Source organism: Dromaius novaehollandiae, chromosome 14 (genome assembly GCF_036370855.1).
Source record: "Dromaius novaehollandiae isolate bDroNov1 chromosome 14, bDroNov1.hap1, whole genome shotgun sequence".
Lineage (NCBI taxonomy): Eukaryota > Metazoa > Chordata > Aves > Casuariiformes > Dromaiidae > Dromaius > Dromaius novaehollandiae.
Window position 1 is genome coordinate 12,083,442 of NC_088111.1, and position 288,358 is coordinate 12,371,799.

General features: G+C 37.9%; 1 protein-coding gene across 1 annotated transcript; it reads left to right on the top strand.

The window, feature by feature from the left end:
* The first annotated feature begins 21,303 nt into the window (after window positions 1–21,303).
* Window positions 21,304–216,938, top strand: SHISA9 (shisa family member 9). The gene is made up of 4 exons (XM_026096441.2): window positions 21,304–21,970; window positions 29,150–29,277; window positions 190,622–190,777; window positions 214,268–216,938. The coding sequence occupies exons 1-4, from the start codon at window positions 21,372–21,374 to the stop codon at window positions 214,636–214,638; spliced, it is 1,254 nt and encodes a 417-aa protein (XP_025952226.1). The 5' UTR covers window positions 21,304–21,371; the 3' UTR covers window positions 214,639–216,938.
* The last annotated feature ends 71,420 nt before the right edge of the window (window positions 216,939–288,358 follow it).

Genomic DNA, 288,358 nt, shown 5'->3' on the forward strand with positions numbered 1-288,358 from the left:
AATGAAGGTTGGAGGTGTAAACATCACACATAGGATTATCAACATCTGTTTTCAATGCATCCTAATATATATGCATCCTTGAGGGATGAGTTAGAGAAAATGAGGGGAATTAATAAAACCTGATGAAATAAAAAGGATCACATCATTGTGTTTGTTTAGAGACAATATGGACTTATGCAGGCTGAATAAATAAAGAGTATGATGTTTCAAGTCTGTTTTCTATTAATCTCTTCTTCCAGCTCCCATTGATCCTATAATAGCAGAATGAATTACAGTCCTACCAGATGTAACATTTTGGAAGATTTGGCATATAATATCCCTCCTACTCTTCTCCCCCCAAAGCAGCTAATGGATGAAAATCAGTAAGTTTTGAAAACTTGCAGTGCTGTCTCATACTAGCTGATTCTGTCCCCACCTCCCATTCCATTGCTGAGAGTAAAAGACTCCTGGATGACTATGGCAATATACATAAATTGACCAATCTGAGCCTAAAAACTTACAGAGTATGATAAAGCATAAGGTCTGCCCTTTTTTACATTCTGTATGAACACGAATGAGTAACTCCACTAAAGAATGCATATCAATGTTAAAAATGATCCTATTAATTTTGGAGTTTGATACCAAAGAGCTTTCCATTCTCAAAGGGTCCACAAAACACAATAAGTGTGATTGATAAGATACAAAAAAAAAAAAAATGTTTTGCACAAATCAACTTAAAAAGATCTGTTGACCAGGACCAATATTTTGTTGCTAGGGAGGGAACAAAGATGACATTGATTATTTCCACAGTTAAGAACTCACAATGTAATTGATTTTTATCTGACTCATTTAGTGTGGGCAGGCTCCATTTGTTCAAGAAACCTATAATATATTCCTTGAATCACTGTAACTATGAGAGAGATAAAAGTTGATGTAATGAGTTAAACACACTATTTAACTCAATTTGTTTTGCACACTGAATTCCCATTTCTGACACAGATACAGGTTCTATCTAGATGTTGGCCATTTTTGTAAGACTATAATAGATATCTCATTCATTTTATGTGCAGCCAAATATTCCAGGGGTCGACTCTATTCATGGTGTCTCCTATTTCCTATCCTGAGATTTCATTTTGAGAGACAGCGAGTACTTGCAGCTTTCATTGAATATTTGGGGCTTTGTGCTACCAGAAGATTCAAAAGCCACAACCAGTCACCACTCTAGAAAATACAAGAGCTACGCTAGAGGCAGTTTTTTGAACTGGTGCATAGTATTTTTGACACATTAAGTTGCTACTCCTGAATAGCTGATTGACTGCCGATTCATCCCAAACTATCTAAGAACTTCCTAGCTTAAATGTCCTCTATACATGTAGAGTTCTGTGCATATCCAGAATTATTCCATTCAAAACAGGATTGCACTTGTTTACTACCCAAATTCATGGTGCTCGTTGAGACCTCTCCAGTCACAAACTGGAATTAGACATATAGGTACATTTGAAAATTCCATTCTGTATGTATCTGCATGTATGTTTACCACAGGCTCTGGGTAAACACTATTGGAATTCGTCTGAGAACAAAATCTAGATTTAAGACTCTTTTACTTCACCTCTAGATCTAAAGGTTGGACTTATTGGACTTGTCTTATTTTTAAACAAACAGATTTTCCATAAACGTGCAAGCAAAAGCAGCAATCTGGCAAAAGAGGCAGTATTTAGTTTGTGCATCTGTATGCATGACTCTCAGATTCTTTCTCCTTCTTTGCTGATAAATGATATCTTATTAGAAAAAAATAAAAACCCAGATGATCATTAACTGCAGTTGCTATTTCTGCCAAAAAAGAAAAGAAGCAGCAAGCCTTCAAGTATCAAAATTCAATAAACAATCAGAGGACTTAGATTTTTTTTTCAACTGGCACACAACAAGGACGTTCTTGTTTTACTGGTTGACTCAAAATGCATTGCAGAAATGCTAGGAAAATCCCTTTGTTTCCTTGTTCAAAGCAGATAATTATTTTTCAAACTGGATAAACTCATTTTTATATTACAGATGACATGCAAATAATTTGGGTTTTTTTGAAAAAAAAAAGATATTCCCTCTTTCAAGGGCATTTCAAGGAAATTTAAGGAAATTCCTTTATACAAGGAATTTCTTTTATAGAGAAAATTCATTCCCTTTCATAACAAGGGATTTTTTTTGTTTGGAGACATTAGGAAACAGTGCACAAGGAATAAATATTTCCTACATTTTGGCAGGCAAGCTCTTTGCAGATCATTTGTCTAACCAGATATTTTTTGAGAAGCACACATGTATCACCACTCAGACTGGATATAAGAAACTGGATATAAAGAAACAGCTGTATCAGATCATGCTGCAAGAAAAGAATACTGTCTTGGTGACTACAAAAAATCTGTGAAAGACAGAGGAACCACTGTCATTCTGTTTTCCGAAGGTGAGAGCCTGTGTAGGTGCTGAGTGAAGTTTGATGCCATAGAAGTGTCCTCCTCTGTGTAAGTGGAAACTGTAGTTATATATCAGTCAGACATACAAAGCCTTTTGCTGGTTGGCCTTTACAGATTCCAGGCTCCCACTACTCCCCCCTCAAAATATAGCTTTACCAATATATTCCATCAGCAGTGAGAGGGGATCTTTGCTGCCTTGGAAAAAGATTTTTCGTCTCATAAAGCTGTCTTAGATCCCTTCTGTACTTGCCTATTCACTCATTTTGTGTGTCAGGTTTTGCATGTGAAATAATCTTAAATTTGACTTTACTGCCTGTGATTTCACTAATATAGCAGTTACTGAACTTCCTGAAATAGGATGGCTTCTGAAAGGTGCATCTATTTTGCCATGAACTTCTATCAAGCAAAATTTTAACTTTTTTTTTTTGAGTAATTAAAGCTGGAGATGAACAAAGAAGCTACTCTGGGAAAACCACAGATTAATTTAAGCGTAAATGACCTATTTAAGTTTTTTATCACTCAAGTAATGACTGAAGAAAATGAGTTAAGAGACTGATGAAGGAAGATGAATAGATAGTTATTGCTATTGCAAACATCTTAGTTTCATTTGTAGAAAATATTATTTCAAAATTAAATACTACTTAATTTTTTTTATGTTTCAGTGTGGACTCTCTTTCAGTTTTGCCTAGCTCTAAGCTTCTCAGATTTTCAAGGACCTTTTCTTTCCTATTAAGAATAGTAGCAGACAACTTGAAGGGTCCATTTTTCAATAGTATTATCTCAGTAATAAATTACAATTTATACTTCTCTCAGGTTCCTGGTCTAAAGATCTGCAAGTGTTTTACAGCTCTTGGGTAAAAAGAGATAGAGATCAAATCTGAACACAGGTAGAGCCACACACAGGCTGACTTATGGGAGAAAACTAACATACACCACAAAACTTTTACTTACAAAATTAATAATAGATGAGGCCAAAACTGTATCTCCTGCCAAGCAAAAATAATCTACCTGTTTTGCATTAGCCCTGAACTTCAGCTACTTTCCTCCTTCACTGTCTTTTTGTGAGGGAAGAAGATTTAGAGCTGAAACATGCACTCATCTGTCCTGGACTTTTTCAGATCCCATACCTGCTGGAATCTGCCTCTGCACTGTTGTTCTCAGTTATCAGTGAAAATAGTCAATATTCGGTTTTCTACCCCTGTTGTAGTAAGAGGCAAAGTGGGTGGGCATTAAGTATCCAAAGGAGAGAGTAATCCTCTTTTCTTTAGAAGCTGGGACCCCAAGGACTGATTTTGTTCCTGCTGGTTTGGCCAAACTACCATTCACCCACTGAAAGAAGAAGGATATATCCACATGGGCATGTGCAAAGGATGAGCATGTATTTGCATAACTGACTGAAGCAGACAAGCCCTAGAAGCACAAACACAAATCAAGATTATGTGTAGGCAGACAGGCACACAGATGTAATCTTAATTTATATGTGATCATAGTAGATCTAGAATCTGACCATCTCAGCACTAAGTAGATATGCTACACTGAAAGAAACCCATAAATTGGGACAGGAAGTTTACAGACAACACGGAAAAAGGTTGTCACATTCACTTTCAGTTTGGCCATATGTTCAAATGACAAGAAGAATATTCTTGTTCACGATTGGTTTTCTGTTTGAAGTTCAAATGTATTGAAATGAATCCCTGCATGACAACTGTAAACCAGGCAGTTGGGCATGCAAATACTTTTATTTGCAATACTTTTAAGGGTGAAAATACACTGAGAAACAGTTCTTTTAAAAACATCTCAGCCTTATGGAAAAGTAATAGGTTAATACATGCACAGTTTGTGCAGTGTGTTAAGAAAGATGCTCTAATACACCATGCATCAGTCAAAAACATGTGGGTATGGTTCCCTAATTTTAGAAAGAGGTCCATTCTTTTTCTTAGCGTTCAGAACATAAGCATAATAGTTCAAGTATATTTGCATATTTCTATGATATTATTTTACAAGACGAGTGAGAATTAGTCTGGTCATTTTTCAAATGGTGAAACTGAGACACAATAAATTAAAAGAACTTAACATGTAACTGTATCAGAAAATGAACATATAAAATCCAATTTGATAATGAAAAAATAAGATCGATTCTGAAGGCTGTGATGCCATGATTGTAGGAATTGTGTAAAATGTTTGCTCATGTTTTATGCATTACAGAGCTGTTCTGCAATGCTCACTTCAAGTCAATAGAAAGGCTTCCACTGACATGACTTTGGATTCACCTTCCTATGAAAGCAACAGGAGCTTTTGGGACAAAACTGTTAGGCACATATAAGACACGGTATGAGTTCTAGGAATGGTGACAATCTTGCAGAGTTATGCTTTGAGAATCTTTGTGTCAGAAGTGTATTTTGAGGATGGATTTAAAAGAAAAGATTATACTCGGCACACATGATAGAGAGGATTTCAAGCGTAGAGAAGAGTCTAGAAAAAGAATAGGATGGTTAAGAGCAAATTCGAAAAAAGCAAACAGAAAGAGAGGAGGATAGCAGATTAAATACACTGGCCTTCACTCTAATCTATATTGGTAAGAATAAAATGTTAATGAATTTAACACCATTGCAGCAGGAGGTCAGAATAAAGTCAGTTGGCCATTGTTTTGGTGGAAAAGATCATAAATACTGAACTCCTAAGGTGGTACAACTTTTTTTCTCACAAAGCCAATTTCAGACTTGCACACTCACTTCCACTTGCATTTCTTAGCTTATAACTGCAAATCTCAGAATTGCTATTCTGTAAGATTTAGATACTGACCTTTATTTTCTATCAGTATAAAAATATATTGACATGAGCTAATCCTCAGTCAGCAGAGGTGATTATTTTCCTTAAGAAAACAGTAATCTTCTTTGAAACAATCAAAGAAATCAATATCAATATAGTAATGTAATACCTTTCATTATTAAATAAATGCTAAATTTAACAAGTGCCTTTTCCATGTAGTCATTCAAAGTAGTGGAATGATTTATTTTTCTAAAGAATCTATTTAATGCTCTTTTGGACTACATTTAGATTTAAAAATCAGTTCAGAGAAAGGGACTCCAATGATGGAAACATGCTATATCTTTTAAGAGACTTTTTTAGGTAACATCAGTGAATTCATTTGTCAGTCTATCAGTCCTAGTAGTAAATTGCTTGCTTCAGGAATAAAATATAGGCATAGCCTGTGAAACTCCCTTAATACAAACTTCTTAACCATACACTTTGATTTCTTTCTCAGTTTTTGTTCTGAGAGAATATATTTCTCTAGATAGTAAAGTGAGTTACTAGACAGTTTCTTGCTGCATTCTTTGCAGGTAAGTTCTCTCCTCATCATTATTCTTTAATACAGTGATGGTATGTTCTGGAACCAGATGTAGAAAGGACCAACTAGTCATTCATTCCAAAGTATTCCCTGTAATAAATTTAATATCAATTGTAGTAAACTAAATAAAAACCAGAACACAGGAAAAATAACGGTCATCTCGGATAAAGTATATTTGTTAGGTGAGTGGGCTGCATATTTCTAAGATGTGATCTATACTGCATATGCAACAGAAACCGGCAAAATCCTGCCTGTCATCCTGTTCCTCATCACTTCCCCAAAATTCAACAACCTATCAGTCTGACCCTGAAAAAAATGTCCTTTTGCTCCCAAATCTAGTAGTGTGGAATACTTCTTACAAGTTTCTCATATAAGAAAAGAACATCTCTGGCATTACAATTATAATCCTATCTCTATTTGCATGATGCCTGAGGAATATACTAAGGTTCAGATGGGTGGTCAGGCAATGCTGAGAGCTAGACAAGATATGATCACATGAAGGAAGTGAAAAGTTCCCCTGGCTTGCTCTGCACAGCTTTTCTTTTTTCTTCCAGATTTCTTCTAGTTGCACGTATTCATAGCAGCTAAGTTAATGATAATAAAACATAGTGTGTATTCCCATAGTGGCGTTCTTTAAATTTTTAAACTCTCCAGCATTTTTCAAATCTCCGTAAACAAATGTAACATGTCCAAGTGTAAAATGAAAATCTTTTGAAAAATGCAGATTTTAATTCCTGATAGGAAATGGGCTTTCTCCCTCTTTGTATTTCTTCTGTTTTGAAAAAAATGAGGAACTAAAATTTTATTCTTGGAAATCATGCTTGGTCTTATCGATACCTTCCTACATTTCCTGGAGAATGATCACAGTGAAGATACTTCCCCTATACAGCAGGCAAAATCAACAAATTTACTTAAGTGCCTCTTCTCCAGATGGACACAGTACCATTAAAGATCATTTTCACATTTGCCATTTTTTTCCAAGCATATGTGGTGGAGAATGTATACAAGCTGTATGTTCTGTGCAATGGTAGGCTAAGAATTAGGAGTGCTACATTCAATGCTAAGCTAACTTACTCCATGGCAAATTTACTCTGTGACCTTGCAAAAAAATTTTTTTTCTCCACCCATTTGTACTTCAGATACTCTACCTTTAAAATCAGATAAAACTAAGACCTGAAGTCATCTAAATTTTGGGGTGCAGGTCAGTGTATTATCTCGTAGACATCATGGCAATTCTATTAATAGATAGCAAATTACAGATCTTGGGGGTATCTGAAGGAGTAAAGCTCTTTCATTAAGGCAGTATCTTTCCATTAGGAGCAACTCCCATTAAACTCTTATAGCCTGACTGAAATTAATCAGAAATGATCAAGAGATGGATTTCAAGTTGTCTGTCACTTACTAATATCTAGGTATTGTGATTACTGTGGGCATATACAGAGTTAATTCAATATACTGGGATTGTCCAGAAAGGCAACCAAGAAGGTGAAGACTAATCTTGATGTACATACTGATCAAACAGACACTTAAGGAGAGAGGTATTCGCTTAGAACTGTCACCCGTTATACTCATTTAAGAAGACTGGTCTCTGTGTGCCTTTGGATACAATCTCCTGAACTACAGCTACTAAGCCTAGTCAAACTTGTTCAGCCAGCACGGTAGTCATGGAACGCTGTTGTTCAGGAGTGAGGCTGAGGATGGGAAAATTATATAGAGCCAATCCAAACAAGTAAAGACCCAAGGCTGTTTGTCAACAGGAATGCACTCAACAAGCAGAGATGTAACTAACTTTTAACCGTGGTGTATTTATGACACTCATTTGACAATAGACAGAAGGGCTATGAACCTATGGTCTTGAACCTACACAGTGGTCTCCACAGAATTTATAGAATAAACTGCTGGCATGAAAGATAAAACAGGAATATCCTAAAAATAGTGAAGGACAATTAACATTTTTGTTGAACACACTGGGATGGATTCATCAGCCACAACAGTTTTTTTGAATAATTAGCTGCTGAATTTTTCATAAAAAAGCACAGCATTCATGTGGTGTAATTATTACAGCGTGAAACATGTTTGAATTAGAACAAGGTAACTTTGTCATTGGGTAGGTAAATTCATAGTGTCAGGAAATGTTCTCCTCCCCAGGTTCTAGGAATTATGTGCCTAACATTCTCTTTCAGCCCAAGTACAAGATACTATTAATAATATATCTGTAGCTGAACATAAGGTATGGAGGGAATATTTAAAATGTTTAATTATTCAAATGAAGGAATTAATTGACTGTGCTCCTCTTGCGGTTCTACAATATTTCTAAACATAAGAAGAACTCAGCATGGTAGAAAGAATACAATAAGTGCCTGGCAGGAAATAAAAAATAAAATAAATGGATGCTGAAAACTTTCCTAATGACTGAGGCTATGGCATTCACACTCTTTATGGTGTCATTTGGAATTACATGCATAGATCAAAAGCATGGTACGTTCCTATGCTAAATGGAAAGAATGATCAGATGAGAAAAATATGAGTTTATCATTCCTAGGAGAGTGTAGGTTGGTACTGCTTGGGTATAAACATCCTAGCCAAGGCTCTCACACAGACGACAAGATTGCCAGTTCATATTGGGATCGGTATTTACCAATTAACTTTAATATCAAGAAAATACAAATATACCTTTTGTCTTCTAATTAAATCTGTAGCAAAGGCTAAGTCAAAGTAAGTCAGGTGACTATGTATGAGTCTCCTCCCTATAAATCTTTTTTTTACATTAATGTCTTAGCATGGATGGAAGAAATGTCATCAATCACATTCAACTGCTTATAAATCCAGTACAAGACTTTGATCTTTGGGGTTGATGCTTAAACTCTGAAGAGGTGTTTCCTTACTCCCATTTCATGATCAGTTCCATAACTCAAGATGTTTGCAAAGAATGCAGTGACCTTTTGAGTTGCAGCTGCCACAGGAATTATGTTATACTCCAGTGAGAGCCTTGAAGAAGGGCCTTGAATATGAACAAGTAATCACAGACTGGAGACCCAGTGCAGTATATCTAATGTTGGTGGATTACTCGTCCTACCACCTTAGTTTTGAAAAGTAGTGCTTTTCTCCTTCCTCATCTTAATCTGAAGAAGCTTTCTCATCTCTTATTAATGATTTGTATTAAGAAAGCAAAACAAAAACAACAGAAAGAAAACAGGGACCATTTCTTCCCATGCTGAGAAAATAAAAGTGGGATTCTTTCCAAGTGCCCAGCTTCTGGAATTGAATAGCTAGAGACACCTGCTTGATATCTTCAGCCAGCTATTTAACCTCCGGAGAAGGACACTAGGACCTCCGTGATCAGCATTTCCTTATTGGTTGCCATGTTTTCCAGTCAGCATGCAGATTTTTAGGATCATCCTTCTGAGTCATCTAACTCTATATAAGTCCTACAGAGAAAGCTTGTGTATCTGAGACTGCATTTGAGATTCCTCTCTGAGTGACAGTCTTTATGGAAAAAAAAGTTAAAATTTACGCATTATGGAATGGAGTAACTGGCTTTGGGGAAAAAAGTATGTAAGTTTATGTACAATATGAGTATACAAAATGCTTATATAATACATAAAAATATATAAATGATAGATGAATCTGATTCAGTGGATGAAGGTCTTGATATGCTATGCTTATGTAACATACAGAATGTGATGTAATGCTATATCAACAAGCTGCACCTCACTACAATATTTACTTTCATATATGACAAATTTTATTCCTGATTCCAAAATGTCAGTACTTTTTTGCTTTTATCAGCTTTCAAGCACTTCTAAGCCTAGTCTAAGGTGCCACCATATTGTTCGATTATTTCTGTGCAAAGTATTAAAGAATTCTGAGGTGGTGAGAATTTGTCAGTGCTGAACTTTTGGTAGAATAACATTCACGATTATATCTCAAAGCTTACCTAGGTGGATATTATCACATTCTTTGCTGGAACAGGATGATGGGAAAGCAACTATTGTTCGCCTTCCCAGAAATCTTCGAGGCTAATTTGCTCAAGAGAAGGTCAAATTAAACTGGAAGACAGGTTGTTTTACATATTTATTTTCAGGCAAGCTGTAGTCAAACGAAGTTTAAATATTATTACATATAAAACGTATAGCTATATAAACAAGGTATTTACACAACACAGCACATTTTCATTCATCTGGAAAGAAGGAGAAGGAATTTGTGCAGAGAATCAGGATAAAGTCTGTGCACTGCTTCTATCTCACTTAAACCTGCTTTTAAGAAGGTATTTGGGACTAAACTGACTGTTTGCATAAGTCTAAATTTCTTTCTCAATGCAGGTTTGATAAGCCAGTATATCTGGACATGTACTAGGGATTCTCCCACTGTGCATTTTAAGGCTTCTAGAGATCTGTGTATGGTCTGTTCATGCACTTGGTATGGTATGATACTCGAAGTCAATTTATTGTAAATAGTGATGGGAAGCCTGTCTTAGAGCCAACTGAGAAGCCTGATCTAAAAAAGTATCTGTTACCTCGCTATCAGCCAAAAATAGTGATATCATAAACAGAGTGGTACTTGAACTTCCAACCTCTGGTCTTAGCTTCCAAGTCCAGAAAAAATCAGTGTAGTTCTGATATTGCTGAAATGCAGCCCTGGTCTTGGAAGCTGAGCTCTGTTTTTCCTCTTCAGCTCCCCGTAGAGCAGACAGACACCCTTTGTCTTAATAAAAAGAGTGATCAGGTTTTTTTACCAGCAGAGAGTATTTGCTCTTAAGTCTTCTGCCAGGTTTGCTTAATTGGACTCTTTGGATGAAAAAAGCTAGCATAAGGCTATGCTAGTAGTCTCAAAGCTCTGATTTTCACGCTTTAGCACTAATTTGCTTTCTGGCTAAACTTTGGTTAATCAGAATCCTGCACCTCAAGCGGATAAAGGGACAAATTCACCCTGGGTGAAAGGAACACCAGTACTGTTTAGGTCCATTAAAATTCTGTCTACAAATACTGTCTCAATATTAACTACTTCCTCTAGCTTCTCAAGTATGAATGTTTTGGAAGCATCCAGGTTTGTACACAGATAGCTAAAAGTCGGTATTAATTTCTTAACAAAAATATGTTTTACTCTAAACTGCTAGTATATTGAATAAAGGATTAATAAACCTTAGAAAATGATATCTGCTTTCCTTGCAACAGCAGTTCAAACTTATTTCACTTTCTCCTGATAGTACCTTGTTCTACTTCCAGAGGCGGAGATTAGCACCTTGTCCATACCCGCTCAGTGTCCGACATATAATAATACTGCCAGCAAAGACACAGAGTAGTGCAGGATGCAACAGGAATTTTACATAAAGCAGCTATTAAGAATTTGTGAAAATTTGAGATAGCAGTGCTTTCTATTTGAAACTTAGAGTTGAGTAAATATCCTGACAAAGGTTTTGTAAACTAATGAGATTGCTGTTATTTTTCACACTTTTTCTTTCTTGAAGAAAAAACATTTGTAATATTACTGGGTTCTTACATAGCCTAATCTAGAAGGTATTTGTCTTATCTTTTAGATAAGAAGAACTGTCATCCTTGTATAAATCCTATGTAAATAGAAAAAGTGCAAGGTAGGAGTTAACTTAGAGGACTTTCTCTGAGCTTCTGAACAATAAATCACACCTGGACAAACGTAATAATACCATTCTGGGTAAATTTTGCCTAAGATGACACAGAAGACAGATAGGTATATGGAATATTTTTTCACCAAGAGGGAGAATTGACATTTATTTATTAATCAGCTTGGGTTTTAGAGGAGCTTTTTCATCCATTAAACAGTATGAGAATGAGATACCATATGGGTGTCATTTCTGCAGACACTGTGCACCCCTCATACAGTCTACACTAAATCAAAAAAACGTGAAGAGAACATTTCACAGTTTCTGCAAGAAAACTGATAAAGACCAACAGGACCAAATCATAAATTTGTTGTGGTGAGCACCATGATATGTGGGGGAGGAAGGAGAAGTGCCAGCTGGACCCACCATCCACCTTGATAGTTGTACTGTGTTCATCGCCATGGTATCAGAGCACCTCTACAAGCTCTAAGTGTAATCACGCTAAAGGATCTCTAGCTCTCTGTTCATGTCCTAGCAGGGATGGTTCTATTATTCCCATTATTATTAGAGGAACAGGTAGGTGAAAACAATGGATTTTACATTTCATTCTGAAGGAGCTGAGATTTGTAATTGTTCAGCATCATTGGGGCATGAACTCCACAGCTGTAGGCCAGCTGCCAAGAAAATTTTATCTGTCCATGGCATAGGGATGACTCTTCTCATGTCCCAGTGGAATGTAACTGTAGGGAAAGGTCACGAGCTCACAGAGAGAAGTAGCCTTCATCCTCCTACACTGTCAGGGCACAGAAAAGTTGCTTAGGATGGATGTAGGGAGGAAGGTAGAGAAAGAATTGTTGAAAAGGACTGCTGGTTTTTACTGGCTTCCCTAGTAGTGCAGGCAGCTCCTCTCAGCATATGTGCTAGAGGGCTGTGCTTATCACTTTGCCAGCAGATCATGCCTCCCTTGGGCTTCAGTGTGCCTCAGACACAGACGGATAGAGACGCAGAAACCAGAGCGCTGTTTTAATACACTTTGAGCAATGCATAGGTACCTGCACTGGTACTTGAGATGAGCTGGATGTGAAAATACTATTTCCTTAAATATTTCCATATTCTCTCATATAGTATGCATCAGATTGTGGCAGTTATCTCTGTTATTTTTGTCCTTTCCTTTAACTTTTCCTGGTTTTCTATATACTTTAATGCTAAATTTCATTTTTCATGTTCATTATGAATAATACCAAACTTATAAAGTGACCCTATGGAAACCACTGGAACTTTATGTCCTATTAAGAATATCTCAGTGAGAATAAATTCATTAAATCTTGATCCTTAGAGTGAAATCTCCACTCCATTGAAGTCAATGGTAATGTTTCTATTAGCACTAATTAGTCAGGATTTTGTCCTCAGTGTACAGCTGTTTATAAGTAATTAATGACAACCAATAGACCTAATACTGCAAAAATCCTTTGTGATGAGATGAAAAGACTGAAAATTGGACCCAGGTTCAGTCTTTGCGTGTAGGATCTCCTCCTGATCTTGGCATGCAAGCACTTTTTTTCACCTTGAGCTGAACATTATGAAAAATGCGAGATAATCAGGTATTATGAGATATCTGTTCTCTTTCACTTATGATCATTTTATATGTTGAAATACTTGCATTGTTTATGTAGGAAGGTGATCGTATTATTCCATCATTTAAATTATCTGCTTCTTCTTCATTTTATTTTTTATCAAGGATTACTTCATTTGAACTGTTGTTCTATTTTATGTAGAAATTACATGTGATTTCCTTCTTAATTTTGTTATTTTTTCTTTCTAAAGAAGAAATACAATCACTATGTTCACAGGGAGAATTTGTTAAACTGGAAAATTATATTTAAGACTTCAAGGTGTATATAAATTACAAAATTGACTTTAAAGAGGCCAGCTTTCTGTCAGGTGTGTGGGAGTGAATGACAGACTAATTCCCACACACACCCAAGAAAACTGCGAGTTGTCCTTTAAAAAAGTATTCCGTTACAACCGACCCTATATATATATATAATTTCCATATTACACAAAAGGATTTCTATTGCAGCTCCTTTACATTTTATGCCAATGTCACTTGACTATACAAATGGTGGTCAGGTAATCCATTCTGAAAACTCTACTCTCAGGTACCAGCATCATGTATTAAAAATGGTTTAATCTTATTGTAGTCTGCAGTAATCTCCTATATATTTGTTAGGCAGCAGATATTCTATGTATGTTATTGAAATTAGATTATATTTATCAGGTGAGAGATAATCTGATGATTTAAATGAACATGACAACAAAAACACACCTCTAGGATCTGCTCTCAGCATCTTCTTGCACCACTTCTCAAGACTCCCTGATGCGTTTCACATTACAGTTAAGATCCTTTTATTTTTCCCATTATTTATCCGCTCTGGGATCACTGCACTTTCATGATAATAACAATAATAAAGACTTTAGGCAAATACACCTTATGAAACCACAAGAAAAAAATTAAAAGAACAATTAACAAATGCTTTGCTATAAAGCACTTTGTTTCTTTAAGCGTTTACTTTTCAGTGTATCAATGATGCAAAGAACAAGGAGATTGGACTGATGTCATTTTGTTCCATATAGATATAACACCTAGATAGATGTTCTAGATAGATATTCAAGATAGGTATAACACAGCTGCACTGTGCTGAGAAATATCAATGATAAATCCCATTAACATTATCACAATGCTTTTTAGGAAGAAAGTATAGGAAACTGCATTTACTTTCCCACTTTGAGACCTCTGTGTTTTTTTGACTCATCTGTCAGCATACCTGGCTGATAATTTCTTTTCACTGGCTATGACCCTGGGAGGCAGATAAGCAAATCCCTTTGGAGCCAACTCTGATACTACTCTTTACGCTGTCAAGTAGAGTTAAGAAGGGACAATTGTTACCATCTGCCTCAAAGCCTGGTCTGGGACCTGTATGTGGATTTGTGAGTGTCAACAACTTTCCAACGTATGTGCTTAAATTTAGTCTTTGAATTCGTTGTTAGGCTTTTAAATATGTGACCTGATTTTCAGAAGTACTGACCACTCAGACATCTGGCGATTTCTGTGTAAGCTGTGATTATTCAGCATCATCTGAACAAAATCACCCAGTGCAGTTTCCATTTTAAATCAATGGAAAGACAGTTGTTGAATTTGGTAGATACTGAATTGGACTGCAGATATTAACCTTTGAAAAATCAAATTTGAGACTTGTGGCCAGATGTGATACGTAAGTGAACCCGATCGCCCCATGAAATTTGCAATGTCATATAACCAAAAAAGCATCACAGAACTCTGACCATTTTTACTTTCTCTGTACCCATTATTTCATCTCTTTTATGACTTACTTATCGTTTTAAACTGCTGAGCATCTTTTAACAGCTAACCTTTTTTAAAAAATGGAGCTGTCAGAGCAACCTTCTTCACAAATGTGAAAGTTCCTGAATCTATGTATTATTACTACATATAAGAGACAAAATACTTTAAGCCTTGGATGGATATATTGTGATAATGATATGGAGAGAGATCATTAAAGCTTATGATCAGGGAGATGCACTAAAAAGGTCTAATGTTTAATAAAAATTTTGATTTTGGTTGCCTGATGATACATTTTGGAAGGCATACAAAATATCTGGTAGCTAAAATCTATTGTTAATTATGTAATACAGCAAACTTATGCTTCTGTGAAGAGGAGTTTCTTTACTTCTGAGACTTATGACTCACTTGTAGCCCTTGAGAGTCAACAGTGCTGAGACTGACAGACTAAAGCTGACTGATCAGTTTGGCTCTTCCTGTTCCAGCTTCTGTCCATGGATGTTCCAGGCATGGAGAAAGGGCATGCTAGAGTTCAACTTGTCTGAACTAGCAGTATAGCAGAGGTTATATAAAGTCATTCAGGAATTTTTTAGATGAGGTATTGGTTAGATTTGCTCCTTAGCTGCTCTAACATATGCCAGGGTCAGACAGCAAAGGATTATAAAACTTTCTCTGCTGCATCCTCTTCAATGGGTAAGCAGAGCTTCTCTATGGTCAGGCATAGTATACAGCCTATTCTACTGCCTATAACCTTGACAAATGTTAATTCTATTTTAGGTCTGCTTAAAAAGGCTTCCTCTCTGCCTTGAAAAGTTGAACTCATGGGAACAAAGGTAGTTGGGTTTTCAGGTGGAAGGATACAAAAGCAGTTCCAATTGTTCTTTTGATCCTCTGTAGCCTTTTTTTTTTTTTTTTTTTTATCAAGACATAAAGATTTTGTTGGCAGGAGTTTTGGAATGATCTGCAGAGCCTTCTTTGTCTGTTGCAGCAATCTTTAGACACCTGGCCAATCATCCCAGATCTAAATTCCATGGCAGCCTAATTTTAAGGAGCAGAAACATATGTTGTTCTCAGGTACTTGCAACAATATTACAATTCAAAAGCAAGATCAATCTTGCCAAAGAGAAAAACTGACTGGCAGTTTTCCTTGTTCAGAATCAGGGCAATAGCTGTGCAACAGGCAAACCTGAGGGCACAACTCATTTTTCAGCTATACTGCTTCAAGCTGTTCTAGACCTTTCGGCATTTTTTTTTCTCCGTATTCTGAAGACCTATGCAGTATACATGGGTTTCATCTAGTATATTTGCAAGTTATCCATTACTCTCTAAATTTATCTGAAATTTCCAAATTAAACCATTTCCTTTGAATTAAACTAAAGCTACAAAAGAACTGTCAGAATTTCATTAACTTCACTCCAAGAGTGAATGCTGTTGCTTCCTCCCCACCCCCAATCTATGCAATTACTACAATTTTGGTTTTACAATAAGACTGAAGAGCAAAATATTAGGTGTTATAGGTAGTTTCAGCACTGTAGAATTGCAATGAACTATTTTGTCTATATTAACGAGCCATGAAAACAAATCTCTTGTGCTTTTTCGTTCCTGTTGGCTCCATAAGATTTCTCATGATTGTGATCCCTGTGCTATGCATAAGCTGTATTTTTTTCAGACTTGAAAACAGTAAACAAGAAATAGTGTGATGTGTAATGTATGTAAGCTGTTCCATTTAAAGTTGCTATGAACTCATGAAATTATAACAACAAGCTCATGCTGTCCCAATCTTTTAACAAAAAGAGCAAGGTGAGTTTAAATAATGTGTGTTCAGGAACTATAAAAGGAAATGTATATTTATTATCAACATACTGCAGGCCAGGTTTTCACACAGTGCTGCACTGATACGACACTAATGGTTGCAGTTTTTCAAAATAAAGTAATAAGCCAAAGGCTTATGAAGAATTAGCTCTATAACTAAAAGAAAGGTCTAGCACCAGCTGTGTTTTAACCATCTAGCTAGCCTAACACCAATTGCAAAGCATACTCCTCTCCTGATGGAAGGAAGGACTAAACTTCAGCAGAAGCAGATGGGGTTGTGTGATGTACGTTGATTCAAGAATGTAGAGGTGTTCAGAACAAACTTGTATACTGTGTGGTTCAGGTCTCTTCACAACATTTGTAAATCCTGAGACTGTTTTCAATAGCTGTATATCCCTGGTCTCTGGTAGCTTCCTTGTTAAACACATTTTATTTCTTCAGCTCTTGCATGCTAAGGTAATTTCTTTCATGTCTCAAGCTACCTTGTTACTCCACAGTGGACACATTCTAACATTTAAAAGTACTTTTTCAAGATTAGTGATTGTAAACATGCTGCTGCCATTTGGCCTGATATAGTAGAATCATCATCTTTTTTTGTTTTCCAGCTGCAATATATTTTGTATCTATACATGCAAACATCCCATTGCAGTATGAAATAACTATCAAGAAAAGAGACATTGACTGCTTCATTGCAGTTTCCACACGACATTCCTTATCACAAAATGCCTTTCACATCAATACTACCTGAGATCAGGCTGTCTAGCTGTTTTTTTTTTTTTTTTTTTTTTTTTGACAGATTTTCATGGCTCTGGAATGTCTGTTAATAATAATGATTGAGCTAGATGGCATTTCTTTGGAATTAATGATTCCAAAGGCTCCAGGGGCTTAGTGCTCAGCAAAGGACTATTCTCTCTAGCAAGAGATACTCAGAGGTTGTATCAACATTGTTATTATTATTTAAAAAAAAGGGGGATTTTGGAACATGGTGATTGCAATTGTTCTATATGAAGTATCGCTATAAAAGTATTATTTTGTACATTGCTTCTTCAGATTTATGTCCACCTCAACATTGAGGTTAATTTGTTATCTTTCTCTCCTAATTTTACTTTTTCAAATTCTTTTATTATCTTCATTAAAAACCTGTAATGATCAGTTCTAACAGTTTATACAGTTAAGCACACAACTGAACCTATATAATACACACATATATAGAGAGAGACTACTATGAACTAAAAATTTCTTTCGAATGTTTTGTGAGGGGTGCTGCCCTTCAAAAGTTTACCAACCAACATGCTTTGCAAAGGCATAACAATTGTTTTCAGAAGCACCACACTGACACAGAAGGATGAACTTTAACATTGAGAACGTTTTCTGGGCCCTGTTAAGCCTTGGTTTGACTGCTGGGGCTGATGAAAGTGCCCATCACTAACAATTTATACATGTGGATAAACAGGCATACAGTGTATCTACCCACATCTGGTGATATGTAGGGACCATGAGTTGTTGATATGTGTGCACAGAGAACAGAACTGTACGTTGGCTTTTTAATTAAGACTGACAGTTTTGACAGATTTTATGTGTTTGCTTGTAGGGTGCTTAGCATACTAAGTCCTTCACATCAGTTAAGGTCTCTAGGTGCTAATATAGTGCTACTACTATTGCCAATGATAGCTGAACTGTTTTTATAGCTTCCACTGAGACGTGGTTATACATTGGTACAGGATTTCTCAGAAAAAGCCTATTTTGCAGTTTATATTTGAGCTACAAGTATTTCACTTAACTAAATGGATGTATGCTTGAGTGAAGACAACTCTATAGGCACTACTTGAAGCATTCATCTTCTCAATTGTTTGAAAAGCAAATTACATTAGTTATAGGATAAAACTGTAGAAAAATAGGCAATTACTGCTTACCTTAAAGCAATGCTAATAAGAAAAGTCCTAAAAGTGGAAGGCCATAGTGCTAAATTGTGAAATCTTAAGTGTTTCTGGACAGTTGATAAAGACAACTGAAATCAATAAAATGTTTATTGACTGACTTCAGTGAGATAGATAGGCTTTATAAAATCACATAATGACCCAACTTGTACCTCAGTACTGGGTGAAAGTTTTCTTTTTTCCACTACTATACTAACTGCTTTTATATTTTGATAATGTAGGTAGGTGTTCTTACAGCTACATGCTATGAAGCCATTGACACACACTGGAGCAGGCCTAGAACAAGGGGTTTGTTACTCTGGTCAAGAACTGTAATTCATGATAAATATTTAAGACATGATACAGAACAAATAACTTTACTGCTAATAGGACTAACAGGCACAGAAAGCATAACTAGAGTAGCTTATAATTCACTAGGCTAACTTAAAATTTATGGCTTCTGGGTTCTGTGAGTCTGATTAAAAGTCTTCTGGTGTCACAAGAGCTCAAGTTCAAGGAGCTTTAAATCAAGCTCCTGCATTTCCTAGTTCTGGGTTCTATTTCCAAGTATACGCCACTTAGGGTCAGATTTTATTCTCATGGAATAGAAGCCAGCAGATAGTAGAATCTAGCCTAAATCCTTTAGGCTTTGCAACTATAGGAGAATTCTTAAGGAAAATCCCATGATCTCAGCAAAACAAGAAACTTGTACTATAGCTAGTCAGGATTAAGAGCCCATAAAATAAATCATTTTATGATGTTATTATTTCTGCATATGTATAGCACTAATCATGCAAAATATTTAAGCAGCTTTTTAGCAGTGAAATAAACAGGGAAACTTGCATAATCTTATGTGCCTGACAGGACTGGACCTTAAATGTCTCCAAATGCAGTAAGAAGTATGGAACAGATTCATTTTGTGCAGTATTTTCAGCACAAACTGCATCACAAAGTGTTAAATAATAAATAATAGCAGAGAGAAGTATACGCAAGGGAGGGATGATATGATTTCAGAGGAGACTTGAAAGGGGATGTTGATGAGGTGGAGGTTTTAAGAATTAAATATTAAAAACAAAGAAGGCTGTTTTTGGCTGGGACTGATTGTTTTTCTCTGCTGAGAAATCAAGGGCCTTTCTTACCTACAAGGATGCCAGGCTTACCGTGAACTGTTCAGTAGAATCATCACTGTACTTAGAATCTATTTTTAAGAGAAGGCAAAGGATCACAATTAGCTAACTACAGCCCTCTCCGATTCCAGACGTCTGCTTTGTCCTCTGCCTCACCTTTCTGTTGATTTACTGCTTAACATCTCCGCACGAAGTTGGTCGAAGTTACCCAAGCGCAGCAGCAGCGTAGCCCCCTGCAAGAGAAGATGGGAGAAGACCAGTCAGTCCGTGGCGTGCCGCTGCGGACGGCGAGCCCCGGTGCCCCGGCACACAAGGCCTCAGCGAGGCTATCGCAGACGTGTCCCCGAGGAGAAGGAAGCCGCTTTAAGCGCCAGCCCACGCTGTTAAATCACGCCATAATGGGCTTATTTCCTACATTTGGTGGCAGCATAGTATTCAGGATAATATTATCACTACTTGCGCAGGTTACTGCCAAGCCAAAAGATGGAGATGAGAGAGTTAAACAGCAGGGATGGGGAGCGGATCACTCAAAAGTCTTTCCCGGAGTCAGACCTCCGTTTGGGGGAAGTTGCTGCAGTTCTGTGTCTGGGGAACGGCCCGCAGCCCCGCCGTGCGCTCGGGGCCGGCCCGGCTGACACCGCCACGAGACCTTCAAGCGAGCGCTGCGCGGGGGCAGCCCCGCTCGGCAGGCACGGCGGGGGCGCCGCCCCCAGGCGACCCGCGCCGGGGGCAGCGCGGAGCCCACCCGCGCCCGCGGATGCGGCGCCGCCGGCAGGACCTGCCGCCGCTCACCGGTACGTGCAGCCTCCGCGCCCGCGGAGGGCCGGCGCCCGCGAGAAGCACCGCCGCGCTCCGCCGGGAGAGCGGCGCCCTGCTCCGCTCCCGCCGGCGCCCGCGGCTCCCTCCGCGCTGAGCGCAGGGGGCAGAAGCCGCTCGGCGCCCCCCCGCTCCCCTCCCCCCGCGGTGCCGGGGCGGGGTGGCGCGCGCCGACCGTTACCCCCCAGGGCGCCGCGCGCAGGGCGCAGCCCGCCCGCCTGAGGGGCCGCGCGCGGGGCGGGGGGGAGGGGCGGGGGAGCCGCTCCCGCGCTTTTGGAGACGCACCTGCGGGGAGCGGCCGCCCGGGCGGGAAGGCGCTTATGTAAGGGGCTGGCGGGGAGGGGGCAGCCGGCCCGGGGGGGGGAGGGGGCGGCGGCGGCGCGCAGCCCGGGGCGGGCGCCTCAGCGGACGGGCCGGGCTCGCCTCGCCCTCGCCGGGGCGGATTAACCCCCCCGCCACACACACACACACACACACACACACACACACACCCGCCGGATGCCGCGGCGAGTCCCGCGGGCGCGGCCCGGGGCGGAGCGGAGCGGGGCGGGCGCCGGGCCGGCGCTGGCGGAGGGAGTTGTGCGAGGGAGCGCGGCGGCTCCGCGGGGGAGCGCGGGAAGGCGGGTGGCCCCGGCGCCGCTCGCCGGCACGAGGCAGCGCGAGGAGCCTCCTGTCTCCCCCCTGCCCTCCCCTCCCCTCCCCGCTCCTCCCGCCCCTGCGGCGCCCTCCCGCCTCGCGGCCCCTTTCGCGGCCCGCCGCGGTGCCCCTCGCGCCGCCGCACCCCCTCCCCTCGCACCCCGCCTCCTCGCGCTGCCTCGCGCCGCGCGCGCCGCTCCACAAGTGCCGCTCGCGGCTGCCGCGCGGAGCGGGCGCGGGCCCCCCCGCCCCCCCCCTGCCCGGCCCGCGCGGGGCTGTCCGCGGTGCTGAAGGCGAGCGCGGGCTGAGCGGGCGCCGGCCCCTGACGGAGCCCCTTTATGTGCAGCCCCCGGCGCAGCGCAGCCTCCAGCAGCTCGAGCGGCGGCGGCGGCGAGCCGGGGCCGGGCGGCAGGATGGCAGGCTTCATCCGGCTGCTCTTCGGCTACTTGGTGGCGGACCTGCTCACGCTGGTGTGCCGGGCCCAGGAGAAAGCCGGCCAGCAGCTGGGGAGCTTCGTGGTGCTCTCGGGGGGGAACCGCTCCAGCCTCGGGGAGCAGCTCGACCCCTCCGAGCCGCCCCCCACCCCGGACTTCTGCAGGGGCTACTTCGACGTGATGGGGCAGTGGGACCCCCCCTTCAACTGCAGCTCGGGGGAGTTCATCTTCTGCTGCGGCACTTGTGGCTTCAGGTTTTGCTGCAAGTTCAAGAAGACGAGGCTGGATCAAAGCACCTGCACGAACTACGAGACGCCGCTGTGGATGAACACCGGGAAGCCTCCTTCCCGCATAGACGACCCCCTGCACGACCCCACCAGGGACAAAACCAACCTCATCGTCTACATCATCTGCGGGGTTGTGGCCGTCATGGTGCTGGTGGGGATCTTCACCAAACTGGGGCTGGAGAAGGCGCACAGACCCCAGCGGGAGCACATGTCCAGGTAAGGCTGGGCGCCAGCAGCGGGTCCCCTCCCCCGGCGGCCGCCGGGGCGCGAGGAGCCCGGTGTCCCCGCCAGGCCGTGCCAGCCGGGCGGGCTGCCTTCCCCTGCAAGGGACAGAGGAAGACCAACTTTGGAGAGCAGGGTCCCCTGCTTCCCCAAGCCCGGGTTATCAGGCTGCATGCGTGCTGAGGAGGACTAGAAATAATTGCGAAGCCTGCACAGAGAGTAGCCCATTTTTATCTGCAGTGTCTGACCCTCTCCCCAACAAGATCCAGCAAGTGTTCCCGGATATAATGTGCATGAATAGCCAAAAAAAAAAAAAATCCTGAAACCAGCAACACTGAATTATAGAAAGGCTGATGGGTTCCCTCTTCCAACAGTTTCAAGGCTCAGAAAATGTTTTTACTTCTCAGCTGAAGGATGTAAACAAATGTCATCTCACCCTCCCTCTCCAGCTGCAAAATGGTTTTGGCAGGACCTTCCCTACTCCCCCAGCCCTTGCAAGTGTGTGAGCTATTTGTAAAATATCTGAGCTGTGAAAATGAGCCGGGGTGGAAGGGGGAGAGGGAGACACAAAAAGCAAAAGCTATTATAGGATTTTTTGACATTTTCAGTTACTATTGAGAGCAAAAATATGGAATATGAAAGTCTTTGTCATCTATATATCTGTGTAACACTCTGTGTATCCACAGTGTAATGGCTGAGTTATGTCAAAGAGAGCCTCTCCCCCCGCTAGAGTTAGGCGTGCTGCGTGCCATCTACTCCAGATACTGGCTGCCTAGTGGTGGATAGGAAGGTGGGCAGCTCAGGACAGAGCCCAGTAGCTTTAACAACATATTTCAAACCCGGATTGTCACAGCAGTTCAAAATCAAGGCATAATACATTTGTCAAGTTTGCAGTCTGTCTGATTTGTTATGCTAATCGCAGGCACATGAAAGTAAAGCAGATTTTTTTGGGTGGGGGGGAGGAGGCAAAAGGCATTTGAAAAGGCAAATAGCTCCATTAAAGTCTCTGAATCAGTTCCATTATCTTGGGCAACTTTAGTGGTGAAATGCAATTAAAAGGATGCCTTCTACTGGACATGCAGTGTGGCAGAAAGCTTCCTCTTGTCCTGGCTGGTAATAGTGTAATTCACGGTCTCTAAAGCTTAGATGAAGAATCAACCTTGGAAAGATAGCCAAGAGATCAACCCAACACTAGGAGCCTTTTTTTCTTATTGAAGTTTCTGTATGGCTTTTTGATTAACAGCTTATCCTGAAATGAACAGAGAAATCCACCAAAAATAGTCCTGCAAATGCATCATCAGTTCACTAGCAATTATTTGCTATTTATAAGCTGGCTGATATGGATACGAGTTTACTACTGAGAAACAAAGCACACCGCAGGAATTTTAGTCAACTCAACATTGTGTGCCAGTGGTAATTCTGCAAAGAGTCTTTGTTAAGCAAGGTATAATAATCCTGTAGTCATGTTGAATATCTTGAACTAGTAACTTGAGAAAAAGAATACATGGGTCCTTTTCTTTTTTTAATTTTATAGTCTTTAAACTGTGGAGTTGAAGCTCCTTTAGGAAAAAGCTCTCCTTTGCTTCAGTCTATTTTTGTAGTGCCTTCATGCAGGCAAAAAGACAGGGCTTATAACAGGTACAGAAAACAGGACAGAGTGAAGGTGTTGCCATCCCTGCTTATATCTGGCTTGAATTGGTCCTATTTCTACAATTAGAAGTACTAGTTAAAGAAGCTCTGTGTATTTGCTGTCTAAAGTACAGGTGTGAAGGATTCTGAAAGAGTATTCTGTCTTCGTTTATGGAAATAGCATTACAGGGGATTGGAATATCATTCTGAAATCCTTCAGTCATGTATGCATAAAGATTAGGTTTCTGAAGCGGTTCTTAGAAAGGTCATCTGTTACCCTGATTACTTAACATTGTTTGAAATCTTGTACTTTCCCCTCCATGAAAATGTTCGAGTCAGGATTATAGAAACTTGGAAAGTCATGATCACATGGAAAAACAGTCACCCACTCAGTACACATAATAGCTAGTCATGTTCTGAAAAGGCAGTGCTATAGCTCTTTTTAAAAAGTTCCCACATTCCGATTACAGTTATGTAGGATGGGTTTACCATTAATTGTAAAAGAAATTAGATTTGTAAATCCCTTAGTCAATCTAAAAATCTGTTCATTGAGTGAAGAATTGAGGTAACCTCTTTGTCCTTGCATGTGTGTTTAACTAAAATATTCTATCCTAGCTCATTTTACACTGCTAATGTTTTGGGGAAAAAAAGGCTGCAGTGTTTAAGAAATAAATAATTTATCTGTTTAAACAGTTAATAGTACCAGCAATTAAAATACTATCTAGCCTATATTCATATTCACCTTCTTTTATAATATCCATTACTACACTATTGGGGGAAAAAATGTTTTTTCCTATACTGAGCTTTATTAAAAAGCAAGAGTATAATGCACTGGGAGTGCTAGGTAGGCCAAACCAAGAGTACTATGTGTTACTCCATTTTGGCTGGCAGCAAGAAGCACACAGAGGCTGATTTTTCTTTTATTTCCTTAGCTAAGATTGTCTGCTTTCCCTTACCTAGCCAATGGATGCATGAAACACATGAATCGTCTTCATTCCTATGAACAAATTCACCAGAGGAAGGGATGGTACAGCTTATCAAAAAAATACAGTGCACAATGTAGACTGTTTTTTTAATAAAAGATTTTTTTTCAAGTCAACAGAATACCACTGGTGTAGATTATGTAATTTCATTTTTGATTTACTAAAAATATTTTAAAATATGAACAGAGATGTTCCCTGACACATGGAAATAAGAACACTGACTTATAAATGGGAAGCAAGACTGTAGCACCCTTATTAATTCCTTATATTATTTCTTCTTGCCATCAGTGGATCTGCTGTTGAAGTAAGACATCTGTGTGCGTGTGTGTATAAGAGTGGTACAATATATTAATAAAGGAAACTTCATGGACTTGGCAAGTGTAGTTGCTATTGCCATTCATTGCATCTTGTTTACTGCTATATCAAAACAGACCAAGAACACTCCATTCGTTTCACTGAATTTTCCTAGATGTTTGACAATCAAAAAGCATCGGGGAAATGTATTTAGTTAGTGACAACAGTCCACAGGGGAGAAAAGCTCTCTTGGACAAGTCTATTTATGTAGGGGGGAAAAAAAGAGTGTTTTTGTTTTTTTTTTTTAAGGGAAGCTTGTTACTTCCTGTTGTTTTGAGGAAAAAGGCCAAGTGTGGCACTGTTGACATTTTCTTTTTGTTCTTCTGATTAGTGCTTTCCAGTAAAACACTTACTGTTGGTATGGGGCTGTAAATATGGAAGAGGAAAATGGAGAGGGAAGTACAGTATGAAATCTGCATGGCATATTTCCCTCTGGACATCACATGTTAATGTTCATATCAATTTCTTTCTTTATAACTTTTTTTCTTGACATTAAAAGGAGTTAGATGTTTCCTTCGGCTCTTGAGTGTGCAAGGACTAAGCAGTGATAGTAGTATCCAAACATTGTGACTCTTCCTCTGCCCTTCTGCCTTCCAAGAGAGGGAATAAGATGGTGTATGTTATCACGTATGGCAAGAGGAATGAGTGTCTGTGGCAGTATCATGCCTAAAAGGAAATAGGGGAGTGATCTGCCTCCTGAAGTGTATTTACAGGCTCTGTTGGGCATTTAAGTGCAGCATGTGCTTGCTGCTTAAGACGACATCAGTGGGACTTCCAGGCTCCACTGGTTAAAGTGGAGAATCCTCTCTCTTGAAAATGAGTAGGAAAGGAACTCCATGGTTTTCTTGCTGTAGAAAAAGCTTTACTTTTCTTCCATGGAAGAGATTTTCCGTAAATAAAACTGTAGCTTTGTCTTCTTCCCTAATCCTTGTGGAGAATGTGTAAACACATCAAGAATACTTATGCCCTATAGCTCCTGTTTTTTTGAAGCAGAGCTTCTGACAGTATGTTAGCAGCCTTCTGAATATCATCAGCCCTCTGAGCTCTTCTTTCTCCCTTCACAATGTGCTGAGCTCACAAGTCAAGTCTTTTGTTGATCATTCAAAAGGCATGTACCTGGGACCAAAAATAGTCTGGCTTGCCAAAATGCTGATTCCTGTGTGTGAAAGTATTTCCCTTATGGATTTTGACTTAGATTTGGAGGAAAAGTATGACAACTGACCTTTCATGAAATATCCTGTGTTTGAGTTTCAAGCTTGTAACCATAAACAAAATGCCTGACTACACGTGCTTTGTAACATCTGAAAATAGTATTACATATCCAAAGAGCAAAATCTTATAATAAGAGAAATCCTGAAGGTTATTGATACTTCCTGGATAGTTCTGGGCTGTGAACTCATATGTAGCTAACATTTCTGTACTTCTGTAGTATTGCAATCAATACCAATATCAAGACATATTGATATCACTACCTGATTAGAAGATTATCTTGTATTTCGCATTTTTTGAACAATCATTAAATATCGCACAGGTATGAATAGAGGCCCCTTACATATATCGTTTTCCAGTTGGACCCGCTCTAACAATTCCTTCAGATAATGAACAAAATCTGTACGATGATATTCAAATGAGACAAATGCATGGAGTCTGTTGACCTATGTGGAATTTTTCAAAGTAAACATCTGTTCAAGGACTTTGTCATGTGCGTATCAGGGGCACAAGTCTCTCTTTATCAATTTAATTACATGGGCAAAACCCTAAAAGAACAAAATGTAGGTACAGCATTTCCTTTGTGCTTCGATGATATGAGCTGCTACACATTCTTAACTCATTCTGACATCAGTGGAAGATAAGGACAAGCTTTTTTATATGAAATATTCTGCCCCTGAACAGATTGTACAACTTTGGCCAACACAGGATAAACATAGGTGCAGTGTCATTAAAAGTAGAACTTGATGGTGAGAAGTTCTTTTTTCCTTTATATAATGGGAGTTGGACAGCTAATTCCTTAAAATCCTTTTGAAAAATCCATCCTAAAATGGTAGAGGACTTAGCTGGCATTTTCACAGAGAGGCACTAGTTAATCTGGCATCATACGGGGTGTTATTTAAAGTCTACAGTGAACAATATTTACCATCAGATTAAGGGCAGTGAAGAAAGTATCTCTGAAAACCTGCTCTCACAAAGTTGAAAAATATTAATTTGTGTATTATGAGATCATCCAGCTTTAACTCACAGACTGAAGTTAGAAACTTTCATTTGCATTTCTTCCCTTTGCAGAAGTGTGCCCAGTTGCCTCTGGAATTAATATTGTTATCAGTAATTTCTTTCATATAAAACTTGTTTTAAACTATGTTTTTTTAATACAATCCTTTCCTTTTGCAGCATTTTCTATACACCTTTGTGAATCTTTTCTATTGAATTTTTATTTTTCTGCTATGTAGGCCAGCTCTGCTATTTCTGCTGTATAAGCATTGCTTCAAATGCGAACATTGCACTGATACCATTAATCATTTGGTTGCTATCTATCTCCTGACCTTTTACAGTATCAACAGAGTATTTCTGTAACATGTTGATCACAACTGTAACTAATATTTTAATATCATAATGCTAGCTGTAAATACAAGGAAACATATCCAAAGCAATTTTCCTGCATTTTGAGAGCAAGATCCAGCTCAGAATTCCTCTCTGTCTGTCCATCCACATGTAACTTAAATGAAAGCACTATGTAATTATTCAAAGTATGTTGCTTCTTGATCAAGAAATCATCATGTCACAGAAGTACAGTGGAGGTGCTAGATGGCACTTGTCTTGGCTTTCACTAGTGAATGTGTTTATTTTTGTTTATTTATTAATTTATAAGCTAGTCTTTCTTGATGCAGTATCTGGGACACTGTATATAATTTTGCAGAAAATTAAACCAACTGGGCACAGTGCCCAGAAAATTCATCCATTCCCTTAAAAAATAGCTCATGTGGTCTAAAAATTAAAACTAGGAGAAAAAAGGAGGCAAATAATGGTCAGTGGTGCATTGACCTGAATAGAAAAAACTTGTGTTAAACCCTGAAGACATTAGTAACAGATGCTGTATCTTTCCATTGCCTAAGGCCACCTTCTGCAGGTGGGCTTATTATTTTGTATGGCACAGTAGTTCAGCAGCTAGTTATATCGCATATACCTAAGGGCTAATCCGGCTCCTACTGAAGTCAAAGGTAAATGTCTGTAGCCCAGAATCATGGAGAGATGTAGATGTTGCCATGCTGAGAGTTTCAGAGCTTAAAACTCAGCCACTAGCTCTGGATTCAGAAGGCTGATATAGGTGCCTATACTTACGCATGTGCATGAGAACGGGATTTATAATAGGCGGGACACTGAGCAGTGAAACTAGTCCATAGAACATATCCCAGAATGGGATGAACCTGTCTCTCCGCAGGAAGAAGCCACGATCAGCGTCAGGTTGGCCTGCCCTACTGTTAGGATTCCTTTTGCTTGCTCCCTCTCTGCTACCATAAAGCTTTTGTCCTGTTTCTGAACTGGCTTCCAAGAGATAAAGAATGTTCCCATCCAAGCTTTGCTCCATCTTAAGAATTAGGACACTCTCAGATAGGTTAGAGAAAACATTTTTGCACTGCCCCTCTGGATGGGAAAACCTTAAATCCCTGATCATGATGAGTGCTTTGCTTACTAGACTACTATGTGAAAAGCAGCTGACCTTCCATCTTTGGTGACTTTTCTGAATGAAAATGGCCAGGACCACTGGGTTGTGTGGTGCTCTGTCCAATTGCACGTGTGAGAGTCTACTTTGTTGGGGCTGCGGTAATCTAGGTGTGAGGGTAGCTAGTTTGTGAAGGCCATAGACAGAGGTTAGGTGTTGTGCTCGGCTTAACCAAGACAGCCATGCCACTGAGCATATGCAGTGGAAGAACTCTACAAGTCTAAGCAAGCTTAGATTAAGGTCCCCCAGAGTGAAGACCCCTAAGGAAGTTCATGCATTTCTGCGTATTATTGCTGGCATTCTGTCTAAGACTGCTCAAAATGAACGTTAACTCTGGAGTTCCTGACTTCACTGTGAATGGAACTGGCTTCTCCAGTGCACATTACAATGGGCTGTGTCTCAAATTAAAAAAACAAAAAACAAAACTGGAATATATAGCAAATGCCTTACAGATTTTGCAACAGGTTTATTCTGATTTTGTTTGTTCCTCAGAGCTCTTGCTGATGTTATGCGACCTCAAGGTCCTTGTACAACAGATCATATGGAAAGAGATCTAAACATTGTAGTACATGTGCAACATTATGAAAACATGGAGACAAGACCTCCTCCAAATAATTTACGTAAGTTGCATTATAACTATATCAATCTTTTGGAATGCTGGGACTCAAATGAGTATTACGAAACAAATATTGCTGAACATCAAGTAAGTTTAGGCAGTATATGGGTTCTTGTAAAGTAGAAATATTCATTATCTAAGAATGAGAAATAGCTAGGATTTCCTAGTGCAAATAGTGCAACACTGACAAAAAGCCATTTTGAACAGAAAAATAATCACTTATTGAATTTTTAATTTGTTATGGATGACAAACATATGTTTTATATCTTTGTCTCTAAATGGTGTTTACATTCAGCTCATCAAGCTATTATTTATTCTGTGTTTTTTTGTACCAAAATAAAATAGCTAAGCTTACAGTAAGACAAGATGTTTTGTAAGGCTGTAAAGTCTCATGAGAAAGAGGTCTCATTAGGCTGTTATATCATCTTCACTTGTATAATAGCTAAATACTTTTCTGGAGACCATAAAGTGGTATGTGGTTTTCACGTTCTCTTTTTTTTTCCAAGAGGAATATTATTATATTAATTTTTAAATAATATTTTTATTCTGTATCTTCTCTGTTACATGTTTAAGTTACTGAAGGCAAGGAAAAAGCGCATCTTGAACTTTCAAAGGAAATACGGTGACATTTGTAGTGGTTCTGAAATGCTTGGCAGCCTAGTTCTCAGTCCTGAATTAGACCATAGTACGGATCTTTCTTATGTACAGATACATATTCTTCTTGTGATGAACAGTTTCATTGTAATTTTAATTTGCATATATAGTTTACATATTTTATATTCATCTATAAATATTTATATATATGCATATACACACAAATTATAGATGGTATATCTACAAATTCAAGTTCAATATATTTATGAAAGAACAGATCATCATTCAGAAAGGTGTGGATTATTTCTTAGGCAATGGATGGTTTTATTCTGTGCTGAAGATCTTCAATGAGCATTTTACTGCAAATATACTTTTAGTGCAATGGTATTTGGATTTTGAAACATTTTAAGTATACTCCCTGGTCTTTTCTTTCTGTAGGTATAGAAGGCAGAAAATTTGTTTATATTTGGATAAATTTTACTTGCACAGCATTATGCAATTATTGTGAAATTATACTGCTCCCTTCTTTTGGGGGGAACAGCATAAAAGCAGTGAGGGAAACAGAAGATTCTTATTCTGCATGCACTTTTGATGTTTGTTTTGTGGTAGAGGCGGAGCATGATTTCTTAGGCTTGTGGTTACAAAATAACAGGAGAGAATAGAAGCTGTGCCCTCTAATAAAGATACCACATATAGTGAAGTGTGACATCTAATCTGTCTGCACTGCTCTCCAGCAAAGTACTTCCACCTGGGCCTGTGCAGCTTTTCCACACTGCAGAGAGGGAAGTACATAGTTTTACTGCAGCATTATATCTCTAATTGTATAAAAGCACACCACTTCTTGAGGGAAACTTACGCTTCTCTCTCAATGAAAGGTGGTCTAGCCCCTCGGAGTCATGAACTTCTGAAGGTTTAAAGGAGGATGGGAATATGTAATATATCTCTGCCTTTGCTCTGTGTATTAGCTCTTTGCTGATTGCTCTCCTCTGATCTTCCTGTGACCGTGCTTTCAAGAAGGAAGATACCAAATGGTAATGAAGTTAGGGCACAATCCTTAGCTTCTTCCATATTTTAAACATACTCAGAATCCCAGTTAATGAAAAGAGCCAGAAAGTAAACAGATTCTTACTGCATTGATAGTAGCTTGATATTTTTATAATCTTCATGCTGAGATATTTAGATTAAAATACTTTATATATTGTAATATAAGGCATACCACAGCAGGTCTGTAAACTCATTGAGTTTCTTGGATTTGAATTCACTGGAGCTGCACAGTTTCAGAATCAAGAAAGAAAGAAAGATACAGTTAATAGTACCTTAGGATGCTGACTTCTAGGTGGCCCCAGATATCTGTACCACCACTGTGTCTCAGGAGCTGGCCCTCTGGCACAGGTGGAAGAATTATGTGTGAATTACCTCTTGCACCACTGCAGTTTACAACATGCAAGCACTAGTGCTACTTTGGAGTTATCTTAATATGTTGGGCAATAAATAGGGGCAGTCCAAAGACTGCTTCCCATTCAGTTCAGGCATTCCTGCTATAGGTGGAAACCTCAGAAGCAAGCAGCTAGGATGCTAACTGTTTCAGTCTTTAATCAACTTCTGGGATTAAGTCAATCATTTTAGGTTGTTTGATGCAGACCTTCAGATGGTGAAATTACCCGAGGCATTCTATAGCCATAGCATTATTTTTGTATTTCTCATCATTATATTCTCTCATAAACTCATATAAAAATGACTAAATGACTTTATAAAATTAACCAGTACAGCACAAATGATTACAGTCTGTTGAATGTATGTGCATTTATAGTGCAGAAAAAATCTTTATAAATAAAAAATACATTAGAAAAGTTTTCCAAGTCCAATATCTCAGCAATTTGAAATTTTATGGCAGAGTTCTGAAACACTGCAGCATTACCTACTTCTAGCACTGGAAAAGTGACAGGCTTTTTTGGTGTTTTTTAACAAGCAAATAAACCAGACTCTGAATTACAGCTTTCATAGAAAATCCATTCCAAATCTTTACTTATACAGAGAAAATGAAATGGTGCAAGATTATATCATCAGACACTCTAATATATATTTCTAAAGTTCTCTTTTCTAAGTTGTTACTTTCTATCTACTAGCTTTCTCAAACTGAGACTAAAAAACTTTAGACTGACATTGTATTTTTCACATCGGTCCATGGATGTAATGAGGCAGGGGTAATTTCTTAGGCTTTCTGTATCTTTTTGTATTGTGTCTTTCAAAATACCAAAGGCGAACTATTAAAGGCCAAATGTTGTTGAAAATGTTCTAATTTGAATGTTCATTTGGTCCTTCTGCCCCCATGGAGTGCCATTTTGCTGCTGCTGCCAACTGATAGTGGAAGTGTTTCATAAAGGGAAGCTCTGTCAAAACGGAATGCTCTGACACGGAAAATGACTGCATTTTGTCTCCGGACTGTTTGTCCGAAGAACAAAGATCTTCTAAGTAGCCTGCAGTTAGCACAGCTACTTGCCAAAACCAGCAGTCCAACAGGAGGCCAAAAGTGGAGATTTCTTTTTAGTGTCTTGCGGTCAACGGAAGTGTAGTTTACTCAGTTTCTCATCCCTTCTTTTCTAATATTCAGAAAAGAATATCCATTTTGGTGGATCAGGAAGAAGCGAGACTTTCTTCTGTGCTCACGTGAATCCTGACAACCTAGATGCTTATTAGTAAAAGCTACTTTGTGGTTGTTACTTGCCATAATTTTCCTCCAGTAATGTATTTTTCTTAGGATTACTTTACAAAAAGACTTTTCCATTATTTTCCTTCCTTCATATGCATTAGTAGGGAATGATGCATGGTAAACAAGCAGCTATCTATCAATAATCATAGCATTCGAGTTTCCTAACATGGAAAGTTGAATAAAATAAAATAAAAAACCAGACATTTAGAAGCTATATTAAAAACATGACATCAAAAGCAAACCTTCTAGCAAAACTTGGGTTTTGTTTTGTTCATTTCTATTTAACTTTCATGAATCTTAAGAAAGTAGCAGCAGCATTCAAGATTAATTTTTTTTTTTGCTACATATTATGTTGGAAGTCAGAAATTTATTTAACTTGTCAGGATTATAACATTGCTGCAGTGGGAGTTAGGAGGTTTGTAGTTACAGCCTCATTTCTGGAACGTGATTATTACTATTATTTCTAAATCATAATCTGTTATGAAAATGTGTGTGACAGCACAGTGAAACAAATACTTAATGTTCGTGCTAACCACTGTCACTTCTCTTAATGATCAGTAAAAGCTCAGTTACCATCTCCTTAGTAATAACTGGCCTTACATTCATATTTAAAGTATTTATGGCTAACTATGGACTCCCAAGATAAAGGTGACTTTAAAGGAAAGCAAATTCTATATTATGAGGGTTTTAAAATGAAAAATGCTAGCTTTTAATTTTTTAATTTAGCATACAAAAGAGAAGCAAAGTGCAAACACACCAGTGCAGGCCACTTTCTGTTGCACTGTAATAAACCGCCAGTTTTAATACTGGCCAAGCTTTTGCAACACCTGTAATTAAAATGACTTTTTCTCTTCTTAAAAGTGTGCAAGGGAATAATGTGTTTGTTGCTGCATTTGATTGTTAGTTGTCCTGGATACTTCCTGGCTACAACTGCACTGAAAACAAAGCTAAGACATTTCTGTAAAAGGTGCCTTATGATAAGTTAACTTTTATTGTTTCTGTGCTGAGAAAACAGGCATTTAAATAGCAGGGTATGTTTTGGAGTTCTTGCATATTAGAATACACATCTTGTATTATGTATTCCTGCTCTTTTCCCCATTGCTGTAAATAAGAGCTTAGCCTGTTTTCCAGTGAGAGAAACTGTCACTAGTCTGACACTGTGAAAATACAGTTAGAATTTGCAAGAATTTTTTTGCAGTCTTTTTCATTCCTAGTAAATATGCTTTTTGTTGTTGTTGTTGAATATATTGCTCTTTGCCAAACTAATTATTTTTATGTTTAACATACGTAAATGTCTTTATATCAGATGATTCATTGTATCTCATTCCCTAAGCATAATTCCTACTGTTGCTCTTTGGAAACAAACAGGCAGGTTTCATTAAGAAACTTAATTTAAGAGAGGAGTACTTCTCTTCGAAATGCAAGGCTCTTGAAGTGTATAAAACATATAACTAATTTATTCACATAATTTATTACTAACTTATTACTAATTTATTTACATAGTAATGATTGGCCAGTTAATTGCATAATAATGAAGATGTAGTCATAGAGAATGTGCAAATATTACTGTAATATTTTACTTTCATTGATCTGGACAAGATCGTTCATCAGATAAAGGGACAAAAAATCCAAAGAACTGAGCACATCACTGTGTGTGTGGTCTCATTAGTATCCAGGTTGCTTGATTACAGTAAAATGTCTTTTTGGGCCTGGCTATGTGCAGAGGTCTAGCCCGGAGGAATTACACTGCATTCTTTATAAACTTTAATTGGCTGCTCAGATTCTTTGCTTAGAAGTAAGTACAGTCAGAAAAGCTGACCTTTATAGACAAGGCTCCAGCCATGTTTGATGTGTGAAAAGATGGAGAACATTAATAAGTTTTCAGCCAAGAAAAAGATAGTTTTAACACCATGACGGAAGGAGAAGAAGTACTGCTGATGGAGTGCTTTGAGACAGTGAAGAATGAGGGAGAATAAAATGGCTAGCTTAATTGGAGGATGTACTTATCTCACAAGAAACTACAGTGCTGTGACAGAGAGAAGGGACTGTTGTCAGTAAGTAGGGGGAATTTGTTTCCATTTAAAGCTTGAGTTTTCACTGCCGTTATGCAAACCTCACTTTATTGGTGTTTCCCTGATCTATCCAGGAAGCAGCTTAACACTATTCCAAAAGTTTGGATACTTTAGATAATTCCTGAGCTAGAAGCTAGTAGCATTAAATTAACTGGGAAAGCGGTGCTTATTACATTTTAATTGTAATGTACAATAAAGAGGACAAAATCCACTTTTAAATTTTACACTTTACTAAACTAATCATCCATGAAAAAGCCCACACCACCATCACCATCTTTCTTGTCAAAGAAATACTGTATTTTTTAATATAATTTCTGATTGAAGTTAAAAGCTGCAAGCTGCACTGTCACAACTATTTTGAGACCACTTTTTAAACCACTGTAAATTAATTTATAGATACTGACTTCAACTTAAATTATGCCATCCAGTAAATCTTCAAAGCATTAGCAAATTGGTGATGGAATTTTTGTTAATATAATTACAACTATAGCAATGAATACTACAGCTCCAAACCTTCCATGCTGGAAACACAATTTCCTATATAAACTTACAGTCTGAAGATCTGTTTCACTTGCAGCTCAGTCAGTCACTGTGAGACAGTGATGTTTAATTAGTTCTGAATGTGTGTTTAGCCTCACAATCATTAATATAAAATGTTACTAATTTACATTCAGATTTTAATTCAGATACATGATGCTGATTTATGAGAAGATGTTATGAACCTTCTTGAAAAACCAATGAGTATTTTCAAGGAAGTTAATTACGACCTGAGAATGAGAGCTTCTGATTTCATTTAGGAAAGATAAAACATTAAAAAAAAATTCGTTGTTTTGCCTGCAGTACATTTCATTAATTCAGTTCAAAAAAACACCATATATTTTGGATGAATTTGAAAATGTTAATATTTAATACACACAATAGCTTTTCATTAATAACTACACCAATCTCACCTAGTGTAATATGTCAGAACTCCAGCAAATCTCTTACCATCTGATTAATCCTGTGCCTTTAGAATCATCCTGTTGACTTAACCTGGCAAATGAAAAAATAAGCTAAGACAAATAGCAAAGTCAAAATTTTGCACGAACGAGGGCTGTGGGATTGCATCCTGACTCTGTTATCAAATAAGGCCATGAACTTAAAGTTGTTCCTATGTTTAATGGGTCTTTTCTTGATTCTAAAATATTTCTCGTTAGATATGATGTTATTGGAAACTCGATGAGAATGTTGTGTGTCCTTTTTGTAACTTTAGTCAATGGGATTTGCTCTGATCCACAATGGGTAGGTCTTCATGAGCTCTTCTCTCTACAACCATTTCCATTAGGACTGAGCAATGTGAACTTTTTGCTCTATCTTACCTCATTTACTGTGCAATAAGAATATTTATTTCAGATTATTGTCTGGCAGCCTGTCATTTACTTCTTTTTTTTTTTTAATTCAGATAATTTGACATATATTAACAACAATATTCAGCAATGTAAAATGTATTTGGGAAAAATACAGTTAATCACTAACATTATCCCTTAGTGGCAATAATTAACATTATGTCAATAAAACTTATTTAGAATATGTTTTTACACTTAAAATATCTTTTCACACTTTATAATGTAGTTTAAAAAGGCTGAATGATTACTTAGTAAAACAAAAGTTGTCATAAGTGATGAGAGCATTGCAGTAATAGAATATGATATAGGAAGCTTTGAGTCACAGAACAGTAAACTTGTGAAGCACGTCATAAAGGGTGAGACTCATTTTGCTGCCATTGGGGTACAGATTATAGTGCTTTGAAATGTTGCCCAGTAAGACAGGGATGTACTTATTACCTACAAGATAAAAAGTTCAATATTTAATTGTGGTTCAACTTTGGAAAATAGTTATCTGTTCCCCATGTTATTCCACTTCTACTTCCATACCATCAGCCTAATTATTTAATATGGGTTTAGTCCTGCAGGTGCTTGTTATCAAGTATTGGATGTGTTCTGTCATCAGATAGTCACCTGAAAACAAATGTTTAGAGGAAGCCTCCTCTACTGTTTCAGCACTTTACAAACTAAGCTTTACTTGTTAAATTTTCCTAATGAGGCACTATTCCCATTACATACTACTACTATTTAATATCTAATATTGTATTTTTTGGTTGAGTGGGTACATTGATTAATAGTATTCTTGATGTTGAGTATTTTCCAGTGCAAAATAGTCCCACTATTTACCACAGCTGTCAGAAAGATCCATCATCAATCGCTTCATGGCTATTATGATCTTTCATGCCTTCGGGATACTTGACATCAAAAATTGACTTCACAAATGTATAGAAAACAATATGACAAAGCAATAGGAACCATGTCTGGAAAAAAACCCAGCCTTTTCTGCAATTGTATTCTGCCAGATTTGGGCTCCTTAAAATGAAAAGGATAGAGATTGAGATACCATTTTTTTTTAATGTGGCATGAGTCACCTCATGGAAAGGCAAACAAAAAGTACCTTTTGCTTTCACTGTTGGTTTGCCAACACCATCACACAGACAAACTGCACTTGCCTTTTCCATGCCAAAATAATATCATTTTTAACTGTTGACTTACAGCTTAATCATCTTTCTAAATCCATTAACTCCCGCCTTCATATTTTGTCTCAAAAATCATAGATTTATAACACAAATGCTAAAAACATAAATTCATTAATACATCAGTTTCTGTCTATGCAAGAAACCTATGCAGGCTACGCAAGCCCAAGCATAAACTATTGCAAACTGATTTATCCACAGCTAAAGCTGCATATTTTTTGATCGATTGATCTGGCTGTGTGAAACTTTAATACTATTTAAACTATTTTAAGTCTTAAAATATTGTTATCAGAAATATAACATTCCATAAAATTACTTCCCTCTTCATTTTTTAATCCAGTCATACCAGCCTTTCCAACCAGAATCAGTACAGTGGGTACAAAATGAAGTAGAAGATGTGGGCTGCATACATTAAAAAGCTTGTGAATACACATGCTCATATTGCTAGGCTATTGTGATATGCTATTCAGTGAGAGAGAATATTGTCACAGATTTAAATCTACAATTTCAATCATAAATGTTTTTTAGTAGTTTTGTTCTATGTTCTCTGCTTTATATCATAACTTCCCTTGAAATCCACACACCAGCTCTGACTCCAGTTTTATTATCATAAAATAAAACCAGGAAGGGAACTGAATGTGTTTAATATTTAGGAAATGGCTTTGTTGTTTATTTGGATAATAGAAACAATAGTTGGAAAAATCTCTAAAACTGTGGTACAAAGCTACATTAACAGTCATTCACAGATGATTACAATATGGATTTTAATCTGTTCTTAGGTATGCTATTGAATTTCATCCATAATTTTTAGTTACCACATTTAAATAGCTTTTTAAAATCTTTCAGTAAAATAGTTTTGTTTTTAACTCATACATTTAAGAAACCTATTTCCATGCACCTCTGTTACAGGGTCTGAAAGGAAAAAAAGTTTAAGGCTATAACTATGTTTATGACTTTCAAAAAATTTGTAAAATAATCCAAAATAATCTGACTGCATTTTATCATCAACTCGTTATCAATTAAAGGGAGTGCAGTCTTCACCTATGGTTATTTATACACATACACACACAAACACACACACACACAAGCATAAACAGAAGAGAGAGAGCAGGCATAGTAAAATTTGGACACTTTATTGTGATTAGCAATACTTTGTTTAGCTGGAAGTGTCTACAATAAACCAAGTGTCTTAAACACAGAAGATGTGTTTTTCACCCTGAACAGTTTGCTCTTACTGTGTCCACATTTTACACTCTACAGTATTAGCCAGGAAAAACAGCTTTTCCTGTGTAGAAAAAAAACAGCTTTTTCCATGCAGCCAGTTGCTCTTCCAGGGCTAATCTGATCTGTCCTTACCCCTTTTGAACTGCTTTATTATTTTCTCCTAACATATTCTCCACACACGTGCGGACAAGCATTGTGCTTCCTCTTACTGTCTTTTCTGCTGCCTGTAACAAGTTTATCCTTCTCAGTGACAACGAATTGTATTTGATAATGCCAGTTTTTGTTCTTTTAGGAAGTCTGTTGTGGGTCATTCTGGACAACATATGAAACAACATCACAAATATTGCAAATGTCTAGTATCTTTTCATACTATTGACAGGGCACTGAAGATTAGCTATTTTCAGCCATAAATCACAAAATGGTTGTGGGTACAGTTCAGAGATGGTGTTTGGCACAGTTTGTGAGACTTGCAACAACAGAAGGATTTTGACGGTGCTTACAATAATGGCAGCTTAAGCCAACTAAGCGAAATCTGGATCAGACAAAAGTCACCATAAAGCATTCACTGTCTCTACTGGATCAAGGATTTCACCCAGGGGCACTACAACTCACTTAGGACCTCATATATATCTTACTGAGGGGAAACCATGTTTTGTTATTAATCTTGAATAAGGAAGAAGATAAAGAGCTATGCAGGACTTATCTTATGGCTTCAAAAATCTTTATACATCTGGAAGAACTTATTGTTGGAGAAGGAAAGATGCATGTTCATCGCCAAGGGTAATAAAAGCTAGTCAGTGAAAACTACCAAATAATTTACCAGATTAACCCCCCAGAGAAGTGTTTTGAGAAGCCAGGAGGCTAAAAGTGGTTTCCAGCTAGGGTTTCTTTCCATTCGTGTTTTGACTGCAGAAAAGTTTAGGGGTCTGCAGACGAGGACAACATCCATGCCCTTGGCACACATGAGAAAGGGAACCCTTCATGCTGTTCCTCCATGCTCCTCCCCTTTGGCAGCACAGCGGCTGGCGTCGAACAACTGCTGCCGCCCCCAGTATGCAAAACGGGCCTCTCGGAGGGTTTCCTAGATACTGAATTCTCAACCACCGAACCCTGGCGCAAGTTGGAATTGCAGGTGGCAGCTTTCACTTACATCGATGGTCTAATATTTCTCTGGAACGCGATGTGAGTGGAGAATTGAGCATGGGGGGGATTCGTTCCACTGAGGCTGTTCCAGGTATGGAGGGATCCGAGGCACATGTTTGGGAGGGGGTGGCTGGCAAAGAACAGACTAGTTTGCTGCTCTGGCCAGGTAGATTTGGCCTGTGTAAAACAATATGCCTCCATCATTCTGAAACACATTACTAAATGAATTCCTGTGCATCCCCGTGTTAAAAAGAATGGGGCCTACCAACAGTAATTTTATAAACAGTAGAAGAAGCAGTACTTTCAGCCTTAGTCTCATCCAGGAGGTAAATTGAGGAAGCCACTCATAGTTTATAAATACTCTTATACATTTGAGGTCTGGAAGGAGTAAAAGGCCTCTCTTTCTGCTGTGCAATGTGCAGAGCAATTCCTGCTCAGGGCAGGGCTGAGAATCAGCAATGTGATTATTTCCTAAAAGCTTTGCTGTGCTTCAGCAAGTGACTAATTCTAGTCTAAGGAATAATTTTTGCATTTATAATAATGGATTAAAATATTTCTCTTTCTTTCCAAAGCTGCAGGGTTAGAGAACTACATTTCTCCTGGAGTGATCCAGATTTCTTTTAAAGTTTCAAGTTAATTTCTGAAGAGCAAGCGGTACTCTGAGGAAACATTCCTTATCTCTTGTCAAAAAAAACATGACCACCATTTCAATCAGAATAGTTCTAAGTTTCTAGTTAAATTACCATTAAACAATTTATTTAGTTAATTCAAATCCTAGAAGGGTGTTTTTTTTCCTTGCAAAATCATTTACTTTTATAATTGATTACTTCTTTCCCATTATTTTAACACTTTATTTTTCCTAGGCCCTTGCTTTTTCTCCTTGCTGTTCCAAAACACTTGAGAACAGAGGTCTGTGAATAGGAATATATTCCTTGGAAATAAATTAATTCACCCCAGCAAAGATTTTCAAGCAGCCATAGAAAATCAGGAAAAAAAATCAGTATATACTTTGTGGAATAAAACATTCATAGAAGGTTTTTGCATAGAAGTTTAACTTAAAATAAAGATCTCTTTGAGAATTGTAATGAGCAAATTTCACTTAGAATAGATATCTCCTTACTCTATAGTTTATCTTGTGTCTGCTAGCTCTTGCATCAAAACCAGAAAACTAAAATTTTACCTTTGGAGCCCAGCATACTATTCCTTAGTTGTCTGAAGGCATGATTGTGATGATAGAGAGTCCAAGAACTAAGCTTTAGTAAAAATGTTTGCAGTGAAAGCAGTGACAATTACCAGAAACTTCTGAATCTTGAGGAATATTAAAAGTAAAAGCATACTTCTTTAAAGATGTTTACATTAAAAAAATATACTATAGGGGATATGTATATAAAATAAAATTGGCATTATTAGAGTAGCTCTTTCTCTGACTTGTTCATTACATCAGTAATTTCAGGCACTCATCTAAGAATTAAGTAACTCAGGTGTGGCTCTCCTGTGGCTTGTATGTTATTTGCTTCCTTTTCTTGCTGTAATTCTCCACCTCTTATAAAGCAATATAAATAACCAGGTACAAATAAATTAGACCTATTTCCTCTCAGAGGAAGCAAATTAAAATAGGGAAGAAAACAGCAATGCTGCAGGGTTCTTTGCAAGTACATGCAGACAACACTTTACAGTATGATGACCTTGCTTTGTGATAGTCTAGCATTTTAGAACCATTAACATTTACTTGTAGAAAACGAGTTTGAAATATTTACTAGGCAGCTACACCCTATTTCACAGATGGCGCCTTTCCACAATTTGTACAGATACTGAGAAATGGGTGAAGATTAGTACTGTAATCAAAGGCACATAGCTAGAGTTATGCTGGGAAGTGTGAATCACCTATCTGCTCTATGCATAAAAGATTTTCAGATTTTGTAAGCATCAAAATCACCCAAACATTTTTAGCAAGGAAGACAAGTAGTCCCTGAGAACCAGGTCTCTGTGACTTAGTGTTTTATTTTACTGAAATTATCTACTGGAATAATAGTTTTCGCCTTTCTTCCTCATCCTCTCTCATTTCTATTCGTCAGGAGTAAGAAGGTTTGTGCCTCTGCAATCCAACCCCTCTTCATCTCATTAACCCATAAAGGATAAGCCTCCTGCATCCTTGATTATTTGATATGATCCATTCCTCTTGCATTTCTTGGTTATTGTCTGGCCAAAGAGCAACATGCTCTGCTTTTTCGGAGTTCTCCATTCTGGCATACACATGCTGATTGATCAGCCAACAGAACAAACCAAAGAAAGAACTAGAGAGTTCGTACTTCAGCCTTTGTCTTCATTCAGCCCTTGGTTTTCCTAACAGCTGTAAAAACATCTTATCTTTGAGATCTCAATAACAACAAAACTTGTGAATGATTTAAAAGTTATTAGAGGGACTAGAGGGACAGAAAAAAAAAAAATTACATTAGCCTTGTCCCCTTAGTAAACCAGGCTTAGGAACCCCCAGTCAATCAAATTTAGTTTTGATATTGCTGTTGGTACTGTGATCAGAGAAAACTACTCTTTTAAGAGCAATAACTCTAGAGTCAGCTATTTTTATATATATATTTCTATTTACTGTTACTGATTGCAATAAAATGCTACAGGGCATTGTTAGCACAACATTTGTGTCCATAAATCAAATAAGTCTTGAGATGCTGCTCTGAACGTCTCTAATCTTCAAATAGGGAGATCTAGTCATCAAAGATTGGGAATGCCAGTGAAAAAAGAGAAGAATAAGAATCTATGACATATCCCCTTCCCTGTGGATCACGTAAGTTTTCTGTAAGGATGATGCCTGGTTTGTAGTCTCTAAATTAATTGTATAGGCAAGTCTGAAGGGAGTGGGGGTATGTCAGAAGACCAGCAAATCTATCATAAAGCAAAATATAAGCTCAAAAGTTGGCAAATGATTTATTAATTGCTAATTATTCTTATTTCTGTCTTTCATGATATTAGCAGCATGCTAGAAGTTTGCAAGTTGAAAATCCACACAACAGTTAATGCTGTTCAAAAGCAGCATTAATCCTCCTTTATGGCTTGCAACACTCTTGGGAGAGAAGATATTGCACAGCTTCAAGGAGGGAAAGCCACTGCTGTTAGGCAATCCAAGGCTAACTAGCAGACTGCAGAGGGAGAAGTCCTACGTGCATATTTCCTTGTGTAAAATCTGTGTGTTTAGAATTGGGATTTCCTTTCCCCACTTATAGCCTATATAGAGTATGAGATCAGTGCAGTCTGAAAGTTGGTGAGCATGACCTAGCAACTTTGAGATACTCTTCTCCTATAATTGCTGAAAGGTTTTTTTCAATTTTGAAGGAATTAACAGGAGAGGAATAATTTTATCTTAACTATCACCCAAGTAAATTAAAACTAGAACATATGTATGTCATATTCCAACATCAGAGACATGAGTGAATTCTGGCAGCCAGTATGTCATGTTCAATACTCTATTATCTGAACCATGCTTTTAAAATAGTCTCATAGTAACTTACAGCAACAGAGCCCACTGGATGTGACCTGTGCGAATAACTGAAAGTGGTGCACAGACTGCTTGCTCTGTCTTGTGGATTTGATGTCTGTGGCAGCTCCTAACTCTATCCTTCTCACCAGCTTCCCTCTGAATGAGGCAGGGAACGTGTTTAGGTGGTACACAGGGCTAGAATAGGCATAACCCTCCTCTTGCATTGAAACAGTCCCTGACACCCCCTACATACGAAAAATGGTGAGGGCCTAAGGCTGCTGCTAGTTCCACATGAAGCCAGCCTGAGTCTGTGTCAGTCTGACTGCATGCAAGCTGAGTGCCTGAGTTTGGGCGCTGAAATATCTTTGTGTTCCATGTTGTAGGAAGGTGTTACAAAAGCCAGTGCAGAGCTGGAACTGTTCCAGCAATACAGTTATTCTGCATTATCATATTTATGGTTACATATCTACAATTGGATAGCAAAGACGGTTGCTGCCTTAGCTGTCTGAGGCTGTATCCACTGTTATCACTACTGGTCAGAGCAAGCTAGGTTTGGGAAACTACAGTCTACAGTATCAGCAAGCCTGTCAGAATCCAATTCACAGATGAGGATCAGAATACCCCTTAACATAAAAAAAAGCTACACAACAATCTAACTCGCTCAGAGTGGCTGTATTGAACCTATGGGATGAGAAAAGCTGTCAAAAGGAACTTACAGGCAAAACTTCAGAAACAATGGCAATGAGAGACGTACTTCACAAGGAAGTTGTCAGAAAGCACATGGAGAATGTTAGTGTGGATTCAATTTAAAATGCTCCAGAGATTCTTTTTTGAGAAAGGAATCACAGTTTCAGAACTGGGTAGTGTGTAATGTCTGGAGCTGCCCATGCAGCTGGCTGAACCTTCAGAATGGGGCCTGCAGAAGAGTCGCTACCCCCACGAGAAGTTTACCTGGGCTAACCATTCGGTGTTGTATCAGTTCGAGTCACCTGGAAATGTCTGGACAATAACCATCCTTTATCTTTTATTTTTCTCTTTAAGTCATGGATATATAATATCAGAAAGAGAGCAGACAAAAATAAGCCTGAAAAGCAAATTCAATTTACAACAATGTTAATAATAATTCAGTGATTTACCTACCTGTGGCTCAAAAGCAGGCCAGGCAAAGCTTCTCTCTCCCCACCCTTAGGAGAATCTTTTGGATGATACCATTGTCTCAGCCCAGTCTCTGTCTCTGTCTCTCTCTCTCGATCTCTTCCTCTCCCATCAAATCTCTTCTTTCCTTCATGTTTGTGATTCTGCTTTTCTGTGCCTGACAGCTGTAATGAAGATATGCCATAGTCAGTGACAAGGCAAGCATTCTGGAAAAAAATCTGCCAGAAGAGATGAAATGAAATACCCAATACCAGACATTAATTTCTGGAAGTGATCACTAATATGTACATTTATCTCAGGCTCTGTAACTAATCGAAGAAGTCAAATTTGCTTAAAACTCACCATTAATTAAAAGAAAAGTCAATGAAAACACTTAGAAATGCATGGAAAAAATAATTCACTGCTAAGAAGTCACTGCAGCATGAGGATCCATAAAGGTGATACAGGAATAGACAGTATACATTTGTCTCAGTTTCAACACCATCTATAGCTGAATAAGTTTTATGGATTTTTTAAAAGCTTGAAGTTGTGCTGCTTGGCTGAGAATAACAAACATTTTATAAGCACATAATTGTGTTTTCTTACATTCTTTAGTATCCTTATCACCTCAAGATACTGAGTCTCTATATTCATTCTATGATTGAATATGATGTTCTTCTTGTCTCCCTGAATTTAGGCCCCTCATGTACTAAGTATGCATAGACTGCCACAATATATGCAGCATATAACTTATGTAGACAAATATTAATGTATACATACCATATATATATATACACCCCATATAATATGTATGCCATGTAACATGTATAGTATATATTATCGGTATAATAATTTACAATGAATCAAAAGGGTAACCAGAGAGTAACAAAAATCATTTTTTCCTCAGCTGTTTAAGCAGTCCTCATTTTCCTATCCCCTTTAAGCATTAGTGAGGAAAGAACCTGTTCATTTATTAATAGACCGTTATATGAATATACCAACAAAAAACGCCTTTGGAGAGGTGCATTTCCTAATATTATGCATGGCTATTGTCACACGATTCCTTGAACTAACTCATCATTGCATTTTCCAAAACAAACAAATGTGCTGCAGCAGCAGCACAGTGATCTTCTCACCCACTATTTACAACGTCTTATAATTATGATAGCAATTAACTCTACAGGCACAGAAAGATCAAGAAATTTGTATCTTCCGATCTTAGGAGTTAGACAAAATAATGTGAAAGTTACAATAGCGTATTGATCCTGATACAAAACCAGTAAAGGTCAGGTATTGTCTTTCATTGTCTTTGCCAGTCTTTGAATTGCATCCGCTGTTTTAAATAAATATGCTTGAGAAGAGACAGTATATTTTGCATCAGCATAATACTATAATAATTTCAGAAATACAATACTATAGACTATTGTTTACAGAATCAAGATATCACACAATCCAAGGATGCTTGTAACAATCTCTTATGTCACTTTGATTAACATTATTACATATCTTGGATACTCTGAGATATAATTTAAAAACAGAAACAACAGAGTACTGGGAACAAGCAAATGCTGATCAAAACCTTAAGGATTTATAGAGGTCACAAACATCTTGGCAGTCTGCCAGGAGTGTAGGTTCTGGGTAGAGAACACTTTTCAGTTTCCTTGCAACTCCAGATTAACAGTTATTAAAATAAACAGCATGAAAAGGTTAAGAATTGGTACTAATTAGGAGCTCATTTCTGGAGGGCAAATGGGAGAACTAGAGATTTTTTAATAGCTATAATGGTTTGAATAAGAATATTGAAATATTTAAAAATGTAAAATGACTATCCAAGCTAATTAATTAAATTGTATGCAATTCACTGAAGAAATTAGCTTAGTTAGCAATGATGGCTCAAAATTCAAATATACAATTGCAGTGTAAGAAAAAGTTCCTTCTATTGAAATGGAGATAGATATTGAAAAAAACATACTGTAATGAAAAAACTAAAGCCTTAAGGGACTATATGGCAATTAAATAGAATATGGAGCTTTTCATATCTGTTTCCCTGGTTTAAATAGGGCCATAGTGAGTATAACAGTGACTGGTTTGTAAATTTGCAGCCTAAACTGTCTGTTGCTAGATTACAGTCCTTTGAGTGTTAAATATTCTTGAAAGAAACTAGTTTGCCAGTGTTATTAATGGCGTCAGCAACCTGATCGCTTAAACAGACAGACCTGCTAAAAACAGAGGTGAGACTGTTTATCTGCAAATGTTTAATTTATGAACACAATCGGTCTTAAGGAACAAAAATAAAGGTTGTTTAAACAGAAGCATGTTAGCTTTATTGAGTGACTGAATTTTAGGTGGAAACATTACTTGGGGGAACTAATCCTGTGACAGGCTGACAGAGTAACCTGGCTATTTGCTAAGGTGCTGTGCCCCCGTTCTCTGTTCTCGCTCACTGTTGTTATAACACGCTTAGGGCTAAAGCAATCTCTGTGGCATACATGTTCCCTCACAGTGGGAGAGGAAAGGGAAAAAGCGAATGGCCATAACTCTGAGCCACCAGCAATATGTTCACATTGGCCAGCCTTCATCTCCAAGCACCTCTGAGCTGCGGCTTGCAGAGTGGACTGCGTGGATTCACAGCTTTTCAAGAGGAGATGAAGTTCTGCAGATCTATGATCTGTACAGATCTCCTGTAAAACACAAGTCCTATAATTTCACCCAGCAGTTCCTATAATCAGGATGTGAGCTGTGAAGCCAAATTGCTGATATCCTTCTGTATTTAAGGCTGTATTTTGGTGACAAATTTTGGAGATAAATGCTTGTTTCATTTTTTCTTTGCTTGCTGTAGTATTATATATTAATACAAACCAACAGTGAAAACTATGCTTATAATCCTGAGTGTTCTGTTAAACCCTAAGTGACAGCAGGAGAAAGGAGAAAAAGAATACTAATGGAAACAGCATACATTGAAGATGTTACTTTTTTGGGAATGCAGCTAGAGCTTTTCCCTTAAGCTAACAGGATAAGTAACTATAAGAGGGAACCAAAAGAAATTGCAAATGTGCAGGAGGGAGAGAGCAGTGCTTGCTTGGTGTTTAGTGGTCCATGTGTGATAAGCTGGCAGCTCCATCTAGTTCCTACTAGACAAATGTCTTCATTGGAAATTCCTGTTTCTCCCCTCCCCTAGTTGCACATTTAAGTTTCAGCAGTGAAGCCGAAGGCTGAATAAGGAGAGAGAGGACTTTCCACGCACCAAAGATTACGAGCGCTATATACGGTCTCCTTCCCATGAGACAATGGCTGCCGACTCTCCAACACCTTCTGCCGCAGCTAGAGATTCAGTTTTCTACCCAGTATCTAAATCTCTTTACACCTATCCTATCTTGCTTCTTTCCTTCAGTATTCTCTCCAGTGTCTACATATGATCCTTTTGTGCAGTTGATATTACTGGTCTAATCCATAATTTTTAGATTTTTCCCCTCAATACTTTCAGATTTGAAAGAACATTTACCATAACTGGAATTGAGGACATTAGTATCATCCATCCTCTTATCGCTATAAATGGTCCCTACTGTATGAAAAGTGTTATAATATGTGGGCAATATCTTGCTAACCTAGCCAGCTCCCACTTTCCTGTATAATTCCATAATGCATAACCTCGCTCTGTGCATTCTCTGTAATTGTTTATATGCACAGCAACTTGTCATTTGCATCCCAGGAAGCTTTTATAACAGTGGCAACTTGAATGAAACTATGTCACTTGGTTTCATCATACTTCCCCCAAAATATCTTTGCTACCAACATTTCTCAGAGCAGCAATTCTCCTGAGCTTTCCCGAATTTATAGGTCACAGGTAAAACAGCATATTCTCTGCAAATGTTAATGAGTTTACAAACTGCTGAGTATTATAATGATAAATTTGATCATATTTCTCTACTGACCTTACACAGTCTTGGCACTGCAATATTGTTAGTTTATATCTGATCTCAAAGGGCCCGATCTAAGGTTCATCTGAAGTCAAGAAAAAGAGATGTATTGAGATTAGCAGCTTTTGGTCAAGCCTGAGACAGTCAATGCTGCAAAAGCATCATCTATGCACATCCCTTACATGCAGCTGACATCCCCTTGCACCAGTGAGAGTTACTGAATCTCATTTTCTTTTGCATCTTTCTGCCTGATCAGGGAATCTATTAAAGTCCAAGCAGTCAAGGCATCAAGGCAGCTGTCCTGAGTCAGATAATTTCCAGCTTCTTAACTAAAGGGAACTAATATAATATCTACTTTATGCCCACATCACTGTCATAACTCACATGGTATTGTGCAGGGTTTTAAGAGAAGAAGAGGCCAGCATGGAAGCAGCAGTGATTTCTAAGGGTCTGTCCCTGGTCAGTCCTCTCCTTCTGCAGTAGACTCCCTCCTCTGCTTTTACCAACCTTCCTGTGCACAGTTCACTTCAAAAAGTAATTGCTGTAACTCTTAACTGTATCCTTTTCTCTGCGGGGTTGTAGTGCAAACTGCGAATGGAGAGAAGGTGGCATTGCTGTTCAGTGTCTCTACTGACATCAGTACCTACGGACACCCATAGTCTGACATCTTTCTTCTGTACTTTAATACATTTATAGACAGAAAGATGACCTTTGTTTAGAAAGTCTTTATATTTCAGGGACATGCAGTTGTTATGGTAAATGATGACATTTGAAGGGCTAGGAACGAGTGCTAGCAGTATTTTAAGGGAGAAACAGAACTCTTAACACCTGCATTGTTGAACAATCATCTATAATAAGTTAACGTAAACAAATACAGAAGACAAAACTTGTATCTTGGCATTTTTTAGATGGGCAGCTTCATGAAATACAGGCTGAAATATTGAAAATACCTAGTGGCAACATATGTATTATTCTTATCACTGAAAAATGTGTCTTAAACACCAGATGTGTCCTTAGGTTAGTCATCTATCAGAAGGCCAATTTAAAAATCATTAAACACGTAAAGGCAACAGGTCACTGCTGCTTGAAGCTATTAGTATACACGTGCGAAAAAGGTTTTACTCAATAGTTCAGTCAGATAGTCTTAATTATTGTCAGGGCTTTAAATCCATGTAATCATTTCTGGTATAGGAAATGACTAAAAATCTATATTGTCTCTAACATTTGAACATGGGGGACCATACCATTCATCCATCTATCAAGATAAATAGAAATTAATGGAAGAGAGTAAAATGGACTTGTACAGAAATAAATTAAATTGTTAGAAAGGAATGAATAAATAGAACTGCTTCTGTTTTTTGTTTTGTTTTGGTTTTTTTGCAAGTCATTAAGTTTACTTTTATACTGCTTAGGGACTAATAACTCGATGCAAATTACTATAACCACCTGTCGCCTTGGCCAAATAAAATATTATCTGTTAATGAAGAAAGATTTGCAAGGATTTTTATATCTTAGTGTCAACTGTCACTTGCCGAAAAGTTTATTATCTAATACAACTAAATGCTACTAAGTATACTGAGTCTTGTGCAAGTATCAGAGACTTTCTTCCCCAGTGGACAGATTTTTGTTGTTTAACTTAGACACTTGGTTGATTGCTTTGGAGATCCAGTCTGTACATTTAAATAATTGATTTTTTTTTTAATGTTGAAGTTTTGAAGTACTTTAGCTTGTTCATGGACTCTGGCATGATCAGGTGTTTTGGAAATTCAGCTATATGACTATTTTACAATTTCCTGAGGGCCTGATCTCATAGTAAGAAAAGGACATGAAAGATGATTCTTTCCACTGTTTGTTTTGTATTTCTTGCTAAAACTCCAGGAAGATGAGCAGCATGAAGAGTAGTCCTTTCTATGCAAAGATAATCAAAGAGCTTCCTGAAAGGATAATTTTAATCCTTCCTTCTTCCATTCCACACAGCTATGATCAAGAGCTAAAAAACAAGATGATCCAGGTTCTCAATATTAGGCAAAAATAAAAATACACTTTTGTCTGATCTCAGACTCCTATATTTTTCATTCTTCAAAAATTTATACTCTCAGTGTAATATAACATGCAAAACATGGTGTATACCCCACAGACGTCCTATCTTGTGAAATGGCTTTTTGACTCTTTCAGGGTATAGGATGAACATGCAGTGAATTTACAGAAAGAAACTGTGTATGGAATTTCTGAGGTGATATTGATAAGTGTAATTTATTTTTTATAAACAATTTTTCTGGCCTTTAGCTTTCTTTCCTCTCCTGCTGTCTGACTTCAGTATCAAATAACTTTGCAGTCCTACAGTGCTGCTTCAAGATTAAAAAAATGGACCACAGCCAATGCCAGTTTTGGGCAACTGTCCAAAATTACACACCAGCTACACTTTCATTACCCTTATATCATGTAGCCACAATTTTCTTTTTCTTCTCCTCATTCCCTTGAGTAATGACCTCCTTGTCTGGGTTGCGCCCCTCTAGGAAATGTGTTAATTGTTATTACTCTGATTCCTAACAGGAATTGTGTTTAATCCTCTGCCTCTTAAACGCCTGAACAGTAGTCTCGTTGTGCATCATGCACTTCATGTACTGTTTGGAAATGTAAAGCCACAAGCATCATTCAAGGTAACATACGGTGCATGATCCTTTTAGCTCTCTGTTCTGAAGGTGAATTTTAGGAAAATGGTATACATTATTTTTGATTTCTATTAGAAATTTCTATCCTGGTTTTGGAGAGATATTAGAGCCTACTGGCTATAATTCTAACATCTTTAGACAGCTTCATTAGGAACTAAGCAATATAGTAATGCGCACAGCAACAGCTCTTCTGGCGCTTTCAGATAGAATTATAATGTATCTCAAATCTCAAAATCTTACCTTTTGCACTATAGCAATCCTGATTTTGTAAACATAAATAAATACAACAAATAGCATATTATTCTAAAATACACTTAAAATGTAATATATTATACTATGAATTGTTTGGATTAAAATGAGTGAATCACTTTTCAGGAATGGTCAGTGAATTTAAAAATATTTCCAAAACAATAATTTTTGAGACCAGCTTAATGTAACAAAATATTTATACAAACAGGACCATTAAATAAGCAGTTCAAGGGCATATACTATGTACTTCTGAACAAATTTATGGCTATAGTTTATCCTTCAACTACATCAGTGACATTACTATCAATTTATTGTGTCTACCTACTGTGGTCACAGCAGGATTTTCAGTATGAAATATCAGAATAATTATAAAAGTGAAGAGGCACAAATATTTCTCAAAGGAATAAGAGGCATACAAAACTGCTAAGCCATTACAGAGAACCACAGTCTGTAACAAGTCCATATTTACAAGATCAGCGGTCAGCTGAACTGCAGACATACAACTCTAAGACCAGCCAACAGAGCCTTTTACTTCAAAGTAACTGAGACTTCAGCTTGAAAGCAAAAGCTTCATTGATTAGCAACATTTCAGCAAAATGTGCTTGTACATTAGCTTTAAGAGGCAAGGTAAATGGAAATATTTCAGCATGTCTAATTCCATTTTATATATGGCAATGGTGAACATAATCCACAAGCTGTATGTCTCCTCCCCAGATTTTTACATTTCTATTCATTGCCCTTGAATGAGTAAGTGCATACTTTGGCCAGCAGAGGTTCTTATGGGAACTGCTACTGATTCATACGGAAACAAGCAAATACCCCATTCAGTAGGGCCAGGGACGCCAATACCAAAAAGCAATCCAGTATGAAGCAAGTCAAGTTAGGAGCACAGTTGTGCTGGAAGCAGAGGACAAAACTTTTGGGACTAGAAGCAGCTGTTTATGCTGGGTTCCAGAATGCTGTCCTGCTCATCCTGTGAAACACACACCGCCTCTACTCCAGCTCCTCCTGCAAAGCTATGCAGAACTTTGCTCTCTGTGTGGATTTTGTTGAGGAATCTGAGGGGGGAGTATAAGTTCCATTTATAGTACACCCACAGTTTTTGTTATTTGCTCTTATATTAAAGACATGATAGACAGAATCATTAGCTGTGCAAATTATTTTCTTACATAAGAAGAAGAGAGTGTCATGTTGTAATGGTTCAGGGGTGAACAGCAGCTCTGATATCTCCCCTATTTTTCTATGGGTCTCTAGCTGACAGGTGCTACTTCTGCTGCTGGTTCCCCTGTCTTCACTTTGGATCACCAGGCTTTGCCATCGCCCTGTTCCCGCTGTCCTCTCATGGCAAAGCTGTGGGTGGTGCCATGGATCTCTGACTAATCCCTCAAAACAGTCCTCTAGTGAATGCTGCAGTTTAATTGCTTTTCAGACTGGCAAAACTGAAGGTATTCTCACTCCATTCCAGCCGTCTCACCACTGCGCCCTAATTGGTGTATTTGCCATATGTCACACTCCCTTCTGCAACCCCATGATTACAAAAACACATAGTAACTCCTCTGAAAACATCATCCCTTTACTCAAAGTACACAGAGGCCTGACAAAAGTGTTAACATTATGCATAGTCTGTATGCCTGCCTTATTTCTCTTAAGACCTTGGTGACCCACGTGCATCAAGTATATCCCAGAGAGCCTGAAGTTTGGGCCAGCTGCATCCTTTTACTCTTTGTGGCTATGGCATCAGCAGACATTCTGGGCAATAATGCTAGCTCAGAGAGTTTCCCTTTAAATCCCCACCCATTCTCCTTTGTCTTCCTCTTTACTGAGGAGTATCAGCCTCCTCCTTCCCACCAATCACAATAGCATCGCTGCTTCACGGTTGCCTTCTGAGTCAGACTGAAGGGCTGTTCTTACTTTAAAATAACTTGCAAAAAACATTATGTATATATTTAAAGGTAAACCAGTTCACCTCACCTAGTCCGTAGTGTGACTTCACCAAATGTGGCTGGAAGAAGGCAGGAGCAGCCTGCTGCAGCTCAGGGGTAGGAACAAGCTCCTTTGCTGGCATCCCTCCACTTGTATCTGCAGGCAGCTCATATTTCTTCTTCTGTAGACATAAGGCTTGTTTTCAACAATTTAGTGTCCTTCTGAATTTGAAAGAAGAGAGAAACAAGCCTGATAATCAGATGTGAGCCAGGAAGTGGGCACCCCTAAATTAATGGCTATTTTCTTAAGGACTCTTAATTCCTTTAAGGATCTCTGATTTCCTTTCTTGCTGATTTCCCAACAGCTGAGAATTAAACAAAGCAAACCCATTCACATATTTTGATGTACCAACAGAAGCTGCATAGTGATAAAGTAATTGTACATTAATCTCGCATTCTTCACACATGTATACCGACATAATAGACTAGACAATTAATTCTTCCTAGAAGAGCTAATCAAAGGTTTTAATTTAATCAGTTCATTTTATGTTCATCTTTTCTGTTTTGTCAGCCTAATACAAGTAGTAAAAATTTAATCTCTTCATGGTTTTAGTCATGTGAACCACTATTTTATAGTGAGTATCTGAATGATGGTTGTAGTCAAAAGAAACAATATATTTTCTGGTCCTCACAGGGATTTAAAATACTCTTTTAATTCTATGCTTTGAATAAAATAGCTTATTTCCCCAACAACATGAGGGATAAACAAGAGAAATCCGGGGCTCGTGTCAGTTTTTTCCCTCAATTTCCTGATATTGGCTCAGAAATCTTTCAATATAAATAACTCCCAGTATACACATAAATTGTTTACCATACCATGGCATTCTTGACTTTCCTGAGAGTTCTGGGAGGCAGAAATGTGAAAGGTAGTGCTATAAAAAACAAAAAAGACCTTGTTTTTCTAACTGAAAACCATTAACAATCATCAAAATAGTGGTCAATAAAAATAAGATTTCAATCCAAAAGGAATAAAAGAATGGATTTGGAACAAAGTGATTTTCTTTCATGGCCAATGTTTTTTTGTTCATGGCCAACAAACAGAGTATAGATAATGGTAATGCAAGCCTTATAAATGACTATTAGGGATATATTCTCCATTGTAACAATGCTTTGCCCATCAGCTTTGAGAGAGCACACTGAAAATAAATAAATGGTCTCCTCACTGTGGAGCCCATGGACAAAAAGAATTGTTTGCCTAGCTTCCTTTCATCTTGGAAGATGCAAACTTGGCCTTTTATGTTATTTTTGGTCTTTTCTTTCACCATATATAGGCAATCGGGCAATCGCGGAAGGAACTTGGGAGTCTCAATGATCACACTGGAAAGCAAATATTCAGCTTTTCTGTAATAATACTTTCTAAATGAAAACAATAGGTTCCTCTTCCCTGTTTTTTGTCAGACAAGCATTTCCAATCACATTTTTATAAATGTTGGTAACTTCGGAAGTCATCTTTGTACCCTCACTCATAGCATTACCATTATCACTGTGCAAGGTATTGGTGAAAAAGGATCTTCTTTACATGAGCCTTTCTAATAGCAAATTCAAGAAGGATACTGATTTTAATTCATTGGGCAGATTCATAGTAGAACATTAAATACAATCATCTGATGGATTAGAGAAAGCTCAATAACCCATTCATAAGCTATGCCAGGATTCAGATTAATTCAAGACTTGGAGAACTAAAAGCCTTCTTCGTTCTGCACAACGTCAAGCTACAAGGTGCAGCACCTCGACAAAAAGAAAATTACCAACCTGCCGCATTTGCTGTCAGGAAAGCTGCCTGCAGTTAAGATCTCTTGCCACCAACAGTGATGATAAGGGTGGAAATAGGAATACATTCAATGATCTTGGAATGTAGTCATGTATGATTATCACTCCCATCTTATTTATTGATATGAAAGAATTAAGACTGCTTGTCTCAAAAAGAAGTCCTTATATATTTTATATTATTTATATATATAGTTGCTTGATATTTTTTATATTAATGATATAAATTAAATATATAACTATTGAACTATAATGATAGTGTGTACATATGTGTGTGTGTGTGTGTGTGTGTGTGTATATATATGTATGATTATATATATTATATAACCATGATCCCAGCTAGGAATGTTTACTGGGGTCAAAGATGAACTTCACAAGATTTCACAGAAGGTACCAATGCATGGTCAAAACATGCCATTTTATAAGAGAATTTTCAAACTGTACAATGGAGTGAGGGAAGAGCACTTTGAAACTATATATGTTTTTAAAAATAAGACACTTCTTGCTGCTAATAGGCTCTTTCTGTGGGTTTTTTTTTGTTTTTTTTTTGTTTTTTTTTTTTGGTGTGCTACTATATAAAATTGTCTCCTGGATTTTTTAAACCCTGACTGTAAAAATGCTTTTTTTTGCTTTGGTGGGCACAAGATTCTTTTGCTCCAGCCTCTATAGATGGAACAAAAAAGAGCAGCCTGACACAGAAAATAGCTCCTAAAGTCTTAGGCTCATTCATGAGAAAATTATCGCAATGTAGGATTCAAGAAAGTGTGCTTTATGGGGTATGCTAGAGTAGTGTTACCCCAGAAGGACACCCCTAAAAAGAAAAATGGTCTTTGTAGCCAGCAAGGCACAGGCCACACCTCTAAATTCACTTTCTGATAAACCGAAATCTGTTTAGTACCATGTACATGTCCTGTGAATCCAGCACTCTGTGTTTTGAGGCGTAGTCTAAAATTACCATTCCTAAGATTCTAGTTACTAAAAACAATCCACTTTTAGGGAGCTTTCCAATTTTTCCTTTTCCGCAGATAGTGTCCTTTGTTACAGAAAATGTCTTTACCACTGGTAGGATATGGAGTGTTGCAGTCTAGGTACATTAGCTAGCTGAGACCACTAATTGTTATTTAACCGTTTTGTACAGAAAGCACTATGTAAAATAAATAAATGAATTAATAGCTTATCAGAAAAATTAAAAGGCTTGATTTCAGTTCTTAAAATTTTTATAAGTTACTTCATGCTTTCTAGTAATGTTTAGCTTGTAATCCTATTAGTTAGCTCCTTCTGTCATGGTACACTAATTTAAAGTGTCTATTATTTTTTTTCCTGGAGTATGTGGAGTCTATGGCACAGTTTCAGGTTCTATCGCAGTGTTTTATATTGCTGTGCTCCTGCAGCTGGAGATGGTATTTATGAGAAAGCAGGTGTGTGACCAGAACATCCCCATGACTCAGTCATCCCTGGCTGCCACCACTATCCTGTAGGACTTTTGGCTGCCAGTCATAATCAACCTTAAATCCGTTATTCTTTAGTGAGGGAAAAGGACAAACAAACAAATGTCACAGGAAGGACTGAAGGTGCACCTCTATAAGCAGATCATGTTTATATATACATGGAAAGGAGGTACATATTGGTTGGAGTAGAAAGGTTACTCGGTAGCAATTTAGAGTATTTACAATGGAGTTTTAAAAACAATTGCAAGTTGGCATCTAAGAGTGGGAAGAAAGGTGGGGGCAATTTGCTACAAGTCACTTGTTTTGAGAGGGTTTTTACTTTTAAATTATGGCACACAATAACATAGAGGTTCATATTGCCAACCTTTACCATAAAGTCAGTTATATCCAGGAATACATTCATTGCTCATTTTTTGAAAGTGGGATCTCTCCTCTCTCTAGCCCATCTTCTTTAATACAATGAACCCATTTTCAGGACTGTGACATTCCTTTTCTTATCTGTTTCACATAGGATGGACATTCCCCCAGGTAGGAGGGCTTTGTTATACATATGTTCCTTACTACAGTAGTTAACAGCAGAGTTAACTACCGGAACAGAGTGGTTCTTGCACTGTACATATGTGTTGGCATCCTAAAATTACAGATCTAGATGATGAATCAGTTTGGCAGGATGGGTGATTTCTAATAAACTAGAATAATACTTCTAAATAAAGCTAAGGTTATGCTTTGTCTTTTTGTTTCCTAGAAGTGGGAAAGAAGCACACTGATAAATGTTTCAGTGAGCAATTAGAGAAGTTATAAAGTATGTTTTTGTTGGTAGCCTAGAGCAGAAGTCAATGAAACAGTTCTTTTTCATAGTCTGAAAAGTTTTCAAGCACACACAAATAACTGAAGTAAAATGACATCACAGTAGGCATCATAGATCTGTGTGTAATAATTACCCAAGTTAATATAACTGTTAAAAATGCAGTGTTCTTCAGTGTCTTCATGGTTGCAAGGTGCACCATACAATAAGTACTACATAAACATAGAATCTTAATTTAGGCTGGAAGGGACCTGCAGAGGACACCTAGTCCAACCTCTGGCCCAAAAGAGGTCTAATTAGATCAAAAAGGTCGGTCAGGCATGATTTGCCCTTTGTAAACTCACTCTGGCTGCTCCTAGTCATCTTCTTGTTTTTCATGTGTTTAGAAACAGCTTTTAAGGGAATGTGCTTCATAACCTTCCCAGGGAGTGAGCTGAGGCTGATCATTAATTTTATTACAATAAATTGAGCTGCTACTGAAGCCCTACTTGCATTCAGTGAAGAAAGTCTAAGACAGAACAAATTACTATGAAAATACTTACTATGTTTTATGTGCTTTTATACTACAAGCCAGTGGCTTCAGATACGGAAAAAAACTATAAAGCTGTTTGTAGCAAGAAACATCTCGCTGACTGAGGAGGGACAGAAGAAGCATATACCAAAAATAGGAGATAACCATAAGCTGGTTAATTTCACAAACTGTTATAATGGAGGGATTTTGCTATTATTGTGCAAAAATTGAGATACTTTATTAAAGGACAGATAAATAATATCTTTCCTGAGTATCTGTGAATAAGAAACTCAGTTAAAAACAGAAACAAAAACTAAATCAGTGTTTGTCTTTGGGACTCAACCTGTGAAGCACTGAGCAAATGCTTTCTTTGCCTTACTGAATAAAGACCTAATTAGAGTAACTGAGTTTTGATAACTGCTATGTCATTAAATATAAATTGGCTTTAAACTAATTGTATTTGCATTGTATTATGCTTTCTATTAATGAACGTATTAATGTTTATACTCTGCAAACTCTTTTGAAGTAAAATACCAAGATCTATACCACTTAATCTGAAGTGAAATGTCCCACGGACACATACATGGCATTAGGGTAAAGGTTCTGTAAAGGAACATGGGCCAGCCCTTCGCTGGTTGTGATGAAGATGAGTAGATGACTCTAAGTCATTTTTGCATTCGTAGGCAAGGGGAGCTTTGTACTGGTTTCTGCAATGTAAATCACAGTAAGCTTTATGTTTCTCTAATTTGTGCCAACCGACACCAGTCCTGCACACCCTATGCTGCAGCCTCACTAAACTGCTTGCCCTAATTGTGCTTCTTACTCCAGTAGTAAAGTGTGCAGTGTGACCCAGTACTTCTAATGCTTTGGAAAGAAATTATCTGTAAGGGAGAAAAACTGTACAGCCATTTTCCTTTTGAAAAACAGACCTCTCTCCCCCACACCTCCCCAGGCAATCCAAAATGAGAAGGTGAGAGATGTTATTGCTTCTAAAATGGTAATGAATAGCTCATAACTGAGTTATGTAATGCATTTCTTTTTGTGGCGATAAAGAGTGACTACTATCAGATTAGCACTAATGCAGACGTCTCCTGTTGGATGTCAGGAAAATCCTATTCCTTAGCCATCTGAGAGTCCATTGCCAAGCCTCGTGGGGTTTATCTAGATTTTTCTAGATTGTTTCTAGATTGATAGCTTTGTGCAGTTCTAACCTTAAGGGACACCCAAGGCCGGTGTAGAGGCTGCATATGCAGTGTTGTGTTCGGAAGGGCTGCTAATAACTAGTCATTTGCTCTGGGAATTCAACCTTATACAAAAAGCCTCCTTTTGCATAGTAGGTCTTGCCTCATTTTGTTTCGCTTGCTATCAACAGACAGTATTCAAAAAACGATCATAAGAATTATTTGCGTAGTCAGACTCAGAAACATCAGAAACAGAAGTCTGAGTTGCTGTTCTTGTCCATATGATGTATATAACTTGCCCCTGTTCTTTGACCAAATGATCACAAGTTCTAGTACAAATTTATGGTACAATGCAAAATCAAAAATGCCCCCCCCCCCCAATTACTAATCCTCTTGAAAATAATTCTTTTCATGAACATTCCTAACTTTACCCTTATTCAATGGAATATGTGCAGAAGAGAAAGACCGGGAGACATGGACGCAGACTTGTTTAAGTATTCACATGAATAGTCATATGAACAGTTGTGCAGTATTTTCCAGGTACTGCTTCCATGAGGAAAAGTTATAAAAGTTATATATGCAAGTTATAAAAATCAGACAAAGTTCAAAAAGTACACAGTAATAAAAATATTAGGAAAAAGATCCAAGAGCTTAAATTCTTCTCTTTTCTATTAAAAACTATTTGCCTAAAGCCTATTTTCAGGAATTTGCATTTACAATTTCAAGTAGACTGAAATAACTGATTAAATATTTGCCAGCTGACCATTGATTTTATTTCATAAACACAATCATCCAATTCTCTGATTCAAATATATTAAATATTCAGTGACATCAAATAATTCTGAAATGGAAGGCAAGGATATAGATTGTCACTATTTGTTTAAATAATTCTAAACAGCTGGAAATCTGAAGCTTGATTTGTGAGTTGGTCTAGTGCATATATGAGAGCTCGCAATGTGAGAGCTCGCAATATCTTACGTGCTTAACTAGCTAGTCAGGACAGATACAGCTGTTTCTGTCCTGAACATTTATTGGTGTTCAATTCTGACGCAATATTTCTTTGACCTTCCAAGATAATCCTAGCCTAAGTAACTAATTGATACCAGATTAGTATTGATATTCGGACTTCCAGAAATTTGGAGTGTCAGTTGTCTTTGTATTTGAACATATACTGCAAATGTTTTATGTACTGTAAGCCCAGACTGAGAATTATTCTCCATGGAGGTGAGCTTTAACTCTAGGATCTGCATCTGAGCTGAACATGAACTTACCTGGAAGTCAGGGGTGCTCATGGAGAGGCTGCGGTCTGGGCTCCTCGGGCATTCGCAGCCCCGCGCAACGCGGGTTGTTGTTACTCTCACAAATGATAAAGCCAAGGGTAAACAAGGGAATTTCTTGACAAGGCGCTTCCCTATGTTATGAACTTTAAAATGGAAAAAAATTAAAAAAAAGAAAAGAAAAGCAATTAGTGCCTTTTACCTATTTGCTACACACATTTTACTTGCATATTTCAATTTGTCCTCTCAATATTCACAGCCCAATTTTGGACAGTTTAATAGTGAAGTTGAACTCATGCAAGCCATTGCGTACTGTGGTGTAGAAATGAAGGGCAGCTATCGCCCTGCTCCCCGGAGCGGATGGCGCGTGGCACTTCAGGCACGTGCGCTGCTGGTTCGCAAGTCTCGGGAGAGCCCTGCGGGTGGACAGTCTGCCTGATAAGCTTCAGGAGGTGCTGCGCTCACAGTGCAACGCGCTGCTCTGCGCACGCACCTGTATTCTCTGCAGAGTGCGTTAGACTTCCCACAGACACCGCTGCTCCTGCTCGACTGCCAGATATCCAGAAACCTTGGACATAATGCTAAATGACTCTTTCTCTGCTAATACTTTTTAACATGTGCAGGGAAACTTAGAGGTACAAGAGCCCTAAATCTCCATAAGGATATTAATATATAGATGGATTTAAAGTGGTGCAACCACCAAGCCTCTTAGCATTTTAAGAACAATGATTCAGATGTGTCCAGTGATATAAACAAATCTTCATAGCTAATGAAAAGTCAGATGGTCTTCGTAAAGCTTCCTTTTCTAAAATTACGCTGTGTATTCCAAGAGAAAGCTTTGCATAGTTGCATATTATTCTTTTTTAAGTGCATGTAAAGCAATGTGACCAAATGTAATACTGCACTTTAAATGTAATGACTTATTTTTGCTTTTTCTCCTTTCAACATCTGACAAGTTTTCCTGAAGTGCTATCAGTCTAAATGGATGCCCAGAAGTTCTTTTTCAAATGAAGATTTGTATCTCATAAATCAGAAATACAAAACATCGTTTAGTTAGTTCATTGCAGTGCTTCCACTTAAGTGATACTTTATGTATTCTTCAAGTCTGAAAATAGTATAATCCTATTTTTAAAGGAATAGTCACATATTAATTCAGGCTAAAAATATGATCTAACCGCAGTCTAATAAAAACATCGAGCCTGCCTCCTTACAGTATTACTGAAATTTTCACCATAAGAATTCTGTTGACTTATATGAGTTTAAGCTGATATTAAAGCAGAGTAGGAAAAAACAGTGACAAATGTAGCTCATACTCCATAGGTGCAATAATTTATCATTTTTTCATCAGGAACAAGGAGAAAACACTACATATACCTAATGCCTGATCACAGAGACCAAGCCAGGTACTGTCATTCACAAAATGGCCACATTAGGGCAAAGGATTCTTAAAACTGACAAGTGGAAAAGTCCCAGCAAACGCAGGTGTATGGGGTGAGAAGCTGCTGTAAAGGGAACTCTGGAGAAAAGATAGTACAGGAGGTAAAGTACAGGAATGGCGTTGTGTTGGCTGTCCCATTTTACAACATAGGCAAATAAACAGGAAAATCCATTTTCTGGATGTTTAGATGCCTGTTAGATGAACAAAATTCTTCACAATAAAATAAAAACCTACTATTTGGAATTATGGTTTTTAGAAAAAAATTGGAAATGTAAATGTTCTGCACAATGTTCTATAGGAGATTAAAGGTGACAGGAAAATATTCAAATTCAACAGATTGTCTTATGGTGAAAAATAACTTTGTACAATAGTTTAAGTGCTGAATAAAATGTTTTTTGACAGAAATTTCCTTAGAAGGGAAAATTGGAGGAGACGTTTTCAGTGTAAGTGTCATGTATTTGACATACTGTACAATTAACAAACACTTAATTGTTCCATTTGTAAAATATATGCAGTGAGCTCTCTGCAGGTTTTATTCAATGTCCCATCTGATTACACTACTTTGAGCTAGACATTTCAAAAGTCACAAGCAGCCTTAGCTATATGATTATCGGTGACTTCGCTGCTAAAGCACTTTATGCCTTGTGAATATTTATCCCCAGGGCTTTGTGCTCTCTGTATTTACACCTGTGTACTTTTCTGCTCATTTGCAAAGAAAGATGAATACACAACTTGTGGGAGCCTCAGCTCTTCCCTAACAGTTGAAATTTGACATTGATTAACATCATCATTAATGGGTTTGACCTTTTCCAGTGTAGTGCTCGCAATCTCTTGTATCATCTATATTTAGGAACTACAACTATTTAACATGAAAAAAAGGTCTGTTAGAATTGCATACTAAATCTAACAGTCACAGCATTATGTTATCACCCAGCAACATGCAGTGATAAAAAAGGAAAACTGTTGCTTTTCAAACAAAGCCAGGTTGAATATCATTGAGTTCAGATCACAAGCTGGATCTATTGGTAAAAAGTTTAAATTCACCTAACCTTTGGGCTTTGCATTTAGTTTGTGCATATCTTTGGGAGAAAACAAGCACATGATAGATTATTTAAAAAAATAGTGGTTCTGCCCATCGACACACTGTTGTTTTAGTGAAGATGTGTCATGACTGATGGATTCAGATATCTTATTGTTCTGAAATTGTAATTATTTTTTCATATCTGTATTGATAAACAAATGTAAACAGGATTCTAATTTATGAGACACTTTAGAAGATTATTTGAAGCAGACTGATTACACTGTATCAGTTCTAATTACAGTGTGTATATATAAGTGAAATAATACAAAATATTAAATTAATTTGCTGCTTACAGACCAAAGAATGAAAACAAAGAATGAAAGTTTATTTTTTCCATGTGCTTAGGTCCAGAAATGAAAACAGCTTTATGTATTTTTAGGATAGCTCTTGAATTTGACAATTAAATTAAAACAACAAAAATTCCACTCCTCTAAAATTAAATGAAGAATTTTTGGAACTAAGCACTTGGCTGTTTTTTATTGAACTTTTAAATATAATCTATTTTTAGCTTGCTTCTTGCAACACTAAATAAAAAAGCATAAATAATTTAAGTTAAAAATTAAATTGAGTATCAGTTTATGACAGAATTCCAATGCATCTTAGAAAATATTGAGCAACTGCACTTCCGTCCCTTTCAAACAGATTTCTTGCATCACCATAATAAACATTTCTAGAAATATTACTTAGTTTAATTGTCTTCTAAATCTACTGAAATGACAGATTCTCAGATTTCTTCTTCTTACTGACACTTAAAACCATAGCCTTAAAGCTAAGCCCCATGTCTTGCACCAGAGATTCTGATTCAAATGCAGAATTTCTTGATGCACAGAGGAAATATTCTCAGTGCTTTAGCTCTTAGTCTTGCAGCCTATTTCTTCTCTCAGTTGAGTATTAAAACTCTTTTCACTTGTGCTCCTGACCACTGAAAATAAGTTTCACTCCTTGGTCTCTGAGAACTGAGGTTATGCTCCAAATATGCTTTGGTGCTCTTCGTGCTCTCCTTGCTTGACACACCTAGCACCTCCCTCCCTGTGGTACCGAGTGAGCAATCTCAATATACAACAAAATTGCTCACGATGAGAGCTAAACCATTGAGGTTCAAGTTTTCAAAAGCCATTATGTGAACCAGTAACTCAAAATGAGGATTCCAGGTAGCTTTGAAGTACAATGGGCTGATGAAGTACAGAAAATGAGGTAGGCTAATACAGGGAAACTTCCAAATAGGAGAATCAGACTTTTGAGCATAGACAATATCCTTAAGCCTACAACTATACCAGTAAGTGGAATGAATTGGGGATCATTTCCTGGCTTGAGATCAACTAGTATGGCAAGACACTTGTTCACAGAGCTAATTATTCTTACAGCCCAAACAGAGCGGCCCCGTCCAAACTGCTTCCTGGCAATAATGCGTGGCTGTGGCATCACCCAAACCATGCCTGGAGGTTTGGGACCATGCTGCTGGCTCATGTCAAATCTGCACCACAGACTGCACAGTATGGACGATTGTGAGCCAGTGTTATGGCTCAGACACAGACCTTGTTTAATTTATTATTATGGTTCGAGTATGTGAAGGATTCACACCTAAGTAAATAGGATTTCAAGCAGGTTTCAAGCAGATTGCAACAAAGCATAACTACAATAGCCTAAAATTATCCAGAGTTAATTTTCATCTTTTAAGAACCTTGTGCACAAGTTTTGTGGCTTCCCAGTATACGACATCTCAAGGCATGCATGCATGCTGGGCCAAATTAATCAAACTCAGGGACAGCACATCTCCCAGTTTGGAGCAGGTGGTGCTGCTAGATGACTCCAGCAACACAAGAGTATTTTGTGCTTTCACTGCCCTCTGGGGCTGGCAACCATGAGAAATCACAGAGATGTGACCACAGTGTTGAGCACGCCTCCTCCAACCTGCTCCAATCCCTTGACTCTTCATGCTTATTTGCTGCATCATGGCTTCTCTGAAGGTCAGCCATCCAGTCTCCACATCACTCTAAGATTTTTTGACTAGGATTTGTCATTTAAATTGCTCTTATTTTATTTTCAAGACAATATTTCTGGTTTTGCTCTTTGAGTATTAGTTATTCAAAAATGTCAAAGACAATTGCTAGGCAAAAAAAATTTTTTTTCTTCTCTCTCTGTCTACACACACACAGAGAGCTATTTTTCTCTATTTTTTTTCTTATACTCAAGATAAACATACAGGTTGGGGTTATTGGTTCATTTGTTCAGCCAGTTTTGGAGAACTGTCCTTGCATTCAGGGACAAATAATTCTTCCCAATCAGCAAAAAGGAGACAAAAGAGATAATCCAACACTGCATTAGATTTGCAAGCAGTTCAAGGTCTTATCGGGCTTAAAGATTCTTTTTTTAAAGAGATGAAGAGATTTCTCAAAAAGCTATTCAGAACATTATAAACTTGAACTACTAGTCATAACAGTGGAGACAGCAGAGCAGAAGACAGTATCCTGTTTCCTTTCAGATCCTGATGACCCTGACTGTAATTACAAAAAACAAAAAAACAAAAAAACAAAAAAAAACAGTTCATGATTATTATGTCCTTAAAGAAATAATAATTGCCTCTACATTTCTTGATTGCCAAGAAAAGGCACTTTGATACTCATTTATCAACATAGCTTACTTGGCAACTCCTAGTATTAAGGTAGCAGTTCCAAATTCTGAGTCCAATTTGCTGAGAGAAAGGACACCAATAAATTTTCAATCTACCAGCCCTGGGCCAAAATATGTCTTATTGCAGTACTTTAAAAAAAGGTATAAAAAAAAGGTATAGTTGCCATTACCTATCTACCAACAGGTGCAACATTATGTTTTTGTCTGCATAATAAACAGTTCCCCTCAGCTGAGGGAGAATTGTATCACTGAGTTAATGCTTAAAGCAGGAAGGAACTGTCTAGGGAACAATGCAGGGCACAGGCCTGAGTGTGCCAACCATCCTTTCTTTCTGCTGGCTTTTAGTGCTACGCATTTCACGAGGTCTGAACAGGGCCAAATTAATCACTCTGGTTTAAACGTTTGCATTATTTCAGTCAAGTTAACAGATTTTTTTTTTTAGCACTAATCTGAAGAGAACTGCATAGTCTGTAGAAAAAGAGCAAAAAGTAGCCTTAAAAACAAACCAGATTCTGAATTTAAGTATTTTCTCTCTTTCATACCTATGAATCTTTGCAAAATTTTTGTTGAACTTCTAAACAGGGGAGATTAATTTAAAGACAACTTAAGTCAAGAAGCTATGTACTCACTGAGCTATTGTCTATGACAGCAAGTTCCCCCCCAACACTTTTCTCCCTTTTAAAATATTTTTAAAATAAAATCTTGAGCCTTTTTATATTGAACTTAAAAAACTCACCCCAGAGCAAACACTCCTACTTAAAACAAAATAAATAAAAAGTAAGTGTGAGGCGAGAGAGTCTACCTCTCCTTCTATGACTTATTGCAGTTTCCAATCCTTTTATGAATGGGTCTTGCTCTTTTTCATACACTTATTCATATAATATGAGTCAACAATACCCCTGTTCACCAAAAACCTTAACCCGCATACGAAGCAGCTAGTATTGTAGCTTGTAAAGTTAGATGCATCTGCTTCCAGGGAAAAGAGGTAAATCAGCTCAGTGGGGTTTTTAAAGGTTCACTTGCTTTGCTGCACCTCTCTTGCAGTTTATAGTTCTCAGAGACACAGATGGAGAGGTCTTTCACCTTCTTCAGGACTATGTACTTTATATACTGAAATATGTGTATATAGAATTTTCTGATTATTTGAATTGGATATTTGAATGTTTTTATCAAAGACAGTTAAATACTAGAATAGAATAATTCTTTAGGCACAGATTTTGTAAAGCAAATGTACATTTGCAGCATTTCAAGTTTTGCATAGTCCCACTGATTTCAAAAGCATGACTCAAACACTTTAAGGTTAGCTATGTGTTTAACGTACTTAGTTAAACATAGGCCTAAACTAGAAATCTTTGGTGAAAACTGGCTGACCATTCAATCTTCCACCCATGAAATGAAACAGATCTTATCTCAGCCCTTTCTCTTTCAAAAGATAAAAAATTCCTAGTTTTGCTTGTAAAGAGATTGGTGTCAGAGGAGCTTGCAAGGAATCAACGAGCTGTAATAAAACGTACTCTTTATAAGGTGAAGTTCATTGTCAAGAGGACAATACAGTTTCCTGCTCTCCTATATTAAGCTTTACAGGTAAAAACAGATCTTCCAGTACTGAAAATAAGATTAGAGTTTTAGACACTGGCTGTGCAAACAAATATGGAAGTAAGGATGGTTTCACATGTCAGTATTCAATTCCGTAAAGTTGCTAGATCTTGCAAACACTTACAGGGATATGAATAAGATTTAAAAAGCCCTCCTCATTTTAAAGAGCAATGACTAGCTTTTCATTTATTTGCTCAATATTAGAAATAATAAAGATTTTGTCTTACCTGAGAAGGTACCTTGAATTGATCTGAAAGACATGAGAATATTTTTATCATCTATGGATTCAGAAAAAAGTCCATCAAACTCAATGGAGATGTGTCTGTCATCTTCAGGCTTTGGATCAGGCCTGATTACTAGTTTGACAGCAGAGGCAGCGTTTTTATTGTAAGCACTCTTATGCTACCTTAGTCTGAACAGCTACAGTTTTAAAAAGAAAGAATTACAGCTCCCAGGCAAACAATCTACGGAAGGTTTGCAAGTACGTGTATCCAGACTGAGAGTGGAAATTCACTATAATTTTCTGAGCCCCCCCAGACAAAGCCTTTCGAAAAACATTTTCTAAGAAATCCATGTTTCCCTGAACTCACCATAATGTGAATATATAACTTACATTGGCATGAACAGGGTTTATATATGCAAAAGTGCATGACAGCAGTTTGAGATCTATCCTTTGCCTTGACTACACAGACAGCAATGCAGGCTAGATAACTCTCAACTAAGAGGCATTAAACATTGCATTTTTATAATATGGTTGCATCAGCATTGGCTGATTCTTACCAGATCATGAACTATTATTTCTACAGGGGGCAGAAACTTACCCTGCTTTAAATGCAAAGTCTTGTGGGCAAGTATTTAATGCTCATTTTCCAGTTCCTGGGCTCTGTGCATTGGTGGCATGTTCCTGCATGTCATTACGCAATACACATCTGGAAAATACTGTTCAGATAAATAAATACTCAAGGTTCATCTCCTACCCTCTTTCAGGTGCCATTTTGACTGTTAGCAGTGAGTATAGAAAAGCCTGGGCTTTCCATCAAAATGATAATTTTTGTAAATATAGAGTGATTTGCCTTGGTAAATCTATCAGGCCTTTTGTTCAATGGAAAGAAGAGGGGAAAAAAAGATAAATTTGTTCCCATTGGCATCATTGTGGGCATTAATGTGTTGCTATTCTCCCTTCATTTTGGGGAAGAACTTGCTATTTTCTTTCATGTTTTCTGGTGAAGGAACACACTGGACTGTAAGAAAAAAAATACCAGCTGTTTGACTGTCAGTTAGGAGTGTAGGATGAAAAAAACAAGGAAGATATTTCATGACTAGAACAGGCTAAACAGTATTTTCTTCATATTTTAACTACAGAGCTGCATTTTGCATATCTAGCTGTATTGCTGTTGATGAGACCACCCTCAAGACAACTTACTCTCTATGTAAAAAGGATGCAAAAATTGGCTCTGACGTAGTGAGAGTGTACCCCAGGGGATCCTGTAACCCAAATATACCTGACAGGTCTGCACCCTGCTTGCTTAGTACAGACTGTCTAGTAAAGTAGTCATTTACGCAGAAGGTAGGTAGATTTAGAGAATATTATGCTTAGGGTTGCCTTCAAAGCTGTATAAAGACATGGAACATGACAGCAAGGAGAGCTTTGCACTGGGTGTTAGGAAGCCAAGGTCTACAGACTTTCTGAGTAGCTAGCAACACTTCTGGGAAAAACAGCTGCTCCCAAGAACAAGAGTTTTCTGATGTTTGTAGAAAAGCAGTCACACGGAGCTGCTATACTGTGGGGATAATGCAATGAGAATGTTTCTTCACTGTTGTTTGGCTATTCATGATCTCTACAAAACACATCTGAGCATCCCTTCATAAATTCAAAATCATTCAGAGACCCTTCTTTAGCCTCTTCTTTCTTGATTTTAAGAAGGGTCTTCAGCCATCTTAGTGTTTGACATTTGTTCCTGAGGACCTGACCTGCAAGACCAGAAAACTTCACCACCACCACCACCACCACACAAACAAACAAAAAACCCCAAAGCAAAACAAAAAACTTCAGGTTACTGGAGGTTAGAACTCCTGTTACTCTGTTATCCTAATGCATTTTCACATACTTATTAGACAAGTCTCATGGGCTACTGGAAATCTAAGATCTGTACATGAAAAAGTCTTAAAAATAGTATTGCATTGCTAAAACCCCCATATTTTCTATCTGAAAATATCCAGAAAATATTTCATTGAATATTTAACACAATGTTCTGAAAATGATACAAAAGCCTTATTCTCAAAAAAATGTTTATTAAGAAGTTTTTGGTTTTGCAGTCTGGATGCACTAAGGTAGAGTACATAGCACAGCTCCTGATCTGAAACTGTTAATTGCCTTAACAATAGCATAGGACAAGGATAAAGAAAAAACAGGGTCTCGAGACAAGTATCTGGCATAGTAAATTCTCATGTTGCCACTTTATTTCAAGCGCTCCTGCCACAGTGACATGGCGGGGAGAAAGAGATAAATTACTGTGGTGGGAACAAAGGAGAAAAGATATGAAAACAGAGCTGTAAGCAATGATGTCTTGGCTGAAGCAGAGAACTTCTAAAATAACACAGCAAGACTGATTCTGAGCTGATTTTCCTTCACATGTGTTTCTGTCATTTGGAGTTACATGTTAGAATTTGGATAGACTAGTAGCTACCATCCCTGCAATATGAAATTCAGTTTGGATCCTAAGAAACCCAAGTGTGCATCAGAGAATACTAAATTACAGCTTATGAAAAGCAAATCTAAAGGGTAAAAAACCCCCATCCTAACCAGCTTTTGCACCCAGCTTGTGATCTTCAATGTTTCTTTAGTCCTCTTATATCCACCCAGAATCATGCTTAAGCTTTCAGGCAGCTCTTAGTTTCTTCTGCTGATCCTGAAGTTGCTATTACCCTGCAAATGCGTTGTTTGCTTTCACCAAAAACTAAGTTTAGCTGTCACATTCTACCACATTCTAGTCTTCCTAACATGGATAAGTAGTGCAAGCTCTGCTGGAGACCTGGTTCTTGTTCTTGGCTTTTTTGTCAGCTGGTTGTGACCATACGCAAGCCTAGAAAGGCCACACGCCTCAAGGGCTTCCAAAACTTTTGCCTCCCCTGGGTGAAGAGCTATAGTTTGTCTTAATGGCTCCAGATGGCAACTAGAGATCAGTATTGTTTAGCTATACTTCACTGATGATCATTCTCAGAGCAGGCAAGCAGTACTTAATTGATTCCATCTGTATCTACATTTGGGCAGAGGGTGATTTATAATGACCATTCCTGCAAAGCAGTAGAGGGCATAAGATAAACAAACCAGCCCTGATGGGATACGAAGTGATGCTGAGAGGCTGACAGAACGGACAAGTCTCTCCGTAAGAACATTAACATACAAGTTACAAGCAAACTTACTATGCGTTGAACTTTGAATACACAATATATATAATCTTGCTATGCTACACAGTATTAAGAATTACTTCATGACAGAACTTGTCTGAATACAGACACTGAATATAGTGCCTTTTCTCCACTGTTAACAAAAACACTAGGTCTTTCTGTAAGTTTGAAAAATATGTATACTTTCTATGTACGAAAATACATTTATATATTTAAATATGTGTAAAAGGACTTTAAACATAGTCTTCATTCGAAAACACTAACAGGATGATAATATTCCATTGCAAACTGCATTAACTCAAGGTAATATTTCCATTAAGGCTGGGAATTTTTTCCCCCCTTAGAGTTTCCAGGCCCAAAGAGTTTTACTTACAGGTTTTCCTGCAAGATAAGGGTTCATTAAACAGCTGATTAACAGCATCTTTAAAGCCTAGCATCGATTTGGAAAAGAATCCTCAAAAAGAACAGAAGTCTTTGCCTTATAATGTTAAATGCTTTCTGCCTTCCTTTTGAGATTTGACATACGGAACTACTATTGTGTAATTTTCAGTTAGAAGGTCACATCACCTTAGATGGGTGAACCACTTTCTATTAAAGTTTATGATTTAGAATTGAACCAAAGATTCCCTGTCAGTGACCTATTTTAGGAAACAGAAGGCAGTGAGTATACTGAAGTTGTCTTTTATTATTATTATTCTTGGAATACCTATTATTCTAATATGTTATTATAATTACATATTCATGAAAGAATATTCCTTTTTTTCCCGACTCTGCTACGAAGGTTTCCAGTATTTTCTGTAAGTAAGGATCTTCCAGAGATGAAAATTCCAAAACAGTTCAGATTTTAGTCTCGTAGCTGTTGCTATACAAGGTCAGAGTCATGACCCATATCATGCAATATTCTCATTCTGGCAGTATTGTGAATGTTAAGGTGAGGCAAGAGTGTTTACAGGATTTGCAAAAGAGTTCTCAGAATTAATATTTTACAAAGAGGCAAAGGTGGAGCTCTCTTCTTGGCAATTGGATGTCCACCAGAGAGCACTGTTCTTCCCATTCACCTGCTTCATCCAGAAGACAAGATCTGTGGACAGGTCCTTATTTCAGTAAGTCCACTTCTAAAGTATTGAATTACATGGTTATGATGCATTTCATTGTTTGTTTCCATAGATGTGATTCATTGCCTCATGAAAGAAGTGTTTGAAGGACAAACACAGAATTGTTGTTGTTAGCGAGGGCAGTTCTTCCTCAAAGAATTGAGCTGGCTGGAATTAGAACTTGTCTACAGTCATTGGTCATAGACCGATGGGCAAACTTCTCTTTCTGAAAGCTGGACTTCGCTTCATCATATTTTAAATCTGGTCTTTCTGAATACGCTGTATATTTTGAATAGAAAACTAACCAATTTGGTAAGTGGATTCAACTGTTCATAAACTGGGTAAACAGAAGTCAGGTGAAAATCTGATACTTGGAAACAAGCTGCTTATGTGAAGCCCTGTTTCTTTTATAAAGGCAAACATATTGTTTTGCTAGTATTTTGTAGTCACAGTATTTCTACTACAAGTAAATATTGTATTTCAGTGCAGGCCTATCAGTAACTAAAATAAACTTGCAAGTAATTTTTTTCTGGCTATGCTATAGTAACAGCTGTCAAATTGAGCAACACTTTGTAAATCACCTTCTATTTAACATGCAAGTGTTAGAGTTATTTATAACTGTGCCATATAAACATCACAAAAGATGTTTGGCGATTCACAGCTGATAACAAAGAACCATGTGGGACAGCCGCAGGAGAGAAAGCAGCTTGCTTTTCGGCAGAACCATTTGGAATTGTTCACATTACTTCTTAGCAGCCCTCAATGCCATGAGCATTGCCACTGGATTGGATTTTTACTCGCTTTTCCTGAAAACCCAGCTCCACCGAAGCTAGTGAAAGCTTTGCCCTTGGTTTTGTAAGAGCCAGGCTTTCCCTGATTTTTAATATTATATTAGCATAGAACAACTTAGAGAAAATGTGTGGCAATTTCACGTCGAGTGCAGCAATCCACCAGGTTCCATCTGCCTCTGAACCATGAGGCATGAGTTGTACATGTGACCTGTTAAGTGACATATATGCTAATTTGCTAAATGTGTTGTAGATGACAGCGAAAAACTGGAGCAGGGGTTCCATCAGCCTGAGGAAAAAGGTAGGTTTAAACCTGTTCTGACGAACTTGCCTAAAGCTGGGCAAAGTTGGCATATTTCTAATTTGACAGCTGTGGTGTCTTCAATATCAGGATTTTCCACAAAGGTAGCAAAAAGTTAAAGAAAAAAATTTAAGTCTTTCAAAATATCTTTGAAAATGAAGCTCGATGTTATTTAAAGCATCACGAAGCCCAACTATCAGACAGAGTTACTGCTTCTTTCAGTTCTTTGACCTGAGAAAACATCTGCTCCAAGGACCTCGATACCCCTATATACAGAGTTAACTTTGAAATTGAATTTATTGTTAAATATGAGTAAGAATTCAGGACAAATTACAGGTTTTTCCTCAGACCTTCATAACTTTTGTGTCACTGACTTCATAGTTATATGTTGCTGATTGCTGGGGGAGGGAATGCTCCAAATTTATTTAATTTTTAATGTGAACATCTTATGTAAGGGTGTTTGCCGTTGTTTTTGTGCCTGGTGACCTTAAACTTCTCCTGGCTGCTATTTGTGCTTTGTAATTTCTGGTAGATGATCATGATAAGTTGCTAGAAGGTAAGAGTTTTTAAAACACTGATAAATATGAAACAATTTGAGCTACACTGAATTGATTGCTGGAGATTTAAGTTCTGACGAACAAGGAAAAGCTTTCTTCTTCGTTACAGCTAGCTCGCTCTCTGTCCTTGCCTTTTGCTGTAACTGATTGACACCTCACCCGGGTATGACTGAATCTGTCAGAACTGCTGGAGATTAGATTTGTCCAGAAGCTTTTTCTACACATTTGGGAAAGAGCTTTGGGAAAGATTAAACAGATCTGTGGGACAAACTTCTCTGATGTAGCTCTTGGGAAAGACGGCATTTAGACTGGTCTTCCCATACTGAAATTGCAAACTAACAGAATAGCAAACTGACATAGCTTAGATGGGACCTACAGCCAACAGCTTATAGTAAATTAGTAAATCAAAACCCTTAACCAGTGAGTCTAATCTTGCTACCAAAGCTGCCATAAAAGATAATATCTAGGACCAAATAAGGATGTTTCCCAAAGCTTGCTCACGAGAACTAAACTTACAGTGGATAATCAAATCAGATAGAACAATGAATAATTATTGTACCAATGAGTAATTTTCATTTATTAGTCAATTTTATACTACTGATTATAAAAATTAGTATCTTTCATTCCATTATCAGTGCTCCTAGTCATACTTCAGTGTCGTATAGTATAGAACTTCATAATATTAAGTAGATCTACACAGAGAGATTAAGATAGTATAGTGAATGTGGAAACAACAGTAAGGAGGTTTTTTTTTTTTTTTTAAATAAATATTGGAGACCCTAAAATGCATTGTTACTAGTTCCTTATAACTATATGCAAGTATTTGCACTACTTTAAATCAGTAAGGACATAACGCTCTGTCACTTAAAAGCATTAGAAGCAATTGTTAGAATTGTTTCCTAGACACTGAGTGAATTTAATTCTCTGTTGCTGACAGCATAGCTTTGACTGCAATTACTGGAGATAGCATTGTAGATGATTTCAAGGGCAAAAGATACTTCAGCCAAAATTTACAGATGGAAAACAAACTTAGAAATAGTATCAGACAATTCATTGATGGTCACTAAATTTTTTTTTAATTATAAGGTAATGGAAAAGCTACAGCTACATCCATGTCTTCTCTTATTTCTTTTCAATTTTTCTGGGTTTGTTTTTTTCCTTTTAGGTTTCAGGCAACTCTCAGAGAAATGAGATTACAATAAATTTGTTTTTTAAAACCACCTCTGAAACATCGTACTGTGATCTGATAGTTAATGCAAATGTAATCAGCTCATCTGGCATAAATTTTCATTGCTTGTTGAAATAATAGCTTGCAGTTTCTCTTGGCTAATGTAACTAATGCCTAAGAATCACAAGCTCCAAAACCAGATACAAAGCAAAAAAATCCAAGTTTTAAAATTGCAGAAACAGTCAATTATGTCCTGGCAAAATAAACTATCTAAATATTATGTTTATTTGAATTCTTAACATTCTTTCTTTGCAATGAAGAGACGGCATCCACATACCCTTCACAGTTCATTAATCTTGCCAGAATGCAATGGCATATTAATCAAAACTAATGAAAGGAATGTTATCCACAGTAGTATAAAGAAGATGCCTCATTACTTTTCTTTGGAGAAGCATATTTATCTGGGAGAACAGCCTTAAGGATTAAGCATTAATCCTTAAGGATAGGCATCACTAGCATTTTCCTAAATGAAAATGATAAAGATGTTTTGTCAAAAATTCCTTTGCTTTACTTAAGTAACTTTGCTATTAAGAAAAACTGTTTGGAAAAAATGTTTGGAAAATTCTCTATTACATCTCCTTAAATTTCATTTGAGACTTATTGTATAACTTAAGTGAGATGTGGAAAATGAGATGAGATGGAGACATCTGCTGATTAAGTGCCTTGTAATTAAATAAAAAAATGAAAATGAGTATTGGAAAAGAGAGCTATTTGAACAGCTGACATTTGAAAACTGTATACTCTATATTAACACAAGCAATTCTGAAACTTACCCTGGAGTTGGTAGATTAACTACCACATGGAAGTCTAGGAAGAATACTGATAACAGGTTCTTCAGCTAGGCTTTCACCATGTTGACTGATGGTTAGAAACCAATACCACAGCTGCAATAGATACTAATTCCATCGACTGTGTACTCATTGCTTTTCCAATCTTCAGAAATTAGATTTTTAAAGTTACATATGATTGATCATTGGTTTGATCATTGTTTTGCTTTTTTTTGTTTATGAAACAATAGGTATTGTCCTTCGAGATTCTAAATTCTTAATGCAGTTCTATTTCATAACACCTCTCTGCAGTCCAGTGATATGTACGCTTCTCCCCTACTGTTACAGATACAAACAGAAATTGTCTATATAGCAAATCTAGAATGCTTCCATGAAGTAGCATCCAACAAATGAAGCTTTGAAAAGCTTGCTTAGAACAAATGCATTTGAAATATTAAAATGCTGATTTAAGTAACATTGTAATAACAGTAGCTTAGAGCCAGACTTTAAAGAAACCTTAAGCACACTCTTAGTTCTTGCAATAGTGTACTCCAGACTAGCTTACTGTATTTATTCAGTTTAACAGTCCTCCTTTTCTTGTCTCTCCCTGCCCCCATTTGGAATATATATTTACTTAACGTTGAAGTATGTCTCTTTTATAGGAGACCTAACTATTTCTCTAGAGAAAGTCCTGATAATGGACACTCTTCCAGCTGTGCTTTCCTGCATATTAATAGCACATTTTCAGTGTCTAAAAAATTAACCTATTACTTCTTAGACTTTTCAGAATAGCCAAGTGTAGCCGTAAAATTCAAAATCCGCTTGGATATAGGAAGTCAATAATGAGAAAGAAAACTTGGGATTAAATATTCCTTTTAACCAAAAGGAAACCTCAGGTACAAGAATACAACGTGTGCAGTAGGGGAAGAAGCTGTACCCATCACAGCAGCAATGACAGCAGAACTTCTAGGGACTCTCCTGTAAGTCAGGATTGGTGTCTACTCGCTAAGGAATAGTTGGCAAGTGCTTGTAGCTGAATGCACATACAGGGCTGGAGGAAAGGACTGTGCTTCGGTGCAGATGCCACAGTCTAACAATAGCTAATAGTAAAGCATAAACAGATATAAAATAGAAACATACCCCACCAGAGATGAAGTTTGATAGCTGTGTCTCTGACTTTTTTCCATAAACTGTTAGGGACTAAAGAAACTATTACAGCCCTCTGCTCACCTTTCCATCATGATCCATCTAATAGGTAGGTGGCACCATGTTTTTGAATTAGTCTCAGCCTCCCTCCTGGAATGGGAGGAGTATGAAAGCTGTAGGTGTTAATTAGATCAAAATAGCATTAGGCTCACTCTCATTGTATTGAGGTATGAGAGATCCTGGAAGTGAGTAGATCAAGAAAAGGAAGGTGCAAAAGGAGGAAAAAATCAGCATGAATTAAAGCATACTTATAAGAGTTATAAGAAAACAAATTGGCCATGTAGAAGTAAAGGTAGTATCCCAAGCGTTTGGGCTATTTTAAGCAGCCTTTAGAATCTTAATTTGAGGAAATTTCTTCTATCAGCACAGACTCCATACCCCATTTGGAGTAATGGAAATATCTGCAAACTAAGGACTTGTGCTTAGAACATAAATATTTGACAAAGTTAGAACATATATAGGTCTAGATTTTTAATAATTAAAGCTTTCTCAAAATTTTGAAGAATCTATAGATTAATATCTGGAGGGGTATGCTGTATTTTAAATACATGCTGTTAATTTTTTGCCCCTTAAGAACAAAAATAAAAATGGAAACATATTTAATTTTGGTTCCTGTGCTGCTGGGATTGAAGTTTAACTGTTCCAAGGACTAACTGGCAAGTGAAGAGTGTTTTATGGTAGGAATAACCAGACGCATTTCCGTGTTAATTTAACTGGAGAACAACTCTTTCAGGCAGCAGTTCTTTCCTGCAGTGTGTCTTAAATCCAGTTCCTCACAAAAGAAGAATTAGAGCAGCAGACTTAGACTGTTCGAAAAGGCAGTTCATGCATTGCATTACATCAGACTTGTTTTCAAAAAGACAGCAAATAACAGCATCTTTAACACTTTTTGCTATTATACTGCTTTGCCTCTTTAGCATAATAATAGGTGTATATATCTTATCCCTTGTAGATTTTTTAAGTAGTAAGGAGTGCTATAACACAAATGCAGTGACAAAATGTAAAGCATGAGGGCAAGGAATATAGACAAGATCAACTCATGCTTTAGTCATATGAATCATAGTTTTCTTATTATTGAATGGTGTTAATCTACAGTTTTGTAAAGAAATGTATTTGCTGTGTCTGTAGGACATAACAAGGTTTAGGTCCAGTAATCTCTCCCCTTGCCTAGAGCATAGCTCTGCTGCTTCTCCCCCTCTCATGCTTAGAATATTATTTTTCCTCCACTTTTCTGTAAGATAATGCAAATAAGAGAGTTGTCTAAGCACTAACAAAGTGCACACTGTACCCTTTCTGAGGAGATGCAAGAAAGTATGTCTGTATGAGTAAGGTCCCCTAAACTGCATTAGAAGCAACAGGGTTTCTGCATCCCCATCTCAAGACTATACACCTGAGTCCTTTATAGTGAATGGGAGTCATTCTGCTGATTATAGTGGGCTTTGAGTCCAGCCCTGGTGAGGAATTAAACTTTTAATCTTTGGTATAAAGAAAGTCTGAAAAACCTGAGAAACAGAACAATTGCTTTGAAATATTTCATGGTAAAATTCTCATAAAGGGGACTCTGGTTATTAAAAACTGTGTGGTATAAGGAAAGAACATGAATATATTTTGCAGCTCATGAATAGTTGTTCTGCTGGTGAATATATTAGCCTTTCAACTGCTGTGAAATACTCAACTGATCTCCCACTTAATTAAAAAATAATTGCTAAATAGCAAATATGTAAAAAACACATTAAATTTAAGTGCATTGAGCCAGGAAATCTGTATGTTTTTGTGTTGCCTTAGGACTCCTTTGTTCCTCTAGGTTAAGTTAAATTTCTTTATCCGTATGTTTTTTCTTTTTAAGTTCAAGGCTCTTGTAAAATGGCAATGTAAAATGGAACAGAGATTTTAGCTGTTACATATAGAGTCAAATTAATTCATTTTGAATATTAAAAAAAAATCTACATTTCAGTAAGATCAAGGTTAAAGATGGCTAGCACTGAATTCTGTCATACAATGTTAGTTTATTCATCCCCAGTCTCTATGGTTTTCTCCCTTTCCGCCCTGTAGTTTATTTGCAGTTACTGCTTTTGTCTGCTAGTAAAAATGCTCTTAGGTCCTTTGTACAACTAATGTCTTGGGGTAATAATAAAGGATAGTCTGAGTCTTAATCAGAAACCTAGACTGTTGATGTTGCTGTACTGTTGCCCACATGACATGGAAGAAAATATGAAGGTATTTTCTCTTGGTCAGTTATTTAATGGAAAAAAAAATTCAAAAGAGAGAAGTGCTACATTATACTGAAGGTTTATTTCTTGTCAAACTACAATTGTTTAATGAAAAACCTTTTAAAGTGAAATGACTGAGGAAGTCTTCCTAATATGTAAGAACCAAAGTTTGGTTTTTTCCTTTCAAAATCCCCCACAATAGTTTCACTCGTTGTTTTTTAAAGTTATTCCTTTTGGTTTCAAGCTTCATACAAAGCAAATGCAGCCACATAAAAACTACAAACATTCTGAAACAAACATTACTACAGTGGGCTAGGGATAATAAAGGCCAAACACGAATAATTAGGAATTAGGACACCAGGAACTACTTGCCAGAGGTAAAATGCTCTGCCACAGACAGGAGAGTTTTTAACAGGAGTGCAAATTACTCACAGCAGCATCCTCAGGCTCTTCTGATTCTCCTCTATGTTGTCCAAAGACGTACATAAGAGTGCAAATGAGAGCTGGCCTCAGCTCATCCTTCCACTTCCACCAGCTGCCTTTTATGGTATCCTTTCTGGCATTTTTGGCTTTTCTTCCATTTACCTAAGTAAAAAGTTTGGAAAAGTTAAATAAGAAATCTCTTGATTCGTAAATCTGAACTATAAAAATATTTTTTCCATCCCAAAGAATCTAATAGGTGCACTTCTTGCGATCTTTTGCCCAAGGTATTGTTTTTAGTTAGTACAAAGAATAACAACATTAGAATGAGCAATGGGAACAAAAAAGTTAAGAAGTAGCTGAGATTCCCCACAAACAGGCTAACAAGTTTCAGAAAGTGAAAGTTGATAAAAAAGAGTACAGGAGTTAAACATTTCAGATCTTAGTATTGATCTTCTTGGGCTTTTTTATTAACATGAAAAATGTTTTAGAAAATAAAATAACAATAAAAAATTGCATAGAAATTTATTCAGGAAACTTTTCATCAGTGATTGCTTTTAAGTGTTTCACAGAACAGCCAAAGTAGGCAGTTGCCTAAGACAGCAAACTGCTAGGGACATTATAACAGACATTGCCCAGAGCCCTGAGAAACAGGCTGGGGCTACCGCTACTGCAAATCAGAAAGGCTTTGGGATAGTTAAGCTGCCTTCACTGATCCGTTGCTGCTGATACTCTCTAATCCTAAACTGTAAGATGAACAGCAAGAGCCAAATGCCAAGGCTGTCCCAGATCTGGGTGCCTTTGCTCTCTCCTCTTTACATATTTCTTACTGTGACAGAAATACATTGCTCTTTTCCCCACTTCCTCAAGCTGCCAACATTTCCACATTTCTGAGAAGGTGTGGGCTGGCTCTGGTCAGACCTCAGTGTTTTTTATCTTCTCCATGGAAAAGTCCTTTCTACCCCAAGGACTAGTGTAATTTCTGTGAAACAGTTATCTGGCATGGTTTCTCCATCTTACATAGGAAGACATTTAAAAATGTAATGTACTAATGTCACCGAATGAGTAGAAAAATACTATTTATTCCTGTTTACCTTTAAGTGGTCTAAAATGTTTTGGCCTCTCAGAAATCCTGTATGAACCGGAATTGTAGATTTTGATTCCAAGAGTCTCCTCCCAAGTTCACTGCAAGGAAACCTTTAGATCAGACTGGAAATGCCAATAAACTTGAAGTTTTAGTAACAGATTTGCTAAAGGTGTTACAAACTGATGAAGAAAAGTGTAGTAGCCCACCTTACAGAATGTCTTTCCCTTCCAAAGGGAGAAGATTAAAGCCATTAGATGGAAGCAGATGAGTCAGCTGGAGAGGAAATCCCATGCTTTGAATACTGGAGCTTCCATGGAGAAAGCCCACCTCCCCCGCTCTTCGAGTTCAGTAGGAGCAGGGGACACTTCTGTTAGATCTGCACTGTGCCACAATGTGCTAGCAAAGGAGTATGCAGGGAGTGCAGACAAAGTGCACGGAGGGAGACCGGGGGGCTATGGGGGCCAGGGTTACACGTGTCTCTCTCCAGAGACAGCACTTCGGGATCTGATCTGGAGCTGAGGCAGGTGGAAGCGACATTTGCAGCAGCACAGTACAGTCCCCAGAAGAGGGGACTGCCGCAATGGGAGGGGAGCCTGCTAAAGGCTTTTTCATTTTTAACAGTTGGTGCTGTTAAACCAGGCCTGCAGCATAGCCTTGCTAGCTCCCTGAATGATGCTGACAGCATGGCGTAGAATCAGAAGTATTTCCTCCTGATGTTTTTTCCAGCATTAATTTCATAGGGCTGGGAAGGGTGGATGTGTCAGAAGATGGCTTCTCCTCTTACCAGCCACCCCAGTGCATGGCTTGCCAGACCATCCTTTGGGGTTTTAGGAAGAAAAAAAGGAGCATGCTGGAAATGTGCTACATTTTCCTTTGTATTTTTATTTCCTTTTCCATGTTGTGCCTCTGTGTATCTCATGGGAGCTCCAAGTGATCAGCCACAAACTCTGGTTGATGATCCCTTTAAAAGCAGTTTGTTGTGCTCCTGTAGGAAAGCAGACTGCCCTTCAGGCAAAGGCAGCACACACAAAATATGATATATTTGCTAAAAATGTGCTTTTCCCTCTTTGAAGCCGCCTGTAATTACACATCCAGGGAATAGTTTGATGTTTACATTTTCAAGTATATGGCTGGTTGCATTTAATATACTATTTTTCATCTCTTCCCTTTCTTGTTGCACTTTTTGTAGTCATAAATTAAATTATATAATTTTACAAAAAGAATGAGAGGCCAAGGACCAGGAAGACACTTTTAGGTGGTGACCATCTCCCTGTGTCTCCCGAAAGAGATGCCAGCTGGCTCCCTCTAACAACTCCCGTTCAGAAGAGAGTCTGGCTATTTCCCATGATGTCTGATGCCCAGAGGGATCTGCTGACTAGCCTGACTTCACTTCTTGGGGAGAAAGGCTGGCCAGCTGCCACCACCTCTCCCTCCTGCAGCCGGACCAAATGTCTCTTGCTCAATAAAGCTGGCTTTGAGCCCTTGGGTTAAATTCTGCTCTTGGATATACCAGCGCAAATTCTGAAAGTCATAACTTGTTTCAGAGGAGGTATTCCAGATTTACACCAGCTTCTCAGTGAACAGACTTCAAACTGAGGACTAGAGTGCATAAAATAAATCCAGGCTTATAGTCTAAATTTATAAGGCTCCTTTATAAAGCCTTAAAACAGGATTTATCTGTTAGTTAGAAGTATGTTTTCATTGCTGTCAGCCATTGAACTACATTCTAAAATTCATATTTTGCTACTACCACAACATTGTTATGTAATATATATATGAATAAGTGTGAACAGTAGCAAGGAAATAACTTTGACAATAAATTTACTGTCTTCTGTTTGTGAAATGATTGCAGTTTTGTGATTTTTCTTGAATTCATTTATAGCTTTCAAGAATATTCTTTAAAAAATTTTAATATTTTGTATTCTTTAGATTGGTAGCTAGTTTTAGTCACATGAATAGACTGTTACACAACTCTATGGTTGTGAACATGGGCTCCAAATAAGGGCCTATGGGATCTACCTCTAAGCATCTATGGATCATATAAGTTATTGCAACTCACATGAACTACACACCAAGATACGTGGGAGTTTTGTTTGTTTCTGCAGGCAAAATGTCACTCTATGTTATTAATTTTCAGACAGTATTTATTTCCATGTTCTGTTTTTCAATTTCTTTGTCATTACGATGCATATTATAGTTTACGTTTTCAGATACTTAAAATATTCACTAAGTATTTTCATGTATTTCTTGCAGAAATACCTGCTTTTTTATCAGATGTTGTTTATGGATGGTTGGTATATGAGTTATTTTGTGCTGTAATGGACATCAGTTGCACTTTCATTTGGCACGGTATTTTGGGATTCTAGGCATTTTTAAAATAATATGTTATCGATGTGTTAGTTGTGCTGTCTCTTATTAAGGTTGCCTAACGCTTTGCTTTTTAAGATGTTTTGCGTTGCTTAAAACACCGAGAAACTTCAACCATGCGAGTTGCATTTTCTGTGCTGTCTGCTTCAGGCTACTTCTTTTGTTAGAGAAAGTTTCAGACAAAACAGTTTGGCCTTTAAAAAACATCAAGTCTAGCTGGGCAAATAGGTTGGACAATGAGCTCAGGAAGATGTAGTGGGGATGGAAAGAAGTGAGGACAAAGGGAGGGAGACTGATTTGGGAAAAAGTTACTAGGAAGGGGAAGGAGTTCAGAGAAGAAGGAGGGAGCAAGGAATTATACCAGCCAGCAAGGTCCTCTGAAAAGGGAAAGATGAGTGGAGAATGAGTCTTGAAAAATGAGCTGACAGAATAGAACTGGATAAGCAAGCAGAAACTGAGGAGGAAAGCATGTGGAGGGACAGGGCAAGTCTTGGAAATCGTTTCCAGGAAGATTTGCTCCATCACCTTCCCAGAGATTGCAGTGAGGCCGACCAGCCGGTAGTTCCTTGAATCCTCCTTCTTGCACTTCTTGAAGACAGGAGTGATGTTTGTTTTCTTCCAGTCCTCAGGAACCTCTCATGAATGCCAGGACGTTTCAAAGATAATGAAGAATGGCTGTGCAATGACATTGGCCAGCTCTCTCAGCACTTGTGGTTGTATCCTGCCAGGTCCCACGGACTTGTGTGTGTCCAGTTTGTTTAAACGTTCCCTAACCTGATCCTCCTCCACTGAGGGTAAGTCTTGCTTACTCCAGACTTTCCCCCTGGTCGCAGGGACCTGGGGTTCCTAAACGAATCTTCAGGGTCTTACCAGTCTTACCAGTAAAGACTGAGGCGAAGAAGGCATTGCGTACATCAGCCTTTTCCATGTGCCCTGTCACTAGGTCCCCATTCAGGAGTGGGTCCACATTTTCCCTTGTCTTCCTCTTGCTGCTGATGTACTTGTAGAAGCCCTTCTTGTTGCCCTTCATGTTTCTCACCAAATTCAAAGCCAGATGGGCTTTGGCTTTCCTCATGCCATCCCTGCATGCTTGGACAGGGTCTCTATAGTCTTCCTGTGTCACCTGTCCCTGCTTCCACCTCTTGTACACTTCCTTTTTTTATGTTCAAGTTTAGTCAGGAGCTCCTTGTTCATCCCTGCAGCTGTCCTGCTGGCTTTGCTTGATTTTCTGCTGATTGGGATGGACCATTCTTGAGCTTGGATGAGGTGATCTTTGAAAACGAGGCAGAGGAATTGCAGGAGAAGAAAATGTGGCCTGAAAGTTAAGTGCTGCCTCAGAAAATCAGATTATAGTCCTGCATGTCAAAGGTTTCCTGTCCTCCTGTGCCTTAAGCAAGGCACTTGAACTAAATTTTTCATAGCCATTCATTTCTTATTTTCTAGGTGTCTATCTTGAGCTTAGATTCTCATTGGCAGAAATGCTGAGCACTCTTTATTGCGACTGAGATGAATAAAGATCTGTAATTTGAACATAAAAAGCTTTACTGTTCTAAAAACCATGTTCAGAGCATCTTGGTGGTGCACCTCCAAGCTAGTGGATATTTTTGACCTTCATCTCTCTATGCCTCAATTAAATGCCATCCCTTATCTCACAAGAGTTTGTGAAGTTAAATTAATTAGTCATTGTGAAGCCCTCAGAGACAGCAGTGATGAATGAGACAGAAAAGTCTATGAGGGAACTATTTCTCTTCTGAGACAGTTTGAACAGTGAGAAACAAATAAAATGAGTGCCACACACTGCACAAAAGTATAGCAGAAGGTTCTGAACAGCTTTCTTTTGATGAGACGTGTTCATCCTTGGCTCTTAAAGAAGCAAGGTCCTATGGAAAAAAACAGTATCTAAAAATTATGAGAATACGTATGCATGAAGGATACAAGTACAACTACATAGCCAACCTTAAATTTTGGCTTTTTCAAATTTTTAAATGATGATTTTGCAAACTTGGCAGTGTTTTTACACATAGTTATGACAGTGTACTTCATACTTCAACACATAAAAATAGGTAGTGACATCATAAGGCTTTGATGTGCAATTTTTCTTTACTTTGTGTTTCATATTTTTATTGCTAGGTATTCATTATTAACATTCAAAAGTTTTTTCACTAATGCAACTACAAGAGTTGCTCTTTCTGGTAGTATAAAGAATAGTTTGTCAGACACAATACTGAATTCAGCATATACTTAATGATCTATCAGTGTTTTTCTCTAAAATGAAATACATACCTTAAATGGTCCCTAATCATATGTTTCACATGCAGTTTACATTTTATGCATATCTTATTTACAGAGAAAAAGGTACTGAAAAATACCTATATTGCAAGGAAAAATTCATGATTCATTAATAGAATAGAACATATTTTATGTAGAATTATGGTACTGAATAACTGCAGTTTTGTCAGCTATTTCATTATATTCCTTTATTTTCACAGGTTTACATCTTGGCTATAAGCTTAGCTAGAAACTTAAAACATGAACATACTCCCCTGTATCTTTCAAGATAATCAGATTCTTTAGTGCAAAATTCTTAAGTTCCAGCTACATTAAGTTTTCCTCTTTCTAAAAGATGAGACATGCACTTCTGATCCAACACTTGCCATTCAGAGAGCAATGTGTGAAACTTTTCTCCTATTCACCATTTAGAATTAATGAACTTCAGAATCGAGGATAAAAGTCATTCAGCACTAATTCTGCTGTGGTTAAAACCCAGTTGAAACCATGGAGTTCACGTGGTTTCATAGCAACACAGGCCTGGAGCAAACTCACCGAGTCGCTGATGCTCCTTCACTAACTTCCTTTGCCCATGTAAAGATTTCCGTCTCTCGCATTCTGCTGAGAAGTTGTTCTACAATTTCACTTTTCTGCTAGTTAGAATTCTGCAGTTTTTATTCATTTTACAAACATCTGGGTTTGTGCCAGTATTGTCCTAAAACCTCTCTTCTTCCTCTGTGATATTCACTTTGCAGATACGTTTTCCAAGAGCACTCGTATCTCCTTCCAGCTTTCTTTTGTTAAGCTAAATGAGCCCAACTGTTAAACTGACTCTCGTAAGACTCCAGGCGCCTGTTCTTTTGGGAAGGCCTTTGCACTTACTGTGTTTTGAGTTCAACTTTTTTGATAAGGCTGCCCAGAACAGTAGTCTAGTGAAAGTCTTTCCAGTACCTTCCACAGTGATGGTGGTATTTCCCTTTGGACATCTTCATCTGGACTTTGCTTACTTGCCAACACTGTACTACCCTAAAAAGTCATCTTTTTCACAGCTGTGGCACATGAAAGTTTATAGGTATCCTAAAATCTGACTAACCTGTCCAGATCTTTTCCCTCCTCTGCCACTCCAGCACAGAACAGTAACCTGGGACAGGACCTTGAAGCAGAACTGTTAGGAACACAAAAAATATTCAGTGAACTCTGAACCAAAACCTAAATTCTTCACCTCGGAGTCAGAGCAACTCATTCTTCATTGTAAAATGAGCAGAAAGGAGCACATAAACATATAACCTACTTGAATATTCTGTAATATTTAAAATGCCTCCTAAAATTTATATGATTATGATGTAGTAATGCTAAGAGCAAAATTGTAGAGATGCACTTCTAAAAAGCCAAGCACTGTTCTGTAGTGTGCATTAGAGGGGTGGGGAGTGGTGAGGATGCAGGACGGGCTGATACACTTACTGTGCTCTGCAGGCTCCACAGCAGTACTCCAGCACCCCGCTACGTCTAGTCTCAAGGGAACATTACTGCCTGTCCCTCTGACGGCAACCCTCCGTAGAAACTTGTGTGAATTAATTCTTGTAAGAGACTGCATGAGTTACTGCATCCTTCCCATGTTACCTTGCAGTCACCATCACAGGAAGTCAACACATTTTTTTCTTTTATGTCCTTTATATACCAAAAATTATTTCTCTCAATTGTGACAACTGTCAATTTTCACATAATTAAACAAGGCTTGAGGTAGCTGAAAAAAATGAACATGTGTCTACTTGTGCTTACTTCCCTCCCCCCTGCCCCTGCTGGAAAAACAAATATTTAATTTCACCAGATTCCTTCTGATGTTACAAAGGAAGGGAAAAAAATACTACTCAGAGGCATCCAGAACCTGAAACTTCGAGTTTTAACACGACAGTATCAAAAATAATTTTTCTTTAAAGACAGTAAGCATCTGGTCGACAAGTCAGGTATTTCAAAGTCTATGAGATGCTGTTAAAAATGTAACCAGCCATGGAGGTTTCAAGAGGAATCTGTATACACAGGATGCTCTGGCTGATGATGGAAATAAATCTTTTACATACAATGTCAAAGGCAGAATTCTTCAGCCTACACAGGCACAATGAAAAGCAGGATGATCCTAGGTGAAAAGATATTTTTAAGTCTGTATCACTATTCAGACTTATGCAATCATTCATTGAATTAAGAAAACTAGAAATACAGGGATGAGAAGACCAAACGCAGTACTTTAGTACAAGTTTATTACTGCTTCATTTATTGCAGGAAAAGCCTATGCAAATAGAGAACAGTGAGTTTAGTGAACCATGAAAAATATGTGTTTCTTTTAAGCCCCAGAGGTCTCCTTTAACAGTTGTGTGAAGTAATTTTCCTTTGTGGGAGCTTTTTACCACATTTTAAGGAATATTTGCAATTTTTGCTAAAAACTACATATTTTGTGGACAGAAAGGGCACAATTCTATCTTTGGGAAAAAAATATTAATGCTTATACCTTCCTTCTATGCAAAAAAAATCACCTTTGCAAAAACATTTTGCAACTGTTAGTGGGTTTTAGTGATGTTCTTGTAAGCCAGTGATGATCTTGCAGGTTAAATGAAGAAGTGCTATTTAGTTTGGTAGGTCATTATGTTGTTATGAAGTGATGGGCAATTGTGGATGCTGTCAGGCCTGGAACGGGCACTGAGCCAGTGACACCAGGATGGTCGTTGCCTCTGTGTGGGTGTTCCCTCGGCACCGTGGGGAAGCACCTGCTTGCCTCGGTCCTCCTGAACGCAGGAGTTGGTTGACTTGTGTGGCATGGCCAGAGCAGTGGGTTTGGGTTATCGTCCTGCTGCAGTGGGTTTGGGTTATCGTCCTGCTCTAGCTGCAGCAATCAGGTGCAGGGCTGCCCAACAGATATCCTGGCGAGCCCCAGTCCAGTGATTTGTGTACCTTATTATCCCTTTTCACCACTACTGTACCTCGTACTGTACTTTCTATGCCCCAGTCTCCTCCCAAACAAACAATCCACCCCTAATTACTTTTTCCCCATTGTTCCAAGTTTTGCTACATCCAGGCCCAAAGTTGGCATTTCTGATACCGTTATCTAAGTTGTCTTGGCCTTGGGTGCTCTCAATGATGCAGCTAGCCTGGTGCTGCCAGCCTGGCAAGATTCTGCCCCTCAAAGGTCCCCAGAGCTCCTCCCCAATTATCTGTGAAGTTTGGCCTTCTGCTGTGTTTCTCGCAAAATTCCCCCAACACCACCTGTGAAATCCTGCCATCCTTCACTGTATCCTGCCTCCTACACTGTCTCTAACTTTAGTCGTCATCTCACGCTCTTATCTGCAATGTCTCATGTAATGCCCAGTAGTTTTTCACATCCTGTTCAATTAACTAACCTCAGGGCAGGGCTTAGTCAGTGGCCTAATTATCTGCCTGCATCCCTGTTCCACCCATTTTATTCTCTAAAAGAGTATTTCTGTATTTCTTTTTCCCACCCTTCAGTCAATCCAGACGGATGCTCTTCAGTTTCCTTCATCTTCAAATCCCACCACATTATTTACCTATAAGCCTCTTCCTTTTTTATCTTCTCCCTCACTTGACTGATCCACTCGTTCTCTGGATTAGGGATGTTACAGGATGAATTCTCTCTTTCTCTTCACCTCCTCCTATCAGCCTGTTAAAATCTGAAGGCAGTTGCTGTCCTGAAAGAAATTTAGATAACCTCAGATAGACTTCAGCAGAGGGAAGAGTCTTACTGTCAGGCAGAGGCAAATGGAAGCATTTATCTCAAAAACCAGGCATAGCACTAGCTCTTGTTAGCACAGATTCTTAATCAACTCCCACCTTCTATTCTTTAGTAAGGAAGGATAGTTTCTGACACATCAGAGTAACCGTATGTTTTACATGAATATTACAGCAAAGAGATAATATTGGCTGAAGATTTAAAAAAGTCAGGTCCTTATTCTGAAGCACTTTGAAAACCCTTATTTTCAGATGTTACAATTCTAAAATTCATGGCTCTCTGAAAGATTTCACATTAGGAACCCAAAAACTGAGGTATGCAAAATAACTAGAAACTTTAAAATATCTTGGGTAAGATTTTTTAATAACAGTGAAGTATTAAAGACATATTATCATGTATTCCCATCACAGTGTGGTACCAAGACAGATAGCAGAATGCTGCATTACAATTTTTGTCACTTCATATTTACTGTGAAGTGACCTTTTACATATTACTGTTCAAAGCCAGATCCAACCAGCGCTGGAAGTGTCAGCCACGCTAAGTCAAACGTTGCTCTTCAGCAGCAAGGAGAGGATCGGCTGGGTAGGGGGAGGCCACACAATGTATTTGGAAGTTGTACTGATGGGACTACTTCAGCAAGCAGGGAAACTGCAACGAGGAGGGTAATATAGTCATAAGGGTAACTCCAGTGGATTTGAGATTGTTATATACTGCGTTATGAAGAGGCTCATCATTTTCGCTCTTTTCGGTACTCCTCCTCCTCAAATTCATAGAGTATAGCAAAAATTTGAAGAATTAATTATTCTGATTTCATTAATGCCATTTGCATATAAACATAAATTTTGAGAGAAAAATGTTATAGTTTTGGGATAGGCTGTAAATGTTGTGGATTTTGGTGATTCAGAAATTTTGGCTGGTTTCATACAAATGAATTTTTAACTGTATCTACTACATGCTTCATATACAACTGTATATTTCATTTTTCCATCCTGCCTATATTTTCCTTTCTCTTTTTTTTAAACAGACAGAGCATTTTTTTCCACCAGGTTTGGATTTAACAGTGCAGCACATACGATTTTGTGTCATGTCAAAGCGAAGCAGCCATGAGATGGTTCAGCCTCTTATTCAGATGGGGCTGCATCCTACTCTGTCATTAATTATCCAGAGCTACAAGAACATCCCTCTTTTAACTGCAGTTTTTAATTTCATCATATTCAGAACAAAACTGCATTAAAAAAACCCACACCAAACACAAAGTACTGCTCTTCTCTCTTAAACGGGTATGGAATTTCAGTACCGTGAACTTTTTATAAACTGAAATGTGTTATTACTATCCCTTATTTATATTGGGCTAGGGGATAAACATGAAAGTGTAAAAAGAATAAAATAAATTGTATCCTCTTATCTTCAGATTGTGTGATAAGCTGCAGAGACAACAACCCAAATCTGCCTCTTGATCTGCCTCCCAGCCTGCACACGAGAAGAAGGGAGATGGTATATTAAGGGAAACTTCCTCAATAGGATGGGTTCAACGTGAACAAAGCCAGCAGGACCTAAGGCTTTAAAATTTCACGACAGCCCAGCGTTCAGAGACCTTTCATGGGGGTAACTGTGGTTTGGTGAGGAGGTTGCTTGTTGCTTTGCCTAAAGCAATCCTGTTTTTTCACTGAAATCAGCAAAAAGCCAGATCAGGAAACTCCAGAAAAATGGCTCACTGGTAGGCATGAAACCTGACATCAGCATTGAGTTAGGGGCCTCGGATGAAACAAACTGCCACAAGAGGTTACCCAGGACCGGAGGCTTTGATGCAGCTGGAACAGGGTTCCTTTGTTTTCTGTTTGTAAAAAAGCTCCCCCGTGGAGTTTTTGTTTGAGTTGTTAAAATCTGTTTAACTCAAAGAGCTGACAATAAGCACTTGGGAACAAAACTGTCTCTTTGAAAGTCTTTTTGCAGTTCAACTGCATTGGCCAGCCCTGCCAATTTATAGCTCTGCTACACTCTCACTGCTCCAAAGGCTGCTTAAGCAAACAATTAAGCTTTGCAGGTCACTCTGGGCACCACAGTGGCAAAATATGCAGTTCCTCTGTAGCCTCGAACATACTAAGAACAAAAACATTTTCTCACTGTTCCTTGTGTCATGGTATTAGGCAGCTTGAGGTTTCTGGTTTTGGTAATCAAGAGCAACCTACGCTTAGCAAAGACTTCCTTTCTGCTGTACCAGAGCCCAAGGCTATGTTTATGTGAGCAAAGCGAGGATTAGAGGAGGGTGTTGTTCTACACCCAGTGTTCCCTGAGGAAGGCCATTTTTGCTGTACAGCTAACACCGTCAGTCCTGAGCACTGGTCAAGGTTGTTACATGTTACTGCCACACAAACAGATTTGGTAAGTATTACTCAGTAGCTGTGAAATACAGTAACGTGGCCCCCGCCTCACGCTCGCTGTATGGGCTGCCCCTTTCTTCTGCCAGGGCCTGTATGAGGGACACAAATGACTGGCTCGCCACCAGTTGTGTCTTGTGCATTTAATCCTGAGGCAGGAGAAAGGTCTAAACGCAGCACAGCAGACCGAGAATATTTCCCTGATAAAGTGGTTCTCGCAGCCTGGGTGCCCTGTGTGCTGGGACGCACGCTAGCCATGTGAGCTGTCAGACCGGGCACCCGCCGTTACTCAGTTTACAAGCATGTGCCTGTATCATCCCATCATACCCAGGGCAGCCTCACAGAATAAGATTTGGGATGTCTTTACAGGCAGAATAAATTTTGCTGCAAGGTATATGACATAGTGTATACTATCAATACTTATTAGACTGAAATAGTTCATAAATGAGGAATCTGTTGTGCTAGGTTCAGAATAAAAAAATAGAATTAAAGGATGATCTGGAAAATTTACTGTGTTGTAAACTTAAAGTCCATTACATTCTGAAAGGACTTTTGGGAAACTGGTAAAATCTTTGCCTCTACACTACCAAAATGATTGAAAGATAAACTTTATGAAAGCAGCTGATTTTATATGGGAAAATAACTGTAAAAAAAGGAAGCCAAACTGACATTTTTTAAAATCTAAACTTAATATTTTGCAAACTCCATCTGTGCTAGATTTTAGACATTTTTTTTTTATGAAAAGGTACCATCACTCCAGGCAGGTCTTATGGCCTCCTCCAAACTCTTCCCTACTTCAATTTACTCATGTTGCTATGGTTAGAAAGTTGATGGATTTAGTGTAAAGACAGAATCCCCCAGCTTCCTTTGGTACCTGGACCACTTCTTCCCCACACCAAAAACAGTAACAGAAAGAAGTGATTGAGAGTGAACTTTCTATTCCCCAATTCTCTGTGTAAATGAGCGCAAGGGCCATTTGAATTTGTCCCTATGCTGAAGTTCCCTTGCAGATTTGTAAGCACAGCTAGCAGCTTTTACTCTCCTGACAACTGAAGAACTTCTTCCACTGCAGAAGGCACTGAGTGGAAAGTCACTATATACCAGCTGTTTGAGAAAAAAAGAAGGAATTTTGCTTAATACAATTATTTTATACTGCTTTTATCTACCAAGAATGGCAGCACTTTTTAGAACATTTGGAGAAGGCAGGAGGTGTTTTGTGGGAAGTAGTAATGAAAAATTCATGAAGGATTAAAAATAGTTGGATTTTTGGGTTTAATTCAGAATCTCTTTATATTTCCCCTTAGTTTCCTTCCCTATTTACATTGAATATAAACAAAGGGCTTGTTCTAAAAAAGAGCTAGATGAATGGGAATGAAATAGAGTGAAATAAGCAATAATAAGTCCAATAATTTCTAAATCTAGGTGGCTAAACTCTAGACCCTGGATCCATACTTAAGTATCGAAGTAGTATGATTTGTTTAGATATTCTGACCTTCTACAGTTTTATCTGCAGTTGCAAGGAATTTGCAGGTGATGACTTACCTGAGAATCTGCCCACTTCCATTTTTACCTGAGAATCTGTCCCTTAGGTTAAAATTGATGGCCTGAGACATTGTAGTTGTATTTAGGTCTGCCTTTAGCTGAGACTGCAGTCTTTCTCTTCTGCGCTGCTTGAATACAGTGTTCAGCTAAAACAGGACTGCAGAGACTATAGGGAGATTGATAGAGAAAACACAGGAACTAATATAATTGCTGTTAATCAGATGTTATTCTGAATCTTATTATCTGGAAGATCTCTTCAGCTGTAGCCCACTAGCTGCTACCAAGAGGAGCACTTGAAATGCAGCTTGCTAGTGCAGAGACCCCAGTGCACTCTTTTACAGCTCCTCCTCCCTTTTTCCACCGGCATTTCCAATCTCCCAAAAGACTTTGCTGAAATGGAGTATCAAGAGAATAGAGAAAACACTGCAACTCCCTAAAAGAATGGAAAGCCCCTACGAAAAGCCTGCCAGGCAGTTTTGAGTCAGGTTTAAATGATGCCAGAGTATAGAGTGACATCAGGATGTTTGAGGGGGAAATTCAGGACTGAATTTCTGGCTTCTGAAATTCTGGCTTTCCTTGACTATACCTGTCATTCTGTGTCATGCCCACCATGGTTAGGTCTCAGAGAAACTAAGCAAACCTGACAGCTTTTTTCTACCTTTCTTCTATTATAATCAAGTTGCATTTGGTCACAGTGATCCAAACAAAATTCAGTATTTAGTATTTTTTTCTGTAATGATGAAATCAAAAGAAGAAAACATTCTATTTCTATCTTAAATTAATAGTTTTCTTGTAAAGCACTCAAGGATCTTTACATACTGCTACAAAGAAAGAGCCCTGGCCTATGATAATCTTTCAACCTTTAAATTTCAGAAAGGTTTCAGGGTTAAAATTATTTTTGCTTGTTTTCGTTTTCTCACTATAAATAAGATGAGCAGAAAGATGTTGCCATGGTGAGATTTTATAATGTACTTAAAGGCACTTGTTATAGTTATGTACCACAAAGCCACCTTCATTTATGTGTGAATTATAAAGATATGTGAAAAAATTCCACAAAAAAGTGGATAGCTTATTAACTTTCTCCAGAAGTTTGCAATATTCATTTAATATAGAGTATAGATGACACAAATATTCTGGCAGCCGCTATATTGTCTGGAGACCTGTACATTTACAACCAGAAAAGAGCAAAATTAGTTTATCAAAATCGATACACTTTATGCTTGATGATAAGCATATTTTCTTTCTTTCTCCTCTGAGATTACCTTTGGATGTCATAATTGTCTGAAGTCCAGCTTTGTAGTAAGATGAATTAGAGATTACAAATGAAAGTAACACTGAGCCCTTGCAATCCACCTCATCCACTGCTACACTATGCACTTGAGGACATTTTGGGATAAAGCCATGCACAGTTCAGTGGTTTTACTTTGAGTGCTATTTTGACACTTCAAAAGTCAGAGTTTTTCACAAATTACTGAAGTATAGCATCACAGATCCCCTTCCCAGGAAAGCAGTAGCCTGGGGGCCAGTGCTGCACTTCAGCTGTGCTTGCACTGCTCTGAAAATAGGAGGCTCTGCGGCAGTTATGGTGTTACCATGCTCTACCTTCTGCCCATTCGACTTTACTGACATCCAGAAGCATACCTGCAGGCTCTGCCGGTGGCTTCCTGGCTCACTTGACAAGCTCATGCATTTGTGTACCCTATAGTTCTCATATAGCTCGAGTTTGAAGTAGAAGGCTCCTGTGTGCATAGCCCAGAAGTCTGGGAGAATACTGGGGCTCATCCTAAACAGACAGCATAGACCTATGCCCTGGGACTTCTCCAGGAACTTTTGAGCCCTTAAATCTCTTTGTATGGATTGTTCCATTTGTTTATGGTGACTTCACTATGTCTGTACAGAGTCGTCATACAGAAGTAAAACAATCCAGGCAAACAGTACAGGCACACCGGTAGCATGTCCATACTGCTGGTGTGCCTGGGATACAGCTGAAGTGTTTCCACTAGAGAATATATACTTTAATTAACATCCTTTTTAAACAAATGTTTCAAGTGGACACAATAAGGCTTTCTCACTAGCCCCAGCAGGAAATATAACTCATCCTGAGCTTCTCACTAGCCAAAATAAAACTTCAGGCCATTATGAGTCCAGTTCCAAAAGGGGAACCAAAAGTCAAAATACTGTTTTCAGGGCTGGATACCATTATAGTCTGGAGATGGCTGTGCAATTGCTTACTTGTTATGGGATCAGTAGTGTGCACAAGCAGTGCTACTCAAAAGAATTAATTCCCTTAATTTCCAAGTAAATAAGTAGCTGATCCCTCTTCTGAGGTTATAGACTCAGCTGCGTGTCCTGATGAGCTGGTGCAGGCGCAGAAGGTGGCACTTCCTGCGCAGGCAACTGCCGTCTGCGATAGTATTTTGTGTAGGCTGGAGAGAGAGGAGTCACTGATTTCCTTCCATTCGCCAAGATAAACAGCTGGCTCCACCTCAGCCCACTGCGCCAACCAGCTCAACAGTGCCAAAGCACTGGAGGAAACACCCCGCGGAAACCCCCAACCTTCACCATCAGATTCTTTAGCTTCAGCAGAACTATGGTGATTTATACAGAATTTATGTGGACAAAATTGTACGCATATGTGGGTGTGTATAAAAATATATGTATGTATATAAACACACACACAGAGGTGCATATAGATGTATAATATATTGCTATCTATATTATGATATATCATATCATATATATATATTTCTGGAGTTTACTCAGATTTCAAGAAGTTCTGTAGATTTTTGAAATCAGCATTTTTCAGACCGAAACTGCACTACTGCTCTGAAAAAGTGAAAAAGGTGCTAAACAGACTGTCAATGCCAAACTAAAACGATAGCACCGTTATGATTACATTTCTAATGTTGTCTGGTCTGTATGCTGTGTTTAAGAGTGCCGAAATAACTCAATTAAAAAAAATCAAATCACTGGTTACAGAAGTTTTCAATACTTATGAATCATTTAATTCAAAAGCAGGTATTCAGTTAATGACTGTGTGGGTTATATCTACTGTGAAAATAAAAAATAAACACTAATTAATGTTATTAAGTGGTGTCATATAGTAAGGTTAAATATCTTGCAAAGGATTACAAGAAGGTGCAGATATTCTTTAAAGCGTATAATCAAAGGTGGTTCCAGTCTGAAAGTGGCAGGAATTCTACTATCACTGCAGTCCTGTGACACCAGCCAAAAATGTGCTCAAAAGTTAATAGCCAAAATGAACAAAACTGTAATTTTGGTATGGATTGTTTTACTTATGTATGATGACTCTATACAGACATTGTAAAGTCACCATAAATAAAGGAAACAGTCCATGCAAAGACAGCTTTGTACTAGTCACATCCATATGGAGATGTAGCTTTGCTGGTACAGTCCACTGGTACTCCCATATGTGTAAATATTTCTTTGGTATTTGTAAAGCTTTGGTTTCTACTTAATATTTAGCATCTTTAACTTGGACAGTTAAAATATATTTCCATAATTATTCACTATGGGCTTTGATTTTTCTTCTGCTGCAATCAGTGAGAAAACTTTTGCGGACCATGTCATAAGAGGTCAAGGTATAAGATCAAGTCCTACAAGATCAATTCAGCTTCTGCTACCAACCCAATTAAGCCCCTACCCCCTACCAATTAAGCATATTGCAGTCCAAGCATTTAATAACTATCTTCACCTAACACAGCTGAAATAACCACATGTGTCTAGAAAAATGAGTGACCCTGATACTATAAGATTTTGGAATATACATATATGCCATTAGGTATTCCCAAATACATTTTGAAACATTATCAGAACATTTAGTTTGAGACACAATTTTTATCCTCTCTCTTTTTACTGACAATAATGAAGTAGTGTTCATTTTTGCACAGTATGGGAAAGACATTGTCTAGAACAGACAGACATAATAATCAGTTATTAGTTAAAACTTTTGCACATGATCCCAATAAACTGTTGTGAATATTTAATATCAAAATTTAGCATTGTGAACTTTGAGAAATAACAGAGGTTTATGTCAAACCTTGACCATTCATGTCAAGAATGTATGATAACATACAGAGAGAAAAAATATGAAAATAAAGCTTTAACTGCACATTTAACAGAAACGCATTAACTCTGTGATGAGAGGCATTTGCTATTTCACATATACTAGCACATAAGCAGGCAATCCACTTAATTGAACTCACAACAGAGAGCACATCAACAACCCTTCCCTGAAATAATTCACCCTTAAAAATACGTTCTAATTTTGATCCACCGCTAATCCTTGGCATAAAGGAAGTGCTTCTTTGGATCAGCTAGCCTGGACTCTAGCAGACCAGCAAAGAATAAAAAACGATGGGCTGTTTAGCAGCTTGCTCTACCTTTAATCGTTAGCATCAATGCATGCGAAGTGGGGACATTCCTAGTCTGCTACGCAGCCAGAGTGGCGCTGTCCGTGTTTCTAAGGAGTCAACATTTTATGGGATCAGTAGAAGCTAAAGCCCTCATCTTTAATACTCAAGCATGCAATTCAGGAGACCAGAAAAACATATTACTCAAATAGGCACCAATGAGATTGGTGCCCTGTTTCCCCGGCTATCCACTTCAGGTGTAGTTGCCATTCCACTCACTTCCCAGTCTCTGCTGACACTGGCACCCCCAATTTAAACACCTGCTCTTTATGATAGTTTTGGGGACATGAACCAAAGTAACCAAAAGTAGTTAGTAGTTCATTTTTTTAATTTATGTTTATATTTATATTTTACGTCATCATGTTATATTTTAGTTTATATTTATGTTTGTCATATCAGTAAAATTATTATGTAAATATTCGAAAAAAATAAGGAAAAATCTTTTCGGTTTTCACCATGACTTTCAATGGTGCATGGGACTTGTTGAGTAGTATTTTCAGATCCAAACAACCTTTAGTCCTTCCTGATTATTTGCAGTCTATGTTTGGTCTGAATAAATCCATTTAGTTATATAGTTTAGATACAACTATAGGAAACTAGATAATGTAATTGAATGCAACAGAAAAACATTTTAAAAATGCCATCTGAACACAGAAATGCTAACTACCAAGAATAAGCAAATTAATAAATTAGATAACAGAAAGAGGAAAAGATAGAGTAACAAAGGTCATGTAGAAGAATACTATGCTTAGCAGAGTAGAAAGTTTTCAAACATTCAGAGCTTTGTATTTCCTTATGAAATATGCATAAGCTATAACAGCTCATTCCTAGCTACTCTGAGCTGTATTTGAAGTATTAAAGCAAGGACACTTTGGAGTTATCTGAGAACAGAAAGAGTCAGAATAGATCTTCAAAAGGGTGAGTTGATATATTTTGTTTATGACCACCAGTCTCAAAAATGGCTATGCTGATTTTTTTCAAAAATTTAAAATAAGTCACTTTTGAAAAGCAACCTGCCACAGAGGTTCAACAACCAATACAGTTCAGCAACTTCAGCAGGTTAAAGAGAGGGAGCAGGATTTCGTTGCCAGCCGGGGCCACGGGCCCCCGTCCAGCCACCTCAGCAGTGCTCTGTGGAGATTGCGTCAGGCATTAGTGTAAAACATCCTTTTACTTTCATTTACAAACTACTTTCAAATTATGCCCTCTGAGTTCTGACTGCTGAAACCACAGAGGTACAGTGCAGTTGAATTACTGGTTAGGATTTAAATAGTCTATAATTTTAGTCTTACATTTCCAACTTCCTACATAATCCCTCTCGCGCAGACTTGCATTCACCTTTGTCAAACTGACTGCTGGTTCAGCGCTTCAGGAAGAGAAAGCACCAGACAATAGACAAAAGGTGAAAGGACATCTCTGTCTCTTGTGCTCGACAGGCCCTATTTATCTTCCGTGCCCTCTGTCTCTCTGGACAACAGATGAGTATCATACTTCTTATATCATTCAAGGTCCTTACTAATTTGCTGTCTGTGAAATCCTTCCCTTCTGCACTGCATGACAGACACTTTAACGTCTTTTTCCTCCATTCATTATGCACAGCACCTATACAAGAACATGAAGACACAAAATAGCCTAATGGAAATTATAACAGTAAAATAGAATATAAAGACATTCTGCATTGCAAAATGCAAATCATATTTTTATATTACTCTCCTTTTATTTTAAAACAATAACCCCTTTAAAAGACTACTGAAATAAAAAACACAGGCATTTAAACGCATATAGAAACAGACACAAAAGAGAAACACATTATCTATAAAGAAATAAACCACTCTCTCTCACGCATTAACTTCCTTCAATTGCTCATAGTAAATTGAAATCATGAGACATGATATATTGTGGACATATATTTATGGATACATTACATACTCTCAGTGTGACATACACACACGTATTTGTACTCATAATTTCTACATATATGCACCAGATATGTCCCCTATTTTTATCCTCAGTCTTACAAGGAAAGGAAAAGATCATCATGAAGTCATTTCCCTGACAAAGGAAACAGTGAAGACAAAAATATTATCTCTGCGGCCATCCATTTTGTATGTTGTTCAGCATAAATGGCAATGTTTTTCAATACTGGATTATTTTTCCTTTTTTTTTTTTTTTACAATGTGATTTAGCAATTTTAAAGTATTTTTATAAGTGGAAAAAACTGCAGTTTTCTCCCTCCTGTTCCGATGTGTTGCGGTGGGTTTCCACGGCGACGGTGTGTGTTGGTTGCCCAGGAAACAGCTGCAGGCTGCCATGGCATTGGCTGCGCTGCCCGGCGCTTGCTGGAATCCAGGGCAGAGCGCTGAGCGATAGTTACGGGCAGGTGATGCCCACAATAACCTAATACCTGAACGTGCAAGTGTGGTACCTGTAACATGCAAGAAGTTTAATTGCAAATTAAGTGGGTTCTTCTTTTGAAAAGAGTTATGTGCTAGTGGCTTAATTTCACAGGCGTACCTGCGGGCTGATTGCAGGGAGGCAGGAGGTATACGAGATGAATCGAATGGAAGAGCTGTGATAATGCAATACCGGTGCAGATTTTTGTGTTGAAAGCATTTCCCATTTCTACAATATTGATTGGAAATAAGGATTACAATTGATTGCTGCGACCAGAAGTGGGGAAGTGAGCAAAAAATACATTGAAAAGCATCACAATTTCCTACCATACTGGAGTGGCGGCTGCACTGTAGCAGCCCTTTGAAGCACCCAGGGCTGCGGAGCATTCACTCTGCCACTTTTCTTGCAGGAGCCCATCTCTGAATTAATGTGTACGGCAGCAATGCTCTCTCTGTTAATTACCTCCAAGAAGTACACCAGATCAGTTAGTAGAAGCACGTGATTTCATTTACATATTAAATATTTGGTATCTTCAAAAAACTTCACGTTATCAAGCAGCTGCCTAGAGAACCACATGATTTTTTCCTTGCCTTGAAGTCTCTTTTCTCTGTGAGAAGTTCCTTGTCTTGTATTGTGAGGGGATGGGAAACTTTAGCTGGCTGGCAAACTTGGGGAAGATATTACAGAACCAAATGCAATGAGCCTTCAAAATGGATTGGGACTCCTAATTGCTCTTACAATACTTTTTCTGTTATCAGGATAAGTAATAACAACAGATTGGAAATGCTTTTGAGCAGAACTAAGAAAAAAATCACTGCTGCAAAAGAAACAGATAATGAATGCAGTTCTAATAGCGAGTGCCTCAGCTGCCTCTTCTTATGAGAAAAATTGCTATTATACAATTGCTCCTTCTTACCCAAATAGGCTCATTCAAATAAGGATTTGCATTGGCGACAATAATCAATATTTATGTATCCAGCCTCCTTTACGGATGCCCCAGAGTAAAGTGGGTAGATAATTTAACTCTTTCTAAGAGCTACAAAAAAATGCCATGGAATCATTGCAAGTCATTATCAAATCGGCCCTTTTGCTAGCCTCCCCGCGAGCATCACTGAACCCACTCTGAGTATTGGCATAGCCGTGTGCTGTTGGAGAACCGTTAGTTTATTTAGTTTTTAATCCTTGCAAGCGCCTCCTCAGAGGAGGGTTTTTCTTGCTAATTTCTGGGATCTGGTTGGGATTTGGCTTCTTTCTGGGATCTTCTTGCTAATTTCACCATTTCCACTTGCAATGCAAAGTGTTCACTAGATGGTTCCCAAAACACACAAAAACAAACGTCCCTGTTTGAGGAGCTTGCAATGGAAGGAGAGATTTTTTAATCTATTATGAAGAAATCAACGCTGGCCAATTTACATACAATTTAAGTTTAATGTAATCCAATAACAAACAGAGTCAAAGTAATTTCCTATCATTATAAAACTCAGCATTACCATTGTCTCCATGTTTCTAAAACTGGAGCTTTGGCCTTTTTGGCTTTTTTTTGGCTTTGACAAGACAGCGTAGTTCATGGAGCAATATTGCAGATGTCCTTTATGCAGCATGACCCAGTCTCAAACTCTTGCTTTGCCTTTGGCAATCAACAGTGAAATAAATATATACATATGACTCAGTATTGTAACTGTGACTAGTATGCTAACCTCACTCATTCTTTCTGTCTGTCTGTCGTAGTTATTTCTAGGGCACCACACTATCTGAATGCTAAAAATTGTCCTTGGCAGGAGCTGAACCCACACATGCTCAGTTTCTGAAGGAGCAGTGTAATTTCCGCACCAGAATGCCAGTTCTAATTAGGGAAGCACGAATTTCTCTGAAGAAAATAATTGACCAGCATGTGAGCCCCACACTTAAAGTGGGCTTAAAACAAAATTTGGTTGCAGTCTTACAATTCTGATAGTTGATCTAAATTTTTCTTTTCTTCCTCCATGCCACACAACTCTTTTTTCCATTTAGGATCAGAGATGGGAGCTAAAATACCATGAAATACATATTTCTGGTAGGATTAAAAGCAAGAAATACAGGAAATCTGAGTAGTAATGGACTGCAACCCGTACCTCCTAAATTTCATACAATACTCCACAGAACTGGGTACTTCTTCAGTCCAAACCTGAGCTTTGAGACCCTTAGCAAGGTTAAATATTAGAATATGCTCAGAACCTTTAGTTTTGTTATCTTTGAGCATAGCAAACACAAGGAAATAAAGCAACTACCATGCTTAGCAACAAAAATAATTGATATTTTGTATAAAATACTCCCCTAACTCCAGATATCTTCCTAATTTGGAGATAATGGAAACAGGAATGGAAAACGGGCAAAGGCTTGTGCTTTTATAATTTTATTAACCTCTAAAACCAGTTATGTGTATGTCATTACTGAGCAAAATGACTTGGCTTCACAGATCTTGCCTTCACTCAAAAAAGGATTTTTTTTAACTGAGAGGTTAACATAGTCCAGTTTTTTATATTCTATAACACTACTGGGGAAGGGGCACTTGTAGCAAGGGAGTTTAACATAGTATCTCCTATTTGTTTTACAGTAGAAATGATGTGTGCTTTGGCCAGCTTCATGCAGGTTTCACTGTTTATTTATTCTGTAGAAAGGGGACACCTTTTCTAGCTTATGCAAAAGCGCTGTTCTTATTTGCACATCTAGCAATCTTTAAGGAGGAATTTTTATGTAAATAAATTGTCATTTTATATATCTAATGTGATATTTAATGTCACAGACATATATACAGTGTGATTATTTTAAAAATAAAGACACATATTCTAAGTCATATTTGGAGGAAACCTAGTAATACTGTTTTTGTTGTTTGTTTAAGAATACCAAGCAACTTTAAATGCCCAGCTTGGCTGTCGTTTGTAGGCTCTTCCTCTAGATGATGGAGAGAGATGGAGTCTGCAGGACTTCGACTTGGAGCTGGAACTTTTTCAGAACAGATGTACTAGATGTCTAAAGTGATTGTTTTGAAACCGCCCCAAAATTTTACCTGTGTTGCTTGCTTTTCTTGTTATTTTTGTAACCTGCCTCATAAAGTTTGGTTAGTATTGTTAGGATCAAATGGCAACAACACAATTACTTATGGAATCATAGTTACCATGTTGTGATGTAATTTTGGATAGCGATCAAGACAGTTTTTTAGTTAATAACATGCACAAGTATAGTCTACAGAAACAAAATCCAGTTTCTGAGGTCAGGGTTAATAAACAGGCAGATGCAAATACAAGCGGAAAAAAAGAGCTTTAGAGCTTTTTCTACATGTCAAAAATATTGCCTGAAAGCAATCTGAATTTTTATACACATTGGCTTTCCTGGATAATCAGCAATGCAATCTTTCCATGAAATCCACATACTATGGTATCACTCTTGCACTGATAAAGTACCTACAGCCTGCTTCATGCAGCTAGAGTGAACTCGGCTGAAGTCAGTCCTGCCTGCTTTACACATCTCCAGGAAAGCCTGCCCGCAGCCAGGATTCACTGCAGTTCAGAGTGCTCTTTTCCCAGTCTGGTGTGTGACAAAAGCCCCTGGAAGCTATGGGATTACTTCCACTGATTTCAGTGGGCTCTTCTGTAGGTCCCATGAGGAGGAATAGAATTAAAAGAGAACTAATTTACCTCCTTTTTTTGGAGTCTGCTTTCACTCGTATGCAGTAAAAACCTAGAATTCAACTAAATATTTTCCAATAACACTGAAAAAAGATATCTGAATTACAAAGACCAGCTAAAATAAGAAAAGTTTTCTGTCCAAAGTTGGTGAGGTAAGTCCTCAGCAAGCACCCTGTTTGCCTGTGATGAGCCACCCTCGAGGGAATGTTACCAGCTGGCAGAGTCTACGAAAAAAGAAACTTTGAGGGAAGAGCAGAAGAAACTGAAAGGGATAACAGAAAATTTTCAAAGCACTAAATTTTAATGTCACTCACACTGACATTCAAATACATGGAAAGTACTTATTTTTATAAAGGTTTGAAGGCTTAGTATCTTCTTACTGGGAAAAAAAATAAACAAATTTCACCATTATATCAAATAATACAGAGAACACATCCAAACCCACTAATCACAAGAATGGAATGAAATTCCCTCTTTTTTTTTTAAATAAAATATTACACTAAATTTTCTTTTGCTGTGACGAGTCATGGAAAATATGAGGATTAAAAAAACTACTTAGCATCTGTGGTACGTACATACACCGAGATGAACTCTATGTATGACTCAGAAGCCTGGACATGATAGTAAGAGCAGCTGAGCTACATTCGTCAGGGCTATCTTACCCATATCTTTAGAGAAAGCTACTGATCAGACGCAGTTGCTCATGAAAATATTCCATTTCTAGAGAGGCTGCATAGATAGTAAAATTAAAAACAACATGAAACAATTACAGCACTAAAAAATATACATTATTCACCAGGTCCTAGTCTGTTAACCATGGTTATAAAGCAATTTGTGAAATAATGAGTAGTAAAGTAGCCAATATTTTCTTCAGCAGGGAAGCACTTGCTCCATTCAGTTCTGAGTGCCTTTCAGCACTTTTATTCTATTTATTTAAAAATTCTTTTTTAAAAACTGTGCAGCTTCCTCTGTTCTTCTGCAATGGCGACTGCATGATGAATAAAATCATTACTGATGGAACAACCTCAGCTATTACTTTAGCTATTACTTCATAAATAGAAATTTGCCAGTATTATTTTCTACTTGCATGCCCATTACAGGAATGCAGAGAAGAAAGTCTTTTGACTTGCTCTTTCTAAAATCTTATTTTCAATTTGTCTAAATTCAGTATAAATGCTGGAGACATTTTAATCACTGATAACCTTGAAATAGAAAGAGCACAAGATGGGGAGTCAAGGAAAGACAGAAGGGTGAGATGGTCAGAGAAAGGTGGAAAGGAATATAATTTTTTGCAAATATTATTGAAAGGGAAAAAAGAAAGCAAAGAAAATAACTAAGCATGATGCTTCCAGAGTTGAAAAAGGTATAGAGAAGAGTTATTCACAATCACCTTAATTTGTTACTAAATTATTTTAGAGAAAAAAATACTTTTATGCCAACCATGTCAGGTTATAAACAATGGAATTCTTTCAGAGCACTCACAGCCTCCAGCTGATATTTATTCTAGTTGATGTTAGGCAGATTTACTTATAATGAATGATAAAATAGGTCAAAGAAAAAAAACCAAAAAGCAAGAAGAACCTCGATCCCCACGCAACCCAAACTAAATCAACCTCCCCCTGCCCAAAGCCCAGGTCTGGCAATGGAGAGTCTCCCTCCAGGCACGCGGAAATGGGGGAAGCAAGGAGAGCTGTGGTAAGCGCACGTCAGAGGCAGGACTTCCCCGTGCCGCTGAGGTTTGCCTCCCAAGGCACTGGCGTGGGAGGCTGCCATTGCTTGGGGAAAAAGCTGAGCATTCATTTGTACCATCAACTGCATGACTGTCAGTCATCTCCAACGGACACAAATCAGTTTGCAATACAGCATTTTTTTTTTTTTGTCTCTCTCTGCAGCCTTCTGGCTTGAAAGATGCGATAAGTTTTGTGGTTTCTCTCTTGGTCTACCCGAGAGGAGTGGTCTCTCTAGACAATTCTGCTACAGCCTCTTAGCAGTAGATAATCTCACTTTTCCTCAACATTTTAAGAGAAGATAGAAAATGAACATTGTTCTTCCCGTGAAATGATAACATTCATTTTCTAGCTCACATAAAAGGTTTTGAAGCAGTGGTAACAAATATATGAAAATAAGAGATTTGTTAAAAGAAGAAGTTTTTGGAGGTTCTGATGTCATCAGACATTTCATTGAACAGCTCCCCAAATTTCCCAATGCCATGAGCCTGGGTGCTCCAGCCCCAGTATTTCATGCAATGTTTTCCACATTTTGCACGCCGTCCCATGCTGCTTAGCATGTAATAGCCCAAACTGCCACCTATCAAACTGTATTCAGCCCCTGGTGTCCCTCATCACCTCAAATCCTCCCCCCTCTCCCTTTATTTCAGGCCCTTCGCTTATCTTCCCATCCATCGCCTCCTCCTCTGGCTGGAAATAAAGTTGGGGAAAGGGACAGGTCTGACAGCTATTTCTTCAACTCTGGACAGCCTCCTTTGTAATTTTTGCACTTTAAAACAGAAATCATCAGTTAGGACAGAAAAATGGAAAAAGCTATTTGTTCGTCACCTATTAACAGCCTCTGTATGTGGCTTCCACAGCCTTTCTCATTCTTCAGGGCTGAAGACAGAATAACTAACATCAACACAGTCTTACCTACATTTTTAAGAACTACATTGTTTTTTACAAGGAAAAGAATCAATCACTTCTTGGACATGGAAAAGGAAGAAAAACCTATGTATTTTTCAAGAGAAACGCTCTTTTTTCTGAAAATGTAAAAAATCTCTTCTTAGAACTAGCCACACACCTGGGGCTCACACACCAGGCTAGAAGGGAGCAGTGTAAGAAGCTGGGCAGTGTTCGTATGGGCAGTAAATAGATAGAGACCTGAAAAAAAGAAAGAGAAAGGCTGCCTGAACTGCACCTCTCGAGGGGCCAGCCCATCTGCTGGGGCTGCGAGGAGGTGGGAGGCAGAGAGGTGGTGGCGGCGGCGGCAGCCGGGGTGGCAGTCCTGCAGCCCGGGGAGCTGGGCTCCCAAAGCCGATGCTCCTCCGGCACGTGGCGGGCTCCGGGGGAGCACCCCGGCACAGGAACCGAAGCTAAACCTTAGGTCAATTAGCTTTGTATAGGCTAGTTATAGTGAGGGGCAACTTTGTGTGTGGTGAAATGGAAGCAAGAAGGGTTTCGAGTATGAAATTCCAACGGTCAAATTCCTCAGCTCCAATTTTAACTCCGTCCTCCGCAGCAGAGGATTTGCCTGCGATAAGACACAGGCCCCATCCTTCGATGAGCTCTCTAGGGGGCATTCCTATGTGCGCTGACTTTTTAAAACTTTTCTCTCAACGCAATGTCACATTTTTCCTTTCAAATGTATCTTTTACAAAAATCAGCACAAATCCAATAATTCATAATTGATTAAGATTCCATTAGGAAACAGCAGTATCTGTACATCTTGCATAACTTAAAGACAAATCAATGCTAAGTATATTAATACTTTTAACATTTCCAGATTTTGAGTTAAACACTGTACAAATTACAAAATCCTCATTTAATTATTTTAATAATCTTGTTTACAGATGACTATGTGAAAATCAGTGAAAACTAATTCACTTTGACTGTTCTGTCTGCAGTTCTGACAAAAATAGAACAAGTTTCCTCTTACTATGGTCTGGGAAGTAAAGAAAAAAGCTTTAATTTAATATAATCACAATATGCTAGCAGCACATGTTATTTTCCCACTATTATAACTTGATATTTTTAAGTCTGAGGAAGGAATTCCTTTCATGGGAAGATTTCATTTATTATGGAAAACAAATGTTCAATATAATCTCGGTAACATATTTTATTTTAGCTTAGAAGATTTCTGTTTTAAACAGTGTTATCTGTCTTACAGTATCAATATCCAAGACATTTACTGCGCTAGTTCATCTGTTGTAATCATTTGTTAATCGTTAGTAATCAAAATACAGAAAGATTTGGCCCAATATGATCAGAAAATATTGGCAGCCCTCTGGGCCATACAAACCAATTGAAAATTCTGATCTTGGCTTTCTGGTACCCGTCTAGCAGAACGGCAAGAAAGAAAGCTGCTGAAGCGCAGAAAAACACAATACACGGTCTCTGGTTGTTAACGGCACTCAGAAACCAACGAGTTCCTTAATTCACCTTTTTTTGTACTGTCCTTACTCTGAACTGTAAACATGCTACTAGCAGAACAATTCATTTAAACATTTTCAGTAAATAAGCATGCTATGTATGAGACTTGCTCTTCATGGTCTTTGCAATTGATTCTGAACCTTTGGGTGAGATTTTCGGCTCTCCTAGTGCCCGATCTAGAGCTCGCCAAGTTCTAGAGAAGGATTCTCACTGGCTTCACTGGAACAAAGACCACACTTTAAGCCACAGAGGAACAAAGCATCAATTTAATATTTATTATAAAACACAAGGACTATTTTTCACTTGTATTTGTTACTGTTTTTTCTTCTGGAATGCAGTTCAGTGAAATGTGCTGTACATGACACAACACAGAGAAAAACAGAAATTTTTTTTGCCCATATGTATGTGCATAAAATATGAGGATCAGACCAAGAAAAAATAAATTCTATCAGCATCCTTTTTATCACTGCTTCCTTCCTGACCTATGAAGTCACAACTGACCGAAGAACCCAAAGGGTGCACATCCAAAAAATGTGGGACTACACACATGGAAAGCAGGCTTGTCCAGCCAAATAAGCAAGTTCTACCTACCTATTAAAAACCAGGATAAATCCCATGGTGTCTAAGGTATGTCTAAGGATAGGAAACAGCCATCTGTTTATACTGACATTCATTAATGAAATACTTTCCAAATCAGCCTCTCTTTTGGCAGATATACTTGATTTCTCATGTCTTTCAGAAAGGAGGCTCTCCAGTGTAATAGCCTTTGTCATTTCAGAGTCATGTACACACTCTCATAGTACATAGATTAAGAAGATTGAATCTTTCAATTATTGTCCTCTGATTTTTACTATTCAATTATTTCAGTTATTGACTCATGATTTTCTCACTGACCTAATTCTACCTGAAGCAGATCTATTGCCAGCACTGTGTCTTTATCAGAAGTGCTCCTTTTGAGGGCTTAATAAGAATAGTTATGAATACAGTTGGTTTCTTTCATCATGTCTGGGGATTATTTCAGCATATAGAACAGAAGATTTTTTCATAAATGAAAACCGTATCCAATTAACAGCTGGCATATTATTGTACATAATAGGGCACAGCAGACACGCACAATATATGTTTCCTAATTACTGCACAGTACTATTAACATTGCTTTGCACGTGGAGTATTTAAAATTCAAATGCATTTTAAGCACTCTAATTTTCTTCAGGCTTGGCACAGTCCTTTTCTTTTGATTTCTGAAATCTGAACCCTGATCTGAGGAAGTGACGATTGTGGACATTTCTATTGTTCAGCAGTGAGGAACAGAATTTGCATTCAAATGAAAAAAAAAAAAAAAAAAAAAAAAAAGGAGACAGAGAGAGAGAGAGAAAGAGAGAAAGAGAGAGAAAAGTGCTCTATAATTAAGACAGTGCATGCAGAGATTTGTTGATAAAAACTCATGTAGCCTGAGTAGCTACATGCTACTGTGTGTAGCAATAGAGTTCAAGCATCCTGGACCCTTTCTAGTCAAGCACTTGAACAGATACTTAAATTTAAGCACTTGAATCACCCAACTGGAACTACTATACCTAAAGAGGCTAACTCACTTGGAGAAGATGAGGCTAAGAGCTGGATTTAGTTGATAGTGAAAAAGCTGCATTGGCCTGATACTAGTTTCCATTTAGAGCTGCCCCTAGTGCTATTTCTAAGCTGTAAAATTGGATACCACAAATCTAAACAATATCCTACTATTTAAATATCTGATAGTGGTATATATCTGTTTAGAGGAAGGGAAGTGAGAACTTTCATAAATAAAATTTCTTTCATATACCAAAAGTTCTGAAACTTGACGTAACAGATCATTCTCTTGAAAAAAACTACCTCCCTGAGAAGAAAACTCAGGACTCTAGAGGTGGGAGGCATCATTATCACAAGTCTGACCAATCAAAGCAGTCAAGAAAACAATATTTCTTGAATGTTGTATACAATAAAACATATTTTATGGGAACCAAACAGTTTATTCCACCAGATCTCTTCTCACTTACACAAGCTAAGGAGAAGAGACCCTTTACTTTGAAAATTAAATTTGTCCAGAGAAACGGTAACTCTGCTTTGCATTTGGTAGGAGACGGAGCCCCTGCTGGTCTGCTGTCACACGTACTCTGATGCATCACCTGGTCACTTGTTGCTGTGAAGCATATTGCTCCAAGCAGAGATGGTGACATTCATTCTAATGAGAACTTGAAGCAGCAACAAGAGTGCTGATATTTAACATCTCTGCATTCCTCTTTCCTAGGAAGACACTGCGCTCTGCAATAGGCAGCATGGTGTCTGTGCACGCGAGCATGTTTAGTATCAGTGTAAGGCTGTGCGAGTGCTTTCTATTGCATCGGTTAGAGGTTATTAAGTTGTCATAGTAGAAAATTAGAGCATCATGTTTTAAAAGAGCATTTTTTTTAACCATTCCTCAGGTATCTTCCTTCTCCTTGCTATCATCAGAAACACTGAATCCTGACACCTAATCACCGATTTCTTGCAGAATGGACCTGAGTAACTAAAATGTCCCGATTAATTTTAATGATAGGTTGTAACATTTTTGCAGTAATATTTTTCTTCTCTTCATGGATTATATTGGCTTGTTTGGCCTTCTTATAGAGTTGAAGAATTTTAGATATTAATAACCATTATCTCTAATTTCAATGTGTGCAATATATTCATTACACCGAGTGACTTTCTTAATGCCTGCTCAGTCTGTGCATTGGATCAGTAGCCTTTGAGGCAATTTAGTCCATGTGCAGTGGACAAGAATTTGTCTTTGTTCCACCCCTGAATAAAATTTAAACTTCCATGAGTTGCATATAATTTTAGTTGGAAGCCCATTGAGAAGAACCCAGTTCCTGCTTTCGAAGTCCTAAAGAAAAAGCAGGAGAATTTGCCAAAGTGTGGGCGGGTGTCAGGATATTGGCAATGATGATTTGCAGAGCTATGCAGTTCCAACGACAAGTGGGCAAGCCTGAGTCTCCCTAACTGAAGTGAGTAGGATTGTAGCCCACAGACTGTAGTCCCGCTTTTATCTTGCTATGAGATAAATATCTAGTAAATAAAGTACAGATATAGCTAATAAATAAATAAATACTACTTTTAGAAGGTATATAAGTACTCTGCTCTTAAATACTACTTTCTAAAAGTAGTATTTTTAAGAAAATAAGAAAAAACAATTTAAGAAAAATTTATGCAAACAATGATTAAATACATACTTTTACAATTGTGAAATTTAACTTCTCACTACTGAAGCAATCTCACTTTGAATAACGATTGCAGAAAATCCCTATGTTTCAGTTAGATCAGATTATCCTATTCACATTCTACAATTTCCCACAACAATACTGCGCATTTGTGCTTTTTTCCACTTCAAGACACTGCATAGAAATATTGTAATTTTCATAAATTATACATCTGCAGTTGGAGATAAGCATCTTTTGCACCTCTTATGTGATCCAGAGAATTCCTCCATCTAACTTAATCTGAATTATCAGTGTTTCCCGAAAAACAGTGTTACGGAGCTCTGTATGAATTGTCTCTATGCTTTTTCTATCAAATCAGTTACAAGCTGTTTTTCTAACTTTCAGTGCTGCCAATTCATTCTATGATATGGCAGTTAATTTTTCTTCTGAACCAAACTTTAACAGCAGAAGATGCTTTAAATGTAATGCAATGTTTCTTCTGATAATGCATTAGCCAAAAGAGCATTTGGTTCTTTCTTTTATAATGTGTTATCCTGGTAGGACTACAATGAATCAAATGTGGGAAGAAATCTGTTTAAAAAGTTCCCAGCTTCATTTGGTTATCCTGTTATCCTTGATTGTACTCTAAATTCTCGTATTTTTATTTTATATACAAAATGATCTACAGAAAATTTGGATTCAGGTAAACTTGGGAAAGTTGAAGGATCAGAATTCATGCTTTCTCCAGAGTACATTGGATTAGGCCCGAGTCCTGTCCTGATCTTCTCCCATTAGGGAAGAACAACGACCACAACAATGCTTTTCTTTGAGTGATGTGTTTGCAGTGTGCAGGAGACTAAAAGGAAATCTACGGTGGATGCAATAGTCCTATTGCTTAGGGTTAATATTCCCTTGTCACAATTCAAGCAACAGTTCTCGTTGCCTTATGTTGCACGTTAGATGGATTAGGTTGCTCTCTAACCTGGACACCAACTAAGAACCCTGACAACCAGACTGATACTTGTCATGCCCATCTACAGCAGTTACTTCTGTCACGTTTGTGCATGTTAAATACATTAAAATTAAACAAGCCTGTAATAATTTCCTCTTTCGAAGCAAACAAACATTTTCAGACAAATGTAATTTGCAAATTACAGTTGGAAAACTTAGGTACGGGACAGTTAAGTGAATAGTCTGTTCACATTTATTAAGTGTATAGCAAAGACAGCAGAGAAATTTGCCTGATAATTTGTTCTCAAAACCATCTGTGCTCACAGAAGAATTTATTTATTTCTCTATCTAGACAGGGTTATCATTGTTAAGAAAGAGTGGCAGTAACTTGCTCGTGGACTTTGAATGCTCCTAACTGAACTAGAAGCCACCCCCACCAAAGAGCAGCAGAAAACACTGGGACAATATGTTCCGTTAAATCCTTTCCTAATGCACGCTTTTATCTGAATTATCCTACTTTTCATTTTATTCAGCAGCTCTCACAGATACTACCTGTTGGTGGATTTATGGTAATCCTATACATTATTAACAATTCAAGTATTTTTCAGCAAATAAGTTATTACGTATCATGACATTTGGAATAATGTAGCACAGTATATTTGAACATCCATGTCTTAGGAGCTGTTGATCTTCCATGAGACATTGTTTCTCCTGTTGATATTAGAGAAATTGTACACAGACGTTACCTGCATTTAGTGTACAGGAGAACGTTTTATATTAAAATAGCATAATGATGATCAGTCTACTTACATAATGTACACATACAGGATTAGCAGCAATGCGCTTTATCTTGCCCTATGTTATTCAACTCATCATAAGCAAATGCGCAGAAAGTGCACCCTACAAATTCCTTAAAACTTCAGCAGATCTTCATCTTTATCTCCTTCATGGTTCCCTCTTGCTTGGTGCCCTGCAGGTCATTCATATCTTTAAGTTTCTTTGTGCATTGTTCCCTCATTGCAGGATATTTCCTAAATGGGTATGAGATAGCACTTAGCAAACAATTACAGTTCTACTCTTAAAGCAGAAGAGAGAGATTTTACTCACTAAAACCAAGGAGCCAGAGACAAGTTATCAGCTCATGTAAATCAGCCAAGCTCCATTAACCTCAGAGGAACTGCATCAAACTAGCCAAGCTCAGGACAAGGCCCTTAATTATTCTCTCAGTAATAGACTTCCTTGACCTTCTGCCTTAAGACTATGGCTACTAGATAGTTGTTAAACCTCAGCCTTTCATAAGCAACTGGGATTTCACACAGAGGAATTCAGATATTAAATGCAAATTAAAATGTGTATTGGGGATTCTCATTGTGCACTTTAAGGATCTAATGCAACATCTAGACTTTTCATTCTTGCTTAGCTGAAAAGAATTTCTTTCCTTACCTGTATATTTTAATTGAGATTGCCTCTTCAACCTTATTATTTCTAATTGAAAGCAACAGTTAGAGAATTCCAGTGTGTGCAGATTTAAAATATTGATTTACAAAGAAAAACGTGTTTTTGCCCAAATTTAAAATGAATTATCATGATTCTTTTGGCTTTTCAGAAGCAGACATCTCTTTTTATTCCATAGAGGAGACAGCCAATGCACAATCCTTAGCTAGCAAGAGGCTAAAGAATAAGAGGTTCCCAAAGGATTATATTTTAGGTGCTTTGTTAAAGACCTAAAAACTGTAATGACATCAGATGAGCTCCCAAATTATCAAGCTGGTCAGGTTTTCATTAAATCACAGGCTGCAGAGTGTTCTTGTGCTCCATACGTCATCTGAACTGGGACTGCAGGTGTCAGGGAAATGGTGCAAGCGTGGTCATTGCTACATTGCCAGTCCGCAGGGAGCCAGAGGCCAGGTTCCCTGATCGCCCACACCCCGTTCAGGCAAGTTCACTCCCTGGCTCCTCCCTGAAGTGACCAACTACTTCTCTCTGAGAGAAAACCCTGGCACAGGTGCTATGGTATTTTGCTCTAAAATCCACTCCAAGCAGACAATGTGGATACCAGTCACGCCATGTTTTGTTCCCTTCTCTGAGGACAGTTTCTCAGCACTAGTCTTTGTGTCCTCACATGCCCTCATGCCATACTGAGGGACATGTAATATACCCTTGTCATCACACTGTAAAAGCCTAGTCTTCTGAATGTTTCAGGCACTTTGAATGGAAAGGACATATAAAATAGTAATTATGTCCCGAAGTCACAAGGACACCACATGAGAACCACTTGGTCTGCTGCAGCTGAATAAAAAAGGTCTGAGGACTGAGGCCTGGTGCCAAAGCCAAATGGTACTCGCTAGCTTACATCCGCACTGCTCCGAGCTAGCCAGCTCCAGAGCAGGTTTGTCTTAGAGAAAACCGCCTGGTCTTTGAACCAGGGAGCAAAACAATAGTTAGGGGAGGGGGCAATCATGGGCTAATGCTTAAACCTATGCCCTGAGCCTATTTTTAAGTGCTAACTGGGACAGATACAGTTAGTTTAACCCAGTGGTTACCAACTCTGAGCATGGGGACTTAATCCATTCAGCAATGGTCCAAAAAGACAAAAATGAAACCACATGTAAGAATCAGAGGTGTGATACATTCACTTTACTCATACTGATTTAGAGCATACAGAGCCATGAGTTACTATTTTATCCATGAAAATAGTTACCTGCTCTTCCAAAAGCAGGGGTGTGGCATGAATACACATTGAAAACTAATTAGTGGTGCCATTAATTTTAAACCAAAAGCATCATTTATGTTACAGAAGAATACAGGGCTGCAATATTGCAAATTATAAAAGTTTGTCTCTTTTCCTCTTGGTAAGGCAAAGAATATGACTATAAAAATGCTGCTTAAAACTAATGCAAAACTTTCATGATTTCTGTGCAAATTTACCTAATATCTTTCTGGGAAAGGAAAATTCATGTTTTAGAGAAAGAAACAGGACTTCAGCAAGGCAAAGTAATGTCTCTGATATGATGCCACATATACAACTACTATCTAACACAGAGAAGATGGGACCTGTTAGAACTGTAGAAGAGATAAGAATGGATTAAACCAGAAGTCGTACTGAAAGTAACTACAGTTCTGGGCTGGAGAGACTTCATATGTCAAATTTCTCAAGGACCTATGCAAGGGTCGAGCTTATTTGAGTTTTTCATCAATAAAAATGTAACAAACAATAGGAGTATGTTAATCAAACTTGCAGATATGAAAGTTGAGAGGCAGATCCAGTATGGAACAGTGCAGTATCATGCAGGAAGAAGAAGGATCTTGAGGACTGGAATAACAAACATGAGAGAGATTCTGCTGGTATAAAGCAGAAGGCCAACACCCAGGGACTAATAAAAAGTTCTGCTAAAAAATAAGGCCTAATTGAATGGAGGCAATAGCAGAGAAGAACGATGTATATGCTTTAATTAGTCACAGGCCACTAACTTAACACAACCATGAAAAAGACAAGTGTAAACCGACGAGGTATAAGACTGTATTTCCAGTTGATGATGTATGATGCATTCACGCCATGATGTGAGTTTCTGTGAGTACAAGCTGGTATAGACTGGCTTTGGATATATACAGGCTGCAAATAAAAGATTTCTAGTCATGCAAGGAGTGAGCTCCTGAAACAGCTTCTCTATAGGAGCAAGCAAAGCAATCAACCTCAAAGCAAACCCAAAACATTTATACCACAGTTGTCTGAGCAAGAAAATAACTGGGCTCCAGAATCCAGAAGGTTCTTTCCAGTCTTATTTTCATGTTCCTGCCTTGTTCATGCTGTGATGACAGAGACAGTTTCATTTAACTGACACTGAGTATTTAGGAGAAACACATATACCTAAGTTCATTTCTAAAATCTTCGTCATAGGGGGAAAAATGTGCAAAACCTCCTCTTTAAGAGCTGAAAGTCTGTTATGAGTACACTTGGATCAATACAAGGTTATTTCACTCCAAAACTAAACTTAACAGCAGCAACTTCCTGTCAGGACAAATTACGTGGTGGCAAAGATCTGCTAGTTTGTGCATGGCTTGTATATGTGTTTCTGACTGATATTATATTTACTAAAAGCTAAAGTAGCACAAAATGAAATGGATGCTGTCAGGTGGTTTATGCCCAAAATTCAAATCAACCTTGAAGTTTGTACAAAATGTCCTCCAGTTTTAAACTATATGTATTTTAAATTCATAGCTTTCTTACTGAGGGAGAAAATCAACTGGCAATAATCACTGCTTGTATTTTTTATTCTGCTACCGCAGCAGCTGTAGAAGGTACTTCGATTAACTAAAAAAACTACCCTGCCATCATCAACGCAAACAGAAAAGCAAAGAGAAATCGCATGCATTTCTAAACAGCGTCTGACACAGAGGATTCTCTGTGCAGGAAGAAACCTCCAGGGATGTCTATGCCACAGAGCGCGGAGTGAATTCCTGAGTCAGCGGTGACTGCGCAGACCGGGGAGCTAGATGCAGTTATAGCACACTGGCCCCATGAACCAATTAGCCACAGCGAGAAACAGAATTTATATACCCTCACGCAGTGCCGCACGAATATAGCCATGCTGTTCTGGGGACTTGAGCTAATACTCAGGTACATGGCAGTACGGGTGCCTTAGGAGATAGGGGGATATCTACATTGAGCTCTGCTGTGTAAGTGAAACATGCCTAATAAGTCCAAATCAAGGAAAATTTGCACTTGGATTCAATTCTTCACTTGAAATGCATAGCAAAAGTTTCTATTGAGAGAAAAGCCTTCATGGATGGGATCTACTTGTCTGACTGGGGGAAAAAAAGCCTTTTTTGGAAAATTGCTATGTGGATCACTGTGTACGGGAGAGGAAGTTGAGCCATCAATATGACTAGCCAGGCAAACCATTCCTTTTTTTATACTATGAAGATTTCTTAGGAAAGCTGATACTTTCATACTTCCTTTTTACTTATCTCCTTTATGCTGAAAAAACAGTTTAACGTAGCTTCTCTGGGCAGATATGCATAACGAAGATCTGCAAAAGTATGGCTTCAATTAAGCTGCATTGATAAGAAGCAGAGGCAAAGTCCTGCTCTCCCTGCAGCAAGGAGTCCTAGGTCAGGGCAGAGGTAGACTGCAGAGGAATTTCCTAGCATAGTATTTATTATAGTGTATATAAAAAGTCAATATCATTTTCTCTCTTCCTCCAAGCTTGCTGGGGAAACAGCAAAAAAGAGAGAGAATGAGAAAACACATTAAAAAATTTTAACAAGAGAAATCCATGTTGGAAAGATGAATGTAGGGACAAACTAAGCCAAGAACAGAGGTACCTAGAGGGGAAGCCAGGTGGCACTTTGGCAACTAAAACTAAGGGCAAGACCAGATGATCAAAACAGAAGAAATTAGCATCTTTCAGATGGAAATTATCACCCCGTATTCCAAGACAACCTAACAGACAATTTGTTTCTACCTCACAGCAATGCAATCAAATTCACTTAAACCACCTTCAACAATTCAGACTGTGCACAGATTGGGATGGGGGCACTCTTTCTGCCTCCTCTTGAAAATGTGCACTGTTCAAAGAGGAAATACAGATTCACAGGGAGATTATGATGATAAGTGCATATGAACAAGACCTGTTAGTCTGTCGAGGAGGGCATTCTACGAGGGCCCTGAGTTCTACATTTTTTCCCAGGGACTCCTTATAAATTTTGTGATAGAGGGCTGTTGGAATAAATGGTGTCGGGAGTGACACTGGACCTCCTGTACAATAGGCTCTTCTTTGCAGGTACCCACACTTTAAGTTAGAATAGAAAAGGTTCTGCACTGTCAGTTCAAGTCTATCAAGTACGTAAACTATCTCATGAACAAACTAGCTCTTTACATTGTTCTGAGTCATAAAGAAGCACTAACATGCCCAAGAATCTAATTTACAACAATTTTAAGGCCATTTTATGCTGATAGAGCAGTCTAAGGGGGCTTTAATGTAAATGAGAATCAGGCCCTATGCCTCAGACTGTATTTCAGCTCATGCATCTGTACAGTAATAAATACTTAATTACCTCCTGGGTTGTTTTGAGGCCTAATTAATAATGAGTGTAAAGTGTTCTGAGATCCCTTGGATGAAAGACAGCACAGAAGCACAAAGTACAAAATGTATTTTATGAAACATAATGTTTTATAAACCAAAATAAAGCAAAGAACAAGGATACCAAGCTGATAGGCATGTCTTACTCAATAGTTTTCATATTCCCTTGCCTCCTCCACTGCATGCTCCCCAGTTAGCCAGACTTAAGCAGTTGAACAGCTAGTTCCTATTACAGTTGGACATTACCACCTTAAAGGGAAACAAAGCACAGGCTCATTCAAGCCTGCAAATGTTGCACGCAGAAATGAGCATTTGTAAGCATGGGGGCACATTTTCGTGGAATGGGAAGGCTTTTGCTTTGCTGCTCTGCATACCCTTACAAGATAGAAAGTCCTATTCCCCGGGTTGATACCTGCATTGGTTCTTCTGCTGAACCGAATGGAAGAGAGATTTCTGTTCTTCACAGGAATTCTGGCTGCGAGTAAGTGCCTTCCCTAGCCTTCATGGTGCTCAGCAAAAAAGCTCCCTTTTATATCCTAGTGTGGCTTGACTTTTTCCTTTTTTTTCTCTTTCTTTCTTTCTTTCTTTTTTTTTTGGTGCTGTTCTCACAATTTGAATTGGTAACTCACAATTTGAATGGGTAACTCTTTTCATCACCTGTCTCTCTTAAATGTTGCAACCTGAAGACATTTGCTAAACATTCTTAAAACCTAAATAGGACTTAATTTTAAGAAAAAACTATATCACAGGAACACAGGGCTAGAAGAAAACCCCTGGGTCACGAAGGCCAGGCTGTGTAACTAGTTGGCAACCACCCATCCAAAGAAATACAGCCCTGTAAAAACCTGAATAAAAATAAATAAATAAGTAAAAAACAGAAAAAAAATCCTGTTTTCTGAGCTTTAATAAATGTACCTATCATGCTCTCTCTGGTCCTATGTGTATAAAAACAGTTCCAGTTATAAATGATCTATATCAGCTACTGTTACAGAGTCCATCACTGTGATTCAGCTGAGGTGAAATGAACAGGCAGAGCCAGGCAACCAACTCCAGAGATAGGCTTTAAATCACATTGTCAAGGTCAGCCCCTTGGGTTCTGTTCTAGCATCTGTGATGCTGGGTCTACATGGAAAAAGATAAGCAGGAAAGTAAAGCAGAATTATTTAAATGAAGATGTATATTTGAAGTATTTCCAGTATGGCACAGTCCATTCATGTGGATACTGTAATTTGGAAATAAAGAAGCTTTAGTTGACCAAAGTAAATTGAATTTGCTTAAAGAGAATTTGTTTCTGATGAGAATATCATAAAAAGGCATACTTAAATAAATGTATGAATACTATTGAAAATTAATGTGGTTTAATTTTCCTAGGTGTCCCTGTCTAGACCTGCTTGTAACTTACACCCCTGTAGCAAACTTGCAGAACAAAAGATCTTTGCAAATCTTTCTATGCATTTCATAGCCTTTGAATAAAAGCAGAAAAAGATGGAAATCTAGTCATATGCAGTGACTATTGGTATGAATTGTGGTTGGGGGAGCACTGATTTTTAACAGAGGCCTGTAATTTTGTAGATGAAACTGTGTTTCCAGTTAGATTGCATTAAACCATACCAACATTTTGCCTGTGCAACTAAATGTGGATTTAACTAATAAGACAAAAACACAGAACTCGGGCAAACAGTAAAAATTGAGAGTCCGTGGAAAATGCAGCTTGTTAGTCTCCCCTATATATCAGAGCAACCGCGGCACTTCTGCTAACATGCTCTTTTGTGAGAACGGATAGGAATCAAGCCATCAGTATGACTTCAGCTTCATCTGAGGTGGGACTGTTTACCTGAGGCAGGACTGTGTAGACTGCACTACTGTTTAAAGTGTATGGACTTGGCAATGTAATGGCTTTCTCATGCTGCTTACAAGGCAAATTGGTGCTGCTTTCTTGCCAATGAACATTTATTTGTCCTGGTATTAAGTAATGCAGCAAGCAGAAGCAATGAGGAGCAAGACTGCAGAAGCAGAAGCTTGCAGGAGGCAGAAAGGCCGTGCAGGCTCCCCTGCCCCAGGCACTCCCACCAGGGTCTGGGGACCACCACTGCCATAGGAGTGGCGAGTTTGAGACCAGTCTCACCCAGGCATACTTTGGGCAAGCTGGCACAGTATGCAGAAACTTATTAGAATTACTGCATAGTTTTCAAGAAGCTGTGTTTCACAATCCAGAACACATGCAAGATGATTTATACGATGAAGAGTTAAGTTTTACTAACCATCAAAAGATGAAGTATCCCATAAGTTTTTTATATGGAGGGATTACAAAAGCATTTCTCTTTCTAGCAGCCTGATCCCACGCTTAGTGAAGTTCACTGGCCTGGTTATATACTCCCAGAGAGAGATCCTTCACAGAGAAAAACTGTGACCTGATTGTGTTCTCATTTACACTGATTTGAATCAGAACTACTGCTGCGACGACATTAATGCAGACCTTGGGACAAGTGTGAGGAACATCATTTTCTTTCTTTTATTACAACAAAAGTGTTTAAGACACAACACCTGGTGACAGGAGATTGAATCTCAGTGCAATGTGCTATATGCTGGCTAGACAATCCAAAGAGAAAACAGAAGGAAAGGAATACAGAGAAAGATCCTTGTGACAGCAAGGTCATTATGTAGGATCAATGCCCATTTGGACAACTCACAAATGCCCTGATCCTCGTATGTAATTCATTTGAGTGGCTTAGAAGACACTCTAAAATCAATACATGAACATTCTGTTAAGTGCTTAAATGGATATAAGGAGTGTGCATGATGTTTTCAAGCATTTCACTTGGTAAATGGGTAGAAATTTGCTTCACTAAAGTCACCAGGTAGTGGTGCACAGTATTTATAGATAAGATCTCTTCTAATTATTCACTGGAAATGATTAAACCTGTAAAAGCTGAGGTTGAGAAAAGGCACGAGACTACATCACCTGCCACAGAAGGGTATTAAATTACTGAGTAATGGCATTGTTGGAGTAGTTCTGTGTTAACTGCAAGGGAGCCATACTGTTGCTATTTTGTTGAAAACTCTGGAGAAAGAGTGAAATAGGTCTGTGTATTTATCTACCTCAGGCTATTTCCATCACTTAGCAAAACTGTAGTGACAGGAATTTTCTTTTCATCAGAAAAAGAAAGAAAACTCACAACATGCCGATCTCTGGCAAGCTTAACTAAGTACAGAAAAAGCTTTTCTGCTCACATTTGCATGTCTTTCCGTAATGTTATCTGTACAGTAGATGATAACAGCATGTGCCATATACTGCTGCAGCATACAAATAAATATACATACAACAGCAACTATATGCTTAAAATCTTCAGTGGAAAACTTTTTCAATCCGGTTAGGCTGTGACAAAGAAGCTCCTTGCATTTTCAACCTCACAGAGGTATAACTACAATATTTATAGAACTCTGGAATTTAATTTATAGTGTGGATCACTATCTGTAACGTACCAGTTAGGTACCATTGATTCCTGTTCCAGCAAGCCCTTTAACTCTACTTGATACATTATAAATGTTAAAAAGATTGAAATAAAACCATCACAAACAATTCTTTTTCTATTTTTTTGTGGCAGAAAAATAAATACTTTGGCCAGTCAGTGCATAGACTTTGAGTTTACTTTGGCTGTACTATATTAATCCATAAAGAAATGTAAGTCAAATGATGAAGGATTTTTTTCCAGAGTTACATGTCAAATACACAGCATATAATCTTTATAATTAAACTGGAAAAAGAAAAAGAAAGTAACATCGGGCTTGATTAAAATAAAGCCAACTGGTTAATTTTATGTTTAATGACCTAACACATAAAGAGGGCATTACATGCTATATATTTTACTGTAAAGTGAAATACCTTTTAGGCAAGTATCTGACACCCTGCCCCTCCTGCCCCCTCCGAAAGAAACAAACAAAAAATATTTGGACCAATTCCGCAACTGAGAGCATTTTTGTATGCAAACATTCCCCTGTGAGGAGAAACACTATTCACCTGTATACAGTTACTTCTCTGTGCAACTGTTTGCACCATTGAGGGCTTAGAAGTCAATAAAGGTGAGGCTTTCACTGCGCAGCAAGGGACCCTGCATCTAAAACTTGCTGTTACATTCATGGTATTACATGTATGAGATGCTGCTTGCTGAAGGTGTCCTGAATGCAGATTTTATCAGATACTGTGTTCACTGTTGGTAAGATACAGATATTTGACAGTGATTTTTTGATCCAAATTTTAAATAAATTTGTGTAAAAATACCATTTGCTTAAAGGAACCACATCTTTAGTACATCTTGATATTTCAAGATCATTTCATTCACTTGTGGAGAAGCTGTTCTAAAAAGTGAATGAAAGCTGAAGTTGCACTGTTCTTCACAAAAGTACAATTATAAACACGGTTTGATCTACTAAAATAGCTGTTAACTACAGTGATGCTAATTTGCTCATGCCTTCATTTTTGGCAGTCATCTCAATTAGTATCTCAATATATGTACAACAATACTATTGCTCTGATCTGGTAATCCACTACATCCACTTTATTACATGTTAAGGATCAGATCAGAGAGAGATCACTATTGACTTGGGATTTCCTAGTTGATTTCAGTTGAAGTCTTCTTTTCTACCATAATATTATTTTTTGAAGGTATGAAAAGCCTGCTAATTTGAAGAAGCCATAAAAGAACATAAGTTTCTTTATCCCAAATATAGGGTCAGTAGGATTAATCTTCAAATCAAAAGGATTTTTTATTTTAAAGTAACGTGATTTTTTGTTTCAGCCACCCAGTGCTTCATGCTTCATGAAATGAAAACCAAATGCTACAGACTTTCAGTCCTAGACCAAAATTTTAATGTAGAAGCAGACATTCTTAAAAGTCAATCTTACAAGTTTAATAAAACTAAATGAAAAGATCAACAACCATCAAGAGAATGAAAAACCCCACCAAGATAATGAAAACAAGAAAAAAAAATTGAGAGAATGAAAAAAGAGAAAAATCTAAAAACACCTGACTACTGCAAAGCCCTATAAAGACTCCAGATGAAATATCATAAACATTTTAAAAAAATAATTCAACACCTTCTTCCTAGAAGAAACATTTAATTGCACCTGGACAAAAACATGAACAAGAACGAAAAAGTCATATCTCTCATGCAAATGAGAAACCAAAAGGACCTGATCCCCCAGAAAGCTAATGGAGGAGGCTTTCCGATTCTAGTGGGATTAAGCCCATGAAAATGAAATTGTGCAAGTGTTTGCAGTACAAAAATTAACTGCCAAAATAATGCAAATGATTAAACACTTCTGTTGCAAAAGATTCTCAAGGGCACAGACTGGCTTGGCAGTGGTGTGGTATATACCATGAGAGCTTTCATATTTCTATGTGAAGCTTCACCGTATTTCTCTCCTTTTACTTTTGTAGGCTATTGTTGATGTTCCCTAGGGGTGTCAAATACTGTTCCACTCCACAATCAACTTTCATGTATATAATATGCCACTTCTCCAAGATGATTAATGTTCAAATTCTTAAAAGTAAACACATTTCTCTAGTTCAAATTCTACACAAGGAGACAGTATGTTAAAAGATGGCAGTTCTAGTTATTTGCAGTTACTAAATGCATTCATCTTTATTTTTAAGGAAGGATTGAAATTTAATAATGGTGCATGGTGGGAACTGAGAGATTTATTTACTGTGTTAGGGATGATTTATGAGAGTCTTGTTATGGGAGAGAAAATGACTGCAACTGAAGGTGAATTACTGTGCACAGTTTAACCACATAACATCTTAAGTACCTGTAAAATATCTTTAATATCTATAATAGCTTTAAGGATCTGATGGAAAGAAACATAATTGAAATAGCCAGTCAACTGGAAACATATAAGAAGCAACCTAAGTCTCTCCTGACACTCAGACTAAAACTAAACTTTTTCTTAGCTCCAAACTAATTCAACGAATGTTCTTCCTCTTTTGCCATCTGTTACAACATGGAAGACTTCCCTTCCAAATCTCTAACTAGGACTTCAGAAAAGATATTCCAAAAGAATATCTCATCCCTAGTCATTAGAGGAAGCGTGCACTTGGGAAGAGCTAAAATACAAACCTGTGAAGATTATTCCCTGGGCTACCTATTATACACATCCAGGATTAAAGGCAATTCTGTTACAATTTATTCTTAATGAATAATTGAAAAAAAAAAAAAAAAAGAAATGCCTAGAACTGCAATGCAGCTAAAGAGCACTATGTAACAGCTAACACATAGCTAAGACCTACCCCAAGCACCAGCACTTCACAAGAGCGGTGATTGTGCTGCGAGCGAGCGAGGAAGGTGCTTGGCAGCAAGGTGACCGGCCCGAGGGCACTCGCCAGGGGCTGGGCAGATCTCAGCACCATGCCTGGGGCCCTTCTGCAGCAGCCGGAGGGACCAGCGATGCAGTGCAGGCACCGCCTGGGGCACCCACAAGCCTGAGAGCTCAACCAGGCAAAGGGACTTCACATGTTTCTTAGCATCTGCTGACAGAACTTCGTTTTGCTTGCCGAGTAATTAGGCCAACATGTACTTCTCTTAGAACTGTTATTACATTATAATGGTATTAGTATCTCACCTATGCTTTTGGGTGAGAATGGGTATGGCAGAAGGTCCAGGAATCTTCTTTCTTTTCAGCATACAGTAATCATGTCCCTTCTCCTAACGAGCACACAGCAATCACAGATGTCAGGAACAGCTTGATGCAATATATTGGCGCACTCCTAGGGAATGATACCACCTGCCTTTTCTTTCCCTCCAATGGGATTTTTATAACTTTGTTTAATTGTAACAGAGTACTTTCCCAGCACTATGCCATGTGAAGGAAGATATCACAGCATATGAATCGTTGCTTCTGCTCTTCTACTTAACGAGGGTGTTTTCAACTGCTGAACCAGGCAGCCAGAGAGATGAGCAACACTGTTGTCGATGCCATTATTGTTCAATGACTTGGAAAGGACAGCAGAGGGAGTTTCATCCTCTTAAAGTGTACTCAGGCTGTCTCTGTCCTTCTCCCTGATATGTGCTTTAGATTAGCTTTTTGTAAGGGGGAAGAAGTTTTGAAGAGAAGATTTTTTTGAAGAAAATAAATATTAGGACATGTACGTGCTGTAATATGGAAGAAAAAAAACAGTAAAACAACAAACAAAGGAGCTTCTGTAATGTATATGAAGCCTGCAAGTCAAGAGCGCAGACTGTGTTCTGAATAATGCATTTTATATAGAAAGGGCTCTAAATAACTAGCAGAGAACATAGTGTGTAAGTAAGATAATTAAGCCAATTTTACCAATTAAACTATGGTCTACCTCAAAATGACAGTCCTTATTTACAGCTGAGATTGAACACTGATAATATTTATGGAACAATATGTTTAAAATGGAATGGAAGAAAGGTTTTTAACATATAGCGGGTTTTTTTGTATAGTTATAGTTATATACTAACCAACAAAAAGTAGATCAGCCTTGGGTGTCAAACAACCCATAGGCCAAAATATTCTAACCTAGATAAACAAAATGCACTCACATTTTGGGATACTAATATGTATGTGGCCTAATTACATTTTATGAATCCCAGGGAAATAAAATGGGAGCTGCAGTCAGCATCTTTGAAAGTTGGATCATTTTTATTTAGGATGCCTAAAATGATTTTCTAAAGCTCCAGAAGCTGCATTTTGAGGAAGTGTGGCTAGTTCAATCAGGCATCGACTGGCCTTTGGTACTACTTCAGAAAGACACTATTAATGGCAGCCCTAGAAGGCAAGTGTCTTGTGACTGCAAAGCTTGGATTTGGGTGTCAAAGATGTCTTAGATTCTCATTGCTAAATACATTTCTAAAAGAAAAGGAAGCATAAAAAGATGAGGTTTCAGACATTTATTGAATGAAAATCAGAATGTCTAACTTCATGGACTCTTTCAGAGGCTAGCCAAACTACAATATGGCAAGACAGAACACTGACTACTTAAAGAGAGAGCAGGCAACAGGTATCCTCCTGCTATAACTTATTTAGATGATGAAAGTGTTGTGAACATATAGACATATGAAGAGACATTCCAGAACTGAGCCACTCATGGAGTTTCCATTTTAGGGGTAAATCAGTATTTCAGAATTTACTTTTAGCTTGACTGTCATTGACATAACAGTTCTGATGTCTTCATCAGAACAATGCTTGAGACAAGTTAGAAAAAAGCCTATGATCTAGCAGTCAGTACTAAGTATCATCTGGTCTTAATGGTTAAAAAACATAACTTAGCATTTTACTGTTGTGTTTTATCATCACATATCAACACCTGTGCACAGTAATACATCACTTCTGTTGACATGTCTTTAAATATGAAGATATAACATTGAACAACTTGTATAAAGTATGAAATTATGAAATGAAATTATGAACTCTCCCTCCTCAAATTATCTTTTTGATAATTTGTTGGACTCTTTCCATTTCATCTTTTGTTTTCTTGTCAAAACTAATACAGATATGGAGATTTTGGTTTTGATTTAAAAATTCATTTCTTCATCCAAAGATCTTTTTAATAAAAAAATTTCCACACAAGTCTTTAATTGGGATACCAGCAATATATCTGAAATTCACAGAATACTGTGATTTATATGGAGAACCCTACACTTTTCAGAAAATATAAACTAGCAGATGCCAGAGAGACATTTAACTTTTACATCATTTTATACAGCGGCAAAGACTCAGACTAGAAATAAACCTAGTAAAAACAGACTATCTTGAAATCTGTAAGAACATCTGCCCTAGGATTCTTCCTGAGCTATAATCATGGTTCTGAGATTAATTAACTTGGAAGCACAACCTCAGATACTGAAGTCCTTTTGGATACCTTCTGTCCTATTTTGCCTATCCAGTATAGCCAGTCCCCATGGTCAGAAGGAAGAAGGTCATCTCTGCTGAGAAAACATTGCTTCTTTATTCTTGTGGCTAGTGGATGAGCATAGTGGAAAGAGCAGAGGCATATCCACAGTATCCCTGTGGCCTACGGATTACAGCCTACCTCTATAAGGATGTTGGCAGTAACTTCAAGTTATAATTACCACGAAGCTGGCAAAACATTAATGGGCTCTGCTGGCAATAGCACTTACCCCAATATGTCTGTTTGCTGTATAGTTAATTTCACTGGAATTAAGAAAATCACATTCTCAGTAGCAGAACAAGGCTGACTACCTCTTCCTTTTTCCTTTAGATTTTTATTGCAGTAATTTAGTAGTTATTTAATAGTCATATGTTAATAGCTATTTTACTGAAATATGTTAGCATGTCACTTTGTGAAGCAGCCATACAGGAATTTTCAGTACTGGAAGATTCTTGGGGCGGGGGGAGGGCACTCATAAAATACCAGAAATGTATTCCACTGGAAGTATTTACTTCAATGCTCCTTGAATGGAGGGTGTAAATCCCTTTAGCTGGCTCACAATCAAAGTGACTTCAAAAGGTAGTCTTTGAAGTTTAGAAAAGACCTTTGAAGTGGCCGAATATGCAAAGAAGAACTTAGAGTGTTTAGCACAAAGTATGAAACTTCATTAAGTGTTTTTCTTTTTTTGTAAATTAGAAAATACAGCAAAAGAAGAAAATTAGGGCTATGTTGTTAACAAGGACTTTGAATATCTCCTGACAGAGCCTCTGCAGTTACCTGTCTAAGGGCTACACAAACCAATGCACCAGCCCCTTGGGAATACGCAGAATGGACACAACGCTTTACCTCTGAGATACGCCCAGCTACCGGGTCTGAAAAACAATTTCTCTTCTTACCAGCCAGTCCTCTCTGTGTTCTGCCCACGGGGCACACCGCAGCTTTGCAGAGTTCCTGTTCCCTCACTTGCATTTGTTTAGATCAGGGCAGCATCTGCTGCTGACAAACACCTGGAGCTATGGACTGTATATATGGTCATGCTCTGATAAATCTGAGAGCCTGAACTGACCTCACTGTAGGCACCTTCCTGCTTCGGCAGGAGATACACCTGGAGCTGCATTACCTTCTGCGTTTCATTCAACATGCCTCTTCTCTGTTTCGAAAATGAACAGCAATGCGCTTATAGGCAGCTGTACTTTAGGTTTCAACTAATGGACCTAGTGAAGAAGTGCTGAAAACATCTGAGATGGGAACAGCTTACTTTCAGGGCATGGAGAGAAAGAAAATGGGAGTTAATTTCTCAAAGAGTAACCATGGGGACAACTCTTGGGATGAAATCTGTGCATAAAGACATACCATCTGCACACACATGGTAGGCAAAGGGACTGGGAGCTCTCAGTATGTGAGGGATATCATTTTGCCTGATAGAGGCTAAGCTAAATGATGAACAGCTTCAAGCTCAAGCCCAAATAAATCAGCTTGCAGTAAACAGTATATCCCTTGCAGAGGGCAGATACTGCAACTGTCCTTTCTTTTCTTGCTTTTTCAGTCATGATAACATATTATGGGGGAAGAGGCGGAAGAAACTTCCTACAAGAAGCCTTTAAAACAGAACATAATTTACATTGACAGTTTCTGTCTACATCTCTTTGGTAGCTATGAATACATTAGTAGCTGGTGAATATTGTTATTTTGATTTGGGAAACTTTCCCAACCTGGTGTTTCTGTCTGCTTGATCAAAGTGCTGAAGTTACATGTTTGTGCTGCTTTGGTCTGCCGATTTTACAGCTTCTAATTCTTCCTCCCTTAAGTAGGACAGGGTAACTACAGGAGACAGCCTTTTCTAATGAAACTGCTTCTATCAAAAAAGAAATATTAGAATGCTATAGCTGCTGTTTTGTGCATTGTATTGCTGTAGCACCTACCCAGTCATGCACTGGAGCTGCCACAAAGAGCTCACCATCTAGGCATAAGAAAAGAGGCAACAGATGGATTCAGGAAACAAATGGGGAGTCCAATGTAACAGTGAGACAGTATGTGATGAAAAGAAAAGGAGAGGTCACAGCATACCAGCTGCATAATCACTCAAAATTTTCTGTCAACACATGGGGAAAAAAGGCCTTAAGAAGGGATATGAAGGCAGACAACAACGTAGCTCTGTGTATGCCACTAGGAAGCTGATGCTAAGCATGAAGAAATGTGTTAAGTAACAGAGAGTTATCAAGCTGGTATTAACAGGACAGGGGAAGTGGTGAGCTGATGTTTTAAGAACATGAGGGCTGACAGGTGAGACAAGGATATGGCATGAGAACTGTTAGATACGTATTTCTGTGGGACATTTTAAAGTTTCCCCAAGTGGGATCCCATGATAAGTAATGAAAAAGTGTCATACGCCTGTTGTAAAAAGAGGAAAATTACAACAAAGAAGTGAAGAATCACTTGATCTAGAATAGAAATAGGGAAAATGCTCCAGATAAAACAAATACTGGTATTTCAGACCAATTTTCATGCCCAAGTAAGAACACCTTGAAGGGAGCAGCCAACATCTACAGACCACCTGTTGGTCTACGGACTGTCATAATAGGCTAGAGCTAAGAATGGAAGCAGCTGAGCTGAAAGTAAACAATGAAACAAATAATGGTGTATTTTTATGGTATTTTAGCACAGACAAGAGCAGGAGGTCATAAATGCTCACACAATAAAAAAAGACCCCAATATTTGCAAACCAAAGTTACTGATAGCTCAGATTAGCATATGTACATTTGAGTATATTGTAGAATCAAATCTTGTGAAGTTCAGAGATATAGAGGTCTCAAAATCTGAAGCTGAAAACTATAATATCAGAGGGAATCTCATCATGGGGAAATCTTCCAGTAATAGCAGAATTTGATCCCCGCTAATCAGAGGTGAAAACCAAAACCCATTAAAGCATTAACCTGCTAGGCTGTGGAATACACAACTTTTAGACAACTACCTAGAACATAGGCCTTTACCAGCGCTCATACCTCATCATTCAGTCTTATAAAGTTAACTAAAGATAAGATAAAGAAGATAATGGAAAGTAAAAAATAATTTTGGTAATACCAGAGGATTTTTTAACATTTCATCTTTTTACATAGATTAAGAACACGTATGTAACTTTGGAAAATATAGCATTATGGATATTGTTGTAGAAAATAGTAAGCTAGCCTAGCAAATGAACAAGAGATTTGGCTCTGAATTACATATATTGTATAAATTAAGAGTTATAGATTCCAATTTTCAGATAGTAAAAACCGTTTTAGCTCCAGTGACTTCAGAGGTTACATGCTAATAGAGCAAAGATAATTTACACCCTCTGAATCTGACCTGCAGTAGCATAAACTTTTTGAAGAAGTCAGAAGCAGAAATGTTCAGTATTTGAATTTGCCCAGTGGCAACAAAAGGGAATTTAGATCTTTCCAAGCACTTGGATCACAGAGAAGACTATTTGATGGACATGGATGATATGTTCTCAGTAATTGCCATCTAATTTCAATCTGCCTCTCTCCATTTACTTCTTTTTTATTACTTCCCTGTGCCCCCTCATTCCCACCCCCAGCCTCAGGGACCTTTGTATTTCTCTCCTTGGCTGGTCCCCTTTAATAAGGTCATGCCTTGTTATTTTATTACTCCTTAAATGGTCCCCTGTGCTCTGGAGCATCTAGTTTCTATATCTGCCTGAGTCTCCTGAAGCTGAAATATGAAAGTATTTGGACAGGATTTGTAATGTAATGAAGAAGGTGAAAATACGTGGTTGGACTGGTGATCAGTTGACTGCCTAAATACAGACATTTTTTGATGTCATCTGATTGACAACACTACCTTTTATGTGGCAAAATTGCCCTATTCACCTTTTTAATTTCATCGCTTTTTAAAAGTTTTTGCTTTCAGATGTCCTGATTCTTAACAAAAATAACGTATATCTATCTACAACATTCAGTATTTAGAGTATTATAAGAAGTTAAGGTCAAGTCCTACTTCCATTTAAATTACTAGCAGTCTTGTCATTCACTAAGAAATGCACTATCAGACCTGGTATATTACTTTTGGTAAACCCATATGTAGTTTTGTATACATGTACCTAACTGATAAGAGTTTCACTGAGATTACATTACTTTTCATATAGCTAAATTATAAAGCACTGACAGCATAGTCTCTCCAAATTTCAAGTCAGCTATATCTACTTTTTGACTTTCGAGGCTTGCTGAATCATTGCGATGTATGAGTCATGCTTAGTATTATTGTGTTATATTGTGTCAGATGTGAGAAAAGAAAAATAACACCATTTTTCATAAACAAAGATTTAAAAATCTATCATACACAAGCAATGATTATGTATTCTCAGTAATACTATTTTTGATCAGAAACCATCACAAAAACATTTTACAGATTATAATAAAAAAGTTTATATTCTAACCATCATTGATATGCTTGTAGGCATTTCACCCTTTATCATTATTACATTTTAGACAGGAGCATTTGAGAGCCCATGCACTCTATGGGGAAGTGAGGTTTTGACCTGGTAGCCTAGAGCACATCTCTTGCATCTCTTCCCTTCTATTGCAACATGTGCTCTATGTCCTCTCCTTAAGGTGAGTGTCTGAATACAGTCATGGAAGGGAGGTGTTATTTGTCTACAAGACAGAAAAGTTCATAAGAGCATTTTACACAGTTGTCATAATTAAAATATGCCATTTCCTTTGGATAGGACACCAGAAAAAAGTCATTAAGGAAGAAAAGGGAAACTTATAAAATATTTTACTCACTGGATGGTTGCAATGCCTCTAATTCTTTCTTGTAAGACTTCAGTTTCAATTGCTTATTATGTTTTGAAATTTTAACTATTCAGACTTGATAAAAATCAAGCCAGCTCTCTAATTCTTGTTAGAGTCATATGCACTCTTGTTCAATGTGAAAATTTCACTGGTTACATTCATCCATATCTAAGGAAAAGGCATAGGAAAAATACACCGCTTGTCTAGGTTAAAGCTGTCTCATTAAGAAGGCCTAGTACCTCAACAATCTGGGACAGAGAGATTATATTTAAGGTTAACTGCTTCCTTCCTCTAGTCCTAAGTTCTCTGCCATTTAATTAGTGCATATCTATTACTCAGTCTTCACCTGAAATTCTGAATGAATTGGCAGCACTAGGAAAATACAAAAAATACAGTATGTGATCGTGTGATTAAAGATTATCCCATAATGCATTCATTTTAAATGTATAAAATTAAAGTTCCTGAGGGCACTTCTTAATTTTTGCATGCTTGGTTTTGCAACCTTTATAATCTTTTAACATTTCTGCCTGTAATCTTTTCTAAAACAAAATGTCGCACTGAGTGATAATTATTGAAGTGAGTGGTATGGTAAACATTTATAAGGTAAGCCACCTTATGCTTGTAGATCACAGTCAGTACATTATTATTATGCCTAAACTAGCTGGATATTTATGGTATTACCTTTGCCTTTTCACCAGGAGACTTACAAGTTTATTCTGAACCAGAGTAACATTTTAAGCCTTACACTTCTTAGAAGCAATTCCAAGATGTTTAGTCACAGCCTTGTGGTGCAACCCAAAGTAACGGTTGCAACAGAAATACAAAAATGAGCAAGCTTCTCAGGCTTTGACTAATTGCTGGCTGTGGACTGCTCAGTTTGTGAAGTCTGAGATGAGCTACAAACTTACGTAGAGCTTTGTGGATATATGAATCAGAGCAAGTAAGATTAGTAAAAAAGTCAGAAGCTGTTAAAAATAAACCAGGTGATATTTTTTGAACTTAATTGTCCAGAAATAAACATCTTAAGTCTTTGTCCTGTATTTAGCCACTCAGCAAACCAAATATGCATCAATTTTCTTTTTGATAAAAGGCATTCGTGTCTGGAGTCTTGATTTGTACATGTCCGTTCAGGTTTGTATGTAGAAAATGGAAAATAGCATGTGAACGTTTCTGGGCATAGGCTGCTAATTTTTTAGCCTCTATTAATATTCATAAATGAATAAAGTTGAACATAAGACGTGAATGTGATAAACAACACAGAACTAAATACCAAAATATGCAGGAAGAAGTATGGTTTTGGGTGAAAAAAAGAGAAGATAAAGAAACAAGAAATCTACACAACATTTAAGTATGGAATCACAAAAAATTGGGACACCTCATCAGCAAAAGCAAAATTAAAGACTGCTTAAATGGGCAAGAGTGCAGCTGAACCCTTTGCTGCTAGACAGAAAAAGAAATAATATTAATGAGGTCTCTAACAGCTATTTCTCATAAGTTTTCTCTGTAGTTTAGGGGAACTCTCCGAGGAGTACCGACTAACATAAGGTTTTGAGTTAGTAAAATGCTAGAGGGAACACATTTGATCATTTGTGTGTAAAACATTTTAGAAGATATCCATCAAATGCCATCATATGGTGGAGTCTATAACCAGAATCCACTGCAGCTACGTCTGAACGCTTGACAGCAGGGCTGCCATTCGGAGAGACCTCCACAGGCTGGAGGACTGAGCCAAACGAACCTCGTGAAATTCAGCAAGGAGAAATGTAAAGTCTTACGCCTTAGGAGCAGCCCCCTACAATGCTCTGCGGAGAAGGATCTGGGGGTGCTGCTGGGCAGCAGGCTCAGAGCGAGCCAGCAGTGTGCCCTTGCAGCAGTGGAGGCAAAGAGTGTCCCGGTTAGTAATGAAATGAATTATTTCAAATTAATGAATAATGATTTGATTTTTCTCCTTTACTCAGCGTTAGATCACAGCCAGAACACTGGCTATCTAATGGATGTAACACTTAAGGTCATGGGAAACAAATCTTTTATGCAGTTAAGAAACCGGCGCTCCTATTATTCCAAAAAGAAAACAAAGCAAGAAGCTTGAAAGTTTCAAAATGTAAAAGTGTTATTTGAGCCAGGAACATTAATCCTCAGGCTATTTTCCTAGCTCATCCTCCTTTCCTCCACTTTTCCTCAGACTTTCAGATACTTCACAAAAAGGATGAAGAAAACATAAAAGTCCTATTTTGGACTGAAAACTCCTTTCTTTCTCATTGCCCCAGGACATATTTGATTCCAATAAGCTACATGAAAAATCTATTTGGGATTTTCTAATATTCTCTCTGTCCTGACCTATTATTGTCTCCTCTCTTAACACACTGTGAGAACAGCTATGTAATAGGTGATGTACAGAGGCTTCCTGCACACACGGAGCTCAGATGCAGCCGCTACCCAGCAAAATTCAGGTTGTTACTCACAGCAAGATTTTCTTTTTTAACTTATATAAGGAGTATTCATACAGGGATAATAAAATGCTTAACAAACATTACGTAAACCTTGCAAGACTTCAGGCTTCATAGACAGATATCTTGTATGGCAGGGAGGGTTAGAACAGATCATGACTGTTTCAACTTGTCTTCCAAATTTAAATTTTTAAAAGTTCAACTTTAAGCCACGTTTCCCTGGATTAGAAAGAGTGTGGCCAGCAGGTCAAGGGAGATGATTGTTCTCTTCTACCCCGTGCTGGTGAGACCTCATCAGCAGTGCTGTGTCCAGTGCAGAGTAGAGAAGGATGTCCTGAGTGTCACCCCGTGTATTGGGTGGACATACTGCATTGAGTCCAGGAAAGGGCCATGGAGATGACTGAGGGACTGGAGCATCACTCATACAAGAAGGGACTGGGAGAGCTGGGGCTATTTAGCCTGGAGAAGAGAAGGCTCAGGGGGATCTTCTCCATGTGTATAAAATATCTGATGGGAGGGAGCAAAGAAGATGGAACCAGACTCTTCTCAGTGGCACACAATGACAAGACAAGGGGCAATGGGCACATACTGAAATACAAGAAATTCCAAACATCAGAAAAAACTTTTTTACCATAAAGGTGACACAACACTGAACAGGCGGTCCACAGAGGTTGTGGAGTCTTCATGCTTGGATATATTAAAACCCTGACTGGACACGGTCCTGGAAAACCTGCTCTAGATGACCCTGCTTGAGAGACAGCTGGACTAGCTGGTCTCCAGGGGTTCCTTCCAACCTCCCCTATTCTGTGATTCTGTGAATTTTTTAAATAGAATTTTTTGGTTTGGTTCAAAGTGACTTCTCATTGAAGTTCATTTCTGGTTAAAAGAGCCAAAACTGTAGCCAATGCTTTGGTGTAAAGAGCTTTTTTTATAGCACAGCCTTTTCTGTCTAAACTGTGCTAGCTGTACCATTTCTAACAATTGAAATGCCTGATGAAATAGGGAATATATCCATGACTAGCAGGTCTTTCAGATAGCTGCAGTCTCTCCTTTCAAGGCCTGTGCTACCTCTTTGGGAGGGATCTTGCAGTCAATTCTTTTTGGCTTTCTCCTCACAGTATTACTTCTGCACTGCTTTTTCCTAACTGAAGGTCAGGAGTTAGTTTCATTGTCTTGCAAAAGTAATTGTCCTCAAACAAATATTATTTGCCACCATCTCCAGTTATCTTGAATAAAGATAAGTGAAGTTGGCATGAGAGTGCAAGGAAGAAGAAAAGTCATAAATAATAGAGCAGAAAATAAATAGTTCTAAGCACTATAGTATGCAATAGGTCTGGGAGAATCTACTGCATTTTCTCAAAAATTGCTGTGTTGTGAAAACAGCTGGGTGGCTACCATCATCTGCTTTCTCTATGCATTTCTAAATTCTAGTTCTATAAACAAAGTTTTGTGTTGCTTGATATAAAAAATGAAAATTTTAATTTAAAAAGGCAAATATGTTCATTGAAATTAATATTTCTATTTCATTCTGTTCCTTGAAGTCTTGAAAATAAAGTGAAACAAAACATATTTATTGTCAAAACATCCACATTTGGAATGAAATGGTTTTATATGCACTATTTTGTAGATAAAACTGTTCAGCTGCATTTAGTTCTCCTAGCTAAGTGCTAGCCTCTCTGTTGGTCCACGTTTCTCTCACTTTAAGTCCATTTCTCAGAGGCAGTGTTCTGGAAAAGGTCCTTTCAAATATCTACATAGGGAATGCCCTGATCAAACCGGAGTGTCATTGGAATTCTATGTATAACTACTTTAAAGTTCACATTTTGGCTGCTTCTTTGTAATTTAAGATCTTTTGTTTCTGCCTATCTGAAGACTCTTTGAGGCTAAATACTAAGAAATCTTCATTAACATCATGCTTACTGTAGATCAATTCATCCAATTATTGTCTCTTATATATATATATGTATATATACATACACAAAAGCATACATATTTATGCACACGTACATACACACACATCCTTTTTAGGTATACTTTGGGGAAAATAATACATTTGATTAAGTGTTAACCCCTTTCAATTTTCTTTGCATTTTCACATGCATTCAGAATGCTCTTCTATTTTAAACAACCTTTTTGAACTAATGCGAGGAGATTAGCCTTTTAAGTTGAAATCACACATTAGGTCCACGTGAATTAATTAGCAACAGAGAACCTTTCAAAGGCTATCCACTTCCCTTGTGATAGAAAACAAACATCTCCTTTCCAACAGGTTTTTTGGACTTCTTCATATTTTTTTCTTTTTGGCTCTTGCAACTGCTCAGACAAGACTTTTCTTACTTAAGACACCCCATTGGGGCAGAGAAGGGATTTGCATGGAGGCTTGACAATTTATTAAACTAGACCAATACAAGTGCCAGTTTACACAGATGCAGCATACCTCCCTGAAAGAGTCCCACAGTTCTGAATTAGTCATAAACAGAGAGCCTATACTGGATCCTCAAGTAACTGATTAAATTAAACATTTAGCTCACGGTCACAATACAAAAATATGGCTATATAGACAGATTTTTAGCTATATTTTGAAGGAAACATTTTGACTCAATGCAGTTTGAAAACCCCCTTACTCTTAGAAGTTGCAACAAAGATGAATTTGTTGAGTTCAGTTAAATCACAGTTATTTTATTATCAAGTATACAGTGCCCAGTGCACATCACTTTGCAACTGATAATATTTCAGGTGAAGGGACTCGGGTAAATTTTCAGGTAAAGGGAGAGATTGGGCAGGCAGCAACGGCTGAGAATTTAATTATTTACAAGCTTAATCACAGATTAAGCTGTGACATCCGCCGTTCACAAACCTTACTTCCTTTCCATCAAAGCACCAAATTATGCTCCCATCAAGAACAGTGTCTCAGGTATCTGTTCTACCTCATTTCTTTTTCCTGAGCATGTATCACCCCAATGGCCAGAAGATCTTCAGTGTGCAAGGCTTTCTGCCTTCCATGATCTTTCTGATCCTTTCCACACTTTTTCTAAGTTTGCTTTAGAGACCATCAAGAAATTAGTCATCTAGACTGTGTCACACAAGTCATGATAGCTAATTTATGATGGCTAGTATTCATTTATATTAAAATATGTATATATATGTTAAGTGATTCTTGAATAATCTCTCATGTCCAGAAAGATTATTTTCATTTTTTATTATTTATTTAGATAAAACACATGAAAGGACATTTATTCACAAGGCGGTTTCAGTCTCAGCATTTGTTCTCAGGTAAGGGATGAAAGTGTGGAAAAAATGTTAGTTCTTCTTGGGGTGGGCAGTTATAGCTAACACAAGCACCTTTAAACCCCATAGAGACCACGGTTCAAAACCAAGATTCTGTGCTTCCAGAAGGACACCCTGCTCAGTAAATGAACCCATGTGTACCTTCCAAATAGTTTTCTGGCCTACCTCATCACAGAGGCTCAGTTAGAAGGAACAAAAGTATATATTTTAAGTGGCGTGATCCACACGCAAAAGAAAACGCGGAAACCTGTCTGTCAGTTCTTTTACATCTGTACTTGATCAGCTTATATTTATACGGGATTGTCAAAGAGCAATTTGGCAATTCAGGATACAAAATCATCTCTAAGCTATAAGCTCAGTAAAAGAGAGCAATTTTTCTTTCAGCATTTCCATGTTGCTACTTCTTTAAACCCTTTATCACCCCTCCAACCTTGCCTGAATTGAATATTGGTCAGCTCTCCCTAATATTAACTAAGTGCTGTCTGAGACTGAGCGATCCTAGCAGGGCTGGATAAGCAGGAGACCCCAGCCGAAGGGTCCCTGCAGGGTGCAGAAGGTGGCTGCGCTGGCCTGCTGCTCCTGCTGGGCCAACTCAGCTTCCTCAGCCCAGAGCCCACCGCTGTGCAGAGGCAGGTCTATCGCTGCTTGATCCCAGGCAGCTCACTTAGACTTAGTGTAGGATTGTGACACGATAATGCACCGAGCAGGACTGACACCGTACAGCGTATTGAAAATACATGAATCCTACCTACAAAATCCTGCCGGAGGGATGACATCTGGCACCCCTCACATAGCTCTTTGGAAAGAGAACTCATTGCCTATCACTGCTTGCAGAAAATACACAAGCAATGAAACTTAAGAATCAGCTTGTTCCTCCTGCCTTTCCCTTTCTACTCTGTCGTTTGTCACAGTGGTTCTTTATATCTCCTCTTAAACTAGGCTGTACTATTAGTTCTTTTGTCAGGGACTGTATCTACTTTATGTATTTGATATAGCAAAATGGGGTCCCATCCTGGCTGTGGGGTTTGAGCAAATCCTCAGAATGAATATTAAATATTAAATTATATCCTGAAGCAGGATAAAGACCAAGCTTCTGTTAACAATGAGACAAAGCAGCCACAAGATTTTCCAATTATTCACAGCACTAAAAGCTAGAAACAGAGCATCAATGGTCTGGAGCACAGCAGGACTCTTCTGCAGGTGCTGCACTGACACAGCTACACAGCTACCTGACCTGGCCCTTTGGAAACTGGTTCGACTAACTCTACAATAAGAGCTAGATAACTTTCAGAGCTGTCTCTATGCCTGTATATTTGTTCTCTGGCAAAGAAATAAAAGTTTCCATAAAAGCAATTATGCTTTCTTGGTAGGAAATACCATATCTCAGAAAATCCTTAAAGTCTAATGCCAAATTTATATTCAAAGCTTTGGTAAGAAGAGGGAATTGTCTGTGAGTTTTACAGATAAACAGAACTGTAAGTAAAATGACACAGCATTATTTTCAAGTTGGAGCATAAATAAAAATAATATGACCTGATTTCTCTTAGTCCTGAGCTTTTAAGTCCACTTACTGCTAAGAGGTCCCCAGTTTGAGAAAAATCCCTGCTTTGACATCTTACCCTAAACTAGTGTTACTTTGTCAGCTAGTCATATTATCTGTATGACTTTCTATGATAAAACATGTTGGGAAGACATGAATTTTTAGAATAGAAGGAGGGGGGAAACAGTTCCCTTCTAATTCTGTGGCATCCTGAATGCTGAGCAGCTTGACTTCTCCTGGGAGGCACAACTTATGCAGGGGCTACTGACGCGGGATTTAGATTTCTGTTTGATTCATGGCATAGCTGAAGATCCCTGATATGGCTCAGCAGAAGTTATTTAACATGCTCTGTCTGAATGCCCTATCTGATGAAGGGGAACAGTCACACAGGCATGTTTAGGAAGTCCACTAAATATAGTGCAGCACTAAGATAAGAGGTGATGAGAATCAAATAGCTCCCTAGATAGTTTTGCATTGATTTGTTAGCATTTCTTTCTAGCTAAGTATACAAATATTTTAAAATCTGATGTTGTACAGGAAAGAAAGCTCTAAGATGCTTTGGTAATGGTCTCTTGAGAGAGCATGTCTAACCTGTTTCATGGATAATTTTGCCTCAGTGTATTAGAAGCATTGAAGATAGTGCTCCTTAATATAATAGGGTACATATTAGAGACAAGGATTTTTTCTTAAGTGAAAGCAGCAGCCAACCTCCAGGATGAGGTGAAAGACCCATGACCCCACAGTAAACTAGATTTGAAATAGACAGCTAACAGCCATATAGCTTTGAACAGGCAAGGCTTGAGTGAAAATACAATAACTTCTTAGCAGAACCTCTACTGTGAAGTGTAAGCTGAGTCAGTGTTTTTCCACAGCGGAAGAACTCTAGAGACAATGGAGTGTCTCTTTAAGGAAAGCTGATGGCAGAAACAACACTATTCTCAGGGCAACGACCTGTTGATTGAAAATTCAAATAAAAATTTGAAACAGGACAGAAGGAAGGACAGAAAAGTTACGGCATTTAGAACAAAAATGGAAACAATCAGGAAAAGTTGGTGTGCTGCATAATTCAAAGACAGATTTATCTCATTTATAGAGATAGAAGATGTTTAAAGAAGCAATGGATAAAATAGGACCATATGCACAGAGGGATAGAAGTGAAGGGAAATTAAGAAACACTAATGATGGACCCAGTGACCTTTGCTGTTCCAGTAATTACAGTTATTATGTTCTTAAGTTATGCAATTCTCTCATGTTTGTGGCTTGTATTCTATGAATAGGACCCTTAGTGTTAAAGTAAATCAGCACTTGTGCTATTTTCGGTTCTAAGCCAATAATTAAACAAACTAAAAAAAACATTTACATCCAGCTCCTTCCCCCATGTTGGAATAATAGAATGAGATACAAGCTGCCAAAAAAGGAGATATTCAGACGTAAAACTGCTACTTCTAAAATCTGCCCATTGGGTCTATATATATCAGCAGCAGGGTAAATGAACCAGTCTGCATACTTCTTTCAGAACACAGTGTTGCTAAACAAAAAGGTTCATAAATTAGTAGTTAAGCCTCAAAAAAAGGTCACAAGATCCATTTAATATATGAGATTTTTTAAAAGCATACATTTTGGAGGTTTTTTCCTTTTTAGTTTTTTAACCTTTAGGATATACTTTTGTAAAACTCTGAGTCTTTTCTGTCCAGCTAAGGTGTGAAAATAAGTGCTAGTGTTCCCTTGCCCCCTGTTTGAATGAGTTTTTCTAAACAAGAGCTGGGATTCTCATACAAGTACAGTTTCAGAAATTGAAGCTTTAGACTTCAGCCACATTTTTCAAGATGCTTAGGCACCTAAATATGAAGTCAAAATTCGAGTGTGATTTTGTGCCTTTTTAGGCACTTAAATTCTTTTAAAAATCTGGCCCTTTATGACTGGTTACTCTCATATAGGGTGCAATGGTTATTGCATAGAAGACAATGGCAGATGAGGTCAAATAAAACAATTCCTGACGTGAAAGTGTGAACAGAACCAGCTAGAATCTCTGTTCAGCAGAAGGTTAAAATACTAGGAGAATTAATTTCTTATTAATTCTAGTCCAGCCAGTTATTGGAGGAAATCTTTTAGAAAGCCAGCTGTGAAGAGGCTACTAGCCTCTCCTTACAGATGTAAGGCGTCTAGCTTTTGCTACAAGGCTCTTGGTGGAGAGCAGTACCTTTGGCATGCTGTGGGAAAGGACCAAGTCAGCACAGAAACCTCAGGAAGGGTCAGGAGCAGCATCACTGAGATGGGACAAGGGAAATCACAAAGTTTAGTTAGAGAAGATAACAGAGACTGAGCGATGCCTCTCCTGCTCACACAGTAATGATGTAAAAACATTTTATGACATACATTTTACTTTTGAGCAGACCACTTATTTTTCTCTCTTCACGTTGGTTAATGCATCGAAGTTAGGATCCTGGGATTATTTTAGATTATGTAATATGAATTTACTTTTAAATAATGAAAAATTAATTACTGATTTTAAGCTAGAAATTAAACTGTACAGCAGTGTTGCAACTCCTGCTGTATTTCAGCCACTGCAGAAAGTAGCCATCGGTTTCCCATGGGGCCTCCCAACCTCAGACATATGGCAAGATGCCTAAGGCCAAGACTTTACAGGGAGCAGGAGTAACTGCAAATGAGCACTTTGTCTGAACAGCTACAAAATCTGTGCTCTGATGAGTCATGTACAACACACAAACAACCTATTTTTCTTACTACAGAGTGTCTTTTTACTATTATTATATATTCTTCCTGCTACATGAAATGGTTTGAAATCAGTGGTGGAGAAGCTCTATTTATTTCAATAGGAATGAGAAAAGATTGAAAACAGTATGTAGAGAGATATCTACTCTGAAGGAAGATTATTCCATAAGATGAATCAGTAACTCCACTATGTTTTCACACCAAGTTCGCATTATAAAGTTTCATGTTATAATTGTAACACAAATTCTCACTGAGTAGATTCAAAGGAGCTTCAACACAACTAGCTTTTGTTCTATATTTGCCCTTACTACTTATTCGCAAATGGAGCTCTAGTTTCCACAGAAGTTCACAAATGTGATCCCCCCCACCAACACCTTTCTCTATTCCTATTAGCAAATACAGTATTTGGTAAAAGCAGAGCAGATGCTTTGTCTGTAGAAATTGGATTAGATAAGGGAATTGACAGTCTAGAGAATTTCCACGTTGACAACTTTTTAGTTTCACATAAATGATAGGGTCTGTGGAACAGATCCTGTGTGTTTAGGTGGGTTGAGAAGTGGAGATAAAATGGAACAAACACATTGTATCTTTCTTTCCATTCAGTCTACAAGTCTTTTGACTATTTCCAGGGCCTTTATCACCCCTATAGAGGAATTTTTTTAGGCAACAAGTAAAACGCCAACAATATGCCGTATTATTATTACTGTTAGGCAAAATCTCACTGAAAGGAAGCAAACTTTCCGTTCCCTTCAATTCCGGCATTCCATTTGCTACTAACCATTTTGAAAGTCAGCATGCCACAGTTTACTGCACTGAAAGTAGAGTCTTGCACAGTCATACAGGCTGGTAATTACATGTGTTGCACATTAAACTGATTTCATCAAATACACAGAATCTTAGGTGAGAGAGAGGTGCAAAGTCTATGATGCACTCTGAAGCATCAAAAAAAGGCTATCTTGAAAGCACATGCTCATCTGAAGTCTCGCAACTGGCTTTGCAGAATTCTACTGTAAAAGTTTTTGGAATATTGGTATCATTTCCAAAACAAGGAAAGGTATGAATTTATTTAAATTGCTAGTCATCTGACACAATATAATTGTTTATTATTTTCTTTTTGTTTTATCTAGAAACCACAAAAACACTGTACTTCTGAGAATTTTGTTTTGAAATCAAGCAGTATATAAAAAATGACTGGAGAAATTTTAGCATTTTTTGTAAAAGTTAAATGTAAATTTCATGATGAAAGACAATCTGTGTAGAAATTTCAAGCCAACATGGTATAAACTAGCTATGATATTATCATGCTTCCATTGTCACAAGAGAGATCTGATAATAGAACAGCATATTGACTGACTCTTTAGTAGAGCAGCATTTACGAGGAGTGGTACTGTAAAAGAGAAAGGTTGTAAACTTTATACCATGGCATTTTCAAATTGACAGAAGCGATGATTTAAAAGAACTGCTACAAACTTTGCAGTTGTCCAAAGATATTCCAGGCAGTGAAATATTAACTCTGGGAGATCATTAACTGAATAAGGCTTGACATTAACATCTTCCAGCTAAAAAATAAAAAGTGCTTTTCTCCAAAATGAGATCCAGGTTTTCCAAACAGCTCAGCTTCTGTTTAGGCTTTTGAATAAACCAACCAGATTTTAAACACTCATTGAGGAAAATGTAGGTTGTTGGTGCCCATTTGTTTCGGTACATAAAGAGACAGTTCTGATAGCCAAATTCTTCCAGTGAAGCCACATTTTGGCTCATGCATGAAGTTGTGCAAGAACAATTTACTTTCATTTTAAAGGGAAAGCTATACTATTCAAATATATTTACACAGTACCTGAACTCTCAATAGCACTTCACTGGTAGTAAAAAAGTTAAGAACCCTACCCCCCAAAGACCTTTTAGTCTGCATTAGAAAAAGTCAGGAAACGAGTGCAGAAATAGAGCTGGTCAGAGCTTTTATGAAAAAATATTCATAATGATACTGAAAACGTTCAAGTATTTAATTTTTTTTTCAGTTGACACTGTTTCTCAGATTCAGATCAGAATTTCAGATAGAGTGAAAGGCCAGAATAAGCAACAGCCCAGTACATAAGCAACAGCAGTAGGAAACCCAGATGCAGTTTTCGATATGCCAGACCAACTGGACGAAATACACTGGAATGAAGATTAGGCTCAGATTTCTGTTCTTCTAAAAATATGAGCAGGTAAAGGTGAGCAAAAACTTATCACTTGTCATGACAAAGATTTTTTTTCCTAATTTTCATTTTATAGCTATCTCTGACTATGGCATGAGAGATTAAAGAAAGGAGAGGCAAGGACTGAAATAGAGGTAGCAGTTCTGCCAAGAAGCACAGGCATACTCATATTTGGGAAAACTAGGGTAAAATCTAGATTATACTCATGTGTTTTCCAACCAAACATTATGCTGACTGTAAGGTTTCTAAGGTCATGTGCACACAACAGGTATAATCTCATTCCAAAACTCACAGTTTACAGCAAATACCCAGGCACCATGACTCCACATTGCAATACATTCTTCCTCATCTTTTCCTTACATCTGTAGGACATCTGGATTTTGACATGTCTAGATTTCCCAGCAAAGAGGTAGAAAAAATAAATAGCTAAAATCTTTGCCTTTAATAATATATTCTACTGTTCTATACAAGTCTATTGGCCACAGGAGAAAAACAGCTGGGAATGTTTGAAGATTCCTGTAAATCTGGATTTCATCAAGACTTCAGAATACTTTTTGCAGCTTTGGTTCCCCTTTTCTGAGAATGGTGAGTGAGTGGTCAAATCTGCTTCACTGTCCTCTGTCCCCCATTCAAACAGCAACCTCTTCCCCACAGTAAAGCCTGGAGACGGGGTAACCCTGAGCTGCTGAACTGTACATAACTCCAGAACTTGTTCAGCCCAAACTCCAAAATCAGAGCTAAAATTCCAGTCTCCCAAGACTTAAAAAAGAGCCATGGAAGAAGGCAAATAAAAGCATTGCTTCAAATGGCCAGTTTATGAAGAGAATGCTTGAAATACCAGTGCAGGCACAGTCTACCATAGGATCTTTTAGGATCTACCATAATAGATCTTTTTTATTGCTATCTGGAAATCATAATATTTTATTTTCATCACTTACTATATTTACTATATAGGATTTTTATGGGATTGAATATTGTAAAAGCTGAACTACAGCAAGAGTATTAGCAGAGGATTTATTTTAAAATACCGTTGTACATTTAAAGTATTTTAATAATGTCCAGTAATTTATAGAAGAACGCCTGATTTGGCCAGCCTATTGAATTGCACAGACAGAAAGTATAACCAGACTTTGTTTTATATGGTACAGTGACAGATAAAATTTAACTGAATGTGAGTTAGTTGGTTAGTTAGTTAAAAGAAGCTGGCCAAAGAACGTGTCATGTATATTTGTGCTCCTTAAAGACTAGTTGGTGTTGCCATCTTGAACGCCTCTAAGAAGTATTTTCTGGGAGGAGATCGAAATGTGGAATGAAGAAGAATTGAAATGATGGCATTTTTCCCAGAATATGGGGTTATTCAGTGTTTGGCTAAAAAAAGGACAAATAAATTATTTGCAAATTCTCTGTGAGAAACTCAGTCAGATCAGAAATCTCAACTGTGTTTTTCCTTGGTAAACAACACATTTTAAAATGAGAAGCAAATCTGTATTTGTCAAAATCTGAATGAGTGACTACACTTAAAATGTTTAAAAAATGTGAAAATGTGAAGGCAACACAGTTAACGAACCATGCAAAAGAATTTGACAGATCTCAGTTACTTACTGCTGTTTCTCTTGAGGAAAAAAAAAATTGTCAGGACTGCTATACTAGAATACTAGTGGAATCTGTATACATTTTTCTTTGCATTTCTCAAGCTGTGTTTTATTTTAAAACTAATTTTATAGAAAAAGATTTTCATTAGCAAATTTCTTGCTTTTATATCATATTAGATATCAATTTAGGAAGTCATTGAATGGACATTACTTCATGCAACATATGACTAATCTGGCCAACCCATCCCATGCATTGTAATATTATGCTCCTTATACTATTTTACGTAACGTGGATAATTCTCTCCTGAATTCTGAGCTAAACATTAGAGCTTTGAAATGGTTGTGCCAGTTGCCTTTAAAATTAAATACCAGCAAAAGCACTCAGTCAAAATGTTTCTGAACAAGACTAGCGGGGCAAAACTAAGATGGTACCCAAATTGGGTAAGAGCAGTGGCATGAGATGACAAGTAGGAGTGTTCCTGGGTGACATTTGCTGGGGAAACAGAAAATGAATCTCTATAAAATTATATTTGATATCGTAACTAATGTATAATATTTGGGATAGGAACAGTATACGATGATAGCACTGTAATGAACAACTGTTACCGTTCAACAATTACACAGAACATTTTTTGTATTAGTACTTTAGGAATTTTTCACTGGAAGAGAAGTGTTTTTGTTGAGCTGCATCATGAACAAGACAGCACTAAACTGCATGAAATGAAAACATTCATTAAAACTTCATAGAAACATCACAAAAAGCATAGCAAACAGCCATGGAAATGTAATAGCCACAGTAAAACTGTGAAGTCTGCTAAATGCAAGTCCTGAGTGTTTATTACTGATTCACCCAAAAACTTTGAGTGCAAGCATCACACATGAGGATGCTACTTGATGTAATTGCCCTCTGAGAGTCGCCAAAGGCATTACAATAGATTTACCGGACCAATACACGTCACAGTTACACTTGCTTAATTTCCCAAGTGAGCTCTACAAGAGTCTTCTTATTTGAATAATACTGACAATTTGGGCTTCTAAAAGCTTAAGAGCCATGTAGCTACTTACCTAGGAAAGTTAGTTAAAAAGAGTGACTGGAATTTATGGTCAAAACAGTACTGCAATCACTAACCAGTTTCGATAGATCATAAAAGTACACTTTATGCTGCTTTGGGCTTGGATTTGGTAAAGATATCAAGTGTGTCCTTTCTTATTTAGGTCAGTATTTAGAATCACAGAATAATTCAGTTTGGAAGGAACCTTCATAGGACATTTAATCCAACCCCTTGCTCAAAGCAGGGTGAACTTAAACCAGGGTGCTCAGGACCTAGCCCAGTCAGGTTTTGAGCCATCTCCAAGGCTGGAGATCATACAGACTTTCTGTGTAACTGGAGACCTTTGTCTTTCCAGGCAGCTGGAGACTAGGCAGAAAACCCAGGACATGTACAACGGCTGCCTGTGGTTTCTGTGGATGGGCAGCAGAGTTAGAAGGGCTGCACAGATAGCATGGTGGGTACATTAACCGCAAGCACAGATATGTGAGAAACTTGTCAGCTATATAAATGACACAAAAACCACAAATCCATAATTCCTTGGTTACAGAAAACATCACAACTTCTCCATCTTACATCCTATAAAGCAGAGAAAAAAGGAGGAAAATGTCTCAGTCCTGTTGTAGCTATTGGCTTCTTACACACTGCCCTGAAAGGACTGGTGTGACAAGGAGACTGCCAGCTTGTGGAGTCAGTTATCTTAGCTGATTCCATTATAACAACCCAGGCCTGTGCATCTTGCACATTTAGCCAGGTCATCAAGATATTAGCTCAAAAGCTCCTTTGACATCTGCTTTTCACAGTAATGTAAGTACTCTGACATTACTTGAGTTGCTATTTTTTATGTTGGTTTAAATGACAGAAGTATCAGAACTGTGCTCTGAAAAATATCAATTTACAAAGAGAATATTAATTCAGTAGAATGAAGACTTCAGAAGAGCTTGCACCAATCTAATAATAAATATTTATTCTATATATTTATTCTATATAATTTATTGATTGTGTTCAGTTTATTGAACAGTTTACAAAGGATGACTAATACTGAACGGTTCAGGCAGTACAGTATCTCATAAACTCCATACTCCTGGAAAAAACACCACCTTTGAAGAAGCTGAGCTATAAAATCCCCCACCACTATTCCCACAAGGACTACCAAAGCGAGTCCAACACCATACCCCAATACCCACCAATCCCCTCAAGTCTCAGGAAAAGGATCAGCAGCCAAGGACACAGAGTATACAAAACCCACCAGCATACCTCCCGAATACACTAAAAATAGTACTAGAGGAATAAAAGACACCCCCAAGCTTAACAATTACCCACAACCAACAACAGACCCCACCATCAAACCAAGTACTCCATAGCAGGGGGCACTGCCAATGCCCCCAAAATAAAACATAAGCCTAAACTTATGTATATACTAATATATAGTATAAACTAGTATAAACTAATAAACAAAGAATAAAAAATGTCTCCTTTTCTCCCACATCCAACCAAGTAGCTATATCAAAACAGCAAATAATCAATAACCCAAGAATGAAACACAAAAGCCACAGAGCTGGTACACACAGATGAGAGAAGAGCATTTTCAATACTAATCTGATTACCTCATGAATAACATTTTCACAAATATCTCTCAAGGGAAGCATTCCATTTTTTAAAGTCTTCTCAGTCTCTTTTGTACAATTCCCACATGGTTCTTTTTTCAGTTTCACAAGAAAAATAATAATTTGCGAGCATTGCAAATTTCAGGATTTTGGTCACTTTGAAAATAAGATTTTCAGTCAGTATAAGTCGTTTTCTGAATATGTTTTTAGGACAGTAAAAACTACCAGAAAGATGTATCACAATGCAGAAGAGAGGAATGTAAATGTTACAGCTTTCCACAATTAACAATGTAGCCTATTATGGGTATTTTGCAACTACAGTAGCCCCTTGTCCCTGGGAAGACACCCATGCTGAATTTTAGAGGCATTTAATCCTGGAAGATTATATATCTGTTCTGGAAGACTGGTAGACTTCATGTTTATGTCTTAATTCAGCAAGCATTCCTGCGGCAACAGTCTCTCACCAGTCAATTTTTCCGTCAAGAAGGGATTAGTTAGTAAATAGCAATTCTAAGCTAGAAACACTTGATAAATGTAACTATCTGTTCAGGTGAAGCTACAGACATTTTGGTTTCTCTGTCAGTATCATATTCATATTCAGACTCAGCATCTTTTTAAAACAAAACATTCTTGAGGGCCATGAGACCATTAAGAAAAGGCAAGGATCAAAGAAACTCCTGAGAGAGGCTCACTGCACTTGCAAAGTTAATGTGTTTATTAGAAACGCTTCTATCTGAATGGCTGTTTCATTGAGGTTTTGAATAATTACTGAGTCACATTATATTAGAGTTTACAAAATGCTCAGGAAGGGATTTTAAAACTTCCTTAATCTCTTGCTCCCATCTTTGGTATATGATGGAATTGTTAACAGGCTGGCAGTCACCAATAAAATTGTGAACTCTGAAACTTCAGCAATTCACACTTGCTAAATCTCTCGTCCTTCATATTTTGTAACACCCTGGAATGCAATAATAAAAATGAAATTAGATAAATTACATCTAATCTAATAGGGGTGCTCTCCATTCTAAGCCTTAAGGAAATTCAGTGTGATATAGTGATAGAGAGAGCTGCTTTCTGGGACACAGGAGCACCAATAGGAGAGAAAACTGAGCTCTTGGGCTCAGACTCAGAGCTGGGACCGAGCTGCTATCACTACAACAGTGAAAAAACAGAAGTCATTTCTCCTAGCTTTCCTTCTTCCCATTTCAATTATTTGTTCCTGTTGTCAACACAGTGCCTCCACCATATTTAAGTAGCGCATACAGAAAAGCACACAGGGAATCAAATGTGCAAAGAATCACTTTTACCTCTTCCTGCCCATTATGGGGGAATAAGTACCAGGAATAAATCCAGCAAGTCTTTTTGTATTGTGCCTTTCTTGAACTAGCGGGCAAGGGGGCATTTTCTTTTTTTCCTTTCCTTTTCCTTCCTCCAAAGTGAAATTCAGACAAGATATATCCTTGTGTTTGCTCAAATGCAAGGGTCATACGTGGCTACCTTAGCAGAGAACCTTCAGTGTGTCAAATGGCAAAGCTCAGTCTTGCAAATGGATACTGTGTAAGAGCTCAGCAGCAGAGTTAGCAACAAAACACACAAGCTTTTCTATTCCAAGATCCATGTCTTATTCCAAAAACGAACATTTTTCCTCTCTTTCTTGCAGCTAGAACAGACATAGGCAACTTTTAGCGGTGAATGAATTACGACCATCATCAGAGGGACAGATTAGGCTGCTATCCTATGAACACATGCACTTACAAACTCTACTGACCTTTGATAGGGGAACTGATTTCTCCAAGCCACCATTTACTATGCCTCTTGTGCTTATCGACACGATAAAGCCGCAGTTTGCCTCCTAGAGTTTTGTCAGTAACTGCAGCAGAATGCCAAGCTGCAGGGCTGTGGTCAATGAGCTTGAGCCCATCCTCCCCTTGCTTTGTTACAGTAGCTGTAATTCCTGCTGCACAGAGCTTGAGGAAATGCATTCTGTAGAACCTAAAAAGTGGGAAGTTAGTCAAGCACATAATGCTTCCCAACCTGCATGGTCACGGTCACATCAGTAGTGCTATAGGAAACACAAAGTGATTTCAGGCAGGAAAAGTGAAACAAATATTTTGAAACATTGCTCAAACCACAAAATGTTAGAACAACTGCTGGCAGTAATTGCACTTATATGGAAAATGTACACAGTTTTTTTTTTCCTGCTTAAAGAACCTTTCATTTTCTTAGCAAATGCAGTGTTTTTGACTTTTCTGATGCCTGAATGGTCCTTTTTTTACATTTATGATTCTCACTCAGTCAACTGACAAAAAGACCAGCGAGGCAAGAGAACAGGATCAAATGTTAAATAGACTTCGTCCAAGTCTGCTTGGCCTCTCGTCCTTTATGGCTCTGTCTTTTTGCTTGATGCCCATGCCTCTCTTACGCCACCTTGTAGCTCCCAAGAATTTCCTGTGATCCCACAGATATAATGAACTTTTCCACTAACACCTGACAATACTGACCTCAAATTCAGATCCCTTTCCAGTGACTGTTCAGTTAACCGCCAACTTCTCTATTGCTTTCTTAAGCCTGTGCAACTATTTTTAACATCAGAGAGAGAAACGAACATGGGAGAGAACATTGCAACCTTAGGTATGCTAATACCAGACAAGATCCTTTGATAGTTACATCTGTTTTACTTTTTTCTGGAGTGTTCCTCATTCTATTTTCTTTAAACGTTACACAGACAAATTAGATCTGCACAGTGAACTTAGGGCTCTTGGCTTCCTGGATGCTTTTGTTCTCCAGTTCCTCTATTTCAGAATCTTCTGCCAGCACCCATCACCATAGTAACTGAGCGTGTTTCAGTGATTATGTTTGGTATATTATATAAAACTACAGATGTAGTAAGAAAGCTTTACCAAAGACCTGGTCTTTTTAGGTGGGCCTCAAAGATGATCGGCATCTGAAAGTCCATTCTGCAGTAAGCCCAATCCCCTGTATGCCACATATGTCACCTTGGGTTTTGTCAGCTACTGTGCTCTATGGGAGCACAGCTGTCACAGTAAGGTGAAATCTGGGGTAGAAACTGCTGCTGTAGCTTAACCTGCTGGTGACTTTGAAGATTAAGATCAGAGACAAAAGAAGTGGGCTAGAAGCCAGGAGATGGATGAGAACCCAAAACTCATATGAAGACTATCTTATAAAGACATTGAGCCCCTTTTGCATAAATTAAAATTAAAATTTTACCTGCTCTTGAAGATGTTGTGACATCCTGGCATGAAGTGAGCTGTGCTTGCGAAAAAGAGTAATATTATAAGCATCATCAGCATGCTGGCAAACATATAAAAAGGGAGTTTCTTTGTGGACACTAGGAGCAGCAGCTGCCCAGGCAGTATTCTCATGTTATTGCTGTCACCATTGTTTTTCAGTAGGGAAAAGAATGTTAGCCACTACAGCTCAGCACTATCTCCTCTTAGTTGTCTTACTCTAGCTGATCAGCAGCACACTGTTGTTGCCAATACTGAAGCTATTCAAAAGTCAGGTAGGCTGTGCTGATATCCAGACTCTTATCTACAGCCAGGAGGTAATACATTTTTATGGTGGTCTCCATCCTTCAGCTTCAGCTCAGCAAGGTACTTAGGCACATGCTTGACTAAACACATGACTAATACCACTGATTTGAGGTGTTTCAATGAAAATAGGCCACAAGAGATCCAGCTCTGCTACCCTTACCAAAGCTGCTGGAAGTATTTGCTTGCTGAGAGTCACAGTGTTACAATAAAACAAATACTAATGTGAATATAAATTGTGCAGTCAGGCCCCAGGTAGGCAAAATTACTCCATGGATGGGCAATTACATCTGCTGTCATAGGACCTGAAGCTGTGCATAGGTGCTGCATTCCTGCAACTTGGCAAAGCTGTAGGAGTAACACAGCTGCTCATATATTTCAACTTAACAAACAGATAATCTCAAGACTATTATTAAAATAATTTGAAGTGGATATAAAAGCAATCCTTAATTAATGGGAATGATTCAGTGTGTACTTTTGAGGAACACCAGTCTATACTTATTTTTGATCCGTAAGAGGAAAAATGTCAAAGTTGAGAAGTATGTTGCTTAGTTCATCTTGTATGGAATATATTATTTAGAACAATATGAAGATGGGGACAGCAAAGTGTATTTAAATAGCAGTAAATGTCAATGTTTTCTGATCAGGCCCATGAAACTCCTCCTGGTATGGCACAATAGGTGTAGGAACGCCAAATTGATGGGCTCCAAATTATTTACTAAAGGTGATTCCACATGGAATATGGCATTTTAACCTTCCCTGGAAATATTCTGTATTGCTGTAACAGCTTTGATATTTTTAAAATATCTTTTTAGCAACAAAGTTGCTCTTTTGAGCAGCTTTCCCAGAGGCTACTGTTGTGTTAGCCAAGAAAATGTTTCAAAAATATGAAGTAAAATAAGAGGACATCAGAAAAAAATTGATTTTGCGCTCATCTACTAATTCCCAGCTAGCTACACAGAAGTTCCATTTCTCATGAAATGATGCTCATACATTCAGCACTTATAGAATTCTCTGGGCCAGAATCTGCAGTCATCTGAGTTACTTCTTTTCCATTGTATAAATGAAAGCAATCTGGCTTTGTCTGCCTTAAAGTGGGAAATGTTATTCTAAGGACAGTATTAAAACAGTTAAACAAAGGGGGCAGAAATGATATTTTAGCACAGAATCAAAATTATACTTAGGTAAACAAATTCTGTTTGTGACCATTAAAAACACACATCAGATTTGATAGGTAATTAGTCAGAGTACACATACTCTAACCATTTTATGAAATAAAACATCTCAAGGACTTACACATTTTGATCATTCTTATTAATGAAAGGAGTTAATGTTCTAGGCAGCTGATTTTAAAATATTTGTCTCCAGGGAAGAAGGTACTTTAACTAAGTTGATAAATTATCCAACCACACAATAAAACAACAAGCCCTGGGGGCAAAATGCTGCTAGATCAGCATCTGACATCCATTTTGTACTAGTATGAAGACTACAAGATTTAGGGCAATGAAAAATGACACCCAGCATATGCACATTGTGTTACACACACACTGCTCAACAAATATACCACAAAATTTACCACAGCAAAGGCAGCACCAGAATGGCAAAGGCTAAGGATGTCTTTTCTGGTGGCAGCACTAAAAAGGGCTGAAGAGCTCCCACAGACATGCGTGGGACAGTTTTCCCTCGGAAAACAGAGAGAATCAAGCATAAGGTCAGGACGAAGCAGCCTTCGTTCTGTCCTTCTCAGAGCAGGCCGGTGGTGCAAGGCAATGCCGGGTGGACTGGAAAAGGCAAACCACAAGAAGTGGCAGGACATTGTGTAGGAGCTCAGCAGCAGAGTTAGCAACAAAACACATCCCAGCAGCAATGGAGAAAGGACAATACTGACAGAAGCTAGTGAGCACTTGGCTGTAGCTATTGCTCTCCCAGTTTTGGTGGGTGAAACTCCTGAGTGTTGCCTACAGCCCCAGCCCCAGCTGTTGCCTTTGCCTCTCCTGGCATTGGGAAGAGGGACAGATTTTTGTGTCAGTAGTTAGAGCTGTGCACTCTGACCTTTTCTGGCTGATTTTTCAACTGAGAGGTGAGGCAACAGCTGGGCTGCTTCCTTTCTTCCTTACTTCCTTCTTGAACTGGAGCTGGTAGAAGGTGGAGTCTCTCCTTTTTTCTTCCCTTATATCCCTCGTTCTCCAGGAGCAAGGGAGTTTCAGCGTAACCTGGACCTTGCATTGTAGTCCAATGTAATTACCAGTGAACATGCAAATAAATGCCTTCTAACACAGGCAGTAGGCTTCAGGTGCCTGTTTTAGTCAAATGAACGCTTTTCACCAACCAGACCAGCATGCAGGAGTTGGCGCTGCAGAGGAACAGTGACACGAATTCCAGTCTCTCATTCAGCCGTAACCAATTACTGCAACCATTGAAACAGAAAAAACCAATTTGTGTACAGATCATGGATATCTACTGGCTAAAAAAATCTTTTGATTTATACCGCAATTTAGTTGCCATACATTTGATGTAAAATATTGAAGCAAAAATACTGAAATTAGAGCATCACCTTTCCAAATAAAACCAACTATAAAATATTTGCAGCAATTCATTAATGAATTTAGAACAACAGCCACAAAGGCTTACAACAGATCTACGTCTCTTAGGGTTACTGCTATCGTTACTTTTAAAGACTTTCCCAAAGCTGCATGTTTTTTATCCTGTGCTGTTCCTACCAATCCTTTCTTCCTTTTTCTTTTTTCTTTATTTGCACTTAAAAGTTAACCGTATTGGCAGTTTCATTATGAGTAACTGGCAACTTCTGATCTCTGCTTTATAGGTGCAAGATCTCTTGCAGAGAAATTAGTAAGTCTGAAGCAGGCATCAGGAAGCATTTGGGGAATATGTTTATTACTAACTTTTCTTTGTTACAATTGTCTGATCATACAGCCTGGGAAAGGAACAGGAGAAAGTAAAAAATGGAAGCAGGATGAAAAATACATTGTAGAGAACCTCAGTTCCTTTTTCTATGTGTTAGGAAGGATGGTTCTTAGGTCACTCACACAAGGCTCAGGTAGAAAATGAGCCACTTTAGCTTCTGAAAGATAGACAGGTATGAAAAGAATGGATTTGCAAGGTACAGAGACTCTGTGCTGGCAATGCAAATAACCTGTGAATTAAACAAGGCTAAATTTCTTGGAATGAAATGGAGACCCTTCTGCATCATGCAGAGGGAGGCAGCAGGAAGCACAGGGCACAGCACAATTCTAAAAGTCCAAAGCAGAAAAAGGCAACTAGAGTCACTTTATTGATCTAAAGAGAAAGATAAAGCAATAGGTGTAGATGGGAACATTTCTCTTTGTTAGTGTCATGATTCCAATACATTTACTGACCATCCAGCTTAGAGATCTTCTTCATTATTGCCATAACACCATACTATATACACTTATTACTCACCTTGACATAGTACACTCTGGGTGTACAAAACACAAGGAAATATAAATATCAGTTCCATGGAGTTTAACAGTCTTTTCATTTGTCTGACTAACAGCATGGACTGATTCTCCATTCTTGCTGATGGAGAGCCGGAACAGCAAATCTGGATTGTTGAGCAGCAGTAAATTTGGCACTTTACATTAGAAGCAGTGATGTAACAGGGGTATTGATGAGCCCCTCTGAGTTTAGAAATCTTTTAGAAAAGCTTATTTTTTTTTGTAACAGCTTAAAACACAACCTAGCCATGCAACCAGTCATTTTATCAGTGTTTGCTGAGTTTAAGTGCAAGCCCACCTGTGATAGCATTTTGTCTGCCAAGAGCACCTGTGTCATACGATTCACTACACAGAAGACAAAAGAGTAGTTATCAAAGGGCAATGTCAGTGTTCCCTGAGCAATAAAACTCAGTCTCATCAATAACCTGCACTCCCAATCTCTAAAACGCTCTCAAGAAATAAATAAAAAATCATTGGCTGTTGAATCAGGGCTTGACAGGATCTCCAGAGAGTGTGCTCCAAAGTAGAGAAGCTAAGAAAAATCAGATGTTCCCAATTATGCAAGGATAAACTGAATTCACTGGGGTCAGGCTGATTTCCTGTTATCTTCTTATTATAGCAGGATTTTCATCACAAAAAGACCAACACCACTAGTTGGAGTCCTATAAAAGAAAAAAAAATTGAATCTACAAAGGAAACCAAAATGCTATTTATTTCTAAAAATGAAAAAGACTCAATAAATCAAAATAAAACCAAACAGTGTAAGAGGCTCAGTCCTGCAGGCACTTTGTACCTTCCTGTGGCATACAGTATATAAAGCATCTGCAGGAACACATCCAAGAGTTGCATGCATTGGAAAATGATAAAGGAAACGACAAGATTACATCTGAAAGACAGAAAATAGGGCTGGAAGGTATAATTCTTGTGGACATCTCCTGACTGGACTTTTTCATGAGGCTAAAACCAGGTGGAAAGTTGTCACCTCCAGTTTCATTTTCCCCTATCTGCTGTATACTGCAGGGGTATGCCACTCCAGCAAAAGCTGAGATTCAGTTTTTGCCACTAGAAGGTACCTCATTAGCATCTCCGTTTCCCCCCCACCAGCACAGTCCCGTAAGCAGAGCTTTCTTCCCCCCATCTGTTCCTCTAAGCTGGGGTTTGCGTGGGGGTGAGGAAGTGCTGGGCCAGCAGGGCAGTGGCTGTGCGCAGAGATGAAACCCGACAGGGGCTGTTCCTCATCTAATCCTTGGATTTTTAAAATGTGAATATGCATCAAATGAGGAGGACTTACATGGGACATACCAGGATAGAAGTGACTCTTCAGCATCAATAGATACGAATCTATGCCTTGTCGTTTCTATACTATGCTGAATTAGCTGTTATAGTATTGCTTGTACTATGAAGCATGCTAGCTGAGTTGTTACTCATACTGAGGATACAATTTCATATATAATTTCCATCTCAGAGAGGTTCATCCTGCCCTTATCCTCACCACTTGCACCTGCCACCTGTGCTGTTCCTAGTTTCACCAAAAAAAAAAAAAAAAAATTAAACCTGATAATTTCGTGACCTATTTTAGTGTGTGGACCCTGCATCATGACAGGACAAATAGGAGACTGGGGATGAGTGGGACCGTCTGAAATTGGCTTTCATGGCAATGAGAGTTGCAGAACATGATATTGATAATGCAAGCAGAATTTTGCCTTATCTGTTTTTTCTACTGAGATGAATTATAATAAACATGAAAAGATGAACAGGTGAGAACCTCCAACTATGCCGAAATCAAAGCATTTTAGAAATCAACCAGGGGAAACGCAATTACACTCCTTGTGCATTAGTTGCGACAGCATGTTAATCTTAACACACAGCTTTTATATTTCTGGATGAAAAAGCAAGAACAAGCAAAGAACCTAGATGTAACCATAGCTAAAGAAATGGATAAGAAAGTTGCCATATGTCAATCAATTCAACTCTTATATGCTCTGAACAGATTTATTTTCCACCAAGCCCCTCGAAAGTCCAGTTTGGCTCTCAGAACAGGTGTAGGAAGGGACTTGTTTTCTCAGAAATTGATGTGAAACTGCAACATTTTATTTCAGAATTTCTGTGCAGAAAAGCTGAACAAACTTTTCTGAGTGATACTGAAGACTAGTATTGGAAATATCACAAGCTCTGAAGCTTCTGGTTGCTAAGATGCATTGACCTCTCAGGGAACACGTTGATTATCTATTTTTGATAATAGCATGAATGCAAAACATATTCACTCAGAAATTAATATAGAGTCCTTTTCAGTGTAGGATTTGGATATAGCCCACTAGGTAAACGTCATCCTCAAATGGTCATCAAGACCAAATTTGCATTCATTTCTGACTCCTATAAAAATATAGGGGATTGATATTTCACATTGATTTTAAGTCTTCTACCATAGCTTATGATAACTACACTTGGGAACTAATAATATTTGGGGAGCATTTTTTGCACATTCTGTATCAATGTTATGAAATTTGTAAAGCAGATGGATTCTCTCTGATACCGCATCTTAACGCGTCCCTTTGGCTCTTATTTGATAAATACACACAATGCACAAACACCCTGACTGGCTCTGTCATCAAAGAAATCATGAATATCCTGAGCGCTCGGCAAGAGCCTGTCTCAGTCCTGCATAGTGTGTGGTGTTGCCATGACTGAGGCACGTGAATAGGTAACGCTCATACAGTCACTGGCCAGGCTACCCAGCATCCTTTGGGCAAACACTTTTAGTCAATGGAAGATTTGTGAAGTAAGGCACATTTTCAGTAATAAGACCATACAAAAAACATACAAAATGTTGCTTGGTTCTCTTTTATTGTTAGTTTGGGTAGGTGAGCAAATGAGGCAAAGGTCCAGTGAGTGAGCGTATCACCCCTTCATATGCCACAGCTGTATGGCTTCTTAATAGCGCTGTTCTCCACAGCGGAGCTGAAGATTTCCCAGTTGATTTTATTGCTATAATTAAAACTAAATATAGAGAATACTTGACTTAGATTCGTAGAGTATCAGTGCACTTTCTCACAAGATGTTCGTACTAGCAAATACAATTTATACCCTGGAATAATGCAGTGTGATGTGTCTGTTGATGCAGCCTCTGAACTGACCTCTGGGCTCTTCCCTGGCAGCCAGTGGTCTGCGGGGGAAGAGGAGGCAGGTACAGGGCACTGCACTGCAGGCCCAGGTACCACCAGCCCTCCTCACCAGGGAGACTGCTATTCTATTAAGTGAATTTTTTCCTAATCTAATTCTGGGAACTATATTTCCAACATTTCTAATTGTATAATTATCCACTAGGCTAGTGACAGAGGAGGGTTTTTTTCCTTTGTATGGTAGCTTCAGTTTTTTTTTTTTTTTTTTTTTCCCATCCTGATTAATATTTCTGAATATAGTAAATATAGGTTTTACTGAAGTAGTTGTTTTTTTCTCCCTTTCTGAGCTGAAAGGTCTGAGCCGCTTCTCAGGAAAAAAACATTAAAGGGATAAACATATATCCAGAATCTCCACTAAGCTTAGTGGAGGAAATATATGAAAAGGCTGAGAAAGTTTGTGTGTCCTTCTAAGCTGTCTGGTCTTTCAGCCATCGCTCCCTTTGCCCGTTTGGGGGAACCAAATGCGTCAGGTGTGGTACACCACAGCTCATCAAAGGAAGTGTATTTTCATTAGGTAGAACTGGCATTTGCCTTCAGCAGCTGATCTGCTTATGCTGCCTAGAAGGCCTTTTCATTCAGCGCAAATCAGGGTCCTGCTCTAGGTGACCCTGCTTGAGCAGGGGGTTAGATTAGATGATGTCTGAGGGTCCCTTCCAACCTCAACCGTGCAGTCACAGACAAGAAGAAGAACAGACTAGCCCTTTCAGTAGCAATATTTGTATGGATCTGAAGACACTATGCCCATCTGTAAAGCACTAGGTAGCTTTTTGAGGAAAGGAGCTCATTCATTTTTCCCTCCTTGTCACCAATGGCTCTGACATTTACTTATTATGATGATCATTGCTGGGTTATGACCAAATGTCACTGAGGACTTAGTATTTATTAAACAGGGAAGGCCATGAGGGTGGCAAGGCCTAAATCTTCCTTACTCTTCAGAAGTTCAGACAGTGATTTCATGTCCCATTGATGGGCAGTACTAGTGGAAAACCAAGGCTCAGGGGCTCAGTGCCTTCCCACACTGCCCCATAACCCGACCTTCTAGGGAGGCCCTGGGAGATGTTTTGTATTTGCCCTTTTCTGGGGGAACACCAGGCAAGCTGCTTTGCTTTCGATCTATCACCATTGGGATGCAACAAGACAGACTGGTGAGGGAGGTAACTTTTGGTCCTTTCTAACCTTGAGGAAGGAGTTTGTTCCTTTGCCTTGCTTGGGCTGGAATGGCACAGAAAGTAGTAGCACTAAAATTACATTGTTTATTTGGTACATATTTGCTGTAAGAAACACTGTGTTAAACTGATGTGCATGGGAAGTGTTCTAATAAGTAAGAATTTCCAGGATTAAATGTTTGCTTTCTACATCAGGCCCTTAAGCTCTGGCACACTTTATGTCTTTAGACCTTTGCAACCAGTGAAATTACTCTATGCTCTATGACTGTGAGCATCCGATTACAATTATCTTCCGAGATAATTCTTTTCTTCTAAACAAGAAAAATTAATTCTTAAAAGCACTAAGATTTGTCACAGTTTTGCCTTCCCTGCTAGTTATAAATGCAGGTATCCTTTTTTCTGAGGAAAAGAATTTGTAAATGAAGTAAGAATTATATTCGATTCTTTTGCTCTTCAGCAGTGGTGGAATCAAAACATGCTGAAACATTGAGGCTTTTTTGGTATTGCCCTGATTGGTGGTTATTTTGTATAAATAGTTCTTAGAATACATTCTATAACATGCTGTTGTGGCACCTTGCTGTTCAGTTTTTTTCTTTAAAAATCAGAAAAAAAGAAAACTGATGTCTTGCTTGAAGCATATTTTATGCATAAAAATAAGACAATTCAAAAAAGACTCCTTTATTAACAAACCCTTAGGCAAAGCACATGGTTAAAAGGGTAATTAATGTGTACTAGATAGTGCAGAATCAGGCTCTATTGGAGAAGAAAGTGCTGATTCTATTTAGCTAATACAGAGAGTGAATGCAAGAGACACATGACACAGATCTCTGTATATCTGCCTCTGATTATGGATATAACAATGATGGGCTCCTTATATTTCTCACCTGTAGATAGAATACTATCATTGCTATGCACTTGCTTTTACATTACAGATTACAGTAAATCCTGGGACAAGGATCAGCACAATTTATCAACTGCATTGAATTTTGCACTTGAGATTAACATTTTGGTACAAGCTTTGGGTCTGATTATGACATATCCTAATTAAAAACAGGCCCATAAGAAGAACTTCCATTCTGTGGAGTGGAAGGTAGACTGTACCTTTCATGTGACTGCATGTCACCCAAGTGTCAGAGCAATGGCAATATGCATCTCTTTTAGAAAGTTACCCATTTGCGATCAACAGCTGATATCAGCATTTGCTTTGTGTGAAGCCTGGGATTCTACTCAGTTATGAATTCGATATCAAAATGTATGCTAATAATGACAACAAAATATAAGAAATATCCTTAAAGTAATATGTGTGATATTTTTCTACTTTTCCTTAATCAACAGATACAAAGAAAGGCAGCCAGAACAGGACAGAACGGGAGGGTTTCCAGGGCACTCTCAGATGCAGTGGTGACGGAGCAGTGCTGAAGCTGAAGGAGAGATCATAAGTGCAACCATATTGCAGATAAATCCTTCTCCCACAGAATCACTGCTGTCTCAAAACAGTGAATCAGCCTCAGTTATTGGCACTGCTTTTTCAGTGTTGCTAGTTTTCTTCGTATTCACCTCAGTGAAATTGATAATATTACTCACTACCTGTGATACAAGGTTATCTTTCTAAAAATAATGAGAAATCCACTAAACTTTGTTCCTAACTTCATTCTTGTGACTTCAGGGAACTAATAGTCAAGCTACAATACTGGGTACTTTGTTACTTATATACATCTTTCTAATATACAGTAGATATTTCTCAGTAACAAATTTCAAAAGAGCAGTAGTGCTCCCATCTCCTTCCCGCCTGTACCACTACGGTAATTCCTACTTAGTTGGAGAATAGCTGGGGATAGTTCATAGCTTCCTGATCTAGTCAAGTGCTTCTTTACTAAGCAGTTATAAATTACTTAGCAGAGGTTTAACAATTAGAATGGCTCTGCCTTTTTAGAATAGCAGATATCTGACCTTACTGTGCAGCAGATGAAATAAAGAAGACGCACTTCTGGAGATTATGACTTTCAACTCCAGTACCTGCCAAGCTGGGTGAATGGCTCCAGTGGAAAATTCACATCTGGGAGGACTGGGGCAATGACCCACCCATTAACTCCTTAGCACTTGTTAAAGTAGAACTTTGTGCCTTATGGGCTCTTATGACCACAGCTTCATCCCTCCCTGGGGTTGTGTCTTTACAGAAGCCATCAGTAAGTGACTAGGAAGGCTACTCAGTTTGCAGAGCAAATACATATACTTAAATATGTGCTTTCCTCCTTTTTGGATAAGAGTAGAAAATATTTGCCAGTAGCTAAGGTCAGCTATCTGAGGCTTTTAAGCAGTAATAATTTTCATGTGTTTCCATCCAAGGACATAAAGCAGCAGCAAAACTCAATAAATTAAGTTTCACTTCAAAAATAGTGAGGGGGTTCAGAAGGAAAGGTTTCCTGAAGGTGTGCATGTGCACCTGCCCAAGGAACATGCACAGGGACTAACATACAAAGGAGAACTGCTGTAATCCATGTATTTTTAACATAGAACCTTCATTTTGACACGTGGTAAAGAGAAATTCGATAAATGGAGATGTCGTTTTCCATTACAAAGAAAACAAATGTAAGAGAACTCGACGAACGAATAGAAAGGAGAGACACCCTTGCAAGTTTATAATCTACCTGTTCCAAAACAGAATCAAATTGTCGAACCTTCTCACAGTCTGGTTTGGTTTAAGCATTTTCCCTTAGAAATCATCATCCTAACCCTTACAGTCTGTGAATAAACACACACACAAAAACCTACATTTCTTCACTCTGTCTTCTTCTGTCAGAGCAGAGGTTTTTATTTTTTAAAAAGGTAGCATTTTGTGCTGAGTCTTAATAAATATTTTGCTAGAAAAACTGAACTAAGTTTGAGGCTGAAAAGATTTTTTCCTTTCCCAGATTTTTTTTTCTAAATTCTCTGTCTTCTCATGGTCCATCCCATCCCTAAAGAATAATGTATTAGACAGAGAGATAAGGAAAACATGGACAGTTATACTAATCGGGAGAGACACTTAGTTAGCCAGATAGGGTTGTTGCATGCCTCTGTTAAGATACTCACTTTAAGAGATTCTAGTAAGTTTCAAGACTTACTTACTGCTACAAAATTTATCAAACACTGACCTAAAAGAACAGGTATAGGACAAATATCAGTGTTTTTGAAATGTATCTTTCCCACACAATTGTTTTGTATTTATTTGTACTTTCTGATGGCTGCCCTAGTTACTTAGATATGTGCCAGGCCCCACAAAATGCTCTTCTGCTGTGTGTCAGTTTATATGCTGATGTGAAGTTAATCTCAGTTCAACCTGACCCTTCATAGGAGCTGGAATTTCATTTTTATGATATTTGTCTCAGCTTGCAGCACTCTGCATACCTGTATGCATCAGCCCTTACCCAAAGAGTGTAAGGGCTATGCATGCCCACCAAGGAAAAGGTACATATAAATAATCTTTCTTCTCCTGAGGAATATAGATTAGGGATTTAAATATACATCTATAAAAATAAATATACAAATGCCTTTTGAGTATATATTATTGTGCTGGATAGCAATATTTCAAAGCTACAATCAGCAGCATAAAATAGGGTTGTATCCCTAAGAACTCCACTTTTTTCACCAGGACATATCATGCTGCATATAGATACAGGGCTCTCTTATCTTTTGGGTTAGAAGTGGGTTAGAGCATTCTGCATAAAGCTTCTGAGTAAATTTTTCCCATCCTCCTTAGGTGGACTATTCTGAGATTTTGTTCTGTTGTCATTACCTAAATTATCAATAAAGTCAAATTCTAGAAATAATGTAGTTTTTACACAATATATGCTAATTTTTGAGAGGAGGTTGGTCACACACTGACATATCAAACTTCATAACCAAGATTAGCTTGGCTAGGAATAAGTGATATACACTAGCAAGTGCAATGATATAAGCCTAAGATCCTTTCCCAAAGGAAAGACTCCATAAAACACCTCCTCCGTATAGTCACTCAGCCCACCAAAATAAACAAAAAAATCTTGTTTAGCATATCTTTTTGGTCGTTCTGTAATAGTTCTGTATATAGTATCCAGAATTAAGGATGCTTCTTTTTCCTTTACAACAACACCAGCTCAGAAAATAATCTCTGTTCAAAATAACATTCCTAAAGCATATGTATAAGAGATTTCTATCTGGTGATACAACAGGTAGATACAAGAATTTGCAAAGAACGTGTTGCAGCTGTTACATGGGAATTGATAGCTAGCTACACAGACATGAGAGAAGCATGATCCAGAGTGAATATGGAAACAGAACTTAAAATTCCTTGGGCCACTGCCCATGAGATGAGCCCAAGTCAGCGTGAACCCGAAGCACATTCTGTAGCAAGAGTCTATGCCTCAGTGCTTGGGAGTCTCAGCTGGAAAATGGAAATTTCACACCATTTCATTAGTTACAACTGCAGTAAACCAAATTTTGCTCTCTAACATCCTTGTGTTAATATGAAATAACTGTAGAAGTAAACACAATTGTAACTGGAATTTGCAGATGAAAGTATTTGGCCTAATAGCTTTAGAAGATCCCCAATGACAGCAGGAGTTCAGACATTAAAAAAACCTCCATTCAGTGGGGGAGTACCCCTACTGAATCAACAAGCTCTTTTTTGTATTTAAAAATACTTCTTTCCTTGTATTATTTCTAGCTTCTTTTGTTGCATTTATGCATTAGCAAGTTCCCTCTCTCCCCCAACCCCCACATTTTCCTTAATTTTCTTCAGTGGGGACAGGCAGTATAATACAAATGGAAAAAGTCTCTTAATATGGCTTCAGGTACAGCTGAGTTTTGGGAGGAAGAGCTGCTCTTTTCCCTAAAGATGCATTCCTTGCTGTTTGGGAAGGGATCTGTTCCCTCTCTATAGCCAGCAGGCTAAGGGAAGCGGAAGTTACAAGGGAGTCAGAGAGCATTTACCCAGAATTAAAGCTGATTCAGGACTTTCAGTCCCATACATATGCTTTCACCGAAACTTAAGATGTGCTCAAACATGGTTTGCCCTCTTTCAACTTTAGCAAATTATAGGTTTTATGGAGGTACATTTTCAAAGCAGCAAGAGCACTGTGCCTGTGAATCTCAATTATTTGCTAATGAGATGTATAATTCCTAAGCAGCACTTTGAAAATGTACCTCATACTGTCTGAAATTATTGTGTTCTCTAAGGGTGAGCCAATCTCCCTGAACCTTGAAATGAGCTGGTGAAAGGAATCACTACCTCCTGCTTTCTGGGAGAAAACCTAAATCACATGGAGCTATATGAGAGTAGCAACTGATGTGGGCATGAAATGATTATAATGGTGTGAGGCTGAAAACTTTTTTAGACTCCTGTGTAATTGTAACAAGAAAAGAATCTCAATGACTTAAAGCTGAGAAGATGCAAAAGCGGATGGGCTGCCGTTTATTTATTTTTAAATAGAGCAGACAGTTCAGAAATTGAATGGTTGTGTACAGCTGAAAAAGTATAGCCAGAAATATAGTAAATAAAGAAATGAAAGCAAAGACAAGGGAAAGGAAGGGAATGGGAAAAGAATTAAAAGAAAGCAAAAGGGAAAGAGAGAGAGAGACAGAAAGAAATACTAAAAGTAAAATTACCGCAATGCAGTCTCAAAATATGGGAATACTAATGTGGGAGATGCACAATCTCATAAAAGATAAATAAAGGAACTAGAAATAGAATCAAACAAAAATAAAGTCATATTATTAAGCTATCTGACAGCAGTTATTACTATGCTTACTGTTTAAGTAGGCTTGCATAGTAAATATAGTTTTATACATAAAATAAATTGAAACATTCTGGCTTGATAATATCGGAAAAAGCAACATCTGAAGGTTGACACTGGCTGCTCTACATTTCATTCAAAGTGTCTTCTCTTGATATGTCATTGTTGTTAAAGCAGCATGTCCAAGAAAGGTAGCAATCACAGGCAAAGTCAGAGGTCTAATAATTAATAGCAGTGAGGTAATTATATGATGAGTCTGCTTATCTTTAGTAAGGACTAAAATGTCACTAGGAACTAAGGCTTTGCAGCAGACTGTTTAAACAAGTTAAATAAGCTTAGGTAAGAGTGCATAGAGTGAAACTACTAAAAATAAGCATTACTGAGTACCTTTGTATGTGGCAAGAACAATTTCTTCAGCTTCTGTGTTACCCCAAGCAATTCATATTTCTGAATATAGACTCTCTCCTGGAGACCAGCTCCTAGTTTTCTTTGGAGTTTATCTTTGATCAGTTCTGCAGGACAATCAGAGATTTTGGGAAGTGAAGCAAAGATCAAGTATCAGCAGATCTGAAAATACTTTTGGAATGAGGCCAATATATCTGAAGGAATGTCTCTCTCTAAAATCACAGCTTGCTTTGAAACTTTGGTACCACCATCATCAACTGTCGGTCTCGTGTGAGACCCTACTAAAAATTGGTCTAGGACACTGCAACTCTCAGGGGGCAATTCCACTGCAAATGTTGTCTCCTCTAATACACATTAGCCCAAGTCTGTCTATGCAGTAGAAATAGATAATGATATATTTTTAAAATACATGAAAGGAAAAAAATTTTTAAAGTTGTACTTCTTGTGAATTTGAAGGTGATAAATGCAGTAAGGTGAAAATATATCTATCCTCTTCAGTTTTCCTTTTGCTAACTATCCTTGCACTCTTAACTTACCCTGCAAACACTGGCAAAATCAAGTACATACATGTTTTCTCACATCTACACATCTTACAAACAAATAACCCTGACTGTAGAGTTAGCTCCTTCCCTAGGGCTAATTAAGAGTTAAAATTCTCTGGAAGTTATCTTTGTAAATGATAGGTATTGTATGCTATTAAATGTCAATTACTGGGGTAAGGTGATTCCTACTGCATATTTATTAAGATTAATTTACAAGGTGTATTGAAGGAATTGTTGAACATTTTAAAAATGTTAATGGATACAATTACTAATAAATCATCCTGACAACAAAAAATCCCTCCTGTTCTTAAGTAAGATCATGAGGCTCATTAAATCTTTCAAATGAAACTATGACTGTTCTGTTAGACACACAATTAGTGTTTTTCAGCTATTGCATTGAAATAGAATGGTCTCAAGCACACGGGGATGCTGGATATTGTCATTATGGTAATACGCAATATATGTAATGTACTGAATAGCGTTTCCCTCTGGCTGGCTGCCATCTACCTCTGCATTTTGTGATCTCTTGCTGCCTTCAGAATTCACCATTCATGTTTTTTGTGACAGTGAAAACCTGCCATGAAGGGACGCGGAAGGAAGTACCTCTAGAAGTTACCTGACAAGTAAGGGCTTAGGAAATTCCTAAGTCAAAGACGGAAAGTTATTGCCAAAATCAATCACCAGAGTAGATTCTCAGTGTTTATTCAGTTTGTGCATGATGACTTGAGAACACAGATTACTTTGTCATTTCATCATTTTACAAGCAACCTTCCCACACCTACGATAGCTGTTCACATGAAAAAACTGCGTCAGGGAGCTAGCCTTTTCATTTGTTTGTTCATCTTATTCTTCTTTTATTGCTATGACCTTAAAAATTAATTATTTGCATTGTCCTTCATTTGATTCTTCATGAGTTTCCATCTTATGTGGTCTTATTCCCTTCCTATTTCCTTCAAAATTAAAAATTATTTACACAAAAGTCTGTCAGTGGGTGCAATCCTCTGATTTCCTTTCTGTTGGCCTTTTCTTGAAACATATTTTCTTAACATTTGGTTCTCTATTAGCCTATGTCCCTGAAAACACTAGCAAAATGATTAAGCAGCTACTGATCTTTTTCTCCTGCTCCCTTTATTAAAACATTTGGGAGACTACTCTCTGCTGCCCTGGCCACTCCTCTGCAGCTTGGTAGTTGGCAGCTTTAGTTGTTTTTCCTAGGGTGATTTGTCTTCTTGCTTTCTATGCACAAATCAATCAAACTCCTACACTTGAATTTAGTAGAGGCCTTGGATGGTGGGCTGCACTACTCCAACTTGTATTAAAAAGGGACATTTAAAAAAGTGACAGAGTTGTTCCCTCATTTGGTTTGAATGGAAGCAGCTATTTAAGTGTACAACTGCCTGTAAGTCAGAGGCATGCTTAATAAAAGTAGCGCAATCTCTTTTGCGTACTAATACTTAAATTTACCATCACTTTGAAATCTTGGGGGAGTCTGGGTATGAGGAGGAATTCCTGGAATAAAAACAGGATGATAATAAACTCATCCAAGATTAATTTGTTATAAACATTGATAGAATTAGTGAATATGTGGACTATCAGCACAGCCTGTAGATAAAGAAAATAATGCCATTTTAGGTGGGATGATTACTGTAGGTGACAGATTACTTTTTCTTTCTTTACATCAGTCAAGTTGAAGTAGTAGGGAAGTTAACGTATTTCATTATAATACTAGGATGCTTTAGCATTAAGAAACCATGAAACAAAAACATTTCTCTGGGGCATTAATTAGAGAGACTTTGGTTTGTGGTCATAAACCCTTTTACATTCTTCTTAGAAAGGTCATTTCATAGATAATGGAATGTTTGCAATTCTGGGTGCCAAGAAACATTCAGCTAAAGGGAGAAAGAGACTAAATGAAAAAAACATCGAAGGAAAATGATATTTTTGGTCAGATCTTATACGATACTTCTTCAAATAAACAGTGTGTGGGAGAAAAAAATGCAGTTCTCCCCTTTCCCCAAACAGCCATTTGTAAGGGCAACAAATGTTCTCAGACAAACATAGGAAGTTTTTGCTCTTTACAGGTGTTCCTAACACACCCAGCTGGGTAGAGATGGGAAGAAGCACTGTTTCCTTCCTTCCCCACAACAGCCACTGGAGCTAGCCAACTGTGTAGGAAGAGGAGACGCGGTTTATGTGGACTCCACCCAAAAAAGACCTGGCAGTCTCTCCTCTGGGGCCTCACTGCAGTTGCTTTGCAGCAATGCCTTATTATCCAGAACCACACTGCAAGGCTTTGCTTTTCCCTTTTCTCTCTCTCTTTTCTCTCTTCTCTTCTGCCACTCTGCTCTTATTATTCCTTTTAAAAAGAGGTGGAGGAAGGAAACTGGGCAAGAAGTTGATTCACACCACTTCAACAGGCATAATACTTGTCACTGTTATTCTGACCCCACCAAAATAACTCTCACGCTCATGTTCTCGTGTACACTAGTTGAGGGGAAAAAAAAAAAAAAAAAAGCTGGCTCACTTCCCACTCAGATACCCAGTCTTGGCATCACTGAAAACTTTTGCTCTAGCAGACTGAATCACTCTTTCGCATAGGTTCTGCTGGAAGCTCTTCCTTGCTGTCATAGGCTGGGATATGCAGTTTTATGCTTGTGGCAGGGAGCAAGGGTCTCCGTCTCTCTGGATTCATGCATCTGGGCTAGGGAGAACCTGCCCAATGCCTTCACATGTCCTCTGGCTCTGATTTGAAAATCAGTCTTGTAGTCTTGTGGAAGAAAAGCCACCCTGGTTTAGGGGATACCAGTCAAAACATACGGAGAACTTTAACATAGTGTATAAATAAAACTCAGTTGCCATATGGGCCATGTGTTCACTCCACTAACAAGAGTGAGTCTTACTTATGGTGCCTAATCTTTGGCATATTTTTATCTTAGGTAACAGGAGAGAAGAGATAGCCTTTGACAGAACTACCTACAAAGTGAAAGTATTCTTACCATTCAGTGATGCTATTCTCTGTCTTATAGTTACTTATCTACAGGCTTAATAACACATTCCCTAACAAATTCCTCCGCAACCTGTAAGCCTAGCTCTAAACATTCGCTGTTACCATTCAGAGTGTCCACAAAAAAGGAGTACATTAGCTTCCAGAAAAGTAATGAAGTTTAATGATGCAATCATGTCTTTGATGCTAATGAAATATAAAAAGTTTTCATATAGACAGAATATTCTCTCTGCTACATAAGCATTGTTTGGAAGAGAGCTGATGGAAGTAGTAAAATAAGAAAAATAGGTGTAAAAAGTCAGTTTCTAGTTTACAATATTTTCCTATTTATTTTTACTTGCTGATTATTCTCACTATTTTTTTTTTCTAACAGAGGGGTCCTGAAATACTCTCTCACACATTTGCAAGTAGTAAAGTCTGTTTTGAAATGTTTATCTTTTATAGTTGTCTTTTTCATGCTCTGCTTGGAGGAGGCCAGGGTGGCCTGAGGGCTTAAGGCATCACATTGCCTGTCACTCGTCACGTTTCCTTTATCTGTTACAATTTAAAATATGCTATGCTGCTAGTTGCCTGCAAATCAGGAGCTAAATTTGACTGAAAAGAACTCCAAAATGGTGAGCAATTGGCCTTACATAATGACCAGCTACTGCTGGAATCTGTGTTGCTGTTATTACTGAGCCCTATTAGGCAGTAAGTGTTTCTTGATTATGTCTCATACCCTTGTCTGTATGGCAAGCAGTCTACACTTTTGCTCCTTACAAGCATATAGCTCAAAGACATTCTTCTTGCTCCTTTGTGTGTGTGTATATATATATATGTATATTTTTAAGTAGGCAGGCATATAAAAAACAAGTCTGTATCCCTATTCCTTCACTAACCAGCTTGGCACAGCAGGGTTTATGGAACAGAGAGTATGTCTGTTTTTGAATGTGTAAGCAACAATAATTGCCAAGATTACCTTTTCATTGTCTTCATTTCCTTAGCAACATGCATGTATTTTTTCAAACAGCCTTTTTTTTTGTGAGGAAATGGACGTGACTGGGCAGCTGAAAACTGTTGGAGATGGGGTGTAAGAGCAAGCTTGATGCTGCTAAAAAAACCAAAATGAAGCCAGCTCCTCTACTCATGAAACAGATCTGCCACAAGTCCGATGTCTGTCTGTGACAACTAAATTAGAGACATTTTTCAAACAGTTCGTTCCTGCATAAGGGCTAAACTTGTAAAGGTCAGCAGAATGCTGAATTATTTACTATTAAAACTTTGGCTGCTGAAGGAAGCTTTTCTAGTGCAACTAGATTTTCAAAAGACTCTGAAACTTCGCTTATGTGATATTTTTTTTCTGCTTATGTGTTTGTCAGGAAAATACCTTTATGTTCTTCACTTTGGGGTTGTTTTGGAGATAGTAACTCCAGGATGAAGAAATTCTTGATACATATTACTGCTCAGAAATGCCTGAATATGCACCCCTTTGTTGTTTACTCTGCCCCCACCGCCAAAAAAAGCCCCAAACCCCTCAACCTCCCACAACAGTTAGAGCCAAGAGTTACAAAGGAAATTATGTTTAGCACTTGGAAGGGTTACAAAATTTCAGGATTTGTTTTCCTTCTGATTTGGATGAAAACTAAGTATTTTGGCATTCTGTGCAAAAGGTCAGCCCGGCACTGAAGCCCTGGCTGGGTCTCCGCTGCAGCAGGCTGCCGTGCTGGATGGGGCAGAGCTGCAGGGCCTGCCAGGCAGCTGCCAGACGGCCACAGGCTGGAAAGCCAGCGTTCCGCGCTCCCGGCTTCTCCCCCCACACCGGAGGGCTGGAGAGCAGCCAGGAGCCGGGGATCGTCTCCCCAGCAGCATGTCACGTGGGCCTTGGCCACGCGGGGAGCGTGCGGGCTGGCTTCCCAGCTTTCGGTTCCCGGTCAGCTTGCTGGGCAGGCAGCTGAGGTGCTAGGCAGATAAGCTGACAGAGAAAGATTCAACTTTCAAAACCTGTCCATTTTTCATTAGCCTTTCGTTAAAAGCCAATTGCCCCTGGGTAACACTTTGATCTTCACAAATCAGCATTCTCCAGGCAAAGCATTTCTGACCAACTTTAGCTACAAATCCAAATCACAAATTCCACGAGAGCTGGATGCCCATCCCCATTACACTACTTTGAAAATCCACTCTTTAGAAAGCATCACATTCTTGGGACTCAGGCCTGATGCCAGGGACTTTAATGTGTGCAGGATTAGAGCCCAATGGGTTTCATACTAAGAACAACCAAGGGATAAACAACGGCATTCCTTAGGATTCTTATGAAATAGTCTGTTTCTGAAGACTTAGGACAAGGGAAAAAGACCATATTTACATTCTCATTTCATCCTGCTTGGAGAAAGAAAATAATACCAATGATTTATGGTATTTAAGAGAAAAAACATGAATAATAAATGTTATTAGTGCCAGCAGTAATTAGAACTGACTTGTCCACATACATTCATTTCTGCTCATTTTTCCCCTCACTGATACTATTATACAAGAAAATATAAATTCGCAACTGAATGATATAATTTTAAATAGCTGGAATTAAGTCTCCATATTTTATTTACATGGGGGCCACAATACTTACATTTAGTCAATAGTCAATAGACCGTTCTAATTGGACTTTGTTCTGAAATCAGAGCAACTCGTTTGAGACCTATCAAAGGCAAGCCACAGGCTGATGTTTTATGTACAGGGCTTCAGATCTTTGCATAGGATACTCCTTTAGGTCAGGTGCTTTTTTTGGAAATTAAAAGTGAATTCAGAATTTAACAAATCATAAATAATATTTCTTTAGATTTTCTCAGAATTATTACATTTAATTACAGCCTCTAGCTTTTGGTATTATTAAAGAAATCATACTCTGAATCCAAGATTCAACTGACCTGTTCTTGAGAGGATTGCTAGTCTTCCCATGGAATCATGTATTTTACCTTAATCTTTACAGGTTATATATATTTTTAAAATTCTTTCTATGTGTAGCTAATAAACAGGGGAGTCATATGATATTTATTGCTTTATTCCACAAAAATTAAAATTTTAAAGATTTGCTATATGTAAGCCTAGTAGGATCATATTCTAGCACAGCACATAAGCCACTGGGATAGGTAACTTGAATACACCTACTTTATAGCTTAACAAAGGGTCAAAACTCACTTTTGTTGCATGGTCAAAACTCCCACGGGTTTATTAGCGTAAATATATTCCTAAAAGCAAAGTTATTTATTTCAAATCACTTTTATAATGGATCATTCTCCCCATATTATAATTAAGGGTAAGAAAACTAGAGAATCAACCCTGTCTGTAGAGCGACCACTGTGGACAAAGTAAAAAATTGACATTAACATCGAGAGCCTTTAACCCTATCTTGTCCTGATAGTACTGATCTCATGTAAAATCCCTCACACTGTGAAAAAAGAGATTTTCTATGAGCCAGGCATATACACAATTACTGGCTACAATATATCAACACTTTTAAAACTTAAGTATTACACAGTTACAAATGTAGGAGTGGGTGGTTGCCTGGTTCACCTGTAACTGCTACTAATGTACTGTAATTTGCAGAAACTTTAGAGGTTTAACACATCTCTCTTTTAATTCTGTTTGGGAAACAATCATAATAACAGAACCAAGATAATGATTTAGATTATTAACGTGCAATGTTACTTATGGCTATATGCATCTAAATCATTTTGTGCTGTTGATCGTGGCTCTGATATTGTGTAATTGAACTCTACCTAGACAGAAGTATCAACTAAAGCTATTCAGAGGAGAGTTTATGACAATTATATAACATGATTTTTTTCCCGTGCCTCATGAAAATCTTACCTATTAGTCTGTGTAATCAGTTTGTATGGTTGAAAGGGCTGATACCTGTAAGCAGTATTGCTGAAACATGCAATTTTCTCCAGACCCTACTACAGATGAAGAAAAGTATCTACCATCACGGATTTGAACAAGGTTATGTGGTCTTTATCCAGCAAAACACTTAGGTGCCTGGTAACCCCACTGCATGAGATGACGTTAGATGTTTAATATATTGTGTTCAAGTGCTTTTCCTCAATCAGGTCCCTCATGGAAAATAAAATACTACAGGTGAAATCCTGCCCTTGATCCTGCTTTCAGCAGGGCTAGGACTTCACATGAGTAAAATGTTTACATGTTGTAATATGGTAATGTGCAATACCTGATCTAGCTTTGTACAGGCAAGCCTAGGTTTTAGAAGCAATAGTGCTGTGTCTTCCAGGATTAGCTATCCCTGCTGAGAAACATGTAGGCAGAGGCCCCTTCTAATTCAGTTCTACTCCTGCCAAGAGCTGGGATTTTATGGGTTCAAACCTAAAATGTAAAATTTTTTTCTGTGGTTTTAACAACTGTTTGTGTTGTCCTCCATGGCGTCAGTGGTTGAACACTGTGACTCCCTGAGCTGACTAGTATAAAATGAACAAAAGAGTAAGCAACCTTGCTGCTAGTAGAATAACTCGTTTGTTAAAAAAACACAGCACCTGCTTTCTCCTTTGTTTCATATCAAAAACTCATAACATCCTGAAGCATAGTATGCCTAGTTTGCTTGCAAAAATACTTCTGAAAAATAGGTATATATTTCACTGTCTCTTTCTCAACTTTGGGCTTAAGCGCTACTGTCTTTAGTCAAACAAAATCTCTCAAGCCTTAACTGAAATGCACAACAGGAAGTGCAAGTATTAATGTGAGCAAGTACTATCCTCTAAGGAAACTCTGCTAGGAGACTGACCATAGTTAATATTCTAAAACAGATAGATATATATATCTACAAGACAGAGTGCTCACAACTACAAAATTGTCCCACCCCTTCAATTCCCTTTATCATAATAAAGATCAGACTCTTGCACCAATCTCTAGCCAAGTGGGCTGATGCATGTATAATAAATTATAGAAAAGCCCTTTGTGCCTTTATTATTTTGTGAAAAGGAATAGCTAAGCAAAGGGCACTCATTCACCCATGAGAAAAGAAAATATAAAACATAACAGAAAAATCTTTATTTTCTTCTTGCTGAATTACAGAGAGAAGAGTTAGAAATAACCTATTACATTTTTTAGACCTGCCAAGGCCAAACAGACTCATAACTGGCAGTTAAGAACATATTTATCTGCCTTTTGGATCTGTCTCCTATCTGAAAGTGAAAGATTTCCAAATTATTTCAATAAATGAAATAAATCTTGTCATACAGAGGAGGCATTCTGATGGTTTATCTATGGGACAAAAGTCTCAAAGTTGTACAGCTTTCTCCATCATATCCTCACGGCAGGCAAATCACAGGATTTTGCTGTAACTTGGAAATACATCCAAGTTTATTGGCCATTGTGAACATTAAAAAATAATACCATAGTAAAAATATGGAGAGAATCTGGGTAGACGTGCAGTTTCCAGGTTCTACATGCCTATTACAATGTAAATATCTACAACATTCAATGAACTATGTGCAGTTGATAAATATATAATTGGTATTTTTTCTATTTTCTGCAAGATTTAGCATTAATAAGCATTAATATTAGTAATCCCTATATAAGCCAGAAGAAAAACTGTTTTGATGTCCAACCCTGTTTCTCTGTATATACGTCCTCTACTTTTTGTATGCAGTAGCTCATCCTAAATTACAACCGGTATTTAACACAAGGCAAACTATTTAAAAACTTTTTTTTTTTTTTTTTTTTTTGGACATGATTTCGCCTAAGTACTAGAGAATAAAACAAATAATTAGTGGTTCTTTGTGGATCCAAGTGATTCTCCCACAAACTGAATTTAATCTAAAAGATTCTGCTGCTGCTACCAAATGGGGATCTTCTTGTCTATATATTTTTTGTGCATTAAGAGCCCAAGTTCTAATATAGGCATCTGGGTTGCTGGCTACAAAATTACATTCTGTGTGGACTGCACTGGATGTGGTAGGATAAATAGTAAGTATGCTGTATGAGGATGAGAGAACTCAGCGTCTTGCAGACATTATTGCTGTTTGCTTGCTCATAAAGTTTTGTGCAACTTCATTTTTTCCCCAACTGTTTGATAAAATGAAGCTGTACAAACCATTTCTTCCCACTGGAAACTGAAACATTCCTACCAAGTTGCCTCATGCTAATACCTAGTTTTCTAACCATCCTGTGATTCCAGTCTGCCAGGCCAGTGCAATAGTACATTAGAAAACACTAGCTGCTGTAAAGACTATACAGACCACTTACTCACAATGAAAAAATGTTGCAATATTATAACAATTCTACACCTGAAAATATAAGAACAGTGGCAGAAGTGTATGAAGTGTTAGATTTCAAGAAAATATACCAGTAGGGATTTAGGTGCACTGTTTACAGTCTCTTGGTGCCTTCACCATGATTATACAAGACAGTCATGGTGTAGTTAGGAAGTGAGTTAAAATTCCTGAGTCCACTACTGCTGTTTAACTGAATGTCTACTTTTCTTCTCCTTGGAAGGGGAGAGAGAGGCGGGTTACTCTACCAGTTAAATACAGGGATCACTATGCCTATCAGCAAGAATCACCCTGCCCTGAAGAGAAACATGTCATCTGTTTATCAGAGCACAGAAACACCACACAAAAGTTTAGAACATAATTAAAAAACCCAGAATTAAGACATAGAAGGGTGGATTAAATTATTGCTACATGATTTATCTTTAATAAAACCAGAAAGGAATCATTAGCCAAAGTATTTGTGGCTGCAAATTCATATAAAGAGAGAATTTTCCTGAAGTAGCATTGATTAAAGTTGGAGGTAAAATAAAATAATGACAAAGGAAAACACATTTACGGCATATTGAGTTTTTGTAGGAAGTTTGAGTAATGGTCCATTATTATAAACAGAGATTATTTACAGTAACAAGCTGTGAGAACCAATAGTTTTGTCAGAATTAATTCAAGGGCATAGCCTTTGGTCACAGAACGAGAGCACAGGCATCCAAACACCAGAGCTTCCAGCAGGTTCCCCTTGGGGCAGGGACTGCGTCTTTTTGTGCTTGGCAAGTTCTTAACATGCCAGGAATAAATACATAACAATAAGATTGTATGTTAAAGTTTTCCTAACAATCTCTGTAATATTGAAAGAGCTCCTTGCCTCAGCCAGCTACATAGGAAGCTGCTTGCTCAGGAGCGAAGCCTTCCAGGCAGCTAATTGTCCTGTGGAAGAAAATCTGACTCCATGCCTAGCTCCTATCAATTTTGATTGCCTAGGTTTTCACCTGAGTTCTTCAAGGGGCCATTCATTTAAACTCTTACAAATGAAAGCCCATGGAAAACTGGGGCACTCAGCACTACGCTGGATTTTACACTAAGGCACTGGAGCCTGAGGCTTTGGCTTCTGTAAGTTTTAGGGCAAGATTTGATTGAAGGAAATATAAGAAGGCTGTTGCCAAAAGGGTTTTGTTACCAATTAGAAAAAAAAGGGACAGCATACAAATCATACGTGTGTGTGCCTGGCAGGAGTCCATAAAGCTTCATTTTTGGAAGGCATTCTGAGAAAGCTGAAGAGACATTCTGCAATTCATTAAAAATAATGTATGCAGAGTAATAGGTTATCACTCGAAATGTCTGAGAAAACAAGCATCAATTTTACTTTTTTCTTTTCGGCCCTGTATTTTATTTTTGAGACCTGTACGAAGGTGATTGCATTGCAAAAGACCAGCTGGTGAAAACAGTCCTGCTAATAAGGAGGCAGAAATGACAAAAAAGGTTATATTATAAAGGAATGTAAATTGTGTCCCTTATTCACCCTGATTTCTGCCACATATTTTACTTTAGGCAGGTAGCACTGGGCAGGCACTCGAAATCTGTCCTGGGCTTTGTTACTATGCCAAGAAGAACTTGAGTTCAACAGCACTGTTAATTAGTATCACTGCTAAATAAACTGTCACTGTCCCCAAACATCATTTTGTATCAGCTATTCATGCTTCTTAAAAGAACTTACGTTTGTTGTAGTTACACTGCTACGAAATGTTTAAACCCAAGCACCCTGCATTCCTGTTTGAATATCAATTTATCAAGAGGGAAAAGGTCCAGTTTTTCTCCCAGTCAGCAAACCCATCCAGCTTACCCTGCAGGAAGGCAAAGGACCGGGAGAAAACAATCTTTTATTTGTATCATAACTAAATAAATGAAGTAAAATCCTTAAGTCGGAAAGCTCAGTCATTAGTACACTGCCTCAGTGAGGAAAGACAAGGCCGCGTGGGTACAGATACCAAAGAGAGTTGCTGTATACCAGACTCAAATAATGTGCCAATGGTTTAATGAAGGGTAGAACTAGAGCTCAGGGAGCGTGTGATGGCATAACCACCACACCAAGAAAGGCTCTGAGAGAAACCTGGTGCCATGGCACAGCCCTCTGGCAGGGCAGCCTTCGCACCCAGCTGTGTGGTGGAAGCAACTGCAGGGTTCTAGGATCTGCTCCCGGCATGGCCGGATGAGAGAGGATGGTGGATAAGCCATGAGCACACTCTCTCAGAGTACTGATTCAACACAAAGGTCCCAGCTGTAGTACTTTCAGTGTTGACAACAACAGTGTTAACATACACATACACTTAAAGGAGAAGTTAAGCTCATAGCACAACGGTTTACACAAGCTCACATTTATTTTCATGTGCCTAATCAGCCATTTGGATTTCCATCACTGGATGGGTAGAGGTTTTTTCCAGCTTTCCCTCCAGGTCAGCTACATACCTTGAAGAGTATTCCTGACTAAGCTGCTTGCCTGTGATCACTAGATAAAGTAGCCCATTATGCCTTATTCTCAGAGGAATAAATCTCTCTTTTTACTGCTGTGACCCCAGTGACCTTTGACTAGTCTACTGCAGTTACTGTGATAGCCACTTTCAGTAAAGCCTCTTTAGAAGGAAATATTTGCAGTTTGGGGAAAAGGTTGTAATAGGATAGATAATCTCAAACTTTATTCAGGTGTCTGAAGTCTTAAAAGCCATTGAAATTTGCTTCTTTAAAGCAGAAGAATTTTCTCATTTATTGAAACATACGTTCATCATCATCCCTTTAGCAGTGGAGTTATGACTCTACAAAAGGCTGTTAAAAATGCAAAAACAGAACTAGGTCATCTTTATGCTGCACATCAGTGTATGTGGATAGACCTTATTGATCACAGAAATTGTAGAAGAAGAGGTTCTTAAAATAACACAAGGATTGAGACAGTTGCCTTTTAAGCCTAGAGGTTCAAAATAAAATGTGAACATTACTGAAATGTTAGAAGGGAATATAATGTTCCTGCTGCTACAGGACTGCCCAGGTCCTAATTACGGAAAGGCTTTCTCTCTGCTCACTTTCCCCTGCACTCATATCTACTTTGTACTGCTTGCAACAGGATTCTATGTACATCATCAGAAGAGAGCATCAAATGCTGGGAGGAGGTATGAACTGATTTGGGAAACTTTTGAATGATCCTTAAGATAATTTAAAATGCTAAAATTAAATGACATACAATGTTCATTTTCTTCCAAAATTGCAATTTGAAACCAAATACCTCAATACCTAGTACATACCTCAATGACATTTTCTGGAAAAGTGTTCTTATTTCCCACTAGAAAAGCAAATGGATGTTCTTTTCCTATTTTTGAGGACCTGAAATTCATAATATTAAGTGCAAAAAGGGAAATATTTTTTAAAACTTATTTTCCCATTTTCTCTTTCTTCTTGTCTCTAGTGCCTAAATGTGAAACAAACAGAGTTATTTCACCGCTGCCTAAATTGTCATCAATAGCTACCCCAAGAAATGTTTGTGAATAACAAGAAAGTTACAAACAGAAATAACTGGTTTGTGACCACTGACAAGTACATAGCAAGCGTAATAACCTAAGCACCTGCAACACTTTGGTAACAATGCAGTGACCAAAAAGACCAGTGAACCTTGTAAGCTGACAATGCGTGCCTTTTCTCAAATCACAGTTTGTAAAGTATGTTTTCTTTCTGGTGAGAAGCTCTGTAAATAGGACAAAACTTTTAGTCAAACTGTCCATCTGCAAGGTACCACAATAACCTATTTCCTAGCCTGTGTGTTTAAAAGTGATTTACCGCAGAGAAAATGAGCTGGACACTTACCAACTTTGTATTTATGCTTACCATGTACAATTAGTCTACTTTGCTTGCTTTATGATATTTCAGGTTTCACTTCAGAGTCCTAAAGCAAATGAAAAGTAAGAGAGAAGGACAGAATATATCCATTTTTTCTGCGATAGCATTTTCTTTCTCGAAAGAAGCTATTTACCTGATCGCCTCTCTTACCTAAATTTTGCTGGTTCCCCCTCCCCCCCGAAACTCATGTGCATATATTTGGATAAAACAGCACTCTATGTATATAGGAAATAATTTGAGTCTAGCAATTACTGGAAGAACTATGTGGAACACATCATAACTAATCAGATAAATGTTAAACTACCTTTTTACATAAAAGGTCCAATCGAAATTGTCATGGCTCAAATAAATGTTTCTTTATGTAAGACTTGGTGTTGATCAACTAAAAGGGAATCATGTATAGGATGCCAGAACAGTTCATTTTTATTTAAGTATTAGTTAAGAAAGACTGATGATTAAAGATTCAAAGACTCACATTGTCCTTTTTGGAGAACACTGCCTCAGTATTCACTAAAAACAGCAGTAGTTTCAAGAAGCTTACCAAAATAAGTATCAGAAAAGGGAGGAGTCATACCTGAAGACAGAAAGGGCACATTTCAAGAGCACTTTGGTAAATTAGACTGTGTTCATATTTGATGGTCCAGAAGAAATTACCGTGTGTACATAGACAAAGGGGTTCAGTCCTCTGAGTGCCATTACCTTTAAGAACTCATTGAAGATGGATGAAGTTCTGTAAGACTGTAAAAGCACTAGTGTGCTGTCAAGCCTTAAAAGAGGAGAAAGAACAGAATTGCAAATCAGTTAATTAAGCTTAATTCATGAATTAAGGGACAGGGGAGAGGAAGAAATGGAAATAAACAGATAATCAAACTTTTTATAGCATTTAATCAAAACATGGTCATGAGTAACAACTAGCGTAGATATGTCAAGAACAAACAGAGCAAAACCTAAGCAATTTCCTTCCATGACAATGTCACAGGCCCTTTGGATAGGAGAAAAGCCGTAGATATAATAAAACTTGATTTTAACAAAACTTCAGAAACTGCTTCCGGAAGGCAGATGCTAGATTGTCTGGAAAACTGCATTCAGAGAATAGTCAACAACAGTTCATATTTTTCAAAATAAGGATATACTGAGCAGAGTTCTGCAGGCACCTACTCTGTCTCTAATATTTTGCAATATTTTCATTAATGAGGAGGAAGATAGAACAGAATGTATGCTTATTGAACTTGTGGACAACACCAAGCTGGAAGGGGTTTGAGGTGTCTTGAAGGACAGAATTAGAATACCAAAGATTTTAGAAAGTTAGAAAAATAGTGTCAAAAATAAGGTGCAATTCATTTAAGAGAGACACAAGATTCTATGCATAAGAATGATCATCTAAACAAACACAGGATGAGAATGACTAGGTAAGGAACAGTTCAGTATAAAAGGATCTCAGGGCTTTAGGAGATCACTGGCAGAAATGGATCAACAATATCATGCTCATGCCAAAAAATAAATGGTACACTAGGATGCATAAATAAGTAGAGATCCTGTAAGATATAAGAAATAAAGAGGATGAGATACCAGATCTCAAGAAAGATGTGTTCAGAAAGGTTGTATTTATGAGACTGCTAATCATTCTATACGAATAGACTAAAAGAATTCCTATTATTTAGTACAAAGAAGACCAAAGGAAGACCTTAGTAACAACTTTAAAATACTAAAATGCTGCTGCAGAAGGGATGGTAATAATCTGTTCTCCATATCCTTAACAGACAGGAGTACTAATTGATTTAAACCGCCTTAAAGGAGAATTAGAAAACTTTTCCTAAAATCTGATTTAACTGTGAGGATACCATTGGAACAGAATTAGAACTGGACTAAATTTTGTAAGTAGGCTGTGGAGCCCCTCACTGGAGTTTTTTTAAAAACATGATAAACATCTATCAAGAGCACAGTTAATCCTCCCTGAGAGGAGTATGGGATAAACTAGAAAGTCTTTTGAAGAGCCATTCACTTGTATTTTCTATAATTCTATGCAAATAGATAAAACATGTATCCCACTCTGTAATCTGTACATTTTGTTCTTGAATATTTTAAAAGATAACAAATCATGGCTATTTCTTTGATAACAAAACACTAATTCTCCACTGGTCTTCAGAGTTCTCAGAGTTTTTGTTTGCTTAACACAGAATAACAAAAGAAAAACTGCACTGGCATTAATAAGACTTGCACAAATGGACTGGGGAAGAACAGATTCATAAGTAGATATTGCAGCTTCATTGTAACACACCAACATATTTTCATGTCTAGAGAGACTAAAAGAATAAACTAAATTATGCCAGACAAGTATATAGCTCATTCTTCTCCATTCCTGAGTCAGGTGTATCAGGACAGCCTATGCCACTGGGATATGCACAACTGAGATACATATTTTAGTAAAATATTTCTCAAACCCCATGTTAGCTGGATGACAGTACATCACAGCTAGTGAAACTGTCTCAGACTTTGCTGACTGAAAGGCCACAGTGCTGGGCATGAACAGCATGAGAGAACCTTGCGGGCAAACTGTTCCTTACGTGCTATAGGTTGCAGACCCCTAAGTTACTGCTTAAACAGAATAGTAAATAACAAATATAAAAAAAAGAGTCAGGAACATGCTTTTATTAAAATTTTTATCCTCTAATGTTTTCCTTCTCAGCCCTTAGTATATTGGGACAGTTAATAGACTATCCAGTGAAATGCCTCAAGTAAGAGATTTTTTAATGTATTCAGACTGCATAAAATTCTACACTCATTGGTGGTCAATAATCATTATGGTAAAAGACGACAACAAAAAACTTAAGGAAGGTATATAAACACTTGGAAGGAATAACAAAGATTATAATGACAGGCACATTCCCATTCTTAAGTAAGAAAGGACTGGAAGAAAAATAATTTTAATTTCATTAAAAGACAAAATAGGCAGAATAAAGAACCTGAACTGGCTGGTACATCTTAGCAGACTCTTTTTACTTCTCTGAGAAGGTACAGAACTGTTTGATTTATAAAACAACTGATACCTTATGGGAAAGTATAAAGAACTTCTTAGCAAAAAGATTTTGTCATGTAAGTAAAATTTGCTGAATTTATCCTTTCTTAATTTGCATAGCTAAGGATATTTGCAGTGCTCAGAGTGTGTATAACTGGTGGGTTTAATTAATTTTTCAACTCTGCTACTTGAGGCAAAAGAAGATGAAGAAAGCCAGAAATGTGGGTGGGAGTGACAGCATAGCATTGCTTCCTGCCCTCCCACAACTCAAGCACTGGAAATTGGTAAGAAAGCAGGGTCTTGCTATCTGAAGAGTTCATCTGCTTATTGCCTTCTTAAAGGTTATAATCCTCTGTTTGTGAAGGCGCAATGGGTTGCTCTAGAGAAGATTACAATATCACAAATCCTATCAGAGGATTATAACTCTGTCAGGTTGTGAGTAATTATGAAGGAAAAGCAAACCTTCAGAGGACACAAAAATAACTTTCATAAAAGGAGATGTGGTATAAAAGTCCCCATGGAAAACAAAGCTCAGGCTGTAGTGTTTTAACATGTAAGAGGGCAGAAAAAATTACAAGCATGTGAGTGCAGTGGTACAGTGCTGAACACAAGGAATATGAAGAACATAACAGAGAGGCTTCCAGCCGGTTTAGTCACAAGGCCAGTGATATCCTACTCCCACCCTCCTCAGATGGCAGTAAAACAGCCAACTGATTTCACAGAACTCTGCTCCTACACAATTGGAGTCTAACCAGAAATGAGGAGACCAAACCTGAAAAATGATGAAGGCCCCATCTCCTAGATCACTGAGGCCATAGACAATTCAACATCTCACAGCATCAGTCTTCATCTAGAAGAAAATGGGAAGCTCTGGTGGCCAGCTCTTGAATTCAGGGGTTATACAAGGAAGCAGTATCAGTTGTCTCTTTCCTCAGTTGTACCCTGTCACAGAGTTCAGAAGGGCTCACAGGCATAAGATTGTTATACCTATAAACCCTTTCCCACAGATTTAAACACGAGTGGCAGTAGCATGTTCAGTAAGAAAATGATCCTTTTATAGAGACGTTGTGTACTCTCCCTTGCTGCCCACAGATGGCCATAGAGCCCCACACATCTTTGGCCACATCACTACTTGTTTTCTTTCTTTTACTTTTTATACCACCTAAAATAATTATTCAAAGAAATATCTCTGTCTCTGACAAACATACAGTTAATCGCCTGAAGAACGTAGATAGAAAATGAAAGGGTGAAAAAACAGAAGATACTGTAAAATTAGTGCCATCCTCATTTGCACTTAAGATAAAAGTATTCAGAATTAAGAATCCATCTGTCTTCAAGTGTGTGTTGATAAAAAACATTGCCTACATCTGACAGCAGAACAAAATTCCATTGCACTGGGTGGAGACTTGGAAATTTTGCCATTTATCAAAAATGGCATGGGACATTGTTTGAGTGACAACAGCACACTGACTATATGGCTCACTGTGTATCTCTGCAGTTTACCCTTCCTGCCAAGAGACAGTCAGTTCCTCCTAACATATGGACCAAGGGCAGAGCATGGTGGATTTTATGGAGAACCCTGACCCGGCCCCATGACCTTCCTTCCCATGTTCAGCTGAGCAACACTGCCTCTGGCTGTCAGCTCGTGAATCTCCTTACCTAATGCATAAGGACTGTGCCCACAGTGATCTTGTCCATCAGCCCCTCAAATTAGATTGATAAGGTGCTAAGAGACATTACGCCATCTTACCTTTTACCAATTGTCAGCTTGAAACAACAGGTTTCTCTTTTGTGTCAGTCAGCACTACCAACTGTGCTGATTCATAAATGCTTTCAGTAGGGGACATGCTTAACTTGCCTGTGCTACGTGGTGTCAGAACAGCCCACGACACCATTGTGTCATAAGGAGTTTAATACCTTTTTGAAGCTGACAATGAACTGAACTGAAGATGTTCCTGGGTCCGACATTTCTCTATTTTGGGGAAAAAAGGCTTCTCAGAAATCTATTGAGGATATCCATTTGTGAAAGACCATGCAACCTCTATCACGGAAGATGGCAACAGAACTAGAGATTAATCATATAGGAAGTGAATAGAAAATACATGGCACTAGAGAACAGTAGGTTGAAAGGCACCAGCATGCAGCAGCACCATGGAGAATCAGAGTATAGTATGGGACTAACTCCTACAGTTGTTAGGACAGAGGAAGGCAGAAGACTGTGTTTGATGACAGGCATTTACACTGTAGACTGTCACTTCCATTAAACAGAAACATTTTCTTGCTGGATGAAGTGCCATCCCACTCATCTCAGATCCTTTTTGTGATGGTGATTAGATGGGTAAGTTGTCTGTGTTACAAGAATATTTTTGTGATACAGTGCAGAGACAGAACAGGGAGCTGGCTAACATAAATTGCCACGAAAAATATTTATTGTCTCAGCACTATCATATTTAGGGAAAATACGTCACTCGTGTGACTTGTACACTACTGATGAGAGAACAAAAAAGGCTGCATATCATAAGGGACAGAGACTTACAGGGATGACTTACTGAAACTACTACATACAGAATAACACAACTCCATCCAAAAAAGTGAAGGCAGAACCTCATCTCAGAAGCCACACTACAGGGCCACAGTTGGCCCAAACATGGTAGCCTTAATGATCAAATATCAGAAAGACCGTCCAATGAAGATAGATTAAAAGGAGTGAAATTATTTACTTCAGAAAGCAGACAAACATTTGATAAGTGGAAAAAAGCATACAAAATAACGAAGAGCACAAAATCCGGATCAGGAGCATCTGCTCTTGCTAAAACATAAAATCAGGTAAATTGCAAGGTAGAGAGTTTAATATTTGATAATAGGGAATACCCTTCAGCTTAGCACTTTTACTAGACTATGGAAAATGTTGCTGTGGAGTGCCACTAATTTTACAAGAGCTGAAACGCCATTTTATGACCGGGGGGAGAACAAGAACATCCAGGTTTATAACAGTTAATGCAAATAGAATTTTAGAAGGATATAAGAAGAATGCTGGTTTTGGGGATACCCCACATTGCTTTTTCGGGCGTAACTTCTATCCTTAAGGGATAAGCACACACCTTTCAAAGAAGGCAGATTTCGCACATAAATACCACTGAAGCTCTTGCACCCTCTTGTGACACATTTGGTACTGGACAGAGAGTGGCTACTGAACTAAATGGACCTTGTATGTTATGCACATTTTCATATATGAACAAATTGTGTATAATCTAATGGATGTCTAGTCTGACTTTGAAACATTAGCTGTTAGAGAGTGTACCCTTGTATACTCCTGCACGCAGTGATGTTCTGGATAAGAATATCCTTTAAAAAGATATCATTTAACACAGATGTGGAGGAAGAGATAAAGGATCTAAATAAAAAGACAATGACAATAGCAATATAATACTTACAAAGAGAAAAAGAGCAAATCTTCTAGTCGTGGGAAAACGCACAGTATATAGGCTGCAGGGTTTGAGTTCCACCCCAACAGGAGGCTTAGTCCCATGAATGGAGAACAACAGACATATTGCCCAGAAAGGAACTGGTCTGAAAGGAATTAGTTTACAGGGATAATCACGCTGTTACTACCATGTAGATTTTATTGCATCTGGGATTCTGCAGCAATAGCATAGGCAGTTTCTGTTGGGCGAGTCTTGTAGGACTGTGAGTATGGTTTGACAAAACTGGATGAGCTGGTCTTATAATTAAGTCTAATACACTCAAGAACAGAGAGATAAATGTGCATATTGGTGGCAGTGCAGCTACGGAGGGGAGGGGAACAGGTTTCTACCGGTATTCTCTAGTTGCTCAGATCTATTCTGTTTTCATAGTTGTATTTTCAATTTGAGTTAGTTCAGGGCATATCTTTTTCTCTTGAGTATCTGAAAATGCTCAGCTATTATTATATTTCACTCTGATTTTTCCTTTCCCCCCCGCTTGACTTCTCAGTGTTCTTTTGTCTGTCTTGTTCTCATTTCTTTTGTATGTGTGTCTGCAGGTGGCTTTTATAGCAAAATCTCATTCCGCTTTGCTGCCCTTCCCCCATCCTCTCCTGTTTTGTCACTGCATTGCCTATCTTATTTGTTCTTTTCCTTATGCCTGCAACTGCTCATTTACTAATAGAATCTATTCTGTGCATATGTATTTTTTTCATTTTCCTTGTCTCCAAGCACCGAATCCATGACTTCACTGCTACAGAAAGGAATGAATTCCCAGGTCGCTCTGTAGAACAGCTTTCAGCCTCCCATGGCTGAAGAGAAGAAAGATAGTGGCTGAGCTTTAGGGAGGTTCATGGCAGGTTATTGGCTCTCAGTGAACAACTTATTATTATTGAACTTATTTTTGCTAGCATCCTACTAGCATTCCTTCCTCTAACCCCAAAGATTTCCCCTAACCCTGGCAGCCTCTTGACAAAAATAAACAAACTAGGTGAACAGCACAACAAACTCTATAAACAGTGCAGAAAATGAAAAAAAAGTGTTTCTGATTTTGCCTTCTCTCTCCACATTCACATATGTGACCACAGTGCGTCAGGTCTTGCCTAGACTGGGTTCCTGTTTGTTTAATAACTGTTGAGATGCCTATTCCTTGATTTCCAAATAAAGTGCATAAGGTAGATATGACATCATCTTAACTGGATGGAGCACAGCTTAACTACAGCAACTGATTCCATTATTGTTGTCACCGTGATACAAACTACAGCCACTTCGACTTACAATTAGGGAGGGAGGGGAAACACTCCAAAAGCACTTTCACTTCAAAATCCCAGTAAGCTGTTAGCTGTGACATCTGGATGCAAGTTTCAATTGCACAGGCTGAGATATAGGTTGAGGTAATAAACAGATAAAGAAACAATGAAAGTCTTCATCAACTAGTGGGACTGGGTGGTGGGGATGTACAACCTGCTTTCTCCAGCTATAAACTGTTTCTGGTGCTGCTTCCCTCCAGTTCTTATTTTCTGCTCCATTTGCCTCTCACAAGCTTTCTCTGTACCCAGAACTCTTAAGGGGATAACAGTCAAAAGCATTCTTCAGCATCTCAAGACCTCCCCCCCCTTCCCCCAGTATGTCTCATTTTCTGCCTAGCTTTTGCGTAGTGAACTCCAGCATGCTTTCTCCAACTCATCCTCTTGGGCTGGTAGTAGGAAGACAGAAAGGTAACCACTAAGACTACATCTAGAATGATCCCTTAAAGTCTTGGGAGTTCCTTAATGCAGGTTAGGATGCAGCCTGGCATTGAATTTCTTTGTTTCAGCAGAAAATAGGATAGGTTGGGAATACTGCAGTTTTTAAAATATCACCATTGCTAATCAAGTCTGACTACTCATGCTAGAAGCTGTGGCACAAACAGTTTTTTGACTCTTTGCGATGTTCCTGTTCTCTATCTTTTAAAAATAAATATATAAATATTGGCAGTGGCACAGTGCAGCTGGCTATATGGAATACCGCGCTGGACAACGTAGCAGTCTCAGGTTGCCAAAAGTACTGTATCAGCACAGCCACAGATTTGAGGTTAAAGTTGTCCCCATTCAGTGAAGCCAGCTATTTGCAAATACCAATCACAGAATATCTGGTTTATGAATATAAAGGATTTAACTTGGCACTGGAAGTCAGTGATAAAATTGGTTGGGATTTTTCTGGCTAAACTTTCTTTCAACTGAAACCAATCCCCTCTTTCCCACAGTATCCCAGAATATGTTGAATAATCCAATGGATTATTATTTGCTTCCAAAAATTTAACACATGCATTTATCCAATTTGAGGGGAAAAAATGTCAAAGTCTCAAACTGAAAGACTGCCAAACTATTTTTATTCAGGTCTTAAAACTTGCTAGCTGGTCATGATTAAACCTGGGCTCTGCCAGTGGTTAGACTAGACTCTGCACCACAATACCTGCTACAAAATTTGCATTATACTGTTGTTAATTCAGTTACAACAGTTTCCCGAATATCATCCAAATATAGGTGAATTTACCCATCATTATTAAATCATGTGTGGAGAAAACAAGGTAAATGTCCCATTCGCTCACTTAATTCTAGGAACATGCAGATAAGGAATTAGGTTACACACAGTTTATCCACCTTGCAAACCAATGGAACGTTCACCAGGTAGGATGTATTTAGACTAAAAATTAGTGATTCAGATTGAAACAGGTAAATGTATCAAGCTGAGGTTGTCCTTTAGGTCCTGGGAATCCAGTCCAATGAGAGTCTCTTTATAAACACGAATCTTTTTTCAATATAGTTCAATGTACTGTGCCACAGTTTGGCCTTTTGCTTAGTTTACTTTGTGCAAATGGCCAATTGAATTAGTAATTTCAACTGCGCTTTCTCTGTGATGACTTAGTCTTGTGTAAGCACCTGAGTGTGAATGAGGGGTATTGTGCAGTCAGTGCAGCAGTGAAAGAATAACTGTCATTAATTTACTTGAAATTCATACTTTAGAAGAGTTCCACGCTTTTAACAAGCAGTGACAAAACAGAAGTCAAAGATGATCTGGGGATGTGAAACATACCTCATGACATTCAAAGAACCAAAACACAACAACATTAATCCTGCTAATGATGTGGTCTTAAAGTGGGAATGCCACAGAACATGTAGAAGAAAAACAAACATACCTAATTCAGTTTCTCCAGTACATTTCTGGGGTAACTTCCTTCATTATTGTTAAAGAGGTGACTGAATAAACGTGATAGGTCTAAGTAAGAGATGGAATCTAGAAAAACAATTCTGGTTAACCACAACTTCTTTACAGTGCTTTTGGAAGTCTTCCACAGCCGAAAGTCACTTTGGCAGTGACAGTAGAAATACTGGTGTTCACAATACTTTTATCACACTGAAATCATGATGTTTTGACAGACTGAATAATAAGAATTGCCACAAGGGAAATTCATGATAGTGGTATCTGAGAAGTGCTGATATGTATCTACTCAACAAAATTAGGAAACGTAATGGTAAAATGCTGATACTTTCTTCATATTGCCAGACCCAGCCCTGCTGGTAGCTGCCCTGTTAGTGAAATACAGCAGTGCTAGCATCCGCCCTCAAAAGTGTACATGTAGAGGCAACCATAAAAGAGAGACATTTGGAAAATGTGAATGTTTTGGAAAGAGTAGCCAACTATTTTAGGGTATAAGCCATTAGAGTAAGAGGCTTTCTTCAGCTGTACTCTAGGGATAGAATGGAAATGCAATAGGATTTCTCAAATCCTAGCTCAGTAAGAGAATAGTTACTTCACTGAGTTATCTAAGACATACCAGCACTATAGCTGAACAGAAGCTTACTGAGAAGTTTTATTTATTAGAAAATGGCAACTCATTAAGATAGCAACTGTTCCTGTGAAAGATTTGACTTAACAAACTTGTCCTTGCTAGATAAACCTATCAAAAAGATTCAAAAAGTATTCCAATATTTTGGGGAACTTTGGAACAGGAAAATTTCTGTTTTTCAATTCAAAATAACATTTCTCTTTAAAAAAGTAAGCCAACTTCTAATAATATATATAATATGCTGAAATAATAACAAAATTTTTCTCCTGAAAATATTTTCAAAAATGTCCCATTTCAATTTTCATTTGTTTGGTAAAAGGAAAAAAAAACCTTTTGAAATATGAAAAGCTCTTCTATTGTGGGAAAATCATTTCCCATTCAGCTCTGCCTAATATCCACCACCAGCTTGGGCCCTATTAACAACCAGTAACAACAACAAGAAACATGCTGTTATTAGATTGTATCCCTTCTACCATCATTCTTCAGGTGCCTAGTGCTCCACTCTTAACTTGTTTATATGTACAGGTAATAGGTGGATGTGATTATACTGCTCTGCAGAGGCAGGTGCAGCCTCAGTCTGGCTAGCAGAGACTACCCGAGGCAGCAGTAACGGTGAGGAAGAAAGAGGGGAGGGAAAGTTAAAAAAAAAAACAAAACAAAAAAAACCCCTTAGTTTTCCTTTCCTCTCCCAGCAGTAAATCCGTTAGTGGCTCCACAGAGCTCCTGCTCATGCACTCAGCTTCACTAATGAGCTGTGGAAAGCCAAGTGGCTCAATTCCCTTAAAATCCTGGCAAACTGCAGGGATATCTGGCTCCTGCCAGATCCTGTGGGCACTTGGGGGGTGGTCGACTCACTCCATCATAATAAGCCTTTTTTTCTCCTAACAACCCAGCTTTCTTTCTACATGACCATAATCCTGTGCTTGATGCTATGGGAGTTACTGTATTGTCACAAATTCAGCACATGGTTTCATTGCAGGAGAAAAAGGCACTGTTGTGTGATTTCAGAAGCCATGACAGGGTTCTCTGACTGACAAACAGCTCCAAATACCTCAAAATTCACAGCCTGGAGAAAGACACTCGAAGAGATATTGCTGACCATGTTGCAATCTGGCTTTGCAGATTGAGTGCAGCATACAGTTCTGACCGAACTTATTAGAAGCAGAAATGAAACAGTATAAACCACTAATAATTTATGATATATCTTAAAGAGAAAAAGTATTCAGGCTGCAATCTCTACTATAACGGGACAAGTCAACCACAGAACTGAAACAGGGCTAGTACTGGTATAAAACACTATGCAAGCAGTAATTAGCACCTGCTTTTAGATATGTCTGATACAGAAAACGCTGTCTTAGTATGCAACTGTGATACCTACTATCAGGGGAAAAGGAAAAAAAGTGAGGAAAAAGCGTGAGCTTTGAAGAAATTACCTAATGATAGACTTCGGCCAAAATACCACATACCGCACTGTGGGGCATGTCTACAGAACACAACACAATGCTGTGCGTATAACCAAGCTAGTTCTGATATTAAAAGCAGTATAACTGCGTATTTGCAGCAGCTTTTCTGAATAAATTTAAAGTAGCGTAGCTAGTTAACCACACAAACAGAATGATACTATTGAGGCTACCTTGGAATAAACTTTAAGTTTTGGTTCATATGTTAAAGCTGTGACAAATTCAGTCTTTGTGTTGGTGTTCAATTGTTTTGAAAACCTATTTTTTAGTTCAAAGATCTTTTTGAGGCAAAAGTTAGCATGTACTGCTACAATCATTGTTCAGCCTTTAATCACACTATTGACTGGAGTACAGGTTTGCTGTACTCAAACTCCCACCTTGTAGTAAACACAGTTTTGTTGCATTAAGTCTCATGACACATCCTGTCTAATCTGTACTGGATAATGATGTCAAAATTTAAAGATCATTTTTTTTTCTAATGCATGTTGATTTTCTTTAATGCAGATCCACCGCAGATGAATAATGTCATACCAACATCTCCCCTCCTTCCTCAGATGGCACATCAACATTCATATCCCAGCCTGGGACAGATCACAAACCCATATGAGCAACAGCCCCCAGGCAAGGAGCTTAACAAGTACGCCTCTCTAAAGGCAGTTGGTAAGTAAGCACCACAATGCATGACTTCTCCTTTACATCAATATGTTGCATTTGCTGATGTCAGCTGATGCTCAGCTCCAGAGTTAAAAAGAAAATCTTGCTCTTCTGGACTGCTTCATTATAGAATTTGCCCATTTTGATATCATGTTAGTTGGAAATGTATTAAAAATTGACAGAGGCCTACAATTAACAAGGGACTACAATTAGTGATAAGAAAATTACATGTAAGAATAGGAGATCATACGCATGTGTGCGCATGTATATACACACACACAAAAAACACACTGTACCTACTGTATACCTCTTGGTGAGTTTCACCTATGTTCAGCCCTAGTTCTTTATGCCCTCAATATGCCTACATATACATTTCAGTAGGTACTTTCCATACTTATCTACACAAATGAGACAGAAGCATCAGATATGTTGCAAATTAAGGGCATGTACTTTCCACACCTGCTCAATATTTCCAAAAAAAAAAAACATACCTGCATACTTCAGAAGTAACAGCTTTCATATTTTCTGTAGGATGTGCATTAGTAGGTCACTTGAGAAGTATCCCAAGGCTTTATGATTTTAAACAATTAATGCATCATAAAGCTTTTAATGAACATCCCAGTGGTGACTAGTTTCTAGGACTGATTAATGTTATACTCTGTTGTTTTAAGAAAATGGGGGCATATCCTCTAAGAAACAATTTTAGGAAAGTAAAAGGACAATGGTGGGTAAGGATTTCAGTATAATTTTAATAATGGAAGTGCAAGTTCATAGCACTTTTCAGGAACTGTAAATACTGCTGCATATCATGTGAAGATGGAAAGCCTTTATCACCTTATGTTTCAGGCCCCTTCTAGACAATAAGTAATTAAGAACTGTGGGGTCTATTCATACACAGCTTCTCATGAACCCTTGCTCAGCTTACATGTATGGATGTTAACATCATTTTCCCATGAATTTAGAGCAGCATCACACTGCCTATTTCCAGATAGAGCTATTTGGCTCAGAAAAAAAGCAGAACAGCTGAGAACATTCTGACTTAAGAATCTAGTATCCATCATGCCAGAACAATTTTTCATCACAAACTGACATTCCTTTATCCAAACTTCAGGCCAGCAGATTTCTAACAACATACATATTGAAGTCCCATCTTAAAAGCACATAACTTTGCTTTAGGTTGCCATTTTTTTCCCTCATAAATGGTATTTTTTAGTAAGTTTATAGAAGACATGGATAATATCTTTCTGCTGAATTCTGAATATGGATAGCATACCTTGATAGTTCTTTCTTCAAAAGGTGATATCGTGTAATGTTGTGGTAATTATTACAGCTTTGTGCATTGACATCAGGTTTATTTTTCATATGCCAGTTTACTTTGGGCCAAAAAAGGTACTTAAACATAATAAAATGAGAGATTAAACACTCAAATAAACTCCCTTCTACTCTCATTTACCCAAGAGCCACTGCACATACTTTTTTTTTTTTTAATCTATTGACTTGGAACTTGTTTTTTGTGAACAGACCACTGAGACAGTAGGTGCTGCAACAGCCCTGGGAGCAGTTACACTAGCAGTTGCTCTGTTTTGCTGCAGCAGAATGTCTCAAGAGTTGTGTAACCTGAGCTCTGAGAGGAACTTTTTCCCCTTTAAAGGACTGATCTACATTAATGAGATTAATAAGTCAGCTACAATAACTACAGAAGGGATCAAGAACAAATTTTTAAAGGAATTTTGACATTCAATTCCCTGACTTTTAAGAATCTAGTAAAATTCTGGGATCTTAGAGTGCTTTAATAATCAGGGTGCAGGCATCACTGGAAGAGCACGACAACTAGAGGACTATAAAAGAAGTATAGGAAGGGAATACTGACTCCTTAGAAGTTTAAGCAGATTCAAAACCACAGGTATGAAAAATTATTCCCTTTTAATATACTGCACTTGATCTGAAAGATACAAAGGAGACTGAGTAGGATAAAGGAAGAAATCATAAAACATACCATCACTGCTAATGTACTTTCCACTCCTCTACAGAGAAAAGACTCTAGCTGTTGAGTGTAGGTACAATGTAGAGTAATGTTAGGGAAATTAGTCTTACTGGGAACTTCTTTGATATCATCAGCAACACAGTGTGTAGCTAAAGTATGAAGGAGTCTTTTGGTCTTTCTAGGCAACAGAGTGATGGGGAAGGACAAGGATGAAAGACTGTACTTAGCGTTTCATCTATTTTTGAGTGTAAATTTATTTATAAAATTCATTTAATTAAAGATATTTCTTGGGTGTCTGAGAACAAGTTTTTAAAGCAGCTAGATTGTAACAGTACAGTTAAATCAACCTTGAAAGATTGTGCACTTCAGCTCCAAAAGTTCTATAATGCCTCTCAGAATCTTAAACTAAATTAAACATAACTTCCAGGGGCATTTTCTTCTAGGAGGATTGCACCATCTTCTCATGCTTTTCTCTTATCAGTGAGTAACACTGTCACATTTTTTTCCTACAGATCTACTGGTCTGAGACCATGTTAGCCAAGCTTTAGATTCAGGTGCCTTTTCGCAAGAAAAGTACAAAATCACCGAGTTGCTATTTGATCTTTTCAGCAGAAAACAATAAAGACTTTGAAACTGTTACACATTTGCACCTTTCCTTTGGCCATGCAGAGTCACAGCTAAATACACTGTTTTTAACAGCTTTCATACTCTCAGGCCATGGTTCCTCAAACACTGCCATTTATTCTGTACATCCCTAGATCACAAAGCAGTTCTTCCATGATCCCAACTGGGCTTGGGTTGGTGACCATGTTCTCACCAAGCTAGCCAGACCGCATATTGGCCAGTTTGTATCGGCTTTATGACAGCTGTGAGAAGAAACAGTAACTGACCTGACATCAGCCCCACCATATAAATTTAACCTATCAAATTTTTTTCAGCAAATAGACACAGATCAAATACACCCTGGACTGCATTCATGTCACAAAACCATAACATTTTTCATATGCTAAGGTTCAATTCTGGACTTACTGATCCACATAGAAGTTTAGTGAGTCCATTTCCCTTTACATTCATTGATAGTGGCTTGAGGGTGGATGCAGTTGCCCACAAAAGTAATTGAATAAGGAACATATATTTCTTATTTCTCTACGTGTTTGAAGCAAATCATATTGAAGTGTCGCTTGCTCTACATGATGATGCTGTTAGGAAGTCTGCTGTGCTTAAATCTCTTCTATAATGGGCGGTAGGCAGTGGGTAAAACATTCCTATTAGTTTGTAGCAACCAGAGTTAAAGTATATTAATAATCACCCATCCTAACACGGTCATAAGTGATGAGAAGTTTAGACAACCGAAAAAGTGATGCTTTACCACAGGCAGTATTAAATTAACATCCACACAGCTGCTTCCTTCTGAACTACAGCTGTCCTAAAAATTTGGCTGTCTAATTTTAGAAGTCAGCCACTCATCCTTCAGTGACTGGCTGCTGTGCAAATTCAGTTGTGAAAATCTAGCGAGCCATAGTAATCTCTGTTCTGGATTCTCTTCTGGACCTGCATGATATTCAGTATTGAATATTCAAGCATTTGTGAACACAAGAAGCAACAGGGCCATTGCTATTAATTTGCATTTTGTTACTGAATGTAAATAATCAATACCTTGGGACAATGAAGCAAAGCCGAGCCCTAGGAAGCTTTTTTAAGCTTCATCACAGACTCCAACTCCTATAGCTTAGCAGAGTGGAATTTGAAGTTGGACTGCTCACACATTTGTGCAATGCAACATGTGCATTGTGGAGTGTCTGATTCAGCTCAAAAGGGAAAGAGAAGAGAATTGAAAAGGCCAACATGGGTATACTTCATTTAAACAGTAAAATTATTTTTATGTCAACCAGTTCCACCTCACAGCCAAATCCTTACACACCCAATAGAATAGGATATTTTCCTCATTTCTTGTGAGAATTTTTTTTCACTTGTTGCAGCCTCCAGAATTCCCCCATTTGGGTGGTCCTAGTGGATGAAAAGTTGACCATGAGTCAGCAATGTGCCCTTGCGGCCAAGAAGGCCAATGGTATCCTGGATTGCATTAGGCAGAGTGTTGCCAGCAGGTTGGAGGAGGTGATCCTCCCCCTCTATTCGGCCCTGGTGAGGCTGCATCTGGAGTGGTCTGTCCAGTTCTGGGTCCCCAATATGAGAGAGGCATGGAGCTACTGGAGAGAGTCCAGCGGAGGGCTACTAAGATGATTAGGGGACTGGAGCATCACTCATATGATGAAAGGCTGAGAGCTGGAACTGTTCAGCCTGGAGACAAAAAGGCTGAGGGGGAGATCTTATCAGTGCATATAAGCATCGAAGGGAGGGTGCAAAGAGAATGAGGCCAGACCCTTCTCAGTGGTGCCCAGAGACAGGACGAGAGGCAATGGGCACAAACTGAAACACAGGAAGGTCCATCTGAACATAAGAAAAAACTTTACTGTGAGGGCAACTGAGCACTGGAACAGGTTGCCCAGAGAGGTTATCTAGTCTCCTTCCTTGGAGATATTCAAAAGCTGTCTGGATGTGGTCCTGGGCAATGTGCTGTACATTACCCTGCTTGAGCAGGGAGGTTGGACTAGATGATCTCCAGAGGTTGGAAGGGTTCAACCTCAACTATTCCATGATTCTGTGAAGTGGCCAGTGGCTACTGGCCAAATTCACCTTTTCCTCTTGCTGTCTGCTAGCATTTACATCTGAATAATCTGAGGACATTCTGTGCCTATCTGGTTTTCACAAACGAGTGCTTGGGGTACAAGGTAAAAGTGAGCTGAGATTTATTTACTGTATTCCTCACTGCAGCAGAATTTCACTTTCCTCCTACTTAAACATGTACACCTCCACACGTACACCTCCATGGAATAACCAGTAGAAGGCAAAGGGCCCTTTGGAAACAAGGCAGAACAAATGCATGCCCTGAAATAATGGATAAGCAATCCAGCTCCTTGCATCTCTAACCTACCTGATTGGTGCACTCTGTTGGTCCATTACTTGCCAATTTGTATTGAGTCCGAGAATCTTTTTTCAAAAGAGAGAAATTTCTCCCACCAGGGAATGTCAGAGACTCTATCTGAGGTAAAAGGGTTCTGCAAGCTCTTACTTAAGATCAGTCCTACCAGAAGTGGCCACTGAATGTTGCTGTCTAAACACTAAACTCAGTGTTTAGGTATTTTAATTTTTTGGTCGCCTGAGATGACATGATCCTGGTTTTCTTTGGCGCTTTTGCAGTATTTGATTATTTATGTGAAAAGTGCAGAAAGTAGTTTTTCTGCATAAATTATACTTATTTCCAGTTCATCAACTGTGCTTTTACTCCATGCTTAAATGGTTATTGCTCATTTAAGCAATCCTGACACGCCTAATGCTTCAAGTGGATTGAGACCATGTATCTGAACACCTTCATGAAATTCAAGTCCTAGGACATACTAAATACAAGGGTAGCTCATCACAAACTTTTATACACATCACTTGGACATTCATTCAGAAAGCATGAACAGTCCAACTTCAAATTCCACTCTGCTAAGCTATAAGAGATGGAGTCCCTGCTGTAGCTTAATAAAAGTTTCGTAGGGCTCAAATTAGCCTTACTGTCCTGAGGTATTAGCTATTTTCATTCATCCATTTTGGACAAAGGTCTGCAAATCTGACTCAGTAATAGTTAATTTCTGAGTTTCAGGTAGTGCAAAATGGCCAATTTTCTTTAGAACTTCTTAAAACAAACAAACAAAAAAAAGACAAGAACAAATTCCTCCAAGCTCCCAAACCTGATCTTTGTAAGCACTGCAAGACTGGGGAAATGATTACCCAGCTGCTGGAGAGGTGCATCGACATGCATGCAAAACCTGAGAACATAAGCATTTTTATAGTGTAATATGATTTTTTATTTCTTTTATAAAATTTCCTCTCCCACACAGATGCACACACAGAACTATGAGGAACTGACTGAGCAAGCCTTAAGAGGAAATAACTCAGCTAGTTTATATTTTTGCCAAAAAATACCCCCACCAAAACCACAATGGATAGAATTCCTCCCTGAAACTAAGACTCAGAAAGCCTTCAGTGATGCTGGGAGTTGTAGTCTCCTGTGAAAACGAAATCAAATCTAATTGATTGGCTATAGTGAAGCAAGGAGGAGGATATAATTAGGAGTGGACTCATCACTACATTTCAGAGTCTATGGCTCCCAGCATTTTTTGAAGCTTTCGAGTTTTTTATCCCAAAGGAAAATGTTAGACTGTTCTCCAGCTCTGCTTGCAGCTGCAAAACCCCAAAGTGAGCTTCTGCAAATATGATGCTCAAAGAATAAATATCTCCTGTTCTGATCACTGTTGCTGTGTAGAAAACATTGTGGCTGTAAGGGTGCCAATGCACAAGCCAACATCTCCCTCAAAAAGCATATGAGAAAGCTGTCCAGTTTGTCCTTTACACCTACACACACAGAAGGATCCAAATGGGAAGGAAATTATCATAAGGTTAACTGTAAGGAGTTATCTTTGAATCATCCTGTCTAGTGTGAAACTTGGTAGTGCATGACAGGAAGCCTTCTCTCAAGCTTCGGATCTTCGATTTGCATACAAATTATTCTAACTCTGTGTTGATATAAGAGCTGTCTTATGAGAATAAATGTGACTTCACAGTTTCCCCCTAAGAAGCCGACACCTATCTCACCAAAAGATGAGACTCTGCATTGTTCCATATAGTCCACTGTGCTCTGTCTCAGGGGCCTGTGTACAAAGACAGGAAGGGCTGGAAAGAAATACTATGATTGGAAAAATGCTACTATGGAAACACACAACAGGGAAAAAGTTCTCAACATGCATTCGCAGGGGATGATACAGTTAACTTTTTAGAAAAACTAGAACTACAGAGTTATTGGACACAATACATTTGTGTTACTTTACTTTCGTATATGAAGCACACTGTTACACTGATGGATAAATAGTCATGTTTCTTCAGAAGGTTTAAAAAGGAATTGCTTTTTCATTCCAAAGACTAAAGAAATCTTCAGCTACTACTTCCATAAGTAATTGCACAAAACTGGATTAAATATATGAGACACGGGAATAGCTCAGTGGATGTAATGCCCAGAAAACAGACACAGAGTTACAGATTAAGGCATCATTTGTCATATCCAGAGGGTGATTCAGTTAATGATTTCATATATCTGGAGGTATGTTCAGTGTCTTGCATAATGCTAGACTAGGCAACTTGCCTGATTCAACACTGAGGCTATGGATCTATCTCAAGGAAATATGACATAAAAGCTTGACAGCTTTTTATTATTATTATTTATTTAATCCAGTGTGGCTGGAGTATTTGGAGCTTTTGGATGCTCATTTGCTAAGGAAGTCTTTCATACTCTAATCCCTGCTTCTCCTTCAGGTACAGAAGAAGAAGGTACTAACACAGCCTGTGTTAGTAAACCTCACTTTAGCAAGCCCCTGCTACTGCTGTTCTCATTTCCCAAATAGATGAATTGCCTGTGTCACTTATTCCAGTTATGTCTTTCTGCCAAGACTCCCACAACTTCACATCCTGCTCCGTTTGTGCAGACTTCCAAGACCTGTTCTTGCTCCCATTGAATCATTTAATTTTTTTCTCCTCCATTTACCAAATCAGTTTCTGATACCCCTAGGCACTTTGTCAAAGGCAAATAAATCTGCTGCGGATCTCTATCTCCACTTTATTATGCAGCACACTAAATTCTTCTTCTAGTGGATGGTAGCTATACTTTAACTCTTGAGTAAGCATATTATCTGTGCAAGGCCTCAGCATTTGAAGCAAGATCAGCTGCATTGCTGACATTCTTTTACAGTATTTTAATAAACATTTTACCATAAAATCTGTGGGGTGATGTTCTTTCTGGGGCTGGGGAATTCTGCTGCAAGTAATCAGACATTAAAACAGCCATTGCCCATGCCATCCTTTAGCAAATAAACAGAGCTGTGAAAAGGTAACTCTTTGGGGATATGTTGTTCTTAGCAGAAGCAACATCTCGGCTGCTGGGAGGAAATTAGAAACAATGCTTGTTTAAAAAAAGGTAGTTTTAACACCAAAATAAGATGCTCATAAACAATTCCATCTATGTTGTCTCATTTTAAGACTTTAATAATGCATTCAGCTTGAGAGAGAACAGAAATTTGGCCTTCAGGTCAATTTAGTTGAAGTTTCTCTCAGGATTTTTAATTTGCTAAGTTTGAGTCACATCTAGTGAATTTATTTTGACTATATGTTATCCACTGCCTGGTTTTATCATAGATAAAGAATGTTTATAAGGATCTATCAAATTCTCAATCAATTTTTCATGACAAAATGGCAAGTTTAAATTCGGGCATCTAATTCCTGTGTTTGAAACTGACATTTCTTCCACCAAAGTTCCCCATGATGGATGATTTTTAAACAGCTATTATTTCTTATTACCAGCATATATGTTAAAACAGTAAACATGAAACACTCACCAATGAAGTCATAAAAGTTCAGATTAGAAATACCACTTGTTTATCTGTTTATAATTATACTTTATATAGAAATCACATCCTCCTACTGAAAATTATGTTGGCTCACTGGCAACTGGTTGAATTTTAAAATCCTTATTTGAGAACGGATCAAAATGAAGTAAAACTACATGGCTCCATATCTACTTTTCACAATGCACAACATGCAGTTCTAAAATTAACAGCAAGATGAGTCCAGGTGGCCTGCTAAATAGTGTTGGTCTTTTAGGTTTCTCTACTGTGTTTTGCTAATGACAGTATTCTTCAGAGGGAACAAGTGAACAACAACCAGCTTCATCTCCATCTATTGAGATCAGTGGTGGCCAGAGGAAAGAACCTAGTAAATCCAAATCAATCATGACTCTTTCAAACCTGTTTCCACAAGCTATTAATGAATTATGCACAAGATTTTTTACAGATTAACTGATATGAGGACATGAGTGAAGTGAAACCTTATGCTTAGACTATATTGCTAAATAAAAATTGTAGCAGGTGAACCAATACAAAACAAAGCTCAGCTCAAGCAAAGAGAAAGTCTGACAATGCTCAGCAAGGTTTCATTTGCAACCCCTCTTAACCATCCTCCTCAGTAACTATTTTATTCTGCAGTGCAGACATGCTCTACATATAACCACTCTTCTCATTCTGTGGTGCAGACTGGTTATTTAAGAGGAGGGACTGGTCATAGAGAATGTGAAAACAATTGTGAATACTTATATATAAATAGCAATATTGTGGGGACTCAGCTAATGTCTAGATTTGATTTGAAGAATGACTTTTAAGTTCCAATTACGGAGGCTACACATTGATTATATTGGTTGCTTTGAACATACTCTGTTTTTTTCCTCACAGACTGTTAGCTGTGCAAAACTCATTTCGTCTAAGACAATATTTTTGCAGTACGAGCTTCATACAGCTGCTCAGCATGTGATAGCCCATGACTGATTCCCAGAGGTGCCAAATGATTACAGCTCACAAGTGTATTGGAGGTCCAAATACCCACATTTTATTTTTCATAAAATAGAAATTTTGAGAATCTGTTTCAAGTTCATCATCATTTTTACATACCTGCAGTGTTTAAAAAGTGTTTTATTTTTATCACCATGAAGGTTAAGTTCTAAGTGAGTTAACTTTGGATGAATTCTGGGGAAAAAAATCTTGAAGGAATTTTCTTGAATTAAATTAATAGTTAACTAGGGACTATATAGTCTAACTAGGGACTTTCAGGAAACTACTTTTATTCGTTGAATATTCTTTCATGCTGACAATATTCATAGAGAAATCAGGTTATAGTTAACATTAAGTCTTGAGCTAGCATTTTTTCTTTCTAAATTGCAAATGGTGAAAGTGAAAAGTGTCTTTTCAAGGAAGGGTTTTGATTCAAATTTTCACAAAAACTGACCAAAGACAGCAAGAAGAATGAAAGACAAGCCGGAGAGAGAGCAGAGTTCTGAAATCACACTATAATCAGTAGATTTAATCCAGGACTAAATTTAGGAATTTTGGTTTTGGGAAACAAATTTGGTGAGAAATAGATTCCAGCTCACACTTTATTTCCCATAGTTCTACTGGTTATTTCTGTATTTAAATATTACGCCTTCAAAGTACACCAGAATCTGCCTCCATGCAGACAATAGAGCTTTAAACTATTTCTTTCAAGGATGTTGCATTTACAGTGTTTGTGGTATGAAGGTGCACACAGGCTTGGCTTGATAATTTTAACCAGTTATGAGGACTACTTTGTTGCAATATTTAAGTAACCAAATAATACTTTTTTTTGTTCTAACCAAAGTTGTAACCTCAAACCAGAGAAGCTTTGATAGTCTTCAGCTTTGTACATGGATATATGTCCATGTACAGTAGTGTGATTTTTTTTCAAAATCACCCTTGAGAACCAACGAAGACCAGTAAGACGAATGACAGGAATGAACCTCTTATTAAAAATATAATATAAATAGCAACTCCTAGCTATCTGCTATTTCAGCTCTGCAAAGGATGTTCTAAAGAGAGTAAATGTGGTTAAGAAAGAAATTACACAGATAAAAGCCACAGAGATCATTGCTTTACTCCTACACATTTATACTATAATAACAAAGGGCTCAAGGCATGGAAGGAGGAAGAGCAATGACATAATTTGTAATGCACACTGTTAATTTCTCCACAAGTCCTTCCCCTGACACATTTTTTTGAAGGAGGACAAGAAGAGGAAAAGAAAAGCTGAAAAAAATTAATCTCTCTGATATATTAGCTATGTGCTATAACATCAAAAATCCCCATTAAGATATCAGTTTCTCACATCATAACAACAACATTAAATACAATTAGTAACTTTTATAGCATGAAAGTTTGCAAAGCTTTCTAGACTATGAAAGGTGCTACTGTGAAAAGTTCACCTTCCCTTGCAAAAATCCTCACTGTAGTGGGGAAGGTAGATTCTGCAGCTGAACCCTGACAGGCTTATGCAGTTGGTGCTCCTTTTCACAAGTGATGGCTATGATTACAACTCCTGGCAAGAAAAGTACAGGCAGGAGCTGAACACTCTAGTATGGCAGAAGCCTTGTGCATGTGTGTACTATTAAATATCCGGTTAAGAATACTTCCTAACCGATTCTTCCTTGACTGTCTGTCAAGAATGCTTTTGCTGTATGCATGGTTCTGTTCATAATAGGCATTAGTTCAGCTTTGGCTTTGGGTGTTCCTGATTTGTGTGAAAATCTTACGAAACATTTTCTTCTGAAAGGGCAAGTTTGGCAATTGCCAATGAACCTTTCATCTTTTCAGTTTGACACACATCTCTGCTTTCACAAAAGGATTTGGAAACCTCTGAAAATTATGCACAAGTTAAAGACTTTCATAATAAAAATTCCACAAGAAGAGTAGGAAAGGACAAGAAAAATCCAGAATCAAATGTGTGTAAATACAGCTATGGACATACTTTTTAATTTTCTTGCCATCACATAATTATTCGCTCTTAAAAGACAGTCTTTCTAATAGAAGGTATTGAAAAAATGATCTCTCTAAAAGAAATACCACAGCTAATTTTTAAAAAAACTTGACTTGAATACAGAACAGTGAATGCTGAAAAATCTTTAGAATTATAGCAGTTAAGAAACAGATCAAATAAAAATTACTCCTGCAAAAACAGTTATATTGCTGTGACTTTTCTTCATTTAACCAGTACCACTCAAAAATCTTAAGAGCTACCTCCCATATTCAGAAATAACTGTGCAAATCTGGCATGCTGCCAATTGAAAGACAGGCAAATGCAGCTTGCTTTCAGCATTATGGTATGTCCTTGCTATGTAAGTTGCATTCAGAGACCTGAACTGGGTCTTCTGTGTCCTCATGCAGCTTTCTACAACATTGCAAACAGTATTTGTAGCCAATTCAGATACATGCTAAAAAGTTATAACCAGCAGTATACTAAACAAAACAAGAGTGCAATAAAAAAAAACGAAAACTGAAAATGAAATTTAGCACACAGAAGAATGCTAACAGTGATGAGAAAAAAATGTTCAGAAATTAGGCTTATGCCAAGAGTCATTATCCTTACCAATCAATGTGGTCAGGAATAGAACAGCTTTTCCAGTCAATGTTAAATAAGATAAATTGACATTTTTAGGTGAAAACAAACATGTATTTTCAGATGCTGAATCACATTCCAGAACACAGCAAAGCTTTTCTTTGTGACCCATACAGCGTGCAGTGCAGTCAGCCGGGACAATCCACTTGGCTTGTGGTCCACCCCCAGGAGCAAGGGCTGTGTATGGAAGGGCTGAATTGTTCTGGCTGTGGTAGTGGGGCCTCTCACTGTGCAGGAGTGCACAGTTATTCCGCAAATGTGCAATTACAAAGTGCTCCTGGAATAGTTAGGAAGCCCTGCCCTTAAACAAACAGAAGGTCCTCACCCAACCAAAAGGATTACAAACAATTTCATATTATTTTTGCTGTAAAAAAGCACTGCTGTAAACTTTTGACATGGGGTTTTCCAAAATGAAGTGTTAAAAACTATTCATTAAAAAAGCAAACATATTTAAGATACGGATGAATTGGAAGAAACCTTTTAAACAAATCTCTTAAAATGTTAACCTCTTTGGCTTTGGACAGTATTTTTAGAAAGCAACCCAAACCCTCATTTCTTATAATCACTTTATGCTGCAGTCATGCTTTATTCAGAAGTAAGCATGACAGTATGACTGATTAGATTTCTATTTCAAAAGGCAAGTTTTCTTGCTGTATATAAGGTTTCCAGTAAAACTCATGCTGATAAATAAGTCTAAATAAGCTAAAATTAAATAAATACTTCATAGCAAAAGTTTTCATGTTCATTTGCCATTGTAGAAGCCATAAAGAACATGAGCTTAGCGGCCTCTAGGAAAAAAATAATGGAAAAACAGATTTACAGTTACAGCACAGCCACTGGCTTGCATTTTCAAAGAAACCTCAGAGATTTGAATACATAATTCTCTTAGAGTTCTTTTACAATTTCATCCATTGGTTCAAGCACAGAACTGGCAATCTTATTTCCTTCTCAAGTTTATCATTCATTGCATGCTACTGAAATAGCAACTTAATATATTGATGCTTGAGTTTAAAATACTAAATCGCTTGAGGATATAGCTAAAATAGTGTGATCTTGATCCATCTATCTGCATGTAACAGATTTCAGGTCTCCTGAAAAAATCTATAATTTTAAGATTAGTTTAACATCATGCAGCCACTGTTTGTCTCTGTGTTGACAGAATCTATTGATTCTGGTAGGTCAGAAATGCTCTGGCTCTCTTACACTTGTTAGATATGAGTATCCTGCATTTCACTAGTCTCAATGTTAGGTACAGCACATGTGTAAGTGCCTGGAGTAATTTGACCAAAACCAAACCATGACATCACTGCAGCACCTTGCAAAACTGAATTATAAATACCTTTAATACCATGTAAATCAATGCAGTCCCCATTGGACAAGCTGTTTTACATATCCAGAGAGAAACCTGCTCAATCTTATGAAGTAAATAAATGTTTATAAAGAGAAAAAATAGCCTCTTCAGTGCCATGTTTTTTGAGAATGTTAGAAGAGGAGTGCTTCTGTTTATGGACACATGGGCACTCCTATGTTCTGGGGAAAGGTAACCTGATACATGAGGTAGCACTCATGATGTCTGGTGCCTGAGGAGTTAATCAAATTCTGTCTCAGTATCCCCAGCCAAGCAGCAGCCTTCACTGTCTGTACTAGATAAAGAGAACATTGCTGAGACTGGAGGATCTAGTTACCAAGTCTAATTACATCCGTATTCTAAAGCACTCCTAATGTATTTCAAAATCCAGAAATATTCTCTGGCCTCTTCAGACTTTCAGAAACTGTCATAAAACTAATCAATAAAAGAGAAGAAATGTTTGGGCCTACAAATTTATGTTTCATCATTTCTCATATCATGAAAGTAGAATCTTATTTTACTGGAAAACAAAATGCAGGCTTGTGTCTGGAGGTGGACAACCTCCTTTCAAACATCTACAGAAGAAAAGGCTGATACGATATGTCTTTTCATGCTTGGTCTCTCTCCAGATCACTATGAGAAATGTGTAAATAGATGAAGTGGTAAAGTGGGCTAGGAGAGGAATAACAGAAGCACAAACAGCAGGTTCTACCAAAATTATGAAATTAATTTATGTCTGATTCTGAGCATTATGTATTTTTCTTTGTTTAATACCTGTCAGTAATAAGGAATAAAAATCATGAGAAAGAATCCACAGACATAACATGTTATCTTCCTTTTCAGGACTTCTCAAATAAAGACAAACTGGTAGAATTTTGAGGAAAGAAAGGTAAATACTTAGGACAGAAGTGAATGCACTGCAGCCTACCACCTGCATTCTGTGTTCTCAGAGCTTGATACAAAAATGGAAAGGGAGGGATGCCAAAACTGTTTCAAATGTCTTATGCCCTTTCCTGGAATTCAGGATGGCTTATAGTTGCTCTAACTTACATGTAGTCACTTCATTGCCCCCAAGGGACAAGAACAGCTAGTGACCAACCACGAGGGCACTATGTCGCTTCTTCTTGGCCTCACTAGAATGTGCAAGTGTATCATGTCATCCTGCCCATCGCTGGAGTTATATGAGCAGGGTCATGTCTACCTTCAACATCCAGCTGTATTCTGTTTTCCAACAGCCTTCATGCTAGGCAAATACAAAAACCAATTCTGTTATGTTCTGTGATGCCTGCTGAACTACTTAATTAAAAAGCAGGTCAGTAGTTATTTGTTTTACTTGATGGAACATGAGAAACACCAGAAAGGTATTTGATTATATTCCTATTTGAACACATTGTCTTAGAGAGCAAATGAAGAAGCAACACACACAGTCAGACATGATCAACAAAAGCAACACCAAAGCCAGTGTCCTAATAGTTCCCAGGGAGAAATTCTAATGTTGTCTTTGAGCCAGGATTCATTAGCCTTGAGTCTTCTCTTGAGTTTTAACTTTCATTACTTGGAAATAGAAATGCAAGGTTCTCCTAGCTTTAGGTAACTACACTAAAATCTAAGCAAAGACATAGCTGTGGAAAGGAAGCCTTATTACATTAAAAATTACATAGAGATAGCTTTGCTATGACACACAAAATATCCACGAATAGGTAGTTAGTCTGTTGTAGCTGTTACCTGCTTTATCAGTGTAGTCATTTCACTGCTATCTTGTTCTCAGCACTTTCATTTGCTTGCTGTTTGTATCTCCAGTCCTAAATTTGGAAGGCAATCTCTTTGTGGCTAGAATAAAACTCTGCGTTTCAGAGCAGTCCTTAAAATATGTTCAAATAACAGCCAGTTCTGTGAAACCTGAACTGAGAAATGGGGTTTCCTATACATTTGTATCGTCTGACTGATTGCAAGCTCCCATTGAAGCTATTTTTGTGTTCAGAGCTCACTCCTCTGGGGATTCTCCTCTCTCATTTGGAAGGTTTCTTTCCACAACCTAGATGCCTACTTTCATGAAATTTCCAGGACATAACTGTCTTTCAGGATTCTTCACCTCTATCATATCTGTAAGAAGTGGTCCAAGGATTCAAAGCTGTTTTTTGCACCAACAAAGATAAGAGCATTGTCAATGTACTTTTGCTGAGGAAAGAATGAAAAATATTGCTTCTGGATTATCCAAAACCTCCTTATGGAGTTCTACTTTCCACACAGAAATACTTGTAACTGCAAAATTTTACAAGAAAATATTTTATCGTATTTTGACAGACAGAGAAAGCATCGCACAATGCTAATGCACATTCACAGGACTGCTTATGCCAAAAGTGTTTACATGGCCATCTTGAGGGTTACTTAACCTAGGGAGCAGGACAATATTACACAGCTCTAGGGGTATTCACAGCACAGATAGCATACATTCAAATAAGCACACTAAGAAATCTTGTTCCTGTTACAGCCCAAGGGGCCTTTGTGACCGATTTTCAATGAAACAATTTCACCCATGGTATTTAGATAGTAAGCAATTCATTAGCTTATGTACTTTTGTTACATAATTGTGGATTAAGAACAAATATATGAAACTCTCAAGTTTGTCCATGGATGATCATCAAAGAAAGATCCAAGCTTGGCTCTGTTAGTGACAGATTTAGGCAGAATGGTGAAACTTGAATCAAAAAAATGCCATCAATAGCTCTTTCATTTCTGGCCACCTAACCTATAAGTGCCTAAATTCATTGAAATTTTCCCTGACTTCCCTATCCCAAGCAGCTTAGTAGCTATCTCCTTTCTAAATCAAAATGGAATTCAGGGATAAGGCAGAGGCCTGCATCTGAACAGTCCCAATCAGACACATTTAACGGATACTGGTGCAGCCAAGATCATAAAACAAATAGTTGCGGTCACTTTTTTAAGATATCACTGGATTCAGACATGAGTGAGTAGTGGTGTGATCAACCTTTTAGATGACAGGTCCATGGCTCTACTCCTCTTCCAACTCAGTGAGATTTAAATCTACATCCTCTACAGTACCCAACTTCTACCAGGATTGTCCCCACCTAGATTCATATCCTTGAACTTGTGTCAATGAGCAGAAGAAAATTCAAAATTTATCAGACTAGGAAGAGAAAGCCTCTCTTTAGCTGAATAGTTAAGGCACTCAGTTGAGGAGTCCTGCTTTTGATCCTTACACTATTTCTACATTTTATCAGTTATGCATTCATGCACAGCAGGAACAAAACGACAAGATTTCCTCCCTCCCAAGCACATGCCTTAAATCACATTTTTGGATTAGAAAATGTTCCTATTTCAACATTTTTTCCAGATGAAAAGCCACAACAGTAACTAAACTTGTGTGTGCGTTACCTTAAAGGAGTAAAAACCTTACCAAAATATTGAAACAGAGAACATTTGTATAATTAGCTGCCAAGACTGGAGGGAGGGAACACAAAGGATAGCATTCAGAATTAAAGCCCTTATTCTACCATTGCTCATTTGCCAATTTTGCGATTCTAATTCTTTACTCCTTTTGCAAACATGACAGTGATATCTTTAAATTCTATTTTACTGATTTATATACAGAAGCCAAATGCAAAAGGCACTTTACTATAGTGTCTTTCATCTGAAAACTGAGCATGCTCTAAAAACAGCAATTAATCTTCATAATACTAAACTACCTCCTCCAATGTGTTAACAGCTCATTTTACAGCTGGTGAAACCAAGGCAGAGGAAAGTTGAGTCATGTACCCAAGGTCACATAATAATCCATCCTGTAAATCCAAAACATCCCTTTCCAAGCTTAAAGTCCACAAAATATTTGTAGGGACTGGCTAAGAGGGAAAACGAACTTCCTGAAATTCACAGGTAATTTTTAAAGTAGCTGGCATCAACATACTGTAAATATGCTTTTCTTGATAAAATATTTTTTACAAAACCATGCTCAGCGTTACATCTTCTGAATCTTTTCTGGACTTGAAAATTAGAAATGATTAAAATGTTTCTACACTATATTAGCACCAGGTTATTTGCACTGGGGCACAGCACAGTGGTCTTGTAACAACTATAATCTAGTAGTCAACATGCAAGAATGAAATCTGCTTCAAGACTTGCCAAAAGCCCTTTTCCACAATCTGTGATTTTGTTTTATGAATCCCTTTTTGCCACATATTTGCTGAGATGGTATTTCCCCCACTCAGTTTTGACATGTGTCTATGTGTAAGTATGCACATGCATGATTAAAAGAAGCCTATTTTAAAGAACTAAAAACATTAGATGAAAAGAAATGTTAGCAAAACAAATGTTAGTAACTTCTACAGTGCAATCCAATGCACCACTAATGTCTCCATTGTATACTGCATTAGTGGCTGAAAATAGGATTTTGAGGCATGTACTTAGTATCCATAACAATCACTTACAGGTGTGTTCATGCCTCTATTTTAGCCATTTTATGCCGATTTATATATATAAAACAGTGGAAATTAGTAAAAGAATGATTCAACCTTGCAGAACATTCATAACTGATGTGCAAAAGCTTGCTGGGAAAACCTGATATCAGCCATTTACATTGTTACCCCCAGGATGCAGAAGGTGTATGTCAAATTGTGCAGTAGCAAAACTAAGAAAGCAGAATTATTCCAAAAAGTTTGGGGGCAGAGGGTCTGCAAAGGCTGGAGAGCACGGTATACAGTGCCTGGTGCACAGGTGGAGGGGAGGAGCAGCTCTCCAGCCAGCAGCCCAAGGGAGGGAGCACTGCCCTAGCCCAGCTGGCTAGCCACATTCCTGCTCTTTGCCTCCCTCCTCTCTTGCAGTGCTTCCTCAGCCAGATTTGTTCAGCCTACAGCTGCGTTTATGGGTCCTGTGCTAGGGTCCCGGGCCAGGGGCTTCTTGACTTCTTGGAGAACTTTCAAGCACAGGATCACAATTCTGCTTGCTTATGTGTGTACTCAGAAAAAAGAGACTGAGAGCAGGTATTTTCATTAATCTCTTTGCACATTCATAAAGAAGCTGGGCAGGGTTTGGTCACTGGCTCCAGGCTACATACAAAGCAGCTTTAATGAGGTAAAATATCTTTTTATGTCCTCCTCTCTTCTACCTTAAAAATGAGCAAAGAATCAAATCACACCTGCAGAGAGGGCCTAAAAGATACTGAAAATTGCAATGGTCAAATGACTTCAGCTAAAATAAAAGCTGAAACACAGCTCATTATCTCATTCTTAGACGGGAAGAAGGCATACCTACAACCTACTTTTATACTTGGCTATGGAGTCCAAACAAACAACAGAAAGCGACCTTTTGGAAAACATGGTAACATATCTCCAGTGAAAAGGCCTATACATGTAACTTGAAGGGCAGAAAAAATCTTTCTTTTGTCAGAAGTTAGTTGACAGCAAGATTACAAATCTTAATTGGGTAATAATTTATAATAAATTTAGTTCATTTGGCACAAAGTGGAAATGAATTACTTTTAATTTAAAAATATACTTCCAGTAGAATTTGAACTCAAGACTTCTAGAAATGTACAAAAGAACACTGTTTACACTGTTCTTACACTGTTTTTACAGTCAACATCTACACAATCATCTAGGCATTATATTATATGCGTCACAGAAGTTACCAACACAGACGTTACTAACAAAATGCTTAAAATACATGGCACATTGCATGGAGTTATAGGAAACTCATATTCCAAAAGTCTTCTGAGATTTGCTCTGCATCCTCAACTCTAAGAAAGGTTCAGTAATATCTGTATAAGGAAATAAAAACTTTAATATCAGTTAATATTAATTTTCATTCCAAGTAAAGCTAATGAGATTTGGGGATTTTTGTTTTAAAGGAAAAATCAAATTTAGAAGTGCATTTTTATCCAGCTCATAATAAAATTACAAGCAGAGTATAATAAAATAGTAGTATTATTATGCTTTACAGGTCTATTTAGGGCATGAGCAAAGTAGGCACAGAAAAAAACACTAAACTAAGTATTTTTATTTTTCTGAAATGCTTTGACAATTTCTGGGGAAAGTTTCAAACAGAATTTATATATTTTCTAGCTCTTTAGAACTATTTTAAATAAATTTCTCTGGGAAATTTAAATTTTTTAATACTAAACTTTGTGTTTAGTGCCAGCTAGAATTTGACTAATTTTATAAAATTTGATCAAAATTTGTTCAAGTACTTTCTGTTCTCCACAATATCATGCACTTGAAAACTATAAGACATTAAATACTTTCCTAATATATACAGCCATTCCTAACTCCTCTCAACACTTTTTTCCTTGCAAGAAATATAACAGCAAAACCCCAAAGTATAATTACCCAGTCTCCTTCTAAAGTAGTCTAGAAAGCTTCTAAAACAGGCTAGCCATACAAGAGAGTGGATTAAGATATGAGACAAAGGCCTTAGTCTTTCCATGGAGGATAGGAAATGAATAGTAGCTAGAGTGCCAAGTAGAAGAATCCCATGGTTTTGCAGAGCTGCGAGCAATTTCACAGCTGTGGAAGCTCTAAACTTTCATGAAAAGCTGAACCAACACTAATTTTCAGTTGCCTCTGAATCCTTCAGATTAAATAAAGAGGCAATGTCCAGGTGCATGCACCTGAGGCCAGGTATGGAGGGGAGAGGGGATCCAAAGAAAAAGTTCACCACATGTGCAGCTTTTTGCAACTCTCTTACAAAACTAACTACTAGGCATATATAAGAAGTTCTCAGGTGAAAGACTGGAAAGCTTGGTTTGATCAGCACAGGTGCAAACAGCAGCTCTCCTGTACTACCGCTGCCACGTAGAACGTGGCCATTCACCATACCTTTGCCAGTTTTCTGCTTTACTTTCCTGATTAGTATTTACAGACCAAGGCCTGGGGGTTTTCTTCAAGCTCAGCTTCCAGACAGTAGTTGAGGAAGTCTCTAGAAAACCTCTTTGGATTAAATTAGTTAAAACCACTTTTAATGTAACTATATTTACAGAATTAATCATTTCACTTCCTGTATGATCTTCAATACGAAACAAATAAGCAGTTGAAAATTTTATACGTAATATGGCATATGCAAGAGCAAAAGCAGCCCCACAGATGTGTCATAGGAATAGTCCTCACGAGGCTGTTTTCTTTCTAGCTTGGTTTTCACATTAGGAGTATTGCTTATATGCAATAGCTAAACTATTAGACCGTAAATGGTAACACAATTTACTCTTCTGTGAGGACATTAATCTTAGTATGTTTGGAGGTCTGAGTAACATATCTAGATCTGACAAAATTCAGACAGCCAACACCATTGCAGGCAGAGGAAGAAAGTGTGAGTGAGAAAAAATAAAAAAAAAATAAGGAAGCAGCTTGGGCTATTTGAGGCCCTTCTGAGTTAGGCATGCAAAAGATAAAAATGTCATTAAAAAAGACAGGCCATACAAATAACTGCAACATATTTTAGCTCATTATCTATATAACCGTGTATCACAACCATTATTTTTCTAAATATAAGTCATTACCTAAGTTTTAATTGGTCATCAAGGATCTTGCTTATGTGAGACGAGCTGTTGCAGTGTAACTGAACAGATCAAATTAAAAGCACAAGCTTACAATTTTACTCTGTGCTTACATGAGATTAGCTTAGTTTTTCATTTTCCTATGCAAATTAAACCAATTTAAACATGAAATAGGCAGACAAATGTATCTATATTAGGAACTGGACATGATTAACTATACTGAATATCAATTACACAAGCTAGCGTGACTTTTTGTATACAGGCATGGTCCAAGTCATAGGACAGAGAAACTTGCTCCCCTAACCAGCTGACCTGTAGTGCCTTCGATGTGAGAACTTATACAAATAAAAACTTGGGTGTACATTCACAATGCCTTTTCTGCGACTATTTTTCTGAATGAATTTTTGATAGCACAAATCTTCATGAGAAATTAGCAATCAAGATAGCATTTCATCCTCATTTCTATTAAAATCATGTATAAAACTGTTTTGCAGCATTCAGTGAATAATAACAGATTAAGTAGGACAATCCATATTTGGAACTGGAAGAAGTTCTTCCAAGAAGAAGTAGATACAAGTTCTTGATTATTCAGATCACAAATTTCTAAATGAAAAAAACACCCCAAAACAAGAGCAAAACTTAGGAAGTCCTCTTTGTAACACGTCTATCAGCAATTGCAATTGCACATTTGTACTGAGATTAGAACACACCATTATCTATATCCTGTGATTTGTTCAAAAACGAAGATGCATTCTTTATTGCACCCCTAGGTTACAGAAAAGAATTCACTCACCAATTAAAAAAAAAGACAGATGGAGACAGGTAAGGCATATAAAGCCTAACTTTGCAGCATAAGCTCCTTGAAGAGCAATTTCAGTTCATCCGAGGGGAAACACCTCTTTAATGATGAATTTAAAGATTTAAGAACAAAGCCCAGTTGCACAATCATTATACAAAAATTTCCCTGAGACGATAAACAGCAACAGGTAATATTCTCCCATGCTGAGGGGCCAGGTCAAGGGGGATGCAGCACTGAAGCCTTGTTTTGAAGATTAACATGGTGCTTGTGGGAAATTCACTACCTTCATGTAAGGATTCGGTTCACAACTAGAGAGCAGGAGAAAATTCAGACAGCCAAAGAATCCTCTCAGCAATGCTGAGGGAGAGAAAAAAAAGAGGAAAAATAAACAAAAACAGTGTATGAACTAGAAATCTCCTCATCACAAAGGAAAGAGGTGCTGAGCTGTACAGACAGCTAGACACACAAGGCTTCAGCAGAGAAGTCTTGTGTGATGTAGCTTCAATGAAAATGGATGGATCTAGCTGGGGCACAAAAGTCAAATCCAGGCTGATACAATCATATATTCAAAGCAGACCGCTGATGATTAACACATGACCATGCTGATTAATCTACGTATCTGATACTATCTTAAACCACATTTCTAGAAGTGGGGGAAATAAACCCTCTTCATGTATAAGACAAGGTTCTAAAACATTAAATTGAGTTAAACTCCCCCTAAGTCCCTGATGCACAGTCTCAAAATTTAAATGAGGTGCTGCACTGCTGCAGAATGCCTATAGCTTCCTGACGATGGTTCATACTTTTAAGCAAGGCCAAATACATGCCAGCAATAACAACAGCTAAACCATTCACTGGAAGACACTTGCCCAGGAAACAGCAGAGGACAAAATCCTAATTTGAGAACTGCAATGCAGCATTTGTTGTCGGGGTTTTGCTGCTATTTCTTAGAGGCACTAGACCCAGAAAATGGTGTCAGGACCCGGCATTTAAAATTTTCATTGTCCATAAAATCACAGTGTAAATACCTAACCTTCAGCAACCCCAAGAATTTTCAGCCCCATAAAGCACCAGTAAACTTTCAACTATTTAGAAGAACTGGTCCCATTCTTCATTACGGCCTAAGGTATTATTCAGCAGAAAGTACCCAATCTCTTATGCTGTTGGACCTCACAACTGGTTGATTAAATACTCGCTTCACCTTTGCACTTAAAGGGATGTGCTCTGATACAACAGGGCATCCCAGGATGCTTCTATGTTTCAGAGAAAGTTTGTATACTTCTAAACACATTCTAAACTTCCTACGCTGTTTGAGAGGTACAGTAGCATAATCAGCTGCATAGGGTAGCAATACCTTTATTCCTTGGGCATCCAAAGTTGATCACAGAACCCTTCTAAAAGTTGCTTTTAATTCAAAAGCAGTGCATATGAAGTAAGATTCTTAGGAAATTGCCTCATAATAACAAATATTAACATGACCTGAATGCTCTGGGGCAAGGACAGTCTTCTGTTAAGGGGCAACAGGTCTTGTCTGCACATATGCAGTACCTAGCATAACGTCATCCAAAAAGATATAAGCACTAGAGAGAAAATAAATGGCGGGGGGTGGATTTCTTCTACTGATGTATCTGTAAGTCCTTCTGGTCCACAGGTGTAACTGTACACAACTTATTGTAAACTGCATGGTTTTTAATATTTTTTGCGTCCAACTAACTTTTTCCTTATTGTCCCTTTCCCCTTTTAAATCCAAATAGCTGACAAAGTCAACGATGACTTCTACTCCAAACGCCGACATCTTGCAGAACTGGCTGCCAAGGGGAGCTTGCCACTCCATCCAGTGCGCATAGAGGAAGACAGAACGTACACATCTGACAGCGGCACAGCCAAACAGAACGGGCAGAAATCCAAAGTCACGAAGATCCACACACACCCATTAGCTTACAATTCCCATTACAAGACCTGGGATCCCAATTACCAGTCTCTTAGACGGCAAGTGTATACAAACAAGGGGAAGCATGGCGCAGGAGATCCAACGTTAACCGACCCACTGACAACTCGGAGTCAGCATTATTTGGGCCCACAGCCATACTTCATAACTAACAGCAAGACAGAAGTAACTGTTTGAGGTTTTTTCCTTTTTTTAAAAATGAAATCCTTCAAAACCACACACAAATACACACATGACACAAACACAACTGAAAGAGGCAAAAAATAAATTTAAAAATATAAAAAGAAAAAAAAAGGAAAAGGAAGGAAGGAAGAAAAAAGAAACTTCCACCTGGACATTCTTGGTATCCAGCCAACTGTAGGCCGAAGAGTGGGTTAATACCATTCAGCAATACACACTGAAGGTTGAATTATAAACTCCATTTGTATTTCACAATGGAACACAACCCTTGTGACTAAATTTTTTTACTTGAAACTAAAATCCATGATGAGAAGTAGCACAATCTAGAGAAACTCTATGTCTGCTTAAACATTTATGCTATGTTTCTGCCTTGAGACAGAGGAAGAAAGAGAGAGAACAATATACTGTAATATATTGTTCCAGTGAGGAATTTTGTATAAAACCTAACAATAATTACTAGACCTGTGAAAAGCCAAGAGTGAACATCTTGGTACAACCCTAACGTCTATTATTGTACTTTCATACCATTCTATAGGAAGCGCAAAAAATATATATATACAGTAGGGGACAAAAAGACTCTTTCACATGAAATTTGTGAAGACTGTTATGATTGAGATCATGTGGGACCTTTCTGGATGATAGAGAATTCTGAGGGATGATGACAAACAGCAGAAGATTTTATTTCAGTTTACTTTGTTTGATTTGAAATTTTGGGGAACCTCCAACATAAGAAGAGACATATCATATGACACAGAAAGCTGCTGGGGGAATAAGGGCATCAGAATATTCCCTCTCAGTCCTCCTGTTTTCAGGCAGATGGTAACAATTCTCACTTTGCAGACTGTCAGGACTTTTTCTTCACCTAAATGTTTTGCCTATCTTCAACTGCTTCAGACTGAAAATAAGCGTGGGTGGTGCCTTTATTGTATTACTATTGTTCAATGACAGTCTTGTTTCTCAAAGTGACCCCTCTGTTCCTTTAAGCTATTTCCTCATGTTTTGCTGAGGATGACAAGGGTTCTGCCCTACTCGACCTCCTCTGTTTGTCCAGAAGGGAAACTGGACTACACCTCCATGCAGTGGTTGCACAGTCAAGACTATTTAGTTAGCCCCTCCATTTTCCCAATTTAAACTTTTCCCCTCTTAGTCTCTCATTTTGTATTTGCTTTTAGCCATAGTAGTTCTTCTTTGTAGTTCAACTAAATGTTATATGGTATATTGTCTCTCTTGTTTGGCTTTCTATAGTGGTGTTCCCCCTTGGTGGGCTATTTGGTGGAAGAGGCTACTAGACTAGCCTCAGACATCGAAGAGATCTGGGTTTAAAATAAACAATTGGACTTGTGGTCTTGACTGGGGCTCTGATGAGTTGAATGCCTTGTTTGTATGAGCAAAACCATTCTAGAATTGGGCACCTTTAGTAGCCTGGCAGTCCTGGAACTGTAGGGCTTCTGTACATCCTCAAGGAGACAAACAGAGTTGGGATGGGAAGGCGGTACTGCAACAGCCTGATGCCAGACAACACACACTGTCTTTCACTTAAATTCCTGCCCTTCCCCCAAAGCAAGTAATTTGGCTAACTCCTAATTAGCTATCTTACTGCAGTTGCATTCTCACCAGCTGTCAGTTCTTGAGATTAGTTTTGGAAGAGTATACAGGGAGGAGTGAGAACTGTTATGTTGTAAGAAGAACTGGAAGTGGCGTTTCTTACTGTACTCAACTGACTCTGGCAGTGTTTCTTCTTAGTCTGAAGGATGTGAGGGCTAAGAAGTGGAAACGTGGTTAGGAGGAGAGACCATTTTTCTAGCTATCTCAAGATTGATTTGCATCCTGAGAGCACTGGCATCTCTACATAAACTAAATTGTACGATCATATTTAAGACTATGAGAACTGGACAAAGCCCACGGGACAAATACTTTGCACACAACCCAGATTCTCCATTCTCTTACTTTAATTCCTTTAATCTTTATTGCCTTCATAACTGGCTGACTTAATTTGACCCTTTATGGAATGTTGCTGTTAATCCATATGCTTTAGATACACATTACAGCTGCACTCTAATTCACACAGGTTTCGTGTAACTTGAGCATATTTTATGTGGAAATATTTTAGTAACTGTATGTTCTGTAAGTAAACCCGTGTTAATACTTGTTAACTACAGAGTTTATGATACCAATAATACTTCCTACAATAAAATGTTTGTTTGTTTTTTAAGAATGTTTATTTGTAAACATATGTATTCACTATATTAATATGAATTTCTTACCTGGCAATAAAATTGATTCTATGTGAATCCAAATTGCTGGCTCATTTCTAAGCTTTTTTCATTGGGCCGATTTTTTAGTATTAATTGAGCTTCTACAGCCTTCTACTGCAGCCAGTATGGTTCATCTCACTGAAATTAATTATTTGATTCTGACATTGGTAGAACAGGAGGTTCTTTTGAAAGCAGCTGCATTTGTATGCATTACATATGTACAATGTGTGTTACATACAATGTAACACAATACATAAAATGTAGGTATGCATTGCAAAGCTCCATGTGCACTGTAAACCTCCAAGCACCACACACAACTTGCATCACTTGATCAGTTAATTGCAGCTTTTGGGGGTAGGGGGTGAGAGGGAAGAAGATAAGCATGCATAGGGCCAAATCCTGATCCTAATAAATACACAGGAGTTTTGCTCCAAGCTTCAAGTTCCAGTCCCAGGACTGGAACTAGCCAGTAAGCACACATGAAATACTGGTGTATATCACCACAAAATTTTTATACATTCATTACAGAAAATGCTGTACACAACATCTGTGAACCAATTCAGCTGGAACAGAAAGGTCTTTTATGGGCTTTGAGTATTGTTAATGGCTCATAAACTTGACAGTGAACAGAACCTCAAAAAGGAGAGTACTTTGGTAGCTGCTTCTCTTTGCTCTGCCGCAGTGATGTTGGATGAAGTTTAGAAGGCACAAGGCATCAGGATATCTAGCTTCAGTAGCTACTTAGGGCATGACTGGCTGCAAATTTTTTGAACAATTCATTTATGTCTCCTAGGAAGCCAAGACACACATAGTCAGAGGGAATGCATATCATTTCAGAAGTGGCTGGAGTTAGCCATTTTAAACAACAAAAAGGAAAAGTCTCATTTTCATTCTATCTCTATATGGGTGCCATGAAATAACCCATAAAAGCCCCACTTCTAGTTACAGGAAAATTTCTCCACCTCAGGCACAACTATGAAAATAACGCCCTTTCTGCCAGAGGGCTCAAGAGACACATACTGAGTGCACCCTCAGGGCTTGAAAAATTTCAGGCAGCACTGCTGGCAACAGGGCAGCCTGGAGAGCCAACTAGAATACAAGCCTAATGTATAATAGAAACAAGTTTTTCCCACAGCTCCATCTGCAAGCCTTCTATTACACATGTTGCTTCCATCAGCAAGTTCCTGACTGAAATCAGGGATGGCAAAAAAGCCTATCACTTTGCTAGTAGAAGTGCCTCTGCATAGCTTTGATTCTTGTGGAGACAGAAAAAAATTAAACAATTTCTGCCTCACCAACATAACATTACAGTAATGGAAAAAGATTAGAGTATATTCTAGTCCTTACCCAGGTTCCCTGAGCTCTCTTGTATACATCAGCACCTCTCCGGCCCCCAGAACAACTCAGAACTGGGAAGGCACAAAATTGCTACAAATCACATCCCTCTGATCCTGTCAAGTTGTGGACTGCGTGTATTCACTTCTCTCTTGCTGATTTTTTCATTCATCTTTCTTTCAGTTTCCCTTTCCCAGATTCCTCTGGCACTTTTCAAACATAGTCTTGTTCAGCTATTCCTCTCTCCTTTCCTTTCCTCTGTTTGTCATATCCACCCCACTGCACTGAGTTTCTCTCCTTTCCACCATGTTCTTTCAACCGCCCTTCCCACTAAATCACTGATAGCTTCTTCTTGGAGAAAACCGAAAAGCTTCTTCTCTAGATCTGCCCTCTGAACTTAGCCTGCTTGTAGCTCTCCCCACAGACTTTTATGACACTTTTTCTCCTCTGTGACTTCATTTGTGGCCACTCCATGTAATTTTGTAACTCCTCCACTATTTTATCACCTGTTTTCTAGTACTTGCTCTCACTTCTCCATCTATAATGGAGGGTTGATAACATGCCAGTCTTACTCACATTGTAAGCTTCTTGGGGCAGACTATGCCTATAGCACATACTATAGCTAGAAATTTGGCATTGATCTGTATTGAGGCCTCAACAGGTAGCAATACCTACTCATTCTCTCTACAATTTATTCCTTCCACTAAAATAAGCTGCACTCTTCCTGCAGCCATTCCTAGACCTGACCAATGTATCATAGCTGCAGCTGTCTTTGAATCTCCAGTCATCCTCTAAATAAGCACATTGCTACCATCGAAATCAGATTTCTAACCTGTCATTGCACAGTCCCTCATCTTTCACAAGCTCAAAGGCCCGTCTTTGATTTTGTATCTCTATTTGTTTTGCCTCTTATGTCAGCCTGAACCTTTGTCACCACAGGCAAAAATTGTTTTGGGTTCACTTAAGTATTTCTTTAATAAGGCTCTTCAACATTAGCCCAGATATGCTGCACTACAAACAAAAAATTGTATCATCAAGAAAGTGAAGATGTTCCATATACAGATATATAGAGTCTAAAGGTCTGAAGTTTATGTGTTTTAGACTCCCCCGTCATGGATTCTCATGGATTAATCCTTTGATCATATTCCTTAATTTACAAAAACTAGAGAGGGAAGTGATGACTTAATAAATTGAGGATCTGGTCTTGTCCATTCCATAGTGTACCTACAAAGTGTCTCCAGGATTAAGACTTCAGATCTTAATAGATCTGGGCAAAGAAGCTATAGAGCTTTGCTCTATTTTTATAGCATGGTTATTGAATTTTGGGTACTAAATAAATAACCCGAGTCCACACATCCATTTTGCACACAATCCTGTGCAATGTATTTAATTCTGGCCCCATACTTAAATTTATGTAGGTCTTCCAGTGATAAAGTCTTTATTATAATTATATTATCTTTCTATCGGGCATAGACAATTTTATCTTGCTAAAAACAATTAAGACAGAAAACATTATTGTATTAGTTCATACCATTTCATATATCATCTAGTGTTGACAATGTGATAATAGGACGAGGAACCTATTACTAAAAAGTGAATATTGTTATTTTTGTGGGTGGGAAGCCATTTTATTGTGTCTATTGATTGCATATTACTTCAGAAAACTTTCGTGATTTATTTCAGTATTTGTATGGCACATATATAGCAGTGTAGACACCATGCCAGCCTGGGTACTAAAGGTTATTTCAGCCACAAAGGACTGAATATAAGCCCTGTTTCTTTAAAGTTATACAGAAACTTGCTCTGGGGATTGTTTCTAAAACATCATGTTTAGACATGATCAATAACAAATAGCTTCCGGGATACATTTAAATCCTAATTAAAAAAAATTCGTATATTAATTCAATAATAAAGTATCAAAGGAGTAAAATTACTTTAACACTGTTGGTTGTATTAAATATCAGGCACTACTCAGAAAATAATTCCTAACTACTCTAATTCTCCAGAAATGAGACAGGTTTGGGAAAATGAAATCTGAGTTTTTCTAACTATATAAAATTATGAATTTACCAACAGTTTGGCAGAAAATGTAGCATATAATGGCATTACGCCACAAGTCTCCTGGAGGATAAATCATGACACTGTCCCAATTTACAAGATGTGAATTACATTTATATTACATTACTATCAGATTCTGACCACTCTTTCCAGCTGCCACCTACCTGAAGTGATGTATAAAACAGTTTTTTATGTCATACTCTGCAATCCATATTTCAGCTTGCCCACAAAAGGGCATAAAGGTCTAAACTAATGCCTTGTCATTTGAACTCAAACTTATCTCTAGTGTTTCTCCAGTAGATGAGCAGTGTTTTTCCAGCAACAGGCTCAATGTCGAGGGGTGCATAACTCACATCTAGCAAAGCAGAGGCTAAGGAAAGAGGCTGTGCAATGTGAATTTGTCATTGGCAGCCTGGATTATTACTCACAGAGTGCACCTTTTGTAGTGCTCATGCTCTGTTCTAGCAAACTGCACAATCAGCCCAGCTGGCTCTCCTGGTATACATTGTGTAGGACCGTGTTTAGAAGGGTAATGGCAGATGAGTGTGACTAATGAGGGAAGATAAACTTCAGTGTTTTATGCTAAAACACTAAATCAATTCATTTGAAAAATGTGACATAATAGCACATTAATTTCAGCCTACAGATGGGGAAAAAAAGAGCCAGCAAATGCTATTACAGCTAAAACCCCAGGGGAAAAATTTCAATATAAACACCAACATACAGTTCTAATTTGAAAAGTGCCTGAAAAAAACATTTCTTGGAATTCATTCTTTGTGCTTCAGAGACTTCCAGACTCATTTGCTCAGCCTGCAAGTAAGATATTTCTTTGTACCTGCCAAGTCAATCTGGATCATGAGCATTAAACCAGGACTTGCCTCCCCATCCAGCTGCACTAACGAGAATCAGGATCAAATTGAGATACTAGTTATACCAAATAACTGCACGAAGCATGCAGTCAGAGAAGTGCAGGTGACTGGACCTAGTAAACAATCCTGCAGAAGATTTACCATGAGGAATTTGACACATCTCACTCAGCTCTGGTGGCTCTAGTAGGCTAGCAAAATACAAGGGAGACATACTTGTCACTAAAGCCACTAAAGCTTTTCAGTTACACTTCTTGACATTGGGAAAAATCAGTCCTGGCCCTGGTTCTGTGGATTATTTCTATGTCATTATCTGCCAAATATAAACTGCCTGAACAATCCAGGGCTGCCTCTTGAATGACATAAGCCCTTCTTATCCCAGAGCCCTGCTCTTCTAGCTGTGTAATGGTGCTGCTTTAAGAGCAAGGTTTTTTCTTCATTTTCACCTCATAGCTTAAGGTCCCTTTCTGGAAAGCAGAAGCTATGGATTCAAGCACACTTCAGACTAAGATATGCCTAAAACTGCAGTCTATCACCTCTATTCTGTTTCATGTAGAAAAAGAGAGTGAGCCAGTACCTGAGTGCATGAAGAAATGCTGTGGTAGGTCTGGTCCATCTCTGATGCATGAATGGGGTCTCTGTCTCTATCTTTCTCTGCAGGTAACTCAAGGACAATTTTGCATCCCAAAACTGACATGATTTTGCAGAGTTCTTTTTTTTTTTGCTAGTATTTAGAGACATTAATTTTTCTCTTTCTCCAGGGCCTTAACAATACACTCTTACTGCTATACACACAGTTGTGCCTTGTCTACATTTCAGGCAACACTAGCTTCCTTTGCTTAGCAACTTCACTCTCATTTAAATTATAAGAGACATCACTCTGTTAATAGGGGTTGATAGTTCACTGGAAGAGTTTATTTTCTGAACTTGCACACAAAGCGTTGTGTGCAATCCTAGCCATAAATAAGGCTGGGAGCACAATAGGCTCCCACAACAGTGACGATTTCAAATCAAGAGAGAATGTCAGACATCGTTGCTATTCACTCTGAGGTTCAGCTAAGAACTAGAACTGAAAATGGAAATGATCACAAGCCTTTTGACTGGTCATTGGCAGGATTATTTTGTCAAGAAAACAAAGCCTACCAAGCAGCAGGTGTGTCAATGGAACTAATAATACACCCTGTGCGGAAGCAAGTTCTTTTTACGGTATGCAGCTGTCAGCCTCATTTTCGCTCTTTCTTGTATTTGGGCTCACACTAACATTTTGATCACAGTATTTTTTATTATTTGAGACCTTTGCCAACGTTAGTACACATAATTCTGCAAAGCAATTGATGCCCAAGAGAAAGAGCACTTTACCCGCTACTTACTATTTCTTTAAGCAACAGATACACCAAAAAAACATCGTAACTGTGTTTTTTTTCCAGGCCTACCACAAGAGAAGAGAAACTAGATTTGGCTTTGTCCTAAACAGGTCTTTTCGGGGGTAAGAAGAGAGCCCAAGGATTCTCACCTTACTTTTGTATCTCTTCTTGAGGCAGAGTTACACTTCAGTAGAGACTTTTCATGCACCCTCAGCAAGGGATAGCACAGATCATTGAGCATAGAGACTTCCTGTTGACTTCCTCACATATTATGACAGAAAAAAATCATGCAATTGAAAGACATATAAAGATAGGCTGAACCCTTGCTGCATCAGTACTGGCTTTGCCATATACCATATGCCCTGGTCATTAATGTCCTTCATTAGAGTGGCAGGGAAGGGTTAATTACACAATTAGATGCCTCTCAGGAAAACTACAAAGGCTTCAAACACAACCACTAACCCCTCTCCAAACTTGCCTGTTCAGCCCTTTTACAGAGGTGGCCTGCATAGTAGAGGTAGTTTATTGTGCACCCTGTAAAGTGGTGTCATTTGCTTCTTTCCACCACCCATTTGAGGACACCAGGAGAACTATGTGGTATTTTCAAAGCTGACATTCTATGGTGAACTCCTATAATTTTCCTGAGCATCCCATCATACACAGAACCTCACGTACCTCCGTACCTACATAGTAGTCTCAAAAATCCCTTTGCGTGTGTGTGTGTGTGTGTGTGTGTGTCTATGCACATACACACACAAACATACTTTGTAACAAGGTTTTTCAAATCAGTCTCATGACCTTTAGAGCCTGACTCCCTAAAACATTTGTGTTTGCAACACCAGCAAAGGGTAACACCGATTTGGGAAATCCACCTAATCGCCTGGCTACATTTTAGGAGCTTAAACGGCCTAATGTCATAGCCCTATATCAGTTTTGAAGATGGGATCTCTAATTTTCTTTAGTGCTTTTGAAAATGAAACACTAAAGAATGTGACATTCTGAAGAAGAGACAGTCTAAACTTTAGGGATGGAAAGTGTCATTTAAGGCTGTAATGTGTTTTGCCATTACTGCTTGGGGAATGATAATACTAAGAATGATAGAGAGCAACTTGACAGGCTCCATTATGGCAGAGACAGTTTGTGTATGCTATTATGTGCAAGACCCTGCACGAGTCTGCCTATGCAGAGCAAACTGTTCTGGTTTTTACTAACAGTGATTTATGAAGCTGTTTCTTTCTATTCTAAGAGGTGCATCTGCAAAGTGCAAGACTAAGAGTACTTATAACAAAGGTGCTCTGTTAAATCTAGCAAGAGACACAACATAGTACAGCATGACTCTAACAGCTCAGAGCCTCTGATCCTGCACTGCTGAGTTAGTGGCAAGCTTGCCAATATACAGAAGTCAAGACCAAAATCCACAGACAGCACACATTCACTCATCCCTTTAACAAGCAAAACTTTTTTGGATGCATTACAAGTGATTTTTTAATCAGACACCAACTAAATGGTATGAGAAAGGAGATACAGCAGATACATGACAGGACTGCACAGATCTGCTGGACTCAATCACTCCTGAGACTGCATTTCAACAAAATAATGGCTGCAATATTGCCTTGTAGGAAAATGCAATTATCCTACCACTATCTCATCTGTCTGTTTGTCTTGTAACCTTGACACAGCTCATAATGAATAAGGAAGACTCCACTCTCAGGATGTTTGCTTGGCTCTGATGTACATGTTCAAAGTCCCTTGTGAAAGACAGCTATTACGGCTGTTAGAACACTAATGTCTGCGTAAAGTCATCAAAGTGCAGGTAGAAAACTTAAAACTTTCTATGGATAGCATCAAAATATTTTGGATTTTGAGGCCCAGTTCCAAACAAATTTGGTGCCTAGCTTCTTAGAAATGCCAGCCTTAATCTTTAGCTTCTTTGACTTCTAGTTAATATTTGGCTACTAACCTAGTAAGATATTTTTCACACTTCTACACATGAAAGTGCTTACTAAATATTGTTATACCATCTGCAGTTATTTCACTGTGTGCAGTTTATTTTATTAGCTGAGATGTCACTGTCCAAATTCAACAGTATTAGATGAGTATTCAGCATGAAATCCTTCCCCTATCATCCCCAAAACATAACATTTCAGTTATGTTTGGGGTTGAACTTCCATGATTGTTTGGTAATATAAAAATCTACTATGTTAAAAGCTCCTATAAACACTATGAAATCTATTCTGCCATTTTAACTGTTTCTTTTCATAATAGGAATAGAATACTCATATTTTAGCAAAAAGATTATGCGTGTGGAGAATATTTAGTGAACAGGAGAAAGAAAGGGCATGCTACACTGAGACAATGTAAGGAGACAATATCACACCTTTACTAGCCCAAATCCCCTTCCCCATATCTACAATATTATGGTCACAACTATTGTGTAACAATACTTTCTCATACAAACATACTACTGAGGTTGAAGTATAGCCAATGGATTTAATCAGCTTCAGGGAAAGATGAAGCTGACTTTCCCAAAATGACTTTCCGATAACTTCCATTATATTTGTTGACTTTTTAGCAGTGACCTTTTAGGATGGGTCACAGTTTCAGAAAAATGATAGATACGGAACTGCACAGGTACTCTCTGGAAAATATTACAATATTCGGTAGCCTTGAAAACTCTTTTCTGCTGTTCTGTCTGAAAAAAAGAGAGGAATATGTGCTTTCAGGCTTTCATATATACATATGCATACATACGTATATATCTATATATAGAAGAAAAAAGAATCAAAAAAGAGACAAGCATAGACAAGGCAGCAAAGTAATTACCTTTTCAGTGCTGTAAATGTTTTAGAACACTTGCCAAAGAGCCTATTTATCAACATTAATAGAAGCAAGCTTGCACTAGAACTTTTAAGCAGACATGACATGGGGCATTAATTTACAGGGGCATAAGGAAGTAATTTTTTTTCCCCCCTCTCTTCTCTATATTGGCTTTGGGTTTCGGTTGGTTGGTTGGTTCTGTTTGGCTGGTTGGTTCTGTTTGGTTTTGTTAATATCAGAATTGCCATATTCCCATCAATAAATAAAAAATAAGGAAAAGACACATTATCAAAAAAGTCCTCTAGATCAAAAGAAAGGTTGCAAAAATGAAGATGTGAGTAAGACTACAGCAAGAAAAAAATATATAGAATTGATAGTGCTGCCTGTTAATAATGATCAAAGTTTTACAGCATCTGCTAATTTCCCCTTTGTCAGTTGTGCAAGGGAACCACATGAGAGATACCATAATAGACAGAGATTTTTTTCCTCTCAAAGATCATAAGTCTCCAGAACCTGTGACATACATGTTCACTTTCACACAAGCTGTTAATATATACAAGCGAGGAGAGAACCAGTATTTTTATCAATGTGGAATAGCAGCTGAGACAGACAACACAACCTCCGCAGAGGGACATATCCATATGTTGTGCAATGAATGCCAGAAAAATAATACAGCGTAGGGGTTTCTCTCCGATATCTCATTTTAATGAGAGGTCAAAAAACATTGCCCATAAACATACAACGAAAGCTGATATAGCATGAGAGTTTAGGAAAGCTTTTGGAAAGTACTTGCTCTACATTAATCCCCAGACCTTCTTCTATTATCCAGTTAGGACATACTCTACCTCCTGCCAAAGCTGCATCCCAGGCCCTGCCATGCACATTCTATATTTCTTGATCTTTTCTGTTGCCTAGTAAAGGTTTTTGAATTTGCTGCCAATTCAACCCCTGAAGCACAGATGGGAATAAAAAGCATCTTATCTCCTAGCATACTATTCTATATCATGTTTTCTACTATTTTCAAGCTGTACAGTCTTCCAAGCTGTATGGCATGCCTGTTTCCCTTGGGATACTATTTCACATGCTCACAGAATCCTAATACGCCTTGTTCATATTCTGGAATGTAAGGCTTTAAAGTGTAGAATAAGGAGCACTGTACTTTCACCTGTTTGCATCTCATTCTTTCATCAACAGGAAGAAGAATTGCCAGAAAGCTGTTTTATAGGCTTCTTGTCCAAAACTTCAGACTGAGGTGCCAGCAGGGAAGGCACTTTTGGCACTCCATATCGGTGAGCAGAGGAAATGCATCTGCTGGAGAACCTTCATTAGAGGTCCACTTTGTCCAGAATTTTCCCAGTGACACCTTAAAAGTCATTCCTACTGGTAAGGTCTCCAGTCAAAGGTCTTTTTATGCTATTGGCCCTCTTCTGGCATGGGTTTTGTCATAATGAGAGGAATTTCTAGGAAAAGACAATTACAGAAGCAGTTCTTTAACTTAATGCAGGGCAAAAATAAATCTCTGTTAAAGCTGCTGCAGTCATGTGGAGAAGCAAATGAACACTAGGGAAATCACTTATTTGACTACTAGTTACATTTATGTGCAACTGTTTTCCTGGAGCAACCCAAAGGCAGGACCAAGAAGCATTTCCCTAAAACCTAAAGGCATATGTATGCGTACATGCCTCAGCTTCTGGAATCATGCTAATGACTGACTTAGCGCCAGTGTCATTCAGCAGCAGGGGACAGAGGAAGGGATGTGATTCAAGAACTGTAACAACGGAGAATTTGCAATGGTGGGTGAAGAAATGAGTTATTTTATTGCTAAAGCTCCAGTGGAGTGGACATGTTTTCTTTATGTAAGATACATACCTTTGCTGTATTTTCCCAAGTTCATGCTGTTGTCTTTTCCTGTAACAAACCCCGATGATTGCATGCACAAACCCTGGGCTGCAAATGTGAAGGGATGCATACATCAAGCCAGTGCACTGTAACTGCAAAATCTTGAAGGGGCTTATGTTAGAGGTGGTACTTATTAAATTGAAGAACTACCTGTAACTATTTGAACTCTGCTGAAAGGATAATAAATGTTTTGATGCTATTTACTATGCTTTCATTTTCTTAATTTCATCCAATATTCTCTTGCCCTCAGAGAGGATTTGTCCCTCCCTTGGCCCCCTTGCCCAGCAAAATACTACCATAAAACTTCATAAACCCTCCCCTCGCTTGGTGTTCTTCCCGCTTAAATATTCATGGTGGAAGGCGAAAAGTTTGCTTTAGTCTATATCTGATGTATATTTTAAAAGCATAGGTTACTCTTAACTACCTGAATCTCTCTTCCTTGATCCTGAAAATTGCTATTTATGTTTGTTCTTATGATGTCTAGAACTGACTGCAATACTGTGGACAGTAACTTCATGTGTGTCTAGAACTAGACTTTGCTGTGTGAAACTTCAGGTCTTTGCACTGGGGCTAGTGACTACTACAGAATTATCTCTATGTCTTAGCATACTCAGTGAACCAATTGAAGTCAGTGGGAAAACTTCAGCTTCTCCCAAAGAAAGCTCTGAATTTGCACTGGAATCCTGACAATTTGGTTCCTTATCATAGGTAAAGAGCAGCAAGAAAAATCATTTTGTCCTGGCAACATTTCATCAGCCACTGTCCTTTCTTCATCCATCACCACATTTCACAAAAAACCCAGACAGCTTGCCTGTGAATCACAGGGATTGAAAGTTGGTTGAAGTCTATAAATACCATGAACAACACAAAAAGGGCAATTCATTGTTTGGAGAAAAGGTAATTAGGATGCCCTAGATTCCAGCATTAGACTTAAATACTTAAACAAATACAAATAAAAAATGAGTAAATAAAGTTACTCCTTTCAAAATTATATAAATTAAATTAGTAAATAAATTTCCATCCCAGTGCCAAAGAGTTATGATAGACGATATTTCTTCCTTGAAAAGACAGCAGATATAAGGTACTGCGATGTATAACGCTTTAGATAATAATTCACTTAGACCTTCATATAAAACACGTTTTTCTTAGTTGTCCTCTATTAGATGACACGTACAGCTAGTGTATGATCACTAGATCAAACATCCTGTGAGCTGTTTAGGAGTCAAAATTCCTTGTATTTCACTCTCCTGCCTACACATAAGCTCTCCACAATATTCATTAGAAGGTTATAAAAGTGTTCACTCTGAACAATCCCCCCGGAGAAAAGATACTGAAAACATCATGTAGTATACTTTAAGGATACACCTACAGATTACAAACGATTAGGTCAATTCTGTGGCAATTAACATTCAGAAAATATTCACTTTACCTTCCTCCTGGACAACAACATTCTCTTATTACAGCACTATGACCAATTACTGTGCTGAGATTTCAAATAAATGACTGCAATAGTAGCAATATGCCCAGATATCTTTGCAGATCTGGGCCAAAGGAGTACAAATCCCTTTGAGTTTCAGCAGGTCTCATTCTACAAAAACAATTCTTACAAACAATCTTACTTCCTCCCATGACAATGAAAAAAGATGGCAAGTAGCAGTAGGTGTCACACACTTTGGTGAGGCTTCTGATGCTGATTTGCGTCACATTTTCACGAGGAAGCTGGGAAACATGGGCTAGATTAGCCTGCTAGCATGACCACGATGGAACAGAATAGTTATCTGTAAGCCTCTAATGAACTGGAAAGAGGAATCAAGCAGTATTCCTCAAAAGTTCACTTCAAAATACACTTCCAGAAATATAAGTCATCTGGAGAGCAGCAGGAAAAGATTAATCAGTGAGGTTATTGTAATCAGTTATTACTTAAATAATCAGTGTGAATAATCAGAAGTATAGAAAAAAAACTGTGAGAAAAGCAATGAAAAAATAGCTGTTGATGCTACAGAAAAGACAACTGAAGAGAGATATTATATATAGATTACATAATTTGCAACTCAAAGAGTCACTGAAGAGAGGATAAAACTGTTCCTCTTGTCTAGTGAAGAGAGTACAAGACTCACTAGTTAGAATATCAGTGGTGCAGGTTAAACAGTAAGAAAATCTTCCTAAAGGTGAGAGAATTAGGGACTGAATTAGAATACTTCAAGTTGTGCAAGTTCTATCAGTGGATGTTTTAACCCACTAACACATTTCAGTCAGGATCCTGCATCAGGCCAGCTGGATGGAAGAAGGCCTCAAGAACTGTGTCACATTTACAAAATAGTAAAACGACACAGCTGAGAGTTAACATGTAAGCTTTTCATAGTACTACCACAGCTGACAGGAGCTGTGTATTTGGGTGAACAGCCTAGCACAGTCTTCACTGAATATGAAACTACTTAAGTCTTTAGCTTCTCTGCTTGTATCACCAGCAATGTGGATGCTGGGTGACATATGCTCACTGGTTTTGACATTGGTCCACTGACACTTACCAGACACTGAGGAATTTATTTTAAGAATATGTCATGTAGCTAGTAATTGACAATAAATCACAAATAATGTTTTAGGCATAAATAATGTTTGTGCTACATATATTTTTAAAACATAATCCCTTCTGCAAAGTTCTTACATTTGGTCCAATACCAAATGGACAGGAAACTAACACTGAATGAGACTCAAGGATTTGCTCAAGTTTACAGTATGGCAAAGTCAGCAATTGCATTTGGGATTCTAATAACATTCAACTGGGTCTCTCCTCCTCAGGACATCACAGTGATCTAAAAGGCCAACATCCTTCTACCACTCCTTAGAGAATCTGGTTTTGATCATTTCTTTCAATGGATTCGAGCATTGTCCTAAAAAGAAAAGGCCGAGACCCTAACAGCAATATAATAGATCTGCTATTTGGATGATAGAACTTGTGAAAACACTATGAATGTGAAGCCAAGGGGGATCAAAGCATTGGTGAGAAAAGTAGCCCCACAGGTATGCAGAGAGGTCTAATTTTCCTATTATTTTCAGTTCATTTCACAGGGTAAATAAATGGCGCCATGAAAGCCTTCCCCAGTTTGTCAGATTCCAAGGAAAGGCACTCTGCTCCTTCCTGAGGAGAGGGAATGAAATTCCTGACTTCCCCTGAAACCATTTCATTCACTTTGTGAGTACAATGATTATCAAGTTCTATGGAATCTTAAAGAAAGCTTCCTCAAACTTTATATTTATTCATTTAGTTACTACTTATTTCAGGAAGGGCAAAGAGAAAAAAATTACAAACTTGGTGGAGGAGAATGAGGGGAAAGAGTAGGAAAGACTGAGCGCAAATAGAAAAAGACTAGAAAATGAGCAGAAGTTGGAGAAGTCTGGGGATGAGAATAAAGGGAAATGTGCATCAAAGGAGATTCAAGAGGGTAATCAGATTAAGAAACAAAAGAGGAGGAAGAAGGGGGAAAGGGAAGGTTGTAGCAGAAGAACAGGATGAAGGTAGGTCTTGCCGCAGACAAAACAAGGAACATGAGAATATGAGGGACTGCAGCCTCAAGGAGGGAGGTGGAAATAGAAGTAAAAGTAGAGTGGAGTAAAAGAAGTAATACAGGAAATGAGCTTAGTTCCTGGGAGAAAACCTGAAACCAACAGCTAAAGACAGTGGCATTTCTCCCAAAAGGCAGGGTAGGAAAGCTATTTTGTGCTCAGACACTTGTTTCTGCCTCTGATTTGCCTCTAAGAACATTCAGAGTCACTAACTGAAATGACTTGATCCTTAGTAACTGACCCATTGATTCTCTTAGTAATATTAAATTATTTTTTGGAAAAAGGTGCCAATATTCTGTCGATGTAAATATCTCAGTCTTCTTGAGCTTAAACCGACAATGTCTGCAAAACAGTTCAATGGACAGGATTTGGGGCCCGTAACATCTGCTTCCCTCCCTGTTTTCCCAGAGAACTTACAGATCCTACCTAGCCACATGGCTAGAGGGATACCTGTAACATTACCAAAATGCACACATTCCCATTCACACAATTCTGATCACATAACATGAGAAGATTCTGCCCTGTAACTTTCTAGCACCTATACGGCCCTCCCCCAAACTACTTTTTCCCTCACAACTTGTATAGCTGGAAGTACTGTAAAATAGGTGCCAGCTCCAATACTGTAACCTTGGAAAACTGAACAACTTGAGACTGCAAGTGCTCATAAGGCATGACTGGAATTGAGCTGATCTTGATCATCCAAACTATTTCAGACTGCAGATTGGTAAGGCTGTTTGCAAAGGGCTACGAACACAGGGACGTGAAAAACAGACAAGTTGAGAAATGATGGGCTAGGAAGTCTTTTACTAAAAAGTATTTTGGGGTTATATGTCATATAGAAGATGCACAATATAATCCTCATACTCATATTGTAAGTCTTCGGCTAATGTAGTGTCCAGAAATTTATAAATGAACTCCAGAAATGAGAAACACCAATGGTCAGAAGATGAGAATTTACAAATACAAAGAGAGTAAAAAATCAGATAAAACAAAACTTTGTTATTCAAGAGAGTATTTCTTTTTATACAGTGGAATTGGCAACTACAAAAGACATGATTACATCTATGTAAAGGCTTGCTGAAAAGAGAAAAACAATATACCCCACTGGAGACAGGAAAAACCTTAGCTGGCATAAAAATGACTTAGTTAAGTATTAGATGAAAAACCTTTTGAATGACATGGAATGACAAGCAGTGAAATGAATTTATACAGAGGCTGTGGAGTTTCCATAGCTGGATGATTTTCAAAAAACATTGAACTGATTCTGTCAAAAATGATTTAGATGTCATTGGACCTTTCATGAAGAAGAAAGATGGACTAGAAGATCTTTGAAAGTCCATTCCAATTATTTTATTATTTTTCTTCAATGCACACATCAAAGATGGGACAGAAAGTCTATTCCTCTGAAAACAAATTTTCTCTATTTCTTTTATCAGTTAGCAACAGCTGAAACCTGTAATTAGTGACATAAAGATATCTGAGGTTTCCTAAAAGTTTAGTGTTATTACACTGTAATAGCAAATCAGTGCATAATGATCCCCAGATGGATTTATACAGTATCTGAAAAGCATATATATTCCAACATGCATATTCCAACACACTATGAAGTGTCCGGAAACAAAAAATCCTGAGGCACAGACTATTTTAACTGTGCTATTATTACCAGTATTAATTTCATTCATACGTTTGACTGCAGCTCTTTCATTCAGTGGCCCTACCTGGCAGTAAGCCACTCTCTAAAAGGCCAATATCCTGATCTCCAAGACATTTGTACAATGAGCCTCTATAGATTGTGTGGTCTCAGAGATAAGGAAAGAACTTGTTTGCACAGGTTAGCTCACAGTTATAATCTAAGTAAATCGTGCCACTGAATTCCAAGAAAGCATTTGACAGGATAGCAGACCACAGAGGTGAAGTAGAAGGTTTTGGACCAAGATGCAAGGCTGGGCTTCCAAAAAATGTAGGTTTCACTTCCAGCTCTGAAATGGACTTGTTCAGTCATTTAGGATGAATCGTTTTCTTTTTGTGGTATTAGTTCATTCAGAAAGTGTGGAAAAAAATAATTTTCCTATAATTTGAGTGTAAATTCCCTGGGACAAGCAATCTAGCCCATACTAGTTAAGAGAGAAAGGAAAGGAAAGAAATATATTCCCAATTGCAGTCTGTAGTTTGTATACAAACTCTAGTTGGTCCTGGGAAGCCTACATGGGGTTAAATCTACAACCAGATAAATTCACTGAGAATATAGGCAATGATGTCACTGTGACAAGAAGTTGGCCTTAAGATAAATAAATGGGTTTTTAGTATTCCCTGCAGTCATTTGCAGTCCCTTTGCACTAAGATGAAATCATAATGCTTTGTAATTACAGATAAAAGGGATTTGACATGAGAGCTCTCCAAACAAGCCAAACATCCTGGAAAGTAAAAAAAGACCCAACAACTTGCCTACATATTCATTCTCCAGACTCAAGAATAACCATCAAGACAATTTTCTCATTATTAGCAGCTGTTCAGAAATCAGTACTAGATTCATTAGTTAAATCAGTGGGATTTCCCAGACAAAAAGAAAATTATGGAAAGAGGAGTATTTAGGAATAAATTAGCTAGACTGTAACAATGTCACAAACACAAAACCCTACAACTCCGTCATAAAAATTACACAAAAACAAATGATCAGAAGATATGTTCCAATTGTAATTGAAAAACTTAAGGGGTAAACCCCCATTCTCTTGACAGCACAGTGGATAGACTCATCTATGGAGACACAAGCGAGAAAGAGAGTCCTCAAAGAGATCATAGGGAGTAAGGATGCAAAACAAGGAAACTTTATGCACTGCCATGTCTGTAATTTAAAGCAGTTCAGATTTAAATTACATCAATGGAAACTTTGTGATCACCCTACAAAGCATGGAACTAAGGGAGCCTAGAGTTCTCTTTCTTCTTTTTCTCTTAAGCCAAGGCAAAATACATATGCAAAAATTCTTAATAATTACATGGCAACCACTGTTACACTACATGTCAGCAATACGTTTAAAACAGCTAGTTTGGTTATTGTTGGTCACATACATGCAATAGCACAGAGCTCACTGAGGGTTAACCCTGCAAATATTTACCTACTTTCTCCATCAGGTTTTGCAGTAGGTGCAGAGTTCTGGGCTGCTGCCTACATCAGACCCTTGACTGCAGTGTGGCCATTTGTAACAACTAGTGAGAGACTGACAAAACAGCTGATAGTCTTCTTTCAGGAAACTCTGTACCTCTCCAGGCTATTGCCATTACACACCACAGAGAAAAGCACTATAAAAAAAGTGCAGGTAGAATTTACATCAACAGTATAAAAATGCATGTAAAAGGCATGGCCAAAAGTTATACTTATAAAGCATGCCTTTTAAAAGCATACTTTTAACTGATGAAGTAGAAAAACTGATTAAAAATTTAATTGCAAGTGCCTTGCAATTACAATAGAAAATCCCAAGCACATTATGTCTCCTCAGAGTGAATTCACCATTAGGAAACATGGATCAAATTAGGAAATTCAAATTAGCAGTTGCTGGAAATATTTTCATCTGATTACTTAAATCCTTTTCTAACAATTCAAAACAAAAGACACTGAATCTTTTCTAGGATGAACTCTTCCCTCCCAACCATTATACCTTTAAATATGAAATACTTTGGATTAAATAATACAAGTTACAGATATGACTGAAAATACACATCTGTAAAAAGTAATCATTAGCTAGTCCAGAATTTCACGTAAGATTTTGGCCATTAATTTTCCATCTGTTATCAATGCTTTCTGTGCTGTTACTTCACTTTAAAGATGTGGTTTGTATGAGAATCATTGTATTCGTTTGTAAAACATCACAGTATCTACCAGCAAAGCATTGTGAGGTGCTGTGTTGAAAGCAGATAGATTAAATAGGGCTTTCACTCTCATTTGTACTGCTGGGAATCCATCTCTCCTGACAGACTGTGGGAGAAGCAATTTCTATAGTCCTATATATGCCAAAGAAATGTCATATTTCTTTTTATGTCATAATATTATCCTACATAGACAACCATACTCTACACATGCTCGAGAGTTGGTCATTAAATATAAAAAGAATGCTGATATGTTACATAGCAATTTATAAATAGCTTGTTGTTTTCATTACACTACGGAATTGGTCATTTAATATTTATAAATGTAAATATAAAACAATTATTCAAGTATTTCACCAGAAAAATGGTGATATTTGCTGAATAATGTTGGTAAACATAATTTAATGAGTTTATATATATGAGCCTGATTCTTGGAAAGAAACAGAGATGTGCTAAAAGAAGTATAAGCTAGATAAAAATTAAAAAAAAATCATTGTAAGTTGTAAACAAAATTAGCAAAATGCTTCACCAGTGATGCCAGCAGGACCATTTTCAGGGTATTTATTTCAAGAAGAGGCAACCTCATGCCCTAACTTAATCCTAATAGGATACTTTCCTACTGACTTCCATAAGGACTATGGACTCTTACCTAGCAAGGTATTTAAGCAGGGCTTGGACTTAAAGCTAAATATGTGCTTAAGCATCTTATGGTACTGGAGTCTAGCTGAGAAGATACATTTCTGAAACATGCAGTTATTTAAATGAAAAGGACAGCATCTGAACTTGCTGAATTACATGACGAAATACAGCAAACTGGCAGCTGATCTGCGTGCTGAGCTCAGTTTGCAGCAGAATTGTTTTTCACAATATTGACCTCTGTAACAATTTCCTTAAATTGCAGTAGCTGTTCTAACCTCAAAAAGAAGAAAAATCACCTAAAATCTTTTATTCTGTGGTCTACTATAATATCTGAGGTTGCATTAATTTTATTCATTATTTACATTAAGAATTAAAGTAATTGTTAAGTAATCCTAGCTTTCAAATTAAGTTATTTCCTTTTCTAAATTTATCATTTCCCTTTTCCAGTGGGCACACTTTTCTGAAGCAAATGAAGTGACAAAGTTGTAAGGCAACTGCAGACCTATCAAAATTACTAAATATTTTTTTCTCATCTTTATTTACAAAGATGCCATTCAGTAAACCTTCTGAAAGGAAAAATGCAAGGAAAAGGAAGAGCAAGAGTCTGACTGCAAAAACAGGAATAAAGTGAAGAGCTTTTTCAAGCTAGATCTATATCAATAGCTAACCCTAGCTTTCAGAACAAGACAGTCACTGGTAACAAGGAGCACTAAATGGTGGTCTGAAAGGCATATGTGAATTAAGATGATCTTCTGGGATCACTTAAGAAACTTTTATATATTTTCATAATTCGTTGAAATTTTGTTCTCATTTCTGTGTAATTTTCAATTTGTATGATTTTTCCTTATCAGTGGTTGCCAGAGTGACCTCTTAAACCTATTTTTAGACTGGAAGTAGACATCTTTAAGTGTGTAACTTGTTTACTGGGTGAAATCATTACTCGAGCATTCATCAGAAAATGGAACTGCACCAAAAATAAATAAATTCAAAATGATGAGTCTTTTCATCCTCTGTAGTACTGCTGCATGGTAAGGGGTATCTTGCTTAAAAAAAAAAAAAAAAAAAAAGTGTAAGGAACAGATTTTTATTGTAATATGAGGGTTTTTCTCTTATCACTATTGAACAGAAAGAAAAGCTACATTCTGCTCCTGGAGAGATATCAACTGAAATTCACAAAATCATGTAAATCATGTCCACTCAAACAGGTCATAAAGGATCAAAAATATGAGGTCTTGTTTCCTTTTGTTCATCCTCTGTAACTAATAATAATAGTAATAATAATAATAAACATAAGCAGCCTGTTGTAACAGTTCCCTAAGAACAACTCACAGCATCTAACTAGCCCGTAAGGTTTTATATGCATAAGGTTCCTGTTGATTTCAGTACTAGCTGTTTTAAAAGGATGCATAGAGGGTATTAATAAAACTTCCATTCATGAGCTTTTCATGATTTTCTCTCACCATACTACATCTTTCTATAAGTGACTTTATGCAGCTTGCACGCACTCTTCAGCTTTGTAAGCACTAGCAGAATATATACCACTGGATAAAACATCATCTCTGGTTTTAATGGAGGACTGCAATGAGAACAGGTATTTTATAAATGTCTAGAAAGATGGATAGCAAATTAAACTGAGTTTAAAAAAAACAGACAGCATCTATCTACATAAAATCACCCACTATCAATAAATGGGCTATCTTAAGAGTGTGTAAACAGCAATATCATTCACGGCTACACCACAACATAATTGCTCACTGGATTTGAATGAGGTTCCCCTGAATATAAATGAAGAGACAGAGTGAAAATAATAGCAGCATCTGAAGTCAGAAAACAAAAACGATTCAGTAAGATACACCTCCTTTTATTATGTGTGTGTGAATTACTATTAAACCAATAGGTTTATAACACTGGCTAAAATGAAGTACAAGACAGAAAGACACGATGCAAGTTTCCCCATTATGTTCTGCCAATATACCTCAGCCTTAAAACACAGCTATTGCCCTGTATTAAGGCTATTATAACCCTAAGCCTCTTTTAAATACCATCTGCAAATTGCTTCAGACTGTGTCAGAAAAACTGGTGATTTTTAGGAAGATAGACAACTGCAGAAATCTCACAAATCCGTATCCTTTTATGCTGAGGGAAATCTAAAGCCTAGGTCGCTTGTGCTAAAAGGAATCAACCAGGCCTGTCAGATCTTCTGCACGTTGATTACTGAGACCTGTAACAAGGAACAAAAGGGAATTTAATCTGTTGTCACAGTGTTGCCTTGATTTGGAGCAAACCCAAGTTGAACAGCAATGTTCAACATCTAATTCCCTGTTTCCAAGACTAGAGCAATAGCATTATGCCTAAACCTTTTTGACAATCAGCTGCTGGAAATGCAAAAAAGATGAACGCACGAAGCAATCCACCTAAACTGCACTCTCGTTTTCTATGGGGACCAGATCCACTACACTCTCAAGGCAGGCCTAAACCAGCACAGAAACTGGCATGAAACTCTGATGGTAAAAAATCTGACCAGAGAAGGCTTGAAATGAAAAGGCAGCCTCGCCTACAGTGGTCAGCAGGTGAGCAGAGCTGACTGGACACTAGATGTGGCAAAAGCAAAGGAGCAGCCTAGAATGCATGTAGCAAACTACTGCCAGTGAAGATAAACAGGAAAAAGGTATTGCTTGTCTTCTCCTAAAGTGAGCATCCCTTTATGGAACAGGCAGCTGAAACGTGTACTCCTCTAGACAAATCAAGGATTTCATCCTCCAATATGTACATTGAGACAATGTTAAGAAAAAGATAGCTGCAAAGATTAACTGAAGGACTCCATTCCATTGCAATTTCAATCCATTCCATTTCACTCCATTCCAGGAAAACCATATCGGAGACTGCAGAGGCAGACGCTGAACAGTGTATGTATTGCCTATCTATGCAACAAAATTTCTACAAAGACTGTATGTGAAGGATACAGTTTTGCCACTCTCCTACCTTCTCTTTCTCCCTTCCCCCCCAAAAAGAGCTGAATCAGGATTAAAAAAAGGCAAACGCAGACATTTCCTTTGTGTAAGGTGATCACCTTTGATTCAGTATGTTAAAAATTCCCTTTTAATCATTTTGAAATATTTCCACTGCAAGCATTTAACCTTTTAAAAAGTATTTTTATTCTGATTTTTGAAATTTAAAAACAAAAAATTACTTTAAACTGGAAAATTTGGAGGTTCATTTCTTTCTTTAAGTGAGACTGATGAATCCGAATTTTTCCAAAAACCTGAGTTGAAAAGCTATTCTTAAGTGGCATTTCTCCATGAATGCTTTGTTTTGATGTCTGGGCAACATTTGGCTGCAGCTTTTTTTACTGATAAATACCCAACTGACTCCAGCTCCTGCCATAACAGTACTAATATCTGAAACTATCTACATGTGTATGCTTAGTACCTAAACAAATTATATATTTCATAAAAGAATAAACGCAGCTCATCAACATCTAGGTGTCTTTCAACCTTTTCAAACACAGGCAAACTTTTCAAAAGAGTCAAAGGACCACCTCATGTAATGTTATTATAAAAACTTAGAGTAGAGTAAATACCAGGTTAAACTTCAACGTTTATTTACTACTTTTGTTTTAGTCCAATTGTTCATATTTATTTGTACAGCAATAGATACATTTACTGTAACTTTTTAATTTTTAAAATCACTTCACATCTGCTGTATTATGAGCCATAGTAGTATATTAACCCCATGAAAGAGAAACATCAATCTAGTCTACTGTGAACCTACTTAAGAATAAAGTGACAGCAAATAGGCCAGTCATCAAATTAAATGTTAAGTTACTATAACATATGTACCAAGATCCTTCCAACTGAGATACTTTGCCCTGTGTGGGCTCTATTTTGGCTTCCTGAAAGCCTCTGCTTATAAACTATGAAGGCTCTCAGTTGTAGACCTGGCTCTAGTACTAAGATGGGAATTCAGCTCGCTAATTTCCTGCTCTATTCTTTGGCCATCAACAGTCATGATACTCTGAAGACATCTGCACGAAAGCACCTTTGACTTTGAAGAGCTCTTTGAGAGCATGTGAAATCAAGGCAGAAAAGCTGCCATAAAAGTTCAGACCTTCTACATGACAATCTCCTTTCCTTCTACCAGGTGTGAGAACAGTCCACTTTTTAGCAGAATTATCATGCTGCTACTGACTCAAATACAAAATGGGATGTCATAAAACATCCACTTCTCTACAAGACATTGAACTCAGGTTTTTTTGCAAGATCTCTGACTACGGTCATATATTTTGGTTTTAAGAGCAGAGTCAGGAAGGTATGGAGAGGTGAATGGGATTGGATGCAGTGGTCAAGTTAGGAAGCTTCTAGCAAACAGTCAGGCTGGGATTTCTACCGGAACAAGTGGGGGCAGATAGGGACTAGCTAAGGAAACCAGATAAGGAAGGTGATTGTAGTCTCTCTCAGCTTGAGATACTTTCCAGATAGATGGGACAGGTCTTGAGAGAAAATATTTTGAAAATGTAAATGCAAACTTTCATGCCATCAATAGCCAATGGCAGGAACAACACAAGAGAAAACATACATTTGTCTCTTAGAAGACTTTCAGCTTTTCAACCGAAATGACATTTTGTATTATTCAAAACTAGATATGTTTTTTTTCTGTAATGACCATAAACACTTATTTAGAAGTTTCTGAGATGCTGCTTAACTTGCTCAAATATAGCAAAGCCATTTTTATATCAATGCAAAAGACTTTGATATCAATCCTTTCAGGAATTATTCAGTATACTTGAGACACAACATGCTAAAATTTTGATCATAGCAGGTTGGCATAGTACCATCTTCCAAAAATATAAAAGCTACTTATAAATACAACTACAATTGGAGGTTAAAATAATCTGATATGATTAAAACAAAAAAACAGTTGAAGCCAATTGTACTGAGTTTATGATTCTGAGTGAATTATAATTGATAATTTTGAGATTTCAATGCTTTCGAGTCTTGCTGTCTTTAAAACATGAAATTTGATGGCAGATGGGATTCCCAAACTCCATTTTCCAATGCTGAGGTTCACTTTAAGTGTATTCATTCAGATGTTAAATCTTGGACAAACATTGTTAAAAAGATTAAATCAACTCAGGCATAAAAATTTCAACAGAAACACCTGTGTCATCTACAGAGTAGTAATGTCTCAATGAATATGTCTAGAATAATTTCTACTATTAAAGCATTACATATAGCAAATGTTTAACCAAGGAAATAATCTTGAAGCAGTCGTACAGAAAGACAGGGTCAAGGGAGAAAAGCACTTAAATACTAGAATAAGAATACTGTAGGATCACTGAATTTCACCTCTGATGATGGCCTAACACAGCAGAAGTTTTGAGAAGGAAGTAAAAACAGGGAAAATAGATTTACCTAGTGCTCACACCAGCTTTCAGCAGTTTGGAGTTCAGCCTCTTGAGCTAAAGGTGTTATCTTTCTTTTCAAAAATTCTCAATAGATTACTTTTTTTTCATATTTCCCAGCCACTTTTTAAACACATACAAGCTTTTAGTACCCTCAACAATGTGCAGCAAGGCATTCTGTAACTTAACTATTTGTTTGGTGTGAAGAATAAACCCTTTTTGTTTTGGATCTACCTCCTCTTAGTTTCATCTGATGCCCTCTGAGCATTCCCATCATCAGCTGGATGTAGACAGAGATGAAATTGTGAACATAATTTTAATTATTCTGTATGGAACTTCACATCGGTTTACTTCATGTGTTGTCTTCATTATATCTGATGCTGAGTAAATGAAAACTTGCATTTCTAAATGGCAACTTAATTAAAGCTTATGGTCACAAAAAATAGGGGAAAAAAGGAGGAGCACAGTAATGCTAGTAGAGAAACACTGAAAAAAGCTTTACAGGAATGGGAACAGCAGAGCTTTTCCAGTCATGATCCACAGACACCTAAGAGCCTATGGACTACTTCCATACTAGAAGTAGTCTCACTAAGCGTTAATTAAGAGAAGCAAGTCTGTCATCAGTAGTTTTAAATCTACTATACAGAGGCCCACTTCTCTTAGAAAATCAAACCTCTCATTTGAAAAACACTTTCTAGTCAAACCAGAGTGGACAACCACACGAAGGGAATAGCGACTAAAAGTACTGAGTTACAGGGAGGCTGACGAGAGCAATGATTTATCACTGCTTTACTATGACACAAAATACCTAAAGGATTCAGCAGTTGACACGATCCTTTTCCTTTCACAGATCAGACTGCACAGCGGATCTCCCCTGATGGCAGGCACCTCACAGAGATGGTAATGATTTCCTCTCTCTGATTCTGGTGCAAGTCCATCTCCTTTTAATTTGACATATGGTCATCCCCTGGGCAGGGAGCTATTTGAGGACAGACGTGAGTTTAAACTTCAAATGGAGGTAGCCAGAGCAAGAAAAGCAAGTTTGAGGCTAAAGATATTACCACTAACATTGGTTACTTTGCTTAACTTTGAAAAGCAGAGCCAAGTGGCTTTTAGAAGAATTTATTTTCCAAAGCAGCAATGACATGAATGAAAGGAAAGATGACAATATCCAAGTCAATGCAATGCAAGTTAATTAGCTTCTAAAGAGCTTCAGGATGTAAGACTTTAAACTATTAAGGTAAATTTTATCCCTTCCCATAAAAGAAATTTTTAATGTCCTTGTTTCCAAGGATCTTTGATGGGAATGGGAGTTTGGCAGCAGTTCTATAGCTGGTAGTCAAGTCATCAGGCATAGAATGTTACTTTAATAATGGATAAATGACAACAGATTTAAAGTCAGCAGGTATATAACCTAGGGACACAGAAGCATTAATTAAATCAGAAAAGGCAGGCAGAAGCTCAAGAGGAAAAACCTGAACAAGAATTTGGAAAGCTCTGATAAGGCTTGATTTTCTCTCTCCGTAGCCTGCGCCTCCAGCAATTCAACCCCTAAGATACAAGAAAGCTGTGAAATGAGCTATCAGAACACCTGTCAATCACTGGACAAGTTGTATCATGGTCAAAAGGTACTTCCAGGGCCTGCAGGAAAATAATGGACTGAATATATGATGTAGGATTATCAGTGTCTAAGCAACTGCAGTTTTGATTATTGCAGCAAAGAGGCTTAAACAGAAGGGAAAGAGTGATAATGGTTCATTCAGGATTATAATTCTTACTCTCTTTTCATTTCAAAGACTTCTTTTGTTTCAACTGCATTCAATAATTTCCATGTTACAGGAGACTTCATGTATTACAGGGAGAAGGAAGACTATTCTGCAAATTGTTAATTGAAGTAGATCAGGTGGTGCCCTTTTTAATTCCAGATCTGGGGCTTTAGAAGTCACATAGGTAGATGAGGGTACGCGTCTATCAGTAGAAGTGCCTGTCCCTCTCAGAAGAAGTGATATAGAGTGAGAGTGGAATAAGTGAGATTCAGAAGAAATCTGACAGCTCTAATTTATTTATTAAATTATGGCTAAAGACAAATCCAAGGAAAGCCTTAAGATTAGGCAGTACACAAAGTATGTATATATACACAAGGTATGCATATACTTTGTGTAGCAACTAATTTTACATGTAGGAACACAATTAAAAATTCCACCAAACTACTGATTATCTAGCATCTTTGTTAACAGACAGAGTGAGAATTGCTAGTAAATGAGAATTAACTTCTATCTTCAGTCTAAATAACCTATATCATATCAGTTCAATTTGTAAGAATATTAAACACATTTTTCAATTTCCAAGCAAATTAAACGCTTGTTCTCTGGACATAGATCTGCCACCTCGCTATCCTCTGAAGAAGCGTTTTCCAGATGGTTAATCTATATGGAAGATTAATGCTGTCAGTTCCTTAGGTCAGGTGAAGTTTAATTAAGATGATGATTAAGTGGAAGATGTATGGTCCTTCATGTAGGAGTGTGTTCTACATGGCCAAAAATATTAGCCTGGAGCAGGAGTTTTTGCTTGTATTTCTACATATTTTTATTACACGAATGTAACACTTTTGAAAGGATCTGGCTTTATGCTAACTTTCAGCAGAGCAAATACAACACAAAGCAGATTGCCCTGCCCTTTAGCAAAGAGTTGGAGCAAAGATGATAGGGGATGGAGCATCCTAGTAGAGAGAAATATTTGTTTATAAAAAGAGACAGAAAATCCTTGAGATTCTGCATGTTACTGCTATTACTAGTACATGGACCACATTCTATTCTGAATTCTGAGTGAAACTGAAGTAAACTGAGGAGGCACCAGGACCAGTCTACTACTCTCAGAAGGTCAGCACAAGTAACTACTCTTGGAAAGTCAGTACAAGTTTTGGACTCAGATTTTAAAGTCCAGGAGTTTTACATGAGGATACAAGTCATTCCAGAATGTTTTGAGTGCTAATCTGCGCCATGGATCTCAGTAAATCAGATCTCTGTGATCTAACAGAAGGAGCTACCTAAGAATGACTAATGTAACCACCCAAGAATACCAGGGAGACATAATCCATTTTGAGGAAACCTTTTCTTAGATGCTTAGTACAGTTCCAATGATAGGTATTTTCCATCATCTTTTTAATATATTAATGTACAGCCAGAAGAGGATTTTTTTTTTTAGCCTGTTACACGTCTATACTGCCCTCAAAATGAGGAATTTTTATGCTTTTGATGCCTTCTCCATCAACACATGAATTGCTTTGAATGGGTGTTTGAATGTTTAAAAGATTAGGTAAGAATTAGTGCTGCTTTCTGGTAAGTTCCTGAAAAAATTTTAAACCACTATAGAGGGTATCTGCCTACGTGTAGTTGTGAGTTCAAATACTTAACTACTACTATGTGAAAAACATATGAGAAATACTTTGTCTACTCCTTTATTAACAAAATTGTCTCATTCATATAGCTTGTAATTTTAATAATTCAAATGACAGATACATTGCATTATTGTTTAAGGCTATTATGAATAAAAAACTTGTTTCCTTTTTGGCTTTAAACTGAAATAAAAGAAATAAAACTTGTGTAAGGCGTATTTGTGAGTCATCTCAGGTTCTTCTGACTTCAGTGTTAAGAACATATATTTATGTGTATAAAATGAAGTATAAATATTTTAGAAGAATTAGAATCACTGTAGATTCTGCAAAACAGTTTCTATGGAATCTGAATAAGAGTAAGAATATGTCTGAAGTAAAATTATGCTCATTACAGAAATCTTGATGTCAAATGTGAACCTTTAATAAATAAAGTTTTTAAACTATCACATCTTTTCACATACTCTCAACATTTATCTATAAGAAAAACCTTTCTTTCTAACAAAATAAAGCAAAAAAACCCTGCACAAGTCACTGTAACTCAAAAATGCTTAAATCTTTTAATTTCCTTTCATGTTATGCAAGTAATAAATCATACTGTTGAGTATTTATTTCTTATTTAGATATACAAACATCTTTTTTCCCCCTATAACCATGCTCCTCCCCTCCTTTTTTTTTTTTTTTTTTCTTTTTTACAGCTGTGCTTCTTTATCATTTGAAAGGCAATCCTCTACAATAACTTACAGGTCCAAAGCCAGAGACCAAATACGCTTCAAGTATACTAGAGCTTAATTCTGGATGTCAAAAGCTAAAGGAACTAGGTCAAACCCAAGGCAAAAGTTCAGATCATAGCATTAACAGAAGTATAAAGTAAATAGAACTTCTGGCAGTGACACTGTTAGCATACTCAGTGATCTTTCTGACATTTACTAGAATCAACCAGCCGCTTTCATTTACAAAACAGGTCACATTCCTAAAAAGGAAAATAATAAGAAAATCTGAATCTAAGATGTTCATCTGAGAAAAAAATACTGTTATTTAACTCATCCATTAAATATTATTTTGCCTTTCATGCTGCCCCCTGCCCCAAATAACCCCAAGCAAAATTAACATGAAAAGAGATGTTTGGGAAAAGATATTTCAAAATATTTGTACTACATTGAAAACCTAGCCAAATCATGATATTTATTTAGTTTAGCTTTGATGCAGCAGGTCAAAAACTCAAAGAGAAGTTTCCTCACCAGTAGAAATCTTCTATTAGTGGAGAGTCTACCCAGAGGAAAACAGACCAAAACAATTCCAGGTGCTAATTATGTTTTGCATGTGAAATTGCTCCCCCTCCAAAAGTACAAATAATGAATAGACAGTTTTTTAAATAAACAACTTATCCAACATGAAATTAGAAATATACATCCCTGTTGAAGAGAAAATAACAGTGGAGCTCATTTATGATTCACTGAAAACAATTTGGGAGTTCAGTTAAAATGGAAGGAGGACACAACAATTATATGGGACTTGTGCACTAATGGCAAAGCTAATCTGCATGTGTGTTGTACAGATCTCTCTAGAGTCCATATTAGAGAAAACAATGTGACAAAAATGGAAGAGCTACAAATGGAGAAACAGAAAACATTTGTGAAAAGGTTCAGTAGTCCTACTGCAGACGAATCAATCACCTGGCAAATATGTGATGAACATGCATAGTAATTCCTAGAGTGTAATAACAGGTAGACAAATAACAGTTAGACAAAAAAAGTGATATAATTTTGCTAGCTCTGCTACTACAACTGGAAAGCAGCCATTCATTCTGATTATAACAATTATATTCCCTGGCCATCACCACTAATTGAATCGCTATCTTTCCTATTCCATTTTTCCCCCCAGAATTACATGCAATCAAAGACAGAAAAATATAAGGTAAGGACAGGGAACTAGATTCAGAGAAAAATTTTAAAAGCAAAATTAGGTAGACTGAGATATTAACGTAATCCCTTGAAAAAACCAGACATGCTTCTGGCAGCAAGAGAGATGTGATAGTGTGCGAGGTAATGTTTGTATGACCATAATGTTGTAATTGAAACCTCATGCCTTTCATAATTCCTGAAGCTGCTAGAAAAGTGCACAATACACATACAAATGGGAATACTTTATACATGTCCACACATTGTTACAGGTTGCTGTACAGTCTATTTCAAATTTGGAATTAGTTGGTTTTGTTTCAAATACTCAGAGCAGTTTTCTCATTTTTTTCAGTAAGGACAAAGATTATCTTCGAAAAACAAATCACATTCGCTATGTTAGTTATCCAAAACAAAAGTCTAGCCTAACACTTACAGGACTCTGTGCAGAGTGGAAGCTGCCTGGATATGCGGTGTTTGACTCTCTCAAAAGACATGCATTTCCAATGGTAAAAACAAAAGTTAAAAGGGAAAGCCAAGTTGAAATGTAACCTAAAGAAACTGAGCTTAGGATAACTTTGTGGCCCTTAAACTACAGTCTGCAGAATGAGACAAATGGCAGAAAGCTTCAGGTGAAGGGACTAGCTAACTAAGCTCAGTTGCTTTTGCTGAGTGTTAGATATTGCTTTTCCTAAGCGGCTGATGGATATCCTTGCCTAGGTTCCCCTTTTGCTGCAGGCTAGCTCAGATGCCAGTTATTGCTGGACAAGAGTTCAAAAGAGGCCACTCCTCAGGGGCCCTAGAAAGCCCTGTGGCAGCACAAGGCTCTCCGGACTTCTTACAAAGTATGAGGAACGCAGATCTACATGCAAATACAGACCTAACAACAGAACAGCTTTGAAATTAAAGCTGTCACTCAAAAAAAAATCACTGAAATACTGATACAATTTCAGCAACTTCAGTAATGATTAGTGCTCAAAGACCTCAGTGTTTCGTGTTTAACACACAGTGATATGCCAAATGCTGTACTAGTTTCAGAAACGCAACACAGTGAAGTCAAATACCACCACAAAGTGTTTCTGCATATTATCCTTCTGCTATTGTATGGAAACTAGCTGTAGGAAAGAACTCAGTATCCTCCCAAAAGATACATACCACATCAGCCTAGTTGCCTCTCATTCCCAGAGTGATTATTAAAACTCCAGAAAGTGCAATAAATAGTTAAAGGATTTTCTTTTCCTTCCTTAGTGAAACAGTAAACCTTCTGTATAGTTTCTGATGATGGACTGCCTCCTAACCCCTCTTAGTTACAAGCTGCTCTTACAATCACAAGATCGCTGGGACAGGGATATGTTACAGGAGGGAAATATTGCAGAAAACAGACAGACAGACATGAACAAAGGTTATGAAGAATGCTGGCAAGAATGAAAAATAACAGATAATTGCAGCACCCTGGTAGGGATCAGGATGCGGTTGTGCCAGATTTTATATAAACAACCAAAGAGATCTTTCTTGCCCTATTTTTTGCACCACCATCCAGTTCCAGAGATTCTTGCCAGTAGGTACAGCTTTAAAGGTGGTTGGAACTCTGCTTCCTTCTCCAGCTACCTTCTCTTGCGGGCAAAAATTCTCCATGACAATACTCTATTGACCATTTTTAGCAACTCTGAAGTCTGTCCAAAACTAGCATTTCACTAGGAAGTGCCTTTGCCCAAGTCCACACCAACGGGAAGCTGAATTGCACACAGACGAACAAAATCCAATGCAGCCATCTTACAAAGGTTAGCTCCCATTAAATTTTCCTTTCATTTTTATAACAGGTACTTAAGGTTTCATCTCACCATCAGTGAAGGTGCTAGGCTGACTGCTCAGCAGATCTTCGCATCAATACCCAATGGGGAGTCAGTTCATCTTGAAGACAATCTGCTTGCTTCAGCCTCATGGTCTGGAACAGTACAATTAGTGAGGCCTAAAAAAAGGTGGAGTCTTCAAATCCTGAAGCATTTTTACAATGGGTCATTATCTTTTATAGCCTGTAGCTTAAGTTTTAAGTGCCAAGAACAATCTTGCTGTCTGTCTCTCCCATAAAGGGTGTGTGTGGAAGAGAATAGTGGCATCCATCCATTCATATCAAAATTTTTCCTCTATAAAATATGTCCCTCACCACACAAGCATGCAAAATGCAGAAAATGAATGTGAGAAAAGCAAAGTGGAGAAGAAAAAAGAGGATTATATCTCACTGGTGCAACTTAAAAAAGGGAAATAAAACATCCAGTACTTAAAGACTCTGTGAATTCCACATGTTAATCATATTAACTAGCAACCTAATGCCCTGGCACACTTTCTTAGGCTAAATACTGGAGGCCAGATTTAGTATAACACACTTCTGCAAGCCTAAGCAATGGGTATAAGGCACAGTCGAATCACAAATGCCTGATGATGTGCTGGGAGTCTAAAAGCAAGATCTAAAAGGTAAAAATGAGTATTGTGCAACAGTCTTCTAATATGCAGCTCTTTGTTCGCTCATTATACCTTTCCCTGGTAATTCTCTAGGGACTGATGTGTCCTCAGGGAAATCTTGCAGTGGCGGCTTAAGACATTATTGCCCCAAGCTGTCAACCTCATCCTTTCCATAGAGGTCACCCTCAACAGCGATTTAAGAGAATATGTCAATCTGTCAGCCGAGAAAGCCGAGGTGTGTGCTCCCATTCTGCTCTGTCAGCTCTAGTACAGGAATGTTAAACTATGGCACAAAAGACAGTCAGTGGTGTAATACCAGGAACTGCTGCAGCAAGATTCATCAGAAGATGTCTGGATCCTAAGCATGAACTTTATCACAAGAGAGGTTTTATAGTGTTTCAGCTTCAGTACAGCAAGACACTAAACCCATAAGTACTCCTGCTGAAGTTAGTGTAACTGCGCCTACACTTAAGATGGTACTTGCTTAAGCACCTTGTTGAATCAGGTTTCAATTCCCTGTACATTAGTATTTTTAAAGTAATTAATGAAACAAATGCTAGAATATACGAGTATAAAGCATCCCAGGATGCCACATTACCTGAAAGAATCACGTAGTTGATGCATGGTTTCTGTTTTTAATGAGGCATGCCAACTAAACAGAAAATAAAGGGATACAAGTTCTAACATTTCAAGAAATGAGATAATTAGTCTCAGGACAGAAAACACTATTTTCCTGAGGGCTGGCTACCCAATGGCTCACAGTAGGCTTCTTGTACTTTGAACAGTCATGGCCACAGCAGATGGACAGATGCCAACTGCGGAAGTCCCTGCATTCTGTTTCTTTCAGGGATGCATTTAATATATGTCTATGCATCCTCTCTTCCAGATTCATAACTCATATTAGAGCGATTAATGCTGGGATCTTTTCAGATGGCTGGGAAACAGAATGTTTGTCTACATGCAGCTTTTAACATCACTCTTCATTGACTTAGTATACTTCTCCCTGGGACAGAAATGTACACAAACACAGGGGTAAGGAGCTGGCTAAAGACTTTCCATCAGTGCAGGAAAAAATAAACCAAGTGATTGTAGTGCTGGAACAGGGAGCTGGAGGGGGGGAAAATGTCTGAAGAGATGAGTTCACTGATTTACTGTCACCTGAAGACTGGAAAGATCAAAGAGAGCAACAAATCCTTTTACAAAGAATCATCCCATCCCTTCCCTTCCTGCCTTGAGCAGTAACTGGATGCATTTTCCTTCAGTGGCTTCCCAAGGCTTTGGCATAAACAGTGAAGGAATAGGACCTTGGCTGTCTTTAAACCACAAGCAATTGCTAATCCTACCTCTACCAAGAACTAGATCTATAAGCTAACTGCATCTTTTGTGTCCTAAACTGATATTCAGACTCACAATCTACATTTTACAGGAACATCTAGAAAGGTCCTAAAGAGGTTGCAAAGCTATTCCCATGCAAACATCGCACTATGGAAACCTCCATCTGTCTCCCATCCCTCATTTGAAAGAACTTCTGAAACTGGGAAGTGTTTGAAGATTATCTTCTAACTCATGCCACTGCAATAACACCTCACCTGCAATAGACAGTAAGAGAGAAAAAAAGCTGGTCAAAGTAACACTTTGAATACTTTGAAATACAGACACTAGCCTTTCTCCCACCTCACAGAGGAAACAACACAGTTACCCAGGTGTGCAGTACATAGCAGTCACTGCTGTGATGGTAGGGTAATGTATGCTATCCAGGAGTTCGCAGGCATATCTAAGCACTGCAATACTGAACTTGGCCCCAGGCACCAGTTTAAGGAGAAAGTAGGTAGGTGTGTGGGTGGCCATCCCGTACCCGGTTCCATTCTGCAATAGAATATGTTCCAGTAGTGCCTATGGTACCAGTAGTCCCTAAGCCATTCACTTAATGTTCTTTCTAGTATCCTGCAGTCACAGCAGCAGTGATTAATTCTGAAAGAAGCAGTGCCTATGGATCAGTAAAACCTCAATGTGCCTAACCAGCTAAAGGGTGTTATAATACACATCTATACATGTACAGATAAAAGCATATAATTAAATATATATCAATCTGCAATGCAAACTTCAGAAAGTGCAGAAATGAAAGACAAATTAAAACACACCTAAATTTCTTTCCCACCCCTCCTGAAAGTAGTAAAATGTAAATACATTATTAATAGGATTGATTAGCACATATAATTCCATGAAAATTAGAATATAGATAAAAATGTAAAACTATATTTAAAGGATGAAGAGAGAACATTAATAGGATGAACCATACACTCTAATACAGAAAGAGTAGATCTATTTTCAAAATTACTGAATAAGAAAAACAAATATGTAGTCTGTTCCTGGGAAAACATTGGTACTAAGCAGTTATGGCTCTTCATACAAAAACTGCTGACAGTTTCTAAATATTCTTAGATCTCTTTCATTATTAGCAAGTACATTGAAGAAGGTTTTTCCTTCCATGTATTACAACAAAAATGTCAGGAAGTGGAATTCTTTGTTACAAATGCTACTGAGTAGGTTGGCAGTGCTGGTTTTCTTACTCCTCTGGCTGCAAACTAAAACTGTAACCTCACATCACCCACTTTTCTAGTTAAAGTATCACAGAAAACTTCCACTTCCACAGAGAGAACACACTTTTTAGTTTCAAATTAAAGTAGAGATATTTCCCTATTTCTTCATAAGGCTTTTTTTTTGGCCCAATTTTCATTTAAGTTTATGAGTTGTTAAAAGATACAGTATGTTATAGAATAGATTGGTTAAGAGTTGTCTAAATCAATCAAAAAATACCAGCAATAAGAATTTTTGTCCCTGATTCTGGTAAAGGAGAAGATGTACCTCTTGTAGAGGAATCAACAACTATAGTCCTAAAATCATGCAATATTTTTAGTTTGAGAAGTGATATATTCACTTACTCTCATAGTAACTTTGTTTTTCATTCCACAGAGTTCTAACCTCAGAAATCCCCACTTACACTAAACATACAAAGCTACCTTGCCTCTGAAATCACTGTGGAAGCTGCAAGACTATCAGTTGTCTCTAGTGCATTCACATGGGTGTAAGAGATAGCAGAAATTTTCCTTTTTCCCCACTCTTCCACTTAGTAATCCTCTATTTCAGTCCTACTCCTCTGCTGACTGCTGTTAATCAAGGTTTCTTGTTTTTAATTAAAACACAGATGTGCAGTGATTCCTATAATCATTGACCCCTCTGCAGTGCAGAAGAATTCCTTCTTCATACCATGTTAGTTTTCTTGTTGCTGAGCACAGAAAACACTGTTTGTTGCCTAATTAACTCTAGTTAACTCCATTAACTCTAGCTACAAGGGCACACTACCTGTATAAGAAGGTATAGTCATACCTATGACTAGAATCTCAGTTTCAGAATCTATTTAAGAATCATTAGAAAATACAAAACCATCAAAAATGCACACACACACACACAAACCACAAACAGCAGTGAGGGAATAACACTGGCTATGATTTTGATCACTGCAGCCAAAACGTTATTCATTTGCCATGGTCAGAAAGGATCATCAACTTTATATTTAGAAAACTATTTACTTTACAGAGAAAAGTCCTACTTTACTGTACAAATTAAAAATACAGTGCTTGGCTTCTTTTTCAACCTACTGGAGGAGTAACTCCTCCAATGAAGCAGATTTTTATTATTCTTAATTTAATCTGTGAAGGAGATTTTTATTATTTATTAATTTGTTCCCAATAGATTTTTCTAGCAAATAAAACTGTACATGTGAGACTAGCAAAGACATTTTAAAGATAAAATACAGCTAAACCTCATAAATTAAAGCAACTCGAATCAGGATTTCTTTTACAGTATGTGCACTGGTCTCCAAAGGGAGCTGATTTAAATTATCATCTCATTCCACATAAGCAGAACTTACTCAAATAAGGTGTAGAAGTTGCTGGATTTCAAAGCTCAGAAGCGAGATAGTTGTTCTTAGCCATAAGACAGCTTGGGATCAGGTTTCCTCACAATACGTTAACTCCTCAAAAAAAGGCTAAAGGTCAGACAGAAGCTGCAAGTGAAACAATGTGACAGCTCATAGCTTCATGCCTAGGTTGTCCTAGGTGCAGGAGGACGACTATTTAGTTGCATTTGGCTTCTGCTCTACAGATGACTAGGCCAGTAGAGAAGCTTACAGGATCAAAACTGTGCCTTCAGGCTAAGACCATTGGACTCATTTCATTGATGACTTAAATCAAACTTTGATCCAGATATTAATCATTAACTCATTATCTCCATCCTATCTGTATCTGTAAGCTGCCTCATATGGATCATAAGATATTCAGGTTGGAAGGGACCTTAGGAGGTTATCTAGCCAAGCTTCCTGCTCAAGGCTTCCTCCTGCTCAGATGTTTCTTCTTTCTGAACTGATTTTTTTTCTTTAATACTAAACTTACACAACAATGTTTCAAAGATGTATGTCTTAAGTAAAATCAGTTTAGGAAGGAGATTACATTCAAGGACATTATTTAGCTGTGAATTAAGGAAACAGCAGCCCCACTGTCTTATAAAAAACAATTAAAAACATTTAATACAACATGCAAAATAATATGGAGCATAAAGGATTAGCTTTAAGGCCATATTGACTTTTCAGTTAGTAGTGTAAATGAACGTAAGAAAGAGTTAATATTAAAAATTAAAATGAAATAAATATGCTCTCTAATGAACTAATATATGTGGGTAAGGTAACATCTGCTACTTTGTTTATAACAAATGTGTCAAACATTAGATATGCCAAAATTCATGCACATGTTCTGATGGAACTTGGAGAATTTGATTTATTCACCCAGCAGAAAATACAAGATTTTTAAGTATGCCATGGCAGAGTAACATTAGACTTGAAAGTACTCAAAGAGAAAGGAAGATCTTTTTTAACAAAGACAGCCCTGCTGATAACTGCTGCTAGTTACGATAGAAAAGCAGTCCTTTAATTGAGGTGATGGGGAAATAAGGAAAGATAATGGCTAAGATATCTTTGAAGAAGTTCTGACCTACTTTCGATCTCTAAACAAAATTTTACATAAGGCATGATTAGAAAACTGCACTATGTCAAGATTAACCCTGGGATGTAATAAGACTCAGCTGCTTTCTTTCTATTTCTCTTCCCTTGCCAAATGATCTTAATAGAAAAATCCCAGCATCCCTCACATCAGTCTAGATCTACTTTTACAGAGGACATAGGGGATATTCTCTGCTTCTTCAGTCATCTATTCCTATATAGAAAGTCTTGAGAGTGATGAATTTCAGAGGATTTGTGAGAGGCTGCCTTAGACGGTAAGCAGGAGGATTCTATGCCAAACCCTATTTTTACAGTGGTTAGCGAAAATGTGAAGTCTATAACCTGAAAGGTGCCTTTGAAAGAGATTGCCAATGGATCTAATGCCCAATTTCTTCTGTAACTGTGTAAACTGTTCACAGACAATTATTTGCTGTAACAGATAACAAATCTTGAAAGCTCATTACATCCATGTGAAACATTTAACAAGAAACTAGACCAATTTCTCTTTCATTTGTAAAGTTCAATAGTTCACATTAATGAAAATGTACTTTTAATTCACATTCATTCCACAAACCACAAAGTTGAAAAATAATGGAAACAAAACCCTAAAAGGCAATAAAAGAACATTTTCATCCCACTTGTTTGCATTCTTTTAAGATAAATCATGTCTCACAAGATTGCTAATGCAGAGTAATTTTTTGGTTTAAGTTGTTTTCATGCTAAATATCTCAGCTGCTTTAGCCTGTGAAAATTAAAAAAAATTCATCTCACTTTGTATAGGTGGGAAAACATAATTCACTTGAATAATCTATCATATTATCTGATTTACTTATTACCGTGGCACTTTTTATGATGATTAAAAATGGCTTTGCAAGTTATCGCCTCTAAAAGAATATCCAAGATCAATCTATGGTAAGAACATATGCTAAATAACCTATGATGAATAGGATAATAAATAACTTCTGGCGAACAACAAAATCAGTGAAAATTAAATTTAAGTAAGCACCCCTATGGTGCAAGAAAATAGGGAACTTCATAAACACAAGATTTCACCTGATAATTTGAACAGCAGAACTGCGGAAGTTGTTTCAACACTAAAATGATCATAAAATAAGGAGAGATGGGTGAATGGTGTTGTGAAAAAATATAAACTTTCCTCGCAGTATCTCATCAGCGACCCCAGCTCTTCTTGAAGCTCTTTCGGCGGTTGTATAGGGTGCTTTAAATTATACAAGGTGAGAACAATGACTTCAGGCTTATCTGCTGAACGTACTATAGGTTGTAAGATGATCTTGACAATACTCAGTGATCTATTGCACATTCAGTTTGTGGTACAAAAGGAACATTTTTCTGTTCCAAGGGTACTGAATGACTATGACAATTTACACAAAAAGGAGAAAATAATCCCAATGTTATCCAACTTAAGGCTGCTGGCATTCTCATTTTTCAAAAGTAATCTTGATGGTCTTTCTACAATGCAACGGCAGATTGTGCTTACTGCCTGACTGCTGGGCTGAAAGGAATGTGCGTTGAAAAAGGATCAGACCCCTCAGATCTGCACTGAATGTCCCCTGGGCAGAATCCTACACTTCCATGGAGATCCCTCATCAATGCAAAAGTGCTTTTGCTTGTGCAGTTAGGGAGAATAAAGTAGAGAACTGAGCCATGATTGTCAAGACTACTATGTGAGTAACCAACAGTACTTTGGGTGGCAGGGAGAGGTCACAGGCATTAAAAAATTGTTCTATTGAGTTATGGATTTTCTCATACCAGCTCTGAATATTACCTGGAATAGGCAAGTGCCACTTTTCAACCATATTCTCATTTCTTGGGAGCTTGACCTGCTTCTCCAACAGTCTTTTCTAATTAACATTAAAAAAAAAATGTCCACATGCTCCCAGTCATTGCAATTATGTTAGACTTCAGCTCAGTTTCTTCACCGATTTAACAATCAATTGCATTTTCAGTGATGTGAAATAGAAACCTTTTTGACAAAAGTGTACCTATGAAAAGATCATCCAAGTTATTTAAAAAATGCTGATATTGCTAAATTACATTTGTTCCTCTATCTGTTCTAACCTGCACATACAATCTTCAGGTATGGAAACTACTTTAATCTGAAAATATGCTTTTGATTGATATTTAAGTAAACTCTTATTTTTTTCAAGTTCTGATGAGACACCATAAGTAGTATTATTAATTTAGAGCCAACACATTTAATTTAAATACTGTGAGCCCAAAACACGTACTAGATTCTAATCTGTAATCAGTACAGATCAAAGATGCACTTGAGGATAAGAACACTATCGTTGGGAAGGCTGGGGATGGGGAGAGGGCAGAATTGCAACAGAGAACAGTTCTTAGGCCAACAGTGATGTTGAACATATATGTGTTATCCTTTCAGGAGTCCTGAGAAATACTCTTTAGCTCAGCATGACTGCAGAAAAGAATTCAGGATGTCTCTGCTCACCATATCCCTAGAAGGAGACCAAGATGCACTGGGAGGGCCAGAGAAGAAAACTGGCCTAATGTATCTTTTCCCTGTCAATAGATTCAGTCTTCCCCCTGCAATGACTGGATACAACATGTTACAGATCACACTGACTGAAAAGTTCCATATAAGAAACAGATGTTCTACAAGATCTTCCCATGACTGAGGAGTGAAAAATCCCACACTAAATGCATCAGACTAATGATGACTAATGGGCAGCAGAAAGATAAGTTTCTCTAAAACAGTCTGTCCATTCACCATTTGAGCTACAACCTTCACTAATTTGTAAGAGAAAGAACAAACAGCAGTTTTATTACAAGCATATGATAGATAAGAAAAAAAAATGCATCAAGTACTGACATTACATGGAGGCAGGGAGTCCATGATTTCCAGAAACAGGATCCTCACTCACTTTCTGCTTTGTCACACTGCATTATTTTATTTTCTTGATTACTATAATTAAGTGGTTCAAGATTGCATTAGACTGATTTTTTTCCTCGTTCTTCTTCCCCTGCATCTCACTTTTATTAAGTCCACCAGCATTTCTTCTTTTACTTCAAGTTGTCTGACAGTCAAATAGTGTTAAACAAAACACTTTGTTACTCCCACCAATCCCTCAGTTTGACATGAAATACCCTATGACTTGCTTACACTCTTATGTACAGTACATCCATATTTTAAGAGCTTTACATCATTTCCTGGTTCTGAGTATTTTTGATATATGAAGAAATCTTTCATTTTGAAAATTTCAGTACAAGTATCTGGACTTAGTGGGTCTGGTCATTTCTGGTTTTATGTTTGTGCTTGGTGAAGCTTCCTGGGGAATCCTTGGGAATCACTGTTGACCTTAAGTTTTTAGAAGTGTCAAAGTATGGTTCTGTTACACAACCAGAGTATGATTTCTGAATGCTTTCCCCTATTCTTCAAATCTAGCTTTTTCTCCTCTGCCCTTAATGATAATGCAAATAATGGAAAAATAAACAAAAGTACAAGATACATTTTCCAGGTAAAACATCTGTCTCTTATCTATCACATGACCCCACTGATAGATAGCAAAGCTCCCACTGAATTATTTTGTCTAGACTCTCATAATCTGTACATAATTTGCCCAGTCTTAGTTATTAACGTCCAAACCTCTTCAATAAGCCAAATAGTCCTGCAATTAGCACCATTCTTTTCATCTCCAAACATCTAACAAAAATGCAAACAGTATGAATTAGATAAAGTAGAATATGTTAACTATAAGAAAAAAGCTGTGATAAGTAATAGTTTATCAATATCTGCAGATCTTTTAGGTAAGCTGCTGCCCATAGCCATGTAACATAGAATTCTACCCAAATGAACTAGTCCAGGAACTTTCTTATAACATAAGGAGGGGATAGGCAGTGCTTCACTTGGATGGGAGAAAAAAAAAAAAAAGAAAAAAAAAAAGAAAAAAACACACCAAGGTTCAAAATACGAATTGCATTAGTTCATGCTTGTCACATTAAAATAATCCAATCAAACTAAGAGGAATAAAAAGGCAACATGACTAGACATAGAGTTAGCCCTTTCTATACTGTGCTGTCAAAGGCACAGACTACAGAATATATATGCCTTAGTAGCTGAAGTAAATCTCTGACTGCTTGCCACTATGATCACTACCTTCTAAGATCAGTGTACAAGAGTTAAGGGAGTGTTGCTGAAATTTCCAGGTATCAGAGTAATTTGATAAGCCTTCTGAGATGCAGGTGGCATTGCTGTCCAGCTGTCACTTTCATTCTACTTCTGCACAACAAACAGGAAATTCATTTCCAAAAATCTCTTTCAGCAATGCAAATCACATACAGACACAATAAAGGAACTTTGTTTGCTAAACTACTTCAAATGATAAACACTTAAACAAATTTTTAAATCTCATGGATGTCTCATGCATCCTACATGGAAACACTATTTCAACACTGGGGAAAGCTATCAGGGAGTTGCTTAAAAGTTAAAATAAAATTGTTTGAAATGAGATGTTCAAAAGTTAAAACGAAATTGTGCTGCTGTGAATCAACTATAAACTGAATTTTGAAAGTACTAGAAGATCAGAATGAATTAAAAAGATAATTGGATGCAATAAAAAAAAAGGAGACAAGAAACATCATTTTTATAGTTATATATTACAGATCTGGAAATTGTCAGCTAATTCCTCCTCCCTTGCCCCAAACCCATTAAGGAGCATAAATCAATGGGGAAACTGTAAGACACAGTCTATGGCTTCAAAACAATTATCTAACTATAGATGTCAGTAGAGACTCTCATGATTCTTATAAAATCATTGCCAGACATTCTAAGCTCTACTCCAATATTCAGGATATTATTTAGCATGTACTGCATACTTCCTGATGACTTCCTGTGTATTTTGTGGCATTGTCACATATTTTAGGTGAATGTCTTCAAAGCCAATAGACTTGAGTAATCCATAGTTGGTCAAACATATTTTGATTGCCATATGGCAGAAACAGAAATTTACTATTTTATGCCAGGGCTGCTGTGATAAAACAGTTCTTGGCCTTCCTTTGCTGATCTTTCAAAAGGATGAAAACACCAGATCTATGCGGTGAGCATCTGAGTTCCTCTTCAGTGAAAGATTTCATTAAAGTGGAGGTGTCGGGGAACGCTGTTCAGCTTGATACTGAAAAGAGAGAATGATCTTTGAAGAACAGCTCTCAGGATAGTTGCAAATAATCCAACACAGATTGGACCGCAGTGAAGGATGCATTTGTTTAACAGGTAGTATCTTTGAGATCACAGACATAGCCGGGCATAACAACTACAGATTTGACATAGACACTAAAATTTCTCAACACAACACACACAAAATTTTAGATGAAAACACAGGAAATTAAGATATGCATAGATGATCATTGCAGACTCAACTGACAGTCAAGTCTATCACCTAGTGACAGCTTCCTTTTCTCTCAGTTTTTAGAGTCATAGAAAGAGAAATGAGTGATATGTCCTGGGCTTCATTACCCTAGGAAGAAAACGGATCCCAAGAGAAAACTGAACAGCAAGGTAAAGAAAGTGTTTTGATATAATGACCAAGTTGTCAAACATTTTTAAGTCTTTTCAGACTGTTCAAGCCAACTACATTCAATCATATTTGATGCATAAAATTCTAAACTTGCTGATATGGACAGTGTCAGTAGTAAGGAAATGAGAATATTTAATGGAAGTGCTAAGGAAAGGGGTGAGATTTAGCTCCCATCTCTAAATCACCCATCACCAAGTTAGACAGCAGACACTGCCTCTAAGAACCACAATCACAACCTTATTCTTTGAGTTTAGCATTTATTACCCTAGAACACAACTGTCAAGTGCTTGGGACATCTTGGTCACTGCGTATTCGAGAACACTGTCCACGTCACAAGAAACTATCATCAGTAAGAATACTGTGGCCACCATATGAAAGTAATTACTTCATATAACATACAGAATGGGAAATCTTACTACTGAGAATCAGAACAGAAAGGAAAAAAGCAAGCGTAAAAAAGTGGTTTTCTTCCTATAATTTCTGTTGTCTAGAAAAGCTTCATTCTAGATTCATTTCTCTAATACATCCTTCCATTTATTGTAACAGGAGTTTCAGAAACAACAGCAATTACTGGAAGGCCAGTGTCTGTCAGTGAAAGGGATAATACAGCTGGAAACGCTACATAAAACACAGTGGCTTATCCCCATGAGTGTAAAAAGGTTCTCTAAGTTAAGGAAACCACAAGCAAAAAACTGTCTGAGCAGTTAGCAGGTAGTGTCATACAATAAGAGATGTGCTTTTAAGAGATCCATTAAGACTGTATAACAATATTTAGATGAGATGCAGCCTGGAGCTCTCAAAACAGTTTCAAATTTTACCCTTCTATCAGAAAGAAATAAGTCAACAAGAGGAAGAGATGAATACATTACAGTGGTTTTACCATTTAACTCATTAAAAAATTGTTAGAAAGAGTTAAAGATTTTAAAACATGTCACTGTTGAAGAACTCTCTGCTCATTTCTTAGTTGTATAATGACAGTACCTACTGAATTCTAGCATCTACACCTGTAAAATGGAAATGTAACCTTTCTGTAGGTGTAAAAAACAGTTAAAGGGTTCCATGACACTTACAGCTAGGGTCATCTCAAAATGAAGAACTTGCATGAAGAGTGTTGAGGAATATGCTCTCATTTCTCCCTTAGGAAACAGACAAACATTATTGCAAAATAAAACTAAATAAGATCACTGTAGCCACTAGTCATACTATCTTTAAATATTGACATTCAACAGCATTTGTGTGCAGGCCACATGCACTTTTAACAGCAAAGTAATCAACTGAAAAGCTTAACTGGAAAATGTTTCCTAAATCTTTATAATTATATGCATGTCAGCTTACAAAAGAAAGACTTTGTTTAATTCCATTTACAATAAATGGCAATGTATTTGTTACCATTTACAATAGATGGACATAACGGTTCCAAAAGACACATGAGGAATATAAGCCCAAACAGCTGCTTTCAGAGGGTGAAAGCATATCATCACCTTCTTCTCTCACCAGCTCTAAGGACCCCATGCATCCAGTCTAGAAGTGAGCATCTCTTCTTTTTCCTAGCAACATTCAGAAGAATCAATAACAGCTCACAGAGAAAAGAGATGTTTCCAGTTTCCTAATCACATGTATGGTTGAATCCAGGTCATAGCTGAAGAGCAGCTTGTAAGAATGGAATGATGCTCACAAATACAGTATATTTCAAATTAATAGTTCACTCAGAGTGAAAATTCAGTTCAGTGCAAATGTTTTAAGTAGTAACTGTGTACCCACAAGAACTCCCGCTCCTACACTCTATGGTGGAACAACATGCCACAGTTCAAGCATTAAGTAATAATTTGTTTTTGAGTCCCTTAAAATAACACTTGTCAAAGTCTTCAATTTGTTTCTACAATAATTTGCCAAGTTTCCCACTCAAATCTTTCTCTCCTGGTATTTTCTAATAAAGACAGACATTGCAATGACATTGGCTAGACCTTAGCAAAGTTCCCTCAAGCGAGAGAGGCACGAGTAGAGAAATCAGTTTAGCGCTTAGACAAATTGTTAAAGAGTCCCTGTGAAAGCTTCCATCATAGACCTAATTCCATTGTTTTTCCTTCACCTCATTAAGTAAATGTCCTACAAATGCTAGAATACATTGGGGGGGGGGGGGAAGAGACAAGGGGGAAAGACAAAAATGACCACTCTGATGGTAATATGGAGACAATTAGTCTCTGCCTGGCATTTAAAATAGATTAAAGGGGAGGAGGAGTCAGGGAGACATTATTGGAAGTAATTAAAAATTTACTACATTAGGTAAAGACATAAAATGTGTCTGGCTGACAAAAATAAAGCCCTATATCAAAATGGGAAATCTATATTGTATTGTATACAAAAGTACTACAAGCTTACAATAAATGTTTTATCATATTAACTCTCATACCTCTGAAAACACACGGTTCTCTGCATATCTTAAGGATGTACCTAATTCACAGATATTTTGTATCCAAAACTGAAGTGTTAATTCAGTTCAGTTCCATTGAAGGAACCAAAACATTTTTATTTTTTGTACATCATTATCTTGATCTCTTAGCTTTGACCTGATATAACGCCAAAAATAGTCAGCTTTGATAACAGGTCATTTTCTCCAGGTGAGTAAGAATTTCAGTCTTCTCAAAGAAAGTTCATTCGTACTTTTTCCAACCTTTGCCTGTAAAGATAACATATGAATTATTTAAATTTAGCCCATAGGGTTTTAGGATGGGTATTGCCTCTGCACTCCCAAAATACTGTACCCTGCAAGAGCTTTCAAATTGCCATCAAATCTGAAGATTTGGGCACTTCAAGATCTTATAAAAAGCTAACTGCTTTAAGTCTGTGAATTTCAAGGACATTGGTTAAACTGCTAGATGTTTTCATTCAGAATTTAAAGGGCCTTTATTTCCTGCATCTCAATTCACCTTCACTGTAATTTAAAAATCAATCCAAATTGAGATTAATTTAATTATGAGTAAGACTGCTGGTACAGAGCTTTATCATTGTTTAGACTGTTAAAAATAATCCAGTCCCCACATAGATATGCTTGTGAGATGTAGTTACGTGATATATTCTTTGGTGGCAAAACCACTGTAAGAAATTGCCATCTCTCTCTGAAATCTTTTGCCCATGCCAGAAATATTTGTCCCCCACACTTCAGTTTGTCACACTCTTAGTTTTGAAATGATCCAGGCTGAAAATGACCTTTCAAAGAAAAGTTGCGGCCAAGAAACAATGTATGACACCACCTCAAATGAGGCAGTTACACAATACACCACCAGAAAAGCTGGCTGACCATTCATTTGGTTTTCTGCATCAACTGATTTTTGTTTTGTTTGATTTTTTTTTTCCTTTTGGTGCAGGTGGGCACTTCGAGAGGTCTGTTCTAGTTATTGTAGAGCATGTTTTTTAAATACTTCTGCTATTCACATTATATAAAACAGTAAAAGAGTGTTTCAGAACTTTCTTAGACTTGGGGTTTGATCACAATACCTCTTTTGATGACAGCTTTCTCATTTCATATAATACACCTACGTGATATATTGGAGAACTAAGTGCTATCCTATCTAACTCATCCACATTTAACCACAACCACATCGCAAGCCACTGTGCAAATGGTTTCAGCCATTTATAGTACATCTGGGCACTGGGAGGAAAATCCAGATGATGATGCTCTCGAAACATGTATCAAGATACCTGAATGAAATCACCTGTGGCTGCTGTTAGCATTACAATTCCTTGGTGGTTCCAGATCCACACAGCTGATGACCATTTTACATATGAACTAGTCACTGTATTATAATATACAACTGACAAAAGATGTTTCAAAAGTCTGTTAGAGTCCATTTTTCTCTGAATTGCAGGGCTTGCTAATGTAAATACAAGTTTCACTGAAATTGTGTTTGATTTTGGCCATAGCTTCTAACAAAAAGAAGAAAGATATTATGCTTACCAGATCAAGGCTTCCTGACTAGAACTGAGAGAGCTGGCTCAGATACAGATGGGAAATACGAAAGCTAAGCTTTGGTGTTCCATTGGAATAGGTACAGGAACATATCTACGTATGTAGTAACCTCATCGATATCATCTCACAATATATTCTAATATGCAGGAGGATTCTATAGCCTGCCTTTCTGTGTTTTTGTATTTGAAATTTGATTCACAGCAGTGTTGTTATACAGGTAACTCAACAGGCTGATACTTCCCATCCATGAGGAATAAACTTCCAGCACTACTGCATTTTATATATTGCTAGACTTGCCTTTGCATCCAAGCTGGAAAAGATGTACTCCATATAGAATAGCATCTCCTAAGTTTTTAGACAACTAGAGCAGAAATAAGAACTTTAACTTCTCATAAAGCTCTTTTATCAAGTGTTTTATTTAGGTTTGAGTACACACCAAGGTATATACTCAAACTCTGGCCTCCTTACACAGACATGTATACATATTGAAAAGCTACAAGTTGTATGTAGGCTGAATCTAGGTTGGTCCTGCTTTAAGTAGGCGGTTGGACCAAATGACCTCCAGAAGCCCTTTCCAACCTATATTGTTCTGTAATGCGATGAATTCTAATTCTGCTGCCATTTATGCTATTATAAAATCAGGACTCTCTTCAAAGTCAACAATATTACACTGTTGTTAAACTGCTCTGAGATCATAATCAACTTATTACTGCTAGTTCAAAACTTCAGGTAAAGTACCACTGTCATAAATCTACCTGTAAACTTTTGTACCTTTCTTTCCCTCCCAATTGATTCTGCCACATTCAGCTATGACCTGGGTGATGATCTAGTGACCTAGGATGCTTGTTTGTTTTCATAGGCAAAGGTGGCTTTGTGGTTTATTATGTTTAAAGCCGTGTCAGATATAGGGACCACAGTTACAAATGTTTACCCACAGAAAGAAAAAACATGCAGTCTTAATGATGTTAGGTTTCTCCTTGTGCATACTTAACATCAAATGGTGAAATTGTTCATAAAATACCAGCACAATAAAAAATTACTTTAGTATTTTCCTGTATCAAAGTCACCACAGTGCAGTGCCTATATTCTTTCATTTGCAGCTTTTAAAACAAACTGGTTATTAAACTGACTACCCTACTTGAAGTTCAAAGGAAATGAACTTCTGTCAAGACCTCCTTAAGCAAAGGGATTTATTCCTCAGCAAAGATATGAAGACAGAAGTCATATGTTTTTAAACGTGTAATTCAGAAACAATAAGCTTGCGTAGTCTGAGACTACATACAGACAAATTTGGTGAAGGTTCGCTGCACCTTTTTTCTTTTTTCTTTCTTTTTTTTGCAGACATCACATATGTACAAAACTTGCATCTTTCAGATATTATAGCAGTCTCTCTTTTCTTTAGAACTTTTATTTTATGAGAAAATATACCTGAGGAAAAACAAACCAAAAAAAAGTTTGAGATTTGGACATGTCTGTCAATGCTAGTCCTTCACAAACTGTTGTGCTCAGCAGTGTTCAAGAAAAAAGCCTGGCTACCACTGATTTTAACAGAGCAAGGTTTTCCAGACATTTTTACTGTCTTTCATTCCTACCTTTGCCTATCTTTCATCTGAGCAAGAGTGTACAAAACAGATTTGCTGTACAGCAGTACCATCCAACAAACGAAAAACATCATTTTATGCCAGCAGAGATGTTTCCTGTAGTAAAGGTCTGATTTATGGTCTTAGTCAGCAGCAGTTTCAGGTAGAGGATTCCCTTGCTGTTGAAGAGTCTAAAATCATGATTTCAAGCCTAGTATTTAGCACTTTCCATGTGAAAACAGTTGCGAAGGTTGTAGTGGTTTTGCTCAAAAGAATCTCATAGTGAAATCAGATCTTAAGCTAACAGGAAACTATAGTCTCACATGGCATTAATAGAGTCTTCCTCCATTGGAGAATGTGGGTCTAATTTTAACTGCCATTTTACAGCAAAATAAGTTAATGGTATTACTACAGTTGAAAGCAAATCAGGTCACATTTAAAAAAGTTTCATCCCTCAAAGTTGTGTGCAAAAATAAAAATTCTATCCATTTAATATCATTATTGTGACATTTTTACAAGCATCAATATCCTGGCTAATGTCCTCCTTGTATTATTAACTGCCCTTCTAAAACCATCCCCCCTTTTGTCATATGTGTTCATTCACACAGAAATAGCTTAGTTAAGATGAATAATACTTGAAGTTATTGAAGTAGTTATGCATCTAGTCATTCAAGGGCTTTCAGAATCTGGAATAGCAGACTGAGTTAGTGGTTTACTTTCCTTGTTACTCCTACTGAGATTAAACTTTGAGGTTGCTGCATTTCAATAGCGGGAGTTTCAAAAGATATTTCAGAATAAACATTACTCTATTAATGTAATATTTTATTATCCAACTAAATTCACTAATAGTTCTCACTAAATATTCACTATGAAATACATAGCGTAGGAAACAGTAGGTGACACATTTTTCTAGGGTTTCTTCGCTTTTATATACTTCAGTCAAGTTCCATTTGATGATCCATTTCCTAATCCAAAATCTGAACATCTTTATGACAAAGTAATCCTAAACTAAAATATAAGATAATTTAATTTGTCAAGTCAATTCAGTTAAATTTTGAAATCCATTTAATGTATTTTCAAACAAGCTAATTTGCAAGCAATAAATGTGCCAATTTCTCCTGGATGTCCCGCATTTTTATGTCATCCATCACAGTTAAATCATTAAAAGATCAAAATTTAATTACATGGGAATTAAGGCCACTCCAAGAGGCGTACAAAAGCCACCACTCCCTCATGCAAATATTGAAGCTTTTTATTTCTTAGGTTACTATGCTGTTTGAAAAAGCTTATCACTTACCCACAGAAAAAGTCAAAATTTGCATAAAAGAAGGATCTCAGCATGCATTACTGATAGCTAGGTTCCAAGACTGATCTCTGCTGCGAGGTCTGCCACTGGAGATCAGGATATGATTTCTTTTGGCTCAGAGCTCAGTAACTGCAAACCTGAACACCATCATATTTTCAAAGACTATGCAATTCAGCAAATAATGGGAAATTTTGTTGGCTTCACTGAATAGTACTGTAACCCCTCAAAGGCAATAGGTTTTTTTCAGAAAAAATGCTGCACTCCACAAGCGCAAGATCTTCTGTGTGGCTACAATGTGTTTCGGCTTGCTATTCCTCAATTACTGCTACTGTAAATCTTAAATAATTTCATTACAGTACAGAAGGGGGTACCAAATACTATGAAGGGCATGTTTGCTTTGTGCTGCTGTGTATGGCTACATAAGAGGCAGTGGAAAGAGAGGTCCGATAGTATTTCTCCCACAGCTTGATATTAAGGCTAAAGTATTTATACTTGATTTAAAAACAAAAAAACCCTTTCCAATAATGAGATACATTAAAAAACCTACCTGCTGGAATACAGAAATAGCAAATATCTCATTCTGTGCTAAGAAAATTTATCATTTAGATGTGTTGACCTCTCTTTCCTGAACACAGTCACTAGAAGCTTGGGGGAAGTTTATAGACAGAGGCAAACCATTGTTGTTTCAGTTTGTCACCCAAGGTTAGACCTCATACCAAACCTCCTTACTGTTCACATGACCATGGAAAGAAAAAAAAAAAAAAAAAAAAAGACAAAACTTGATTGTATATTACATGGAAGACAATCTAATGAAGCAGCAAGTGGCTGAGTGAACTTAATGATAAAAACAGGTCCCTTCCACACAGTCCTAGGTTCCTACTCATTCCATCTCAAACAATCAGATTGAAAAGACTGCATATATAGTGTCTAAACACCAAAATTGACATATTCCAAGAGAAACACCAAGAGACTCCACCTTCTCCACCTTCAGAAATGACTGTAACACAATTCAGGGTGCTTGCCAGTACAGGCCATCATAAAATTGGCAGAGAAGTGGCAGATCCTGACATTTTAAGTGAGATGAAAACAGAGGATGAGACTAATGAAGAGGCGGAATGTGGGCAATGAAAAATGTACCCACATCACATATGCCAAGTAAACAGAAAAATGCCTGGTACCTCAAACCTAGGTCCTGAGAATTAGGAAAATCTGCACAGAATAGACAGCCTTGTACTAACTACTGGTTTTCTGAGAAGAATGAAGGTTGACTACAAAACATGATGAAAACAAAACTCTTCGAAATAGAGCTAGGTAAGTATGTGTGTCAGGGAGGGAGGTAGCTTTCTTTTCTAAAAGAATTACCCTTTACAGAACAAAAGAAAGTTTATTACACCTCATACTATCCTGTATCTTATTACTACAAATCGGTACACTGGTCACAGCACAGAGTCTGAATAAGTGAAACACTCCTGAGAAAACTCAGAGCCTCCTTGATGCCAAGATTATACACTGGTTAACCTCTATAATGTCAAAAGGGAGAAAATTGTAACAGCAGAAGATAGGGAAAGTTATTAAGAAAAAAATAAGTCAGTGTTATGCATGAGGTCAGTCCTTTATGAATCAAGTCAAAAATTACCAGAAAGTGTCACTGCACCACTGCCTTTAGGAATGTAGCATGCCCTGTTCAGTAACAGTTGACAAATTCCAGCTGAGATTGCCCTGATGCCAGGTGGAGATTAGCAGGGAACACAGAGTGACAGCACATGACTCAAAGGCAGCAGGCACAAGCTCCCTTTCCCCATACTTCCCTCCAAATTCTGTATTGAAAAAAAACAGAGCAACATAACCAGTTTCCCTCTTCATTCATGTGCCTTCCCATCTCAAGGCTGCGTTCACCTTTCCTCATCTCTCCTAAGTAGAGAGTTTGCCCGAAGAGCAGGGACAGTCTGTTTGTTATGCAGGTAAACAACGACTAACATCATCATGACTGACCAGGACCTTTAAGAGCTACCCACACTACTGACCAGGACCTTTAAGAGCTACCCACACTACAAATAACTAATAAAAGAATTTAGAATAATTCATCTGCTGGTAACATCTTTATCAGTTAGTGCTGCCAGCATGGTTCATTGCTCTCCAGTACCTCCTAGGAAAAAAGGCTCTAAGCATTGTTATTTCTCTTCCTTGTAAGAGTATAAAAGATTAAAATAAAAATAGATATAAAAAAGGCTCTGGGAATCTACTTTTTCACACTCTTGCCTGCGGAAAGCCTCAGTCACTGGGCTTTTATCACTCCCTTTGCCCTCCAAGAGGAATATCCTACTTACTAGATTGATGAATGCTTTAGTTTTCCAGTGCAAACGTCTTAGCCAGCAAAGCCTCCCCCCCACCTTCAGCTGGAAACATACTATCTCCCCCCCACACACACACCTACTCTGACCGGTAGGCCAAATGAGATCATCTGCACAGGACTCACTTTTTTGTCCAGACCTCAAAACTCTTCTTTTTGCCTTTGGCAGTGACTAGCCAGATGCCCTCTTTATATCAGAGGACTACTTATGGAACTTAGATAAAACATTTTTAAAACAAAGTACAAGTTCATTATAATTTCTTCGGGTCTCTCCTCCATTCGGCCCCATGTGAACTTCTCTTCTAACCTTCAGAACTGCACTGAAATTCCACAGCATACAAATTCTGGCAAAAGAGCATACATTATCATCTCTTGGAAACAAAGTGTGAATTCATGTGTTGTTTTTCTAAATATGCATGTAGAAGCTCCCAGGAAAGCCACTATATAGCTACTGGGGATTACTTTCTTCTCTCTACCCTAAAAGCTATTAGGATATTGCTTCACACAGGGAATTCCTATAATGCAGAATAATTTTCCTTTACTGACCTGGTTACACAAAACATTAATGAAAGTAGTAAAGGTTATTGCATAACAACATCAGGAGTTATATCCAAAGTTATGTAGTTCCTACAGACGAGTTTTATCGCTCAGTATCGATTTTACCATTTCTCTCTGCAATGCAGAAAATTCTCATGTATTAATTCATCCAGATAATCTAAAGTGTCTTCCACACAGAGGTCTCCATGTGAACAGTATTACAGCTGTAAGAGACTACTCTGTAGAGACATGGGGCATTTATTAATTTAAGAAACTGACACACCTTTTTAATTAGGAACACCAACATTTGACATTTTTATTCCCAAGGAAATTGATTTATTACAGATCTATTTAATTTGGGGGAAAAGCTGACACTAAAAATTCTGATTCACATTCCATAAGGTAGATTTCCAGCAAAAATGAAGTACAGTTTTGGATTGCCTTATGTATAGCAACTAGATCTAAATGAAATACAACTGTATCTTATTCAGTTTTAGATACAAAGGGCTTTGTGTGCAAAAGAATTGATTTCTATCCCCTTTCTGGTTTCTCATTTCTTATCTGGTAATGTGTAAAGCACTGTTTAAGCAGTCCATTTAGTAGCTAGAGAGAAACTAATGATTTTTACCACTCAGTAGACAGATATGCCAGTAACCAGCTGTTGCACATTCTGTACAAATAAAAAAAGAGATAAGAGTATGAACAGAATAAGCATATTCCAAGTTTTCAAAACTATTTTTAATATGGCAATACTATCTAAGAGTGCTGTTGAGGCACAGTGAGCAATTTCTTTTACAGCTACGTAATACCATCATAAAGCAATGATCAGACTCAATTTTTTTTTCTTCCCCCAAAAGCTTAGTATTCCCCTACAGCAGGGCACTTAAAATATTGGGCCAAACTGTTCCCTATCATTACTACAGAAAACAAAGCTAGCTCACTGATTTCAGCCATGCTTCAAGTTTTTCTTCCCTAAATCAAACCTGTACTAGTGTCCTATGTTGTTTCCCTACCACTATGATATAGCCTCCCGATATGTGACTTTAACAGCAGCTACAATTAATTTAACTATAGTAATAGAGAAACCAGTGATTCACATGTGAAAAATGGAGTTAGTGAGAGGAGGAGAGAGTGAGGTAGGCATTACTCGCCCCGACAAAACAAACCATACCAGGACTAACAGGATAGTGCTAGACTATTCAGTGCAGTATTTGGAAGGTTTCAGGCCCAAGCCCCTCAGCAGTGATGCTTTCAGTCTGCACAAAAGTGAGAGCTGACTTATTCATATGATGTGCCATAGTTTATCTGAAACTTTGTATTTCCCCCTCTCCCCTGTGTATTACAGTAAAGTATGTTTGAGCTTTACAGAGAGCTAATGCTCTTATTTATGTGAAACATGAATGCTTCTGCCAAATAAACATACTGAAGCCTGCTCATAACAGACACCAAAGGGACTTCTTTTTTTCAGCTCTCCATAACAACTGGTTGAATAGAGCAGGGCAATTAGCTTCCAAGAACTCAGAAGGCTGAGACTTACTGTCTGTGAGAAGCAGTGTTGCCCCAAATGAAGAAAGCGGTATTAACAGCTCTGGCCAGAGGGGTACCTTAGACATACTGACATTGTCTTCATGAGGTATCAGCATGCCAAGTTCTCCCTGCATGTGATGAGCAGGGGACTATTCTATGAGAGCGGGGTGGGTGCACACACACAGAGTGGAGAGAAAAACAGGGAGGTCATTGGAAGCACTTGGAGCAAATCTGAACTTGAATACAGCATACAGGCAGAGAAGCTTCAAGGTGCAACAAAGGAGACAAGAAAAGCATAGCAAGAGAAAATAGTGGAAAAAAGATAGGAAGAAAAACAATGAAAGAGCTAGAAAAAGAATATTCCACAGTTAGGAGAAGACTAGGCTACTGACTCCTCTTTTACATCTCCAAGTCCAAAGTTATTACTGGCTACCCTATTAAGACCAATTTCATTTTGGACATGACTACACTGTGGGTTTCACCTGTGTGCCTACAGGTGTTTTTGCCCAAATCACATACAATCCATGTATCTATTCTTCTACTGCTTGCTGTCATTTGAGCTGCAGTGGTTAAATGTCCTTCTGTATTTAGAAGGAACATTCTCCCATGGCGGGGGGGCGGCAAGGGGAGGGGAGAAGGGCAGTAATCCTTGGACATTCAGCACAGAAAAGTAAAATATCTGCAGAAACACAGGTGAGAACAGACCCAGTGACAGCACAGCACTTGGCTACTCTGACCCAATTATATGGCCCAGCTCTGCAGCAGATTTACACTCAGCTGCATCACTGTGGTTATTTCCAAGCAGTTAATTTCAGAAGAGGTGTGGGAGAATGTTATAAAAATAAAACTTTGTGAGGGTCTCTTTAGACAGTACTAGTTATTATTAAAATCTGCTGAAACTAAGTGGAAGATGAAGGCAACAGAAAGAACAAAAGACATTGGTTGTGTCTTTTTTTTCTACTGACATTTTGAGATGCCATTTCAAAAGGGTTTATCTCGAAGCATACAGACACATGCTAGAGGCTGGGCATAATTATTTAGACTCATTGAGTCACAGATGTTACCTTTAAGTGATTTGTCAGTTGTCATGCACCATCTGACAATCATGTTGAGGAGATGAAGTACAAGCAAGAACTGCACGTGTACTTTCTATCTATAGTGCTGTATATTGCAAAGTCACTGTCAAAGACAAATCTAAAGAGCTCTTCAGGTAGATTTTTATGATAGTTAGACATGAAACAATAGTGCCATGTACTCATCCATGTGACACTGGTCTCCTGGTTGACATACCAAGGATCAGTAGCAGAGACCTACAGAGCTACCATAGCTTCAGCTGAAGAGCAAAGTATATGAAGCATTCAGAACAGTTATCAATATTATGTTGTAGGACTATGAGGTCATAGCAAAGAGGCTTTTGCACAAGTCTGCTTCTATTTGATATACATATTAACAATCTGGTTACTTCAGTTCATAATGCATTTATAAGGCTGTAGCTGTCACTAATCTAAAAGCATTTGCGGACACTCAGGAGGACAGATTAAGAATTGCTTTGAAATCTGATCACTGGGCAACTATGTCCTTTCCATAGGCTTTCTGACAGAAAGAATGAAGACTGCCAGACTAGAAAAATCTCTTGCTTTGCTGCAAAAGTTAACTACCACTGCAGATATGTTCTGCCCACACTAGCAAGAGGTAAAATAGGGAGTCAAAGTAATGCACTCCACACAGCGCTGAACTGCATTACAGGATGTCTGAAAGAAGTAAATGAAGAACAATAATATATTTTCATATATTATAAGAATAATTTCTTCAATATTTCTTCAGTTACAAAAGCATAACCAAATAGTTGATGAAAATTTTTTAAAAGCTTAATGTTTGGCATTATACAAATTTATACTTGATAAATATTTTTAAGTCCACAGCAATGAAGCACCACTACCTGTGTGCAAACAGACTTTAATAATGCAATATTCTTTGTTCCAGATCACCGCAGCTATTATAAAATGGCACACTACATTCACTTATGTAGTTATGTCTAGTCATGTTTTCTAAGTTAAAAAATTTCAGAATAATTACTTCAGATAGGATTTTCCTCTGTCACCCCACATGACTAAACTATGATGTTTACAGTCAAGACCTTACAGCTACTTCCATCGTTTAAAGTGACAAGGATCAGAATTTCAGTGAAGCTTCAAAAGAAAAAAAAAAGAAAAAAGAAAAAAAGGAAAAAGAAAAACCCCTCATCTTACAGTTTGTTGTTTTTCAAGGTCATTGTCATATTCTTAACTACTTAATGTTGCAGCTGTGCCTTGCCACTATGATTAAGGGAGATGCATTACAAACTTATACAGAATAACCACAGAGCTTTACAGGCCCAGTGCAGTGCTCATCATACCAACAAGAATCTGAGAGACTTTGGAATAAGCCCACCTTGCACGCACATAAGAAATACATTTCTTAAGGTCTGAGTTTTCAGCCCAAATATTCATGAGGGAGCATCTATTAACATCTCTTCTACAAAATTCATGCATCTCCACCAATTTCTTTAAGGAAAACAAAGTAAAGTGAGAAAAGCTATTTTAAGCACATTGGCCCCTAGAACTGGCCCCTGACATATTCTAGTAGCTATATACTAATTACAGTTGCTTACAATATATTAAAAAATATTGGCTGAAAGTTTTTCTAACTCTTCATGTAGGACACCAAACCAGTGAAACTAAACAAGTTCTCTACTTGAAAACAGGGCTTGAAGTTGTCAAAGTGAGATATCTTAAGGCACCCTTTTAGCTGAACAATTATGCCTCTAAATGTTTCTTGCGTAGAAATGTAAGTCACATTTCTGAAAGTGTGGTTGAAATAGACAAAGTATAGCTTGCTGAAACCTGATTTGACAAGATTTTAAAGTTTGAGTCAAATCGGGGAACTTTTTTTAAAAAAAGAACCCTTCATTTTCTTATGGGTGGGCAAGCTACTTTTTACTTAGGCCCATAATGCTTCAGATTTTCATCTGCACAGAGGGTGCACGCAATGTCAGTACCTCACAGACAGAGGATTCATGCTGCATGCTTTCTGTCCATGGCATAAAGGGAAAGGTGTCAGTGATACTACCTGACTCCATAATGCCAAAAATGGACCTCCAAAATTATAAAATTTTAAAATGCACAAACAAAAGCATGGACAGTCTCAGTATATACAAGAGATAGCATCTTTGAAATACTACAGACACTTCTGAATATACAGACCATCTAGATTCTAATACCAATAAGTGAGACAACACTTGAAGAGGTAGAAAAAAAAAAGAACAGTTTTATTTTACACCATCATGTTTAAGAATGTGACAGGATCAGGTGGAACCCTCTAGTCAGAAGAGGAAAATTGTTCCTCTTCTTCAAGCTACTTAATTTTCAGGGAGGGAAGCTTCAGACTAGCATAAAGGCAGGCAGAGAAAGATGCAGAGAGCAAGAGCTCAGGGTGTCCAGTTTATTCAGATACTGGAAGAACTGAGAAGTGCAGACAGACACAGAGTCATTCAAGATAAGAGTGGAATATCAGCTCAGGGGTCAGCCATCAGTACTGAATACCAAGGGCTATGGAAGCAATCTGAAAATCCCACTGTCTAATAAATGTGATCAGTAATACAATAGAGAATAAGAGGGAATGCATCCAAAGACATAATGAGACATCAAATTATCAAGTTCTCACTCAAAATCCACTGAAGATGGGTGTCTGTTTCCAGAGAAGTTTCTAGAGCACTTTGTCAGTCAATGGTTTCAAAGTAACTGTTTAGGACTAGTTTCTTCTCAGGCCTGTTTGATTAAAATAGAAAACTGCCTGAAATGTAATGAGACCTATCCCCACACTTTTTCCTCTAGTACTTAATCAAAGTGTGGATATTGCTATATTTGTGATGTAGCACTGCCAAGAAGTGGAAACAGAATGTGTAACCTCAAGTTTCTTTTACTTTAAGGTAAGTTTTACCAGTCTCCACTAATTGTTCCTATTTTTCAGCAATGCCTTTGGGGGCAAGGGAAAAAGCATGGCATCTGTGACAATAAAGTACTGGTACCCATTAAGAGGAACAGTATGAAGGGCTAAAAATAGGCAAGACTGATCTCCCTACCACCACCCCTTTAGTATTCAGCCGTTCCTGTCACAGAGACAAAGCCAGGCTACAACAGCTCCCAAACTTTAACTACAGATTAATTCTTCCCAATGCATTTTCCGATGTCACTTCTAGACATATTTTATATTTTTATTGCAAATTTAAACCCCAAAGGAGCTCAAGTACTTGGCAGACTGTATGGAAGACTGCACCTCAACCGCACATTAACTTTTGGAGTAACAAACAAGTACACACAAGTGTGTTGCAACAGCAATGGATAAAGGTAATTTGGGACCAGCACATACTGGAAAGTCTCAAATACAAAGCAACTTTGTTAAAAGATAATTCAATACTACCAGGGTATAAGCTTTTTTGCAAAAAGGTCAGGCAGGCTTCAGTACTTAATTGACATTTTGTTGCCACATTCAAGTTTCACAGTATCACTTGTGAAGTTTAACGTTTAACATACACAACAGTAGAAGTCTTACCTGCACTCAATTAGGAATGTCTTACCTTGTCACAATGTAGTTGTGTGAGCATGTCAGGTTTCTCTATATGAATTAAGAAGTGGCAAATTTGTTGCAAGAAACTTAACATATTTGAGCAAAATTACACAAATAAATATTTAATACTTCTAGTCTCCTAACACAAGTGTGGAACTTCCTCTAGCTTTTAATGGACACCAACTCTAAATAAGAATGTCAACTAGCCAGCCAAAACATGATTGCTCTTTTAACATGAGCTTTGACCTTTTCCTGCACTGACATATTCAATATTCACTGCAGAAAAAGCATGCTGACCCCAGCTTACAAATATTACTTGAATCTTCATAGGATATCTTTAAACTGGTATATAAGACATATCATACAAATTCACAAGCTGATTTCAAATTTAAGCAACAACAAAAACCCTTGTGAAATAACAAGTTAAATGAACAGATTCCTCCAGGGACAGCATTTAAAAAAAAACAAAACAAAAAACAACAACAACAACAACAAAAAAACCACACAAACCTGAATTTTGTCCCTCTTCAAGAGAGGTTAATGTTCTTTTACCTGAGAATTTCTTGTCCACCCTTCTCTCAATGTCACCTTCTCCTATGGGCTCCTTTTTGGACAGCCATTGCAGCGGTAGGAAGTGCACCAAGTCCTAGTAATACCAAAAATAAAAGAATTGAACATTTAGAATAGTGAGTTCATATTATATTTTGATAATGTAATTTACAAAACAAAAAAAAGGGGAAAGTTATCCTAGGGGATACTCAGATATGCCATATCAATTCAAGTGCAAATGCAAGAACTATCCTTCTGCTTTCTACTTGCAGAAGGCTTCCATATTGGAAGTCTACATTCCACCAAAGGAGAAAACCACCACAAGAGACTTAAGTTACTAAAGGACAGACAGGACAGTGAATTAAAAATTTATAGATTAAGTGAGATTGACTGTCCACATTTTTTTTCATGTTCCCTTTAGGTGAAAACCTTGAAGACATGCAAGCTACATTTATCAATGTCAGATTAACATCTAAATATATGATCACTGAATACTCCTGCACCTGTCAATACTGTTTCATTACACCATGCTGAAGAGGTACCATCCAAGTCATTCTTAGTGGAGAAGGAACTAATTAACTGAGCAGCAGGACATTCAGAAACTCCATTCAGTGCATGTCAGCAATGGAATATGGCATATGGCTTTTAATGTTTTGGAAAATGATTAGGTAAGATTCTCAATTAGTGTAGATTAAGTACAAGTTTACAGATTTCAATGGCATTCTAACAGTTTATACTAGCTAGAATCTGGACAATTTTTTTCAAACTTCCAATAAAACATTATTTGATCACAGATGCTAGTCTCCTTTCTTTCTATATCCAAAGGCAAGGAAGAATACCTTCCAAACAGTCCTACTTTTGATTTTGTCTCAGGGCAGGGGGGGGGGGGAAGGAGAAGGGAAGTATTTCAACAAAAAGCAGTAAAGAAATAAATAGCTTCCTATTCAGAGGAGCTAATTATGTTTACCAAAAGAAGCATCAGAAATGACTTTCAGTAAAATGCAAATGGTAGCAGAGGGAGATAAATAAAAACCCAATAGATTCATTTGGTGTGATTTTGCAATCACAGCTTTCAGAGGCAGGAAGCTGAAAAAGAATAAGTAGTAAACTGCTTTGCAATAACATAGGAATAATAAAATTACAACCAGCTGGTCAACAAAAAAAGGGCAAGTAAAAGAGTGACAGAAGCAACTTTTAGTGACATTGTTTTCTGCTGCCTTTTTTAATCACCTCATAACTGTGATGCAAACTATTTGTAAACAGCAGATAAAGAACAGCTGAAGGCAATAACCCAGACTATAACACGGCTAATAAAGCAGCTTTGCAAAATCATAATCACCTACAATCCCAGGACTCCCTTTTTTTGTGAAGGGCAAATAACTCATTGTTTTGATAGAGCTGTAAATTCAATACCTAATTTTGAAGTGCTGAAATAAGATGTATCCCTTAGGAAAGCACACAGTTTCCAAGTAATTGAGAAGTGGACACTGCAAACAGTTACACAGCATTTTGGATAGAACAACTCACATATGGAAGGCCTAGACAGCAGAACTTCCTTAGCCTCCTCTTGATGCCCAGAAGCATCAGCTGCACTGTTTGACTCTGCACTGGTAATTTTGGACCATTCCATCACAAAAGATCAACCAGGCAGCGGTTTTAAGAAAGGATATGCAAGTTTTATAAGAATGTCCCACAGCCATCTATGGGAACACACACCTCAGCGCAGCAGAGGATCATCAGAAGGTACTTGAGCATTTTAACTTGCATCCTCCTCAAAAACAAACCAGCACGACATATAACCAGTCTCCCACCCATACTCTTTGCCAAATAAGCCCCTCAGAGACCACCTAAAGGATACATAGGTCTAGATAATAAGAGAGTTTGGCCAGAACCCAGCATGAAATGTCACTTTACTACTATTAAAAGCAGTCTCTAAGGATTCATCTTCACTATATTTAATTGATCTTGAACTGTAGAGAAGTAGGTAGATGGACTCGGGACTAGAAATAAATTCAACAACATAGCCTCAGAATGCAGATGGATGACAAATGTGTTCGAAACAAATTAGACACAATAAAATAATTGAACATTAGTCTTACTATAATTAGTTAGGAACTGACATTAATTGTACCTTTCCTCTTAGATTTCTGAAGCTATTCTCACATGCTTTCCAATTTGCTTGAAGCCCTGCAAAGCAGCATACGCAATATCACAGGGCAATGCTTCCTATAGCTCCCTGCCATTTCATTCAGAGTGCCTCCCATTAATGCTAATAAGAAATACAAGTATGAATGTCCTCTGAGTATTCAGACCTAAAATTGTCCTAGACCCTAACAAAAAATGTGTGCAGTTAAATAAACAAGATATAATTCCTGTTCTGTCTCCCTTTTGATTTCTAAATCTCTCTGGAAGGTGTCACAGCTGCACAAATATTAATAGGACCATTCCTTTTATTTTTTGATCATACTGCTAATTGGTTTTAACTACTTTCCTAGATTAATGAACAAAAGTTATTTGAATAGCACTTCATCTGGAGAGACTGCAAGTTCTTTAGGCATGAACCTTCTCTTTCATAAGGGAGTGTCTATTTCATAGAAAAAAATTCCTGTTTCCACTTACCTATTTGGTCTTTGTTCACATTATGGTAATATTTTTGTATGTCTGTATCAACAGCTAGAAGACAACATGGCAGAAGTTTAAGCTTACCAGCTAGAGCCAAGTGGTATTTTATTGTGGATAACTTGACAAAAATCCAGTTCTGATTACCCTAAAACTCTTTATAAATCGAAAATCATTGTTTTCCACTCTTACAAATCTAGCCTTTTGCTTCCTTAGCTACGCTCGCATTCTCAGAGAAGCCAAGCAGAATGCAATTAGCTGACACTGAGGTGAATCTGAGTAATCGTTCTTCCCCCTCTCCTCCCATTAACTACAATTTGTTGTTTCAGTTGAAGAGTTTACATTTTTTTCCACACACTCTTGAGAAGTAAAGATTTAAATACCGTACTTGCCACATACCAGTTGGCCCTAGTTACAGTTTAGTTGTGACTTGCTGCATTTGTGAAGTATCAGCAGCACCATTAGGATGAAAGGTACACAGTAAATAATGCTGTACCCAATGAAGGTGGGTTCTGCCACAATATTTACATTTTTAATGCATCTCTCAAGCAGATGTTTAAGTTTTATTAAAAGTTTAGGCACTTAGTCAAGCACTGAAAATTACAACTGAAGCTTAAAATTATTAAAATGTGTAATTTCTTTTTGAAACCCAGTTTTCAAGAGATGTGCAGCACAATAAGCTACATATTGCTTATTTGATAGGCAAGGTACTTCATCATTGAATGCATACACTTCTCATCTTGTTTAAGAACAAGCAAATAGATCATTAGCAGAATTGTTTTCCTACTGCTTTCTTACTGTCTTTGGAAATAAGCATGTGTGGATTAGCTCATTCTTTTAATTGTGTACGCATCTTTATGTACAACAATGTTATTAAGAGAACATCTAAAGTAAAACAGACAGTAATAGGACAATAATGAGTTGAAATCTCAGAGAAAGTTTTAAGAGGAATAAGGTTGTAGAGGAACAGAATGCCTTTTCCTCTGCCATCTGCTATAGATTGGGGGGGACAAGATGAGGTATGAAAGTCCTTTTGAAGTCATAACATAACTGCATGAGACTGTATTCTTCTCTGACTTCACACAGAAGTGTCCATGTGAGTCTCTTCTCATCATGGAGCAATGATCCTGCTCAACTTTGTTATGACAAAACCAGTTCTCAGCTCTCTTAGCTCTTCAGCAGCTTTCAAATGTTACAGCTATGGTTCTTCCTAGGATTAGGCCAGCAACACTAAAGTGCGAGTTTCTTATAAAAAGAAGACAACCTCCTGCCCCCAAAAAGCTAACATGAAAATAAACTTCTGAAGTCCATTCTCTTCACATGTGCTTCATAGGTGTTTAAACACCACCCTGCCAAACACACTGACAAGTTTTATCACTAGGATAGCACTGAGGAGCAGTATGATCACTGAGTTGCCTACCTGCCCCCCAAAAAAGAATTAGATGTTCTCAGAGGCATAGGCACAAATCACTTAAGCACTTAATTCCTATTGATCTTAATGGAACTCAAGAACTTATGTTCCTTGGTGAATCTGAGACTTGCATTCTTAAGGCCTCTCAGTCATGGTGGGGACACAGACAGACAGACACGCACCCCTTTCACTTGCTCAGAAAGTTATTTCTCACAAAGGAGAGCCAGAAAGCCATGTACCAACAGAACACTCACTATAAAAATACCTCCCCTCATGCAAGTTCATTAAAAAAAGAAGGGGGGAGGAGGGAAATAGGCAAGTCTAAACACACAAGTTGCCCATATTTGTGCTACCATATGAACTACACAGACAGGGACAGACAGGGTTAACACCCCACTGGCTGGGAGGAGAAGCCGGTGGTACCTAACGGTCTCTCCCGGCAGGGGACACGCTTTTCGCCTCGTGGGTTGCGCCGGCACAACGGTCCCAACGGCCGAGCTGACAGGCAGGAACAGGTGCGCAGCTGCTGCGTGCCCTGCGAGACCCCACGTGGCAGCAGCCGTTTCGCCCAGGCGCAGGACACCCCCGCCTCCCCCGCAGCAGGGTTCGAGCGTGGCGTGTCTGTGCATCACCGCTTTTGGCAGTGGGGCAGGGGAAAGTGGCTTTGATAGTTAAATATCCCGTAATAACTTGCTTACGGTTCCCTGTGATAATTATTCTTTCCACTGAAAATTATGGCAACTGGAATCCTCTGCACCACAGCACATGCTGCGTATGCCAAGAAAGCAAGCAAAGTGTGTCATCGCTGTTGATAGAAGGATAAATATAGTTGAAGTCAGATTAATATTTCCAAGATTACTCATTTCTACTTCAAAAGAGAAGCAAAGATCATGTGCAAAGTGACAGCTACCCATCTGGGACTAGAAAAGTCACCATATGGATGTCTTTTTGCTAATTATAGATAAATTTCTGAACTAAGGGATTTAAAAGTAGAGATCTGTCAGTTCAAAAAATATACTTCCTCTCCTCCCTCATTCAGGCAGTTCTTTGGTGCTGGCTAATGAATTGAACAGAGCCTTAGGAGGACATAGTACAAAACTGCCTTATTAAGGGTAAAGCTATTTCATGTAATGCATAGCCACCTTTTGTAGCCCCACTGAAGGAAACTTGATACAATGCAACTCCGCAGTTATTTATGCCAGAGGAACCGTTACAATCTTTTAGTATGGTGTCCCACATATCTGGGCCATGAGACTTCCTTGCACTACTTCCCGCTTCATTTACAACATACCTACTGAACAACAGCATATAGTTTTGAAAAACATTTCAAATGTATTAACAGATTTTTTTCTAAAAATAACCATTATCACCCAAGATAAGTTGTTCCAAAAGCAATTAAGTTACATAAATGATTAAGCCTCTATTTTTAACTTTCTCAAAGTTGGTTCCTTTTCCACTACAAGATTAATTCTTGTTGCATTTTGTCTGCTGGACTGACTTGTTAATCCTCTATCAAACTACAGAATAGGATGCATGCATATTCATAGACTGATCACATTGTTCTTCAGCCGTTGCTTTGATACTCTAAACAGAGCAGGCTTCTGACCTTGAGAAATGTTTTCCATACCTTAAATCATAAAAAAAAGCTCCTCTGAACCCTATAATTTTCGGCCTCCTTCTAGGACTGTGAACACCAGACAATATTCCAATAGCAATTATACCAGTGCCAGACACAGAGGCTGCGCTGTCTTTTCACACCTGCTTAGCATTTTGTAACTTTTATACATGGATTGCACTAGCCTTATAGAGGTAGAAGTTAACTTCAGCAGATAAAGGCAGGTGAGGTGAAGAAAACTGCATCCCCAGTCAATGTAGAGAAACAGGCTTTTCCAAAAGGCTCAAAAGGTTCGAAGCACTCATGCTACATTCATGCCCTCTGATAGAGCCTCTTTTTGTCTCCATCAATTATGCTAAGGTTAGGCTGCGCAAGCACACTGAACCTCACCCTCTGCTCCCATGTGGCTTGTAGGTGAGGAATATGCAACAGCATCTTCATTTGGACCTAACCAAAATTCATTCCAGCTTGATGTGGGTTAACATACAAGTCAACACACCAGAGACATTTTTCATGATTTTCTTCTCCAAAACCAACAGGATCACACATTCATGTAGTTAAACCAAACATCTATCTTTCTGTCATGCACAGAATTATTACCTGTACCTGCCTCCTGAAGATTGCCAACAGTTGTCTTTGACATCTACCCAGAGATGGAAGTAGAGAACAGATAAGACAAATGTACGTGGCAAGTGCATATGATCCTTCCATTTAAGATGAAAAAGAAAGCAAGCTGCCAGTGAAGAGTACCCTAGTTGTCTCAGAAGCCAGCACTACCAGGCAAGCAGGCTACCTCTAAGACCAGGTGCTGTAGTCTGACTCACACACACACACTCTGAAGAGTAAAGACATAACTGCAAGAAGTGAATTCAATTACTTACATAACTCTTAATGCAAGAGATAATGGTCTAGGCATGACTGTCTATTGAACATAGCTCTCAATCTGAGCATTTGCAATTAGATTCACATTCTTTGTCTTAGATAAAATTCTTATACAATCAAGGAGTTAGTTTAACACAGCATTTTTTTCTACTACATACCATACCACACCATTCAACTACAAGAGATATTTCCATCCTCTTCACTAAAGAAGTATTTCCAATCATGTTGTTATGAACAACTTAGTAGTTACACACCATCCACACTATGAGAACTGGAAGTTTAATGCAGACATGCTCACAATGGCAGAATCTTCCACCCCTGCTTTCAGGAAGTAAAGCTTAAAGCACACAAATGATTTAATCCTTCAGCTAAATCAAAGAGCCAATGCCTACCAAGACAAAAAAACCAGGAAATCTATTCAAAACAAGCTCCTAACCAGTAGCCCCTTACAAAGGATCATCTAAAATCCAACTTCAGACACAGGCAGCCAACCATCCTCCAGAAGGGGTTCTCCCCAGCAAAAGAATACCAAGTGTCCATCTATTAAGGGCTCCCTATTTGTTTCAGTCTCATTACACACTTCAAAAATCACTTACAGATAAAGCATCTGAGCCCCAGCTGCTCAGTATTAACACCACCACACACAGCACAGCTACCACAGCACAGCAGCCAGTGAGCCCCCTCCAAAATCCCAATATGCTAGACAAGCAACCATGGACATCTTTTAAGTCTTTTCCAAGCCTTCTGGGAGGGACCAGCTTCAACTTCCCTGCCCTGGCCTCCTGCAATGTCTCTTTACCTCAATTGCCAGCAGCTGCTGCCTCTCCCCAGCCTGGAGGACCACCACATGTGGGAAGAATTAGGATCATACCCTCTCTGCCTGCAGTCCTCTGTTTATTCACTCTTTCACATACTATTTTTAGAGATTTGTCCTGAAGACCCACATTAAATTGAGGCCTCATTATTCATATACAAAATCTGACTCCAAAAGAAAGCTCTGAATCACATCCATAATTCTCAGTGTGACACATATGAAGCCTTGGGGAGCACTGCAAGAGCTACATGTCTCATAATGAGATCCTTAACTATTAGAATGATGGTCAAAGAGCTGCCTAAAGGAAGCACCTACAGTAACACTCAGGATAAGCTCCTGAAAAACTTAGCTTTCAAGACAGTTGATAATTTACACACTATTCAAAGGAGTATCTGTTTCTATTTGAAGTCTGCGAGGCAGAACTTGAAAGAATTTCCCTTTAAAAAAGCCGTGCTTGCTGTCTCTGCCCTGTTCATATACAAACCACCTGGGTTCTGCCTGGTGGTTAGAGTGTTAGCCTGGAACATGGGAGTCAAAGTCAAATCTCTTGCTCACCTGAAAAAGTAACATTAAAAGTTCACATTTCTTACCTTTCTGGAGAATAGGTTGGTGTTTATATCAGATGGCAGCATAGCAGCTCATGCTTTAAAGCAAGTACCTGCAAAATGTGCAGGCATTTTAATTAAATGTCTAATTTTTTATACCAGCTGATACATATGGTGAACTACCTTGTGAGAAGCTAACATCCCATTTACAAAGTTCCCAGAGATGTTGATGTATTGCAGCAGAAGTCAGGGCTGTTCTTTGCAGCTTTTCACCAGGCTTAGCTTGCTTACGATGGCTTCTTTTACATTCAGCTGGAGGATCATTTAGGACTAGATAAGAAATTTCACATGGAATTTTTACTAAAGGAAATGCCTGTTCTAACTCCCTGATGCTGTCCTCTGTTTTAACATGAAACTGAGGTGAAAGGAAGGAGGAAATCTCTTAGAAAAACAAAGAAAAAAAGAGTTTAGGCTGCCTGTTGATAAGAGCATTGGTATTGATGGAGTTAAGGAACTGGCATGATCAGGTTGTTTATCTGCTGAAAATATGAAACGCAATGTGAATCATTACAATTCCAAAGAAAAGAAGATATATTTGTAAATGAACAACAGCATATGCTTATGCTTCCTTAAAATTAGCTTCAGGCCACTTGTTTGTATCCCACGATAATAGCAAACATGAAACAAAAGAAGAAAGTTTCTGTATTGCAAATTTCTTCTGGGAGTCAGCCCAGAAGTACAGTGGGTATGAAATGAGCATTGTTTGGGAGAAGATGTATATGAAGTTCTGTTCTACTTGAACTGCTAATAATTCAGTCCCTTAAATACACTAATAGAAAGATTAATGTTTTAAATGTAAAACTTTCCTATGTAGGAAAGGAGTAGTGTGAATTTAGGTCCTTTGATGCAATGCTAAGTTTCTAAATATATGCAGATATATGTAGGAGGGTGGGATTTAAGGTAATGACCTGTCTGTCCAGCAACATGTCTTAGCCAAAAGGTCCTTAAGAACAAATGGCATGGCATGGGTTGTCGGGTGTGTGTGTTTTTGTGTGTATATGTGTATATATACAAACTTTTAATCACAGACAAATCATGCATTCTGGTGTGTTTACCCAAGTGATAGTAATTAGCACAGATATACCCTATGAGGTATGCAAAGTCTTTGTGCTATAGAGTTAATGCCATTATGTACATCTAAATCTGAGGCAAAAAATGCTTGCAAGCAACTGCAAAATGAAATTGTCTATGTATAACACAAATCCTCGATGGAATGTTAGAATACCTGCCTAAATGAAAATCAATATACTTTATCTCAAAAGACTTTAACAAAGCCATAAATGAATTTATAACGTTTCTATGCCTTAGCACAGATTAACAAATACCAAAGTAGTTAGAATACATAACCCAGATAACAGTAAAATAGATTTTCTTTCATAAAACTTTAATTGGTCAGGGTACCCTACATTCATCCTACCACTCAAATCTACTGTGCATATCTTAAAAGCATCTTATTTCTTATACCATGCCTTGTGCCATGTATCATCTGTACTAAGTACCACCTCTAATCTAAATTATAACAATGATTTTGCTAATAGGTTATTCTGATGACTTTTTTTTAGCTTCACTGTTACATAATGTAAAGAAAAGGGAACAGCCTTGCCTACATAGACTGGAGTATTTGTTTCTCTGTTTACTATAAATAAGCTTTTGATAGGCTTTACAAGATGAAAGGTTTTCTTTCTGTTTTCCTTATTAGGGCATTTCTTCACTAGGCAAGTATTCTCAAGTTTTATGTTTTACTCCCGGTAATACTGTAATTTTAATAAGGTAGACTAAGTAAAAGAATCCTTCTGTGACATCATGTATGTCCAATGTGTTTTGCAGATCTATAAAGATACAAAATGGAAAATAGCACACCTGTTTAACAGACTGGCTGAGCAACAAGAATTATCTTCAGGCAGTCTGATTTTATGCACAGCAATGAAAACAAAACCAGGGCAGCACAGCAGCTCAACAGTCTGGGTTGCACTGGTGGGGACTGGGCTGGCACTGACCAGGCCCGGGTGGCCTGCGACCTGTCACTTGTGCAGAGCCGACCCAAGCAGAGCTGCTGAGGGGGGAGAAAGGTTCCAGTGTGACATGGAGCTGGAATTGTGTAAGCTCCAGCCACCTCAGGAAATATAAGATGTCAGCAAGCATAAGGTGCTTGTAGGAGGCCTGGCAAGGGAAGGCCACAGATGACTGATGCCTTTGCTGCATTCTTACAGAGGTGTTTAAGGAGCCAACTTACCTTCTGTTTATTATCCAGAGTACAAGAAGCTGCACTGAAAGTACAGAAGCTGCCGCTGCAGGTACCCTCCCTCTCTTCTCGATGGAGTATGTATTGATCTTCTCTAGCAGAGTTAGGGAGAGGAGGAAACTTCATGGAGGCAACCTATTTCTCTTATATTGTAACCTAGACTTTCATAGCTCAAATAAATGTTCAGCCCAACTTCTAAAACAATATAAATATCAGTATAAATATAATTTGTATGTATATATGTATATATAATATGCATCTATAACAATATAACAATATAAAATCAGTTTTAATAAGTACAGATTATGCTTTAAGAACTGAAAGCGCTTTAATTGTATATTTTGTTTTTTGACATGTAAATGTTATGCCTTTGTATTACTGTTATGATAATGAAAGACAGATTTCCAACTTCAAGCCATGGTTCTGCATGGGAATTTCTCTGAGGACCAGATTCCAGTGAAATAATCTACAAACCATCCATTGATGGAAATGACAGCTTCCAGAGCAAATTACTGTCAAGGTGTAGTCATGAGCTCACAATCTGTCCTGCTCTTGTAAGGATGAAAAATTTCTTTGGATTTTAATGTTTATTGATTTATGACATTTGCTTTCACCTGAGCTTCATGACACTGTTGTACCGCTTGTAATGGGACCACAGTAACAATGACATTACAGTGGCAATTCTTTAGAAATAGTATCTAAATCTAAATCATAGCTAAAACTTTCAAACTGTATTTTCCAGAATGAACAGAAAATTCTAACTACCATGTTATGAACTATAACCAATGTAGTCAAAGCAAATTCTTCTGTTTATTCTTATATGCTGTCCAACATACACATTGAACATAATTGTGTGCTTCCAAACCCTTAGTTTCATCAAGGCTAGTGAGCAGTTACAACTGCCATTCAAACAGTTATGGCTTGTAGAACAGACAGTATAAAATGACCCATTATTTCAACATCTCTACAATATCTAATATAAGTGGGTTAAACCACAATACTGTTTTTTACATAATGATTTTAATGTAACATTATTCTTCATTGGTATGTGATGTTGGCATGATGGTCTCAGAAATGGAAGTCAAGAGCTGCTATTAAAAATGTGAAACACAGTGACTGTGCTTTAATACACAGTGTTTCATGCTTCCCATGAAAATTTAATATTTTTTGATGTTTCAAAGAAACATCTGACTGAACAAGTGCTTGAGCCATTATTCACATATATCTAAGTGTCTGACATTGTTGTCATTTCTTCCTTCCACTTCCACCCTCTGGAGAATATGACAGAGAGGAGAACAGAAAAATTCCCAAGAATATCTTGTAGTCCCTAGGGACTGAGGACAAAACAAGGATAAATATATACTTTAAAGCCTGAAGTTATTCATGAAAGCTGTATTTTAATCTTTCTTCTATCTCTTGCTACTACGGTTGCTACACAACAGACCAAGATCAGAAGCATAGCAAATGGGAGAGAGAGACCCTGAGTCAGTACATGCATGTGGCCCAACAAAAGTGGAACTGATTTCAAAAATATGTAAACTCCTCAAGTCGTAACAATGTAGAAGAGAGCCTCAACACCCCAGAAATGATCAGGGAATCAAGAAGCGGGTAATAGGATTGCTCTGTTCTGTCAGCAGCCTTTTCTTACAGGATATAAGAAAAGAACTTTTCTAGCAGATGGAGAGAAAGGAGGCACATGTACATTCTCTTTTTAAGGAACCTTCTCCCAGAAAAGTAGTTTGACAGGTAGGTATAAGTTAATATAATTTACACATTCCTATAGCTTTGGTAAGTGCAGCCTGTTAGTGTGGGATGATGTAACCTACATGACAAGAGGTTTGAAACTGAGGAAAGATGAAAGAAGATGCAAGATGAAAGAGCTACAGTATGTGATGTGCAACTTACACTATTATTCCTATCATCTCTGTCCCCCAGCTCTGGTAGATTAGGAGTGAAACACAATCTGCATATTAGTATGAATATATTGAAAGAGCCATAGGCAGCAACAGGGGGAGCAATGAAATTGGACAAGTATTTGAAGGATACTTCAAAGGGTTTTACTCTAGAGAAGAAAATTTGATATATTTTTTAATCTGATTTTTTTCCCCCTCTTACGGTGCAACTGCTCGTAAAGTTCCTTGAAGAAACGATTTCACCTTCCTTCTGTGCACTGAGGAACAAAAGTAACAAATTCTGGAGATCACCTACTAGATCTCATTGTTAACTTAAATTTTTCACCCCAGTGTCCAATAGAAATCATTTCTACATGCTATATTATTTTGCCACTTTCTTAGTATTATTAAATCACTTCATTGGCCTGGCTGACTTTTTTATTTTCTACCTTTCACACAAGTTTAGTTGGAAGCCCTCCTTTCCAAAATCTGTATTTAGAATGCATACGAACCAGACATTAAACAAAAGCAACATAGCATTTTCCTCATTATATTTAAATGCCATTTATCATGTGAAGCTGTGTAACCTTGCAATTTCATATGCTACAAAGCTTCAATCAAAATTCTCACAAAAACCTTTCCAAAAATACATCTGTAACTTCTTTCCCAGCATGTACATAAACTTTCAGCAAGTGGATACAAGGTACATAAGATATGTGAGATTAAAATGTTCTTTCTTCCTAGCAAATTTTTGGAGCCTTCTTTTGCAATACTCAACATACTGTGACAGAATCTCTGGTATG

What these genes read in the sequence shown, in the direction of transcription:
- SHISA9 (XM_026096441.2), top strand. Translation starts at nt 21,372, where the DNA reads ATGTGCAGCCCCCGGCGCAGCGCAGCCTCCAGCAGCTCGAGCGGCGGC. An exon ending in CAGCGGGAGCACATGTCCAG is followed by an intron (nt 21,971 to 29,149) that starts GTAAGGCTGGGC and finishes TTTGTTCCTCAG; the next exon opens with AGCTCTTGCTGATGTTATGC. An exon ending in CGCCTCTCTAAAGGCAGTTG is followed by an intron (nt 190,778 to 214,267) that starts GTAAGTAAGCAC and finishes AAATCCAAATAG; the next exon opens with CTGACAAAGTCAACGATGAC.